The 236,408-nt window shown below is 36.4% G+C and overlaps 11 protein-coding genes across 14 annotated transcripts; 6 read left to right on the top strand and 5 right to left on the bottom strand.

Moving 5' to 3' along the window:
• The first annotated feature begins 7,626 nt into the window (after nt 1-7,626).
• Nucleotides 7,627-13,125, top strand: LOC102805487 (basal cell adhesion molecule-like). The gene is made up of 4 exons (XM_006823575.3): nt 7,627-7,663; nt 10,067-10,429; nt 11,055-11,378; nt 13,049-13,125. Exons 1-4 carry the CDS (start codon nt 7,627-7,629, stop codon nt 13,123-13,125), a joined length of 801 nt encoding a protein of 266 aa, XP_006823638.2.
• Nucleotides 13,126-15,919: 2,794 nt separating this feature from the next.
• On the top strand, nt 15,920-47,620 carry LOC102805364 (heat shock factor 2-binding protein-like). The gene is made up of 11 exons (XM_078014033.2): nt 15,920-15,991; nt 17,273-17,386; nt 18,132-18,285; nt 19,392-19,495; nt 22,029-22,178; nt 22,356-22,488; nt 24,982-25,105; nt 26,468-26,571; nt 30,370-30,470; nt 30,570-30,682; nt 46,280-47,620. The coding sequence occupies exons 1-10, from the start codon at nt 15,920-15,922 to the stop codon at nt 30,666-30,668; spliced, it is 1,155 nt and encodes a 384-aa protein (XP_077870159.1). The 3' UTR covers nt 30,669-30,682; nt 46,280-47,620.
• Nucleotides 35,744-54,739, bottom strand: LOC100368996 (uncharacterized). Its single transcript, XM_085499376.1, has 7 exons — nt 54,377-54,739; nt 43,987-44,227; nt 41,911-42,136; nt 40,898-41,023; nt 40,438-40,666; nt 38,559-38,697; nt 35,744-38,256 (listed from the first exon to the last, which is right to left on the bottom strand). The coding sequence occupies exons 1-7, from the start codon at nt 54,520-54,522 to the stop codon at nt 37,804-37,806; spliced, it is 1,560 nt and encodes a 519-aa protein (XP_085355502.1). The 5' UTR covers nt 54,523-54,739; the 3' UTR covers nt 35,744-37,803.
• A 6,178-nt stretch (nt 54,740-60,917) lies between these two features.
• Nucleotides 60,918-73,028, top strand: PPP2R1A (protein phosphatase 2, regulatory subunit A, alpha). 2 transcript variants are annotated; one of them, XM_085498699.1, is made up of 14 exons: nt 60,918-61,032; nt 62,409-62,499; nt 62,921-63,021; nt 63,111-63,343; nt 64,835-64,991; nt 65,202-65,357; nt 65,554-65,739; nt 66,213-66,298; nt 66,645-66,867; nt 69,202-69,262; nt 70,490-70,563; nt 70,921-71,144; nt 71,248-71,339; nt 72,022-72,704. In XM_085498699.1, exons 1-14 carry the CDS (start codon nt 60,928-60,930, stop codon nt 72,036-72,038), a joined length of 1,806 nt encoding a protein of 601 aa, XP_085354825.1. In that variant the 5' UTR covers nt 60,918-60,927; the 3' UTR covers nt 72,039-72,704. The 2 variants fall into 2 exon arrangements, with proteins under 2 accessions (XP_085354825.1, NP_001171792.1); NM_001184863.1 differs by having other exon boundaries at nt 60,952-61,032; nt 64,835-64,982; nt 72,022-73,028.
• A 2,355-nt stretch (nt 73,029-75,383) lies between these two features.
• On the top strand, nt 75,384-85,678 carry LOC102808578 (vacuolar protein sorting-associated protein 26C-like). Its single transcript, XM_085499692.1, has 7 exons — nt 75,384-75,516; nt 78,411-78,554; nt 80,778-80,927; nt 81,231-81,386; nt 82,465-82,642; nt 84,531-84,656; nt 85,352-85,678. The coding sequence occupies exons 1-7, from the start codon at nt 75,460-75,462 to the stop codon at nt 85,432-85,434; spliced, it is 894 nt and encodes a 297-aa protein (XP_085355818.1). The 5' UTR covers nt 75,384-75,459; the 3' UTR covers nt 85,435-85,678.
• A 3,769-nt stretch (nt 85,679-89,447) lies between these two features.
• LOC102806319 (small ribosomal subunit protein eS25-like) lies at nt 89,448-95,924 on the bottom strand. The gene is made up of 4 exons (XM_006814918.2): nt 95,836-95,924; nt 90,696-90,779; nt 90,017-90,200; nt 89,448-89,569 (listed from the first exon to the last, which is right to left on the bottom strand). The coding sequence occupies exons 1-4, from the start codon at nt 95,836-95,838 to the stop codon at nt 89,493-89,495; spliced, it is 348 nt and encodes a 115-aa protein (XP_006814981.1). The 5' UTR covers nt 95,839-95,924; the 3' UTR covers nt 89,448-89,492.
• Nucleotides 95,925-96,097: 173 nt separating this feature from the next.
• On the top strand, nt 96,098-99,994 carry LOC144349673 (transcription termination factor 4, mitochondrial-like). Its single transcript, XM_085499691.1, has 2 exons — nt 96,098-96,184; nt 98,287-99,994. The coding sequence occupies exon 2, from the start codon at nt 98,299-98,301 to the stop codon at nt 99,424-99,426; it is 1,128 nt and encodes a 375-aa protein (XP_085355817.1). The 5' UTR covers nt 96,098-96,184; nt 98,287-98,298; the 3' UTR covers nt 99,427-99,994.
• A 3,704-nt stretch (nt 99,995-103,698) lies between these two features.
• On the top strand, nt 103,699-124,434 carry LOC100366803 (vang-like protein 2). Its single transcript, XM_006814919.3, has 4 exons — nt 103,699-104,178; nt 104,587-104,711; nt 117,010-117,334; nt 121,215-124,434. Exons 3-4 carry the CDS (start codon nt 117,029-117,031, stop codon nt 122,631-122,633), a joined length of 1,725 nt encoding a protein of 574 aa, XP_006814982.1. The 5' UTR covers nt 103,699-104,178; nt 104,587-104,711; nt 117,010-117,028; the 3' UTR covers nt 122,634-124,434.
• A 9,721-nt stretch (nt 124,435-134,155) lies between these two features.
• On the bottom strand, nt 134,156-137,131 carry LOC100366959 (uncharacterized). Its single transcript, XM_006814921.3, has 2 exons — nt 136,659-137,131; nt 134,156-136,072 (listed from the first exon to the last, which is right to left on the bottom strand). The coding sequence occupies exons 1-2, from the start codon at nt 136,855-136,857 to the stop codon at nt 135,750-135,752; spliced, it is 522 nt and encodes a 173-aa protein (XP_006814984.1). The 5' UTR covers nt 136,858-137,131; the 3' UTR covers nt 134,156-135,749.
• Nucleotides 137,132-140,377: 3,246 nt separating this feature from the next.
• LOC102806740 (uncharacterized protein CXorf65 homolog) lies at nt 140,378-155,815 on the bottom strand. The gene is made up of 5 exons (XM_085499690.1): nt 155,670-155,815; nt 143,078-143,164; nt 142,588-142,710; nt 142,153-142,224; nt 140,378-140,967 (listed from the first exon to the last, which is right to left on the bottom strand). The coding sequence occupies exons 1-5, from the start codon at nt 155,692-155,694 to the stop codon at nt 140,792-140,794; spliced, it is 483 nt and encodes a 160-aa protein (XP_085355816.1). The 5' UTR covers nt 155,695-155,815; the 3' UTR covers nt 140,378-140,791.
• A 9,731-nt stretch (nt 155,816-165,546) lies between these two features.
• On the bottom strand, nt 165,547-226,995 carry LOC100367114 (uncharacterized). Of its 3 annotated transcripts, none has more exons than XM_085499373.1 (4): nt 226,914-226,995; nt 184,827-185,050; nt 169,497-169,731; nt 165,547-169,330 (listed from the first exon to the last, which is right to left on the bottom strand). In XM_085499373.1, exons 2-4 carry the CDS (start codon nt 184,942-184,944, stop codon nt 167,575-167,577), a joined length of 2,109 nt encoding a protein of 702 aa, XP_085355499.1. In that variant the 5' UTR covers nt 184,945-185,050; nt 226,914-226,995; the 3' UTR covers nt 165,547-167,574. The 3 variants fall into 3 exon arrangements, with proteins under 3 accessions (XP_085355499.1, XP_085355498.1, XP_085355500.1); XM_085499372.1 differs by lacking the exon at nt 226,914-226,995 and adding an exon at nt 215,310-215,614; XM_085499374.1 differs by lacking the exon at nt 226,914-226,995 and adding an exon at nt 194,088-194,118.
• Nucleotides 226,996-236,408: the final 9,413 nt, after the last annotated feature.

Raw genomic sequence — 236,408 nt, 5'->3', positions numbered from 1 at the left:
TGAATGACAGATGTCCTGTATGAAAATATCATGCAAAAATTGAGAAAATCTGATATTTTGACTGTTTCTACTCGACTGATCACTGGTGATACACATTCAAAGGTCACTGATCTCAGTGGAAATATGCATTGTTGTCTGTGTTATGAAATAGAAATAATGGCTGTTTTTTTAAACAACATTTTCAATTTTTGATATGGCAAACACAAGATGAAATGTTGGTTATTACCTTGCCTGTAATGATATTATAGTGGTGAGTTATAAGGTTTAGTTTGTCTGTTATTCTTCATTGTTGTGATCAAGAAAAATCAAGTAATTTTTGTCCAATCTTTTTTCAAACTTGGTTATGTTATAAATCCCTTTATATTCTTGGTGCATATTAATCACCTAATTTGCATAATGATTAGTCAATTTTTTTGATTCTCCACTGATATCACAAGCAAGTACTAATCATCACATTTCATTGAAAATTGGTATATAAATGCTCTAGGCCAATATGCAGACCTGATTAGTTTTGATTTAAAATCTGTTCATATTAATTACCGAGTATGCATATTTAGCCACTTTTTGGTTTTCACACATCTCAAGTACTAATTATCCAATTTCAATAAAACTTGATACATAGATGCTCTAGAACAATGTACATACCTGATTAGTTTTGTTTTAAAAACTGTGCATATTAATTACAAGTATGCATATTTAGCCAATTTTCAGTTTTGACACATATCTCTAGTACTAATTATCACCATTTCAATAAAACTTGGTACATAGATGCTCTAGAACAATGTGCATACCTGATTAGTTTTGGTTTAAAAACTGTGCATATTAATTACAAGTATGCATATTTAGCCAATTTTCAGTTTTGACACATATCTCAAGTACTAATTATCCCAATTTCAATAAAACTTGATACATAGATGCTCTAGAACAATGTACATACCTGATTAGTTTTGGTTTAAAAACTGTGCATATTAATTACAAGTATGCATATTTAGCCAATTTTCAGTTTTGACACATATCTCTAGTACTAATTATCCCCATTTCAATAATACTTGGTACATAGATGCTCTAGAACAATGTGCATACCTGATTAGTTTTGGTTTAAAAACTGTGCATATTAATTACAAGTATGCATATTTAGCCAATTTTCAGTTTTGACACATATCTCTAGTACTAATTATTCCCATTTCACTAAAACTGCACTGCTTTGGGTTAAAATCTGTTCATATTAATTCCCTCATTAGCATAATGATTCAAAATTTTTCAGTTCTAATCACATTTCAATGAAGTATGGTACATTGATGGTCTGTGACATTGCACAAACTTTAATAGTTTTACATTATTATGTGCATAATAAATTACTTTTCAGCTTTCCAAATTTTTTTTCAGAATTAATCATCACTTTATAATTAAATTTGGTACATGTGTATTATAAACTTCAATTAAGTGGATCACATTTTAACGACGTGCATCTAAAATAGCAGACAAAGATGAAATATCTGTTGTCATTGTTGTCGTTGTTCATCCCGTGTTTCTTGTGGTTACATTAACTCAATTTTGGCGTGACTAAGAATGTATAATTTTCAAGAAACATGTATATGTGGAAGTTTGGCTAAAAAAAAGTAGACAGAAATAAAGACATTTGTACCACTGATCTGGAGAACCTGATCTCAAATACCTGATACTTAGATATAATATAAGTAATTTTTGCCTCTACAAATTGTTATATTTCCTCCAAAATCCTGGCTTTTATTTTTATTTCAAATATTCCATAAGAATAATACAGTGTAACATTATTTTACATTAACATGAAGATTAATTCATTTTCAAAATAATTACTAATGACTTCATTGTATAATACCATTGTTAATGCATATTGCAGTTTATAAAGTTAGCAGCACTATGTGTTTTACCAAATAACTAGGTTAACTAAAAACTCAAAGTGCATGCCATTCCTTGATGATGATGAGTGCCAAGGAGTGTGGATAACGGAAGCATTCAAATTTCTTTCTTGTCTTCTCTCTCTACCTATTTCTACAGTACATCCTGTGTTTTTGCTACTAATGACACTTTACAGGTATTTTGATTGTGTATTGCTTTTTTTTCCTGATTGTCAGTTATTTGTTTAGTGTTCTTTGACCGAGTCAGTTACTTCAGTTGAATGTAATGCCCTGGTATCACACATCACCTTGTGTGTCAACCCATTCAGTGACTTCAGTTGAATGCAATGCCCTGGTATCACACATCACCTTGTGTGTCAACCCATTCAGTGATTGTAGTTGAATGTAATGGCCTGGTATCACACATCACCTTGTGTGTCAACCCATTCAGTGATTGTAGTTGAATGTAATGCCCTGGTATCACACATCACCTTGTGTGCCAACTCATTCAGTGACTTCAGTTTAATGTAATGCCCTGGTATCACACATCACCTTGTGTGTCAACCCATTCAGTGATTGTAGTTGAATGTAATGGCCTGGTATCACACATCACCTTGTGTGTCAACCCATTCAGTGATTGTAGTTGAATGTAATGCCCTGGTATCACACATCACCTTGTGTGCCAACTCATTCAGTGACTTCAGTTTAATGTAATGCCCTGGTATCACACATCCCTTGTGTGTCAACCCATTCAGTGATTGCAGTTCGATGTAATGCCCTGGTATCACACATCACCTGGTGTGTCAACCCATTTAGTGACTTCAGTTGAATGTAATGCCCTGGTATCACACATCACCTTGTGTGTCAACCCATTTAGTGACTGCAGTTGAATGCAATGCCTGGTATCACACATCACCTTGTGTGTCAATCCATTCAGTGACTTCAGTTGAATGCAATGCCCTGGTATCACACATCACCTTGTGTGTCAACCCATTCAGTGATTGTAGTTGAATGTAATGCCCTGGTATCACACATCACCTTGTGTGTCAACCCATTTAGTGACTGCAGTTGAATGTAATGCCCTGGTATCACATATCACCTTGTGTGTCAATCCATTCAGTGACTTCAGTTGAATGTAATGCCCTGGTATCACACATCACCTTGTGTGTCAACCCATTTAGTGACTGCAGTTGAATGCAATGCCTGGTATCACACATCACCTTGTGTGTCAACCCATTTAGTGATTTCAGTTGAATGTAATGCCCTGGTATCACACATCACCTTGTGTGTCAACTCATTCAGTGACTTCAGTTGAATGCAATGCCTGGTATCACACATCACCTTGTGTGTCAACCCATTTAGTGATTGCAGTTGAATGTAATGCCCTGGTATCACACATCACCTTGTGTGTCAACCCATTTAGTGATTGCAGTTGAATGTAATGCCCTGGTATCACACATCACCTTGTGTGTCAACCCATTTAGTGATTGCAGTTGAATGTAATGCCCTGGTATCACACATCTCCTTGTGTGTCAACCCATTCAGTGATTGTAGTTGAATGTAATGCCCTGGTATCACACATCACCTTGTGTGTCAACTCATTCAGTGACTTCAGTTGAATGTAATGCCCTGGTATCACACATCACCTTGTTTGTCAACCCATTTCGTGTTTGCAGTTGAATGCAATGCCTGGTATCACACATCTCCTTGTGTGTCAACCCATTTAGTGATTGCAGTTGAATGTAATGCCCTGGTATCACACATCACCTTGTGTGTCAACTCATTCAGTGACTTCAGTTGAATGTAATGCCCTGGTATCACACATCACCTTGTTTGTCAACCCATTTCGTGTTTGCAGTTGAATGCAATGCCTGGTATCACACATCACCTTGTGTGTCAACCCATTTAGTGACTGCAGTTGAATGCAATGCCTGGTATCACACATCACCTTGTGTGTCAACCCATTCAGTGATTGCAGTTGAATGTAATGCCCTGGTATCACACATCTCCTTGTGTGCCAACTCATTCAGTGACTTCAGTTGAATGTAATGCCCTGGTATCACACATCACCTTGTGTGTCAACCCATTTAGTGATTGCAGTTGAATGTAATGCCTGGTATCACACATCACCTTGTGTTTCAACCCATTCAGTGATTGCAGTTGGATTTATTGCCTTGGTATCACACATCTCCTTGTGTGTCAACCCATTCAGTGACTGCAGTTGAATGTAATGCCCTGGTATGACACATCACCTTGTGAGTCAACTCATTCAGTGACCTCAGTTGAATGTAATGCCCTGTGATCACACATCACCTTGTTTGTGAGCCCATTTAGTGATTGCAGTTGGATTTAATGCCTTGGTATCACACATCTCCTTGTGTGTCAACCCATTCAGTGATTGTAGTTGAATGTAATGCCCTGGTATCACACATCTCCTTGTGTGTCAACCCATTCAGTGACTTCAGTTGAATGCAATGCCCTGGTATCACAAATCACCTTGTGTGTCAACCCATTCAGTGATTGTAGTTGAATGTAATGCCCTGGTATCACACATCTCCTTGTGTGTCAACCCATTCAGTGATTGTAGTTGAATGTAATGCCCTGGTATGACACATCACCTTGTGTGTCAACCCATTCAGTGACTTCAGTTTAATGTAATGCCCTATAATCACATATCACCTTGTGTGTCAACCTATTCAGTGACCTCAGTTGAATGTAATGCCCTGTGATCACACATCACCTTGTTTGTGAGCCTATTTAGTGATTGCAGTTGAATGTAATGCCCTGGTATCACACACCGCCTTGTGTGTCAACCTATTCAGTGATTGCAGTTGAATGTAATGCCCTGTGATCACACATCACCTTGTTTGTGAGCCCATTTAGTGATTGTAGTTGAATGTAATGCCCTGGTATCACACATCACCTTGTGTGTCAACTCATTCAGTGACTTCAGTTGAATGCAATGCCTGGTATCACACATCACCTTGTGTGTCAACCCATTTAGTGATTGCAGTTGAATGTAATGCCCTGGTATCACACATCACCTTGTGTGTCAACCCATTTAGTGATTGCAGTTGAATGTAATGCCCTGGTATCACACATCACCTTGTGTGTCAACCCATTCAGTGATTGTAGTTGAATGTAATGCCCTGGTATCACACATCACCTTGTGTGTCAACCCATTTCGTGTTTGCAGTTGAATGCAATGCCTGGTATCACACATCACCTTGTGTGTCAACCCATTCAGTGACTTCAGTTGAATGTAATGCCCTGGTATCACACATCACCTTGTGTGTCAACCCATTTAATGATTGCAGTTGAATGTAATGCCTGGTATCACACATCACCTTGTGTTTCAACCCATTCAGTGATTGCAGTTGGATTTATTGCCTTGGTATCACACATCTCCTTGTGTGTCAATCCATTCAGTGATTGTAGTTGAATATAGTTCCCTGCAATCACACACCACCTTGTGTGTCAACCCATTTAGTGACTGCAGTTGAATGCAATGCCTGGTACCACACATCCCCTTGTGTGTCAACCCATTTAGTGATTGCAGTTGAATGTAATGCCTGGTATCACACATCACCTTGTGTGTCAACTCATTCAGTGACCTCAGTTGAATGTAATGCCCTGTGATCACACATCACCTTGTTTGTGAGCCCATTTAGTGATTGCAGTTGAATGCAATGCCTTGGTATCACACATCTCCTTGTGTGTCAACCCATTCAGTGATTGTAGTTGAATGTAATGCCCTGGTATCACACATCTCCTTGTGTGTCAACCCATTCAGTGACTTCAGTTGAATGCAATGCCCTGGTATCACAAATCACCTTGTGTGTCAACCCATTCAGTGATTGTAGTTGAATGTAATGCCCTGGTATCACACATCTCCTTGTGTGTCAACCCATTCAGTGACTTCAGTTGAATGCAATGCCCTGGTATCACAAATCACCTTGTGTGTTAACCTATTCAGTGATTGTAGTTGAATGTAATGCCCTGGTATCACACATCACCTTGTGTGTCAACCCATTCAGTGACTTCAGTTTAATGTAATGCCCTATAATCACATATCACCTTGTGTGTCAACCTATTCAGTGACCTCAGTTGAATATAATGCCCTGTGATCACAGATCACCTTGTTTGTGAGCCTATTTAGTGATTGCAGTTGAATGTAATGCCCTGGTATCACACTCCGCCTTGTGTGTCAACCTATTCAGTGATTGCAGTTGAATGTAATGCCCTGTGATCACACATCACCTTGTTTGTGAGCCCATTTAGTGATTGTAGTTGAATGTAATGCCCTGGTATCACACATCACCTTGTGTGTCAACCTATTCAGTGGTGTTGGATGTTCTACTTTATTTGACGCTGTTATGTCATGGTATTGTCGTGACTATCTGAACGGTGTCCCCTGTAGATCCATAATGTCTGGAAAGTCGTCTACAATTTCAGTATCCATTGAGGTAGATAAAGCCTTTCCGTTTTCGACATTATAATTGTCACACGCAACGTAATATTACCGTATTTGGTATAGTACAGGTGTGATGGTTCAAATACCAAAATGGCAACAGTAACAGAAAGACTTCCCTGGCGGCGATGATAACATACGAACACGGAGATGAGGTTCCAACTGGTACTGGTATTATTATACTCTGCAAACATCAAGTACAATAACGCGGTAAAACTCTACTACTCCAATAACTAGATACTTAAACTCCAATACAATTCAACGAGATCTCCGATCAGACTCAGTGCTGAACAACTCCCCTATATATACCCCCACTGTCTATAAATAGACCATTACATCAGCATACATAATGAGTCTGGAACTTACTACAAATTTCTAGAATGTTTCATTACCTTCTATTGCCTCCTACAGTGTTCTATTACCTATTCAACTAGTTTCTAAAAAAAATCTAGAATATTCCACCCAGACACAGTACGGTTCTAGAACATTCTCAGTGACACGGAAGTGGTAAATAAGTCGTTTGCGACAATAAAATTCTTTTTTTTTGAGGGGGGAATGTAAACAACTGATTTTGAAAAATGAGTTCAGAAATATATTAATATTGCTGCACGAAATGTATTTCATATGTACACCAACATTAATTTTCATAATTACAACTCACTGTGTAAAGAAAAAAAGCAATAAAATGTTTAATGTTCAATTCACGCGAATATTTATTATACTTTCTGGACTTTGTACCCTTATGTCGGTCATTCAGTGAGATGAAACCGACCATTAAGACTTCAGCTTAATACAACATGTAGTCTTTGTCCGATCTACACCAATTTTACATCTTATTAAACAATATCAATTAATATACCAACTTAAAAGATAATTAAATTGTCGATGTGTATTTTTTGTGTGGTATATAACATGTGAATATAGGAATGTTGAGATGAATGCGCCCACGGATTAGGTTTTATGGACAGCCCTTTCGATTACTGTTGTGTTGTATTCGTCCGCAATTTAAAACAAAACGTATTTAGTATAATAGTTTTGATATAGATTATTTTAAACACGATAATTGCCATGGTAATATAAAATGGTGTTTCACTTGTTTATTTTTATTAAACAATTTATCAATTCGTGCATTGAAGGGGGATTACTTTTTTCACGTGGATGTATACTAGAAAGGAATAAGTAATCAACGTGGCCTTATTTGTACACGAGAAGTAAAGGTGGTTTACTGAAGGCGTCGTGACTGAAAACTGTTCATATTTCGTGGATACTAAACGGAAAATGCATGTTACATTTGTATTGGTGTTGTGTTTGACAGGTGAGTTTTCTTAATAACTACCATCAACTAGTAGAAGTAAACTGTGATTGCTGAGTAATATAACTGTGGCAAAATCGACGTCTAATATTTGTTGAATTTGAAACAAGGGTAAATTAGGTTTGAAAAATCACGGGGAACATTTGCAGTCATTGACTGCAAGTATGATATAGACATATCAGCTACTTCTGACGCGTTTGTAATAAATAACGAAATGGACATTGATTATCGTTAATAAGTTGATGTCCATTCTCGTATTATAATAATGGTTTTAAAATTCTCCCGCTATATCCCAATACAATCATATATCACGTGACATCATTTCCTGCCAATTTTCAGGTCAAATATCTCAAAAACTTGTTCAGCTCAACAATGAATACATTTAATGTGTTTATGGATATGTGCCATTTACACAGTTACTATTGAGGATACCTCAGAGATCTTCTTCGGGTGACGTTTCCCAAGATTTCGGAACAATAAACGATGATAATATTCATTTATTGCTACGACATTGACTTTATAATATAAAGCATACGCAAATACAATGATGAGGTAAACTGTTGTAAGGTTATTCATTTTAAACCGCATTAAACTTTGAAATGTTGTATAATTCAGTTGGTAATCAAAGACAAAATCAAAGACAAAAGTTTTTAGTTTAGTATTCAGGTATGTGTTCATTCAAATGTTCATCAGTAGATAAAACCTGTTATTTTCGAAATACCGTTACCGAGGCGACTACCGAGGCGACTACCGAGGCGACCGACTGTTCATGCTGTCATGGTACATATAATGAGTTCACATAACAGGTTCAGTCTTGGAAAGTTTAATCACGAACTAGTTTACTTCGGTATATTCTGTATGGACAACAACAGGTATGACCTGTGTGTTAGTTTATGTGCACGAATATGACAATTTTATGACTGTAGTATGGTATTGTGAAATCAGCAATTAATATTTAGAAGTGTGCTACATTTCATTGTTGCTAAGGTACGTTGGTATTTAGCCTTGAATGTCGCGGTGAGTGTCGACTGAATGAAGTACAGACTGTAGGTGCGTATTGCTAAGTGTAGCGACCCTGTCATAGACGGGAGCGGGGTAATTGCTAAATATAACGGCCCTCTCGTGGACGGCGGCGATGATGCGGAGTTTATTGCTAAGAGTGACGGTCCTGTCGTGTACGGCGGTGTGTGTGTGTGGGGGAGGTGAATTGCTAAGAGTCGCGCAACTGTCATGGACGGAGGTGGGGGTGATTTCTAAGTTTCGTGGCGGCCCTTTTATGGGAGGAAGTGTGTGGTAATTAGTAAGCGTCAAGGCGGCCCTGTCATGGGTGCCGGAGAACGTAATTCCTAAGTTTGGCGGCACTGTCGTATTCGTCAAAGTTTAACGCCGCAACGATTAGCCTAGCACCGACTCAAACTGAACACGAAACACATTCCTCCAAGTTAAGCAAGTTAAGTTACGGCGCCCTGAAAACATGAACTGTATCCAGACCACTCTTGTTTAAAGAGTAAAAATGAAATGATTCACACATTTATAGATTTGAAATACTGGTCCTCGTTTTCACTCCGAGATCTTTTTCAAATTATTATACACTCTGTAGTGGTAAGGGTGAGTGTCTAATGTATTTCTTCTGTGAATGTCGTCATACCGTACGTTCATAGAATTTATAAAGACAAATGAAAATTAAAATTGAACTATCATATCAGGAAATTGGGACAAATTCAACTTTTGTTCTATAACAAAATTATTGATAAACTTGGATTAAACATTTTTTCAATTGAGATATTGTAATGACAATAATAATACAATTGATTTAACACGTATCTCAATGTAGAATCTTGGTGGAAATAACTCGTAGGGAAACAATTAGAGATTAAAAACACCGAAAACCTAAAAACATAAAATTAATTTATTTATCATATCTACCCCTTTTAATTTAAAAGATATGTGACATTCAGGGTTTTGTCATAGCAACCAAATAGTTGGTATTTTTCATATACAAATTTGCCCTGTACATAAAATGTATCGATGCTAGTGAGTTTACACCAACATGCCAATGCTATCTAATACACAACTTATGTGTATGATCTGTACCTTTAATGTGCTATGCATTTCAAAGAATTTTACTAGTTTGTGTGTTACTGTTTCAAAAAACGTTGTTGTCGTCATGCGATTTTTAGTTTGTCAATACATCTATATATATTTTTATAATTTTAAATGTTGCCCATTAATTTTCACCCTTTTTGTCAAAATATAATCTTAGTTTTATGCCCTATAGACTAACGAATTTGAAAAACAGAATACCTAGATATTTCATGATAACATTAACCCATTGATCCAACAACCATTATCAACTTTTTATTTGGTAATACAACCTTCTCACCGCTAATGATTTTTTTGTTACAGCTGTTAATTTATGTACAGGAATACTGGATGTTATCGTGGAAAAGAGCAAAGAAGCGTTAGTCCAAACATCAGTGACACTAACATGCGATTACACGCCGCCTTCTGCATTTCAGGATAGATATTTTATTCTCTGGCACTTCCAACCTGAAATCGGAGGTTTTGAAGAAATAATCTATGACGTCACAGATGGTGGAACTGGTACTGGACATAATCAGTTCGCTGGTCGTACATCCTTGTCAGGTTCACGTGCTAGTTTGACTATTAGCAGACTTGAACTTGATGACGCTGGTTCTTATACCTGTGAAGTAGACTTTTATATTGCTAAACAAGAAGGAACTGGAACAACTGAACTTAAAATACACAGTAAGAAATATAATTCACTGGTATTTATTGCATGTCGTTTCTATTTATATCGGAACACCGATAATCTTGTGTAATTTAGGATATTTCGAACACTATGACATTTCTGATTTCAATTTCACTGAAAAAATAAATTGTAATAGACCATTTTCCGATTACTACGAGATCCCGCGTTATGCGTGAAATCGAACGTAAAAACAAGACAAACAAAGGTCTTAGCGTCGTAGTGGCGACGAACATCGAGTGGGATTCGGCAAACGTGAAAGTATTTAGGAGGATATTTCCATGCTTAATAATGTGCTGTACACATTTGAGTAAGAATATTCAAACGCAATATTTTCCTGTTAAAGATGGGCCTTTCGATGTGAGCTACGAAATAAAGAAATTCGAGTTCAAAATAAAATCGTTCGATTTTTGTGGCAGATGTTCGTCGCGCGTCTTTCACGCAATTCGCGAGATCTCGCAGTTGTACGGAAAATCACCTATTCAGAGTGGCCACACACAATAAGCCTTACATCGTGGTAGAGCGAACCAATATCTTTATGTAAAATATCGGTTGTGGAATGTTTCACTTTCTAACCCCTGTTTGCATTTATTTATAAACTTTGTTTTCATTTTCTACGTATAGAGACGCCTGACACTGTCGACATACTGGACTTCAGTCATTCAGAAATCGTATCAGTAAATGTCGGTGTTGACACTGAATTTAGTTGCCATGCAACGAATGCAAAGCCTGCTCCGATGATAACTTGGTATAAGAACGACGAAGAGTTGGAAAATGCGAAGGGATCTCACGTGACTGAACTAGAAGACGGTGCCTATGATGTCGTTAGCACCCTGACGCTTACCCCGGAAAAGAGTGACGACAATGCGGTGGTGAAATGCGAATCTAGCCAGGAACCAGATATAATGAGGGGTGTAGTGGACTCGGATACAATATTCCTTAATATAAGTAAGCCAATATGTTAGGGGGTACAATAATTAATGAGGGGTATACCGAACTCGGAAACGGTAATCCAATGGGGTAAGTCGTACCAGGTATAATGGAGACCGGTATAACGAACTCAGTAACAGTTCTTCTCAATAGGGGATACCAGACATCATTAGGGGTAAAGGTACTCAGAAACAAGTACACGAATGGAGTGTTGATTCAAAATTCATTCCAGGATTTGGTCAACGTAACATATTAACTCGCAATACTTGGAAAATGAGATTTATTCATTTTTTGGATTGATATTCAGTTTTTAAAATGTAACTTGTTGATCACAGTATGTCAAATGTATGCCTATAGAAATAGATTGGTAATGTGTAATACACGTACATGTATATAATACGTGTACGTAAAAGGGATACGTAGATCATGGATGCTAGTGACATTAGTTCCATGCTTACAGCAAAATTATTCGGGGGAAAACGAGAACCGAGATGAATGGTTGGCGTATTTTTTTTAATTTGTGGGATTGGGTACATTTAATTAAAATACAATCAATTCGGAGTTGCAGCAGTTCATGATTTTTGTGACATTTTTTGTTTATTTTCAATATTCTATGCTGTATCTTGGCTTATAAACGTACTCATAAAAATGTAAATACCGATCATCAGCTCTATATAATATTTATTAGTGATTGGCCCAAGAGATAAATATTATCTAAGCCCATAATGCGCGTCCATGCCATCACATGGTATATTCTCGTGAAAACAAATGCCGAAAACTCTCAGAAAACGGTACTTTGGGATGGTTGTTGAGACTCCCTTGAATAGTGTAACAAGGTTACCTCTGCGTGTGTAACATATATAAATTTAGTTGTTCAGAATTAAGTTGAATTTGTGTTGTTTTCTCGAATTTAGCTATTGTCACCGGCTCTTCGCCCGTCGTTCCACACATGCTCGCGCCGCCCGTCGTTCCACACATGCTCGCGCCGCCCGTCGTTCCACACATGCTCGCGCAGGGCCCATATAAATACATGGTACAGTGAAATCTCCCAGGCAGAGTTCTATTTCTGTGTTCTGGCCGCAAAGGTCTCTGGGAAAGAGAATGGGTACAGTGGTGTGCGTTTTAGCAACGTAGAACGTCTTGTGACGTAGCTCCGCCCCCGATGATAGCAGCTGCCACTGTCCATCCCATAATTCAAAGCGAAGTGCTTGCTGATTGATTGTTTTGAACTAAATTTCGATCACTGGTAGCATAGTGGTTGTTGCACCAGACTCATGATCGGTAGACCCAAGTTCAAATCCTACCTAATAGGCTGAACTTCAAAGGGTCGACCCCTGAGTGAGTGTGCCACAGACTCAGCCACTGGCCGAGATTCATTCACTAACGAATGCGACTTTGGGGGAACCTTGGTTAAGGTCCGCAGGTGCTTGTGTTCGACCGGGCCTGGTTGACGCCAGGATAGCGCATTAACAAATTGCAATTTGACAGAGAGATGGCCACACACTCCTGTCATGTAGTCCCAAACATGAATATGACTTCAGTGGCAAAATGCACTATGTGTCGTCACTAGCACTTGCAATTTGCACATACAGAAAAAAAAATGGCGCTCAATGTCCGGAACTGTCGCCTGGCACAAAATAAAAAAAACTAACTAACACAGAAGTAAAAATATATACATTTGTTTGCAGATGGCGCTATTACTAAGTCTTCATGCTTCTACTTGTTGTTAGTTACCATCGTTACTGGGCAGTTTTTGATATTATAGGTAATGTCATAATATACAAATATAGAACACTTTTATTATCACGGCAGACAGTCATACTAGATTAAGTGCGCCCTCAACGGCACTAATAGACATTTAACAAGAAAATAAACACAATAACTTTCGATCATAAGATCTCTTTTTTTTTGTTATTTACAAACTGACATGTCGATAATTTTTTTTATCTATTTCAGTTATTGCTATGGCGGTTTTGCTGTAATAACGTCCGTATGGTAATAATGGATTGCCAACAACTGTTAAACGTTATCATTATAGTATATCAGTATTTTACGTCAGTATGTTCATTTATATGCATATTTTACTTTTTCTTGTTTGTTTCAAGTTGTCTTAGTAATTATTTGTATTTGGGTTTTATCTTCAGTGACATGATATATTGGTAAATTATTGTTTTTATTAATGATTTTGTTAATTCAATTAGGAATTCTAAAATTAAACATACAATTTCTCGCATACGCAGTCGCTCCATAAGAGAACTTTGAGAGCGTGAAGATCATATTGTTTAGCGATTTCGTATGTACTATATAGAGTACATGGTATACATGGAGTGTAAGTCCTCGATTGGATAATGTGTTTTAAAAACATTAATTGATATATAGTTAACTTTTTGTCTGTTTTTCAATAAAAAAACTGTTTTGTACTCAAATTGTTATGTTGTTGATTGTTTGATTTGAGTTATTTGTAGTACAAGTCCTCCGGCCAATATACGAAAGAAAAATAATACAATTTAAATATGCAAATTACAAGTGGATGTATACAAATAAACTGCAACAGTTAAAATTACATAATAATCTCTGCGTACACATTTTAGCACACTAGCATCTGTAGTGCGCATCATGGATATTTACCGGTGTTTAGGTTGCAAAGATATTGATGTAGTAAGCATTTTACTCGCCCTGATAGAGGAGCATATTGGAAAAAATTGGTAACCGTCTTTAAGATATGTACCATTGCATACTTCACACATCCTAGCAACATTGACAATGCATTCATGTCGTCCAACTCCAACATTTAGCGGCAAACATGAACATCGGAGGCATGCCATAGCTTGAATAAATTTAAAGCAGGTGAGTTGTCGCCTGCGCATGCGTCAGATTGCCATAGCGTTTCATGGTTTACAAACATTGAGCCTTTGAGTTTTAGCGTGTGTTGTTATCATCATGATCGCTTGTGACTCAATTCTCGCGCGATTTAGTCATAGGTATTTTGCGGCTACAACGCGCTTTTATAACATTTGTACACACGCTATTTAGGTTTGTTGCTAATATTACTTTCGCCACTGCTGTCCGTGTATATCGCGCAACTGTGACATGATTTGATACAAAAATCTCTGCTTTTTGTGCAAGCCATCACGTACCAACACCAGACGAATACAACATATTCTTAACAAAGGATGTCCAATTTTGTCTGTCCAGATCATCGACGTTAATTGGCATACACTATGCTTTAATGAGATGATAAGTCTATGCTGCGTTTTAGCCAGAAATTGATTCAAAGTTGATTAAACGTTGATGCACAAAATGGTATTCTATCCCCGGGGGATCACTCTATATGCCGTTACTGTCTGCAATAGGCCCCCAGGAATAAACTCACAGGGTTGCTGCGCCAGTCGTAGGGCCCTCTTGCATCAACCACTCACATACACCACTGCACTCTAGACCATAGCTTGTTTGAGTTGATCACACCCTACTTCAGTGAAAAAAAACGGCAGAGAATGCTCGCAATAGGAGTAGGATGTTCTCAATATATGTCTGCAATAGGGGGTGTTTTTTTTCTTCAATATGTCTGCTCTAGGGGGTACTACATTTACAGTGCGCCCGCAATAGGGGGATGGTTTGGCAATGTGCTGCCAGTCCTAGGGGCCTATTATTTGTTAGCAAGAACTCACATGGTGTAAGGTTTTAATATAGAGTGACCCCCCCGGGAGTTTACCGTCTTTCCACAGCTTCACTAGTTAAATTTGGTAGTAGTCCTATGGTAGTCATATTAATAGTCTACATCATTTACGGTTGACTCTCTCAATAGCGTCAAAATACCTAAATCCCCAAATTTTAGAACTGTAAACCAGTGATGGTAAAATTATTTTTGCCAAATAAGAGGATCGGCAAGGGGTATTTTCGTAAGTTGTAATAAATTGTTTTTATTTTCGTAATGTAAATAAATAAAAAACGTAAATTCGTAACCACGGACAAGGTGTAAAATGTAAGCTATTTTATTCGTCCGTAATTTGTACAAAAATATTTTTTTGTAAGCGTATAAAGCATTTTCAAAGTTAAATGTCGTAATTCGTACGCAATTTCCAATTTTGATTCTCAAAAATATTATAAAAATGTAATCAGGAATTTGCTTTATCTGTAAAGTGTAAAAACCTATTTTAAATAGAACTTCCATTTTATTTTCTTTACAATTAACGGCATTTTACGTTTAAAAAAAAAAAAGTATAATGCCGTTATTATTTCCTGTAATCTGTACCAGCTATCCCCTTGCTCGCCTCTAGTCATATGATGTTTCATTCGACTCGTCCAGTACCGACCATAAACGCAATCCAGCCAATAGAGGGCGAAGTATACTCTGATTGTGACCGACGCAAAGGCATTAGAAGTCCTATCTTATAATTCAAGTTTGAATTCGGAGAATACAGACGGGTTAATGTAATTTGCTTAGTTCTCTGGCCTGGTAGACACCGTCCAGTTATGTTACATTACATGTCGTTTTGTTATCAATTTGTGTTCGATCATAAGTTTAATTTTCCCATAATGCACCGCATTGTACATAAAAGATGGCGGCAAATCTGGAAAGTAGTTTGACGAAGCAGACTTCAAAACGGGCCACTGATGTAACGAAGAATGCTGTAAGTAAATGTTTATTGGGTGTGATTTGTAATTACAAGTATATTCGTCGTTTATATTATAGCGATTGCATTGTAGATTTTGCAGTTCTATGGTTTCGCTATAGTACATTTTTTTTATTGTCGGTGGGTTATTTTGTCCGTCGTGGGTAGCTGCGGTTCCGTAGCTCTTTGGTGCGACCTACAATCGAATTTCGCCCTAACAATTTCATTTGGACGTCTTTTTTTTAATTTTGTAGTTGTACGTCGAACATAGAGCTACGGGATCTATCACAGTTTAAAAACAAAAATCTGGCATACGTAAATTAAATCGCTTTTGCTTTCGATTACTATGGTGTGACGTACCTTTATTGTGAATTGATTGCTGGATGAATAACATACAAACTTTTGTTTGCAATTTGTGTTTATAAATAAGCAATAATTTGTGATATTTTACAATTACCGCGGAAACCAAGCAAATTACGAGAGAACGGCAGCCATTGACATCCCACACTCCCTAGCACAGAATAAATGTAATCTCGTTTGGCGGTCATGTGATACAGTGGTGGAAGAATAAAATTCACTCTTCCCGTTATTCTAATTGTTCCAAGAAAGCAATCACATACAGTATTTATAATTGTATGATTTTTGTTTAATAATAGAAACTAGTTGCATAAACGCAATTTATCTACTGATTTCGGTCACGTGGTACAAAATTATAGGTCTCGCGTAATTTGCTATAAACTCTGGAATACAAAATGGCGTCTTTCGTCTTGTTATTTTTCTGCGACTCGGTGTACGGTAAATAAAGTCAATTTTTTATGACCACCGTCATCATTTCACAGCGCAAATAGGTTCTGGTCATTGTTTGGAAGTAAATAAACATAGTGAGTACTTTCGAAGGTCTTAAAATGTGATTTTCGCGACGACCAAATTTGGCATGTGGATTTTAACCGGTATTCAGTCGCACAAGGCCCCATAGCCCTATGGGCCGGCCAGAGTCAGTCACGTAAATAATGCGGTCGGCAACATAGGGCTATGATTCCACAGCTACCGTCGTGGGGTGATCGCGAAACAAACTAGAAATATAAATTTTGATCATAGTAAACATGAGAATGTGTCATGATTTAGTTTTAACATGTATTTAGACATTCAGATTATTGACTGCTGCAATAGTCATAATAAACTACACAGGGGAAAGGGAAGTAAATTACTTATGTTGTGAATTAAAAACGCCATGCCCCAAAACATACGAGTGTGGAGAGTACTAATGCTGGACGTTATATATATATTTTTTAATTTCAGTTTGATTTAGCTGCAGAAGTTAAGAGCAATTTCAATTCACTGATGCAAGAATGGACACAACTCAGAGACACTCTGAAAGAAGATTCATTATTATGTCATCGTTGCGAATGTCAAGTATGTTTTAATGACATTAAAGCGCAGTGGTCGTCGTGCAGCGCGTGTTCGAATTTTATGTAAATAAACAATGTATTTTACACGCGTTGTACACGTCGCTATGAGTCCCATATCGAACAGCTAGTTAAAAACCACGTCCTTTAATTTATAGTTATGTTATACAGCTTTTCAGGGATAGTACAAGAAACACAATTCTCATATAATACCTGAATAAATACTGGGTTTAGTAGTAGTAGTGATGGTGGTGGCTGGGTGATTCAAATGACTGGCGCATAACAACATTTCATTTGCCGAGGCAAAGTCCCACTACAAGGGAGACTGTTACTGAGGCTATGTTCAGATTGCACAATGTTTTGTCCGTCTTTAGCTCTAAAACAAACTGTTATTTTTTTTGCTAAAATCAGTCAGAATTGAGAGTTGGTCCAATAAAATAGATGGGGTTACTAAACATTGCATCACGAGATTATTTATTTATGCTGTTGTTTAATTTGGAAAAACTAAATAAACAAAAACTATAATAGCATCTGATAAAATAAAGTAGCAAGGGATTTGTTCAGACATTAAACTTATTTTGAATTAACAACAAATCACCAAAAGCCAAAGCAGAGTTATACAGGCAGGTTGTCTTCTCTCGTTGTCCACAATTCACACACTGTACAATGTTCCATGCTTATGCCAGTTCTATATTTAGTAAAGTATCATAAAACTATATTTTCTTTTTCACCTCAACACTTATGTATAACAGGCGAGTAGCCATCTTGCTAAAAACAGAATTACTGTATCAAAACAAGATTTAGAAAGACTAACAACAGAGACAATGCAGCTGAAAGAATTCCTTCCTAAAGTACTTAGTACAGAATATATTGGTGCATTTGCTAAACTCAATGCTGCAGAATCTGGTGAGTATGTTGTAGAGGCATTGTAGTAAATGACCTACACTTTGAACTCAATGTTATCAGTTTTCTTTTGTATTTTGGGGCAAGACATTTTACTCCTCTCTACCATCTATCCTGGAGTTTATTATTTATTTGTTTATTAATTAATTTATTTATTTATTCTTAATCTCATTGAGCTAATAATTCACAATGAGTTTAGATTTGCTAAATGTTCTCACAAGTTTATATTTATCATTTTATGTCATATTGTTACTTTTATGATCGGGACAAAAAAATTATATGAGGTTATTACAAGGATACCTGAAAATATGCTCTAAGACAGTACAGCTGGAGTATCAACTGACGCACAGCAGCATACTGTCTGAGTGCATATTTTGAGATATCCTCATAATAACCTTATTATTATACATCTTTTCCTTCTAAGGATACACCATGGGAATGCTGAAATCCAAAATGTTTAGAACACAATCAGCGGACTTCTTTGTGTGGAGTCCAGTCAAACTCTGGTGGCAATCATGTTTGTTTTTATTATTAGAGGATGCTTACGTGCGTAATCATTCCATATTTGGAATTCGCATTTTCTAATATGGTAGAATGAAAATACCCCGTAAAACTACGGCAAGCTGTATTGTATGGCGTTACAGTGACAAATGACATTATTTGAACTGTCAAGCAAGAATTGATGAGAAACAGAACTATATTTTACAATTACTTGTTCAGCAAAGTTAACTTTTCTGAACATGGAAGACTGTAACACATATAAATCTTGACAAATGCAAACATGTTTAGTTGATCTATAGTTTCTCACAATTAATTCTTATCTTGATCACAAAAACTACACAATCAAGTGATTAACCTAAATTGACAAGAATGGAACAATTTTGTCTATTTCAAACTATTGTGCAGACACTCAGGAAGAGAAATCTGTTGTATCCAGGTTTTATAATAATTGTATTACAATACCTACTCAAACAATTATTAAAAATATTAACACTTATGCTCTGTTTTACATTTAAAGGCTGTGGTGTCTTATTACAAACTGGTTATAATTTATGTATCAATAAATTTTCATGCCATATTCACTCATTGTATTGTTATAATTACTCCAGAGATTGTTAATTTGGAAAAGAACATTGACAAGATTTCCAATGATGTTGCACACTGGCAATCTAGATACCAAAATACATTGTCACAATATGAACAAGAGAAAGAGGTAAATATAGTACAGTTGATTGTTCCACGCGTCAGTAACCAAGACAGTTACAGTATTGTCCCATATGGCAGTAACCAAGACAGTTACAATATTGTTCCACGTGTCAGTAACCAAGACAGTTACAGTATTGTACCATATGTTAGTAACCAAGACAGTTACAGTATTGTTCCATGTGTCAGTAACCAAGACAGTTACAATATTGTTCCATGTGTCAGTAACCAAGACAATTACAGTATTGTCCCATGTGTCAGTAACCAAGACAGTTACAGAATTATTCCATGTGTCAGTAACCAAGACAATTACAGTATTGTCCCATGTGTCAGTAACCAAGACAGTTACAGAATTGTTCCATGTGTCAGTAACCAAGACAATTACAGTATTGTCCCATATGGCAGTAACCAAGACAGTTACAGTATTGTTCCATGTGTCAGTAACCAAGACAGTTACAATATTGTTCCATGTGTCAGTAACCAAGACAATTACAGTATTGTCCCATGTGTCAGTAACCAAAACAATTACAGTATTGTCCCATATGGCAGTAACCAAGACTGTAACAATATTGTTCCATGTGTCAGTAACCAAGACAGTTACAGTATTGTCCCATATGGCAGTAACCAAGGCAGTTACAGAATTGTTCCATGTGTCAGTAACCAAGACAGTTACAGTATTGTCCCATATGGCAGTAACCAAGACAGTTACAGTATTGTTCCATGTGTCAGTAACCAAGACAGTTACAATATTGTTCCATGTGTCAGTAACCAAGACAATTACAGTATTGTCCCATGTGTCAGTAACCAAGACAGTTACAGAATTATTCCATGTGTCAGTAACCAAGACAATTACAGTATTGTCCCATGTGTCAGTAACCAAGACAGTTACAGAATTGTTCCATGTGTCAGTAACCAAGACAATTACAGTATTGTCCCATATGGCAGTAACCAAGACAATTACAGTATTGTCCCATATGGCAGTAACCAAGACAGTTACAGTATTGTTCCATGTGTCAGTAACCAAGACAATTACAGTATTGTCCCATATGGCAGTAACCAAGACAGTTACAGTATTGTACCATATGTTAGTAACCAAGACAGTTACAGTATTGTACCATATGTTACTAACCAAGACAGTTACACAGGGTTCTCCCCAGAAAAAATGCATAGCGCCGGGGCTAATTTGCATAATAATTTGCATATCTTTCCTTCATTGATTAACAGAACTTATTTACAATTATGAATATTAGTGAGCTCAATCACAGGGCAAATATTTTTTTTAATGGAATCAACACATTATGTTTCACAATTTAGAAGAGTTTGAAACATTCTCGAAATACAAATGCTGCAGACTAAAAACAAACACAAATAAATTATTGTTGCGATTTAATTGTATTGTAAAACGTTGAAGGAAACGCATTCAAAACGTTAAGCCAGATTTTAATGATAATGGTAATGCCGGTAGAATCGGAAGTTTTCCGAGGGGTAGTGATCATAAAAATTACATTACGGAAATAAAGCGATGGCGTAGCACATGTGTTGGCATAGATTTCAATTGAAAACTGCATGATGGCTTTCGAAAGAGGTGATTTGCAATTTTTAAAAGGTAAAATAGGTCTTGAAAAAAGAGTTTTTACATGATTCGCAATGATAACAGTTCAAATGCATTTTACCAAATAATGCAATAAACACGTTGTTTTTTCTTGAGTAGCGTGAACTGATCGTGAACTCCGCTTTGACCATGTTATATCGAGGTGGAATTGATTTTGAATAAATTTTAGCCTTCAATCTAAAGACTGTGTCTATCGCAGAAAGTATTTACTTACAAACAAAGAGGTGCTAATTTCACAAATTTGACTAGCCGCTACGTATCGTGCGACTAGGTCTACTATTGTTTATAAATTATAATCCTCAACTGGCAGGATGCGTGTCGGTCGGTACATAATTATAATAACAATCAGACAATAGTCCTCGTCAGAAGCGCTTCCGTGGTGGTCACTAAATTTGAGTGACGGTCGGGCCGACCGGCGTGGCGAACAAAGCTTTTTCACATCTGATATTGGCATGTCAAATATAAAATCAAGCGCCGAGGTGGGAACAAATAGCGCCGAGGTCCCAAGTAAAGCACCGAGATTCACAAGTATAGCGCCGCGGATCTCGGCGCTAAAAAGCCGTGGGGAGAACCCTGGTTACAGTATTGTCCCATATGGCAGTAACCAAGACTATAACAGTATTGTACCATATGTTACTAACCAAGACAGTTACAGTATTGTTCCATGTGTCAGTAACCAAGACAATTACAGTATTGTTCCATGTGCAAGTAACAAAGACAGTAACAGTATTGTTCCATGTGTCAGTAACCAAGACAGTTACAGTATTGTACAGTATGGCATATGTTCATTTACCAGATAAATCTGATATTACATGTATAAGGTTACTTGTGAGATATTCTTTATATATAATATTTTTATGTAACAGGATAAATTTGATAATAAAAGGTCACTAATGTCATATTCTTGATATGTCATATTTTTATTTAACAGGATAAATTTGCTACACAATGTGAATTATCAGAATTAAATAAACAACTAAGTGAACAATCTGAATATTGTGCAAGTCTGGGATCTGCAATATGTACATTATTATGGAGGGTATCAAAGCATGAAGACAGCATTCAGTTGTTCCTTGTTGGGGTAATTTAGATAATGTTTTGTCATTATGTGTATTGGTAAAATATTCTGTTACCTAGTTGTATTCCAAGGAAGCTATACAACTGTGACTGCATGCTTTTTGTCATTGTTTGTTCCTATATATCTTTGTAGTCTAAAGTAAGGGCAAGACTTCATTTCACTATATTTAATTCTTTGTAGTCTAAAGTAGATGAATTTTTAGTAATGGTTCATCATACTTTAGAAAGTTATATAGCAACATATCATGATGAGTTACCCGAAGAAGACACAGATGAAGCGCAGTTTGTGTTGGCATTGTCTGGAATCATAACAAGTAAGGTTTAATATAGTTACACTCTTATTTGTTGCACACATTCGGAACAGCTAACTTAAATAAAATAATTGTTTGTCATCTTAAACAAATTTTGCTATATGCTTGAATTAAGTATTTGAAACTGTTTTCTCTGTGTGGCAGTGAATTATTCTTGTGCTGCCCTGCAAACCACTTCTCATCTTTGTCTCAAACGACAAAGATGATATATTTTCATCAACGAAGCCCACATCACAGTGTGAGCAGCCACAAAACTATTGAGACTGTTACCCTACCATTGGAGTTAGAAGAACTATGAACAACTATGCGATTAGCATCTTACTATCAGACCGATCCTTCTCCAATATTGGAGGAAAACTCCACAATATTTTTTAATCCATCTTCTTCTTTACTGTGGATTAGATTCTTTCAAATGGTGGAACCATATTAGCTGACATGCTAGCTGTTTTCTGGAAGCATAAGTTGATTACATTACACTTTTTGTCAATTGGCAATCACTTGATGTATCACACTCATCACAGCGAGTCATGTTTGAACCCAGCTGACCACAGGTGGCGGCACTTGTTAACTGAACCCAGCTGACCACAGGTGGCGGCACTTGTTTACTGAACCCAGCTGACCACAGGTGGCGGCACTTGTTTACTGAACCCAGCTGACCACAGGTGGCGGCACTTGTTAACTGAACCCAGCTGACCACAGGTGGCGGCACTTGTTAACTGAACCCAGCTGACCACAGGTCGGGGCACTTGTTAACTGAACCCAGCTGACCACAGATGCAAGCTGTCACAGTGCAAGGCCTGCTTATCGCTGATGAGAGGGCACTCACAGAACTCACAATGTACAGGGGGTTCTTTCACTGCTAGAATGAGGTAGACAAGACAATAGTACATGAAATGAAATACACTCACACTAAAATATCAAGTTAAAGCTCCTAGCTTAAATACCACTCAAAATAATTACAAGAAATAAAGCACAGAAAAGTACAATGAATAAATTCACTAAAATAGTGGATTGCCCAGGGAGGTGAGTTATCACCAATGCACACGCATTGGTGATAACTCACAGTTCCAGGATGTAGAAATGGCTGACAGTCAATGGCTTCTGCAACAACAAAGAAATACAGGAGTCTTGCTTGCAGAGGAACGCTGTTATTCTGGAGAGCATCGCTGTAAGCAGTAGATTGCAGAGCAGTTCATACAAGTCTCACAGAATGATGATTGAAGCCTGTGTCATTTGTCTCACAATATCGCAGCAGGAACACACATGATACTCAGTAGAAATGATGGACCACAACTGTCTTCACTCTAGCCTATTTATAGGCAAATTTCAGGTACACCACCTGGGTTTCCACATGATCCAATCATAATGTGGTCTTGCTAACAGCTGTCTCACATCTGCAAGTCAGAAGATCATAAACATCTTTTGTTATGTAAATCACAAGCACACCTGGTAGATTCCAATTGTCCTTCAAAAGTTGTAAACACCCTTTTTTATGTAAATCACAAGCACACCTGGTAGATTCCAACTGTCCTTCCAGAGTATGACCAACACGTATGACCTGTCAATCACCTTTATGAGAGTTATCACACGGCAATGCACACCGTTTTTTCCCATGATTCCATGCACACTTCTGTTTGCAGGGTTTGCGGTAACATGACAAAAACATAAAATCAAGGATGCTGACACCAGCTATCCACAGATGGTGGCACTTGTTAACTGAACCTTGCTCACTAACATTACAATTTGACTTACAAAATACCAGTGTGCACAATTTGAAGTGCCAGTGAAACTCTTGCTACCCTGATGTCCAAAATCATCTATTGATATGTGAATATTATCATAGTTCTTATATCTGAGCACAAACTAAATATTTTAATAAAAAAAATGAGTTTCAAAGTTGTTTTAGAAGCATTATTAGAACAGTAACAACTTATTTACTTATTTTTCATATAACAATTGTAAGGTCTGTCATCATGGCTTACAATGTATTAAGTTTGCACTCTGTTTGATACCAATATTTTATTCCGAACAACAAAATCATGATTTCATTAGCATAATAGTAATTCACATCCTGTAAACAGAATAGTTTTACAACTACAAGTTTTTACGGTATTCAGTGCATGGCACTTGTTAGGCTTCCCCACTTGTCTGACTTTTGTTGGCATAGTTTTACTTCTAGAAAAGTCAGAAAGCCGGAAACAGTCAACAGGAACACCAGAAGGGGGCATAGCTAAAACTTGGAATCCTTTCAATTTTACTTGAAGATGATTTATTATTTAGTTTTTACAAATGTCCAATTCAGGTCAACAGAAACCAAAAACAAACACTTTAATGTAAACTCTATGTTGTGTTATCCTATATTGGTGAGTCTGCCCTCACAGGCAGAATCTTCAATTTATTTTCAGACAATATAAATTTGTTGATGCTTATTATTGCACATCAAAACTGTTTAAAATATTTTCGATCCTAAATATAAATATTTAAAAACTTTTTCAGATATAGCAGCTTCAGCATATGGACGTGATTTCTTGGTAACTAATAGCAACGGGCAGATATTGATAAACACTATGACTAGTATATTGTCACAGACACCAATAACTCATAGTGCGAAACTTAGAAAGTAAGTACAAGGTTATTTCAGGACAGTACTAGTTTGCCAGACCTCTCTCACAAGTATTTATTGAATTCACATTGCCATTGTGAAGCATTATATCGTTGGGCAAGTCTGAGTGCTGAGAATTGTTTTCTTACCTTTGTATATGCATCAGCCGTCCGTTCATTGCACCTGTATCTTGAAAATGCATGGACCAATCACATTCAAGCTTTTGTGTGTCTAATTTTTGCACACTTATGTTTATATCTCAAATTCACATTGTCCAATGACAACCAAACTCATCACATCAATCAATGAAAGTTGATTTTGCCACAATCAAAATCAGTTATTTTCGTCCTTTTTCGCACATTTTTCAAATTCACGCAGTTCAATTAGGTTTATTGTTCACAGACAATTGTGTTCTAGCATATTGACAACAGTTGATTTGTGTCACAATACAATACAATGCAGCCTTAGACCATATATTGCAATTCCAAATCATAGTGAATTGTCTGGCAGTCCAAGGTGTATAACTGGTACATGCACTCAATTATAAAGTAGCATATAAACTGTAACACTTCATTTGTCATATATTAAAGTATAAGATTAAAGATTAAGGGGGCTGTGACCATAGAAGTTTGTTAATGATATTTGAGTAAGTTTAGATTGTCACTGGAGTGGTTGAGATGTGCAATACAATCATCCAATGAAAGCAAAGATGAAAAGTAATGTGTGACCTGCATACAATGAAATTGACATACATAAGAGATAAAAGGGCAACCCTAATGTGTTAGGTACACATTTTGATAGCAAAAAAAGGACAGGTTGTGATAAAGCTTAACTGTATACACTGTTTAAAGTTAATGAAGGAACATTTACTACGTTCACTTTACAGGATCTCGGCACATGCTGAAATTGTTAATCCTTCATGTTTGGAGAGGGATTACAGCAGTTAGTCAGGACCCATTAACATTTCACCTATTTGCTGTTATAGTATTTATTACGACTCGTCATGCACATGACTGCCAAAGAAGATTAAAAAAATTATATATTTTTCACGCGATGTAGCATTGCAAGAGAACAATGGTTGCAGTAGCACATAAATATGCGTCGCTGACGACGGTTTGCATTAATTTTATTATTTTTATGTTCTCTTAATTGCACCACCAAGAGCATGATTTTGGTTACTGACAAGCATTCAGGCAGCAAATCTCTACACGTGCCGAGTTTCGGTCCTGAGCATCTAGCATTCTCTAACGTGACGCCACTATTATGTCTTGGGGTCAATATAATCCACTGCCATAATTGTTATAGACACAGGTGAATGACTGTCCAGAGAATTATATGCACAGTTGTGTGTCACCATGCATTCTTGTTACTTATTTACAGCCTTATACTGATGTGTTTGTACAATATAAGTATCAATCAAAAAGGATTGAAATACATACTGAGTATCCAGGGAATGATACCACTGTTAGCCTGGTTAGTAACAGGTAAGTAACGTAATATACCACTGTTAGCCTAGTTAGTAATGAAATAGTAACAATACTGTAATATATTACTGTTAGTATGATAACAAATTAGTAAGTAACATAACTGTAATATACCACTATTAGCATGATTAGTGTAAGTAATGTTACTTGTACTATACTACTATTCGCTGCATGGTTAGTAAATGGAACAGTAACGTTACTTGTAATATACCACTGTTGATCTATATGATTAGTAATGGGAGATTAGCGTTACTTGTAATGTACAACTGTTAGTCTGCATGGTTAGTAATGGGTTAGTAACATTACTTGTAATGTACCTCTGTTAGCATGATTAGTAATGGGAGATTAACATTACTTTTACTATACCACTGTTAGTCTGCATGGTAAGTAATGGAAGAGTAACATTACTTGTACTATACCACTGTTAGTCTGCATGGTTAGTAATGGAAGAGTAACATTACTTGTACTATACCACTGTTAGTCTACATAGTTAGTAATGAGTTAGTAACGTTACTTGTATGTACCTCTGTTAGCATGATTAGTAATGGGAGATTAACATTACTTGTACTATACCACTGTTAGTCTGCATGGTTAGTAATGAAAGAGTAACATTACTTGTACTATACCACTGTTAGTCTACATAGTTAGTAATGAGTTAGTAACGTTACATGTATGTACCTCTGTTAGTCTACATACATGTAGTTAGTAATGGGTGAGTAATGTTACTTGTACTATACCACTGTTAGTCTACATAGTTAGTAATGGGTGAGTAATGTTACTTGTACTATACCACTGTTAGTCTACATAGTTAGTAATGAGTTAGTAACGTTACTTGTATGTACCTCTGTTAGCATGATTAGTAATGAGAGATTAACATTACTTGTACTATACCACTGTTAGTCTGCATGGTTAGTAATGGAAGAGTAACATTACTTGTACTATACCACTGTTAGTCTACATAGTTAGTAATGAGTTAGTAACATTACTTGTACTATACCACTGTTACTCTACATACATGTAGTTAGTAATGGGTGAGTAATGTTACTTGTACTATACCACTGTTAGTCTACATAGTTAGTAATGGGTGAGTAATGTTACTTGTACTATACCACTGTTAGTCTACATAGTTAGTAATGGGTGAGTAATGTTACTTGTACTATACCACTGTTAATCTGCATGTTAGTAATGGAAGAGTAACATTACTTGTACTATACCACTGTTAGTCTACATAGTTAGTAATGAGTTAGTAACATTACTTGTAATGTACCTCTGTTAGCATGATTAGTAATGGGAGATTAACATTACTTATACTATACCACTGTTAGTCTGCATGGTTAGTAATGGAAGAGTAACATTACTTGTACTATACCACTGTTAGTCTACATAGTTAGTAATGAGTTAGTAACGTTACTTGTATGTACCTCTGTTAGCATGATTAGTAATGGGAGATTAACATTACTTGTACTATACCACTGTTAGTCTACATACATGTAGTTAGTAATGGGTGAGTAATGTTACTTGTACTATACCACTGTTAGTCTACATAGTTAGTAATGGGTGAGTAATGTTACTTGTAATATACCACTATTAGCATTATTAATAATGGGTGAGTAATGTTACTTGTAATATACCACTGTTAGTCTGCATAATTAGTAATGGAAGAGTAAACATTACTTGTACTATACCACTGTTAGTCTACATAGTTAGTAATGGGTAAGTAATGTTACTTGTAATGTACCACTATTAGCATTATTAGTCCCCGTTCAGACGAAGTTCGAAAACAGGGACTTATAATTCGGTCTCCGTGCGTCTGTGCGTCCAGAGTCATATCTCAACATCCCTTGGACCGATTCCGTTCATTCTTTGCATGTGCCTAGTACTTTATGTGGGACATATGCACATGCAGTGGTTTAGCGATTCGATTCAAAATGGCCGACTGGCAGCCATCTTGTTTTTTGAAAATGTTGTATTTTGGACATGCTTTGTCAGTTTTCATTCAAACTTGGTACATAGATTATACATGTTAGGATACATGTCCATGACGATTTATTTCACAATTGGATCAAAGATGGCCGACTGGCAGCCATCTTGTTTTTTGAAAATGTCATATTTTGGACATGCTTTGTCAGTTTTTATTCAAATTTAGTACATAAATCATACATGTTAGGATACATGTCCCCGACCATCTGTGAGTTACTGAGTCTGTCCGTCCGTCCGTCCGTGCGTGCGTCAGTCTGTCCAGAGTCATATTTCAGAATCCTGTGGACCGATTTTGTTCATTCTTTGCATGTGCCTAGTACCTTATTTGGGACATATGCACATGCAGTGGTTTAGCGATTCAATTCAAAATGGCCGACTGGCAGCCATTTGTTTTTTGAAAATATTGTATTTTGGACATGCTTTGTCAGTTGTCATTCAAATTTGGCACATACATGTATTGTATACATGTTAGGATGCATGTCCATGACAATTTGTTTCAAAATCTGGTCAACGATGGCCGATTGACAGCCATCTGACTTTTTGGCTTTACTACTATATTTCCACAATTTATGTATCATTTTCATTCGTATTTGGCACATACATCATACATATCAGTGTGTTTCATAATCAGATCAAAGATGGCCGAATAACGACTGTTTTTATATTTGGCCATATTACTACTACACGGAACACGTGTTTTGATGTAAATAAATCTGTTGTATACGCCACTTGGAACTAAAGTTTCAAGGACACGCTCGTGACAACCCCTACGCTTTAATATGACGAGCACAAAGAGAACTTTCAAAAATTTAACGGGGACTGTGTCATTTTCAATGACTTGTTAATAATGGGTGAGTAATGTTACTTGTAATATACCACTGTTAGCATAATTAGTAATGGGAGATTAACGTTACTTGTACTATACCACTGTTAGCATAATTAGTAATGGGAGATTAACGTTACTTGTACTATACCACTGTTAGCATAATTAGTAATGGGAGATTAACGTTACTTGTACTATACCACTGTTAGCATAATTAGTAATGGGAGATTAACGTTACTTGTACTATACCACTGTTAGCATAATTAGTAATGGGAGATTAACGTTACTTGTACTATACCACTGTTAGCATAATTAGTAATGGGAGATTAACGTTACTTGTACTATACCACTGTTAGCATAATTAGTAATGGGAGATTAACGTTACTTGTACTATACCACTGTTAGCATAATTAGTAATGGGAGATTAACGTTACTTGTACTATACCACTGTTAGCATAATTAGTAATGGGAGATTAACGTTACTTGTACTATACCACTGTTAGCATAATTAGTAATGGGAAATTAACGTTACTTGTACTATGCAACTGTTAGCATAATTAGTAATGGGAGATTAACGTTACTTGTACTATGCAACTGTTAGTCTACATGATTGGTAATGGGTAAGTAATGTTACTTGTAATATACCACTGTTAGCAAGATTTTAGTGTTGGGTAGATTAACAGTACTTGAAATATATTTCTGTTAGCCTGGTTAGTAATAAGTAAGTAACGTTATGAAAATCCACAAACCAAATGATATTTCTGTTAAAGTCTGTGCATATTAATTACCTAGTTTGCATAATAATTAGCGAACTTCTAGCAGTCACACTGATAAGCAATCAGATATATTACTTTTGTTAATGTAATATAATATCTACAGTTTTTCTGTTATTATTATTGACAGTGACACTGTTGATCAACTTGTTTTCCGGTGTTCATCACAAACCACAAAATCAGCCAATATATTTTGAATCTTGAATATATTTTTCTCTGTAGAAGAAAAAGAAAGTGACAACCAGTTGCATACATTAAAGGTCATACAGTCACTGATAATAGAACCTGATAATATAGAAGTCATACATCAAGTCAATGAAGTGGTATGTCCTCGGTGTTTTACTAGCTATGTTGATTATTTATTAAAATACTAGAATGCAATTATATCAGAAAATAACTATAACATGTTTTACTCTATATAGTTACCTGTAGAAAAGTTAGAGAAGTTTGCTAAATCTCGCCATCCTGATTTAAAGGAAATAGCTGTTGAATTGCTAATGGATCTCAAGTCAGTGATTTGATTTGAATTGAACAGGTAATGTATTAAGATATAAAGATAGACATGCAACGGGTACCTTTCAGATCTGCTGTGTATTATTCAAATTAATGGTAGTAGAGCTATGAAGCTATAGGCAATAGTTTTAGAGAAAATATGTATCTATCCTGAGGTGTAGATCATTGAGATGATGGTCTTAGAGAAGGAAGGGTTTACAGCTAGTGTTAATAGAACATAGAATGCAAGGAAAAGCTAGAGAATAGGACACTATATATTTGCAGGTGTGGGGCTCAGGTTGAAAGTTGGAATTTTATATGGTCTGGGATAGAAGGCAATGACCTTTGGGCAGCTGGTTGTGTGGGGCTCAGGTTGAAAGTTGGAGTTTTACATGGTCTGGGATAGAAGGCAATGGCATTTAGTTGAAGGCATGGTATAAGAAAGAAGTTAATAGTGTTTGGTCAGATGCAGGTGTGGGGCTCAGGTTGAAGCCATTTGATCTTGAAAAGCTAGAGGTGTACAACATGGTTTGGAATAGAAAGCAAAGTTGGTCTTACATTGAAGGCATTGATGTAGGTGTTGAACTAGGCTTAAAGGCAATGGTCACTGGGAAGCTGTAGGTGTGGAACTAGGCTTAAAGGCAATGGTCACTGGGAAGCTGTAGGTGTGGAACTAGGGTTAAAGTCACGGTCACTGGGAAGCTGTAGGTGTGGAACTCGGGTTAAAGTCACGATCACTGGGAAGCTGTAGGTGTGGAACTAGGGTTAAAGGCAGTGGTCAGTGGGAAGCTGTAGGTGTGGAACTAGGGTTAAAGGCAATGGTCAGTGGGAAGCTGTAGGTGTGGAACTAGGGTTAAAGTCACGGTCACTGGAGAGCTGTAGGTGTGGAACTAGGGTTAAAGGCAGTGGTCAGTGGGAAGCTGTAGGTGTGGAACTAGGGTTAAAGTCACGGTCACTGGGAAGCTGTAGGTGTGGAACTAGGGTTAAAGGCAGTGGTCACTGGGAAGCTGTAGGTGTGGAACTAGGGTTAAAGGCAGTGGTCACTGGGAAGCTGTAGGTGTGGAACTAGGGTTAAAGGCAGTGGTCACTGGGAAGCTGTAGGTGTGGAACTAGGGTTAAAGTCAATGGTCACTGGGAAGCTGTAGGTGTGGAACTAGGCTTAAAGGCAATGGTCACTGTAAGCTGTAGGTGTGGAACTAGGGTTAAAGGCAATGGTCACTGGGAAGCTGTAGATGTGGAACTAGGGTTAAAGTCAATGGTCACTGGGAAGCTGTAGGTGTGGAACTAGGCTTAAAGGCAATGGTCACTGGGAAGCTGTAGGTGTGGAACTAGGGTTAAAGTCACGGTCACTGGGAAGCTGTAGATGTGGAACTAGGGTTAAAGTCACGGTCACTGGGAAGCTGTAGGTGTGGAACTAGGGTTAAAGGCAGTGGTCAGTGGGAAGCTGTAGGTGTGGAACTAGGGTTAAAGTCACGGTCACTGGGAAGCTTTAGGTGTGGAACTAGGGTTAAAGGCAGTGGTCAGTGGGAAGCTGTAGGTGTGGAACTAGGGTTAAAGGCAGTGGTCACTGGGAAGCTGTAGGTGTGGAACTAGGGTTAAAGGCAGTGGTCACTGGGAAGCTGTAGGTGTGGAACTAGGGTTAAAGTCAATGGTCACTGGGAAGCTGTAGGTGTGGAACTAGGGTTAAAGGCAGTGAGTGGTCACTGGGAAGCTGTAGGTGTGGAACTAGGGTTAAAGTCACGGTCACTGGGAAGCTGTAGGTGTGGAACTCGGGTTAAAGTCACGGTCACTGGGAAGCTGTAGGTGTGGAACTAGGGTTAAAGGCAGTGGTCAGTGGGAAGCTGTAGGTGTGGAACTAGGGTTAAAGTCACGGTCAGTGGGAAGCTGTAGGTGTGGAACTAGGGTTAAAGGCAATGGTCACTGGGAAGCTGTAGATGTGAAACTAGGGTTAAATTCACGGTCACTGGGAAGCTGTAGGTGTGGAACTAGGGTTAAAGGCAATGGTCAGTGGGAAGCTGTAGGTGTGGAACTAGGGTTAAAGGCAATGGTCAGTGGGAAGCTGTAGGTGTGGAACTAGGGTTAAAGTCAATGGTCAGTGGGAAGCTGTTGGTGTGGAACTAGGGTTAACAGCAATGGTCAGTGGGAAGATGTCGATGTGGAACTAGGGTTAAAGGCAATGGTCAGTGGGAAGCTGTTGGTGTGGAACTAGGGATAAAGGCAATGGTCAGTGGGAAGCTGTAGGTGTGGAACTAGGGTTAAAGGCAGTGGTCAGTGGGAAGCTGTAGGTGTGGAACTAGGGTTAAAGTCACGGTCAGTGGGAAGCTGTAGGTGTGGAACTAGGGTTAAAGGCAATGGTCACTGGGAAGCTGTAGATGTGAAACTAGGGTTAAATTCACGGTCACTGGGAAGCTGTAGGTGTGGAACTAGGGTTAAAGGCAATGGTCAGTGGGAAGCTGTAGGTGTGGAACTAGGGTTAAAGGCAATGGTCATTGGGAAGCTGTAGGTGTGGAACTAGGGTTAAAGTCAATGGTCAGTGGGAAGCTGTTGGTGTGGAACTAGGGTTAACAGCAATGGTCAGTGGGAAGATGTCGATGTGGAACTAGGGTTAAAGGCAATGGTCAGTGGGAAGCTGTTGGTGTGGAACTAGGGATAAAGGCAATGGTCAGTGGGAAGCTGTAGGTGTGGAACTAGGGTTAAAGGCAATGGTCAGTGGGAAGCTGTTGGTGTGGAACTAGGGATAAAGGCAATGGTCAGTGGGAAGCTATAGGTGTGGAACTAGGGATAAAAGCAATGGTCAGTGGGAAGCTGTTGGTGTGGAACTAGGGATAAAGGCAATGGTCAGTGGGAAGCTATAGGTGTGGAACTAGGGATAAAGGCAATGGTCAGTGGGAAGCTGTTGGTGTGGAACTAGGGTTAAAGGCAATGGGAAGCTGTCAGTGTGGAACTAGGGTTAAAGGCAGTGGTCAGTGGGAAGCTGTCGATGTGGAACAAGGGTTAAAAACAGTGGTCAGTAGAAGACTGTAGGTGTGGAACTAGGGTTAAAGGCAGTGGTCAGTGGGAAGCTGTCGGTGTGGAACAAGGGTTAAAAGCAGTGGTCAGTAGAAGACTGTAGGTGTGGAACTAGGGTTAAAGGCAATGGTGACCATCTGACCCTTTATTTTATTTCACTATATGCTGCTGCAACTCTGATTGGGCGTATATTTTACAGGAGTGTTCAATCAGATTGATCTATGTGTGATCTCTTGGTAGAAATAATGCACAAGGTTGGTGGGGGAGTAATTTTACATTGAGTTACATATTATGTGGATCTGTGAATGAAAAAAATGCTTATTTGGATGTGGGTCCTGGGCTTATCAACTGTTTATTTTTTATATTGTTTATAAAAGTTGGTGATTGTTAACATTGAGTTCCCTGACTGTCAATTAACAACTCTTCAGATGTGTGTTATATTTATTTATTTATTTGTAAAATAAGAAGTTTTTAGTTGTATTCATACATCTACGTGAGTATCAAACCCTATATTGTTGTCAATAAATACCGTAAAATCTGCATTAGAAGCCGCATCCCTAATTGAAGTCGCACCCATTCTTTTTGACTCCCATGTGCGAAGCACAAAATGGGAGTCTTTGCAGTTAGTTTGTGTGTGTGTGTGAGCTAGTGTGTATGTGTGTATGTGTGTCCGTCTGTTCCACCAATATCTCAAGAACCATACATCAGTTTTTGATGAAACTTGGTGCATAGATGCTCAGGGCCAATGCGCAGATTTGATTAGGTTTTGGTGAAATTCCATGCATATTAATTACCTAATTTGCATGATAATAAGCTAATTTTTAGCTGTTCCATTACTGTTCCATTGATATCTGAAGAACCACTCATTGGATTTTGATGAAACTTGCTATATAGATGCTCTGAACTTGTGCACAGATTTGATTAGATTTTGGTAAAAATCCATGCATATTAATTACTTAATTACTTATTTCCCTGACTGTTCCACTGATATCTAAATAACCACTTATTGAAACTTGGTACATAGATGCTCTGAACTAATGCTAGGTTTTGATTAGTTTTTGGTAAAAATTACCTAATTACTAATTACCTAATTTGCATAATGATTAATGAATTTTCGGTTTTTCCACTGATCAAGTTCTAATCATCACATTTCAATGAAACTTTGTACATAGATGTCATAGAACACTGCACAGACCTGATAGTTTTTAGGGTAATATCAGTGCATATTAATTACCTAATTTGCATAATTAATTAATTTCCAGCTTTTGATGTTTCAAGTAGTAAGCGTTACATTTCAATGAAACTTGGTACATAGATACTCAAGGACTATGCAGAGATTAGTTTTTTTGGGATAAATATTTGTACATATTAATCACCTAATTTGCATAATTAGTTAATTTTCAGCTTTTTCACAGATATCTCAAGTACTAATCATCACGTTTCAATGAAACTTGGTACATAGATCTTTTAGGACTATCCTGCAAAGACCTGATTAGTTTTAGGGTAAATAATTGGGCATATTAATTACCTAATTTGCATAATTAATTAATTTTCAGCTTTCACACTGATTTCTCAAGTACTAATCATCACATTTCAACGAAACTTTGTACATGGATGCTGTAGGACAATAGACTGAATAATCGTGGGTTCAAATCTGTACATATTAATTACTAATTTGCATAATTAACCACTTTTAAGCTATCACACTGATATCTAAAGTACTAATTATTTCATTTCAATGAAACTTGGTGCAAAGATGCTCTAGGACAATGTACAAATGGGATTAGTTTGGGGTTAAAATCCGTTTATTTTAATTCCCTAATTAGCATAATAATTCATAATTTTTTTTGGTTCCAATCACATTTCAATAAAACTTGGTACATAGATGGTCTGTTACATTGCACAGACCTCATTAGTTTTACACTCAATCCTGTTCATATTAATTTTCTGATTTGCATTATTAGTTTTCAGCTTTTCCATCACTATCTCAATCAAGTACAAGTAATTTTGAATTATATTTAATGTGTCTTCAATACTCTCAGCACATGGGAGTTCTTTCTAAGCTTTCTTTGATTGAATAATTGAGAACAAAAAATTCATCATTTCTCATATGCTTTAATAGAAGCCACAACCCCTCTGTTGCGTTGTACCATTTTAATATAAGTTGCGGTTTCTAATACAGATTTTACAGTACTGAGTATTATTAAAATAGATACCACTGATATTAGCACATTGACGGCAAGAATACCGCAATACATAATGTATCTTATCCAGTGTTCTGCTCACTCAAAGCATTGCAAAAAAGCTTGAATTTCATGTCACTGATTTCACAGTGGTATCAACACATTGCTGTCCTCAGCCAAAAGTCATACTAAAATATGTACATTTGTAAAAATGTATTTGCATTTCCATGCTTTGAACACCTTATCCTGGAGGATTGTTCTGTTACCTGTCAATGTCTACACTAGAACAGAAGCCATTTGAGTCGAAGCATATATACAAGGCAGATGCATTAAAAAAGAATTCAACAAACAAGCTGTATCTGATTGGTCTGATTGTTATAGTTGGGTAGCCAATCAGACACAATCTTGTAAGTAACTTTGCATTGTCTCTCAGAAGCTGGCATATGGCCTTTGACCTGGGTGCACTTGTGGTAATGTGTCAGATCGAAGGGTACAACATAACACATGATGATGAATCAGAATTTGAAAGCTTCTGAACTAGTTTAGCCTCTGAAACGTACGTAATCTATACTTTGTTATCAGGTGACTTATTCTCCCAATCCCATTGCACATGAAATCTTTCTGTGGATAGATTTATCATCTGTAAACATGGACGGAAAGGACACTGAATTCATAACACAACTCTCCTATAAAACATACTGCTGCACAAAACAAACTCAAATTTTATTTGTTAAACATTTACTACAAAAGTTATAACACCTTGTTATTGCTAAGTTCTTGACTGTCTCACAGAAATACAATTTGTAAAACTAAAATCCTATCAAGATTATATTGCTATAAGTAAACACAGACACCTGACACATTATAGGTTTGTTAGGCCAAGTATGAAACACAAAGTAAGAAAATATTGGTCTATGTTACATGGCTTAATTTGCATGAATACTGTTATTAATTTGAGGTAATATGAGGATACCTCAAAGTATGCACAAAGACAGTACAGTGGCAGTATCGACCGACGCGCAGCATAGGTCGATGCGCGGCGTACTGTCTCAGCACATACTTTGAGGTATTCTTATAATAACTTTATTATTATACATCTTTTCCTCCAAGGATACATCTTGGGAATGCCAAAATCCAAAATGTTTATAACAGAATCAGCGAACTTCTTTGTGATGGCAGCCATGTGTTTTTATCATTAGAGGACGCTTACATGCGTAATCATTCCATAATTGAAATTCGCATTTCCTCATATGGTAGGGTGAAAATACCATGTAAAATACCGTATAATTAAGGCACAATGTAACTAATGGCGTTATGGTGACAGATGTATAATAATCATTATTTGGCACTGGTTATAAGGAAACATGATATTTTACTGTGAATAAAATACAAATAGTCAACTACATCTCAAACTTTGATTTAGCAGAAAAGGCTGGCAATACTGTAATAATATTCAACATTCTTCAAATTGAGTAAGATTCACTGAGATCAAGTTTCACTATTTTGATATGTAACACATGTTATGCTTAGTTTGCATGTAAAGCCCAGTGAATAATGAAATATATTGTAGATAAAGTCCTTGATGTTTCTGGTCAAACTTTTTAAAAAGACGATGTTGCAAATTTGATCAATTTGTCAACAGTTGGCGCTGTGCACTAGTGCACACACTGACCAGAAACAATATTTATTTACATACTGATATACTGTAAAACATGTCTTTTTAGCTAGCATGTTATTTTAGCTAATCTGTAATTTCACAAATTCAAAATGTAGCAAATTTAACAGAAAGAATGAGATTGTTGACACTTGAGGTAAATTAAGATTGTGTAAATTCAAACATTGACTCAAATTTGCTAAGTTGTATGCAGCTATTTCAAGATCCTATACAGCATACCAGTATATACAGGGTTTTTTTAAAATCAAAATTCCCTTATGAAAGATTTGTAGTCACCTGATGAAAGAACTGATGTATCTAATGAGCTCCAATGGGTTTTTCAAGTCGATGTCTGTTCCTTTTCTCTTCTCGTCGTCTTCTAATCTCCTGCTGTAGTAAGAATGTTTGTGATGGACACATTGGGAGTTTCAGACTTTTATACGTCTCGTTATGTACAGTAGTAAAGTCCTGTTTTCCATCTCTTGCAATTGCTTTATCTTCTGGTTTGAAACTTTTAACGGCTTCTCCTTTCTTGGGTGTGAATGTTTCTTTAGTTGTTGTTGTTTTTCTCATTTCTCCTTTAGGTGGTATATAGATATTAGCCTCGTTAAAGTCCCCGTAGCGTATTCGTGGTTGTACGCCCCAGTCTTGAAAGTGTTTCATATTCATTGTGCGGCCATCAAATTTACCTTGTTCTCTGGTTGCTGTGTGTTCTGGGTTCATTTTCGGAGGATGGTAATTTGCACTCACATCAATGGGCTTGTAATCAACCTATCAAAACAAACAGTGATTGCATGTCAGGCTATCTAGGTATGGTAGTTGAATTTACAGTGGATTTATTGGTGGTATACTGTAAAATACTTTATTTTCGCTTGGAATTAATTTTCGCTGTTTTTGCTGAAGGAATGATTCATTCATTAAAATCCAGCTTATTTTTATGAACAGTTTGGTTTCAACATTTTGCACATTTTTTCTGTACCACTTTTGAATAAATGGATTTAATGGCTACATGTCTTAATTAAAATTGTGTTTGTGTGCGATGAAGAACACTGATTTTGGCATTTTTTACTCACCTTATTTGATGTCATAGTTTCAAATTTAACAGTAGGTGGTTCATACGTGTCAACTTCTTTCTTCATAGATTCGACTCTTGGATGTTTACGCGTATCAATACCTTGAAATTCATGACGTTGTTCGGTTGAAAAATCAGTTCTATTCAGGAAAAACAAATAAATGTAGATATTGATTAGGCTTTCATATACTCTGTGATTGATTGATTGATTTATTGATTGATTGATATATATGTACAACTTTGTATCCATACTGAGTGAGATAGTAGCTGATGGTATACAACTTACTTTGTATCCATACTGAGTGAGATAGTAGCTGATGGTATACAACTTACTTTGTGTCCATACTGAGTGAGGTAGTTGCTGATGGTATACAACTTACTTTGTGTCCATACTGAGTGAGATAGTAGCTGATGGTATACAACTTTGTATCCATACTGAGTGAGATAGTAGCCTATGGTATACAACTTACTTTGTATCCATACTGAGTGAGGTAGTAGCCTATGGTATACAACTTACTTTGTATCCATACTGTGTGAGATAGTACCAGATGGTATACAACTTACTTTGTGTCCATACTGAGTGAGATAGTAGCTGATGGTATACAACTTACTTTGTATCCATACTTAGTGAGGTAGTAGACTATGGTATACAACTTACTTTGTATCCATACTGTGTGAGATAGTACCTGATGGTATACAACTTACTTTGTGTCCATACTGAGTGAGATAGTAGCTGATGGTATACAACTTACTTTGTATCCATACTTAGTGAGGTAGTAGCCTATGGTATACAACTTACTTTGTATCCATACTGTGTGAGATAGTACCTGATGGTATACAACTTACTTTGTGTCCATACTGAGTGAGATAGTAGCTGATGGTATACAACTTACTTTGTGTCCATACTGAGTGAGATAGTAGCTGATGGTATACAACTTACTTTGTGTCCATACTGAGTGAGGTAGTAGCTGTTGGTATACAACTTACTTAGTATCCATACTTAGTGAGATAGTAACTGATGGTATACAACTTACTTTGTATCCATACTGAATGAGATAGTAGCTGATGGTATACAACTTACTTTGTATCCATACTGAGTGAGATAGTAGCTGATGGCATACAACTTACTTTGTATCCATACTGAGTGAGATAGTAGCTGATGGTATACAACTTACTTTGTATCCATACTGAGTGAGATAGTAGCTGATGGTATACAACTTACTTTGTATCCATACTGAGTGAGATAGTAACTGATGGTATACAACTTACTTTGTATCCATACTGAGTGAGATAGTAGCTGATGGTATACAACTTACTTTGTATCCATACTGAGTGAGATAGTAGCTGATGGTATACAACTTACTTTGTATCCATACTGAGTGAGATAGAAGCTGATGGTCTACAACTTACTTTGTATCCATACTGAGTGAGATAGTAGCTGATGGTATACAACTTACTTTGTATCCATACTGAGTGAGATAGTAGCTGATGGTATACAACTTACTTTGTATCCATACTGAGTGAGATAGAAGCTGATGGTCTACAACTTACTTTGTATCCATACTGAGTGAGATAGTAGCTGATGGTATACAACTTACTTTGTATCCATACTGAGTGCGATAGTAGCTGATGGTATACAACTTACTTTGTATCCATACTGAGTGAGATAGTAGCTGATGGTATACAACTTACTTTGTATCCATACTGAGTGCGATAGTAGCTGATGGTATACAACTTACTTTGTATCCATACTGAGTGAGATAGAAGCTGATGGTCTACAACTTACTTTGTATCCATACTGAGTGAGATAGAAGCTGATGGTCTACAACTTACTTTGTATCCATACTGAGTGAGATAGTAGCCTATGGTATACAACTTACTTTGTATCCATACTGAGTGAGATGGTAGCTGGCGCTGGTACAGCAGCTCTTGGTGGTAATGGTTGACTTTTATAACCAGGGAAATCTCTCATATATTTGGTTATTGCATCCAGTTTGTCTCGTCTATCTGGTTGTTTCATTTGTTCAATGTGTTTGATTTTCTCGGCTTTGTGTCCGGGTCCCATATCCTTGTATGTGTTGTTGTGTGTTGTCGCATGGTCAAAAGATCCTACAAAGATGGAACAGAGTTTTGCTTTAATTTCAACGGAATCAAATTGTTATCATATTGAACATTTGGTTGTTGTTCTTCAAATCATCATTTTGCGGAAATTACTAGAAGTGTAATTTATTATAACCTATGCCGTGTTCATGTTGATGGTTCTGTGATGTTTTCTGTAGAAAACATTCTTATTTAAGCAAGTGACATCATTCAATTGAAAATATCAATAATATTTCATACCTTCTATTTTAATATTCCCGTCTATTTGAATTATTGGTTCTCTTTTCTCTCCTTTATATCCAGGATAATCTTTCTGTGTAACTGATCTAAGTTCACCAAGTTTAGCTCCAGGATATAAAATAGAACCTACAAATAAACAGCGATTAATTCATTAAGGTGTTGGGCCTTTAATAAACAGTGAATAATTTATTGAGGGGTAGGGCCTTGGTTGTTGACTTCCCAAAATTTAGTATGTATGTTTGGGATTCATAATAATATGAGGTTATTACGAAGTATGCACGAAGACAGTACAGTGGAAGTATCAACCAGCATACAGGGAAGGTCGATGCAATGACGTCCTGTCTGAGTGCATACTTCGCGGTATCCTCGTAATAACATTATCATTATACATCTTTTCCTCCCAGGAATACATCATGGGAATGCCGAAATCCAAAATGTTTAGAACAGAATCTTCAAACTTCTTTGTGTGAAGTCCAATTAAACTCTTGTGGCAGCCATATTTGTTTTTATTATTAGAGGACGCTTATGCACGTAATCATTCCATATTTGGAATTCACATTTCCTAATATGTTAGGATGAAAATACCCAGTGCAATAACACAAAATTACGGCATGCTGTAACTTATGGCGTTACAGTGACAGATGTATTAATAATAAAACAGACAATTCTGAAAGTAAGTATGATCATGACAGAATATGCGTTCTTTAGTATCCTTGTAATAACCTTATTGTTACTATACATCTTTCACATCCACATATTGGTGTAGGAAGTCCAGGACTTAGAGGCATTTTCCCACAATGAACATTTTTTTCAAACACATCTGCCATAATGGAAATATTGCGTTATGGTTCCATATTTTGAGTTTACATTTCCTAATATTGTGTAAGATGCAGATGTTACATGTAGTATTATGATATGCTGTAACCTATGGCAACATATGTTATTAATATTATGATTATTATGTATTATAAAAATGTTTGGTTTGGTAAAAAGTCAATCTTCAGAATAATCACCTGTAAATGTTGGTAATTCACCAAATGTGATTGGAGGTTGTGGTACCCATGCTTTGTAGTGTTCTTTATGTGCAGTTCTTGGGTCAAACTTGGCTGATGTCTGTCTTCTACTCTGTGTTTGTGGTCTTGTGTATTTGACTTCAGGGAATGACATGTGACCAGGATATGTCTCTTTATACACAGTGGATGGATCAAATGGCATAACACTTGGCTCATATCCATTCTCCTGTCAAAACAAAAGGATATAGTGATGCAATCCCCTGAACATGATTTTTCCATATGGTTTGTTTAATTTCTATCTTTATGTACCGTACTGGACCACGTTAGTGCCCATCCCCCACTTTTTTTTACCGTATATTCGTTCAAATTCAGCAAAGATAATAACTATTTGTTAACTACGTTTATATACTGGTATTTTTTTAAACAAAAACTAGACATTTATAAAAATCTGTTTTAATTTCTATCATGATAGAGTAATTGTATACCTTGAATAAAGTAAATTTTCAAGACACATTTAAATTCCCTTGCAACTTGCGTGAAACAGAATTTTAAAAATCCAAAATGCACACAATTCAGACAATATGGATAAGTTCCTGTCCACAATTTTTTCAGACCTATAAATATCCATCATCTTATACTTTACATGCTAACTTCCAAGCACAATGAAAATGTTCTTCTCTTAGTACTGTACCTAGTAGTAGTGTGTCTTTTATGTGATTTAGTTACTTCTTTTTGTTATACTTTTATTACAATTAGCTAAAATTGAGATGTAGTTTCACAATACGGCGTAATAAAGTTATTATTATTATTATTATTATTATTATTATTACTATAATGTCAGTTGATAACCTATGCAGTTTTTTATTTATTTTTTCCAGTGTTTAAAATAACACATGCAACAACAGTGGACAATTCATTCAGATTTTGTACAATAAAGTCTGATTTACTTTTAAACTTACTTGTCTGTAATTGCATGTTGCCTTTATATTTACTATATATAATCAGAGGTACATTACTTGGGGTTTGCAACGCACATAGTACTGTATGGTGACATCATGTCAAGATCCCATTCAAGTCTCATCTCGTAGATAGCGAGACTGGTGCTACGACCTTCTGACATGACATAGGCGGTTTGTAATAAAACAATAAAACATGTATTACCACATTCATAGTGAAAAAATGTAATACATCGAAAATGTACAGAAAATATAGTTATCGTAATCCGTCATAACGTGAGCAGCTATTTTGATCCACCCGGACATCCCAGTATCCTAGTTACCTCGGGCATGCGCATTCGAATTTTTCTGAGTTGGAACACTTATGTGAGAGCGAGATTGAAACGGGATCTTGGTATCATGTCACCGTAGTTGCAAACCCCAAGTAATGTACCTCTGATATAATCTATTAAGGTAGAAGCCTACTCATAAATTAAAAAAACCCAGAATTTATTCATTTTGCAATAAATTGTACTCCAAGGCAATATAAGGATATTGACCTAAAAAAGTTTAGGGTCACAAGCTATTTTTTCAAGAAAATGATGGTTGTATTTTAGTGGAAAGTCACCAATTTGACACTATTATAACACTTTTACTACAGATTCCTATGGCAGAGGTATTATGCAATATCTCAAAATCTAGCCTGATGACATAGGCTGAAAAAATAATATATTGTTAATGATGGAGTACTTTTGGTTGTTCTGAATTATTTAAAAAATCCGGGTTTAAAAAGTGTCAAAAAATGCAATTTTTGTGTTCTACAGAATTGTTTTAAAAATAGCAATTTTCAAAAACTATTAGGATACGTTTCTCAAAAAGCATAACTGTAACACACAAAATAATGCTATTTCATTGTACCATGAGATATTAGCTTCATGATTGTACATAATAAACTAATGAACATTGTCATGCGATTTATGACCAATTTTGTCAAAAATTATGACTAGGCTTCTACCTTATGGCAAGTACCAGTAAAATTAAGTTACTATTCAGTTGTCTGAATGGCAATTTTACAGGACTATAGGACTACCTGTCAAGCTCTGGATTCTAAATATTTACAAATGTTACCATGACTACTTACTTGTTTGATAAGTATTCCTCTACCACTCATACTTCTTGGTATATAATCTGTTCTATTGCTTGTAGTAAAATCCATTTTTGGTGGAGCTGGATCTCTGGCTGTGGGTGGTGGTCTGATTGCATCAGGACGATGTGTACCAGGATGGGGTCCAAAAGTCACTGTATAGTGTGTTAAACTACAGTCTTGGTCTACTTTGGGTTTAGGACGTTTTCTTCTGCAGTCTTTATGATGCTTGTGTCTCCTATTAAAACCAAAAGTTGTATAAATGTCAACATTATTCAGTAATCTGAAAATATTATATTTTAAAATATTCTCCTAATGTCAAATAGGTTGATGTTAAACCATTCCTTTATATTACACACATCTCTCCATCTTTCATTGAATGTATAAGCTACATAACTGTACTGTGACTCAGTTATCACTGAAACTAACAACCAGAGCTGTTCATATTACTGTCTAATGTACATTCAACAAACAAGTGGATGACTTCTTGAAAACCACCAACCCTTTGATACTTGGGGAGACTCGGTCATAAAAATAGTAGGATGGTCTTAGATAGGGATTTTATGATATACAAAGTTTATTCAACTAACTAGACTGTTAAACCAAGCAGAATTTGAATTATTAGATTTACTGAGGTGGTTGGTTATTTTTGTTCAGAGATATTTTATATAATATTATTTATTTTCTATTGGGGAGAGATTTTTCAAGGTACTGTTTGATCTCAGACCCACACATTTTAGTGGTTTGGTTGGAGTTTAGTTCAGACAGTTTTTTTTCAGTTGTAAAGAAGGTATTAAGAACTTGAATGGTTGCTTATAGTTGTTGGTCTAACTCTGTGTAATTCATACTAGTAACTATAACTAGTAACAAATGGGTTGCTTATAGTTGTTGGTCTAACTCTGTGTAATTCATACTAGTAACAATAACTAGTAACAAATGGGTTGCTTATAGTTGCTGGTCTAACTCTGTGTAATTCATACTAGTAACTATAACTAGTAACAAATGGGTTGCTTATAGTTGCTGGTCTAACTCTGTGTAATTCATACTAGTAACTATAACTAGTAACAAATGGGTTGCTTATAGTTGCTGGTCTAACTCTGTGTAATTCATACTAGTAACTATAACTAGTAACAAATGGGTTGCTTATAGTTGCTGGTCTAACTCTGTGTAATTCATACTAGTAACTATAACTAGTAACAAATGGGTTGCTTGTAGTTGCTGGTCTAACTCTGTGTAATTCGTACTAGTAACTATAACAGTGAAACATAATACAACTAGCTAGGCTGGCTTGTCATTACCCTACAAGTCATATTGATTGATATATTTTCACAATAGATGCATTGTCCTATCACACAATACCTATTGTAAGAGTAAACCCCACATAACAATACATTTCTGTACATTGTCCACAGATAACACATACCAGTGATGTTTCATAGCAACAAACCATTAAATAATTATTTGTGTCTGGTCAAACCTGAATAGTCGTTATGGTGTGCTAAACTGGCTGTAAACATTTATGATGCATGTAATATACAAATAAATAAAAAAAACATGTGTACATGTACAGTTGAATTTACAGGAAAGTTAAACCAACAATCCATAAAAGCCATATCTAATTCCTACATATGAGATGGATCAGAGGGAACATGTGTTAGTTAAAAAGTGTCTGACAAATTTACTACAAAATAACATACACTAGGATTGTCTATGTATTTAATACACAAGTTATTCAGTTTAAAGTATAATTTACAGGAAAGTGAAACCAACAATCCATAAAGGCCATGTCTAATTCCTACATATGAAATGGATCAGAAGGAACATGTGTTAGTTAAAAAGTTTCTGACAAATTTACTACAAAATAACAAACACGAGGATTGTCTATGTATTTAATACACAAGTTATTCAGTTTAAAGTATAATTTACAGGAAAGTTAAACCAACAATCCATAAAAGCCATGTCTAATTCCTACATGAACATGTGTTAGTTAAAAAGTGTCTGACAAATTTACTACAAAATAACATACACTAGGATTGTCTATGTATTTAATACACAAGTTATTCAGTTCAAAGTATAATTTACAGGAAAGTTAAACCAACAATCCATAAAGGCCATGTCTAATTCCTACATATGAAATGGATCAGAAGGAACATGTGTTAGTTAAAAAGTGTCTGACAAATTTACTACAAAATAACATACACTAGGATTGTCTATGTATTTAATACACAAGTTATTCAGTATAAAATTGTAATCTTAGTAAACATCAACTGGAATGTTTTCTTTGTTCTAGATTCAGTCAAGTTTTATGCTGAGCACCTTGAGACTGATGGTTTACTGCAAGTTCATACTTCAGATGGGCCATGTTCAATTTTTTTAGAGAGTTTATCAGATGAATTCCAAATACCATGAAACTTGTCTTTTTATCTAACATGTAATTTTAGAGTTTGGCTGATGTAGCAATAAGTCTATTACAATGAGATTGATAAATAACAGTTCTACTGAGTTGATATTGAGATCAATATTTTTAGAAATATGTAATCACGTATTTGAAATTATTAACATTTAAGTATTCATGGTAATTTTCATGTGAATTTTTAATGTTTCATAAATTCATTCAGAATTTGTTTTTTTGCTATTTTTAACATTAGATTTGCATAAACACAATTACTGTGAAAATAGAGAAAAATATAGCTTTACTGGATCTTTCTAAAAACCAAATATTGAGAAGTTTACCTAGAATGTGTTCATGATGTAATTTTTGAATTTTCAAAATGCCATATTTTCAATTGAATTATTTTGATAATAATAATAATTATCTTCATTATAACTGTAAACAAATTACAATTCTTCTTTGGTTTGTTAATAATGAAGTCTTTCGCTTTTCTTTTTTAAATCTAGTATGAGAAACCGAGTTGTTAAATTACTACTTGTTTTTTACTAAAAGCATTGTTAGTGTATCTGATAACTTGTTTGAGTATTAATTGTCATCAACATTCATTGTTGATTTAATTCTTTGTAACTATATTCACACTAGTGTTTTTCTGTCACTAAAATTCTAATAAATTGACAGAGAAATAAAGCATACAGTGAGTGAGTTTTGGCAACTTTGCTTTACTAGTGCAGAACTCCATGTATGCGATGGTCTACAATTCCAGGATATTTTACTCAAGAATGAGTTATATTCATTGCTTATGTGATGTTATAAGTAGATGGTAAGTCTGTTATTTCTATTAATTTTCGTTTCCGTACAGAATTTAATGTCACTGTTGTGTCTCCTGACTTTTGCGAATATGAGTCCAATGTTTGAGACAACGTGACAGGCCTGTGTGACCATCTATCATATATTAATGTGCTTTCCTGGTGTGACCAGGCCCGTTCAAACACAAGCTCCTGCGAACCTTGACCAAGATTCTCCCAAAGTCTCATCTCGACAAGTGGATTTAGCCTTCCTCTTGAGGCTGTGGCAAACTCACCCACAGTACAGTGTATTTACTGCAGATATCTGTTATATAGCAATTATTTCAATCTTTGTCCTGTATGTTTTCACATTAGCGCTTTTAAATTATTAAATCAAAACTTTTACCCTTAGCGATTTAGACATAAAATCGTCCAGGAAACCAGAAACATACAATATTGGACTTTATATTTGTTGACCTGTATTGAGTCTGCATGACACATGAGTTCTTTCGGGTCAGTATTTTAATATATGAGCACACTATTGCTGTAAGAGAGTATGAAACGACTTTTGAAAATTGTCATGAATCCTAGACACAAATTTGTAAATGTATAACTAACTGACTGACAATAGCATTTGTCAAAATGATGAAGTATGGTCCAGTGCTGGTGAGATTATCTGAAATAATGAGAACTCCTATTAGGTTCACTCAAGTTTATGAATTCTGTTGAACCAAGTCATTATAAGACTGCTAGACATAGACCTAACTATGTACTGATTTATTGGGATTTAATTATATATGTGATCCTGGTTGCCATGACAACATTAGAGACTCTAGGACTATTAAAGAGTTTAAGTGGGCATTAGCATCTATTGTTCAATTCAGTTTAGGTAGTTCACCTGCATATCCACTTTGTGGTGCTCATTGGACCATTTCATTACCATATTTATTGCCTCCCAATGTTCTTTTGCAGTTTTGCTCACATTCTGAGATGTTGCATGCTGCCGTATCAAAATATCATTTTGTATTTTGACATATTTAATGCGTATAACAATTCTGGTTGTCAGTGTGCATAGAAAGAACACAGATTATGCTCTCAGTACTTAGGATGTATGAGAAAAAAGGGGTAATGGTGTGATTGAGAGGGTGGGTGAGAACTAAGGGAAAATGGTGTGACTGAGAGGGTAGGTGATAATTAAGGGAAAATAGTATGACTGAGAGGGTGGGTGAAATAGTAGGTGAGAACTAAGGGAAAATGGTGTGACTGAGAGGGTAGGTGAGAACTAAGGGAAAATGGTATGACTGAGAGGGTGGGTGAGATAGTAAGTGAGAACTAAGGGAAAATGGTGTGACTGAGAGGGTAGGTGAGAACTAAGGGAAAATGGTATGACTGAGAGGGTGGGTGAGAAAAAAAGTAAAATGATATGGCTAAAATAAAAGTTGATAGCCTGTTCTTGTGTTACTGAATACATTGAATATCCCTACCACAGACAATAATGTTCTGATGATGTTTCAGTAAAGCATTTTTTTAGCTGTAATTTTTTTTGTATCTACCTTCCCTGCAAATTTCTTATGATCAATCCCATAGCTTAGTAGTTATTTAAGTTACTTCATTTCTGCAAACCACAATATTGGAAATATTTTGCCTAAGAATGCATGCAGCTTTCCTCCACTGTTATATATACCTGATAATAACCCTGTGTGTACATGTGCTGAGGGTCCTGAACTGAACATTAACATCCAGGACAAAAGTTTGTGTAATAAATAAAAAATAAAATAATAATTGATTTGCACTTGATAGGATAATCGGTCAACACATACAGTATCAAACTCACAATGGCCTCAATCTAGAAACAGAGTATCCAGTGTGTTGACCTACATGCAGTTAATGTTGTTACTATGCCAACCAAGTATATGTGTTTGGTCAGTGATCCATGGCACTAATACTGGTATAGAAAAACCCACCATGAATATTAACTTACACTAGAGTGGGTTTCCACTTTCACAGGGCAAATTTAGTGATTGTATTGATAGGGTATGGGAAGTAGAAGCCACTTGATTGGTTTGTTCTGTGCATGAAAGGAATGGAAACATGACCTATACACAATAGAAAATATATTCTGTACACGTGCAGACAATCTTTTCAATCTAAAAACTGCTCTATTTCATTTCTGTCAAATAAAATAATCTATATTACATATTGTATTATGGTATTACTTTGCTGATAGCTAAATTAATAAAAATAAATATACCAATAAAATGCATTGTTTCCACCACAAACCAAATTTACTGTGGCATGTTGTTTTCATTTTTTAACATCTGATTGTTCCTGGTTCTGTGTGAAATTTTATTGCTAGAATTAAATTTTGTATATATTCTCTCAAATTCTACACCCCCCTCCATCATGTCGAATGGATTATTCCTTATGGTTTCTGTGTGAGGATCTACTGCCCACTGTATTACTAGAGATTAGATATTTTTGTACTACCCCAGGTACTTACACTGGACACAAAAAAATAACTGACCAGTGTGTTTGATTTTATTCATAGTACTAATACAATACTATAGTTTCAACTCCTATCGCCTGGGGTCAAAACTCATTGCACAAATAATAAAAACATGCACTCAATAAAAAGGATTCATTTAAACGGAAATTTATTTTCCACTATGTTGAATTTTGTGAATGATGCTCATTTCCTTATAAGTAAAAGGAAATTGAAGTAAGTTGAGTGATGTGAATAATGGATGACAAGTATTCATAAGATGGGCTATTATACAGTGATGTGAATAATGGATGACAAGTGTTCATAAGATGGGCTACTATACAGTGATGTGAATAATGGATGACGAGTGTTCATAAGATGGGCTACTATACAGTGATGTGAATAATGGATGACAAGTGTTCATAAGATGGGCTACTATACAGTGATGTGAATAATGGACAAGTGTTCATAAGATGGGCTACTATACAGTGATGTGAATAATGGATGACAAGTGTTCATAAGATGAGCTACTATACAGTGATGTGAATAATGGATGACAAGTGTTCATAAGATGGGCTACTATACAGTGATGTGAATAATGGATGACAAGTGTTCATAAGATGGGCTACTATACAGTGATGTGAATAATGGACAAGTGTTCATAAGATGGGCTACTATACAGTGATGTGAATAATGGATGACAAGTGTTCATAAGATGAGCTACTATACAGTGATGTGAATAATGGATGACAAGTGTTCATAAGATGGGCTACTATACAGTGATGTGAATAATGGATGACAAGTGTTCATAAGATGGGCTACTATACAGTGATGTGAATAATTGATGACAAGTGTTCATAAGATGGGCTACTATACAGTGATGTGAATAATGGATGACAAGTGTTCATAAGATGGGCTACTATACAGTGATGTGAATAATGGATGACAAGTGTTCATAAGATGGGCTACTATACAGTGATGTGAATAATGGATGACAAGTGTTCATAAGATGGGCTACTATACAGTGATGTGAATAATGGGCAAGTGTTCATATGATGGGCTACTATACAGTGATGTGAATAATGGATGACAAGTGTTCATAAGATGGGCTACTATACAGTGATGTGAATAATGGATGACAAGTGTTCATAAGATGGGCTACTATACAGTGATGTGAATAATGGATGACAAGTGTTCACAAGATGGGCTACTATACAGTGATGTGAATAATGGACAAGTGTTCACAAGATGGGCTACTATACAGTGATGTGAATAATAGACAAGTGTTCATAAGATGGGCTACTATACAGTGATGTGAATAATGGACAGGTGTTCATAAGATGGGCTACTATACAGTTATGTGAATAATGGATGACAAGTGTTCATAAGATGGGCTACTATACAGTGATGTGAATAATGGACAAGTGTTCATAAGATGGGCTACTATACAGTGATGTGAATAATAGACAAGTGTTTATAAGATGGGCTACTATACAGTGATGTGAATAATGGACAAGTGTTCATAAGATGGGCTACTATACAGTGATGTGAATAATGGATGACAAGTGTTCATAAGATGAGCTACTATACAGTGATGTGAATAATGGATGACAAGTGTTCATAAGATGGGCTACTATACAGTGATGTGAATAATGGATGACAAGTGTTCATAAGATGGGCTACTATACAGTGATGTGAATAATTGATGACAAGTGTTCATAAGATGGGCTACTATACAGTGATGTGAATAATGGATGACAAGTGTTCATAAGATGGGCTACTATACAGTGATGTGAATAATGGATGACAAGTGTTCATAAGATGGGCTACTATACAGTGATGTGAATAATGGATGACAAGTGTTCATAAGATGGGCTACTATACAGTGATGTGAATAATGGGCAAGTGTTCATATGATGGGCTACTATACAGTGATGTGAATAATGGATGACAAGTGTTCATAAGATGGGCTACTATACAGTGATGTGAATAATGGATGACAAGTGTTCATAAGATGGGCTACAATACAGTGATGTGAATAATGGATGACAAGTGTTCACAAGATGGGCTACTATACAGTGATGTGAATAATGGACAAGTGTTCACAAGATGGGCTACTATACACTGATGTGAATAATAGACAAGTGTTCATAAGATGGGCTACTATACAGTGATGTGAATAATGGACAGGTGTTCATAAGATGGGCTACTATACAGTTATGTGAATAATGGATGACAAGTGTTCATAAGATGGGCTACTATACAGTGATGTGAATAATGGACAAGTGTTCATAAGATGGGCTACTATACAGTGATGTGAATAATAGACAAGTGTTTATAAGATGGGCTACTATACAGTGATGTGAATAATAGACAAGTGTTCATAAGATGGGCTACTATACAGTGATGTGAATAATAGACAAGTGTTCATAAGATGGGCTACTATACAGTGATGTGAACGATGGACAAGTGTTCACAAGATGGGCTACTATACAGTGATGTGAATAATGAATGACAAGTGTTCATAAGATGGGCTACTATACAGTGATGTGAATAATGGACAAGTGTTCACAAGATGGGCTACTATACAGTGATGTGAATAATAGACAAGTGTTCATAAGATGGGCTACTATACAGTGATGTGAATAATGGACAAGTGTTCATAAGATGGGCCACTATACAGTGATGTGAATAATGGGTGACAAGTGTTCATAAGATGGGCTACTATACAGTGATGTGAATAATGGACAAGTGTTCACAAGATGGGCTACTATACAGTGATGTGAATAATAGACAAGTGTTCATAAGATGGGCTACTATACAGTGATGTGAATAATGGACAAGTGTTCATAAGATGGGCTACTATACAGTGATGTGAATAATGGACAAGTGTTCATAAGATGGGCTACTATACAGTGATGTGAATAATAGACAAGTGTTCATAAGATGGGCTAATATACAGTGATGTGAATAATGGATGACAAGTGTTCATAAGATGGGCTACTATACAGTGATGTGAATAATGGATGACAAGTGTTCATAAGATGGGCTACTATACAGTGATGTGAATAATGGATGACAAGTGTTCATAAGATGGGCTACTATACAGTGATGTGAATAATGGACTAGTGTTCATAAGATGGGCCACTATACGGTGATGTGAATAATGGACTAGTGTTCACAAGATGGGCTACTATACAGTGATGTGAACGATGGACAAGTGTTTATAAGATGGGCTAATATACAGTGATGTGAATAATAGACAAGTGTTCATAAGATGGGCTAATATACAGTGATGTGAATAATAGACAAGTGTTCATAAGATGGGCTACTATACAGTGATGTGAATAATGGATGACAAGTGTTCATAAGATGGGCTACTATACAGTGATGTGAATAATAGTCAAGTGTTCATAAGATGGGCTACTATACAGTGATGTGAATAATGGATGACGAGTGTTCATAAGATGGGCTACTTTACAGTGATGTGAATAATGGATGACAAGTGTTCATAAGATGGGCTACTATACAGTGATGTGAATAATGGACTAGTGTTCATAAGATGGGCCACTATACGGTGATGTGAATAATGGACTAGTGTTCACAAGATGGGCTACTATACAGTGATGTGAACGATGGACAAGTGTTTATAAGATGGGCTAATATACAGTGATGTGAATAATAGACAAGTGTTCATAAGATGGGCTAATATACAGTGATGTGAATAATAGACAAGTGTTCATAAGATGGGCTACTATACAGTGATGTGAATAATGGATGACAAGTGTTCATAAGATGGGCTACTATACAGTGATGTGAATAATGGACAAGTGTTCATAAGATGGGCTACTATACAGTGATGTGAATAATAGACATGTGTTCATAAGATGGGCTAATATACAGTGATGTGAATAATAGACAAGTGTTCATAAGATGGGCTACTATACAGTGGTGTGAAAAATGGACTAGTGTTCATAAGATGAGCAACTATACAGTGATGTGATTAATAGACTAGTGTTCATAAGATGGGCTACTATACAGTGATGTGAATAATAGAAAAGTGTTCATAAGATGGGCTACTATACAGTGGTGTGAATAATGGACTAGTGTTCATAAGATGAGCAACTATACAGTGATGTGAATAATAGACTAGTGTTCAAAGGATGCATTGAGTGACCTCCTACTCGCTACAATGTGGTAACCCTTGTTTGCATTGAGTGGAGGTAGTTTAGGATAGTAATTTATTTACAGTAGTGCAAACATTGTTACCCCCCTACTCCCTACAATGTGATGACCCTTATTTGCATTGAGTGGAGGTAGTTTAGGGTAGTAATTCATTTACAGTAGTACAAACACTGTCCATGGGTCATATTTGTAGTAGCAATCATTTGGGGCGCGATGAAAATTTATTTCAAGTTTACAATTGACTAATTACTGCAGTAAACAATTGGACGCGATGAGTGGTCGTTTTAAGTCTTTCAGTTTGTTAATTGATGTAAAAAGGGATCAGAGACGGCAAATGAGACGACGTGATTAGAAATATATGGGTGGGTGGACATGCGTCCATTTTAATCATGAAAAGGATATTGTATCATGACGATAGGAGTGCCAGCTATACGCAGCAAATTTAATTAGCCTGTATACAAACCATTTCACACCTGTTGTTGTAGCTTTGAAAACACGCACACGATTGTTGCCTAAGTTCACGAATATATATAATGTACTCACCCACAATCGCATATCTCACAGAAACATATAAAGTCTGGAAATTCTTGTTGCATTACGGCTTTTACTTCGTCTTCAGACAGACCCAGTCCAAGACTACTAGCTCGGCTGTACCCACGAGTACTCACTCGACTTGCGCCACGACTCATCTTGGCGAATCGCACTCTAACTAAATTAAGGAAAGAAACAACGACAAACTTGAGACTAAGCCTTGCTATATCGTGGCGTTCGGTATCACGACGGTTTAACCTTACAATAAAACGCGTAATGGCCAGCCACTGCTCATGAATGACAATCAGTCATCGTGAATTTTCCAGTCTGAGGAAGGTTTCACCTGTTAAACTATTAAACAAGCCGACGACAAGAACCAGCTTTGTTGTCGTCTGTGGTTACTAACATGACAACAAGTGTCGCTGCTATTGTTTACACCTAGCAACGCATCTCATTATTTCCGCCTACTGTGTAATCTTTGCACGTTGATTATGGCTGTTGCATCATCCTCCCACCGGGGATTGTTAAATGGCACGCCCCCATAATCCTTCGCAGTATGACATTATTAGCGTGCTAGCGCTCTGCTGGATCGACCGTGTCTTCTATACAAACCTAAATGATGTGCAGCAATAAAGGCGATAATAGAAAACTTAGAAAAGCCTATCACGCCCTATGTGACGACAAACACGGTCTTAAAATTGTCAGAAATTCCACCCGACAATCTACTGGCATCATCAACATCGGGGGCGCTATGTTTAAAATTATGTACCAGTCACGCTTTTGCTTCTGTTCGTGGAGCGATTTTTCACATATTTGCGAAGTGGGAATGCAACTTCACTCGTTTAAAACGTCAACATGTCAATGAAAATAAAACAATAAATCCTAATTGCAGTTTAGATACAAATACGCCAAGAATTTGGGCATTGGATGGAGGGTTTGAATTTTATGTGATTATCTAAACATTATATGGCTTCAATACAGTGCTGATCTAATGTCCGAAATACAGTGCTGATCTAATGTCCGAAATACAGTGCTGATTTATTGACCAAAATACAGTGCTGATCTAATGTCCGAAATACAGTGCTGATCTAATGTCCGAAATACAGTGTTGATCTAATGACCGAAATACAGTGCTGATCTAATGTCCGAAATACAGTGCTGATCTAATGTCCGAAATACAGTGTTGATCTAATGACCGAAATACAGTGCTGATCTAATGTCCGAAATACAGTGCTGATCTAATGTCCGAAATACAGTGCTGATCTAATGTCCGAAATACAGTGTTGATCTAATGACCGAAATACAGTGTTGATCTAATGACCGAAATACAGTGCTGATCTAATGTCCGAAATACAGTGCTGATCTAATGTCCGAAATACAGTGCTGATCTAATGTCCGAAATACAGTGCTGATCTAATGTCCGAAATACAGTGTTGATCTAATGACCGAAATACAGTGCTGATCTATTGTCCGAAATACAGTGCTGATCTAATGTCCGAAATACAATGCTGATCTAATGTCCGAAATACAGTGCTGATCTATTGACCAAAATACAGTGCTGATCTAATGTCCGAAACACAGTGCTGATCTAATGTCCGAAATACAGTGTTGATCTAATGACCGAAATACAGTGCTGATCTAATGTCCGAAATACAGTGCTGATCTAATGTCCGAAATACAGTGCTGATCTAATGTCCGAAATACAGTGCTGATCTAATGTCCGAAATACAGTACTGATCTAATGACCGAAATACAGTGCTGATCTAATGTCCGAAATACTGTGCTGATCTAATGTCCAAAATACAATGCTGATCTAATGTCCGAAATACATTGCTAATCTAATGTCCAAAATACAATGCTGATCTAATGTCCGAAATACAATGATAATCTAATGTCTGAAATACAATGCTAATCTAATGTCCGAAATACAGTGCGTCACATTTCAAGCTGAAAAGTACCATTGTTTCAATACCATTTCTAATGTCCGAAATACAGTACTGATCTAATGTCCGAAATACAGTGCTAATCTAATGACCGAAATACAGTGCTGATCTAATGTCCGAAATGCAGTGCTGATATGATGTCCGAAATACAGTGCTGATCTAATGTCCAAAATACATTGCTGATCTAATGTCCGAAATACAGTGCTGATCTAATGTTCGAAATACAGTGCTAATCTCATGACCAAAATACATTGCTGATCTAATGTCCGAAATACAGTGCTGATCTAATGTCCGAAATACAGTGCTGATCTAATGTCCGAAATACAGTGCTGATCTAATGTTCGAAATACAGCGTTGATCTAATGTCTGAAATACAGTGCTGATATAATGTCCGAAATACAGTGCTGATCTAATGTCCGAAATACAGTGTTGATCTAATGACCGAAATACAGTGCTGATCTAATGTCCGAAATACAGTGCTGATCTAATGTCCGAAATACAGTGCTGATCTATTGACCAAAATACAGTGCTGATCTAATGTCCGAAATACAGTGCTGATCTAATGTCCGAAATACAGTTATGATCTAATGACCGAAATACAGTGCTGATCTAATGTCCGAAATACAGTGCTGATCTAATGTCCGAAATACAGTGCTGATCTAATGTCCGAAATACAGTGCTTATCTAATGTCCGAAATACAGTGCTGATCTAATGTCCGAAATACAGTGTTGATCTAATGACCGAAATACAGTGTTGATCTAATGACCGAAATACAGTGCTGATCTAATGTCCGAAATACAGTGCTGATCTAATGTCCGAAATACAGTGCTGATCTAATGTCCGAAATACAGTGCTGATCTAATGTCCGAAATACAGTGTTGATCTAATGACCGAAATACATTGCTGATCTATTGTCCGAAATACAGTGCTGATCTAATGTCCGAAATACAATGCTGATCTAATGTCCGAAATACAGTGCTGATCTATTGACCAAAATACAGTGCTGATCTAATGTCCGAAACACAGTGCTGATCTAATGTCCGAAATACAGTGTTGATCTAATGACCGAAATACAGTGCTGATCTAATGTCCGAAATACAGTGCTGATCTAATGTCCGAAATACAGTGCTGATCTAATGTCCGAAATACAGTGCTGATCTAATGTCCGAAATACAGTACTGATCTAATGACCGAAATATAGTGCTGATCTAATGTCCGAAATACAGTGCTGATCTAATGTCCAAAATACAATGCTGATCTAATGTCCGAAATACATTGCTAATCTAATGTCCAAAATACAATGCTGATCTAATGTCCGAAATACAATGATAATCTAATGTCTGAAATACAATGCTAATCTAATGTCCGAAATACAGTGCGTCACATTTCAAGCTGAAAAGTACCATTGTTTCAATACCATTTCTAATGTCCGAAATACAGTACTGATCTAATGTCCGAAATACAGTGCTAATCTAATGACCGAAATACAGTGCTGATCTAATGTCCGAAATGCAGTGCTGATATGATGTCCGAAATACAGTGCTGATCTAATGTCCAAAATACAGTGCTGATATGATGTCCAAAATACATTGCTGATCTAATGTCCGAAATACAGTGCTGATCTAATGTTCGAAATACAGTGCTAATCTCATGACCAAAATACATTGCTGATCTAATGTCCGAAATACAGTGCTGATCTAATGTCCGAAATACAGTGCTGATCTAATGTCCGAAATACAGTGCTGATCTAATGTTCGAAATACAGCGTTGATCTAATGTCTGAAATACAGTGCTGATATAATGTCCGAAATACAGCGTTGATCTAATGTCTGAAATACAGTGCTGATCTAATGTTCAAAATACAGTACTGATCTAATGTCCGAAATACAGTGTTGATCTAATGTCGGAAATACAGTGCTGATCTAATGTTCGAAATACAGTGCTGATCTAATGTCCGGAATACAGTACTGATCTAATGTCCGAAATACAGTACTGATCTAATGTCCGAAATACAGTGTTGATCTAATGTCCGAAATACAGTACTGATCTAATGTTCGAAATACAGTACTGATCTACTGTTCGAAATACAGTACTGATCTAATGTCCGAAATACAGTGTTGATCTAATGTCGGAAATACGGTGCTGATCTAATGTCCGAAATACAGTACTGATCCAATGTCCAAAATACAGTACTGATCTCATATCCAAAATACAATGCTGATTTAATGTCCGAAATACAGTACTGATCTAATGTCCGAAATACAGTACTGATCTAATGTCCGAAATACAGTGTTGATCTAATGTCCGAAATACAGTGCTGATCTAATGTCCGAAATACAGTACTGATCTAATGTTCAAAATACAGCACTGATCTAATGTCCGAAATGATTTGTTGATCTAATGTCCGAAATACAATGCTGATCTAATGTCCGAAATACAGTACTGATCTAATGTCCGAAATACAGTACTGATCTAATGTTCGAAATACAGTACTGATCTAATGTCCGAAATACAGTGTCAATATAATGTCTGAAATACAGTGCTGATCTAATGTCCGAAATACAGTGCTGATATGATGTCCAAAATACATTGCTGATCTAATGTCCGAAATACAGTGTTGATCTAATGTCCGAAATACAGTACTGATCTAATGTTCGAAATACAGTACTGATCTAATGTCCGAAATACAGTTTTAATCTAATGTCGGAAATACAGTGCTGATCTAATGTCCGAAATACAGTACTGATCCAATGTCCAAAATACAGTACTGATCTCATATCCAAAATACAATGCTGATTTAATGTCCGAAATACAGTACTGATCTAATGTCCGAAATACAGTACTGATCTAATGTCCGAAATACAGTGTTGATCTAATGTCCGAAATACAGTGCTGATCTAATGTCCGAAATACAGTACTGATCTAATGTTCAAAATACAGCACTGATCTAATGTCCGAAATGATTTGTTGATCTAATGTCCGAAATACAATGCTGATCTAATGTCCGAAATACAGTACTGATCTAATGTCCGAAATACAGTACTGATCTAATGTTCGAAATACAGTACTGATCTAATGTCCGAAATACAGTGTCGATCTAATGTCTGAAATACAGTGCTGATCTAATGTCCGAAATACAGTAAGTCACATTTCAAGATAAAATGTTCCATTGTTTTAATACCATTTCCACATTAGGAACACGTACAATCCTCTACACCTGTCCATTGTCTTATTCTGTATGCCAGACCTAGGGTATCCTCGGGGGCGGAGCTACGTCACAGACGTTCTATACCACGTATTTCTATGGGCTTTGTGCGCGCTGCTGTGGAACCGCGGTGGAGCCGGTGAAAACTCGAAAAAACAACACAAACTCAACTTTGAAGTAATCCTGAACAACCAAATGCATATATGTTACACACGTAGGGCTAATCTTGTTACACTGTTCAGGGGACTCTCAACAACCATTGCAAAGTACCGTTTTCTGCGAGTTTTTGGTCTTTGTTTTCACCGCGAGGGTTGCCAGGCGGTAGAAAATGCCCGGATGTCCGCCCCGAGGATATATCTTGTTTTGTGTACCTTTAAAGTTGTTCAAGGAGTTTAGATAATTTTCAGGATTGTTATTCTTGGTTTTGAATATCTTTTTGACTTTTAGACTTGATTTGTTTAACATGTTTATTCATTCAAGTTTAACTCGTCAATATTTTATAGCGTAATGTGTTAAGTTTTTAATCTGTGAATTGTCTATTTTACATATGTTTTATCCATTCTCACACCTTGCTGTCACTTATTGTGGAATCTTTTAAATTAATTAGATTATTAAATACAATTTTCAACCATCTGCAAGCTTTTATGTGGCATAAATGTTTGTAATTCTTTAGTTTCATATTTTTTTAAATGGTTTTAAGTCCAATCACCAATGTCGAATGATCTACGCCCGAAATACAGTACATATCTAATTTGTCCTGATATTTTTCAAAAATCAACATTTTTAGAACACAATGTTTAATTAAGAAAAAATGCTATTGGGCACTTTTTAAAATCAGGTTACAATTTGATATAAGGCATAATATCTCTGTCATAGAAACTTGTAGTAAAAGCGTTAAAATACTGATAAAATTCCTACTATCCACTAAAATACAACCATTAATTTTCTCAAAAATTAGGCTGATTACCCCCCAACTTTTTTAAACTCAATATCTTTATACTGCCCGAGCGTACCATTTATTGTGAAATGAATAAATTCTAGGTATTTGCATTTATGGGTAGGTTTCTCTCTTAATGTCTGAAATACATTACTGATATAATATCCGAAAGACAGTGTGGACCTAAACAACACTATTTATTCTTATATCATCCTGATTCGATCATTTTCCATTTTCCTTGGTTATAGCTGTATTGCTTTTGTATTGCGACTTTCATTGATCTCCAGTTGAGAATATTATTCCTACAACTATCCCTCCAGGGGTAGATAAAGGGGATGTGTTTCCACCCAACACCTGTTCGAGAATCGTGCATCGTACGAGATCGAGAACTCGCATTATTTGAAGGGCGCCCGCTTTCGACCAATCTATTTTTACTGTCAGTTTACCCCTGCCGTTTCCGTGTTGAAACCCGGTTCAATGTCAGGGAAAAAGAAATTCAAGATGGCGACCAGTGAGACAGGAGACGACTCGTTGTACCCAATTGCAGTCCTAATTGATGAACTCAGAAACGAAGATGTTCAGGTAATATGATTAGTAATTAATGTACATACTTTTCTCCACCGATCTGCATAATATAATGGACATACGTAGTTTATATGCAGCGTTTTAGCTCAAATAGTGTATGTAGGTCATGTTGTGACATTTGCATGGATAAATGTACGTAAACGATATTTCGAGACAAGTTTGTTATTTGCCTAATGCTGAACACGTAAAAGGACTTTTATCGTTGTTGTTTAGACATTTATTAAGTAAGTTTCGGTAAGGAATGATCGGTCACAACTGTGAGGCATTTAAAAGAAAAACAAAATTGCCTTCTGACAATCTAATTGGCCAGGACACGATTCGTGTTTACGTTGATGACAAGCTTACTCAGGTTTAATGAATATGTGTTAAGAGTTTCTTAACGTTATGGGTTAATCTCCGCTTCATATACGTATCAGTAGAAATCAATGTGATCATACATATACGTTATGTGTCGAACAAGTCATATTTCTGAAATCTGATATCTTAATCAGCTTAATCTAGTTTTGATTTATGTCATACGAAATAACTATGGTTTTGACAAGCAAAATGCAGTTTTGACAACCCAAGATGTTTTTCACCATCCCCTTAGTCTTAGAATGGGTTGTTTACATCAATAGTTTAAGAAATTCTGATTATTTATCTTTGTTATTAATGTTTGCAAGACTGTACTTGCTATAATTTCCCTATATATTTCCTGCTGACATTATAACTATTGTTAAAGCGACAATAGCTGTGATTTTGAAATTTTTTAAAAGTATAACCACATGAAGATGACCAAATCTTACTGAAATATTGAAATACTGGAGACCTTGGTGCAGTCTCACGGCCATCTTTTTTCACTTGTGAGTGATTTAACATTGATATGGTGTGCGTGTGCTATGTTTTTAGTTCCACATTTCGGCAATGGCCATTACAAATTGACACTGATGACACGTAATGAAAATAAAAATCGAAGATAACAGATCGATAGTTACAGCTATTATCACTTTAAAATATATATGACTGAACAAAACTAATCTCAGATACTGGCTCTACGAAAAATGATCGATACTGAACTGATAGATACAAGTTAAAAAAGATGAACTTTGTGCTGTTACAAAAAAAAATAAAGATTTTTGAATGTATAAACAAATTGATAAAGTTACATTGGTTAGTGGTCTAAAGGACTGGCATTTAGTCTTCAGTATGTGTTTTTTTTTGTGGAAACGAGTTTCATTTGAAAATGCATGTGTACAAGACATAATTTTATTGTTATGTTAAATCATTGTTTACATCTAAAGTAACCAACTGGGAGGACTCAATGCTATAAATCTGTCTTGTTGTGGTGGAGTTCAATTGTTTGTAAAATTATTATTTGTATTTTCTCTTTATAGCTGAGACTCAACAGTATAAAAAAGTTATCTACCATTGCTCTAGCTTTGGGGGTTGAGAGAACACGCAGTGAACTTATACCATTTTTGACAGGTAATGAATATACTACTTTCAAATACTGGTATTTTTTTCACCAAAATTTATAAGAATCTGTTTTAATCTGTATCATGGTAGAATGATTGTATACCTTGAATAAAGTAAATTTTCAAGACGCATTTAAATTCCCTTGGAACTTGCGTCAAACAGAATTTTAAAAATCCAAAATGCACACAGTTCGAACAATATAGATAAGTTACTGCTCTCGATTTTGTCAGACCTATAAAGAGCTATATTTATAATTATTACGAGCATGAACAGTACTTATTGACATATCCATCTCTGTTCTGATACAACTTTGTTCTCATCTGACACTGATGTATTGATCTTTATCATACATGCAGTAACATGCTCAGTCGAGCAAAACTTGTATTTGGTATTCAGTTTAAGTTTCAAATTGCAATATGTTGTTTCCTAGATACCATATATGATGAAGATGAAGTGTTGTTAGCTTTAGCTGAGCAGCTGGGTAGTTTTACTCCATTGGTTGGTGGTCCTGCACATGTTCATTGCTTACTGGTAAGTTTAACTCGCTACTAATTACTATAAAAAGCCAACATTTCAACATTTATTATATTCAATAAACACACCCTGTATTTTGTTTCTAGCCACCTCTGGAGAGTTTAGCAACTGTTGAAGAGACTGTGGTACGTGATAAAGCAGTTGATTCTTTACGTAATATATCAGAAGAGCACTCGGCCTCTGATTTAGAATCTCATTTTGTTCCGCTTGTTAAACGCCTGTCTGGTGGTGATTGGTTTACATCAAGGACTTCAGCATGTGGGTTATTCAGTGTCTGTTATCCCAGGGTGTCTAATAATATGAAAGCAGAACTCAGAAAGTAAGTCATTTATAAATATCCTGTTAGCTAAGGCAATTACCCCTAATTGTACCAACTCGGTGAAAACTCAATGGGACTGGTACAATTAAGGGTTAAAGCCATCATGCTGCATAGTGTATACTATAAAATGGCTAATTTTCACTGGGTTTAAATTTCACTGATTTAGCATTTTAGGCATATTCAGCAGGTTTTAAATTCACAATTTTAGATAATGTTTTCTATGCTTAATTTTACATATTCACTGGGTTTTAATTTAGCGCATTTTCCAGTCAGCGAAATAAGCAAAATTAAAACCCAGTGAATAGTTAACCCTTTTACATTACTATAGTTAGGTAATCATATGTATGTATTCGTATACAATGTATGTAAAATTAAAAAAAAAAAAAAAACGTTTTCAATAATAGTACATTTTAATCATTAAAAATGCACTTATTTTGGCCATAATAAACACTATACTGTAAAATACTTTATTTTCGCCTACAACTTATTTTCGTTGAAGGAAGTTAAAATAAAATCCAATATACCTTTTTCCCATATTTTACATTCAACTCGTCAAAAATCAGTGAAAATAAATTCCATTCAAAACACCCAAAAAGTCTTTTCAGCAAATATTAATTCCAGCTAAAATAAAGTATTTTAGAGTAATTTCCTAAGTGAAAGCTCTACTAATCGATATGGTACACTGTTGACAACAAATTTGAATGTATGAGATGGCAACTGTATCACTTTGAACTACCCACATGACAAAACAATATGCTTGTTTTGCTTTATTAGAAATGCATCTGCAATGATAATGTATACAAATAAAAAATAGCTTGTGTTGTATACTAATTATTTGCCCATAGAAACACCTTTGTAATGTACATCCGTTACTAGTATAGCAAATATGGCATTCCATATTCTTGGGATAACAAATTTCAGTATGAGGCATAAATAAAAACTGACAGAATTAAATATATCATTTTAAATTAATTACATGTATAAACTAAATCTTTGCACATTAATTTCTGTTGGCTGTAATACGGTGTGCACAACGATAGTACTACCGTAGTATGGACCTACATGTAGTTGTGGTTGATCTATTATGTAGTGCCATCAATGCTTATTTTGTGCTAACTTCGTTTAAATTTAATCGCCAGCATGGAGGTCTTTTGTAATCATTACATTCTGTAAAGGGGTTAGTTATTCACTAGGTTTTAATTTTGCTTATTTCGCTGACTGGAAAATGCGCCTAAATTAAAACCCAGTGAATATGTAAAATTTAGCATCTAACTGATAAAACCGTGAATTTAAAACCCACTGAATATGCCTGAAATGGTAAATCAGCGAAATTTAAACCCAGTGAAAATTAGTCATTTAACAGTAATTAGATGTATAATTGTGATATAGAATACATATACAAAGATCATTTACAAATTACTGCTGAGATTGTTTGTATTTGCTGCTTGTGATATGTCATTCATGATCAGTTATTTTACATCATACCGACAGTAATTTCCGTAACTTGTGTGGTGATGATACGCCGATGGTAAGGAGAGCAGCTGCTAGCAAACTAGGGGAATTCGCCAAGTCTGTGGAGTTGGAATATGTCAAGTCTGATCTGATCCCGTTATTTGTGAATCTAGCCGGGGATGAACAGGTCAGTCAGGTATTCAAGTGTGCTTGGTTACATAAATAATCGCTATTATCGTGATAACATAAATGATCGCTGTTATTATTTGAGACTGAACCATGTCTGAAAGCTGTTCGACTTGTGGTTACACAAGTAAAGGTGTATGTCTAATTTATCATGCAATGACTTTTTAAAAATGAAAACCAATGAAGGGTATGTAATGTAATTGTTTTTATTGCTTTCTAGGATTCTGTTCGTTTACTTGCTGTTGAAGCGTGCGTCAGTATTGCATCTTTGTTAAAGCCTGAAGATGTTGAGAGTTTAGTGATGCCTACTTTACGTCAATGTGCAGAAGACAAATCATGGAGAGTTCGTTACATGGTGGCTGACAAATTTACTGAAGTAAGCAGCTATATCATCTCTGGCTTCATCACCAAAGCACTAAACTACAAATTAAGACATATTTTTGAACTTCTCTAAATCTGCTACTCAGAATAGTTTAAAATAGCTAACTAGTTGATATTATATTTTGGTCAAACACAATATTGGTAGTTGTGCAATTATGCCTATTGATCCAGGTATTACATTTTGCTTTCAGATTCAAAAAGCCGTTGGCCCAGAGATAGCAAAGACAGATCTAGTGCCAGCTTTTCAGAGTCTTTTGAAAGATTGTGAGGCTGAAGTCAGAGCTGCTGCAGCACATAAAGTTAAAAAATTTTGTGAAGATTTAGATCCATCAGTTCGTGAAACTGTTATTATGAATAATATATTACCATGTGTGAAGGTCAGTATTCAATGTATTCATCTTGCATTCCTATCTGTTGCATTAATTTATTTTTTCACACACCCAGGGATTTTTTTGAACAAGAAAACTGGTGAAGCACCCTCATGCCATGGCCATGCGTTTCCTTACCCTGGGGAGCAGATCCTCTGGCAACCATAAAATTCTGATTGACCAGGGATCACATGGCCACAGTCTTCAACTGTGACCTGTCTGATAGTAATTTTGGTCCCAAGGAAGCCATAGAATGCACCATTTTAACTTAGAATTATCAAAAACTCCACACCCTGGAAGGGGGAACCCTATCTTCCTCTGAATTTTCTAGAAAAAAACCTGCACACTTCAACTGTTAACAAAATATGCCATCAGCTCATTGTCTGTATAATAAAGTAATTAAATAACATAGCCCATTCTTCACTGCATTCATATGGAAAAGATTGTGTTGCTGTAACAATTTTAGTTTTTTTTTTTTTTAGGAATTGGTATCTGATGCAAATCAACATGTGAAAAGTGCATTGGCATCTGTAATAATGGGATTATCCCCAATATTGGGCAAAGACAAGTAAGTACCATTGTTAAAGTTTGTTCTGCCTTCCAGAGCGATGAATTTTGTAATGGCATTGTTGTAGGTAGTTTAGTATTGCATCTTTCTCTCACCCAAAGGGAAAGGTTCAGTGAAGTTTAAATTTATTTTTTGTTAAAGAACAAATATATTGCCCAGCTAAAAATTAAGCTATGTAAAGTACTTCATCCATATTGTGTGGTAGTTGCATCAAATCTGTTTACTTGTCTTGTATTTAATTCTCATTTTTTTCTAGTATCGACAGAATGAAGAATATTCTCTCAAAGTATGATGATAATAAGCTACATTGAATAACATATAAATATACATTATATTTCCTCACTAGTACAATTGAACATTTGCTGCCCTTGTTTCTGGCACAATTGAAAGATGAATGTCCTGAAGTTCGACTCAACATCATTTCTAACCTAGACTGTGTGAATGAGGTTATAGGCATCAGACAACTGTCCCAATCGCTCCTTCCAGCTATTGTTGAACTTGCTGAAGATACTAAATGGCGTGTGCGGCTGGCTATTATTGAGTACATGCCCTTATTAGCAGGTCAACTGGTTAGTAGTCAAGTCACCCCACACAATGTTAAGGGTGTACTCAGTAATACTGGGCTGTACACACACATGCTACTGTGCGTCTACAACCTAGCTTATATACCTCTTCCTACTCAGCAGCAATACTCTATCAGCACTATACACTCACCAATTGATAATGCCCTTATACTACTAATACTCAATGGACTTGTAACAAGTATGGCTAGACACACATGCCTGTGTGTTCTGTTTCACACGGTCTCTCTTGCTACAAGTCCATTATAGTATCAGTTTGAAAGTAGTCGGCTAATACAATTGATTAGTGTATCGAATATATAATGCTTTGCTTTCTGGCTCTGATTTTGCACATATTTACTGAAATGGCTTTGAAGACCAATAGAAGATTCAACGTTCATAGTACACAGTACACAGTATTAGAGTATTGCTGTATTTAGCTTAGTGTAACTGTACCACTTGCTACCCATCCTACATCTTGTATCTTCTCTTTTACTCCTGTAGTTCATTACCAGTGTGAACAAAGATTCTTCTATGGCTACCCAGATATTCATTTGATTTCACATGACTACCTAGATATTCATTAGATTTCACATGACTACCTAGATATTCATTTGATTTCACATGACCACCTATATATTCATTTGGCTTCACATGACTACATAGATATTCATTTGACTCCACATGACTACCTAGATATTCATTTGACTCCACATGACTACCTGTATATTCATTTGATTTCACATGACTACCTAGATATTCATTTGATTTCACATGACTACCTGTATATTCATTTGACTCCACATGACTACCTAGATATTCATTTGGCTTCACATGACTACCCAGATATTCATTTGACTTCACATGACTACCTAGATATTCATTTGACTCCACATGACTACCTAGATATTCATTTGGCTTCACATGACTACCTAGAGATTCATTTGATTTCACATGACTACTTATATATTCATTTGATTTCACATGACTACCTATATATTCATTTGATTTCACATGTCTACCTATATATTCATTTGATTTCACATGACTAGCTATATATTCATTTGACTTCACATGACTACCTGTATATTCATTTGACTTCACATGACAACCTGTATATTCATTTGATTTCACATGACTACCTGTATATTCATTTGACTTCACATGACTACCTAGATATTCATTTGGCTTCACACGACTACCTATATATTCATTTTACTTCACATGACTACCTGTATATTCATTGCCCTCACATGGTTACCATGGCATTTATCAAATTCATCCTTGTGAGATGGGAACCTCCAGGTTGCACCAATATTGTTTGCCATAGTAAGATAGACATTGGAATCATTAATTATATTGGTATCTAAGATACATCTTTATTCCAATACTATTACCATAGTAACCCAGCACTAGACCAATTGAAATTAAGTGTGTTTAGTTCATTATACTTGTCTGCTTGCTTGCTTACTTTGTGTTTGTGAATATCAGAACACAAATAGTGTTGACTCTGTATTGCTCAAACCTCACAAATGTCTTTTGATGATCTCAGAGCATTGGATGTAAAACAAATTCAGTATTGTGAGTTTAATAACTGTCAGTATTACCAGTTGACACAGTGATTAGTACATTATTGGTAATCCATGTGTTAGATGTGATAGACCTTGAATTATTATCTTGTTGGATGGACATGGCCACTTTATGCCATTTATTTGATTTGAAATCACGTCTCAATTACACTGACATTTATTTTATGCTTTTTGAATGGAGTCAAACCTTTGGGAAATGTTGAATGAAATATCACTTATTAGCTAAAGACAGAAGACGCAAGATTGTGATACGATTTGTAGAAATCTCATTGTATGGTATATTGAAAGCTGGTGTACCCTTGCCTGATTGGCATTGATATATTGTGAATGACTTACTCCATACTGTTAAAACTTGGCTTGATAGAGCCAACTCTTAAGTGAGCAGCCATTGTACGGTCATTTCTTGCCTTCAAAATTTAAACATCCCTTTGCAACTCTTTCACATAGGTATCCAAAACTTATTACCATAAAATCTGTATTAGAAGTCGCATCTCTAATATAAGTCGCATCAATTCTTTTTGAACAATTTAGAATCAAACATTTACCATTCCTCATATGTGTAGATGCTCTATTAGAAGCCGCATCCCCTCTGTTGCATTGTATCATTTTAATTGAAGCCGCAGGTTCTAATACAGATTTTACAGTAGTAAAGGTCTTTTTTTCCTCAACATCCCACTTTGTAAGATTACTACTAATTGATTGGTGCCCATCTAGTATAAATAATAACATATTGAGAGATATTGAATCATTACAGGGAGTGGAATTCTTTGATGAAAAACTTAATACTTTATGTATGGCATGGCTTGTAGACAATGGTAAGTAGAAAATTGTCATCTAAACAGAAGATAAAGAAAATGGATGTTCTCATATAATTCTGGTAAATAGGAATTTAATGCAGACTTGTCAGGATAATGGAGTACAAACATGATGTGACTGTTATGAATTATGAATAGTGACTGTGGTCTTCAACATCTTGTATTTCTAGCAGTCCATATTTGGACATTGCATTATATTCCTGAAAGTGAAAGTTTAGCTATGATGCAGCTTTTACATAATTTTTCATATTTGGACATTGCATTATATTATTGGCAGTGAAAGTTTAGCTATGATGCAGCTTTTACATAATTTTTCATATTTGGACATTGCATTATATTATTGGCAGTGAAAGTTTAGCTATGATGCAGCTTTTACATAATTTTTCATATTTGGACATTGCATTATATTATTGGCAGTGAAAGTTTAGCTATGATGCAGCTTTTACATAATTTTTCATATTTGGACATTGCATTATATTCCTGAAAGTGAAAGTTTAGCTATGATGCAGCTTTTACATAATTTTTCATATTTGAACATTGCATTATATTCCTGAAAGTGAAAGTTTAGCTATGATGCAGCTTTTACATAATTTTTCATATTTGGACATTGCATTATATTCCTGAAAGTGAAAGTTTAGCTATGATGCAGCTTTTACATAATTTTTCATATTTGGACATTGCATTATATACCTGGCAAGTTGCAAACATCAGAGTTGTGTGGTTTGCTATGCATAATGTGAATATTACTACCGGTAAGACTGTTTCTTGATTCACAGTCTGTCACATGTAGCTATTGTCAGATGGGAGTATATATATGAAATACCGTAAAATCTGTATTAGAAGCCGCATCCCTAATAGAAGTCGCACCCATTTTTTTTGAATAATTGAGAACCAAAAATTCATCATTTCTCATATGTGTAGATGCTCTATTAGAAGCTGCATCCCCTCTGTTGCATTGTACCCATTTTAATAGAAGCCGCGGTTTCTAATACAGATTTTACAGTAAGTGTTATGCCCAGAGTATTTCAATTGTCCAGGCCATTCTTGGAGTTTTTTGAAACAGACAGTGAATTAACAAGACAATAAATAAATGAATCGATTGACACTTCTTTTATATACAAATTACCCAATATGCTAGGATATTTTGGTGAGAGAACAATACAAGTAACTAATCCTTGTATAACCATATCATTACTTTATGTATGTGTCGCTTTGTTTACTTTCCAGTTTATGCTATCCGAGAGGCAGCAACCAATAATTTGAAGAAATTAGTTGAAAAATTTGGAACAGAATGGGCTCAGGTGAATAAAGTGTTTTCTTGTCTGTTTCTGCTTAAAACAACTGATACTTAGACTGATGATTTATTGTCCTCAGTTTGCAATGAATCAATGTCCTACAATTGTCAAAACCAAGTACTTTTTTAATTATCACATTTTAATTTTCTATTTCTACTGATCCTAAATTTGTATATCGAAAAATGTAATTAATATTTATGCATGTGTGTGATGTAGAATTTGAATTTGAATGTTTTAATGTCCAATCAAAATGACATACCATAAGAGACATTAAATGAAAATACATTTGCCCATCTATGTATTATGTAGTTATCTTTAGTTGAACTGTGTCATTAAAGAAATACTACTTTTCTTCTGTTTTAGAATGCTGTTATACCAAAAGTTCTGCTAATGGCACGTGATCAGAACTACCTGCACCGTATGACTTGTTTGTTTTGTGTCAACGTACTGGCAGATGCATGCGGAGCTGAAGTAACTGTCAAACTTATGTTGCCTGTTGTACTCAATCTTGGAGGTGATGCTGTTGCTAACGTCAGGTTTAATGTAGCAAAAACATTACAAAGAGTTGGCCCAATACTGGATTCAAAGTAAGTATGAATGGTTCATAGTTTGCCTCAACAGGATGCCTGATAATGAAAGATATTGATGGGCATTGTAACTAACACTGATGTCATTGATTTTTATACACAGTACTGTACAATCACAAGTAAAATCATGTCTGGATAAATTAGGTACCGATTCTGATGTCGATGTGAAGTTCTTCGCTCAAGAAGCTTTGGCAGGTAATGTTGACCACATCTCATCCAAACTGATAATGGAACAGATCTTACACAAAATTGATGAAGACTGTGACATTAGACGTAACAACATTATCTATACACTGAAAAAAAATTAAGATAATTTCAGTTCTCACTGTTGATTAAGAGTTGGCATGGTTGTATTGCAAATACGTGCATGTATAAACTAACATGTTACAAAAATGACTCTTCGTTATCCATGTAGGTTTTGTTATGCAACATTTTGTGTGCTGAATCAGTGTATCATAACTGGTTTTAAAATTAATAAAGGTTGTGGAAACTCTTGCCTTTGATGCTCAGGATGATTGCTTTTAGTGCCTGTCCCAATTGGAATTAGTCTAACACTCGGTTGTGTACAGTACAATATCAATAATTAGCTTATCATTAACTTACTATAAAATACTTTATTTTCACTTTGAAATAATTTTCGCTGAAAGAATGATTCAGTGTAAATAAAATCCAGCCAAATATACCTTTTTTTTCGTATTTTACATTCAAATGTCAAATAAATTCCATACAAAACACCAACAAATTTTTTTCAGCAAAAATTAATTCCAGCTAAAATGAAGTATTTTACAGTACATTGCTTTCTTTGGAATTCAATCATGGAAGTACAAGGCTTAAACTTTGACAAACCACTAACTCTGTTTCATTCCTTTTCTTGCAGCTTTGTCATTGGGCTAAATATCAGCAGTGGAGTGTGTAAAGAGTAAACAAACAAGCCAGTCATTGAGTAGTGGAATCATATATCAGTATCTCATACATAGTCATGTTATGTTCTCTTCATGTTTTTGTACAAAGCAGCGTGTTCTTCTTCTCAGCACACCAGTTATCCATGGCAACACTATGGTGTAAAGTGATTGTTATTGAATTCCCTGTAGTGAAGTGAATCCTTGTAAATGAACAACGTATACGTTTGATTTCCTGTCGTTGTGTGCCATTTTGCTATCTTATTGAACTGTGACTCCCAAATCAATCCAAGTACAATGTAAGCTTTTCTTGGGTATATAAAACAGCTTCCCTAACTTGCTGTCAAATATACTCCCATTTTACTAAATCCACTATTTTCTAAACTTAAACTTTTGGTTGTTTTTTTTTTAAATATTTAGTTTTCAATGCTTACACAATAGCAGTTCAGAAGAGTATTACCGATGTAATTCCCGGTGGTTTATCGTATATTCTTGAATCGAATAAACAGCTTGTTCGTCTTTATTGAAATCTACTTGCTGTAGTACATGGCTTATGTGATAGTAAATGGCAACACATCTTTCTTAATAGGGTAGATCAAAGTAACTGTATTTTGAAACAATTACTAACTATGGGAGTGTTTTATTGAAATTTGGAAAACAAGTTGATTTGAAAAATGTATCTTGACACCAGACTCTACCAGTCTTGTCCCATTTCATTTGTGTACAGTTTACTGGGCAGTATGTCTTTCTATTGTGCTTAATTTTTGAATCAATATCTAGATAGTACAGAAAATATAATTCATTTGTAATTTTTCGATAATGGTAGACTGCCCCCAACCCCCCTCCAAGTAGCAGTGTAATAGGAGGTGGTCGTCTTTCCTCCTTCGAGACAGTTTTATGTTTGAAGCTAATTTTCTTTATGTACAGTGTGTTTGTATTTGGACACAATAAATATATGTACCTTGCAATGGTTCTGTCTTTATATATATAATGCTTTCCTTGTATAATTGTCTCTTATAAGTTGTTGATTGGTCAATCAAATTCAACTTTTACATATTGTTGCATCTTTCATATTATTTTTAGTAGTTTCCAGCGATTTCTTGTGACGTTGTAAAACCCAGACAGCTTCAATGCAGAGGGTTGTAAATGCCAGACATCTGAGAGTTTGCAACAACTGATTCTTGCAGCAACGTGACCTGGTAATACAACAGTCGGCTGATCACTTTAAGTTGAAGGTGGTGATTCAAAATATGCATGGCCATTAAAAAAAAGTTTTCTTGGTGCTCATTCATCTGTTCTTCAAAATTTTTTGGCAATTTTACCAGTGAAATTTGCCTCGTGCGGTGAATGGGGAAATGTTTATTGCAGGTTTTGAGGACTTGTGTCTGTTTAAGGGGATATCATCCATACAAGTCAATTGAGATGGATAATACTACTCTGTATGTATAAAATACATATTGGATCTCTTCCCCCTCCCAAGGAAAAATTCCATACACTGGGTCCATGTAATCATGAAGTATTTAACCCCGAAAGATTTTTGCACTTCATATAAATCCAAAGATGCTGCTTTCATTGGCTGCAGAACCATTTATTGACTTCCATTACCCAAGAGTCTTTGCAAGGATTCTTCAATGATTGGCAATATGGTTTAAATAGTACCCAGAAGTACTTTATAACTATTGAAAATAACCATACATGCCACTTTCAACAACGTATTAGTCAAATAAATGTTGCCACTAGATGGCGCTATAAATGATCAAATTGAAGACGAGTACATTTCCTGATCCATTGCAAAAAATATGTGTGCACGAGCAACTATATTTTGGGATGGGCTTGTCTTCCAGTTCTGTTCTGCACTTCCCCTAACCTCATTCCTCTTCCATATTGCTTTGATCACCGCACTTTATCCAATTTGTTAAATGCCACTCTTATTTATTCGACTGTCCATATCTCTCCATCCACCACCTGCATTGCTTACAATTGCACTCAAATTTGTAAATTCATCCACATCTTCTTTGTCAATCTCTTCTAGCTAAACAGCATCATCTTTCTTTGTCTTCATTCTCATGATATTTGTCTTCTTATTGTTCATTTTGAGTCCTGTTTGCTTTGCATGCCCGGCTAACAAGTTTGTTTTTCTGAGTAGGGTTTCAATTTATTTTTTTGTGGAGTAAGATTCTTCGGGTGATGCAGGATACAGAAACGACTTATTGACAGTTGAATAGATTTATTGAAACACTAATAAAGTCATGGCAATGCTAGACTTGTATTCACTCAGAATTCTGGCGGAAAGAGTGTCAATGACATCGTAATCATTGGTCAATTAAGATGCGCTATGACTGACTACTTTTCACATCCAGTAATATGGGATTGGTTACATAATTTAGATGTATGATTGGGCCAGAGGCAGAAGATCGGCGTCTGTAATGAGGGTCGGTAGGGGGTATTTTCGTAAACTGTAAACAATTGTTTTTATTTTCGTAATAATTAATAACTTTATTACACGACTAAATCATCAGAGGATTTACTAAGGTAAAGGGAATAATAAGATATAAATAAACAAATGTAATAAAAACAAAAAAAAACTTAAAAAATAAAGACTGCAGAAATATCAAAATAATAACCAATATTCTCGTAACTTTTAATCAGGAGATTTATAGATAGTATTTTTAAGGTATAGTGAAAGGGCTTTTGCATTTTTCATTACCTCAAGAAAAATATCTGGTAAATTCGACTTAAGATCACAACCTTCAAAAAAAAATTCTCCGTTCACTTTTAAAGGAAGGACGTTTAAGGATAAAATTCTTCTCATCATCAAGAGAATTTATGTCACATGTTCTGTCATCTAACAAAATTTTTGGTTTGTTCAATCTCTAAATTGCGATCACTGAGTCTAAATTTATTTTGCTTTTGTTAATGGAGTTACGAACACTAAGTTACGAAAACATTGAGTTACAAAAATGACCACACCCATATTTTGCGAACCACGCCCTCGTTTTAGAAACCACGCCCAAATTGTCACTCGATATTCAATTAACAGTTAAATGAACTGTGAGTTATTAATGTATGATGCCCGTAACTCTAAGTTATGTTACATGTAGCATGAAAGTGATTTCTAAAATATGGATGTGGCCATTTTTGTAACTCGATCTCCGTATCTCGAACAATTGAGCATCTCTGTGGAGCATACGTCCACTGTGCTTACGTCTTCCCCGTGTAAGAGATTTCCCAAGCACACGGACGTACATGATAATATACTGTTTAATAACTTGCAATATCTGCCGCAGAAGATAAAAATGTTCAAACAAACAAACTAAAACAGCAAAGAAAATAACAAACACAAATTAAAAACACAACAAAAACACGTGATGCGTGAGAATAACTAGCCACCTAGGGAGTATGCAGATGTAGTCAAAATGGCGACGGTGCTTGATATTCGGTTGAAGAAAGTAAATAAAATATACCATGAAGGGGTAAGTTGATATTTTATCCTTTGTGTGTACCATATTAGTTACCGTCGTTAATGCAATATTTGGAGAGTCTGTTGTTTTAGAACCCTGTTTTCGCTCTGTCGATATCCAGCCCGACTCTTATACTTAGCTATTTTAGATTAGTGTACGATTTACATGTCGACTTATTACTTATCATTTATATATATTGTAATGTTGTAATTTGTCAAAGAAATCTTTCGTGGGGACACCTTTCTCCAGTACCTGTGATTGGAAAGAATGCTAACAAATCGATAGTCACTTCCGGGTGTCATTAAAGTGGGCGTAGTATAGTATAGTATAGTATATTTTATTTGACACTAAATAATATATTTTGTTACATTATCTGTGGTCAAAAGACATTAAATATATTAAAACACAAGTACACACACGAGACAAAAGAAAATACATAAATAACTAAAGTCTAAGTAAAATTACTTATAGTAAAATAAAATGCTGTCAATAAATTTGCTAGCACTATTGGCAATGAACCCATCTCTCGAACTTAAAATTTCTGTAAACATGTGTTCATAAAACCCGTGGGGGGGGGGCAGACGTCTCAGGAAGTGGTCTACAATTTTATCATTCATTACTGATATTATAAATAGAAAGCTCAAACTACTATTAAAAGATTCCTTTTACTGACACCATCATATTGTTTCAAACACCAAAACAGCAGTATTGACATCTAAGTTACTGACTGGTTCGTCCACAGGGAACCCAGGAACTATGATCAACTGTACGCACTCCCTATGAGCGGGGGGGGGGGGGGGGTGTCGGCTGGTATCTAGTGTAAGAAATAGACAAGGGATGAAGGCTCCAGCCAGCTCACATTTTTTAAACTCGAAAAAACAAACGAAAAGAATGAAAAATAAAATCTAAAACAAATATCAGGTTGAAGAATATTAATTGCTCCTTCAAATTTCGCCAAAGCCTTACCTACATTTTACCGATATCTGCAGAATAAATCAAGAAAACTACACAAATTGACCCCCTTTAGGAATTCCTAACGGTTTGCCTGAACGCACGGCACAGTAGGAGGCGCGGCCTATTCAGCATTTTGTCAACAACCGATCACAAGACTATAAGTCTATAACATGATAATTGATTGTACTTCCATTTTATGCTCCAACAATTGTCGAATAATTCAAACATACCAGTAGTTGGGATTTCAAGTATGCATTTGACCTTCAGTAAAAATCAGTTAAAAAATTTAACTGTGGTTTTCTGTCACCCATGAATCATCATCTTGAATACTCCCAGTCTAATTGTTTTGATGTGTTATATACCTTAGGTGGACCTCTATCATATTTGTTCATTTTGTGACAATATCATTAATTCTCTATTTTTAGTGAATATTTTTGGTAAAAAATTATATTTTTTATTCCTTCTTGAAAACCTCTGCTCTGATTGCTTTTAATACTTGGTATATTTATACCTTGGATGTATCTCTATTAGATTGGAACATGTCATGACAATATTTTGAATTCTCTAGGTATTTTTGTCATTTTTGGTGAAGATCTCATTTTTGAATTCTTCTTGAAAATTGCTATTCCATTATTTTCTTTTGTGACATTGGGGGAACACTCACAGACATGCCCTTCAACTGGAGTTGATGAATCTTGTAGTACTTGGGTACTATAAAATTTATTCTTACCAGTGATAAGATGAATGTACTTTTAGCTAGAAGTAATTTTCGCTGAAAAGACTTTTTGGGTGTTTTGTATGGAATTTATTTTCACTGAATCATTTCTTCAGCGAAAATAGTGAAAATTAATTCCAAGCAAAAATAAAGTATTTTACAGTATGTAATGAGACATTTATAATAAAAATTATAATAGAATGTAAACTAAGCCAAGGATATTTGTTTACCCACTATATTATTTATGTAACTATGCATGTCCTTATTATTGCAAGGCTCTACTGACCCTCAGGTCGCTTGTTTAACACTCACGCCAATGATCTGTGAATTAAACAAGACGTCATAATGATGTCAGCTGAGAGACTGTTTCTCATTTTCTCAGTTTTGACATACCATAATTAAAAAACGAATTAGATAACAAAATCAAGATGCAGGTTTCTTGAACGATTCTTGACAATTCATTGGACAGTTTTGACATACTGTAATTAGAAAACTAAAGCAGAGATAACAAAATCAAGATGTAGGTTTCTTGTACCTTTTTGAGGAAAACTGGTAAACAAAATGAAAAAAACTCCAGAGTGAATGTGGAGCCAGAAACCTTGGAAAAAATATAACCAAGTTTAGATTTCCTGTGATATTCCTTGTACAAACATTGGTACAGGACTACCAATATTCATCAATATCTTAGCTTTCAGTGATGTATAGGCCTTTATAGGGGAATGCTTAGTATTTTTTAGAGAATGTCTGAATGACAGATGAATTTTCATCTTGTTTTTTCCCCTCTTTCAACTTAAACAGATTTCATGACGTAATTTACATGTTTAAATATCCAAATGAATATGAATAAATAAACGCTGCTCGGACTGATAAATATGATATATAGAAAATAATATTTGGTAATCTTAGTCCTAAATAACTATTAAAAATAGCTAAAATAAATATGGATGTTTATTGAGATTTTTATCCAAGATTGGCCTCTTATTCTTAAAGGGGAACTTCCAGTTAAGCCTAATCTCACAACAATTTTACTTTCTGGATTAAAATTACAATGGATAACAAAAGATAGATTAACTTTGTAAATAACATAAACAATAGTGTCCCATGATTCTTTGGTGCAATCCCTGGGCTTGGAAGGTTCCCCTTTAAGTGGTAAATATTACTGGTCCATCATTTATTGTGTTGTACCCTGGAGATACACATGTTACAACACTACTGATTGTTTCACATTTATCAACAGGAGCTGATACAGGGAGTGATATTAATTCACAGTAAAACTGATTTCCAGCATCAGGGAATAACTCTGATAATGGAAGGTTCAGTAAATCTTCAACTGAGTGCTAAAAGTGTTGGTTTGTTTGAAGCTTTTTACAACTCTATCAAGGTATGCAGTTTATTCTCAGGTTTGGAGGTTACTTATTATTGTGAAAAATTTGAAAATAGAAAATTAATACATATGTGAAGCAGTTTTTACCTTGCCCGTACCATCAAAGATGGAAGGGAAAGGTATATTAAGGGAAAAATTTTGTCCGGCGTTGTCGTCGGCGTCGTCGTCGTTAATAATTGTTATTGTGTGCATAATAACTTTACTAATTCTATTCCAAACTTTATCAAACTTGGTCACCTTATTCATCAGTATAAAGTCTTCCCTGAGTTTGAACAACAGATGTCCTGTATGAAAATATCATGCAAAAATTGAGAAAATCTGATAAAATATTTTGACTGTTTCTACTTGACTGATCACTGGCGATACACATCAAAGGTCACTGATCTCAGTGGAAATATGCATTGTTGTATGTGTTCAATGAAGCAAATGATTTATCTTGTAATAATATCCTTGGTAATGTATCTCAGAATCCCATACTGGGTTTCAAAACCAACTCATGGAGAGATTGCACAGTCTGATACACATTTGCAAACCTACCAATAAAATCTTTACAGAAAACAAGATGTCAGAAAATCAATATAAGCACTCCTATGAACTGGGTGCCTAACTTTGATCAAGATCTGAAGCTAATAGAAAATCTGTTTAGTTCAAAGTTATCAAATCAAAAACAATACATAAAAAATACATTAAAAGCAAAACATTTCATCCACATTTTAAAAAGAAAATTATTCTAAAATATATGTATTCTGTTTTTGACAAACAGTTCATTCGACAAATGAAAACTCACAAGAATATGTTTCAGCTATTAGAACAGAATGATAGAATTTTTATAATACTAGTTTAAAAACGCACTTTAAAGATAGCAGTGTTTGAAGATGTAGATTCTCAGGAGGCAACAGTACTGTTGACTTCTCCCTCCACTGGACACCAACTATTTAAGTTGATTCGCATACAAAGCAGAGCTTGCAACATGATAGCTATTCATAAAGGGTGTTTTTTTTTACTTTTCATATAATACAGTAGTCACACAATGAGGCAGTTCATATTTGTCTCAGTGACTCATTAATTTTTGGCAGACACCTGTACAAAATACTTGGACTAAAACCAGCTAAATTTTTCTGTTATCTTGCACGTTTTATAAATCTATTCACATCTAAATGCAGCACTTTTTTTTTGCAATAAGACATTTGTTTTTATTCTAAAATATCTGAATTACTTTGAATAAAGCTGGAAATTATGTTCCTTAAAATAATTAAACAAATAAGGCACCAATGTTTTTGTAAGATATTTACATCTTTTAAGGACATTCGGTAGACTGATTCCCCACTGTTGGTTCAACCCCAAAACTTGTTTGTATTCAAAATTAATTATGACAATGCATATTTATATTGAAACAAACTATGATAAAGGGAATTATATTATATAACAAAGGGCAAGGTCACCAGAGTTTAACTATGTTTTAATATAAGTGTGTTGCTTATCATATGCTGGAAAAATTAATTTCATTGGTAGTATCAATAATGATCATGTTTATTGTAGTAGTATTGTTGTTTATAAGTAGTCAATGGCAAGCTTGCAAAAAAAAAGTTTGGATTTTGGGATGTCTCCAGGTCAAAAATAAAAATGAAGTCATAAAATATCCTTTCAGTTTGAATTGAATAATGAACATTATTATACATGTACATCTGTCACTGCAACGCCATGAGTTACAGCGTGCCGTAATTTTGCGGTATTTTACGGGGTATTTTCATCCTACCATATTAGTAAATGTGAATTTCAAATATGGAATGATTACGCACGTAGTCGTCCTCTAATAATAAAAACAAACATGACTGCCAACAAGGTTTGACCAGACTCCACACAAAGAAGTTTGCTGATTCTGTTCTAAACATTTTGGGTTTCGACAATCCCATGATGTATCCTAGGAAGGAAAAGATATAAAATAATAAGGTTATTACGACGATACCTCAAAGTATGCACTCAGACAGTACACCATCGCATCGACCTCCGCTGTGCATTGGTCAATACACCCGCTGTACTTTCTTTGTGCATACTTTGAGGTATCCTTGTAATAACCTCATAATATTACTGCAAATAATAAAAAATAAATAGAAGACAAAAATACAGTGGCTGATGTGATAATACAGTTGCTCATATGATAATATCATTGTGTACCACCCATCCTATGTTTGTAGTGAATTATGTTTTGATATTTTACAGCCTATCCAGTTACTGCATTATGCTGTAGAAGTATCAAAACCAGGTAGACTATCGGCCGGTAAAACCGAGATTCCATTTGAATTACCTTTGAAACCAAAAGGAAACAAAGTACTATACGAGACATATCATGGTGTCTTTGTCAATGTTCAGGTAAAAATATTCAACTTTAAATAATCGGTACCGTAAAATCTGTATTAAAAGCCGCATCTCTAACAGAAGTCACATCCATTCTTGTTGAACAATTGAGAACCAAAAATTCATCATTTCTCATATGTGTAGATGTTCTAATAGAAGCCACATTCCCTCTGTTGCATTGTACCATTTTAATAGAAGCCGCGGTTTCTAGTACAGATTTTACAGTAATTTATATCAGTTACTTTTACACTTGCCAATAGTCAGTCAGTACAGCCATTCTGTACAAGTCAGTCAGTAATTCAAGCATTTTTTTTACAGTATACCGTCAAAGTTGAAATGAAAAGATCAGTATTGAGTAAAGATTTGAATAAAAATTGTGAGTTTATTGTAGAATATAAAAATCAACAAGAGAAAGCAGTAATTAAACAAGTTCCTTTCACCATCACTCCAGACTCCTTACAGAATGTCAAAGAGGTAAGTTCACATCTTGTATGCATCAATACATTTTAATATACAGTGATATCCAAATTATAATTAAATATTTATTAGCTCCGCTGTCGACTTTGTCGAGCGGAGCTTATCATATGAGTGATTGTCCGCCGTCGTCGTCGTCGTCCGTGTCAATGTTTTACTTTTTCGACTTCTTCTTGAAAACTACAAGCCTGAATGCTTTGATACTTGGTGTATATGTACCTTGGGTAGACCTCTCTTAGGTTTGTTCATTTCATGTTGATATCTTCAATTCTCTAATTTTGGTGAATATTTTTGTAATTTTTTGTAAAAAGTGATATTTTCGACTTCTTGTTAAAAACCGCAAGTCCAATTGATTTGATACTACATATATAGGTACTACATGTGGACCTCTCTCAGATTTGTTCATTTCGTGATGATATCTTCAATTCTCTAATTTTGGTGAATATTTTTGTCATTTTTGGTAAAAAGTGATATTTTCGACTTCTTGTTAAAAACCGCAAGTCCAATTGCTTTGATATTACATATATAGGTACTACATGTGGACCTCTCTCAGATTTGTTCATTTTGTGATGATATTTTCAATTCTCTAATTTTGGTAAATATTTTTGTAATTTTTGGTAAAAAGTGATATTTTCGACTTCTTGTTAAAAACCAATAGTTCAATTGCTTTGATATTACATATATAGATACTACATGTAGACCTTTCTCAGATTTGTTCATTTTGTGATGATATCTTCAGTTCTCTAATTTTGGTGAATATTTTTGTCATTTTTGGTAAAAAGTGATATTTTCGACTTCTTGTTGAAAACTGTAAGTCCGATTGCTTTGATACTATTCATATTGTTCATTTTCTAATGATGTCTTCAGTTCTTTAATTGAAATGTGCATTGCTAACAGCGGAGCTATCTCAGCCGATAGGCTGCTTGTTTGGCTCCTTTTGAAAGAATCCATAACATAAATTTTGAAGGACAAGGCTGGTGTCAAAAGAATGAGTTTTGTTTATGCATGTATCACTCAATTTCATGTAAACTTGACAAGAAGAGACTAAGAATGATATGGTATTTTTGTTTCTACCTAGAGAGGTGGATTACCTAAGTTTTTAGTTCATGGGAAAATGGACACAGTACATTGCTGTATAACAAAGCCATTGACTGGTGAAATTGTGGTAGAAAGCTGTGCAGCACCAATCAAATCAATTGAACTACAGATGGTGAGAGTGGAAACATGTGGATGTGCTGAAGGCTATGCAAAAGATGGTATGTTATAGCGTACTCAGTTGTTTCCATCACATGTCAATCATGTTTCCTTCACATGGCTATTATGTTTCCTTCACATGGCTACTATGTTTCACCACATGGCTATTATGTTTCACCACATGGCTATTATGTTTCACCACATGGCTATCATGTGTTCGTCGCATGGCTATCATGTTTTCATTGCATGGCTATCATGTTTCACCACATGGCTATTATGTTTAACCACATGGCTATCATGTTTCCATCACATGGCTATCATGTTTCCATCACATGGCTATCATGTTTTCATCACATGGCTATCATGTTTCCATCACATGGCTATCATGTGTTCATCAGATGGTTCATCACAAGTCAATTATATGCAGATGGATATATACATATTTTAATAATTGCTATATATTGAATATATATATTGTTTTCTGTAGCTACTGAGATTCAAAATATTCAGGTTGCTGATGGGGATGTATGCAGGGGAATGACTATTCATCACATGTCTATTATGTTTCACCACATGACTATTATGTTTCACCACATGGCTATTATGTTTCACCACATGGCTATCATGTTTCCTTCACATAGCTATCATGTTTCCTTCACATGGCTATCATGTTTCCTTCACATGGCTATCATGTTTCCTTCACATGGCTATCATGTTTAACCACATGGCTATCATGTTTCACCACATGGCTATCATGTTTACATCACATGGCTATCACGTTTCCTTCACATGGCTATCATGTTTCACCACATGGCTATCATGTTTCCATCACATGGCTATCATGTTTCCTTCACATTGCTATCATGTTTCACCTTATGGCTATCATGTTTACATCACATGGCTATCATGTTTCCATCACATGGCTATCATGTTTCCATCACATGGCTATCATGTTTTCATCACATGGCTATCATGTTTCCCTCACATGGCTATCATGTTTACATCACATGGCTATCACGTTTCCTTCACATGGCTATCACGTTTCACCACATGGCTATCATGTTTCACCACATGGCTATCATGTTTCCATCACATGGCTATCATGTTTCCTTTACATTGCTATCATGTTTACATCACATGGCTATCATGTTTACATCACATGGCTATCATGTTTCCATCACATGGCTATTATGTTTCCATCACATGGCTATCATGTTTTCATCGCATGGCTATCATGTTTCCATCACTTGGCTATCATGTTTCCTTCACATGGCTATTATGTTTCACCACATGTCTATCATGTTTTCATCACATGGCTATCATGTTTTCATCACATATCTATCATGTTTCCTTCACATGGCTATTATGTTTCCTTCACATGGCTATCATGTTTCACCTTATGGCTATCATGTTTACATCACATGGCTATCATGTTTCCATCACATGGCTATCATGTTTCCATCACATGGCTATCATGTTTTCATCACATGGCTATCATGTTTACATCACATGGATATCATGATTCCTTCACATGGCTATCATGTTTTCATCACATGGCTATCATGTTTACATCACATGGCTATCATGTTTCCTTCACATGGCTATCATGTTTTCATCACATGGCTATCATGTTTCCATCACATGGCTATCATGTTTCCATCACATGGCTATCATGTTTCCATCACATGGCTATCATGTTTCCACTACATGGCTATCATGTTTCCCTCACATGGCTATTATGTTTCCCTCACATGGCTATTATGTTTCCATCACATGGCTATCATGTTTCCTTCACATGGATATCATGTTTTCATCACATGGCTATCATGTTTCCATCACATGGCTATCATGTGTTCATCAGATGGTTCATCACAAGACAATTATATGCAGATGGATATATACATATTTTAATTATTGCTATATATTGAATATATATATTGTTTTCTGTAGCTACTGAGATTCAAAATATTCAGATTGCTGATGGGGATGTATGCAGGGGAATGACTATTCCTATATTTATGATATTTCCAAGGTTGTTCACATGTCCTACCTTAGCCACCAGTAACTTTAAAGTTGGTAAGTTCACATATGTAACCAATCACTGTTAAGCTGGACCCCCTAAAAAACTTGGTTCACATATTTTTCAGGAAAAAATCCAGGGGTGACCATAATTTGTTTTTACAGATTCTCAATTTCGTAACAGTTTCATATTTTGATTTAAGATGGCCGAAACACTTTATTTCACCCTCTGGTCTAGTATATCATGGCAGTTGAGACTTTTAGCTGATTATCACTTGCAATAAATTTGCTCAGGTTTGGTCATTTTAGAACAATAGTAACAACTTATTATTATTTTTTCTTTTGAACCTTCAATTTACCCAAGCAAGTCAGTCAATAATTGACCTCAATTTGTTTTAAATAAACTGTCATCATTTATTATTGTTTTCAGTTTCCCTTCAACATTGTGGCAAATGTTGCTACATTCTGGCCTTGTTTTTAATGTAGTTAGTGATTTTAAAACAGTTACTCAAAACATGTCACTGACGCTGACTGGGGTAACATCAAAATGTTATACCTACTGATTCTTTGTAATTAACAAATTTCTAGTTTTGTTATTTCTATTGTGCATCAGACACTGCATCATGTCAAATGTTATTTTTCCTTTAAATTACACTTTTTAATTGTGTTTTTCAATTTTTTGAGGACTTGTTTTCTGTTGATAGTAAATGCTGTTAAATGATAGTAACAATTGTTTTTTTTTAAATTCCTAGAGTTTGAAGTAAATATTGTGATTGTTCTCCAAGATGATCATCTCATCACAGAAAATTTTCCTATCAAGTTATTTAGAACATAGTGGTCCAGCAGATGACTATATTACTTATTGTTTCTATGGCAACTGTATGTGTGACTTACCATCAATTTAAACAGGACAGATTAATAACACTTACTGCCAGACTGCCAAAAATGTTGTCACACATCATTCTCGTCGTTTTTCACACTTTAAAGACATGTATTTTCCTTCTTCATAACCCCAAGATATTCTCATTTTAAGTGATAATAAAGATGAACATTGTAGTCATTCCACTATGCACAATAAATTGTATGGACTGATATGGTGTCAATATAATCACACTTTTTCCAACCAAAACATTTGGTTTTTGATCTGGTCTGTTATTACCGCACATCTGATAGCATGAATTGGTGTAAAACATTTTTAAAAAAGATACTCGTATTTTAGAATACAATGAATGCATGAAATTAAACCAATTTACAATCCATGACAAACAAGTCATTGTCAATGACACGTCCCCGTTCCGTTCATATTTGAGTGACATATACATTCAAAGCAGATCATGACCGAAATGCACCTGCATATGTACAACACATTGTACTAAATCTGAACAAAATCCATCCATGCATGACTGAGATCTGGTTCCGGAATTGTGAAAATACGTGATTTTAATGCATTTTCGGTCTTAAAATGGCCATCATTCAGCTATTGTTAAGCGGATCATGAAACAAATGCACATATCTATTTGTGACATGATGCACCATGTGTGTGTGAAGTTTGAACTTGATCAATCCAGACATGTCTTGGATACGGATCCAGAACTGAATTCTTTAAGAAAATGGCCGCCAGTCGGCCATTTCGAACTTGATCCGGGGAAAAAAAATGACGTGCATCAAGGTCCTATTATGTTTAATGTAAGTACCAAATTTGAATGAAATCCGTCCATGCATGACTGAGATCCGGGTTCGGAATGGTGAAAATGTGCGATTTCAATGCATTTTCGGCCTTAAAGCGGCCGCCATTTGGCTATCGTTAATGGGATCATGAAACAAATGCACATACATATTTGTGACATGATGTACCTTGTGTGTGTGAAGTTTGAACTTGATCAATCCAGACATGTCTCTGATACGGATCCAGAACTGAATTCTTTAAAACAAAATGGCCGCCAGTCGGCCATTTCGAACTTGATCTGAAAAAAAAAATGACGTGCATCAAGGTCCTATTATGTTTAATGTATGTACCAAATTTGAATGAAATCCGTCCATGCATAACTGAGATCTGGGTCCGGAATGGTGAAAATGTGCGATTTCAATGCATTTTCGGCCTTAAAGCGACCGCCATTTGGCTATCGTTAATGGGATCATGAAACAAATGCACATACATATTTGTGACATGATGTACCTTGTGTGTGTGAAGTTTGAACTTGATCAATCCAGACATGTCTCGGATACGGATCCAGAACTGAATTCTTTAAAACAAAATGGCCGCCAGTCAGCCATTTCGAACTTGATCCGAAAAAAAAAATGACGTGCATCAAGATACTATTATGTTTAATGTATGTACCAAATTTGAACGAAATCCGTCCATGCATAACTGAGATCCGGGTCCGGAATGGTGAAAATGTGCGATTTTGATGCATTTTCGGCCTTAAAATGGCCGCTATTCGGCTATCGTTAATCGGATCATGAAAAAAATGCATGTGCATATGTCCCATATAATGTGTGATGTATGAGTGAAGTTTGAACATAATCGGTCCATGCATGTTCGAGATACAGGTGATCACGGACGGACGGACGAATGCACACAGGGCAAAACACAAGTCCCTGTTTTCGGACTCCGTCCGAACGGGGACTAAAAAACCAACTTGTTATTGTATCCTTAGTATGTTGACCTAAAACTACAATAAAAGAAACAGTATTTTGCTATTTTTTTTAGTTAAATGTATGAATTACCCTGTTAACCCTCGAGAAAGAATCTGTAAGGACAGACATACTATTAATATTAACCCAGAGACAGTAACTGGCATTTATTCCCACACGTAAATCTTTTGAGCAACAAGCAATTGGAGTTAATGCAAAGCTACTAACAAGATTGTGTTTGATTGGCAGCTTGGTTGTTAAGATTGTTTTGATGTATTAAATTTAGCCCTGTGTATATGCTTTGATTTAACTGGGCAATTGACAATTTTCGTCAATAAAATAAAACAACCTATAGATTTGCACACCTGGGCAGCAAAGAAACAGATTATGAATCCAAGGAATCAATGGTTGTAACTTCAATTTGAAATGTAGTGTTGCCAATGAAATTCACTCTAAACTGTGATTGCAGAACAGTACAGTCAACAAATTATTTAAGCAAAATGTATAGTCATTATTACTGAATAAATACTTGATTTTATTTGTAGAATCTATAAATCAATCTCTGGTCACATTAGAATCTCCCTGACTTACGAGATTACTAACCACTGTGAAGTCAACTTTCTGTATGGTGTGAATAAAATGTCTCTCAGTGGTAGTACACAACTGCAACTTTTACACAGAGCAACTTTTTCTATACTCGCTTGAGTTCACATTGATAGCAACATTGTCTAATTTATACAAATTCAGTCATTTTCTTTGGCTGACCAAATTACATTTTAAATCATTTTGTACTTAAACAAGTCAATGACACGGCCCCAATTGTATTCGGCTGAAATTAATATTTAAGAACACACAATTACGTTTTGTAGTTCTTAAAACAAACTTTTTTGGTACAAATAGTGTCAAAAAGGCACATCTCATTGAAATTCGCTTGTGTGTGCCTAAATTTACTATTTTGTTTTCGAGTTGATGCAAGTGCTTTTACTGGATTGATACACGCATGTTGTGCATTAAAACAGCGGTGTTAAATAAACCTCCAGAGTCTGTCTGTTCAAACTTAATAGACTTTCCTATTAAAATATTCTGTTCTCCCATTAACCATTGGCAACTTCTTGAAAAGTGCCAGCTTAATTTGATACAAAGTATCAAAGCAATTTCTTTAAACAGCATCGGGGTCGACTACACGATCATTTCACAAACACTTTCATGTGAAACAGAGTTTCTATTTTTCCCCTTAATATAGCTATATATGCCAAATGGTGTCAATTTGGTGCTAAAAAAATGCATCAAAATGAAGCTTTTTTTTGCCATTCTGCAACAGGATCATATGAAAAGTTTTTACACACAAGTTACTGTAAGATACTTTATTTTAGCTAGAATTTATTTTCGGTGAAATATATTTTAGTTGTTTTGTATAAAGTTTATTCTCACTGAATGTAAAATACAAGAAAAATATTTTCACTGGTTCACCGAGTCAGCACAAATAAAGTACTTTACAGCACAAGTTAGATTCAAAATGGTTGACTGGTTAAAGTTTTCTTACCATTACACGACAGACTTGCCTACAAGTCTGAAAATTGGTAGAATACAAAGGGGTGGGAGATGGCCCAAGTTGCTACCAGTCATTTCAAACAAGCCATGCATGGCAGTTCAAAAATAAGATAACACATGTACAAGATCTGCTTCAAACATTTCAAAATACATTGTAATGCATTATAAAAACTACAAGTTTGAAGAAAATCTTGTGCCACATACCCAAGATCTGGTTCAGAACTGGTTAGCGTTTTATGAAAATAGTCTGTTATAATTGATCTGAAGACACATTAATTGCACATGTAAACATTTTGAAGTGAATTGTTCAAATTGTGCCAAAGCCCTCTGGAATAGAATGTCAAAAACTACTAATAGTCTATCCCGCAACAAAGCTTGAAATACAACTTCCAACACATACCCAAGATCTGGTTTCCAGACATAAAAATAACCCACAAGTTCCAGTATGGTACTTTTAACAGGGACTATTAAAATCATATCAGTCCCCCAACACAATTGATGTCTCCATGTCAGTTTCAACAAAGACATTTCTCCCACTTCATTTTGCTTCGTAATGGTAACTACATTCCTCAGTGCTCTAGGTTTTTTTTCTCCGTTTAAACGCAGTACCACCTCTCTCAATCTTTTTCACCACACCACAAAACACTAGATAAAACACCAATATTAAATACACAAAGATTTATTCATTGTAGTGCATCATACATAAATCTATGTTTCAGCTTCTTTTGTTGGGTTTCTTGTGTAGATGACTTGGGAATGGTGCTTTACGACTTCAATGATCAATCCTGGAATACAACAGATGTTGTTAATGTAGTATTTATAGCAAAAGGACATTTTGGAACAAATAGACCATGGCTACAGGGTCTTGATAAATTTTTTTTAAACAAGCAGAATTGAAGATATTACAAAATGAACAATGTGTAATATCAAAGCAAACAGACTTGCGGTTTTTAACAAGAAGTCGAAAATATCAGTTTTTACCAAAAATGGCAAAAATATTCATCAAAATTAGAGAATTAAAGATATAACGAAATGAACAAATCTGAGAGAGGTCTGTCCAAGGTACATATACACGAAGTATCAAAGCAATAACAATTGTAGTTTTCAAGAAGTCGAATAAGTACAAAGTTGTCATGGACGATGACCGACAATCACTCTTATGATAAGCTCTGTTCGAACACAAAATTATGCAGATTTAATGTTATGAAAAAAAAGTTGACCACAATATTCACCTTTTGATAGCAGTTCTTTAAGGGCAGCTCTTGCAAGAGATCCTCTGATTTTCAATCTTTCAGACACAACCGATGGTGTTATAAGTTTATAACTAGGAACTTCTTTATAAAATTTATCATATGTAGCTTTATCAAACAATACTAAGTTGTTCAACTTGTCACGAACTTTTCCCTTTGACCACTTCTGCAAATTGAAAACATCTATTCTCAATTATGTCATACAAATACAGTTTAGACATGAAAGGTCTGAACATCAGAACCAAGTATTATTTTTCTAAATGCTACATAATGAAAGTGTTGCATAGTAATTGTCTTGTTATCCTTTATACCAAATGCATGCATTTAAATGCAGATACTGAGGAATACTTAGATAGCTACATGCCATTTTAGCAAATTTGGCTCCAAGCATGAAATAAGAGAAGCTAATTAGACAACTTAAATTAGCTGATAAAATATGCTAGCTAAAAAGACATTTCAAAACATTATGGTGGATTCTATTTGTCATTAATCATTCAACAAATTTTTTCTGTGTTTCATAGCAAATTCAATTCTATTTCATGAACAAGTCTGATAACAAAAATCCAATATACAACACTATAAACCACATTCAAATTCAAAGATGTTAATCAATAAAAATTGGCAAAGTCGATGTTTGGTGTCTTTGGAGAAATATACTTGCCTTCTTTTTAGCCTTGCCACCCTGTGACTTTGGCTTGTCGGTCTTTTTGGGAGGAACTTTCCCTTTTTGTTGTTGCTTAGGCGGCTGTAGAAAAAATAAAGACAAGTATGTACATTTAGTATGTATTGTTCAACAAAATAATTTGTAGTGCAGCTTGTTACTCTCTACAAGAATGTAATCTATGAATCTATTTTCGGTATATCGATTGCATTGGCGTTCAACGTACAGTGTTCTGGTTTGTGACGTCATATGGTTATTTACCAATCAGAATATTTGTCTCAAGGTTGATCAATTGTTTCAAACATTGGTGGGTTCAAAGTGGATGCGTAGGACTTCTCACTCAATACACCAAGTGATGTAGTTTCGTAAACAGTCGTCAAACTGGCTCATCATTCAGCCGAATGTACTTTTAACTTTGGTGTAAGATTTCAATGCACCAGGTCATACCATTATTATTGGGGCCATCGACTACTCAGAGGATTTACCGTAAAAACTAGATTAATTCATTTTTTCAAGTGCGCGAATTAATAGCGTAAAAATGGAAATTATTGGTTTTTGGTGCGCGAATTAAAAGAGTACTTTTAGATCGATTCAAAATGGAGCTGTTTTCATAAATGTATAAGTGATTTGTTTAGTTTTCCAATGAACACGATTACAGGACGTTGTTTTAGTGCCTCCGAGACTCGTGGCTAGCGACATTCATGGCGTATAATCGGACAGAGAACACGCACTGCATTAAGGACCACGCACCATGTTACACTTGAAATGGAACAGTAAAATGGCAAAGGTCACTCTGTACACAAACAAACAATGAACACGTGGCTACAAAGTATTATTAGTTGTTCGACAGGTAGCGGCAGTGAAGTCTGATGTACCGGATTCTGTCTTAAATTCGACAGTTTTTTAAGGTGTTATTTTAATCTTTTTTGATGCCTATAAGTTTCGCCGCAATCATTGACGCCTATTCAAAAGCATTGATGAAAGTATTGATGTTTATTGCGACTAGCGTGAATGGGTAAGCTTCGTTTCGACAATGAGCTGCTACCGCTGTAAACAATGTTAAATTATTCTTCAAATGCTCAGTTTATCTTTTGAAAACAAGTAATTTTCCGATCTAAATCCAAAGATCGTACTACAATCCCGGCAAATCTCTTCCGTGTTGCTTTCAATAACATTAACATATTTAAATGAGCTATGGTAATTTGAACACGTTTGCATCATCCATCGTTTTCACTGGTTAATTATCGATTTGACCTGTCAAGTAAAGAAACATTGTCTCAGGTCAAAACATGGTAGATATTCATTTCTACAGCACCGGGTGTTGAAAATGCAATCGGAACCATTCGCTTACGATGAAACTAAGTTGAAATTTATTTGCATTTCATAAGAATTCAACAAATTTATTTTTTGCACGTTATTATAATAATAACTAGGTAATAATCAACAATTGTGAAACTCAGCATGACCGGATTGCGCCACGACGACCATTTGCTACTAACCGACTTGAATCCAAGTTGGGTTACTTTTTATTTGAAACTTCTTTTAGAATATACTTTCGTCACTAATAAAATGAAACCAAAATATTGTATTTGGCGCACAAGGTTCGTTAATGTGATTTTTTTTTGGAGAAAGATGCGCAGTCTTCTTTTTAATCAAGCAAGAAAATAATGTATAAAACTTTAGATTATCTTCTGCAATAGTTTCTTTTGTTTTGGGTGGTCCAACTGCCGGTGTTGAAAACAGGCGTAGGTGAATTTTTCAATGAAAATATAAGCCCCCATTTTTTTAAAAATTTGAACCCCAAATACACCAGCCGTGAAACCGTCCAGGGCGATTTTTCGGATGGGCGAATTTACGGCAGAATTCGGTGCTGCCCAAGAAATAAAAACTGCGCAAGTTAACGGCTACTTTGTAGCCATGTGTTCATTGTTTACATTTCTCCCCCGTCAAGCACTTTCTAAAATAGCGGACACATGGTCGATGCAACGCTGTGGACCAGCCACCAAAAGCCGTGTACTAAGCTTTCCATCACGGAAAATTCGTAATCGATGTGCTAACCGATGGATATTCATTGACTAAGTAATAAATTGCCCAACATCTGTAGTGTCATGGGGGGGGGGGGGGGGGGAGAAATGATTGTTTTCAGATCAAATCTTGATTGAACATAAACTGCTTGCTAACTGAAATCGTCTGCGATTGCGGCTACACCAAGTACTGATAACTTAAAAACTCAAACAAAATGTATATTTTTAATGTCTTCATGCAATATATTCTGAGTTATCCACTTTAATTCTGGCCCGCGAATTAATAGGATACAATTTTAAACATGTTTTGGAATTCCGCGAATAAAAGTATACATTTAAAATTAGCGTTCGAAAATAAAATGGGTGCGCAAATTAAGAGAGACCGCGAATTAATCGAGTTATTACGGTAGCAGTCGTTTTTATAAGCAAAAAAGTGTAAAATAATGTTTTTTTGTTATACAGTGTTAATTATAATGCTGCAGTACGTAGTGAACGAAATAAATGCATCTGCCGACAGACTTTCCCCAAGTAAACAAGTCATTGTCAATGACACGTCCCCGTTCCGTTCATATTTGAGTGACATATACATTCAAAGCAGATCATGACCGAAATGCACCTGCATATGTACAACACATTGTGCTAAATCTGAACAAAATCCATCCATGCACGACTGAGATCCGGTTCTGGAATTGTGAAAATACGTGATTTTGATGCATTTTCGGCCTTAAAATGGCCATCATTCCGCTATTGTTAAGCAGATCATGAAACAAATGCACATACATATTTGTGACATGATGTACCTTGTGTGTGTGAAGTTTGAACTTGATCAATCCAGACATGTCTCGGATACGGATCCAGAACTGAATTCTTTAAAACAAAATGGCCGCCAGTCGGCTATTTCGAACTTGATCCGAAAAAAAAAATGACGTGCATCAAGGTCCTATTAGGTTTAATGTATGTACCAAATTTGAATGAAATCCGTCCATGCATAACTGAGATCTGGGTCTGGAATGGTGAAAATGTGCGATTTCAATGCATTTTCGGCCTTAAAGCGGCCCCCATTTGGCTATCGTTAATGAGATCATGAAACAAATGCACATACATATTTGTGACATGATGTACCTTGTGTGTGTGAAGTTTGAACTTGATCAATCCAGACATGTCTCAGATACGGATCCTGAACTGAATTCTTTAAAACAAAATGGCCGCCAGTCGGCCATTTCGAACCCAATCCAAAAAAAAAAATGACGTGCATCAAGGTCCTATTATGTTTAATGTATGTACCAAATTTGAACAAAATCCGTCCATGCATAACTGAGATCCGGGTCCGGAATGGTGAAAATGTGCGATTTTGATGCATTTTTGGCCTTAAAATGGCCGCTATTCGGCTATCGTTAATCGGATCATGAAAAAAATGCATGTGCATATGTCCCATATAATGTGTGATGTACGAGTGAAGTTTGAACTTAATCGGTCCATGCATGTTCGAGATACAGGTGATCACAGACGCACGGACGGACGGACGCACACAGGGCAAAACATAAGTCCCCGTTTTCGGACTGCGTCCGAACAGGGACTAAAAAGGTATGTTCCACTTTGCATAGTACACTCCCAGACATTTAAAATGTTCTTAGTTCGTCAGGGAGGCACCTTTCAGTATCTGAATCTGTATTCTCCTGTATTCCACTCCAGGAAGTTCTAAGCAACAGAGATACAAGTCACTCATGTCAAATTCAGAAATTGATATTTCTTAGTGACCACACGATAGATTACTGGAGACTGGTACATCTTAGTGGTACATGTACTAGTATTTGTGGATTGTATAAACTATTTCTGATTTGGAAGTTGGGTGGGGAAGCGGCAAACCATTTATCAACGCATTGCGTTAACAGAGCAAGAAAAATGCGTGTTAAATTGATTTGTAAATCACGTTTTCTCGTTTGTATTCGAACATCTGCCCTTAGGATCCTTTGATATAATAATAATCGCCACATTGAAATCTTACACTAAAGTTAAAAGTACATTGAGCTGAATGGTTAGCCAGTTTGACGATAGCCCTGCGTACAGTGCTGTGTGTACGAGGACGCGTTCGGTTGATAGATGTCCCCACCACAGCCCTGCGAACTTCCATAGACAAAGTACGGGACTTTGAAAAATATAACCTTTTTAATGAAATAACATGACCAGGTACCCAAAATGATGATCGATTACCAGATATATCCAGAACTCCCAGTTCGGAGTCCAATTGTGGATGAAATCAGCTACTTTGCCCTAAAAACAAACACATTCTCTCGCGTGAATGAAATAAAAAAATGGCGGCGTTTGGTGGATAATTCCTCCGGTAGCTACGCGTTTACAAATTGATCGTCTTTACTAGTTGTTATTTAAAAACATTTCAGTTTCAGATAATTTTTTAATGGTTGTTACTGATAACTATCGTCATTTCAAAAGATTTCGGCTGGGAAACTATTTTTAATTTGCGCACCAATTACGATGCGCTCCCGGACATTGTCTATGGAGGTACGCAGGGCTGTGGTGGGGACATCTGTCAACCAAACGCGTCCCCGTACACACAGCACTGTATGCAGGGCTAGTTTGACGACTGTTTTGCACTGTAGGTTTACAATACATTATGGCGCAGGGCACGTTCTATCACCCATGCATTTCCTGACTGTAGAACAAACTATTGTGCTAACCTATGTAAACAGAAGAGTTCCTATAACCCTAAATCTTTCATAGGTTCCCAACTGGTAGCAATGTAGGGTTAGGGACCATTGGCTGGTGTATTGTACATGTAAATAGATACACAAATCAAAACTAGTCGTTTTAAAGACTTCTAAATTAATTAATGATAGAAGACAATACAAGTTTAGTCAAGTCAATTAAAATGTACACAGAATATAGCTATAATGTAGACTAGCATGCAACTACAAAATCATTGATGGTAAATCGTCATGAAACGGCGAACAGGATAATTCCAGCTCGAATTATGTAACTATTACAACCAAATTAACACGCCTAACTTATCAACAAATCATGTTCTATTAAAAAAATTCTCAATTTATAGTGAATAACGTGAAAATACGGAAACATATATTGATGCCCAGAATACCAACCATGTTGACTCTCGTTCAGCAAGAAAAGAAGGAACCATGCACTGCAACCAATGAAACCCGTTTAATTCAGGCTCGTTCGCAAGTAGTATATCTAATTGTTATTTATTTAGATATTTTTAAATGTTACATGTACTTTCAAAATTTTTACTGGATAAATAATGTTATAAAACTTATTTATTTTATATAATGAATGAAACATTTTTAACTCAACAACAAAACCAACTAACTGTAAGTTTACTTTCTTGAAAGAGCAGTTGGTTGTGGTGATCTCTTCCGGGTTAAAGTTTATATTGTGGTGTGACATGTGGGTGATGTTACACTTGTCAACTGCTGTTTCCCCACCCATCGAGTAAGTATTAACGTTAGACATTCGTTCGTTCACTGAAAAATATCGCAGATATGTAGATACTATTATATACTGAATTGAACCTACCAACGACTGGATCAGTGATTAAATCGACCCTGTGCTTGCATGACAACTGACTATTTAAATAAAGTACATGTACAACGTAATTAGAATTTTTCTTTTTGAAAACTGTTTAAATTAACAAAATCATTTGTTAAGTATACCATGGAACTATAGTTTATAGTTCCATGAGTATACTATCGACACCACAAACCTATTCACTTGATTTTTATAAATATTTATTAATTTCAATATCAATTGAATCTAACCAGCCAATCAACGAGCGAGATGTGCTATGATACAGTGGATATATTGCATTGTGTGATAAAATAAAATGCAAGGTTGATTTGTTTAATCATTTTCCAATTTACTGAACACATGATAAATTCTTCTCATATTCGACATGTTTGACTTGCAAGCTGCAATGTTTTCACATTACACACTGTTCAGGTAGACATACAGTCAAATTCTTGGCTAATATGGCTTCCAAGTGAAGACAAATTCTACAGACAGTTCATGGTGGACATTCCCGCTTACCGGTATTCATCAATAATTAATAATTCTTGTGACTTCTTGTCACACTGTCTCCCCATGGAATTGGCATTCATTGTGAAACTAAAATCACTAGTTGCCTATTAAGGTAGCGAGACTATTATTTGTGTTCAAAATTACGATTTCCACATTTATTTATTAATTGATGAAATGCACTATAAACTTTCATCTGACAAAGTCAACGTAACCTAGAATGCCATGTAAGTTGGTTAAAATGTAGATTTTCTGAAGGGAAGCAAGGCAGCTTCAGTAGTGTTTTCTAAAATCAACAACACAGGTTTAATTTGTGTGCCTATAAGTTTCAAAGATTAACTCAAGACAAAACAATGTTAGGATGTGTTATTAGTAGCTATCTGACAAACAATGAGTGTTTCCAAACATTTGAGTGGTTTGTCTCCGCCCCTGTTTATTTCACAGATTGGTCATTTGCATATGAATGTGTCAGACACAAGGTCACACAGCCACTGAAAAAAATCATTGATTTTAGTGTTTTCATTTGCCGATTTTATCGAACTATAGCTATCCCATTCCTTTATTTTTTTGGTTTCCAATAGCCTTACACATTTGGATGCCCCTACACATGTTAAAACAGACCTTGATCGGAAAACAAATCGCTTGTGCAGATAAACAAGCTTGAAAATCTTTGCTGTGACTTCATCAACGTTTTCTAGGAGTTTATGTTTTTCAAAATACAAGGTCTTTAACAAAAAATAACGAATATTTATTGTCGTCGGATTAACACCAAATTTTCACAGCTTTAAGGTAACAATGAGAGGAACTTGAATGTGTCCAGACAAACTATTTCATGGATTATTTACCAATGTGTTGTGGTTTGAGTTGGGGGCAATGCGACTAAAACAGAAATTAAAATTCAGGACACTACTTTTCAAAACGCGTTGCTTGAATAAAACTGCCCAGACACATTCAATTTACCAGACTATTGAACAACTAGGAAAAGTGAAAACAAAACTTTTTATCACCAGCATAAATGCGTAATTATTTTTTTTACAAAAAAAGTAATTTTTCACTTTTCATTAAGTAATGCACCGTAGAATGCAGATACGGGCATGACAAACACACCTTTGAAAAGCTTGAAGTCTGGCGATTCTAAAAATATATACTTCCTTGGGTCTATTTGTAGTCGTTTGGTCCCAATTAGAAGATGAAAACAAGTATGCAAATAATAGTCCCGCTACCTTAAGGTATAATAATTTAAATATGTATAATTCTAAAACTCTAATAAAGGCAAACACTTTTAGAATCATGTATTCCCATCACTGTATTGACTATATGATGCTATGGCAAAAAGGTAACTGTAAAAAAATTGTAAAATATTTAAATTGTTCTAACTTTGCAGGCACCATCCAGCTGTTAAGTGTGTTTTGATGCACATTCTTTAATGATTTTATAATGGGAACATACCAGTCTGTATAATATAATAGGTCATCTATTCACGGAGTATGTTACTTTAATTTAATATTTTTTTATTTCAGAATTTCAAAATAATGTCACGATTGTTGTCACATCTCCAACGCTACGCTAGACATGCCAATAGCGTGCAATACCAAAGAACTTTTAATATAAGAGTAAAGAAGTGGAAACCAACAATCCAAGCTGCTCAGGCTTACATAACAGTGACATCATCACAGTATTTTAAGAGAAATCCATCAGTAATAATTACTGCATACAACTGGAAATTATGCAGAGAAAGAATGTCAGTAGGAGGTTATTTTTCAACATCATCATCACTCTTGTACTCCTCAAAATCTGTGGAAGATGTAATGAAATGCATTGAAACTGAAATTTCAGAAATAAAAGGGAAAATGATTGAGACATTAAGACTATGGATTGTAAGGCTGCTGGATATGGGGCTTGATAAACACCAGATATCAGCAGTTATATGCAAATCACCAGACATGTTAAAAACTTCACATCAGAAGATAAATGATTGTACTATGTTTTTGTTTAACCTGGTTTTCAAACCTCATGAAGTTTATAGAATTCTCACCCTGGCACCTGATATTGTTAATACAGAAATCAGCCAACTGGATAATAATATTAAACTTCTTAGAAAATTGGGAATTCAAGATGGTACATTACAGAAAACGATTGCTTCATGTCCTACAATATTGATAGTAAAAACTAAACAATTTAAATTAATTTTAAAAACTTTAAAAGAAAGATGTCAATTTTCTAAAGAACAGGTTTGTAAAATTATACAGACATGTCCAACAGTAGTGCACGAAGATGCATACAAAATGGAGGTTAAATTTCAATATGTGTATTTCACGATGGGAATACAAGACCCTAAAAGTCAAGTGATTGCCAGAGTTTTCAAGCATAATTTGTTTCATATAAGGAAGCGACATGAATTTCTTGAAAGGATGGGACTTTATGAAAGACCCGACAAGAAGGGAATGACACAGATTGAAAATCCATCTTTGAAACAAATTATCGACACAACAAATGAAAGGTTTGCTGTCAAGATAGCAAAGTCTAGTGTAGAGGACTTTCAAGCCTTCTCCAATGTTTTTGTTAATGAGGTTTATCATGCAGATAGAAATAGTGATTATGATAGTGATGATTATGATAGTGATATATATAATAATGTATATGATAATACAAATATCTAATTAATATTCTGTTGAAATCATAGTAATTTTTCATCAATTTTGTAGTTGATAAAAAAATGTGATTAACTTTTCACTCTGCATCACAGTCTCATAGTGAGAGTTTGCTACATAGAGGGGGGGCAAGGGTTATTTTCGTTCAACGTAATTGCAATATTTTTTTGTTCGTACTACGTAAATTGAAAAAATAAATTCCGTAATTCTGTAATCACAGGCTAGACATACAATGTAATCGATCAAATATTTTTTTCGTACACTGTAAAAATGTGTCATTTTTCTCGGTACGTACAAGAATTTACATCCAAATAAAAAAATCGTAAAGAATAATCCAGGGAAATTACATAAAAAAAAGCCCTTTTTATTTCCCGTAAAACCGTACCAGCTACCCCCCTTGCCTCCCCTCTACATACTAATGGTTACTACTGTGATTAATAAAACATGTTTTAAAAAACACTTTTACAGCAAGTATAAAACAATTAAACAATGTAGATGTAATACAGCGATACTTTTTGTGTATTTGTGTTCATAATTAACTAAAGAAATAAATAATTGATGATATGAAATTTGAAAAGATGTGAAACTAATGATTTGAATCTGGAATGATGTGAATCTGAAGGGATGTGTCTTTGCGGTTACCGGTAGTACATTTGTGTGTGTATCTGTTCCACTGATATCTCAAAAAACAATTATCAGATATTAATGAAACTTGGTACATAGATGCTCTGGGATAAAGCTCAGAGCTTATTAGTTCTTGCTTGAAATCTGTGCATATTAATTACCTAATTTACATACTAATAAACTAGGGTTAGGCATTTTCACTTATTCTGAAGAAACATTAAAAAGATTACAATAAAACTTGATACATAGATGCTCTGGGATAATGCGCATTTCTTATTAGTTTTTAGATGAAGTTCATGCATATTAATGACCTAGTTTGCACAATAATTAGCTACTTTTAATTGTTTTCATATGTTTCTCAAGTACCATTCAACAGATTTGAATGAAACATGGTACATAGATGCTCTGGATAATGCACAAACCCAATTAGTTTTTGTTTAAAATCTGTGTATATTATTAACCTAATTTGCATATAAATTGGCCAATATCTCAACCACTCATCAGATTCAATGAAACTTGGTACATACACATGTAGAAGCTTAGGGATAAGCCATATACATGTTTTAGAGTTAAATTTGGTCCTTACCAATTACCTAATTTGCATAAATTTATTTATGGGTGTTCCATAGATATCTCGAGTACCGCTGATCAAATCTTTTTGCCACTAGGTACATACTCGAAGGTGCTTATAGAAAATCCACAGTTGTGATTCAGGGTTGAAATACGTGCATATTAATTACTTGTTATGTAACTTCTTTCATGTGTGTTTATTACTATGCATAACTTTAATGTACAAAGTAATATTGCAGATAGGGACATGCAACCAGTGCTTTAATTTTGTTGTCACATGACCAAAATGATAATTATTATTTCATTAAATATTTATAATTGTTAAAACCATAGCTACTTGGAACCATCCTAATCATTTAAAGGACAGAGACAAGTATATGGTCAAAATAAGACATATTTCAATGATTTTTCATGCATGATCATTTGACCCATTGTTATGCCTGCATGTTTATTTCTGTAACTTTACATTTTTTGACTCTATGTAGATTTGTATTCAGCCACATTTTTTGAGATTATGCAGATAAGTAATTGTGTTTTTAGTGTATACAAAACAAACTGTGGCAGTTTTAGAGTTTTGGTTTGCGCACATTTTGACACTTGTTATTGTCAGGCATTTCTGAACTTAGAGCTTGGCCAGGTGTCAACAGTTTGGAATTTTTGCAGGTGAAAAGTTGTGTAAGCTGGTCAGTACCTACAACTCCTATTCTATGAGGGAGTTGGTTGAGATTGATATGCAGATGTAAATGTTAAAAACATTGTAAATGTTATACTAAATAAGTTTTTTGTGTTTATGCTAATGTACCTCCACTGACAATGAGGTGTTTTCATCATATTACCATAGTAAAGGTATGACTCATACGGCATGTATTTCATTTTATGTATTTATTTTACTTTTACTATTTTTTTTTTAATTATTATGTTTTTTTTAATGTTTTTTGTTATGTACTTGTGATTCGGTATATTTTTAACTATCACCACATACATTTCCTTGTTGGCTACAAAAAAAAAGCCAAAACTAGGATCTTATCTTAATCAGATTTGGTATGACTGTGCTGTTTCAAGTCACACTTATGGTCAGCATCCTCGGCATTCAGCCTTTTGTCATTTACATGTGTGATGGTTACACTAAAAAAAGTAAAGCTAAAAAAAAACAAGACTACATGGATTCTTCTGGGAAATAAAGTCCAATCAAAGATAAAATGTGGAGATATGACTTTACATCCTAGAAGGAGCACTTAATCTGACTTAAAATCCACTTTAGTTATACTGTGGAATACTTTATTTTCGCTGAAATTAATTTTCGCTGAAAAGGCTTTTTGGGCGTTTTTATGGAAATTATTTTCACAGATTTTTGATGAGTTCAATGTGAAATATAGAAAAAAAGTATTTAGCTGGATTTTATTTTCATGGAATTATTCCTTCAGCGAAAATATTTCTAAGGATGAAATAAATTCATTATTATTATTATTATATCATATATAGAATATTCTACATGTGTTTTAACTAAATTGAACAAATAGTTACCAAAGTGAAGGTCAGTATTCCATTTTGTTCCAAAGAGAAATTAAGCCAAGATTCATAATTGACTGAATATTGAAAATGAGAAATTTATTTACTTTAAAATATTGAATAAACATAGAAAGTGATTCACAGACAGGAAATTTACTCACACATTTGTAACATCCAGATTGAATTACTGTAATTTACTCTTATAAAGCAATGCACTGGATCAATTGGAGAGAGTTCAATTCATACAAAATGCTGCGACTCATTTTGTTACTCAATATAAAGCGATTTACTGCATTATGAAATTATATCAAATTCAAATTATGTGTTTTTTTTTGTTAAGATTAATCATGCTGAATGAGTTTTTAAAACCGCTTGCTACTCTGTATGTGCCTGAGAATGCAAAGTGAACGCACTGTGTCCAATCAGCATAAGAATGTTTCACCAATGCACTTTGGTATGCAAATACAAGTGTCTGCATCTATTTACATACTATATGTTCAATTTCTATTGATATTCCGATCAGGCAAACAGCAAATAATTTTATTAAAAACATGAACATTTTGTTTGTATTTCAAAATACTATACAATCAGAAAATTTTAACATGACTAAAATTTTCCTACATTGTATTGTGTGATGAAATGATTCTATGCAAATAACAATAGTCGAAAGTGATATGGCCCTGTGGGGAAATCATTTTAAATTTGCCTTCAAAAATGTGAAATGACACAAGTCATCTCTGAAACATGTACAGATATCTAGCCAAGACATTCTGATATTATTCAGATTTCTGACCTGAACATTTCATTTTAACTTTTTATGCATGTTCAGGGCCAATATATATACCAGTAGTAACTGATAAAGCCAATATCACTTAGCAAGTACTAGTATAGTGTGATACATCATGATTTGTGTGTTTTGCTTAGGATTTTTATGAATGTCTAAATTTATAAAACAAGTTACATGTATTGATAAAAGTGAAAAAATTCTGTTGATTACAAATTTGGAAAGAAATTAATTCTATATGAAAGCAATGTTTCAATGATACAAATTAAAAATAGAATATTATCTTTAATATTAACCAAATGTTTTTTAGTATATGCAAATTAGATAGTAATAAATTGATTAAGATAGTAAAGGAAACAAAAATTGTTCTCTGAATCATCTCCCAAGTGGAAAGTGCGCCCGCATCGACTATCGAGAAAAAATATATTGCCAGCTTGACCTTTCAGGAAAATTTGCATATTTAATGTCCTTCAGTTAGACTGGTCCTAGGTCCCGATCCCAGGTCAATTAAATATGTCTTTTCAAAGTAAATAGTCAAGAAATGTGTCATAAAATGAATGTAAGTAATATTTTGGAACTGATAGCAAGAGAAACAGGTTTTCTCCCCCTAAGAAATTCGACTTCCGGCGACCAATCAGCGTTGTCAATTGAAGAGCGTTGTGGCTCGTTAATTTGGCGGGATCACCCAACAACTTATCATTATAATCTGATATATTTTAAACGTAAACAATTTTATTTTCATTAACGTGCTAGCAGTACTTGCAACAAAAATATAATCTTTTCAAAAAATGTATCGAAAGGTATTTAAAAAAAATCTGTATTGACAAATATTTGGTGAGTCTTTCAACACCGAGGGAGGATGGCTGATTAAAGTAACGGCATTGTAAGGTTTGTAAGAGCTGTCGAGTGTAATGGCGCTTTGTGCGCCTAATATTTAGGGAGTGAGTGAAAAAAATACCCCAATCTGTTGTGCTTGTCGCCAGTTATCGGCGTTTTCTCATTCTTGGACACATTTTTGGAATACTGCACACTTCAAATATGATCTATTGGACTACGTTTGTAAGATATTTGAATACATAGACGTGTTTCGTCTGCCGTGCGTGAATTCGTAATTTTTGAAGTCACAGCCATCTTTGCTGTTCGCTGACTTCATTTTCATTCGTGAATGCTAGTGGATTTTACACCATCGAGCATTGATTGACCTTCTACGCTTTCATCGCTGCCGTTTCCTCTGCATTACATTGGCTATAAGTGTCGAAATCCTGGAGAGAGAGGTTTGTATAATCTTATCTCAGCAATGCGGACAAAAGCCAGAGTCTTGTGTTTAGCAAACCGTCTTTCTATTCTGTGCATATCATTTTGTGTTCTTGTTGTTTTGTGAATAACATGCAAGGTTATTTTCGGTGAACTGTAACAGCCCTTTATTACCCACACATCCAGATAAACTAAGACTTCTTTTCCTATTTCGGTCATATCTCTAAATCTGTTTTTGAATTCATCGTGTTATATTATTGGAATCCTTGCTCAGAAGGTGTTTATATTGAAGGTCAATTCCAAAAAAGTGGACACTACTTAGTATTATTTTTATTTTTCCGGGCTGCGTTTTCCGAGTTATAATAACATAATCAACAATATTCTTACGTTCTTATATTTTAACACAATATAAACATTATATATTCCAGCTTAACTCGGCCATAGAAGCAAAGCCGGGCTGTTTGCGGTGTGAGTACACAAGAGGTCAAGTATTGCCAACTGACCGTACAGTGGACAAACTATTATTACTGTAACTCAAAGCTGTAATTGTCAGGTAAGTAAAATGTGATGTTAATGTGAATCAGTTTCTTGTATATAAACAGCATTGTATACAGTTGTCACTAGTTCACTACAAAGTCCATGTCTGTGACCTTTAGACATAATAATTCATGCATTTACTATTAGTTGAAATGTAAGATTTATTTCATTTATAATATTGAAAAAAAAAATTAATCAATACACAGAATTGAGTAACTGTAAAATAATAATCTCCACGTCAAGGTGTTATATGTAATTTTGTAATCAAACAATTTTTTTGAATCGTAAAAAATTTAAAACTATATTTGTTTCACCCAAATGTTTGATTCTTTTGAAGAATCAGTACTGATATTACTGATATTCTCACATGTTATATAATAGTTAATCTGTCAAACTGTTTTCACACTTAGTGCTAATCTACATAATCCACATGACAATGAATGGCAACATAATTGGCTGCTAACTGGAAAGGAATTCTTATTGTACCCCCTAGCTTTCCTGTGGTTATATTTACATCTTGGGGCCTTGTGCATGTCAATTAATATTATTAAGTCGCGTTTCTAGAGAAACTGACAAACCAAACAAGACGTGGTCTTAATATTTGGCATCTAAGAGAGTGACCTTTCTGAAATTTTGTTTTGCGTAATTATTTAATATTATCAAACCACCAAAACTGTCTGGGAAACAACTTTCTCTGATTCTGTTTTCTTTTTGTAATCATTTCTTCACTTTACATGTTAAGATTTAAGTGTCTTGTCTTTGAGCAAAGAAATTTATTGACTGCTCCTAATGGAAATTATCTTGCTGTTGTAATTGTGAATGTATGCTAGTGAAGATATTGTGTGTATCTATTAACCAGACTCAAGACATATGGCGTTCGCTCATTCTCGCATGCTTCTCCGTCATTATGGAATCACAGTTACCAACATACATTCGTTCTGCAGCCAGTTTGAACATTTTCAAATCTAAATTAAAAACGTGTAAGTTTCAGAGAGCATTTCTGTGAACTGACAGCGTCATTGGGCATAATCGCGATGAATATTATAATAATAAAATATTATTAGGCGCTATACAAACTCTTGATAAATAAAAAATATTAAAATGCTTGAATAATCACAGATATACTACACTGGCTTCCAATGTCAAACGTTTGATAGTCAGGAAGAGTGTTTCTCAGTGCTGTGACCTCGAGACAGGCCTCAAACCTTGGGATGTTTGTCTCATTAAACACAATATTGATACACTTCATCCAAACAGTATGGCAGCCCCCAAGCTACAATCATGTACTAATGAGTTATAATAAACATACCTTGTCTTTGGAAATGGTCAGCGATCTTGAAATGGCTTTCGTGCATAGATTGCATTAATCCCATATTTTGCTTCCCAGACTCCAATTATTGAAGAGGGACCCAGTTTTTCAGGCAGGCTTGGGACGAATCTCTAATAGTTATCCAAGTTCAAATTTCAATTTCTTCAAATTTTGTAAGTGGGACTCATCTTGCCGAGACACTATCGCAAATCCTGTCCTGAACACTGTAAGAAAAGTGTTTGGGGGGGGGGGGGGCTATGTAATCACTACAAGATGGTGTGAGAGTAATAATTAGCCCTCATGGGTCAAGATGCATGGGAATGAGAAACAAATTTAGTGTTCACTGTCCTTAAATGGTACACCCTAATATAATACCACTGCACACTGACAAGAACTAAATAACAAAAAATAAAAGAAACTTCAGACAAGTAGGCAAATCACCAAATTGAGTCTAAACTTTTGTATTTTTAATTGAGGTCAAAATCCTAAGATTGTGGTGTGTGAATTCATTAATAATTAACATAGTCAACCCTGGGCATAGGTGACAAGTCACAAATAATGTTTTAAGTGGTCAGTTACCATGGTTTATAAATTTGTTTTTAGACTGAAGTGTGAAATAACAAATAAATTATCTTGTGATAAATGCAAAGTTTGTTACTAGTAAAGTATATTTCCCAGTTTACGTGTGTAGATTTCAGAGACATCGTAATTTCAGAATACCATGCATTGTATATAAATTTTAAATTCTTTACAGTTATATTTTCAAAAATGTTGGTGAGTCGCGCTATTTATTTTCTTTACATTTGTTAAAATATTATAACTAATTTTGTTTCAATGTATACTGCAAAATACTTTATTTTCGCTTGGAATTGATTTTAGCTGAAGGAATGGTTCAGTGAAAATAAAATTCAGCCAATATACCCTTTTTCCTATATTTTACATTCAACTCGTCCAAAATCAGTGAAAATAAATTCTATAACAAAACACCCAAAGATTCTTTTCAGCGAAAATTAATTCCAGCTAAAATAAAGTATTTTACAGTATTGCAAATATAGTAGATAGTGTTATCTCAGATGAAAATAGCAAAAAAATACTGTAAACAACTTTATATAATACTGTGGGATACTATATTTTCGCGGGAATTAATTTTTGCTGAAAAGGCTTTTCGGGCGTTTTGTGTGGAATTTATTTTCACTGATTTTTGATGAGTTTAATGTGAAATATAGGAACAAAAGTATATTCGCTGGATTTTATTTTCACGGCATCACCCCTTCAGCGAAAATACATTCCAATCGAAAATAAAGTATTCTACAGTATATCATGGAACTATAAACCCCAGGAAGAACAACCACTTTGTTTCCTTTGAACTATGATAGTTGCCGCGATGTCGAATGTTTATTTTGACTGTGCCGATTTACGCAAATGAACGTTTATCTCCGACTATCGGTCATTTTCAAAGTCAATTGGGAGACTTCGGGAGATCACGTGATCGAGTTGTTTCGGTTATAGCATAAAAAAACAATGGCGCCAAGACGAAAACACTGATAAATGAGTGACATTCAACGGAGAAAAAAAACACATTGCCACTTCTGGCGATCGAAGGGAAACACGGAGTAAGTCAAGATATCTCGACAACTAACAGCATACCAAACCCCATGTTTCGCAAACTTTCGCAACCTTATTTTTTCGAGGTTTGAAAAAAACAAGAAGTAATCTAAAAATGACATTGAAAATTATGAAAACTCGCTAAAACTCCAACCCGTTGCATGATTTCCGGTACACTGAAGGTCACCCTGCAGACCGACTTGTTTGCGCATGAGTAGTGAACGTAATATTTTACTGCGCAGATATGAAATTTTTTTTTCAAGTTTTCCGTTTCCAGCAAAGCGGTTGATACGGGCGTATCGGCGGCAACTAACATGGAGTATGACTAATGTTGTGGAAACAAAAGCGAAAGCACTGTAAGATAAACTAAGACAAAGGTTTTTTGAATTCTCTTAGTTTCGTTGTTCTTCCTGGGGTTTATAGTTCCATGAGTATATAAGCTAGCAAACAGTGTTCATTGAAAATGTATTTCCATAACAAATGCAGTTAACAGTATTTATTCATTTGCACATCAGTAATCATGTGCCGAGTGTTGATTGCATTAGTGTTTTGAAAGTGTGAAATCACTGAATTAGACCACCATTATTTGCATAATTAAAAAACAAAGAACATATTGTATTACTTGATTATTCTTAGTATGCATACCACAAGCATTATTATGTTAATTATCAAATGATGTCATCAGTGACGCTTTTATCTTGATTCATTGTTACATTATGAAGCACAGCTTGCTCATTATTGATCAAGAACTTCACCAATCTGGCTCTGTCCATGGTTATAGCTCCATGCTCTGTCTAACTGATGGTGATGGTTTGTCTGTGGTTACAAATGTCATTACTGAATTTGGTTTCAGTGTTTAATACTGTAGAATACTTTATTTTCGCTTGGAATTTATTTTCGCTGAAGGGATGATTCCGTGAAAATAAAATCCAGCGAATATACTTTTTTTCCTATATTTCACATTAAACTCATCAAAAATCAGTGAAAATAAATTCCAAGCAAAACGCCCAAAAAGCCTTTTCAGCGAAAATAAAGTATTCCACAGTATACAAGTGAAATCAAGGCATTAAAAATGAATGAAATTAACCTGTCCTTCTGTCCTGAGCAAATTGCTGTTGAATTTAGAAAGAATGACAAGAAGAAGAAAATTGAATTTAATGATTTTTTCCAAGTGTGTTCATCTTATAAGACGTATCATTTGGTTCTAAATGTATCCATGGTTTGGGTCATTGTAATAAGCTGTATGGTCAGTCCTCTTTAGAAAACTCTGACCTTGGATTGTTAGCTCTCACAGGATACAGGCTAGCAATGAATGGCTGTATTCATGCCTATTGTACTTATGCTTACTTGTAGAATTTAATTGTAGGTCTATACAGGTAATGTAAATTGATTTATAAGACTGATGCTGGTCATGTGAGGGCTAGTTCCCGCCAATCAAGTGCTTATCATTTATTCAACTTTAAAATTATTGCAATTGTTATTCTGCATATTTTTGAGTCTTAGTTTAAGTAATGTCCTTAAAAAGAAACAGATTTTATAAATTCCTAAAAAAAAAATGCCTGAAGGAAACTCAACTCAGTTGTCTTTTCTGTTCTCCGGAATGTGGCTCGGTTCCCATGACAACTCGCCTTGCTGCCTCTTCACTCAACTTTGTGTGAGATGTTCAAGGCTAATTGTATAGAGCCATTGAGAAGCGATTCACAGTGACTGTTGGTTAGATCTGCATGTTAGGCTTCAAGATACCAATGTAATATAGACTACAGCTCCATGTTTTGACCAGAATGTTGATTTGACCTTTGAATACTGACTTCTAACATATGCAGTAGTGAGCACCGGTGGACAAAGCACTATAGGGTTTCCTACTCACAGTGGGTTTTTAATGAAAACCAGTTTCCTGTTTCTGTATGACAGATATCCGTTGAGTGGACTCAGTCATACTATTATTTATGTTTTACCAATTCAATACCTCTCGCATATTAATGAGCACTATACAAAATATGGGAGATTCTGATTTTACATTAAGTTAATCTAAGTGTGTTGACCTCTTTGAGTTAATTTATTTGAAAAAAATTCACTGCAAATTTGTATCAAATTGACTATCTTCTACTGGAGTTAATTTTTATGAAAATTCGGAAGTAAATCGGAGGATTGGAATAATCTACCAACGCTTTAAGAAAAGGTTTTTCTTATTGTCTGAAACAAACACTTTTTTATTAGTACTGTACATTTTGATTATTACAGGAAACTTGGAGCGTAATAGCTATAACCAATTTAAAACTAGAATCCCTAGTTGTCATGGTTTCAACCTATTTGCTATTCATAAGGAGATGAGGAAATGCTATAGGGAAATAAAAAATGTTGGTTGTCATGGAATCTTGCCTTGTATCTCATCAAAATTTGTTGCATACAGTCATTTAGATGACGCAAGTATTTCACCTTTAATTTCAATCCATGCTTGATATTAAGCTGTAATAGTTTATGGTAATATTACAGTCCACACTAAAATAATTATTTTCAGATAACAAAAACTCGTCAAAAATATTTTGATGACATGCAAGATGTGTATATTAAATTCTAGTGTTTTTTTAAGGTCAAAACAAATCTGGAGTATCTTTATTGTTTATTTTCCTCTGGTGAGTGTTTGAGCACACATGGAGTGGTGAAGGTGGAGGACAGAGTGTGATGGGTGGGGTTATAAGGCCATCTTGTATACTTCTCTCAAATAAATAGTGAGGTCTGTCTAGGTATGATTAGGTTTTACATTAATATTACCAGTACTATTTCTCAAATTTTGTTACTTTTAGTACCATAATCTGTATTAGAAGCTGCATCCCTAATAGAAGCCACACCCATTCTTTTTGAATAATTGAGACCTAAACATTATGTGTAGATGCTTTAATAGAAGTGTTGCAGTACCATTTTAATAGAAGCCATGGCTTTTAATACAGATTTGACAGTACTAATGGTAAAATGGTCTGTATTTTTCATATTTAGTGTGGTTAGAATCTCTTCTAGAAATTCCCTATCCAATTCTTTTCAAATTACATATATAATGCATCATAAATGATGATATGATTTTATAATGATGTGATATGCTAGATCTCTTAAGCTGTATAAATATATCTATTAAATATTAATAATTTGAGACTGGTTTTTAGTTAGGATTGTCATAAAAATTATATTACTTTCATTTGTTGACAAGTGATTTCCAGGCAATGAGTTATAATGAAATACTTTCATGTTTCCATTAATTGCAATTGTACGCAGCTGAATAACTACATATTAAACTGTTCATGCATTGAAAATACATCATATTGTCCTCTATTATATTGTCGTCCATTCTTACACCATTATCGCAATGAATCATCGAATGAATACATTAAATATGACTTGTAAATGAGATTAGTTATTTCTCTCACTACAGTATCGTGTGCCGCACAGTAACAACTATTTTCTTCATCCTTATTTACTCACAATTTCTTTCAAATCAACCAATTTTATTTCACCACAACCAGAAATATGGCAGATGTCAATAATATTAAAAATTATAAAAACACAGATAATACTTTGTTGACTTAATAAAACAAGTATTGTGTTGATGCAGTGAAGTGTATATGATATATATATATATATTGTTGTAATTATTAATATCAATGTTTTTAATTATTAATGGAAAGTAGTAATAATAGTATATGGTGATAAAAAGCCTGGAAACAAATTTTATTTGCTAAAGGCAAAATAAGGCTTCAACTAAGAGTTAATTTTAATCCACTGTTAAAAATCACTTGTGAACAAGTTAACCTGGTGTGGACCAAGGTTATTCTAGCTTGGAGTCAGAAAGCTTGTCGATGTTTACCCTGAGTTGAGTTAAGTGTGAATGAGGTCTCAGAGTTAAAACAACACATTAAACAGGATTCATTGGTAGGTGGATAGGTGTGAATTTTGAGCTAAATATAAATCACTGTGACATATGAACTGAACACAGGTTTATTCCATTGATAAGGAATATTTACAGAGCAGTCTAGGTCTGTCAGCTTATGTGAATAAGACTTGTGTTGCTCATATTTGCTCGTCCTATGAATATTAGGTTTCTGTTGATAAACTGCATGTATTCTGGGATGTAGGAAATCTGAACTAGTCTTGTTGAATTTCTCGGCTGGACTGTGATATGGTCTAGTCATTTCGGGTCAAAGACTCCAACATAACTGTTTGATTCGAAGTCTGCCCTCTTAATTACTGTTGGATATTTCAGAATGTGGTCTTCGTCAGCTTTCCAGGTTCAGTAAAACAACTCGCTGTCATTATTATTGTTATATATTTATTTAATTTATAGAAGACTTAAATCATGATTCTCTGTATAGACCCAACAATTCCAGACATGTTGACACAATTTTATCATGATGGATGTTCCGAGCGCTGACAGTGTCAGCCTATTACAGTTAGGAATTCCACCTTGCTCTACTCAAATACTGTGTTGCATTCAAGAACTAATTGCATTATGAATGGTCACCTTAACCAAATAGTGAATTCTATGTTATATACATGTAGTTGTTTGTATGCTATATTGAATTTACTTAACTAAGTTATTTTATAGTTTATTTGGTGTAATTTCTCACTGACAATATCTTGTTGAAGATTGAATAGAAATTGTGTGTTTGATACCTTTCATAAGTGAATCTTAGTTTTTTCTATATTTTTAAAAAGATTTGATCTAAATCTATAGTGTAAGAGCAAAATATGGGGTTAACACATTCCCTGGTGTATTAATTTTATGTCAATTTGGTTTAAAATTAATGAAGAAATTATAGAAAACTACATACATACTACATATATGGAATACGTGTAGTGATTATATTGCTGAAAGCACTTGCTATTCAGTGAGGGGTTTACTCATGGTGATAGCATAATGATCTCAATTCAAATCTAGAGAAATATGCAGAGTTAATCATAAAATATATTGTATACTTTATAAAGCTCTGAATTTAAAATCTAGTGAATATTCTTGCAACCACAATGAAATGTCTACAAAATGATCATCTAGATTTTTGTGACCTTTTTACTCCGCTACAATATTTTAGTCACGGAGGGAGTGAATCATTAGGATGTTGGAAAGTGTTGAAAACTGCACTAATCAAGTCATAGGTTATTGCCATGGTTACAGACTGATGACTCATGTAGGAGAGAGAAGATAGACAACATTCTTTTTTTTTTTCCCTTAAATATTTATTTACAGCAGTCCTTGCATTGAATGGACTGTTTTATTTTCTACTCCATTTTTCGCTGTAAAAAAAGTGTTGTTTTTGGTATCGCACCATTCAACAATTTGATGGGAGATATTCAGTTACTAGCAAATATTCACATTTTCTGCTCATTGAATAGCAATTAAAAAACTGTTCTGTGTTTCAAGACAAATTATCATTTTTAATCTTCAAAAAATTGGTTCATATTTCAGATCAGCTGTATAGCTGACATGCCACTGCTGATCTGTTAGGACTGTGTCTGACATGATTGCAATGTTGCAGTCACTGCTAGTTGGGACTGCGTCTGACATGATTGCTAGTTGTGACTGTGCCTGACATGATTGCAATGTTGCAGTCACAGCTGGTTTGTTAGGACTGCGTCTGACATGATAGCAATGTTGCAGTCACTGCTAGTTGGAACTGCGTCTGACATGATTGCAATGTTGCAGTCACTGCTAGTTGGGACTGCGTCTGACATGATTGCAATGTCGCAGTCACTGCTAGTTGGGACTGCGTCTGACATGATTGCAATGTTGCAGTCACTGCTAGTTGGGACTGCGTCTGACATGATTGCAATGTCGCAGTCACTGCTAGTTGGGACTGCGTCTGACATGACTGCAATGTCGCAGTCACTGCTAGTTGGGACTGCGTCTGACATGATTGCAATGTCGCAGTCACTGCTAGTTGGAACTGCGTCTGACATGATTGCAATGTTGCAGTCACTGCTAGTTGGGACTGCGTCTGACATGATTGCAATGTTGCAGTCACTGCTAGTTGGAACTGCGTCTGACATGATTGCAATGTTGCAGTCACTGCTAGTTGGAACTGCGCCTGACATGATTGCAATGTCGCAGTCACTGCTAGTTGGGACTGCGTCTGACATGATTGCAATGTTGCAGTCACTGCTAGTTGGAACTGCGTCTGACATGATTGCAATGTTGCACTCACTGCTAGTTGGAACTGCGTCTGACATGATTGCAATGTCGCACTCACTGCTAGTTGGAACTGCGTCTGACATGATTGCAATGTCGCAGTCACTGCTAGTTGGAACTGCGTCTGACATGATTGCAATGTTGCAGTCACTGCTAGTTAGGACTGCGCCTGACATGATAGCAATGTTGCAGTCACTGCTAGTTGGAACTGCGTCTGACATGATTGCAATGTCGCAGTCACTGCTAGTTGGAACTGCGCCTGACATGATTGCAATGTCGCAGTCACTGCTAGTTGGGACTGCATCTGACATGATTGCAATGTCGCGGTCACTGCTAGTTGGAACTGCGTCTGACATGATTGCAATGTTGCAGTCACTGCTGGTTGGAACTGCATCTGACATGATTGCAATGTCGCAGTCACTGCTAGTTGGAACTGCGTCTGACATGATTGCAATGTTGCAGTCACTGCTAGTTGGGACTGCGTCTGACATGATTGCAATGTTGCAGTCACTGCTAGTTGGAACTGCGTCTGACATGATTGCAATGTTGCAGTCACTGCTAGTTGGAACTGCGCCTGACATGATTGCAATGTCGCAGTCACTGCTAGTTGGGACTGCGTCTGACATGATTGCAATGTTGCAGTCACTGCTAGTTGGAACTGCGTCTGACATGATTGCAATGTTGCAGTCACTGCTAGTTGGAACTGCGTCTGACATGATTGCAATGTCGCACTCACTGCTAGTTGGAACTGCGTCTGACATGATTGCAATGTCGCAGTCACTGCTAGTTGGAACTGCGTCTGACATGATTGCAATGTTGCAGTCACTGCTAGTTAGGACTGCGCCTGACATGATAGCAATGTTGCAGTCACTGCTAGTTGGAACTGCGTCTGACATGATTGCAATGTCGCAGTCACTGCTAGTTGAAACTGCGCCTGACATGATTGCAATGTCGCAGTCACTGCTAGTTGGGACTGCATCTGACATGATTGCAATGTCGCGGTCACTGCTAGTTGGAACTGCGTCTGACATGATTGCAATGTTGCAGTCACTGCTGGTTGGAACTGCATCTGACATGATTGCAATGTTGCAGTCACTGCTAGTTGGGACTGCGTCTGACATGATTGCAATATTGCAGTCACTGCTAGTTGGGACTGCGTCTGACATGATTGCAATGTCGCGGTCACTGCTAGTTGGGACTACGTCTGACATGATAGCAATGTTGCAGTCACTGCTAGTTGGAACTGCGTCTGACATGATAGCAATGTTACAGTCACTGCTGGTTTGTTGGGACTGCAACTGACATGGTTGAAGTCACTGCTGGTCTGGGAGAAATAATGAATAATGGCTCTTGAATTTGAAAATACTCCGATAGTGTTTAAGTTCCCATGGTAACGAATTTACTGCAATTATTCAAACACTCATAATTTGGTAAAGTAATATTTTTTTTTAGCTCTGCTCTCGACTTTGTCAAGCAGAGCTTATCATACGAGTGGTTGACTGATGTACTTCGTGTCAACGTTTTACTTTTTTGACTTCTTGAAAACATACAAAACTGATTGCTTTGATACTTAGTGTATATGTACCTCATGTAGACCTAAATTTTTGGTAAAAAGTGATATTTTCGAATTTTTGTTAAAAAACGCAAATCTGATTGCTTTGTTATTATATATATTGGTACTACATGTGGACCTCTCAGATTTGTTCATTTCGTGATGATATCTCTCTAATTGAAATATGCATTGCCAACAGCGGTGCTATCTCAGTTGAGAGGCGGCTTGTTTGTATCACCAGAATATTTGATAATTGTGTTACATTGATGCCTAGCTAGGTCTTAACTATGAAGACAAATAGAAACAATAACTAAATAGTAGCTTGGAGTAGAAAAAATGAAATAACTGAAAAATACATTATTGTATTCTATATCACTCTGTCTGTGTCAAATAGCAAAATTTATTAAGCAATGTGATTCCCATTTAATTGATCTGACATTTCATTCTGGAGTTTTGTGGCTGCCTAGTTTTCGTGTGATGAGAACATCTGATTGTCGGAAGACATTATTTTACATTTTCTTCTTCTGCCAAGGCCATGGTTCTCACTTGGGTACTGTCAGTCACTTTAGAATGTAATTATCAGACATTCAATTTCTCCTCCTTTTTCTCTTTCTCTTTCTTTCAAAATGGCGAAAAAGTGTTTTGTGATTTCTTGCACACCTTTTCTTAACAGAAAACTAATAATTCACAAAATATTGTAAGTTAATATGGTTGAGATCAAGCATGCAAGTTGTTATAATATATGTAGCTTGTTTAATTGAATAGAATGAGTCATCTAATGTAATGCTATATCCCAGATTAGTAACATTCACATTCAAGGGCCAACACTTCATAATTCTCATTCAGGGCCACTACAAGATTCTGCTTTACAATTCAGTCAGGTTGATGAGTTGAGCTTTGAAAGATGTTAGTGAATATGATCTCAACAATACATTTTATTTTGAGTCAGAAAAAATAAAACACCTGCAGATTGCAATCAACCCTGAGGTTTTCATCCTAATTTATAAATGGATAAATAATTTCAAAATATTATTTGTAATAATATGAGGTTATTTTGAAGTATGCATGAAGATAGTACAGCGATAGTATCGACCGACACGCAACAGAGGTCGGTGCGGCCGCGTACTGTCTGAGTGCAGACGGTACTTTGCAGTATCCTCATAATAACCTTATTATTATACATTTTTTACTCCCAGGAATACATCATTGGAATGCCAAAATCCTAAACGTTTAGTACAGATTCAACAAACTTCTTTGTGTGGGGTTTGATCAAACCCTGGTGGCAGCCATGTTTGTTTTTTATTATTAAAGGACGCTTATGCGCGAAATCATTCCACATTTGGAATTCGCAATTTCTAATATGGTAGGATGAAAAATAACAATGCAATACCGCAAAATTACGACACGTTGTAATGTATGGCGTTACGGTAACAGATGTATAATAATATTTATTATTAATTGCTTATCAACTCCTTGTACTTTTGCTACCCATCCCTGCCTATAGACGACACATACTCTCAACTAAATGACATTTATATCTATGGTCAAACAAAGTTGTATTTTAATGATCCAGTGAACGTATTCAGTTTATACGTGCATCCATCAAATTATTAGAATTGTACAGGAAATAATTATACACAATTATTTATTGTTTATTTATATAATGTTTATTCTAGATGCTCTGCTTATAACATTATGGACAGTGATTCAGGACATTCACGCAGTAGTCACCATTCTACGCATTCTCATCGGAGTAGACGCAAGGACAAACATCGTGACAAGGACAGAGATCGTGACCGTGAACGAGAAACTGATAGAGAATCTGATAGGGAACATGGTAGACGACGTTCCAGATCACGTGATCGGCATCGGGACAGAGATCATGATAGAGATCGTGGACATGAAAGTGATGCAAGCCATCGAAGTCACAGAGTACGTGATAGGTCAGTTACGATACGCACACCGCCGATGATGACAGATGAAGAACGTCCTGAGGACGAGGTAAGTCTTTAGCACAAAATGGGAGTCTTTGCAGTTAGTGTGTGTGTATGTGTGTATGTGTGTCCGACTGTTCCACTGCTATCTCAAGAACCATACATTGGTTTTTGATGAAACTTGGTGCATAGATGCTCTGGGCCAATGCGCAGATTTGATTAGGTTTTGGTAAAAATCCATGCTCGTTAATTACCTAATTTGCATGATAATTAGCTAATTTTTAGCTGTTCTATGACTGTTCCACTGATATCTAAAGAACCACTCATTGGATTTTGATGAAACTTGGTACATAGATGCTCTGAACATATGCGCAGATTTGATTAATTTTTGGTAAAAATCCGTGCATATTAATTACCTAATTTGCATGATAATTAGCTATTTTTTAGTGGTTCCATGACTGTTCCACTGATATCTAAACAACCACTCATTGGATTTTGATGAAACTTGGTACATAGATGCTCTGAACTAATGCTAGGTTTTGATTAGTTTTTGGTAATAATCCGTGGATACTAATTACCTAATTTGCATAATGATTAGTCAATTTTCGGTTTTTCCACTGATATCTCAAGTACTAATCATCACATTTCAATGAAACTTGGTACATAGATGTCATACGACACTGCACAGACCTGATAGTTTTTATGGTAATATCAGTACATATTAATTACCTAATTTGCATAATTAATTAATTTTCAGCATTTGATATAAGTAGTTAGCATTACATTTCAATGAAACTTGGTACTTACATACTCAAGGACTATGCAGAGATTGATTGTTTTCGATAAATATTTGTGCATATTAATCACCTAATTTGCATAATTAGTTAATTTTCAGCTTTTCCACGGGTATCTCAAGTACTAATCATCGCATTTCAATGAAACTTGGTACATAGATCCTTTAGGACTATGCAGAGACCTGATTAGTTTTAGGGTAAATAATTGTGCATATTAATTACCTAATTTGCATAATTAATTTTCAGCTTTTCTACTGATATCTAAAGTACTAATCATCATATTTCAATGAATCTAGAATTATGCAGACCCAATTAGTTTCCGGTAAATATTTGTGCATATTAATCACCTAATTTGCATAATTAACCAACTTTCACACTGATATCTCAGGTACTATACATCACATATCAATGAATGTACATGGATGCTGTAGGACAATAGACAGACCTGAATAATTGTGGGTTAAAATCTGTACATATTAATTACCTAATTTGCATAATTAACCAATTTTAATCTTTCACACTGATATCTAAAGTACCGTAAAAACTCCAAAATTTCGACTGGTTTTAAATAATTTGTGTTAGAAATGTGACGTGTTTTTAGAGTCAAAATTAAGGTGCATTTTCGGACGGTCGAATTTTTCAGAATAGAAATCAGCAAAAAAAAATGGGGATGATAGACAGTGTGCTTCATTAGTTTTTAAAAAATGCAATGTCCGTCAATTGACGTAAACTTCCTCATGTTTCACGGTAAAAGCAAAGGTCGTGGCCGAGTTGTAACTCAAAATCTAAACAAAGTCATCAATCAGTGAGTATTATGACAAGCAAAACAAAACATCAAGACGCGGAGAAGAGGTCAGCACAAAACTAATAGGTCAAAAGACAAAGCTGTCTCGCACTACCTAGGAAAACTTGTGAATGTTCGAAGTACAGGTACCCATTGGACAAAAGATACATGGAAGTTTAGCAAACAATCTCCCCGACCCAGTGCAATGTATCCGGTTAGAATCAAAGCTCACGTGTCCCTTATTTGAGCACCGTACCGGTGATTTGAGGGACCAAATTCTGCCGTAAATTCGCCCTTGGATTAAAAAATATAATGGGATTTAAGACAATAAAATGGGACTTTTAAGGTGTATTTTGGCGTCATTTTTCGGACATTTCAATCAATCCTGCCGGCTAAAATAGAGTCTAAGTTTTACCGTAGTCATTGACGTCTGTCTATTCAAGAGTACACGTGTATGATTTTTATCGTGACTAGCGTGAGCGGGTAAGCTTCCTTTCGAGAATGAGCTGTTATCACTGTGAACAATGTTAAATTATTCTTCAGATGACCAGTTTATTTTTTAAAAACAACTAATTTTTTTATTTAAAAAAAATCATGCCGTTTTCGCATCATCCAGCTTTTTGATTGGTTAATTAGCGATTTGACCTATTTGACCTAAGAGAACATGGCGGATATCCTACAGCATCAAACGTTTATACGAGACCGGAATCATTCGCTTACGATGAAACTAAGTTGACTTTTATTTGTATTTCATAACCATTCAACAAATTTATTTTGTGTACATTATTATAATCACTACTGAGTACAGTAATAATCAACAATTCAGAAACGCAGCATGCCGAGATTTTTGTGTTCGTTTTTATTTGAAACTTCGTTTATTTAGAATATATTTTCGTTACCAATAAAATAAAAATCTCTCAGTCAATCAGAAACCCGGATTCATGCCTTTGAGGAAGGTCCCGTTTGAACGCTCACATCGTTTTTTTTTTCGTTTGGGGGAAAACTAAAACTGGTCGCAATTTTCGAATAAGAATGAGTCGGCAATTTTTAGTGGAGTCGAAAATTTGGAGGTAAATAAAACACCGAAACCCGGCAAATAAATAGGCGGTCAAATTTTTAGAGGGGTCGAAATTTTGGAGTTTTCGCGGTGTTAATTATTCCATTTCAATGAAACTTAGTACAAAGATGCTCTAGGACAATGTACAAACCTAATTAGTTTGAGGTAAAAATCTGTTCATATTAATTCCCTAATAAGCATAATAATTCATAATTTTTTGGTTCTGTTACATTGCGCAGACCTCATTAGTTTTACACTCAAATCTGGTCATATTAATTTTCTGATTTGCATAATTAGTTTTCAGCTAAGTAATTTCGAATTATATTTAATGTGTCTCCAATACTCTCAGCACATGGGAGTTCTTTCTAAGCTTTCTTTGATTATGTTCCTGGTCCTCCTATACTGACTAATATTTATTTTCCTGGTCCACCATACTGGCTACAATTCGTGTTTCTGGTCCACCATACTGACTAAATTCATGTTTCTGGTCCACCATACTGACTAAATTCATGTTTCTGGTCCACCATACTGGCTACAATTCACGTTTCTGGTCCACCATACTGGCTACAATTCACGTTTCTGGTTCAGCATACTGACTAAATTCATGTTTCTGGTCCACCATACTGACTAAATTCATGTTTCTGGTCCACCATACTGACTAAATTCATGTTTCTGGTCCACCATACTGGCTACAATTCACGTTTCTGGTTCAGCATACTGGCTACAATTCACGTTTCTGGTCCACCATACTGGCTACTATTCATGTTTCTGGTCCACCATACTGGCTACAATTCACATTTCTGGTCCACCATACTGGCTACAATTCACGTTTCTGGTCCACCATACTGGCTACAATTCACGTTTCTGGTTCAGCATACTAACTAAATTCATGTTTCTGGTCCACCATACTGACTAAATTCATGTTTCTGGTCCACCATACTGACTAAATTCATGTTTCTGGTCCACCATACTGGCTACAATTCACGTTTCTGGTTCAGCATACTGACTAAATTCATGTTTCTGGTCCACCATACTGGCTACAATTCATGTTTCTGGCCCACCATACTGGCTACAATTCACGTTTCTGGTTCAGCATACTGACTAAATTCATGTTTCTGGCCCACCATACTGGCTACAATTCACGTTTCTGGTCCACCATACTGGCTACAATTCACGTTTCTGGTCCACCATACTGGCTACAATTCACGTTTCTGGTCCACCATACTGGCTACAATTCACGTTTCTGGTCCACCATACTGGCTACAATTCATGTTTTTGGTCCACCATACTGACTTTACTGTTTTTATTACAGGTCATAGAAGTTCAGATCTTACCACAGGATGATAATTGGGGTGAAAACACAACTGTCATTACAGGTGCTACCTCTGAATACAGCGTATCTAATGAAGACTTGTCCCAATTCACCAAAGATATGGAAGCAAGTGTTGGATTTGATTGTAGTCGATATATTGGTGGAATAGTTGGATTGTTGTTAGGACTTGTTGCAGTTTTAACGCCGATCGCATTTCTCGTAATTCCGTTATTCCTCTGGGAGTTTGATGAATCTGTGTCTGATAAATGTAACGTCGTGTGTCAGGGTCTTCTCATTAGTTTTTCTTTTAAATTGGTTATTTTGCTGATTGGTAGCATCGCACTGTTCTTCAGAAAACCCAAAGCTACATTACCTCGTGTATTCTGGCTACGGGCCCTTGTCATGTTACTCATTGTCGTCTTCATCATCTCTTACTGGCTGTTCTATGGTTTTCGTATAATTGACGCACCAGCCGAGCTCAAATTTGACAATGACTATGAGAGTGTAGTTGCGTATTCATTATCGTTGGTGGATGCATTGCTCTTTATCCACTACTTGGCGATTGTTTTGTTAGAGATTCGACAAATGACAACTCAGTTCACCCTCAAAGTTATACGAACAAATGACGGAGAAAGTCGCTTTTATAACATTGGGGAGTTAAGTATTCAGCGTGCTGCAGCATGGGTTTTGGAACAGTACTATCGTGATTTCCATGTATATAACCCATATCTTCAACATTTGCCGTCATCACGCGCAAAGCAGCTGTCAAGCTTCAAATTCTATGATGTTGATGGTGGAATGAATACCACTGTAACCGGGAGATCACGTGCCATCCTTGCTGCTAATGCTAGGAGACGTGATGCTGGCCATAATGATAGATTTTATGAAGAGCAAGAGTATGAGCGACGTGTAAAGAAACGCAAGGCACGTTTGGTGGTGGCAGCGGAGGAATCCTTCACTCACATCAAACGTATGAATGAAGAGCATGGTCCGTCAAATCCTATGGATCCTTATGAGGCAGCGCAAGCAATCTTCCCATCCATGGCAAGAGCGTTACAAAAATATCTACGTATAACTCGTCAGCAACCACGCTGGACGATGGAATCTGTTCTAAATCACCTTGCAACATGCATTGGTCACAATTTTACTCCAAAGGCATTTCTTGAACAATTCTTTAATCCCGGTCCTCCAATCCTGGAACACATAAGGGAGGGACGTAATTCGCAACCATGGGAACTAATATGCGATCAGATGGCGAATTGGCCGTTGAAAGCCGATACAACCTTCTTACTGCGTCAAGGCGATGTCTCATTGCTTGTTTATGTCATGCATATTCCACATTTTCAGATGAGTGAAGAAGCATTTGATCACAAAAACAACAAATTTGTTCTTCGTCTCCAATCTGAGACCTCTGTGTAGATTTCTGGAGGATTCAGTGGATTCAAGTTAAAAAAGAAAGATGTATTTGTCTAGTTTGTAAAGTACGGCATGTAATCAGCAGTTACCGTAGTAATCAGTACTTCAATGGTTACTATTTATGTAAAAATGTAAGTTTTATTTTATATTTTGTGAACTTTATCGTCAATTGTGCTAACCTTCATTTTAGTGCATTGACCAAGAACAGTGTAATATTATAGTTGGTGTTATCTAGTGTAGCTCTTGTTAGTTTCCTGTTCAGATTGATGTCAATGGTATTGCTGATTGAATTGTTCAGTCTTTCTAGATTAATATGGTTAATGTTTTATTAACATTAATCAGTTATTATCTGTATATCACTGTTAGAGTTACTGCATCGTATCTGTATTTAATACTTGGACCAATGTAGCATGTAGTGTGTGTTCCACTGAAATAGACGAGTTGGCATCTGTGATGTAATGCAGTTATTATGTGGCATATTGAGTACTAAACTGGCATATTGCCAAATACTTGATGAGTGATGAAGGACTAATAGGGACAATTCCATAAAATATAAACCAATTATACTCCTTATATTATCAATATACTTTAAATATTGTTTTATTTTGTAAGAAAATACTTTTTTATTGTACATTTAGTACACATTGCAAGGACTTCCATGCATTTTGTATTGAGTTGAGCTCAAATTTTTAGAGCCTTTTGAGAAGATTTTTTATCCTACCCAAACCTCATATTTAATGCAAAGTAAATTTCATTTCATTTTGGGGAACCTTTGAGAAAAGAAAGAACCAACAAACATAAGTACATTAATGGTTTGTAACTTGTATGTACCGTAATCAATTCGCATTTCAATATTGTATACAATTTGCTGTTCTTTGTCTCCTATATTCATCTCTGCACATTCGAACTGTACAGGCCGAAATATTGACCCATGCACTGTCAAGGCACAAAAAAATTTTGTAAAATATGTGGTAAACAAGTGGATAAATGTTTGTCGTATTAGATTATTTAATATCTTAATTTTGAGAATTTGTTTAATACAGGCTAGATAAATATTGAAATATTGCCCACAGATAGGTTAAAATAATGTTTCAGTAGATAGGTAAATATTCACAAGGTGTTGAATATTGAAATAGTTTGACATTGGGATAATAACTTGTGAGTTGAATATTAATGAGGTTAATAATTCAATATTCACCTGGTTATGTATGTTAACTCCTAACATTACAGTAGAACATTTTCAGGGTCAATAATAGAATAGAATTACCTGTACTCATTATAAATCTTTAAAACTTATTTTTAATGTCACTTTTCTGCTTAATGTGTATCTTCTGTAAATTTAAAAATTGGTGTGAAACTGGAATCAATTGATGCCTAATGTTACCCTTAATTTGATTTTTTAATTTATCACAGATAGTTGGTTAAATAGGCATACTGAAAGACTTCAATCTTTGGTCGAATCTTCATCTTGTAAGTTGCAATGTTGGTGCAGAGAAAGCCACAAAATGGGCTCTTTAGACAAAAGAACTTTTGCCTTGTTAGAAGTTTTGCTACTCTTTTGCCATTCTCTCTGGTGAAGTGACATCCACAGTTTTGTTGGAGTATGCAAGAAAGCAACCCTCCCCCTCCCCATTGTCAATTAAAATCACCCAATTTAAATTTCTGCCTTCAATTGTAATTTTAATAACGTTTTTGTGAAGTTCATCAAGCCTTTCAAGCAATTTATTTTTCTGTCTTTTTATTATTGCAACTTTGTACAGTATTAGATTCTTACAGATTAATAAATGTTACCGACATACATGTATTCCGTTTTTGTTTATTGATTTTTGATTGACTGTATTAGGTTCTTTTATTCAAAGCTGTCAACATAGGTTGGTAGAGCAATATGGAAGATCCGGTACTCTCACCTGCAGTGTATCCTGTGGCCTTAGGGACGACGTCAAAAGATCGATGTCGGATAAAAAAATTATTTCCTTTAGTTTGGGGGTGGGGGGTTTAACCTCAAAAAGTTTCCATCCTACAAAAACGATTTTATTTTTTATTGAAGTCAAAAAAATCTTGGAGTATTTGTAGTTCGTTTTTATTCTATCCAATCATGGACAGAAATAACCGAAAAGGGGAAAAAAACAGAAAAATGGTTTGGTTCAAGTGTAAATATGTGCGTCAAATGAGGTGCATTTGTAAAATCTTTTTACACCCACCCGACAACCAACGTCTATGCAATACTACTGTCCGATTATCAATATGTATTTAATGGTAAATGTAGTCTGACGCCATGACCAATATTTATCAATTAAGTTTCAGTGGGGGGTAGGGGGGTTTGGAAAAAAACTAAAGGAATTGTGTTTATTATCCGAAATCGATCTTTTGACGTCGTCCCTTATTAACCTACATACAACATTCAGTTATTATTACATATGTTTTCAGACTTTACAAAAATCGGCAGGAAGGTCGTAACTCTTTCATCCAAGTTCATTCGGGATTTCTGGTTCCGGGTAACATTTGACTAAGTACCCACTTAATTTGAAGTGTCCTAAATTAAATCTTAAAGTCATAAAACCATGTCATGGATCATTGTTTTGCTTTTCCTGAATACCGTAAAAACTCCAAAATTTCTACTTGTTTAAATGATAAATAATTATTTTTGAAACAGTCTGTTTTTAAAATACATAACACCGATAAATTGTCGCAGTAAAAATTCAATATAAAAGTTGGGTTGTATACTGTCCCAATTTACATTCATTTTAATGTTAATAAAGTAAGACATTCTGATGAGTGTTGTGCATTTTTTTAATTGATCAACTCATTAAAGATTAAATCTTGCTAAAAATCGGGAGAGAATGTGTTTAAAACTAGAAAAATACTTGTATATAGTTCCGCAGAAGAAACACTGAGTAAAATAGTGGCGGATGGATATTTAGCCTTCAGACGCAGGTCTGTGCTGAATAGCGCCACCTGTGTTGACACAATGCCAAGCGAAAAAATACATGCTAAGAATGTAAAGGCTCATGGGTAGACACTTGTAAACAATGCTATGGCCACCTGACTCGTGTGCAGGCAACGACTCGCCTGCTTTAAACATTGGTAATTCACTTGCGCATTGCAATGTCAATATCCAGAGATTCAAAATCAATACGATATATCCCATGCACTGGACTTCTTTATAAGTAGTTTTTTTTTGACATCAATATAAAAAAAATTAAATTAATGTAATTTGGTCAGTGCTTTTCAAAGATGCACAATTATTGAATGTGTTGATCTATATAGAACAATGCTCGTATTTGTAGTTGTGAAAAAAAAATACCAAAACTTAGTACATGGGCACAAGACTAATTTGCATAGTTATTTAACGGCTCTTGATATTGTTGTTTCTGCAAGAATGTAACTTGGTTGGTCGTATTATGCACATTTACGTTGCTAGAACAATCAACAGTTATTTAAAAAATGCCAAACAAGAAAACAACTTAACAGACGGTCTCGTATTTGAATATCAATTTCGGTCAAAACCGACGTTATTGCATTCCAATTGAGTAATCAACAGTACATGTGTAATAATAAACTTGTTTTAATTTATAATTGTGAGAAATCTCGTATCCCTTATTGATTATTTTTAGTCACTGTTCTGATGCAATCCATGGTGCGTATGTTACCCAGCAGTATCTCCCACATGCTTGGACTGATCAAGTTCAAACTACACACATACATCATATCACATCAGACGCACAAGCCAAAGGCAGAATGGCAGCCACTTTAAGCCCCCCCCTCCCAAATTGCACATTTTTACCCTTCAGGAACAGAATCCCAGTCATGCTTGGCTAGATTTTATTCCACCTTGCTACATACAGTGAACATCTCAGATTAGGTTCAATATGACTGCTGGCCATTTTGTTTTAAAGAATGCAATTCCAGATCCACATCTCCAACATACCTGAAAGAATAACAAATCTGGTTGGTTATATCATGAGAATCACAACTGGAAGTCAGTTATATTTCAAAAATCATTTGTGTATGAATATTGGCACACTTGTAGAAAAAAAAGTGTGTACACTATCTCCTACTTTTGTATTCTTGCTTTGACTATCTTGAGTACACCTGCTTGTTCCATGACGTTGAAATGACCAAATATGCCTAACCTAGGTGGTACACTTCCTATTTTGTGTGTTTGTTGAAGCATTTTGAACCACTGTCTTAGAGAAACATTAAAACAGTCTCTGTTGGTATCATTTCCCAAGGATGTTGTTCATTACATATTTGTAGCATTTCTGTTCAATGTACATAAATTTAGTGGGCAAATAAACCTTGCATGTTTGGTCATTAGACATTTAAATGTCTGATTTTTCATTTATTCTCGATTTGTTTTATAACACCTGTGCCACTGTTGCCATGGTATTTGGAATAGTGAAATAGAATGGAACACTATTAGAGAAGAAAATCTCTCGGCGTCCATTTGCATCTGTATTCTTTTTAGAATGATATTAATTCATTTGATGATACTCATCCTTATCACAACAAACTTATCACAACAAACTTATCACAACAAACTTATCACAACAAACTTATCACATCAAACTTATCACAACAAACTTATCACAACAAACTTATCACATCAAACTTATCACAACAAACTTATCACAACAAACTTATCACAACAAACTTATCACAACAAACTTATCACAACAAACTTATCACAACAAACTTATCACAACAAACTTATCACAACAAACTTATCACATCAAACTTATCACATCAAACTTATCACATCAAACTTATCACAACAAACTTATCACAACAAACTTATCACAACAAACTTATCACAACAAACGTATCACAACAAACTTATCACAACAAACTTATCACAACAAACTTATCACAACAAACTTATCACAACAAACTTATCACAACAAACTTATCACAACAAACTTATCACAACAAACTTATCACAACAAACTTATCACAACAAGGTGATGGAATGATAGCGTTTATCCTTGGAAATACTTGACTGTTACATTAAGCAAGGACACAGATAAACTGTGATGACACTGTACTCTCATATGTATTTAATTTGTATTAAAACTTGCAGTCGAACCGATGACTGCAACTGCTAATATAAAGTAACTGTATAGTAATTTTGTTGTTCCTTATAAAAAACGATTCTCCTTGACTGCGCCCTCAACCGTCAACTACATGTATATGAACTGATGAGGGCGTTATACTATGAATGCAGCATTGTAGATCGGCTTGCATACTTTCACTTTTGCTTCATGTGCAAAATACAGCCGACCGTTTTAGATCGAAATTCACTACTGCATACGTATGCTGCATTAACATATACACTGTAAGCTGCATATTTATCACAGAATTTCCACAATCTTGACAATATTTAGATACATTGACAAATCACTTCTTTCTCGTTGTTTATAAATGTATTTTATATTAATATGACCAAGATATCGCACATTATTTATGTGACCATCCAATGATATGATTAACATTTAAATTATTACAACTGACCTTGTGCAAAAGTTCGAGTGATGCATTGTGGGTTATTTATCCATGTTTATCGTATGCTAATTATTTTAGGGCACTCGCAAGTACATATCATATATATTACAGGGACACCTTCTTATATCATCTGAGTACATAGTCTGTTCATGTATTCGACAATTAAATTGCTCCGTGCGTTCAAAGAACGAGTCACTACGTTGGACAGGTGACCGGTAGGTAATAACAATAGCTAGGACAATACAGGCAATGTACGCAACGCTAATATGGTCAAGGGAGAGTCCACATGTGGTATGTGACATCACAAGTCACATGATGTCACATGTATGTTAGGTTTTACTACTTAGACTCTTTTGAATAATAAGTGCTTATATACTGTAAAATACTTTATTTCAGGTGGAATTAATTTTCGCTGAAAAGGTGTTTTGTATGGAAATTATTTTCACTGATTGACAAGTTGAATGTAGAAGATAGGAAAAAGGGTATATTCGCTTGATTTTATTTTCATTGAATCATTCCTTCAGCGAAAATTAATTCCAAACGAAAATGAAGTTTATTACATTTGGTCCGAGCTAGTCTTACTCAAGTTATTCCCAATCACAGTGACTTATTGTGTCAGTTCATCTCTCACTACAACCTGTTTCGGTATGTGTATATTAGAATAAATGAAATTATTCAAAAGTGGAAAGTACGAAAACAATCGGATTTGAAAGGGGAAATGCAGTGCGTTAAGGTTAGTGAAAAAAACAAATATTGTAAGCTAGTCATGCAAATAATATTTATTTAAAAACAAATTAATAAAAAAATAGGAAAATGAAAGCTTATATCTACGAATAGTATGGTTTGGTCTGAAGAATTCTAATAATGACCTTCGTCATAATGGAAGCAAAGCTCTCATTTTATTCGACCAATTTTGTAAAAAAAAATTCCATATTTTTATACACTGATGTAACGCAATATTTATATTGGAAATTATTTGAACATATTAAAAAAAAAAAACGTTTACATCATAACCATCACGTGATATGTGTTATTGTTGACGGTTGTACATGAAGTCACGTGACCGTGGCACTGTGTTTGCTTCGCGTTTACATAAGAATTTGGTATATACTAGTATGCAGGTTCGTGAGCGACGGGAGCCCTAAAATATTTTGTTGTGGTGGTTGTTGTTGTTGTTTTTATACAGTATTGGCTACACACTGGTCAAATTATGTCCAATTGGAACATAGAAAAAATAGCAAAACACTAAGCTATACATGATTGTTATGTTTTTATATGGACATCATCTTCGTTTTATTCTTCTGTTGGTGAGTGGGGTTTAATAGTATTTTATCTGAAATGATTTCACTATGTAGGTGGTATGTTTTGTTCTCATCTAACGATGCCACAAGTGTTAAATACTTGAGTAGGTTTATACACTCTGTTTGACGCATTAATTCAAGGAAACAAAACCTACTACCAACAATCCCAGGTGAACTTTCGTAGATAAACAGAACGTTGACATAGTCTGGGGGTTTTACAGGAAACAAAGTAGTACTCAGGGAGCTATTTAGGTTTGAAATTCACTGACCAACTGTAAAACTCAAGTTAAGGGAATGACTAATTCCCATAATCACTCATCCAGTGCAAACCCTTGTAATAAAGTGATGAGAGCGATTACTGTTTTGTAAATTAGTAAATAGTAAATTATATGGAGATTCCGTCATCGCCATTTAAAACCAAACTACCCCATATTGCATAATGTCTACAGCTTGGCAAAGTATGCACAGCGATCGAACAAAACGTTTTTGTTTGTTAGTCTGTTCGCTAGACTGTCGACAGATAAAAAATGTGAAATTATTTTGTTTAGGTTTGCAAGTGCCGACGAACCTGTTGCTTGTTTCAGTGAGTTGAGACTCACAAAATCTTTTTTCTAGGACTGGTTGACTGCTTTTCAGTATTTAGATTCCACCTATTCTCGCGTATGCAATGAACATAGTATATTTGAAACACCAAAACAATATTCACTATAGAATATAACACGGAATTATTTACATTGTGTATAATAAAGATAGTATTATTTGTTTTCCGCGGAATTGTCGACCAGTCAGCCATTTTGGATTGTAAACTATTCAACTCACGATATACTGTTTTACAAACGCGTACCTATATCACAATGTAAGTTGCACGTAAGTAAACACATACACACTAATATTTGGTATAGGCACAGTCCCTCTTAAGGGACTGTGGTATAGGCCATGATTGTTCCACATTTACAGAGAAAAAACTTTCAGTGGAAATGGCACTAAGTACCCAGTAAAACGACAAATAGATGCATACACTATTACATGCAATATTTCTCTTCAGTGTTGATCATTATAGTGATAAAGGTCATATATTTGAACCGCAAATACCCACTCAAATGCTAGCTTGATTGGAGCAAAGCCAAGCAACTTAATCGTTTACTACACGGATTCGACAATAGTATCACCCTGACGCCACTGATACCATACACCCCGGTCATGTAAATGGAATGTTCTGACCCCTGGACCTGTATTGTTAGCGACCGGATGTATTTGCATGTGAAGATCAAACACTCAATTGATAAGTCTCCGCCTTGCTATACAGTTTGCAATGACAACAAATGTCACGTGACTTGGAGTGCAAATTGAATGTATACAGTAAATAAATACTGACCACCATAATCACGTACCACCTCGAAGCACCTTCTCAGTTTGGCCACAGTCACTCTACTAGTAGAGTGACTGTGGTTTGGCGGAGATACAATTTCACATTTATATTGAAAATGTATTATTAATAAATAATAATACTAATAATTATAAGGAAGTAACCAAGATGGGGCACAAAACGAACACTTTCCGACGTGATTGAGTACATATCGACTACAATTTGCAGTGGCTGTCTGTCGATGTAATAAGACTCCCGTAGTCACGTGACAACTTTAAGCACATTTATTAATGTTGTATGCCACGTGATAAGCTAAGTACATTATTGTATGGCTACTTTGTTATAGTTTCAATGTTTACACTAAACATGGATATTTGCCCTGTTGTCATGGTAATACAACCAAGTAGGTGTTCATGAATGTGTACATTATTTTAGTAAGGCACTGGTTTGTACTGGTCTTCTTATATTCTACGTTTTCACGGTGGATAATGCAGAAAATCGATTTCCACATTGCTACCAGCCAATTTGAATGTTTTTGAAAAAAAATAATCTGTTTCAAAAAACGTGTTATTTATAATTTCTTTATTTTCACTGCATTTCCCGGCATAAAATCTGACATTCACATTGGGTCACTGGATATACATTGCATGTCGGGACTGTTCACAGCCTCTCAGTGGGTGCCTAGTACCCACATTTGATAAAACCATAAATCATAGATAACGAAACTTCAATGTAGCACTATTTCTAGCATCACACAGAGTAACCGTGCTACGTAAACAAACACAAATTTTTTTTCCAGTTTTAAATTTCAAACATCCGAAAATGGATATTTAGTTTTTTTTTCAGTCTGCAGGATATGGATATTTTTCAAACCATATTACATTTCTACTCATATCACGTGATCACCTAAAGTTGAAAAAGGATTCCCGAGAAAATTGAATCCAAATGTTTCCGACCGTAAATTTTTATTTTATAACGAGTGGTGATCTGCTAAGCGTCTTGGAAATGAGGCAACATATACTGCCGTCAAACGGATGGATTTTCTTGCACTTATTATTCACAATACAGTGGTCACATGACCCAATTCAATGGTGGATAATTCACTTCTATTCATACATTGTTTTGACTTCCTGTCCAGCGACAATACAGTCAGTCAGGCATGAGAATCCACACCACAACTTCCCTAAGGATTCACCATCCCCTGTACACACAATACCGGATAACTCCTATCCACAGTCCCTCTATCTGATAATCCACAGTCCCTCTATCTGATAGAGGGACTGTCTCCTATCCCATACTGTGGTGTTGTCCTGGTGTGGTATGTCTTTCTACAATATATATATATTGAGTATGCAGATGCAGTTAAGGAGACTGGAGTTATAGCATACACTGTAAAATACTTTATTTTCGCTTGGAATTAATTTTTGCTGAAGGAATGATTCAGTGAAATCCGGCGAATATACATTTTTTCCTATATTTTACATCCAACTTGTCAAAAATCAGTGAAAATTAATTCCATACAAAACACCCAAAGTCTTTTCAGTGAAAATTAATTCCAGCTAAAATAAAGTATTTTACAGTACCTTACAAAGGTCTATAGTTATAGCTACAGTTGGGCAGACTTAACATTACATACACATGTCTACACACACAATGACATGCATACTATACACAACTTACAATGTGAACCACAAACAAGCTAGCTTATGTCCTTGGAACCATCAATGTGATTGGGCGAGCCAAGATCTGAACTTGCAAATACATGTAACCCTAAAACAATAATGCTCTATAAACTATTATGTAATACAGAAAGTGTAGTTTCTATCACAAGCTAGTGAATATAAAACCTAGTTAAAATCCCTGCAATTTTAAATCCACTAAAATTAAACTCAGTTGTCATCTATTGAATTTTAAAATCAATAATCACTCTAGTACAGTGCCCCATGGGAGTGTCAATGCAGACAATGATCAAATCCTTTGGCTACACTAGAGATCATCTCATGGTAAGTGGTGGGAAGAAAATAGCAATAGATCTAGTTTGGGTTCATCTTTTTTTTGATAATGCAGTCAGTTTTACTGGTAGTCAATCTCCATTCATCATCTGCCAATTTTCAATGCAGTATGACAAAGTATATATACTGTCAAAAATCAAAATGTGATTATAATCAGACAATAGCATGGATACCATAAACAAACACCCTGTCGGCTGAGATATCTCCGCTGTTAGCAATGCACATGGCAATTAAAGAACAGAAGATATCATTAGAAAATGAACAAATCTGAGAGAGGTCCACATGTAGTACCTATATATGTTACATCAAAGCAATTGGACTTGAGGTTTTTAACAAGAAGTCAAATATATCACTTTTTACCAAAAATATTCACCAAAATTAGAAAATTAAAGATATTACAAAATGAAGAAATCTGAGAGAGGTCCACATATAGTACCTATGTATGTAATATCAAAGCAATTGGACTTGCGGTTTTTAACAAGTTGAAAATATCACTTTTTACCAAAAATGACAAAAATATTCACCAAAATTAGAGAATTGAAGATATCATGAAATGAACAAATCTGAGAGAGGTCTACCCAAGGTACATATACACCAAGTATCAAAGCATTCTGGCTTGTAGTTTTCAAGAAGTCGAAAAAGTACAACATTGACACGGACAATCACTCATAAGCTCCGCTCGACAAAGTCGACAGCGGAGCTAAAAAACATCACCAGTCACATATTTTTGTCAGAATCTAAAAAAAAAAAAAAAAAGATATTTACCTGTATTACCCAGTATACATACGAGCAAGTTGAATGAAATAAAGATGAAACAATTCTGGGCATGTTTAATATCAGAATTTATCAAATTTGAGGACAAAAATAGCCACCACTCTGCAATATGTGATCAAATTGTAGAGAAAATAGACCTGCAGTAATTAAGCAGCATTTTAACCAGCAAATACAAAAAATAGATTTGAGTAATAATATTTATTGTACACCAAGCTTTACATTTATAATACAGAATATATAAACAATTCGAACAATGTCAGAGAAATACTTTTTTTAAAAGGAAAATGGCATAAATCAAGGCAACAGGATATGTGCTCTAATCTACTGTAAAATACTTTATTTTCGCTAGGAATTAATTTTTTGCCATTTACGCTGAAGGAATGATTCAGTGAAAATAAAATCAAGCGAATATACCTTTTTTCCTATATTTTACATTCAACTTTTCAAAAATCGGTGAAAATTAAGTCCATACAAAACAGCCAAAATGTCTTTTCAGTGAAAATTAATTCCAGCTAAAATAAAGTATTTTACAGTATTCTGGAGTTTAAATAAAATTTATAGAAATCATGATTTGGACAGCAGAAACTTTATTCAGCCGACGTGCCAACAATTTGCATGTATAATATAAATCTGCAATAATAAAAACAATGTAGCTAAAATAGTGTATTTTTCATAACTAGTTTAAATCCCAACAACTTCAGGAGGGTTGTTTTCCTTCAGAGAAGGAAACTAAACAATTCTTCCTTCTGCAGCTGTTTGACAATCCATGTGGTCTTGATCGGCCTTCTGAGCCTTACAATCTCAGACTATCTTGTAGGCTCCACTTGACTTTCCAGTTTTGAAATTTCTTGATATCAACAGACTACTGAAATTAGTTTTGTAAAATTAAAACTTTACACAATACCATATATGTTGTAAAATACATAACAGAGGTATGGGTAAAGTCAGTCATGATTTAAAATACAGCAAATGCTCATTTTTATATGCGCTTCTAATAAAACAAATGTAACAAAATCTTCCAGACAATGTTCCTGGATTGTAAATCTGGATCTAGACTGACAAATAATGATGCATTATTTGTACTTGGCAGTGTTTAAACCATTCCACAACTGGACATTCCAAAAACGTATCTACATATATACACTTTTAATATACAACATGGCAGTATACAGTACAAATAATTTGGCAGTTTATTCAATGGCAGCTTGTTTTAACTTGGACCTACCTAAGTATAAATTTACACAATTTAGAATATAGTCTGTTGAAAGAATAAATTCACTTTTTATCTTTTACTTTTAAAAGTGGTTTTTAGCATGAGAAAACTAGTATCAACGTACAGTCCCAGTCAGTTGGATAAGCAACCCCCATCCCACCCAACACAATTGGCCAGCCCCTAAAATGAGGCACACACCCATATAACCATCATGGTTAGTCCCTATCAAGTGTGGATCAATTAATCACTGTCATGACCTTACAAGAACAGCTGAAAATTGAGGTGACCTCCAAATACAGGTCAAAGGTCAACAAAGATATATGAGGGTTTCTACCATTGGAATGTGGTCTTAATACACATGGTTTAGGGGGGCATATAGTAATATAACAGTGCTTGCAAACACTAAATTGTCAACATATCCAAGCTAGTTCTTCCAAAATCATTAAATTTCTTTTCAACAATAGCCCTCCGTAATCATGTTGAATTTTTCAATTTTAAAGTCTTACTTATACAGACACTGTTCGAAATAAAAACAAATTTCATGTGAAAGTGAAAAAGTGAATAAAACAAATAGTAACACTGATTTTAAAATAATTTGGTCGACATTATTTTACATGGCGATTAATCAAATTTGTATATACCCCTTCCACACTGAAAAACACTGATAGGTCTTTGCCCATCACAAAAATATAACTAACTTCATACTATTTCACTCAATGTTTATATCGAATAAACGTTTTTATACAATTAAATGTTTTTTGTAGAGAATATTGGCAGGAAACTTCAAATCTTGGCAGTAATCATAGCAAATATTTCAGAAGATATTTTGAAAATCAAGTAATGTTGAACAAAACATCAAGTTTTCACTTCCCTTTTTCAAATGTAAATAACTCCAAATTTGCAAATAACGTCTAAGCGGTTAAGAAAGCTTAGCAAAAAAAAAAATACGTGCTAATATTCCATAGAACAATGCCTTTTCCTCTTCTTGTTGGGAGAGCTGAACTTCTTCAAATGTTTTTCTTGCTTTATTTTAGGACTGCTCGGACTTTCGGTATTTTCTGTTTCATGTCGCGACTTTTTATCGTGCGGTGACGTCACCAACAACACTGGCAAAACGCTCTCCTCAAAGTCAGTGAAAGAATTCTGGTAAAGAATCAGGGCAGCCTGGATTGAAAGTACTCTGTCGTGATTTTTAGCTCCATCGAATAAGTCCCAATACACACTATGTTCCCACAAGTGTTTGGTGAAGCACACTTTACTTTTGTATAATTTTCCTGTTGAACAAAAACAGACAGCAACATCGAATGAATAGACGTTCGTGTATTGGTATGCAAACAAACCACAAGGATTTCCCGCCAAAATAAAACTCTCCTAAAACACTAATCGATGTACAAATAAATACATCCTGCTAAAACACAAATGCCTTATATACAAGGAAACCCAGGAAAATGAGGCTTGTAATTTTCGCAAAAAGTGCTCAATCTATTTTCTTGTTTGATTCGCAACGATTTTGCGACCATGAGGTGTTATTAAATACCACACATGAATAATTCATGAGTTGAACACCATGTTGTGGTTTTTTAAAAAAAATAGGAAAGAAAAAAATTTCAAAAATAGGAATCAAATTACTTTTCATAACAAACAAGGTTATTTGATTGCTAATAACCCAGTAATCTAGAAATACCGATAAATATCGAAATGATTTCAACAGGAAGAGAGTAATATTGGGATAAAAAATTGGGTCTTCGCATGGAGGTAATTTATACCTCTGGGTCAGAGTTTTAGAATGTTTTGCAATACTGTAAACGGAAACCGTCATGGCAATACAAAGTGTTAAAGTTACATTATAAATGTACTTACCACATATACAACAGTTTATTCCCCCTGCACAAGAATCGTATTCTTTCAATACTTCGAGTATACCATGCAACTCCAATCTCTTCTGTGGGATAATCCCATTCCCAATATCAGTGTACTTCTGAGGTTCAATCCTTGCTCTTTTCGGTCGCACGACGCAGTCCAAACTCTCGCGGAAACATGTGTGAATCTCCGTCATCATCACTATAAAATGCGTCAATACGCGGCAGTGTTATTGCGATGCAGTCAAACTTTTTTCCGAACCGCTGGCATCAACTTATAGCACTGTGAATTAAGCCCACTTCGTTGTGTCAATGGTTGAAGCACGAGGTCGCTAGTTTCAACGTAGCTTATCACGCTCTGCTCTGATTGGACAATCGTGTTTATTGATTGGCAGCTTGATGTGGTATTGTTATCTCAACCAATTAGATTGCAATATAGAGGATCACGTTACCTTAGTGGGATACCGCCATCAGCTATGAATGAAAACCAGAAAAAAAAAATCACGAAAAAGCAAAACAACGACTCTTTCAGACTAGTCTAAGTAAGTGATTTGAATTAGAGTTTAAAATTATTCCTACTCCAAGTTACATTTGCTTACACCCATGATTATTTGATACGAGACAGAGTTGTTACCGATATACGTTAAAAGTTTGGGGGTGTCAAACCATGGTTAAACCGAGGCCCATCCTTTTCTACTACAGAATTGTTAATGAAGCGTTAATGAAAGCCGAATACCTCAATACACACTGCTGCTTTGATATTTAAATAGCGGAACTATGAATTCTTAAGCAAAAGAATTCAGGTTTTGTCCTCTGTTGCCAACCTAGAAAACCGTGTCACACTCGGTGATTGCCGAGGAAACACCTTTGCACGGCCCCAATTTTTCCCGCCAAAATGTGATGACATTTTCAACTCTGTAATCATACACTGTTAGAAGTAATTTGTTTGCACGTGCCCTCTCAGCTCCTTATCGTATCACAGACTTTGTACTTTATTTTCCTGCCTCGATTAGCGAGGTGGGATTTTCTACAAATGTTTTGTTTGTTGCAAAAGATTAAAATGCACCTACATGAACTTGAAAATGATCGCCCGGCGGACGATTACTTAAACGAAAAAAAAATTTTTTTTTTACGTAGTCACTTATTCTGCAGTCCTGGGGGGGGGGGGGTTAATTCAAGTTTGACAACGTTGATTTTGTTAGTATCTCACTATAGCCCCCTCCCCCATACACCCGAAGACAAATATTTCTATCAGTCAGGGAACTGTCAAATACAGTTTATTTGCTCTCGTTCTTTATTTTGACAGCCGCAGCGGAAATTCATCCCAATGTCGCCATTAGCGCATAATTTATCATAAGAACTAAACTGTAAACAGCGTCCGCGGTATAAAGCTAAATTCTTGGAGAGTAACCACACATTACGTAATAAATCCAGACATTATAAATATCTGACCACACTGACTTTGTATAATAGATTATTTGCCCAAGAATCTTTTCTCTCTGTGATTGGCTAGTTTACCTGCAATAACAGGTGTACGATCATTGCCATAGTATGTCGCCCAGAATATGGACCATGTTCCCCTGAAAAATCATCAAATGTTAACTTAAAACGCGTTTTTTTAAATATGAAAAATTATGGACTGAACAGTAGTTATTCTTTCACTGAACTGAACTGCGAGTATCCTGGGTTTACGAGGCTAAAGTACTGTTGAACGAGAACGAGGCGACACCAAAATGGATATCCATGGGAAGATAGAATACACTCGATCGTGGAGCATTCCGGACACAGTCGCTGCTGGACAAATCTACTATGATAAACTCATAAAGTCAAATTAAATTGAATAGTATGTGAAGCCGATCTCGCAGATTTATGAAATATTAGGGGTTTAAAAACCTATCCACGGAGGTTGTTTGTATATATAAAAACACAACAAACATGTGAACCAATCATAATGGTGCTCGGTTTAGAGAGTTTTCATTCAATACACCCATGTGGACCAGTCAATACGTCAGAATCCTATGGTGTTCGGTTTAGACAGATTTCGTCCAAAACACCTACAATAACCAGCCAATATGTTAGGATTTGTTTGGTTTAGACAAGTTTGACCCCAAATACCCAGGTGAATCAACCACTCAAAAGGTGTTCGGTTTGAACAGGTTTTCCCCAAACACCCATCTGAATCGAATGCTAACCAATATGCCAGAACCATCTGGTGTTCGGTTTAGACAGGTTTCCCCCAAAGACCCATGTGAATCAACCACACAAAAGGCTCGATTCAGACTGATTACTGCCGTTGATTCGACAGGTCCAGTCGATGCTTGGAAAATGCTGACCAATATGCCAGAGCAATTTGGTGTTCGGTTTAGACAGGTTTCCCCCAAAGACCCATGTAAATCAACCACACAAAAGGCTCGATTCAGACTGATTACTGCCGTTGATTCGACAGGTCCAGTCGATGCTTGGAAAATGCTGACCAATATGCCAGAGCAATTTGATGTTCGGTTTAGACAGGTTTCCCCCAAAGACCCATGTAAATCAACCACACAAAAGGCTCGATTCAGACTGATTACTACCGTTGATTCGACAGGCTCAGTCGATGCTTGGAAAATGCTGACCAATATGCCAGAGCAATTTGATGTTCGGTTTAGACAGGTTTCCCCCAAAGACCCATGTAAATCAACCACACAAAAGGCTCGATTCAGACTGATTACTACCGTTGATTCGACAGGCTCAGTCGATGCTTGGAAAATGCTGACCAATATGCCAGAGCAATTTGATGTTCGGTTTAGACAGGTTTCCCCCAAAGACCCATGTAAATCAACCACACAAAAGGCTCGATTCAGACTGATTACTACCGTTGATTCGACAGGCTCAGTCGATGCTTGGAAAATGCTGACCAATATGCCAGAGCAATTTGATGTTCGGTTTAGACAGGTTTCCCCCAAAGACCCATGTAAATCAACCACACAAAAGGCTCGATTCAGACTGATTACTGCCGTTGAACCGACAGGTCCAGTCGATGCTTGGAAAATGCTGACCAATATGCCAGAGCCATTTGGTGTTCGGTTTAGACAGGCTTCACCGATCACATTTTACCAGATGAGCCCAGATTTCGTCGTTGCTCATACACCATAATGCAGTACGACAATGACGTCATTGTAAAGATGTTTCTCTATTTCAAAATCCGACACCCGCCCCTGCACTACCTGTCTCCCTGTGTATTTAGTTGTTAAAAGTTAGGAACACACGTTTTATTTGTGGTTATATGATGTAATAAATTCAACATTTATTCAATCATTTCTTTCATTGGATGTCAGTGTATGCCGAATATATATACATGTATATTTTAAAATTAGCCAGAGAGGGCGCCCAATTCGGTTTTACGTAGTTACATGTTTCTACGGTGGAGTTCTAGCTATAGTAACATTAGCAGATATACGATACAATATTCAATACGACTATTTGTTTAGAATATAATTCGACAAATTGTATTCCAGTCCGAAGACCCTGGTTACGTCGCCTGTTCAAAGTACATGTTGAATTTGAGATTCAGTAGACTAGTTTATACACATACAGCTGATATTTTGGTTGCCATGCCATCCAACATGTATCATTCACTAATTCTAAACTGCTGCGTGTTCATTTTAATACAGTTCCTATCACTACCCAATCTAACATTCAGCATAAACAGATTTATACATTCTTAAGAACCGCGAAGTGTTGGTTATATAATCTATCTTTATTTAGAAATCTACTATTGCCGTCCAATAACTGTAATGTAACTGAAAATCACTCAATGCTGTACAAGTGATGCCGAATCTATCGAGTCATCACGCCCACACGCACAGGAAAATAAAACATTGTAAGAGGACGCCCTCATACATCCATATATTGGAATCACTTCGATAGCGACACACAAATTAAATTGCCATGACGTCATTGATTGTATACGCACATGACGTCATTATGCAAACGACATTCCAGTGTGGTGGCCTACATGCACATACAGTTGTTGTCTCGAAGTACGTGTACTAAGGTCACATGATACATTTCGACAAGAACTACTAAGAATAAATACACGTATATGTGTATAAATATTGCAGATTTATACGATTTGTTTTTCGTTGGTTTGATCTATTTCTTTCTTTTTCCTGTTGGTGTGGTCGATTTAGCTGGGCCAGGTGGAGGTGCAACTTTGAATCCTGATCGCCCTCTAGTGTTGGCTTGGCTGGTTTTAAGACCATCTTTGTCACCACGTTTCTTTCGTTTACCACTTTGTGACCCGGCATTATCTTTACTTGATAGTTTGGCTGCAGGTAAGAAAATATAAGGTTATATGTCACGTGACATTATGTAACACATTTTGTAAATCCACTGAATAATTGCCACATGCATATTTTGTGTTTAAAACCTTCTCTGTTACCATGGCAATGTGTGTTGAGTGTCGTAGGTGAATAGAACGTACAAATTGTTATCACCCGACTAATTAAAATGACATTCCACCGTTCTGCCAATTAACAATAAGTATGGCAGTTGTTAACAACGCCATGATTGGATCAAACAGAATGAACACGTCTAGACCACAATATGACCACGACGATGATTGCTAACTCTAAAACACACACATATTTCGTTGCGATAGAAATTACATTGCACAATAACAAATACACAATGGGAACAGTGTTTCACTGTGACGTCACGCTGGGTGGAGGTCCGAATGCCGGCTATATCTCGTGTTATACGAGATTGCACACAGAACTATCATTCACCAAGAGAGTTGAATATGGGTTTCGTGACTGTGTCAGTCCTAATCTACAAAAGTCAGCTTACCACGAAGACAACATTCGTCCATTATATTCAACTTATTACATATGGTTTAATTAGATGTGGAAATACATGTATATTGAAAAATGAACGTGAACAAAAGTTTCTGATGTGTATGTGAACACCTCTCATTTAAAATTACTAACACATATTTGTTCCGTCTAATCTGTGCTCACCAGTTTTTACAGGTGTCACGTGCATCATTGTGTTACAAAGAGGGTGCATTTCATCTGTGGTGGCACATGTTAGATATCCCATACATCACTTGGTTACACTTAGAGGCACCATGGAATTCACAACAACGCACAGTACAGCAATATAACGTTACTATGGAAACTATCACATTTCTAAAATTACAGCATTACGTATTACTTAAAGGGCGATAGTCGTCGCGCCACGCATGCACGAGATATATGGGTCTCATATAAACAAAAATGGCGACTTTGACTGTTGGGCAGACCAACGAGTACAAACCGAGACGTTACCAAGCTTTAGTTAGGTATTTTTAGGTGATTAGTGCAAGTCGCGCCCAGGTCAAACCTCATACTTGTGATTCCATTCGATTAGAGTGCAGAGCATTCGCTAATATCAATGTTGTTAATTAGAATATATATGATAATTGTGCTATTAATTGGGTTTATCGACCTATTCAAAACTTATTGTATTCTTACCCAAGAAAGAAGCGTCGATCGTATCGTCATTGAGTAGAGGGTAGTATTGGGGTTTACTGTTTTCATCAAGACCTGTGAATTAAAGTGTATACAGAATATTTAAACAGAATAAGTATGTCATCTATGGCACACATCGACAGTGTAAAACGGAATTGCAGGCGGGGCTTTTCAGGAAAATACTAACACCGTCGTGACATACCAGTAGCACGTACCAGTAATCGGCGTGAGATAGTGCGCCCTCACCGACGGACTTGTTATTGTCAACCCAATTTCCAGTATGTAATGATTCTGTAAGGTTTATCTGACGCTCTTATTTTTCAAACAAGATGTAGGCTACATTATACCACTCTTTGATCAAACTAAAACACAAGAGGCAAACTTATAAGACCCTTTAGACGACTGACAGAGTGCGTGGTATGAAAGTAAGTTACTTACGTTCGACTCTGACTAAAACGAATGTTTCTCTTTCTTTCAGTATCTCATTTGCATATTTCTGTAATGATTCTGCTACATTTAGATACTTAACATTGCCTTCGTTATCGGAAAGATCCACTTCAACTAAAGCAAAACGTAACATTATTTTTAGTCCATACGTCGACTTTGTCATATATGTTATGACATATCACTCACACTTATTAAACGAATGTGTTACACAATTTAAATTATATCTTTTTCTTGTAATAACGTAGTCAATTTGTAGTAAACGGATGATAATTCTGATAATGGCCGCATGCCAGACGAATTGTGCATCCGACAGATAATGATGATATACATATAATAAACATTAGAATATATCATATATTTATCAGATATTGCCATGAGATTTCCGTCGTGACGTCATAATTTGAACTGTATCCGAATGTTGAAAATTACACTTTCACGTATAAATAAATAAATAAATAAATAAATAAATAAAATAACTCACCATCTTCTGCACAGTGACATCTTTGTTTAATGTTTTCTAATAATAACATTGTTCTACAATTTGGGTTAAATAAAGCTTCTTCAGAATCTGAAATCATAAAATGTAAACATCAGAATGGTTTCGGGGGTTATGCAGGGTCAAGATAAAGCGGGAGGGTTGTCACCTGCGCACGCGCGGGAATTGAGTCCCAAGCGACGATAACAACCCACGCTAAACACGCAAAGGCTCATGGGTAAACGCTTGTTTGTAAACAATGACACGCTATGGCCATATGACGCATGCGTAGGTGACAACTCTCCAGCTTTAAATCATCCAACAGAAATCACACTTTCCGGTTTATTTTCCATAGGTAAATAATTGATGCGTGGGCGAATTATCAGTCACGTGACTATGGTATACAGAACATTTGGATGTCACCTGACTATGGATACAGTATACTTGGCCGTAATGTTGTATGCAACCCCCTACAAATAGTAAAGTAGTCGAATTTAGGGATGAATATCACATTTTTGTTGTTAAAAACAGCAAATAAATAAATCCCTAAAACGACAATATTCTTGTCACAGCAATCCTAAATGATGAGCTATTTGTTATCGGCATTTTGAACAAAATTAAAGTGCATTTTTTATTTTCACAAATTTCAAAAGGGTGTGGTTAATCACAAAATGAGATATATATATTCTGAAAACTTGTGAGAAGGAATACAAAATATTAGAATCGAATAAGCGAAGGAATTTACATCTGTTGTTTGTCACTTTACATTTAGAGAACTCTCACCAGCCTGAAATCAGTAAGAATAAATCTCAGCTTACTAGTATATTGAATTCATACTTTGTATCACGCCACAGCCTAATTTATGCAACAATTACGACGACCTGTTGACGTTATTGTGACGTAACACTGATTGAATTCAAGATATGCCGAGGTTCATTTTTGATTGATTTCAGGCCGGCGACAGAACCACCAATGACATGGCGCTTTAATCTATTTATCTATTTTCACATGAAATCAAACTTGTTAAATCTGCTCAGCATTTTAATTAAAAAAACAAAACAAATTAGAAATATAATTCAACAGAACGAAAATCAGACTTTACTCGAATTTGTAAACTACTTTCACATGGTTTTTTGTACTATGAATGGAAACATGTAGATTGTCGTAAATGTCACAATCACCATGGAAAAATATAGTTTTTTTAATTAAAAAATGACATTCTGATTCAGAAGAACATTTTCATGATTGCAGTTTAGTCATGCCCTACCCACACATATATCATCGACAAACACAGCAATTGTGACAGTGAATCTAAACTAAGAAAAATCACCTGAAGTGAAATTAATTTTGCATTTCTCCGAAGAATTTCGGTATAACGAAGTGTCATGAAATATGCCATTCCTATATAACGGAATGATTAAAGACTTTGTTTTTAAAGAGGAAGTTAATATTGATTAATATTGTATTTATTGTAAAAAATATTTTTTCAAATGTCTATCTAGGCTTAAGAAATAAATGTCAGAGACCACTTGTTGAGAAACAACAAAATGATGTAGCCGACATGTAAGTCATGTGACTAACCTCTGATATTAAACAAGATTACATTCACCATTTGATAAGCTCATGTACTGGGCTTTATTCTGTGACAAGACGCGCACCACCTTTACTTGAGTATGCCGGGTACACATTATCAAAGATATTATAAAAATGTAATTAGGAATTTGCTTAATCTGTAAAGTGTAAAAACCTATTTTTTACTGTAAATGGAACTTTTATTTTATTTCATGTAAAAACGTAATGCCTTTTTTTATTTTCTGTAACCTGTACCAGCTATCCCCTTGCCCCATTCTCTTATGGTGAACGGTCCTGCCGAGAAACATTAACCACTGATCTATTGGTACTGAGAAAAGTACTTCGGTGTGGTCTCTCAAGCTATGTATACTTATATAAAGAAAGAAAGAAACAAAATAATACCAATTGCTACGTTGAAGTAAAATAATTCAAATACGAATTGGATATATTACGACACCAGTGTGTTTGCTAGTTTGAAAGCACATTGTCGACTAATCCGAGACTCATTGGGACAAAATACTATGAGGACGGGGAAGACGTTCTCTCCGACTAGACACCATTATCGAACAGCCACGAATACTGTGAGTACAGGGAAGACGATCCTCCGACTAGACACAATTGTCGAACAACCAGAAATACTGTGAGGACAGGGAAGACGTTCCCTCCGACTAGACACCATTATCGAACAACCAGAAATACTGTGAGGACAGGGAAGACGTTCCCTCCGACTAGACACCATTATCTAACAGCCACGAATACTGTGAGCACAGGGAAGACGATCCTCCGACTAGACACAATTGTCGAACAAGCAAAAATTCGACGAGTATCACAACCGAGCACAATTTTTTTTCTCACTGCTGAGTGAGTAAACTGCTGAGTAAACCATGGGAATAGAAGCCACAATCTAATCACAGTGAATTGAATATCTAAATAGACTTGTCCAAACATAGGATCTCGTTTAAAATCAATAAGGCTATATAATGAAATATGTCGTGTTTAAATTACGCGATAAAGTAATTTAATTACATGTACATTTTAAAATATTCATAGCCAATCTCTAGAATTGTCAATACGTATTTGCCATGACAAATAAACACTGTAAAAAATCAATGTGATGAATATACTAAGAATTAAGTAAAATAAAGACAGATTTCGACAGCATATACGAGGATAATTCGCCCAGCTGCAAATGATATTATGGTTGCTACACTCTGGAGTATGAGTTATCGTAAACTGTGTCTGCTACACACTGGAGTATGAGATATCGTAAAATGTGCGTTTGCTACACACTGGAGTATGAGTTATCGTAAACTGTGTGTTTGCTACACCCTGGAGTATGAGATATCGTAAAATGTGTGTTTGCTACACACTGGAGTATGAGTTATCGTAAAATGTGCGTTTGCTACACACTGGAGTATGGAGTTATCGTAAAATGTGCGTTTGCTATACACTGGAGTATGAGTTATCGTAAAATGTGCGTTTGCTACACACTGGAGTATGAGTTATCGTAAAATGTGCGTTTGCTACACACTGGAGTATGAGTTATCGTAAACTGTGTGTTTGCTACACACTGGAGTATGAGATATCGTAAAATGTGTGTTTGCTACACACTGGAGTATGAGTTATCGTAAACTGTGTCTGCTACACACTGGAGTATGAGATATCGTAAAATGTGTGTTTGCTACACACTGGAGTATGAGTTATCGTAAAATGTGCGTTTGCTACACACTGGAGTATGAGTTATCGTAAAATGTGCGTTTGCTACACACTGGAGTATGAGTTATCGTAAAATGTGCGTTTGCTACACACTGGAGTATGAGTTATCGTAAAATGTGCGTTTGCTACACACTGGAGTATGAGTTATCGTAAAATGTGTGTTTGCTACACACTGGAGTATGAGTTATCGTAAAATGTGTGTTTGCTACACACTGGAGTATGAGTTATCGTAAAATGTGTGTCTGCTACACACTGGAGTATGAGTTATCGTAAAATGTGTGTCTGCTACACACTGGAGTATGCGTTATCGTAAACTGTGTGTTTGCTACACACTGGAGTATGAGTTATCGTAAAATGTGTGTTTGCTACACACTGGAGTATGAGTTATCGTAAAATGTGTGTTTGCTACACAATGGAGTGTGAGTTATCATTAGCTGTGTGTTTGCTACACAATGGAGTGTGAGTTATCGTAAAATGTGTTTGCTATGACGTCAATTATTGGGCGTCCTCCCGGGCGTCCTCGACAACTGACCTCATTAGCAGGTCCTCTCAATTGGACAATGTTTTTACAATTGTCTCTTATTCCTAGCGTATCCAGCACTGTGTTTACATGGCTTATTATGTTGGAAACACGGTTTTGTTTGTTTGTTGTTTATGCGATTACTTTCATCGAATATGAATAGAGTATTTGTGGTTTATCAATAGATAAGGTAAACAATGTACTGGGTTCAGTATTATACTGTCACTGCCAATGCAAACATGTGCTCTTTAGACCAAAAATTCAATTATAAATGAATGGTGTTTACAGGTCGAATAGCCAGCTATTCAAAAAGAATTTATGTAGTGTTTGAACCGAAAAACAACAAAGATCCAAAATACGGCATCGACTCGATTTGCAAGGAGTATATATCTACTACTTAAATTTTCAAATCCAATTTATTTCTTATTTTAAAATCACCTCGGACGTTGCTGCCAATTGAGGTCATTTTGGATGTTGCTGCCAATTGCAGTCATCTCGAATGTTGCTGACATTTGCAGTAATTTTGGATGTTGCTGCCAATTGCAGTCATTTCAAGTGTTGCTTCCAATTGCAGTAATTTCAAGTGTTGCTTCCAATTGAAGTCATTTAAAGTGTTGCTTCCAATTGAAGTCATTTCAAGTGTTGCTTCCAATTGCAGTCATTTTGGATGTTGCTGCCAATTGAAGTCATTTCAAGTGTTGCTTCCAATTGCAGTCATTTCAAGTGTTGCTGCCAATTGAAGTCATTTCAAGTGTTGCTTCCAATTGCAGTCATTTCAAGTGTTGCTTCCAATTGCAGTAATTTCAAGTGTTGCTGCCAATTGAAGTCATTTAAAGTGTTGCTTCCAATTGCAGTAATTTCAAGTGTTGCTGCCAATTGAAGTCATTTAAAGTGTTGCTTCCAATTGAAGTCATTTCAAGTGTTGCTTCCAATTGCAGTCATTTTGGATGTTGCTGCCAATTGAAGTCATTTCAAGTGTTGCTTCCAATTGCAGTCATTTCAAGTGTTGCTGCCAATTGAAGTCATTTCAAGTGTTGCTTCCAATTGCAGTCATTTCAAGTGTTGCTTCCAATTGCAGTAATTTCAAGTGTTGCTGCCAATTGAAGTCATTTAAAGTGTTGCTTCCAATTGCAGTAATTTCAAGTGTTGCTGCCAATTGAAGTCATTTAAAGTGTTGCTTCCAATTGCAGTCATTTCAAGTGTTGCTTTCAATTGCAGTAATTTCAAGTGTTGCTGCCAATTGAAGTCATTTAAAGTGTTGCTTCCAATTGCAGTCATTTCAAGTGTTGCTTCCAATTGCAGTCATTTTGGATGTTGCTTCCAATTGAAGTCATTTCAAGTGTTGCTTCCAATTGAAGTCATTTCAAGTGTTGCTGCCAATTGAAGTCATTTCAAGTGTTGCTTCCAATTGCAGTCATTTCAAGTGTTGCTGCCAATTGAAGTCATTTCAAGTGTTGCTTCCAATTGCAGTCATTTCAAGTGTTGCTTCCAATTGCAGTAATTTCAAGTGTTGCTGCCAATTGAAGTCATTTAAAGTGTTGCTTCCAATTGCAGTAATTTCAAGTGTTGCTGCCAATTGAAGTCATTTAAAGTGTTGCTTCCAATTGCAGTCATTTCAAGTGTTGCTTCCAATTGCAGTAATTTCAAGTGTTGCTGCCAATTGAAGTCATTTAAAGTGTTGCTTCCAATTGCAGTCATTTCAAGTGTTGCTTCCAATTGCAGTCATTTTGGATGTTGCTTCCAATTGAAGTCATTTCAAGTGTTGCTTCCAATTGAAGTCATTTCAAGTGTTGCTTCCAATTGAAGTCATTTCAAGTGTTGCTTCCAATTGCAGTCATTTCAAGTGTTGCTTCCAATTGAAGTCATTTCAAGTGTTGCTTCCAATTGAAGTCATTTCAAGTGTTGCTTCCAATTGAAGTCATTTCAAGTGTTGCTTCCAATTGCAGTCATTTCAAGTGTTGCTTCCAATTGCAGTCATTTCAAGTGTTGCTTCCAATTGAAGTCATTTCAAGTGTTGCTTCCAATTGAAGTCATTTCAAGTGTTGCTTCCAATTGCAGTCATTTCAAGTGTTGCTGCCAATTGAAGTCATTTCAAGTGTTGCTTCCAATTGCAGTAATTTCAAGTGTTGCTTCCAATTGCAGTAATTTTGGATGTTGCTTCCAATTGAAGTCATTTCAAGTGTTGCTTCCAATTGAAGTCATTTCAAGTGTTGCTTCCAATTGCAGTCATTTCAAGTGTTGCTTCCAATTGCAGTCATTTTGGATGTTGCTTCCAATTGAAGTCATTTCAAGTGTTGCTTCCAATTGAAGTCATTTCAAGTGTTGCTTCCAATTGAAGTCATTTCAAGTGTTGCTTCCAATTGAAGTCATTTCAAGTGTTGCTTCCAATTGCAGTCATTTCAAGTGTTGCTGCCAATTGCAGTCATTTCAAGTGTTGCTGCCAATTGAAGTCATTTCAAGTGTTGCTTCCAATTGAAGTCATTTCAAGTGTTGCTTCCAATTGAAGTCATTTCAAGTGTTGCTTCCAATTGAAGTCATTTCAAGTGTTGCTTCCAATTGCAGTCATTTCAAGTGTTGCTGCCAATTGAAGTCATTTCAAGTGTTGCTTCCAATTGAAGTCATTTCAAGTGTTGCTTCCAATTGCAGTCATTTCAAGTGTTGCTTCCAATTGAAGTCATTTCAAGTGTTGCTTCCAATTGAAGTCATTTCAAGTGTTGCTTCCAATTGAAGTCATTTCAAGTGTTGCTGCCAATTGAAGTCATTTCAAGTGTTGCTTCCAATTGAAGTCATTTCAAGTGTTGCTTCCAATTGAAGTCATTTCAAGTGTTGCTTCCAATTGAAGTCATTTCAAGTGTTGCTTCCAATTGCAGTAATTTTGAATGTTGCTGCCAATTGCAGTCATTTTGGATGTTGCTGCCAATTGCAGTCATCTCGAATGTTGCTATCAATTGCAGTCATTTCAAGTGTTGCTTCCAATTGCAGTAATTTCAAGTGTTGCTTCCAATTGCAGTCATTTCAAGTGTTGCTTCCAATTGCAGTAATTTCAAGTGTTGCTGCCAATTGAAGTCATTTAAAGTGTTGCTTCCAATTGCAGTCATTTCAAGTGTTGCTGCCAATTGCAGTCATTTCAAGTGTTGCTGCCAATTGCAGTCATTTCAAGTGTTGCTGCCAATTGCAGTAATTTCAAGTGTTGCTGCCAATTGCAGTAATTTCAAGTGTTGCTGCCAATTGAAGTCATTTAAAGTGTTGCTTCCAATTGCAGTCATTTCAAGTGTTGCTGCCAATTGCAGTCATTTCAAGTGTTGCTGCCAATTGCAGTCATTTTTATGTTGCTGCCAATTGCAGTCATTTTCGTGTTGCTGCCAATTGCAGTCATTTTCGTGTTGCTGTCAATTGCAGTCATTTTGGATGTTGTTGGCAATTGCAGTCAGTTTGGATATTGCTGCTATTTGCAGTCATCTGTATCTAGTTAAAATACTTTCAATGAAATTGAACTTAAAGGACGGTAGTCGTCGCGCCACGCATGTGCGAGATATATGGATCACATATAAACAAAGAGGGCGACTTTGACAGTTGCGCAGATCAACGAGTACGAACTGACACGTTACGAAGTTTTAATTAGTTGATTGAAAGGTATCGAAAGGGTCACCAGCGGTAATTAGTGCAAGTCGCGACCAGGTAAAACCTCATACTCATAATTTCCATTATACGAGCGCATTGCATTGTGGGAAAATCAATGTTTATCAACACAAATGTCGCACATGCGCAGCGCGACGACTGCCGCGCTTTAAACTATTTTATTCAACATACCTTGACGTTATGATAGGTATAATGTGTATGAACTTAAACCTCCGGCCACCAAATGACGTGTGTTTTTTAACTTTACTTATCCAGTTATGCAATTTCGGCTCTGGGTCTGCGTTTTTTTTATAGAAAATCACAATAAAATATATTGTCTCTCGGGGTCTCATTTCTCATGGCGTTAACAATAGGAAATCACCTAAGAATGTGACCCGTTTGGTCCCAGGTTTGCGTGCATAATAACGGAATGTTTCCCGATGTCAGGGGAGACCCAGTCACGTGACACGCTACATACTGTAAAGGGGGTAATTATTCACTGGGTTTTAATTTAGCTTATTTCGCTGACTGGAAAAATGCGCTAAATTAAAACCCAGTGAATATGTAAAATTTAGCATAGAACATATTATCTAAATGACGAAACCGTGAATTTAAAACCCACTGAATATGCCCGAAATGGTAAATCAGTGAAATTTAAACCCAGTGAAAATTAGTCATTTTACAGTACTCTGTAACAGTTCATGCCTGACTTAATGCCATTATATAACGATGGATAGGTCGAGGTCAAATGTCATTAAATCACGAGTACAATTTTAAGCAATCTTTCGCTCCAGTGACTTGTGAAAACACGCCGAGATAAAGTTGGCAACAGCCACGTGCTAACGAAACGTACACGCAACACGTAGACATCTATAATTCGGTGTGGCGGTCAAATCACGTGACACATCATAACGAGCTTTTTAAACTTGAATGTACTACGACCATATATGTTACAAAGCAAAGTTCTGATCAATTAGATGAGTGACTTTGAACGAAAATACTGTTTTGCTTGTTATAATAATGATAATAATAATAATAACAATACTACTAATAATAATAACTATAAATATAAATATAAATATAGATATGAATAAATAAACTAGCTACTTCAAATTCCTCGATTGTCTGATTGACTCGCTACAGCAATTTGACAAATGAGACGAAAGCGATATTTAATTTGGTGATATATGAAACCATTACGAGATAGTAGCAATATCTTTCAACAATGGATGATAATAAATATTCACAATGCAAGCGCGTCTTATCTATCTGCGTATGCATTGATCGAAATATGATAAATCTAAGGTTAATGGAAAATTGAATGAAACAAAAAACATTAATTGTATTAATTACCGCTTCATGTTATGCGATGTTACCATGACAATGCTCGTATGAATACACAATCCGCGTTGTCATGGATACTTTTGGGATGGATGTAATTGAAATTCACAATTGATGCATGATATGTGTTATTATTAAATACTATTGAGTCTTCCACTTCCATCTCACCGATGTTTTTTTTATAGCAATGCCACCTTAGACTAGCATCATATAACGTCTTCTTTTGGTCTACGTTTTGATTAAAAAAGGGGTTCTAATTTCGAAACTGTTTTGACAATTTGACGTTGTACAAAATGTGCCCCAAATCGACGGCAGTTTAACCTAAATCGGGGAGGAAATTTTCATCTAGGCATTATCAGAGTAGCAAATATGACCGTGGCTGCAGATAATATTTAAACAGACCATGACCAGTAGATTTCAAGAGCTTGCAAGTCCATATCAAACGTCAGACCACGATGTTGTTATCTACACAGACCACGATGTTGTCAACGACGCAGTCAAACCACGATGTTGTCAAACCACGATGTTGTCAACGACGCAGTCAAACCACGATGTTGTCAACGACGCAGTCAAACCACAATGTTGTCAAACCACGATGTTGTCATTGACGCAGTCGAACCACGATGTTGTCAGACCACGATGTTGTCAGACCACGATGTTGTCAAACCATGATGCAGTCAGACAACAATATTGTCAAACCACGATGTTGTCAAAACACGATGCAGCCAGACACGATACTGTCAAACCACGATATTGTCAAACCACGATGTTGTCAGACCAAGGTGTTGTCAGACCACGATGTTGTCAGACCACGATGTTGGCATATGATATATTTAAACGTGTAATAGAATATACCACTGCTGTGTTTAGGCATGTATGAATATAATCACGTCAAACTTCATTTCAAAGAGTGATATATTTCATTGTCAGCAAATACCTGATTGATTCATTAATAGTCTATTATCATACCGCATTGCGAGTGTAGTAGTACCTACCAGTGGTATTGTTCTGACTAGCACAGCCTCGACCCCAAGGGTAGTGTTGATATTGATGTCACAATAAGGTTACACCTCTCAGGAGAAACAAAGTACAGCTCGGCAATTAACCGATTTTATTAGTTTTCTGATTCTAGATCAAAATATTTTCTGGTATATTGGTCGACATAGAATAGAATAGAATAGAATAGAATAGAATAGAATAGAATAGAATAGAATAGAATAGAATAGAATACTCACAGGTGTGTAGCCATTACTATCACAGTCAGTGCGGCATTGTCTACTTCACGTCTATTTTGAGAGGGTGCGGTTAGTGGTAAACAATGTATACTACATCCCATGGTGTGACACTATGCAAATATTGGTTCACTGACGTCATTACTACAGTATATGTTCGTTCATTCTTAGTGCACTGTTAATGACGGTGTTACGTTAAATATTGTAGTGTACTGTGAATGGTGTTACGTTAAATCTTGTAGTGTACTGTGAATGGTGTTGTAACGTTAAATCTTGTTGTGCACTGTAAATGGTGTTGTTACGTTAAATCTTGTAGTGTACTGTAAATGGTGTTGTTACGTTAACACGTGTAGGGTACTGTGAATGATGTTGTTACGTTAAATCTTGTAGTGTACTGTGAATGGTGTTGTTACGTTAAATCTTGTAGTGTACTGTAAATAGTGTTGTTACGTTAACACGTGTAGGGTACTGTGAATGATGTTGTTACGTTAAATCTTGTAGTGTACTGTGAATGGTGTTGTTACGTTAAATCTGGTAGTGTACTGTGAATGGTGTTGTTACGTTAAATCTTGTAGTGCACTGTGAATGGTGTTGTTACGTTAAATCTTGTAGTGTACTGTGAATAGTGTTACGTTAAATCTTGTGTACTGTGAATGGTGTTGTTACGTTAAATCTTGTAGTATACTGTGAATGATGTTGTTACGTTAAATCTTGTAGTGTACTGTGAATGGTGTTGTAACGTTAAATCTTGTAGTGTACTGTGAATGGTGTTGTAACGTTAAATCTTGTAGTGCACTGTAAATGGTGTTCTTACGTTAAATCTTGTAGTGCACTGTGAATGGCGTTACGATAAATCTTGTAGTGTACTGTGAATGGTGTTGTTACGTTAAATCCTGTAGTGTACTGTGAATGGTGTTACGTTAAATCTTGTAGTGCACTGTGAATGGCGTTGTTACGTTAAATCCTGTAGTGCACTGTAAATGGCGTTACGATAAATCTTGTAGTGCACTGTGAATGGCGTTACGCTAAATCTTGTAGTGCACTGTAAATGGCTTTGTTACTATAAATCTTGTAGTGCACTGTGAATGGCGTTACGCTAAATCTTGTAGTGCACTGTAAATGGCGTTACGATAAATCTTGTAGTGCACTGTAAATGGCGTTACGATAAATCTTGTAGTGCACTGTAAATGGCGTTACGATAAACCTTGTAGTGCACTGTAAATGGCTTTGTTATGTTATATCTTGTAGTATACTGTGAATGGTATTGTTACGTTAAATCTCGTAGTGTACTGTGAATGGTATTGTTACGTTAATACGTGTAGGGTACTGTAAATGATGTTGTTACGTCAAATATTGTAGTGCACTGTAAATGATGTTGTTACGTTAAATCTTGTAGTGCACTGTAAATAGTGTTGTTACGTTAAATCTTGTAGTACACTGTAAATGGTGTTGTTACGTTAAATCTTGAAGTATACTGTAAATGGTGTTGTTACGTTAAATCTTGAAGTGTAGTGTGAATGACATTACGTTAAATCTTGTAGTGCACTGTAAATGGCGTTACGATAAATCTTGTAGTGCACTGTAAATAGCGTTATTACGTTAAATCTTGTAGTGCACTGTAAATGGCGTTACGATAAATCTTGTAGTGCACTGTAAATAGCGTTGTTACGTTAAATCTTGTAGTGCACTGTAAATGGCGTTACGATAAATCTTGTAGTGCACTGTAAATAGCGTTACGATAAATCTTGTAGTGCACTGTAAATGGCGTTACGATAAATCTTGTAGTGCACTGTAAATGGCGTTACGATAAATCTTGTAGTGCACTGTAAATGGTGTTGTTACGATAAATCTTGCAGTGCACTGTAAATAGCGTTGTTACGTTAACAGTTCAATCCAAGAAAAAGTATTATTTTACCTTGACAACTAGGATACATTTGTAGTCATTGTAATCAATAGTAAGAGTGTGTAGTTACTGGTGTATTGTCAATAATATTATTACTAGTATCGCTGTCACGGCTACGCAGTTTAATTTATTTGGACATAAATAAAAATAAACCCTAACCACGTGCTCGTTCAATTCATTGACATGCTTATATAGCAGGATTTATTGAAAGAACTATACGATTGTCAAAGTAGTAATTAAATTCCTTGACTATTAAATTTTATTTGCGGTATCTATTATGTCCCATCTGCATAAAACTACCAGTAATTGTGTTTCGACATGGTTTCCGTCACCATGGCATTGCTGAAAATTTCACGCTGTACTTCTTAACAATAACTCTGCTATTAGCAATGGGTTCCTGGTAGCAATGTGATATTGTGCTTCAGTGTATACAATACATGTACGTGTATACATACAGCGTGTGAATACTTCAACCATGACAATTACACCTAAGGTTGTTTACAGCGACATGGTTGGTACCCGATTCCACTTTCCACCAATGCCTTGCTGGCCACATATGTCAGCGCTATGAATTCTACACACCGAACACAGATGACTACAGAGCGCCGAATTCGCTCTCTGTATTCTTTGTTATACAAGATTTAACTTGTATTAATCCTTATATTGGATCTAACTTGTATTAAAATATAAACTCACCTCCATATCGCACAGTGATAAACATTACGGTGAAAGAAACCAACTTGTCAAGCAGCGATCAGCGAGTGGACCGTCCTTTCCCTTTCTTACAGTTACACTGTTGATCCGCGTCTATGTGTGCTTATGTAGCCTGCTTTGTCTGCCTATTGTAGTTCCTGTCAAAGGCAGTGAATACTAATTAGAGGGAATCACGTGACTTTTGTCACTAATGGCTGAAAGGCATGGAAATCAACAAATGTGCTAGGCGGAGAATTTAATTAAATACCAACCGATAGGTAGTATTATGGGATGTATTCGAATAACATACGTGTAACGCAATAATGAGACGTCAAATAAGACAGGAAACAATAAAGATAAGAAGGTAATTCACGCATGTCCACAAAACACACCTGCTTGGAGGGTAACACGTAGTTGTACAACCTATCGAGATAATGGGTTGGCTCGTATGTTGCCGAGACAACGTATTCATATCAACGTAATTATTCTTATCTTCATCACGGGTTATCCCTTACCAAAATAAAAAGATGCACTATTGAAAATTATTATTATTATTATTATTATTAAAACAAGCAGAACAGTATTTTCGTTCAAAGTCACTCACCCAATTGATCTGAATTTTGCATTCAAGTTTGAAAAGCTCGTTGTGATTTGTCACGTGATTTGACCGCCACGCCGAATTAACGAAACACACATTTGAAAATCTCATTCATGTTCAAGTGATACGCCTTATATCTTCCCTAAGTACAAATTGCAAGTGACAGATGGTTACGTAGACCACTGTGTCACGGATGGTCATCACGGATGATTGTGTAGTCCGCTATTTTGCAGAAGTACGGACATCACCAATAAGAACAACGTGTACTACATGGACTACATACGACAAAGTGACAGCATAAGGAATACGAGATGTCGTTACATTACGTGATACTGATACTGGACAAAGTGACAGCATAAGGAATACGAGATGTCGTTACATTACGTGATACTGATACTGGACAAAGTGACAGCATAAGGAATACGAGATGTCGTTACATTACGTGATACTGATACTGGACAAAGTGACAGCATAAGGAATACGAGATGTCGTTACATTACGTGATACTGATACTGGACTAAGTGACAGCATAAGGAATACGAGATGTCGTTACATTACGTAATGCTGATACTGGACAAAGTGACAGCATAAGGAATACGAGATGTCGTTACATTACGTGATACTGATACTGGACAAAGTGACAGCATAAGGAATACGAGATGTCGTTACATTACGTGATACTGATACTGGACAAAGTGACAGCATAAGGAATACGAGATGTCGTTACATTACGTAATGCTGATACTGGACAAAGTGACAGCATAAGGAATACGAGATGTCGTTACATTACGTAATGCTGATACTGGACAAAGTGACAGCATAAGGAATACGAGATGTCGTTACATTACGTAATGCTGATACTGGACAAAGTGACAGCATAAGGAATACGAGATGTCATTACATTACGTGATACTGATACTGGACAAAGTGACAGCATAAGGAATACGAGATGTCGTTACATTACGTGATACTGATACTGGACTAAGTGACAGCATAAGGAATACGAGATGTCGTTACATTACGTGATACTGATACTGGACAAAGTGACAGCATAAGGAATACGAGATGTCGTTACATTACGTGATACTGATACTGGACAAAGTGACAGCATAAGGAATACGAGATGTCGTTACATTACGTGATACTGATACTGGACAAAGTGACAGCATAAGGAATACGAGATGTCGTTACATTACGTGATACTGATACTGGACTAAGTGACAGCATAAGGAATACGAGATGTCGTTACATTACGTGATACTGATACTGGACAAAGTGACAGCATAAGGAATACGAGATGTCGTTACATTACGTGATACTGATACTGGACAAAGTGACAGCTTAAGGAATACGAGATGTCGTTACATTACGTAATGCTGATACTGGACAAAGTGACAACATATGGAATACGAGATGTCGTTACATTACGTAATGCTGATACTGGACAAAGTGACAGCATAAGGAATACGAGATGTCGTTACATTACGTAATGCTGATACTGGACAAAGTGACAGCATAAGGAATACGAGATGTCGTTACATTACGTAATGCTGATACTGGACAAAGTGACAGCATAAGGAATACGAGATGTCGTTACATTACGTGATACTGATACTGGACTAAGTGACAGCATAAGGAATACGAGATGTCGTTACATTACGTGATACTAATACTGGACTAAGTGACAGCATAAGGAATACGAGATGTCGTTACATTACGTGATACTGATACTGGACTAAGTGACAGCATAAGGAATACGAGATGTCGTTACATTACGTGATACTGATACTGGACAAAGTGACAGCATAAGGAATACGAGATGTCATTACATTACGTGATACTGATACTGGACAAAGTAACAGCATAAGGAATACGAGATGTCGTTACATTACTGATACTGATACTGGAAAAAGTGACAGCTTAAGGAATACGAGATGCCGTTATATAACGTGATACTGTCACTGGACAAAGTGACAGCATTAGGAATACGAGATGTCGTTACATTACGTGATACTGATACTGGACAAAGTGACAGCATTAGGAATACGAGATGCCGTTACATTACTGATACTGATACTGGACAAAGTGACAGCATAAGGAATACGAGATGTCGTTACATTACGTGATACTGATACTGGACAAAGTGACAGCTTAAGGAATACGAGATGCCGTTACATTACGTGATACTGTCACTGGACAAAGTGACAGCATTAGGAATACGAGATGTCGTTACATTACGTGATACTGATACTGGACAAAGTGACAGCATTAGGAATACGAGATGCCGTTACATTACGTGATACTGATACTGGACTAAGTGACAGCATAAGGAATACGAGATGTCGTTACATTACGTGATACTGATACTGGACATAGTGACAGCATAAGGAATACGAGATGTCATTACATTACGTGATACTGATACTGGACAAAGTGACAGCATAAGGAATACGAGATGTCATTACATTACGTGATACTGATACTGGACAAAGTAACAGCATAAGGAATACGAGATGTCGTTACATTACTGATACTGATACTGGAAAAAGTGACAGCTTAAGGAATACGAGATGCAGTTATATAACGTGATACTGTCACTGGACAAAGTGACAGCATTAGGAATACGAGATGTCGTTACATTACGTGATACTGATACTGGACAAAGTGACAGCATTAGGAATACGAGATGCCGTTACATTACTGATACTGATACTGGACAAAGTGACAGCATAAGGAATACGAGATGTCGTTACATTACATGATACTGATACTGGACAAAGTGACAGCTTAAGGAATACGAGATGCCGTTACATTACGTGATACTGTCACTGGACAAAGTGACAGCATTAGGAATACGAGATGTCGTTACATTACGTGATACTGATACTGGACAAAGTGACAGCATTAGGAATACGAGATGTCGTTACATTACGTGATACTGATACTGGACAAAGTGACAGCATTAGGAATACGAGATGTCGTTACATTACGTGATACTGATACTGGACAAAGTGACAGCTTAAGGAATACGAGATGCCGTTACTTTACGTGATACTGTCACTGGACAAAGTGACAGCATTAGGAATACGAGATGTCGTTACATTACGTGATACTGATACTGGACTAAGTGACAGCATAAGGAATACGAGATGTCGTTACATTACGTGATATAGATACTGGACAAAGTGACAGCATAAGGAATACGAAATGTCATTACATTACTGATACTGATACTGGACAAAGTGACAGCATAAGGAATACGAGATGCCGTTACATTACGTGATACTGTCACTGGACAAAGTGACAGCATTAGGAATACGAGATGTCGTTACGATACGTGATACTGATACTGGACAAAGTGACAGCATTAGGAATACGAGATGCCGTTACATTACGTGATACTGATACTGGACAAAGTAACAGCATTAGGAATACGAGATGTCGTTACATTACGTGATACTGATACTGGACAAAGTGACCGCATTAGGAATACGAGATGCCGTTACATTACGTGATACTGTCACTGGACAAAGTGACAGCTTAAGGTTTACAAGATGCCGTTACATTACGTGATACCAGACAAAGTGACAGCATTAGGAATATGAGATGCCGTTACATTACGTGATACTGATACTGGACAAAGTGACAGCATTAGGAATATGAGATGCCGTTACATTACGTGATACTGATACTGGACAAAGTAACAACATTAGGAATACGAGATGTCGTTACATTACGTGATACTGATACTGGACAAAGTGACAGCATTAGGAATACGAGATGCCGTTACATTACGTGATACTGTCACTGGACAAAGTAACAGCTTAAGGTTTACAAGATGCCGTTACATTACGTGATACCAGACAAAGTGACAGCATAAGGAATACGAGATGTCATTACATTACGTGATACTGTCACTGGACAAACTGACGGCATAAGGAATACGACATGTCATTACATTACTGATACTGATACTGGACAAACTGGCAGCATAAGGAATACGACATGTCATTACATTACTGATACTGATACTGGACAAAGTGACAGCATATGGAATACGAGATGTCGTTACATTACGTGATAATGATACTGGACAAAGTGACAGCATAAGGAATACGAGATGTCGTTACATTACTGATACTGATACTGGACAAAGTGACATCATAAGGAATACGAGATATCGTTACATTACGTGTTACTGATACTGGACAAAGTGACAGCATAAGGAATACGAGATGTCGTTACATTACGTGATACTGATACTGAACAAAGTGACAGCTTAAGGAATACGAGATGCCGTTACATTACGTGATACTGTCACTGGACAAAGTGACAGCATTAGGAATACGAGATGTCGTTACATTACGTGATACTGATACTGGACAAAGTGACAGCATTAGGAATACGAGATGTCGTTACATTACGTGATACTGATACTGGACAAAGTGACAGCTTAAGGAATACGAGATGCCGTTACATTACGTGATACTGTCACTGGACAAAGTGACAGCATTAGGAATACGAGATGTCGTTACATTACGTGATACTGATACTGGACTAAGTGACAGCATAAGGAATACGAGATGTCGTTACATCACGTGATATAGATACTAGACAAAGTGACAGCATAAGGAATACGAAATGTCATTACATTACTGATACTGATACTGGACAAAGTGACAGCTTAAGGAATACGAGATGCCGTTACATTACGTGATACTGTCACTGGACAAAGTGACAGCATTAGGAATACGAGATGTCGTTACATTACGTGATACTGATACTGGACAAAGTGACAGCATTAGGAATATGAGATGCCGTTACATTTCGTGATACTGATACTGGACAAAGTAACAACATTAGGAATACGAGATGCTGTTACATTACGTGATACTGTCACTGGACAAAGTAACAGCTTAAGGTTTACAAGATGCCGTTACATTACGTGATACTAGACAAAGTGACAGCATAAGGAATACGAAATGTCATTACATTACGTGATACTGATACTGGACAAACTGACGGCATAATGAATACGAAATGTCATTACATTACTGATACTGGACAAACTGGCAGCATAAGGAATACGAAATGTCATTACTTTACTGATACTGATACTGGACAAAGTGACAGCATAAGGAATACGAAATGTCATTACATTACGTGATACTGATACTGGACAAAGTGACAGCATAAGGAATACGAGATGTCGTTACATTACGTGATACTGATACTGGACAATGTGACAGCATAAGGAATACGAGATGTCATTACATTACTGATACTGCTACTGGACAAAGTGACGGCATAAGGAATACGAGATGCCGTTACATTACGTGATACTGATACTGGACAAAGTGACAGAATTAGGAATACGAGATACCGTTACATTACGTGATACTGTTACTGGACAAAGTAACAGCTTAAGGTTTACAAGATGCCGTTACATTACGTGATACTAGACAAAGTGACAGCATAAGGAATACGAAATGTCATTACATTACGTGATACAGATACTGGACAAAGTGACAGCATATGGAATACGAAATGTCATTACATTACGTGATACTGACACTAGACAAAGTGATAGCTTAAGGAATACGAGATGTCGTTATATTACGTGATACTGATACTGGACAAACTGACGGCATAAGGAATACGAAATGTCATTACATTACTGATACTGATACTGGACAAACTGACGGCATAAGGAATACGAAATGTCATTACATTACTGATACTGATACTGGACAAACTGACAGCATAAGGAATACGAAATGTCATTACATTACTGATACTGGACAAAGTGACAGCATAAGGAATACGAAATGTCATTACATTACGTGATACTGATACTGGACAAAGTGACAGCATAAGGAATACGAAATGTCGTTACATTACGTGATACTGATACTGGACAAAGTGACAGCATATGGAATACGAAATGTCATTACATTACTGATACTGATACTGGACAAAGTGACAGCATAAGGAATACGAGATGCCGTTACATTACGTGATACTGATACTGGACAAAGTGACAGCATAAGGAATACGAAATGTCGTTACATTACGTGATACTGATACTGGACAAAGTGACAGCATAAGGAATACGAAATGTGATTACATTACTGATACTGATACTGGACAAAGTGACAGCATAAGGAATACGAGATGCTGTTACATTACGTGATACTGATACTGGACAAAGTGACAGCATAAGGAATACGAAATGTCATTACATTACTGATACTGATACTGGACAAAGTGACAGCATAAGAAATACGAGATGTCGTTACATTACGTGATACAGATACTGGACAAAGTGACAGCATATGGAATACGAAATGTCATTACATTACGTGATACTGACACTAGACAAAGTGATAGCCTAAGGAATACGAGATGTCGTTACATTACGTGATACTGATACTGGACAAAGTGACAGCATATGGAATACGAGATGTCGTTACATTACGTGATACTGATACTGGACAAAGTGACTGCATAAGGAATACGAGATGTCGTTACATTACTGATTCTGATACAGGACAAAGTGACTGCATAAGGAATACGAGATGTCGTTACATTACATGATAATGACACTGGACAAAGTGACTGCTTAAGATTTACAAGATGTCGTTACATTACGTGATACAGATACTGGACAAAGTGACAGCTTAATGTTTACGAGATGTCGCAATATGGTGACCCATAACTTAAAAACGTAGTATCAATCATCTTTATTCCCACATTCTTTGTATGGTATGGAGACCTCGTGCAGTATCTATCATACCCACATCTTTCATATGGTATAAAGACATTGGGCAGCATCTAATTGTAATTGATTATTATTATTAGCGCTAATAACGTTGTAACTAATTATTATTAGCGCTAATATTGTAACTAATTATTATTAGCGCTAATAGTGTTGTAACTAATTATCATTAGCGCTAATAACGTTGTAACTAACTATCGTTAGCGCTAATAAAGTTGTAATTAATTATTATTAGCGCTAATAACGTTGTAATTAATTATTATTAGCGCTAATTATGTTGTAATTAATTATTATTAGCGCTAATAACGTTGTAATTATTTTTTATTAGCGCTAATAGTGTTGTAACTAATTATCATTAGCGCTAATAACGTTGTAACTAACTATCGTTAGCGCTAATAAAGTTGTAATTAATTATTATTAGCGCTAATAACGTTGTAATTAATTATTATTAGCGCTAATAACGTTGTAATTATTTTTTATTAGCGCCAATAACGTCGAAATTAATTATTATTAGCGCTAATAACGTTGTAATTGATTACTATTAGCGCTAATAACGTTGTAATTAATTATTATTAGCGCTAATAACGTTGTAATTAATTACTATTAGCGCTAATAACGTTGCAATTGATTATTTTTAGCGCTAATAACGTTGTAACTAATTATTATTAGCGCTAATAACGTTGTAATTAATTATTAGCGCTAATAACGTTGTAATTAATTACTATTAGCGCTAATAACGTTGTAATTAATTACTATTAGCGCTAATAACGTTGTAATTGATTATTATTAGCGCTAATAACGTTGTAATTGATTATTATTAGCGCTAATAACGTTGTAATTGATTATTATTAGCGCTAATAACGTTGTAATTGATTATTATTAGCGCTAATAACGTTGTAACTAATTATTATTAGCGCTAATAACGTTGCAATTGATTATTTTTAGCGCTAATAACGTTGTAATTGATTATTATTAGCGCTAATAACGTTGTAATTGATTATTATTAGCGCTAATAACGTTGTAATTGATTTTTATTAGCGCTAATAACGTTGTAATTGATTATTATTAGCGCTAATAACGTTGTAACTAATTATTATTAGCGCTAATAACGTTGCAATTGATTATTTTTAGCGCTAATAACGTTGTAATTAATTATTAGCGCTAATAACTTTGTAATTAATTACTATTAGCGCTAATAACGTTGTAACTAATTATTATTAGCGCTAATAACGTTGCAATTGATTATTTTTAGCGCTAATAACGTTGTAATTGATTATTATTAGCGCTAATAACGTTGTAATTGATTATTATTAGCGCTAATAACGTTGTAATTGATTTTTATTAGCGCTAATAACGTTGTAATTGATTATTATTAGCGCTAATAACGTTGTAACTAATTATTATTAGCGCTAATAACGTTGCAATTGATTATTTTTAGCGCTAATAACGTTGTAATTAATTATTAGCGCTAATAACTTTGTAATTAATTACTATTAGCGCTAATAACGTTGTAATTGATTATTATTAGCGCTAATAACGTTGTAACTAATTATTATTAGCGCTAATAACGTTGCAATTGATTATTTTTAGCGCTAATAACGTTGTAATTAATTATTAGCGCTAATAACTTTGTAATTAATTACTATTAGCGCTAATAACGTTGTAACTAATTATTATTAGCGCTAATAACGGTGTAATTATTTTTTGCTCACAGCATACATTTTCTGTTGCTTCATTACTTTGTACTTCCTATCCGTATTTGCATATTTAATTATTTTAACTAGTAATCGTTCTTCTCATCACAGGTGATGTAATTAACAATTCTATATAAATGGTATTTCTTGCGGTACGAAGTAGAGCCAGAAATCGATGTTTTTGTGGCACCTGTTAGAGGGCGCATATGGCATACCGCATTGGTTCTTGTGGGAGTCTTTTGTGTGACTTGGTCAGTCTCGGCGTTGCCACGTTCATTACGTGGGTTTTTAGCTTTGGTTTTTTCTACACGGCTTTTGTATCACTGTATTGTAAATAATGACCAATAATAAATGGCGATTCACTCTGAATATTCGGGTGTGCCTACTTTTTTGTTAACAACTATTGTAAAAACAAAACAAAACTTGGCTAATTTCTTGATAGGAAGTAGAACTGGTCACGTGATTGTGTTGGAAAAATCTAACGAATGTTCCCTTTATTTGGCTAATGACACGACAGCGTGCCCGGATGTAACGGTTGTATTCATAAGCGTATACTTAGGTAGAGATCATTGCCTATTTGGGGGGGGGGGGAAATTAAATGTCTCACTACTTTTTCTATATTAACTCCAATCATTATAGCGCCATCAACGGCTTAGTACGTATGTGCATGACACCTATTCCACTACTGACATAACAACCACACTTCACTGACTTAAAATGATTACGTGGAACACAAAATGTGATTCCAATAAACTATACACTCTTTCCATTATCACCACAGACACAAAATAAAAACACAGACACACTAAATATGTAAACATAACTTGTATATTATCTTTTTTGTCAAAAATTGTCAAATGATGTTGAAACTGAAGTAACATTTAAAAAATCGCTTTGGCATTTGCTAGTAATTGACTTCGTACATGATGGCAGTGAAGACAGCATACATGTACGTACAGACAGTGGACTAGTATTTCAGCAATCGTATTCTATGTTTCCCACCATTGGATACTACGTCTCTGTGAATAAACTTTCTAATACAGAAATAACTCCTGAATTAACAAATTTGATAACGCGACAATGATCGAAACTTACAAATAATGAAGTTGTATCCATGGTAGAGTAGGGTTCAAATAGTATGAGGTAAAATGTGCGTCCCAGGTTCAGACGCACACGTGATTGGAAATTCACAGTTTTACCGGCCACACGAGAGTAAAAAGACTCACACATGAACAGGGGGACGAATGGTAAAATCCGGATTTGTACGACGTTTTAAAACAAGTTAAGAAAAACGAACATTGGAATACGACATGTACGACCTAAAATGCAAACAAATTATATTAAAGCGGAAGGGTCGTCACCTGTGCACGCGCGGGCGGGCGGGAATTAAGTCCCAAGCGACGATAACACGCGCTAAAACGCAAAGGCTCATGGGTAGACGCTTGTTTGTAAACAATGACACGCTATGGCCATCTAACGCATGCGCAGGTGACGACTCCCCCGCTTTAAGCATGGGAGTGATTGCATCCTATATTACAAATATCTGCTTATGCTGAAATGAGGAAGCCGGCTAATGACACAACTAAACTACTGTATAATAAAATATATGGAAACGCCAACAAATAAAAAAAAAACATTTCTGCAGCATTTTATAATATTGGTATCAATATGTCAATACCGTTACCATGTAAACAGCTCTTTGAATCCAATTTAGAGGACAGCGCCCTCAGTGTCATAACAAATAAATACATTCTTAACATTGATTGTAAAATAAACAAATATTTTTAAATAAGCACCACATGGCGCATTTTAATAGTAAACATAAAAAATTGCGCATTGAGGCAGTTTAATCTTAATACAATTTCCAAAAATAACGATATATTTAAAGAGCGGATCACTACTTCGCCTTGCATTTCACAGTGCGTGGTACGTCTTTTTAACACTACATAATTGTGAGCGTACATAAGGAGCAAACAGAAAGGCAGGATTTAGCGGAATATCCAAAGTACAACAAGTTACAAGTACCGACACGATGCTATAGCTTTTCAGGTATGTTAGATGAAAGGCAAAAATTGGGTCATAATAGAAATAAAAAAATATCCAGTTGCATAAAAATTAACATAACAATAAAAATACTATGTCAATGTACAAAGCGTACGTATCACGTGACCATACAATAGCTACAGTTCACCTTTAAATTGTTATGTTTGGCAAGCCTATATAAATGTAATAAAACGGCATATCTTGTAGATTTTAAGACTGCTATGGCCAAGGCGAATAGCGAATCAGCTATTTGACTGACGGAGACGAATGCTACGCGGAGCAATTTATCCTCTCAGACTCATCTTGCTTCAACGTTTCAGTTGACCCCCTACGATAATATTTACAAATGATTTTCATAAAGTTTCAAGCTAGGCGACCACGTCATATTTCTGCTTGCCACAATTACTGTAATATTATATTTCACGTTGTCTATCCCACTCCTATCCCATAATACACAGAAACGACGTTTTTCTCAAAATATAAATTAAATATTGGCACGTTATAAACTGATTGTCGTCGACAAAGGGTTTTAATTTTCTGACGATTGTCATTTACACTTTTTTTTTCGTAACCACCAAAAAAATATAACCATATTATATAAAAAATGTTCAGATGTTTTACAAACATTTTGCTTCGTTTTTGATTTCTGCTAGAAAGTTAGCTAAATGTGCAACCCTCTGACCATATTAATAATGACGTTTTTTAAGATGCAATGACAAAAAAGTTTATCATATTATTTTTTTACCATCGTGCCATTTGGAGTGCACGATTCGTAATTAGTATGACATTTACATACTACGATTCATAGCTATCGTCTTTTGGTTCTTCTTTAACGCTGACTAAATCAGCTGTACTGTCCTCATTTTTCTTAGATATCGACAAATCTAAAACGCCGTTGTCACTAGCAGCGCTTTTCTCTGTAGAACATTGCTTCTTATCTTCGCTTTTTTCTGGGGTTCTCTCCTTAAACAGTGATGGTGACGTAACAGGTGACGTAGTTGCTGACGACGATTCACGGATTCTCCCTTTGATTTGTCTTGACATTGAATGACTTGGCATGGTATCTGTCTCGAAGTATGTTTCGCGGAAACGCTGTAGTTCATCTCTCGGCGATCCCAGAGTGGGCGGAAATTGGAAAAATGTCATTGATTCAGCCAATTTTGACGTCGGGGTTGCTGGTAATGATCTGGAGGAAGCCATTACCAACGACGGTGTAATCTTGGGAGACTTGGGACTATTTTCACCAGTCCATGCAGGTCGTGGATTGTCCTGACTCCATTTTCTTTTAAATCTCAGTTTTATTGGGATTAGTTTCTCTGTATCGCCACTTATTTCGTCAGCCTGTTCGTCATCATCGTCCTTGGGCGTGGGTAACGGATCGTCATCGGACCTCCCAGAATCTAAGGATGTATCCTTTTCTGAACCAAATACAGGACTTGTCACCTCTATTTTGGGGTAGGCCGTGGGACTATTATCGGCGCTACGCACAGCGCTGATACCACGCGGGACTTGCAATAAACCCGGCATCTTTTTGTCATCCAATCCACGTTCACTTAATCTACGGAGTAACAATGCTGATATGGCGCGGCTTTCATCGGCTTTGCTGATTGGTGTATTACGTGGCGGTGATTGTTGTGCATTCGACAATCCTAATTCTCGCATTTTCATTTCACTTTCAGCAATATTCTGAGACAACATGGCTGATGGGGGCGCTTGTCCACCGTAAATGTACCGTCGTCTGAACTCTTCCATGTTGATACGATTCCTCTCTTCTTCCATCTTCCTTCTTTCAAACTCAACTTTCATTCGGAGTTCATTTTCATACACAGCAGCAGCTATCTGGGCCGATTCAGGCGCCATCTTGTTGTTATGTGGAGGTGGTGGTGGGAATGCAAATCGAAGTGGTGGCACTGAACACAGCGGACTCATCGGACTCATCGGGCTAATCGGGCTCATGGGTGGCGTGCCAATACTAGGCGGTATTGGACACTGGGTTGCATTTGGGTGCATAGGGGAAGGCATAAATTGGAACTTTGGTCGAAATACTGGATTCGGTACCACATGGTCTACAAATGATGAATAAGGTAATCTATTGTCATTTGGTCTGATCATCGTTGGGGGTCTGGGTAAAAACATTGATGGGTGTTGTTGTATGATACGATGCGTGGGTTCCAACGGCTGAGGTTGTCGAATGTCTGAATGCAGGGAAGGTCTCACTACAGTCGCTGATGATCTATGCATGTTCGGAATTTGCGAAGACTCATTTTCGTCATTCTCCGATGATGTTCGGGAATCGTCGCTAGATGTCGATGATGTCCGTTGGGTCCTTTGAGTTGAGTGCGTCAAATTAGCCTCGTTGTCAACACCAATGACGTCATCATCCGTGGGGTCTACAAGATTCATGCCACCATCGGGAGGAGGGCCAACGAACTTCGGACTGAATTTAACATCGAAGAGCGGATAATTTACCATGATTAATTTGTCAAAGTTGAACTTGTAGGTGAATCTCTTCCCCTTTGTCTTATTCAGTATGCGTTTGTTGTAATAATATCTAGAAAAAAAAGACCGTGGGATCAGCATAAGCGTTTTCTATTGGTTGAGTTGTTGCTATGTCGCATTACATCTATTTCGAAATAACAAGTTATGTTGTATAAAACACGAATACAAATATTAGTACGCAGACGATACTTTCGTCACAAATATTGTATACAATTTACCTAAGAGCACGGCTCAGCTTGTCATAATTCATATGTGGTTTACATTTGCGCATGCCCCATAGCCGAGCTAGTTCATCCGGGTCCTTAATGATGAATTCGCCATATTCTCCTTGCCAAGAAATCACTTCGCGGAACTCTTCTTTCTGTAAAAGTTCCAGGATGAAGTGCCAAAGTTGAATCTGTCTACTGCCAGGGCTGCTTTCAGACTTGTAGGCCCACTCGGGGAAGGCGAATCCTGCAAAAAATTAAAATAGTGTCTTATTAGGACTTTGTAATATAGATGTTGCGCGAGATTTGACGATAAAATGTCATAAAACGCACGCGACGTTACGTACTCCCGGACGTTACGCGTCACCATTGTATGCTCAAGAATATCTACAAGGCCGTAATCGCATGCAAAAAAACAAACAAAAAAACAAAAAGACAAAAAAAAAAGCAGGACTGCAAATCAAATTTGAAAATGATTTATTCGTTAGAATAACTTTGGCAATTGGGTCGGCCATTGATTCAAAATAATGTCAAATAAAAACCACGTCTCTATCCAAGTACGATTTGAAATGAATCTGTAACTTGAATCACACTATCTACGAGCGCCCTCCTTCGCCATTGTACACATTTGTCTCGTTTATAGAAGACAGACGCGTGGGCGCGGCAGTAAAACACTGTATTTAAAAGTCCAATGATACGGAAGTATTTAGGGCAAAATAGGTAGTTATTTAGCGTTGTTGTGATTTATAGAATGTGCATCCAAAACGAAGTCACCGTGAAATTGCTACATCAATGTCGGGAGCACACAGAGTGGGGTAGATAGTCTGGGTAATTGACATATAGCTGGTTAAAGGGATCATCGCCACTCTCATAATGGTTGTCTAGTTTCATATACTCCCAGCTGTTGTTTTATAAGGCATTATATTTGTGGAATTACTACAACAGAATGTAACCACGTAAATCAAACTGAAAATTTGTTGTGAGAATGCGTTTGTACGAGGAAAAGGAGATTATATTTACTGTGAATGGACGGGGTTTCTTTTCGACTTGTATAAGCATTTATTTCACAAGTGTTGCAGAGGTTTTATTGCATATTTCGATAGCCCTTTAAAAATAGGAGACACCATGGTGGGCGAATATCCCATCCATCTGATCTCACTACATCCACGGTTGCTAGGCAACTGATTCAGTCACTTGAGAGAAGGGGGAAGTTGTTCGCCATGAGAATAAATCTCTTCCGATAACCTGATACCTGCTTTTAAGAATACCGAGAACAAATAATAAAAAACATTTCCTTTTGTCAGATAATTTTGATGTCACATGACTTTTCTAAAATTCTTGATATCGCATCGTATTTCTCGTGATGAAATTCACTTGTGTATTATGGGATAGGAGCAGGGAGGCTTGATCGGAAGTGGAGTGTCGTCATCAATATCTTATAAGTTGTGTTCAAGAAAGGTTAATGAGCTCCGATGGGATGCTACAAATTAGCTGGACTTGATTTAACAGGGTTTTCAAGATGTGGCGTACTTAACAATCAGTCTAACATGTAGTCAGGCATAAGGACGACGGTGTGATTACAGGCAACGTCGATAAGAGGATCAAAGGTGGCAGTATACGCACCTAATATACAAGCTACTCAAAACACTCTGCAATGTACCCACTCTATGTGTGGGTATGATGGGCCAAGCACGTGTAACAACACGCGGCAACTAACCGCCCCTCTTCATAATGTTAATTGCACGACCAAACTAAATATAAAACAGTTCACTGTTATTATATACATTTAGCGTTCTAATGTACATCTTTAGTGTTCTAGTACACACTATCAGTGTTCTAATATACATCTTTAGTGTTCTAGTACACACTATTAGTGTTCTAATATACATCTGTAGTGTTCTAGTACACACTATTAGTGTTCTAATATACATCTGTAGTGTTCTAGTACACACTATTAATGTTCTAATATACGTCTTTAGTGTTCTAGTACACACTATTAGTGTTCTAATATACATCTGTAGTGTTCTAGTACACACTATTAGTGTTCTAATATACATCTGTAATGTTCTAGTACACACTGTTGGCGGTTTACTATACACCGTTTATGTTCTAATATACATCTTTAGTGTTCTAGTACACACTATTAGTGTTCTAATATACATCTGTAGTGTTCTAGTACACACTGTTGGTGGTTTACTATACACCGTTAGTGTTCTAATATACAACTTTAGTGTTCTAGTACACACTATTAGTGTTCTAATATACATCTGTAGTGTTCTAGTACACACTATTAGTGTTCTAATATACATCTTTAGTGTTCTAGTACACACTATTAGTGTTCTAATATACATCTTTAGTGTTCTAGTACACACTGTCAGAGTTTTATTATACGCCGTTAGTGTTCTAGTTCAGACTATTAGTGTTCTAAGACACACTATTAGTGTTCTAATACACACTATTAGTGTTCTAGTACACACTGTCAGCGTTTTATTATACACCGTTAGTGTTCTAATATACACCTTTATTACACCGATATGTACATCATTTCGATTTTTCTACAAGCACAGCTTACTTAAATGTTGCCCCCCAAAACCGCTATGAATCGTGAAAATGCATGATCCTGGATTCACAGACTAATTCAGTTCGGGTACGGTGATGACGTCACATCAACAACACCGTATAATGGAAAGGTAACCAAGCGTATTAAGTTCATATTAACCTTTGATTACATTTTAATTCATTTTTGATATTTAATAAAATAATTCCGTTTTCTGGTCGATTCTTTGACAAATGTAATTTGTTTTTCCTTAATATGACATATTTCATGGATTGGACCAATCGTATAGACATGAACAAAACACAATATGATTTGACAGTCTTAACAACTCATCTGCAACATTTCTACTCCAATAAACAAGTACAGAATCAATTAGTGGTTCCTATTTTCTCCTTCTTATCAAATTTACCTTCGTTTTTTTTACTGTAACTGGTATAAATAGAGATGAAGAATCACGTGATAGGCTCTATTGGAGCATATGTCCACACTGGAAATATCACATCGAATGGATAAACCTATAACACTTTTATAAATAAATCGCATAGAAAGGAAAATCTATATCACATCGGAGACAAACCAATATCACATTGAAGGGCGAACCAATGTCATATTAAAGGGAAAAAACAACATCACACTGAAGGTACCTTTAAGGGATAAAACAATAAAAAATTTTGAGAAATATCACAACGAAAGGAAAACCACCACCACACTGAAGGGGAAACCAAAGTCATATTAAAGAGTGAATACAATATAAAATTGACAGATCAATGCGCATTGAATAAAACAATGAAAATCCGGAGAAACAACCCAATGTGGAATTGAAGGAACAAACTAATGTCACATTGGAGAAACGACCCAATGTGACATTGAAGGGACAAACCAATGTGACATTGAAGGGACAAACCAATGTCACATTGGAGAAACAAACCAATTGGCGTTGAAGAGACAAACCAATGTGACAATGTCACATTAGTGGGAAAAACAATATCGCTTTTTATTTCCAAATTATATAACAGATGGAACGAACACAGAAACATATAAATGGCGTTGTATGTACACGCATTGATGTGCCATATTATATTTGAAAGCAATAACCATTACACTATGCAACTATTCGATATTTTTGTAATCAAACACAACCGCAGGGAAGGCTCATAATATATTGATTAAACTTATCGCTCTGGCTTTAGATTGTTTTTAAGACCAGGAAAGGATTGGTGCAATTCATTGAGTCGCATCCCTGGTCCAAGATAATCCTCCCCTAAGACATATACAAGGTTTTCTTCTAAAATTCATTTTTGTTCGATATATGAAATTATACACGACTTGTAAAATGAATGATGACATAATGGTATTCGTCAGACAAAAAAATGCACAGGGAATAACTGACAAATGTGAGAGGAATTGTCGAATAAAGATTGTGAATGTATGGATGGATGTGCGTGAGGTTTGAGATGATAACGGATACAAAGCAAAAAAGTTCAAATATCAGAAATTGGAAGGAAGCATTGGATGGCAGCTGCGTAGGCTCCCTTGGGAAGATATTAACATGTATACAGTTCGTTGTAAACACAGATACAAGCGTAGACCGTGTGGGAATCCACCACTTGACCCACGCGCCATTACTATTGGCCTAATCTGCTTAAAAACTCATTTTCTACTAAACCCGCGTTATCTCCATGGCCCTTCCAAATTTTATTAAACTTTAAATGTCGACATTTTCCGTGAGGAAAATCATTGTTATTTGCCTTGTCGGGTTGGATAAGACGCACTATTCATTGCTAACTCCGCTCCCGGCGACCAATCTTTCTTCTCTTGATATCTCTATTCCTGATTTATTTAATATCGTCGGAGCTTGCGTTCTTTCTCAGATGAAATTATGGCTGCATACACAGTGTGTATCGGGTGCTCACACAAGCGGAAAATCCATCTTTCCTCCTATAGGCTGTGAGCAATAGATATGTGTGCATCCGTGGTGTGTGGTGAGGGCATGAAGGAAATTAACTTCTTAATATAGTTTATAGTCTCGGAGATATATCTTTTTACACCTTAAGGTGTAATTGTGATTTTCAAACAAAGTAACTTCTAATCACAAATAAACTGACGCCAACAAAGGTTGATTCAACAGAAATAATCAATCCAAAAACGGCGGTGGTATTCCGTGGAAATAGTTGTGCACACAATTCACAGTGTTGTCAACTAACACTCGTGTTCTGTAGGTAATTCAAAAACGGGATGGCGTCACCCAAATACTGTGATGGGATTCTTGAGCCTGAATAGAATGTGATGAGTTATTTTCTGTCTATCTGTAAAGCTTAGTTGTGATAACTGATCGTATTGACACTGTCTTTCCTCATCACCGTCCGTTCTTAATAGCTACATCTTAATGATGGGTTTAGTCACAGGCTATTATTACACGCTACTTTACAAATACACATTTAGCACGAATAAAGGCACGTGATGCCACTCGGCAAATTAGCTGTTTTCACCAATTGTAGCGGAAAGATAAATGAATGACTGGTTGACATGATATAAAAGCGATTCGTGTGACATCTTTAATATGGAATATGCAGCTATATGAATGAGATGAACGACGGGAAGACGTCCATGTAATGAAGGGTCAAATAACATCCATGCACTGAACACTATCTCGTTTATTCATAATGTTGTACCCTGCCACGATTCTAAGGCTTTTTATCACCGAATAATGCCTCAATTTGGAGTCCTATCTCCCGATCAATGCTCATTTGCATTTTGACGATTTTTATTGAAATCGGGTCGAAAGTGAGTTTATTGAGGAGCAGTGTGAGCACTGTAATATAAGACAACCAATAGACTTGAATTTAATGGTGTCAAACGCCATCAACATCACACACAAAGTTTTTTGACAAGGCTCTCAATCCCACTTAATGTAGGGTTGTCTTCATAATTAGTAATATTTATTTAGAATCCGAAGTTATTATTAAAAACGGCACAGGTATTTTATACGAGTATTGGCATGAGTTTGGGTCACAGTGGCATATTTCCACCGACTAGAATCTTAGAGCAAGATGTGGGCCAAATTGTTTTTGAGTGAAGTTCGTATTTTTCATTTTTAATATTGCCGTATTCTACATTAAAGCATAATTAACTCGTGCTTTCTCAAGCAGAAATCAGTCAAATTTATGTGATCAATGGTTTCGTCCGCGGATGGAAAATAAAGTCACAACGAGGAGGGGCGGGGGTGATGGGGTACCTTAATAAACACTATTTGGCGGACTCTTCGGGGTTTTAATATCGCATGCTGAACAGTGACAGTTCTGACCTGCACCGTTACCGGGTGCAGCTAGAGGTAAAAACAGCGAACTGAACAACAGCTTCTGTGGATGAAAGACTGACGACTCACACATTTTGCTGCTATGCTAATTGACATTTGAACGGGGTCATACTTGCTGTTTTTACCCTACCCTGAATAGTCTACGTGTCTTCCACAATAACCACACACAATATAACGCAGCGTTTATGAATCCGGAATGGATTGCCAAAAAATCCCTTCGATAAAATTAGCTTTATTACTTTTATAAATAGACAGTAACCTGGAATAGAATCAAGATGTGATCGGGTCTTCAAATTAATTGCGATTCCCTCTCTGACATACAATATAATATTGGGATTGATCAGTTGCATTTACCCACAATGCAACTCGACCCACCGTTTAACACCAAACTATGTAGTTTTCAAGAAGGAAGCTTAGATATAAAAAATATAACATTTCTCGCTATGCGATATTACATTTCTCGCAATGCGATATTACATTTCTCGCTACGTAATGTTACATTTCTCGCTGTGCGATATAACATTTCTCGCTATGCGATATTACATTTCTCGCTATGCGACATTACATTCCTCGCTGCGTAATGTTACATTTCTCGCTGTGCGATACTACATTTCTCACTACGTGATATTACATTTCTCACTATGCGTTATTACATTTCTCACTACGTGTTATCAAATTTCTTACTACGTGTTATTATATTTCTCACTGCGTGATATTACATTTCTCGCTATGTGATATTACATTTTTTCTCTCGCTGTGTGCTTACAACCAGGACGTCACTGAATACAACACTGGGAGAATGAATCTTGTAATACAAGGTGTAGATGAAGTTGTTGCGATTACGGCATATGTATAACACACGTATTACATTGCATTCATTTACGCGGCTGCGTCCATTGTTATTTATGCCCAGACAATGGGTTCCAGTGATAACGTAATAATCAATATACGCCACGCGATAAAACCACCGCGATATCAACGACATATGATATTTACATTGACTGTGTATGTTAGTTAATGATATTTGTTATATGAATTATCTGAATTTAGGAAATAGAAATTTAATCAACGAGTTATAAGAGAACGCAATAATTCACCCCGGAAGCAGAGTTACAACACATAAATTCCACTTGATCATTAGTTTTGTTTACATAAGCCCCTCATTTATAGCTAAATACCATTCGCCTCCTCATTTTCTTTATTTTTGTCAAAAAAGGAATAAAACAAAACGACAAAATTATGTGAGATTGTGATTGGCTGTTATCAGAGATCACAGCGTGTTATTTTAGCGGTAGATTGACAAACTAATTCTCATGCATGAACTCTGTAAATTGAGTTTCCGAGAAGATCTCTCGCCTGAGGGTTGAAAGGCAACGATGTAAAGGAAGAAAGATATGTGTAAAGGAATTAGAGAGAGCTAACGGTTAAAACTTTAATTGAAACAGATAATAATGCAGGCTGTGCCAGGGACGTAAAAGTAACCAAAGGGGTTAAAAAGAATGTTTGAACCAAATCTCCTTGCGCAGTGCCCACTGCGCAATACGCTATACTAGTATTCAATTTGCTATAGTGACACTATCATGTTTGGGTGGACCAATTTGAAGTGTTCATTTTATGTGACAATGAGAAAATAACTAGAGTTGACAGAAAAGTAATTTGAATTGTCGCCTCATTATTTTACAAATACTAGACATCACATGTGACGTCATGACATGCTTCGGGCATTTTTCATATCTATAATTACTTTATTATTGAAACTAACATGTACGTTGTCATAGCAACGCGTACACGTGGCATTTGCTCCTCTTCGCAATTGCCACAGTATAATCGGAACGCAGAACTCACCATAGTGCAATGTTTTTTTTTCTTTTGTAGTCGTGTCTCTGTATGGGGGCGGGGGGGGGGTGATAAATTACAATCAAGGTGCATCTATCAACAATACTACTTTAGGAAGCGATATCACCACCACCACCCCCTACAAATCGCTGCAAGCTATGAGTAGAATGTCCGTGTATCAGTCATCGCTTATTGGAGGCTGTTTGCCAAGAGAGATAATGATCATGATGACCAATTCAATTGACTAACATCGCATATTGCATCTCTGCTGTCTTTACTGCAATACTGATACATGTTAACCGCAAAATTGATAAGCGGATGTGCAAAATAAATAACGAACAAACAAACAAACTAACCATTAAACAAACTTGCTATCTTTGAGAAGTATTGTCATTGTCTCTAGTGCCCATGTAACAACAAATTATCTAAAAGTATTATATTGTATATTACGCGGATGGGGTAGTTGTGATCACAGAACTGCCGCGTCTCTTGACCTCGTTTCTTAATATCTAACATTTTTGTGGCCGTGTTGTTTGGTGGTAGTTGTGCACGTACGATGAGCAGACGACACCGTATTACGAGCAAGCTCACGGCATAGTGGCCCTTTATACAATTTACAGATTACTTCCAGGCAGGAAAACCAACTAACTACAATTTCCTATTCCCGTCATGAGAACGGAAACGTCACTTTAGATGGTGTATTTCCATGACAACTGATTCCGACAGTGAATTTCAATTATATCTTCACGACCTATGGTGTAATTGAATGAGTCAGCAAGAACACGGTGTGTTTGTTGGGTAATTCCTACCTACACAATTGTGAAAGTTCAACCTTTTTTTTCCCGAATATTAAACGAAAATGGATGTCTAGTTTTATCACAGGAACAACTGCCAAAGCAACTTTTTTCGATGTACAAGTTTTTATTGAGTCACTAACGAGTCAGGGAGTATTAAAGTAGTTGTGTCACGAAAAATCTCTGTGCACCAATAGACGCGTCATATTGGCTTTGAGGGTACGCTGGACAAGTGACGTTAAAGGCGTGGCTCCTAAATACGTCACGCGCGCGACCTCTGTCATTACAGGCCACGAAATGAGTCCGAATTCAGTCATTTCATTGGCCGTCGCGGACGCGAGTTCACATGACGTCACAGATGCGAATTCTGCTTTTACTACAGATACAGTCATCTGCGCCACTATGGGTATTATATTATAAATGACGCCACGAGGGCGACTTGCATTATGACAGACCACGAGGCGTATCGGAGTATAGGTACAAAAAAATCAACAAAGAAATTGTGAATCGGAAAGGATATGGATTTGGCAAGACTTGTAAAATATTATTTCATCTGAAACTACATAGGAATTTTGAGACTAAAACGGGCCATTATTTCATCTGAGATTACATGATGTTGATTGGATATGGTCGGGATTTTGAGAATACAACAGGTCATTGTTTCATCTGAGAATACACGATATGGATGAGATTTGGCAAAACTTGTAAAATATTATTTCATCTGAGACTACATGTTATGGACGGGATTTCGAGACTAAAACAGGTAAAAAAACCCACATAATTACTAGCCGTGATAAAAATCATCCTCGAAATATAACACACTATGTAAAGACGTATGTATGTTTTGTTTCATTATCGTGCACATAACGTGAAATGCATGGATAGTTGAACATATCCCAGAAATAATTGACAAACATGGGTGTCACGAGAATAATAATGTTCTTACATTCGACAAACGAATTTGTAAGAGACACGGCGGATATATTTTACTAACCGCCCGGGGCATGCTGGGATTTGGATATTATAAGAATAGTCTGCGTAAGAACTTGCTCTGAATGACGCACAAAGCATGTTGCACAGTAATTTACTTGCGAGAAATTATATATGATGATTCCCTCTATTGAGTGACATATTCTATGGGGGCCAGAGAAAATTATGCTTATATGTGCCATGGTGGTACTTTGTTGTCAAAAAGTGATACAATATTTTAAATTTCATACAAAAAGGTTTGATCGTACAACGTTTGGGTAGGCCACAGTGTTGACGGTGTGTAATTAGTGGTACCGGCACGGTTACCATTCCCTCATATTGTGATCATACTTTGACCGGGGGTGGGGGTTAACAACAGTATTGGCGGTGTGTACAGGTGGTACCGTCACAGTTTCCATCGACTCATGGTGCGATCGTATTATTGAGTATTGACATGTGTGGTGGCAGCTTGATCGAGGTCTTGTCTCTTAAATTACTTTACACTCGTATCATTACTTATTAACCTGTACCGCCTTCTACGTATATCAATGCACTAGAGTTTTCAGATTAAGCTTTATTTAGTATTAATGTCAGGTCAAATCAAATCAACCCAAATAATCCATTACTGTAAGGTGAACACTTGTAGACACTATCAATATTTTAAATCTGCATTCCAAATGGAGGATGAATTATGCTCTTTACTGTGTTGTTTTTACTGTGTTGAGGTATTTCAGCGGAAGGTTGTTGTGTAAATGTGTAGTTGGTTTCTGAAACGTTACATTATGTGAGCGATTCGTCTATAATTCAGTGAGAATCAACTATTTTATTTATTATCCACGACAAAAATGCCAGTTTTGTGGTCTAATGAAATTCTATTGCCAATTTGTCTGAATTACTTTGACCAAGCTCTCTGCATTGAAGGCACCGATGTGGACTATTGTGCCTCTACGACCAGGTTGTCTGCAGTGAAGAAACCAGTATGGTCTAGTAAGGTTCTACGACCAAACTGTTTGCAATGAAGGCAGCGGTGTAATGTGGTCTAGTAAGGTTCTACAACCAAGCTGTCTACAATGAAGGCAGAGATTTGGTGTAGTGAGGCTGTATGATAAAGCTATCTGCTACGAAGGAAGCGATTTGGTCTGTTGTGTGCAGTGAAGGAAGCGATGTGGTTTAGTGAGCCTCTACGACCATGTCGTATGAAGTGAATGTATCAGTGTGGTCTAGCGAGGCTCAATTTGTAATATAATTGAGCAGCAGCGAAGGTTTGCTGTCTTTATCATCCTAGTTTGTTGTAAATAAGTCATCCATGTAATAACCAAGCCGGTCTAGAATGCTAACATTGCTCAGTATATAGGATATCCGATATTTACATGCCCACTCAGCCGTTATTACCCACAATCCTCGGTAATTCTCCCCACACTCTTCGTACCTGAATGCTTAATTGTATTATTTTAACAGATTGGGAACTCGCGTTTGGTATTTCAATATTTCAATATTTTAAAATTCTGATTTTGTTTTTTGCCTAAAACAAAAACATTTGGCACATTGACACTAAGAAGACATTATACGAATACTTATGTTCGTTATCATAAAACTGAGGTCTACACTGACTGTCATTGTCATACAACAATTCAAACTTCTAATTAAACTCACGGTGAACATTTTACTATTTTTTCATTATTAACGCGTGCTGGTGCATATTAATATACTGTAGATAAATAATAACAGGCAAACGTACATTAAAATAACAACACGTAATAGATTTTCCGTTCAACTGCGAGATCTCGCGAGTTGCGTGAAAAACGCGCACCGAACGTCTGCCGCAAAAATCGAACGATTTGATTTAGAACTCGAATTTCTTTATTTCGTAGCTCACATCGAAAGCCGATCTTTGACAGAGGAATATTGCGTTTGAATACCCTAACTTCGTGGAAATTGCCTATCATCAAATGTGTACAGCACATTATTAAGCATGGAAATATCCCCCAAAATACAAAATACGCGTTTCCCGAATCTCTCGCAATGTTTGTCACCACTACGACGCTATGACCTTTGTTTGTCCTGTTTTTACGTCTGATTTCACGCATAACGCGGGATCTCGCAGTGAATGAAAAATTGTCTATTAGTTGAAAGCGTAAAACGGACAAGTTGGGCAAAACAAAAGTTTAGCGTACCAATACTGCGAACACCCTGCGCACCGATGGATATATATGTGAGTTGACAGACTATACAAAATTAGACAATTTTAATCATAGAGTATTTCACTGAGGAAAGAAAATTCAAACTTTGAAAAATTAACATATAGCCTATGCATAAACCCATTAAATCATATTATTTTTTCGATAAAAACGTCTAAGCCTAAATTTTAATTTATTTGGCGAGGGGGTGTTATTATCATGAGCTTGCGGAGAAATGCATGAACAAAATAGTCACAGAATGCTCAAATGACGTCACAAAGATGCAAAATGACCGATGGCTTAAATAACATCACACAAATGGTCACAGAAGTCTTAAATGACGTCACAGCGATGCCTAAATGACAGGCGTTCCATCATTAACTCAGATTGATGTATGTCGAGTGCCACACGTGGAGCAGCATGTGTTCACTGTTTTCTAAACACCTGACTCACATCACGTCTTGGGTGTATTGTATACCTTGCAATCCATATACACTGTCGGACATATCTTTTTAGCTAGCGTGTTATTTTAGCTAATTTAGCTAATCTGTAATTTCGCTAATTCAAGATGTCACTAATTGAAAATAAAGCATATTCTCACAATGAGATTGTTGACACTTTAGCTAAATTGAGATTCAGTTAATTCATGCATGGAGTGAAATTCTCTAAAATGGCATGTAGCTATTTAAACATGTTTTACAGTATATTTCTTTCGTTTATTTGACCACGTATTTTGACATGCTTTGGAACTGGACTTGTAATACTCGCCATGGACGTACAGTCTTCTCAAAATGACCCATTTTATATATTTCTATGACTTTGGTTTTGTATTGAATATGGAGGAAGAGTTGCAAATCTGAGTTTGGCTTCGCATAACTGTTAGACCGTGAATCCTGCTTACTCATGCAAACGTATCTACTGCAAACAATGTGTAAATACGCGAATTCAGAGGTGTCGCTGGGGATGAAATGGATATGGATTTGTTGTTGTAAATGTGTGGTGCTTTGTAAATAGACATGATGAATACTAGCTATCCCGATATAGTCCATTACAAACGATACAGCCTGCAAACCCTTTGTTCTCTTTATAATGCTTTCAAATATGAAAAGATAACAATAACCAGACCGAATGGTTTCCAAATTGGAAGTTTAGTAACAGACTGTACATATGGGGTGATTTGATTGAACAACTGGCATACTATTCAGAGCTAATGAAGCTTAAAAACGATCCACTTAATATTCACAAATATCAACAACATGATTTAAGGCACAGTTTGAGATTCCTATGGTCTTGTCAATACGGTATATTACAATGAATAAGAATCACCCACATACAAGGGGCAAGAGGGATTAATGAGTGTATTGACGTATGGTGAAGAATTTCCTATTACCAGTATTCGTTTTTTTGGGTTCGATTTGATTGCGTTTTGAGGAGGACACATTCCATTATATTGTTTATAAAACGGCTGTTTTTTTTACTTGGGAATTGGAGTTTGGCAGTCATTAATATAACTAGATTGACTGGTTAGATTTTTTTCTTTCTTAAAGTGCTTAAAGCAGTAGTTGGTACACATGTAGATATGTACTAAATTCCTTAACAAACCTGTACTTAATACCTGTTTAGTCGTGTTTTGCACACCTATATTTTACATTGAAACCACCCAGTGCTGGGAAAAGTGTAACAGAGTCTGAGGGACGACATTTGTATCAACATGGTACGACCATATTCATATCACAAACGTGTTAAATCCGCAATACAAAATCAGAAAACATGACTGGAACGAATTAAGCTTGTTTAGGTCTAAATCCTTCAATTTTCATAAAAACGAATCACTAAAAACAAGTAGGTGGATGTCTTGAAATGACAATACAGCCTATCATTTGAATGTTGATATCACTGACAGTCTATAAATAAAAATAAAAATATTCGAACAAATCATGTGTCAGTTACGTCCATAAACATTTCAGTATGGACGGTAGGTGAGTCCAGTAGTGCAGTATGGGCGGTAGGTGAGTACAGTAGTGCAGTATGGGCGGTAGATAAGTCGAGTAGTGCAGTATGGGCGGTAGGTAAGTCGAGTAGTTCAGTATGGGCGGTAGGTAAGTCAAGTAGCTCAGTATGGGCGGTAGGTAAGTCCAGTAGTGCAGTATGGGCGGTAGGTAAGTCGAGTAGTCCAGTATGGGCGGTAGGTAAGTCAAGTAGTTCAGTATGGACGGTAGGTAAGTCGAGTAGTGCAGTATGGGTGGTAGGTAAGTCGAGTAGTGCAGTATGAGCGGTAGGTAAGTCGAGTAGTGCAGTATGGGCGGTAGGTAAGTCCAGTAGTTCAGTATGGGCGGTAGGTAAGTCCAGTAGTGCAGTATGGGCGGTATGTAAGACCAGTAGTTCAGTATGGGCGGTAGGTAAGTCCAGTAATGCAGTATGGGCGGTAGGTAAGTCGAGTAGTTCAGTATGGGCGGTAGGTAAGTCCAGTAGTGCAGTATGGGCGGTAGGTAAGTCCAGTAGTTCAGTATGGGCGGTAGGTAAGTCCAGTAGTTCAGTATGGGCGGTAGGTAAGTCGAGTAGTGCAGTATGGGCGGTAGGTAAGTCCAGTAGTGCAGTATGGGCGGTAGGGTAAGTCGAATAGTGCAGTATGGGCGGTAGGTAAGTCGAGTAGTGCAGTATGGGCAGTAGGTAAGTCCAGTAGTGCAGTATGGGCGGTAGGTAAGTCCAGTAGTGCAGTATGGGCGGTAGGTAAGTCCAGTAGTGCAGTATGGGCGGTAGGTAAGTCCAGTAGTTCAGTATGGGCAGTAGGTAAGTCCAGTAGTTCAGTATAGGCGGCAGGTAAGTCGAGTAGTGCAGTATGGGCGGTAGGTAAGTCGAATAGTGCAGTATGGGCGGTCGGTAAGTCGAGTAGTGTAGTATGGGCGGTAGGTAAGTAGAGTAGTGCAGTGTGGGCGGTAGGTAAGTCCAGTAGTTCAGTATGGGTGGTAGGTAAGTCCAGTAGTTCAGTATGGGTGGTAGGTAAGTCCAGTAGTTCAGTATAGGCGGCAGGTAAGTCGAGTAGTGCAGTATGGGCGGTAGGTAAGTCGAATAGTGCAGTATGGGCGGTAGGTAAGTAGAGTAGTGCAGTATGGGCGGTAGGTAAGTCTAGTAGTTCAGTATGGGCGGTAGGTAAGTCCAGTAGTTCAGTATAGGCAGCAGGTAAGTCGAGTAGTGCAGTATGGGCGGTAGGTAAGTCGAGTAGTGCAGTATGGGCGGTCGGTAAGTCGAGTAGTGCAGTATGGGCGGTAGGTAAGTCGAGTAGTACAGTATGGGCGGTAGGTAAGTCGAGTAGTGCAGTATGGGCGGTAGGTAAGTCGAGTAGTGCAGTATGGGCGGTAGGTAAGTCGAGTAGTGCAGTATGGGCGGTAGGTAAGTCGAATAGTGCAGTATGGGCGGTAGGTAAGTCGAATAGTGCAGTATGGGCGGTAGGTAAGTCGAATAGTGCAGTATGGGCGGCAGGTAAGTACATTAGTTCAGTATTGGTGGTAAAAACATTTGTTACTTAGTTATCAGGAGTCAAAGCATATGAAGTGAAATCAACATTATTCCATTCATTAACTATGCAAAAGAATACGTGTAAACATAACAAATATTGTTGACATTTGTTCACGCAAAATATTAAATTGAAATATCATATTGAATTTGACGTCTTGTTGAACGTCTTGTCCTTACCTGTTCTCCATAGCGGGGCAGGTGGTGGTGGTGGCGGCGGTGGTGGCGGCGGTGGTGGTGGCGGGGGTACTGAGGGTTGCTGTGGTGGTTTAGATTCAACACAAGAACACTGCATCATGTTATGAATACTTGGAATATGATGACGTAATGCAACCGATGACGTAACTGGAGGCGCTATACTAGTTGCTGCTAATGTATGTTGCCCACTGTTGTCAGGAGATGACCTACAAATAATAATAATAATAAGTAGATAAGTCTTAATATCGCAGTATAACTAGTTTTATAATATATGATGTATTAAATCAGGGCACGGCGATTTTTACCTACTAACCATATAGTGAGCACTTATTTGGCTTTATTGCCCGGGCAATAGTAGGGTGATTGTGCCCGTGCCAATATGGCTGTCAAAACTAGCAAATTGTCACAGCAATTACACTATCTTAATATTAAACTATGTTATTTGGGGAGGGCAAACGATAATAACTAAACAAGTTGTCGATGCACAAGTATAGCCGAGACAATGGGGCCACTATCGTAATAATCGTTCATTGTCTCTATGAATTAATTGCTCTATAGTCTATAAACACATAATATTTTAAGTAAGTGTCTGAGGCAAAAACACGATATTAAAAAGGTCAATCAAAGTAACCGTGTTTGCACAGAATTGTAAATATGGAAGACAGACCGAAGAGACTAAGAATGACATCATGATACGATGAGATGTTTCTACACCCCGCCCTCACATCACGATATAAGATTAAATGTAATCAAGGCGAACTAAATTAAGATTGTGTCTAAGACTTTTGTGTAAGATACATTGACTAGAATACTGTATTGAATATTACGTGAGATACATTTTACGTAAGATACATTGACTAGAACACTGTATTGAATATTACGTGAGATATATTTTACGTAAGATACATTGACTAAAACACTGTATTGAATGTTACGAACGATACATTTTACGTAAGAGACATTGGAAATACGCGAAAGAACTTGAAATTTGACATAAATGAAATTGATCTAGTAAAGTAAAGCCTATATAAACAAACGCAGATATTTGAACTAGTTTCATCCCGAATATCAAAAAGACGATGAGCGCCACGACATGTAATTACACGATGATGACCAACACGCTTGGATACAGGGTGAAATTATAGTAACCTACGCAACATGCGATTCGTCTAATCAAGTTCAAATGACATGGCAACCATACTGAAATAACCACACATTATGACTATCTACTCTTCCAACATCAAAAAATAAAATAAAAACAGAATCATTCCTCCACTGCGACAATAGATTAGAAATACTGCAAGAACGCATTGTGCGGCGTATTCATTCGTTGGAAACATCATTTCGATATTGAAGACACTGTCAGTAATAACGAATGACATAACTGACCTAATTACTTACCAGACAAAACCGAGACCAAGTTTTGAAAATATTTCATAGGTACTGAGCTGATGTGAAGGCAACCAAAACATTGTCTGGGATGGATCAAACACACATGTATTGACTGAAACTTGTACGATAAAGACCAAGCCAGACAGCAGTAAGTCTTATAATATCTATAGCGCCCTCTATAGTAAATCTCCACACACGAAATGCTTTAAATCGCATATCAACAAGGGCCACGTGACGTGTGATTATTTTATCCTTGCGTATTTCACGCAAAGTATAGATTCCATGATATGTCAATATATCACATCAAATCAGTATAGACGATGTCAAAATATCACAAGTCAGTATAGACGATGTCAAGATATCACAAGTCAGTACGAGGTCAACATATCAGTATAGACACGGGGTGCAATGTCAGCAACATTAACGGTAATCAAAGGCCAATGTTAACTCACTTTCTTGTGAGTTGGCTGTCCATCCACTTCCATTCGCTATTATTGTTGTTCTATTTTATCCTACCCTCGATCGGAAACAGTTGCACGTCATTGCACGTAATTAAACAATAATGTCGTCACCGGCAGAAAATATAGCTCGTTCCGTTGACTAGAATATAGTTTTGTTGAATAACTTTTTGAAACGATAAATATAATGAAGGTACTCAAATTAATTGAATTATTTTATCATATGGGACAAGAAGGGACTGCGCATGTACAATCGGAGGTAAAGTTTAGGAAGCTTCATATCTGTAGTTAGGCCTAGAGAAAGCTAAGAAACGAATACAACGTGAAGACGAGAAACACAATATAATAATTACTACACTAATGAAAAGCGGAAATCACACAGCCACTCACTGAAAATACTACGCGAGGAACTCGTTTACGACATAGAATTTACAACGCGGTGGCATACTGAAAATACAACGCGAATAACTGGTTTACGACATAGTATTCACTACCCGGGGAATCACTACCAGTATGCATAGGAACATTCAATGTGTGTGGAATGTACTAGTATTTCTAATAACAACATTTTAGGAATAAAAACTGACGAACATAATGTTATTTGCGATCGACTTCCATATGGGACACTCATACAAAATATATACATGTATATATATATTTTTGTACATTCTTTTTCATCGTGTTTCAACTTTCATTGAAAACATCATTTGACGTGTGCATGTCTTATAATAAGCAGTAAATATATATATAATTGTTGTTCGTTAAAAGCGGTGGTCCAAAATATACCAATATATTGATATTACGAAGATTACGGAGAAGTGTAAACATATATGATAACAAGTAAACGAGATAATATCTGAATATGGAATATGTACATTGAAGTAGGTGAGTACTTACATGGCACATTGGCGGGGAATACTCACGCACACATGCGCTCAAGCCACTGCCAGTATACTTGTACGTAGTGATACAGTAACATCGACTACAGTAACTACGTGTTTCTGTTTTCCTGTTTTATACCAAATTGTAGTGTTTTGTTCGGAAAACACCATAAATATCTGAAATATTGTTTATTTTATTTGTGGTTTTCCTATTTTCGGAAATCGGTAGACGACAAGACAGGTCTCACAACTCACTCGATATCTTGTTTCCGCTTTCAGGGTTGTTTTCAAGATTCAACATATTACTCCCTAATTAAAGCATAATAGACTTGATTCGTTTTACGGATAAAAACATTTCTGATTGAGTGCCACACAGCATTTATACGGAACTCTTTATTTTACATCAGCTTAGGTGGTTATAAATCGAAGATGTACTATTTTGAACCCGGATGTACGCAGTGATAAAAACACGCGAATCAATGAGAGCGTCTATTTTTCTAGAAGTCCGGTCGATATGTGAAAACGGATGTATTCTGACTGGCTGTTAGCAATGCGCCACAACTATTTAAACTATACATGGCCTATAAAGTAACAGTAAATACATAATAAATACGAATAGAATAAAGTAACAACTCAATACGCGAATAAAGAATATATAAATAATAAATAAACTATTGAAGAAATATACAACTAAATAAATAATAATAAACATCAAACACGAACAAAGAAAAAAATGGTTAAATAAATAAAAGAAGTTACAGTAATAAAAACTATTTAAGTGCATTTCCAGTTTTTACTGGAATTCGGTCAAACAAACACAGTGTCTTAAATATATATTTTGTTGTCGACCGACCACATTTAGATTACGTCATTTCCGGATATACAAATAAAGTGACCTACATTATAGTATTGAGTGGGTTGTCTGAATATAGTATGCACGCTCTTCTAAAGTCAATAAGACAAAGTGGTCAATAATCATAATATATAAATTTAGTAATTATGCAAATTAATTTAGCGCATGCGTTATGGTGAAGCAAAACAAAACTGTAACATGTTTATCCTATCAGATATCACCAAATTATTTTCATTTATTATTTGCAAAAAACGCGGATAGAAACATGGTGAGATACGACTGGACGTTATCACATACGGACGCATTGAGGTACGTGTGGACGTTGTCATGGGGACAAACCATTGTGCGAGTGAGTTAAACAAATCATCATTGTACGAGCAGCAACCTTTCAAAAGGATTTGTAGACAACTTCGTCGTTTGAAACAGTTTTGTTGTTGCCTATAGAAGACTTTAGGTTATATATAGACACGTGAATGCTGGTATTGCCTCGGGATGTATAAGGGGTCGTCTCACACGCTGACAACATTGTGTTTTTTTTAGTTACAGAAAATCTGGTGACTAATTTACAATACACGGCAATGTATTGGATATTAAGGTTTGACCATTTGAAATTACGGGACAGGAGGGGCGCGGGGTGTGCCTCTTTCCAATGCCTTCTTTGAATCCGGTCATAAAGGTATTCATTTGTTTTGTTTTTCTCCGCGAGTGTAATATCTTGTTCTCATCATGTGAACGCGTAAAAGCGGCCTAGCTGCGACGTAATTTAAGCCGTTTTAGAAGGATGTGAACGCATAAACGCCCTCAAGCGGTGACGTTTTTTTGTTGGTCCAAGGATCACCGAGGCAGCAATAAAGTTTCGTGGGAATCAATTCGACCTCAGACCAAATTATGTATTTGACTATAAAAATATTGAAAAAAAAACATGCTATTGAGCAGTCACCTGACCAGTGCACTAGGCGAATTGTTAAAACATTATTGCGATCCAACTTCAAGAAAACCATAGAACACAACGGCAGTTGTCGCAACAGAGAAGGTTGTGAATTATACAAAGCTCTTTTAAAAAATTATGAGTGATCACATCGGTCTGTCAGTTAGTCCACCTTTATATTTAGAGCGGCTAGCAATGCACTGTTGGAACACAGATCGTGTTGTTGTTCTTACTAGTCCGTCGTTTAATAGTTAGAGCAGTCTATTTATTTGTAGTGTATACGTACATCACGTATGCTTGTAAAGTATAGTCGAATGGAATAATCGGCCAGTAGGTATATCATACATTGTTCCACGATATATGTAAGATGAACCCTCGCATGAAATAAAACTCGAGTTTGAGAACATTTTTAAATACGACGATAATATTTCAAGATCGCCAGTTATTTCCCGATGGATTATTAACACAGAGAGAGTACCGAATTGTATAGATAAGCACTAAATACGATGTAATGTGAGAAATGCGGAAAGAAGCATAGAAATGTGGATATATCCCATAATCACTAAAGAATTATATCAAAATGAAAAACACACTATACCACAAAGCAAGCAAAGCATCGCATAAATTATAACTAAAAGGAATGTGTTTTCCTCAATAAACACGTGACACATCAAAAGAAAATACTACCTAGCATGTTACTTAAATTTATCATTTTTAAAAACTCGAATTGAAGAGTATGAATTATTAAAGTCGTTTTATATAAATCCAATACGGCTACGCGACTCAAGGAGCCGTGTTCCTTTCATTTTAACTGTACACCAATAATGTAGTGTGTATCCGAAGACATATATTTTTAAATGCTAACTCAAATATTTGGTCGATGTGAATATTTTTTTTGTTTCGATATCTCGGCTCAATGACTTCATTATCACAGGGGGATCACTTGTTATAATATCTCTGCTCAATGACTACATTAATACAAATGGTCTCATTGGTCATTATAACGAACAACGTACACTAAAACATATATGTTACGCGACTGTTGTTTTATGACAAAGCTGCAACCTTTTCGCGTGGGAATTAATCTCAATGTTAATTCTATTAACGGTGTCGACCCATAGACTCTTGGTACACCTCTAGTCAAAAGATAATACAACAAAAGTGTCCTGTAACGGTGTGTATTGTGTCCCGACTAATCGAGACTAATCCACTCGTAAACTTGGAAGGAAGGATAAACGGGGACGCGGATAGAACACCTCGCGAGGGCGGCTGAATTATAGATGCTAAGACGCGCGTCACTCTTGGGACCGTACTACATTATATAGAGAACATACGGCACCGGGAATCTTACGAGTAAGCAACCGTTTAACATAAGATTAATATTTCAATGCCTGTATAAATCATTGACGAGATGGTTCAGGTGTGGTGGTTGTAGTTTTCACATGTTTGCCGACAGGTCATGAAAATTTGACGAATTTGTGCGTCTGATAACTATAGAGATGGGGTCATGCCATTTAAATCGGAAACAAAATACGAAACCATTTCCTTCCCATTACACAGATTGCAAATGTAGCCCACGGCGTCAAGGTTTAGTGCAATAGAACCTAGCAAACAGCAATAGACAAGACTATAAAAGAAAGCTACAAACGCATTCAAAATGAATGCAGAAATAATCCACATACAAACTAACTTCGCGATAAAAAATGAACTACAATTCCTTTACCATATTATGGTCATCTTTTGATTCAACATAGAAGAATATTTTTTGTAGATTTTATAAATAATAGAATATAAACACGATTTATTTATGAACAACGTCATCATATTAAACATCTTTCATTTCAAAATTCGTTTTGCAACTGGAAAAAGTGGTATGAATCCTGTAATTCTTCTTCCCATTAATGCTAGTTAATCGTAATACGTATTACCATAACAGCCATAGAAAAAAGTAATTTTCCCATAAAACGTAGTATTTAAATAATATTATAGAAAAAGAAGTGTTCTGACAAAATATGTGCATCCGCCTCCATAGCAGCGATAGGTCTACGAACCATGGTCTGTGAAGTCTATGCGACCCCGAATACAACGAGTAAGAGTGTGAAGAGCGCCCTCGGCACTACAACAATGGAACAAAACGGGTGTTTAGATTGTGCTTGAAACTAAATAGGCATGAAAAAATTCATTCTGTTTTTTAGATGGGAAGATATGATTGGTATGATGATGTCACGTTATGACACTTATGATGTACAAAATATTAATTAAATACAATAAAAGAAAAGAACGACACAAGGGTCGTTCATTATTTGAATTCTACGTAGCATCGTTGTGAATTGCTTTAGATATACGTTTCCATGGTGATGGAATGAATGTGATTAGTAATAATTCTCAGAATTTCTACTGTGAGTGTCACCATGGTTACTTGGACAATAACTGGGCAATAACGTCAATAAACAGTCGAGCAGTTAATTGATTATCTTCAGTGATCACGTGTTGTGCAGAAATTAACAATATCACGTGACTATTTCATTGTGTTACTTTTTTTATCATATCTGTCACATTCGTTGCACCCACACTAGCAATATGATCACACAAATATCTCGCCTCGAAAACGATCTTCGAAAAAACTGTGGACTAAAACAAGGATTGTAGTCAAACTTCTTTAATCGCCGATAGGTGTTGGTTAGTTCTAAATAGTTGATGATTGGATTTTTGACCTTCCCTCTTATACGCTGAATAGAAGATCCATTTTACCACAATATATCGACCGAATTATTTTGTAAAATTAGAATATTCTGAAATACTAAGCCGCGAATACACCGCTAACTAACGACACACCGTGAACACCCTGACATACGAAGCAGACTAAGACGTCAAAGCTCTGTTAACTGACTATACACCGTGAACACCCTGACATACGAAGCAGACTGAGACGTCAAAGCTCTGTTAACTGACGATACACCGTGAACACCCTGACATACGAAGCAGACTAAGACGTCAAAGCTCTGTTAAATGACTATACACCGTGAACACCCTGACATACGAAGCAGACTGAGACGTCAAAGCTCCGTTAACTAACGATACGCCGTGAACACCCTGACATACGAAGCAGCCTAAGACGTCAAAGCTCTGTTAACTGACGATACATCGCGAACACCCTGACATACGAAGCAGACTAAGACGTCACAGCTCCGTTAACTAACGATACACCGTGAACACCTTGACATACGAAGCACACTAAGACGTCGAGGTTCTGTTAACTAACGATACATCGCGAACACCCTGACATACGAAGCAGACTAAGACGTCAAAACTCTGTTAACTGACGATACATCGTGAACACACTGACATACGAAGCAGCCTAAGACGTCAAAGCTCTGTTAACTGACGATACATCGCGAACACCCTGACATACGAAGCAGACTAAGACGTCAAAGCTCTGTTAACTAACGATACACCGTGGACACCCTGACATACGAAGCAGACTAAGACGTCAAAGCTCTGTTAACTCACGATACACCGTGAACACCCTGACACACGAAGCAGACTAAGACGTCAAAACTCTGTTAACTGACGATACACCGTGAACACCCTGACACACGAAGCAGACTAAGACGTCAAAGCTCTGTTAACTCACGATACACCGTGAACACCCTGACACACGAAGCAGACTAAGACGTCAAAGCTCTGTTAAGTGACGATACACCGTGACACACTAAGACGTTCACCCACGATATAGATTGATGGTAATAATGACCAGTGGTACAGGAATTATCCCAAGAAATAAAAAAACACCCACAGATAATTTGAAACATGTGCAAAAAATAGTATTCCCGCCCACACATCGCTGAGAAATATAACAACGTGTTGTCGCTAACACCCACTGGGCACTGCGCCTAAAATAAACTACTTGCGTCATATCACAACACTGTCCATGGACGGACATGTCATTTAATACACTCAATTTTATAAATAACCAGAAATTAACCAAAAATAGAATTCCAATTGTACTATGACTGAAAAATAAATGTCGCAATAATTATTGGCTATTTTAAACAAATTTATTTGTCATTTTGTGCCGATTTTCTCTCTAAATGTGTAAAAACAAAAGTAATATGTCGATAATATTTAGCATACAGACAAACGTCTTGCATGATGATAAACGCCAAGTTCATGTTATCGATAGAGAAGTTGGTATCAGGGAGGAACACTTTGATAGACATAATTTCCTACCAACAAAATGCGAGGTAAAAACAAACACGTGACACGTCTACTTGAGATATGAAACAAAGCCACAGTGTGAGTGTGTGTGTGTATATGTGAATTTAATGTTATCTTGAATCGCAGAAATAATATCAATTATACGGTTTTGCTGAAATATTTCTACAGAATTCCACATAAGGTGATTTCGTGCACAGTGACGAAGTTGTCAGTAGCGGTGACGGGGTAAGGGAAACTTGTTGCTACGTATTTTGGGATAAAAAAAAAATAACTGAAAATAGATTGCCAACAATAAATACTTATTATTTACAATAATTTGTTTTGATGATGCATATTTCCCTCAGTTTATATACAAAGATTGACAACTTAGTTACATTAGACAAATCATTTACATTGGCCATGTACATTACACATTAGTATGAGTGCAAAGGTATAGCATTGCATGTGGACGAAGGCGATAAGCCCGGTTTACTGAGTGACAGCGTCCAAAGTATAGCAAAAAAGACAACTCACCGTTATATGCCGACAATATTCACGGAAATGACTAACAATGACGGTTTATCTATCCATATATCAACAATAAACAATTGTGTGCTCAATTACACCTAGTTAGGGGGCCCTCACGAGTACAGCAACGCCCACTTCCATCTATATACGTCGCACACTGAGCAATGTAGTACAATGTTTTTACTAATTTAGTTGACTGTGTGTGTGTGTGTTGGGTGGAGTAAGAATACTGTCCTCAATGTCAATACAATAACGTCAACAGGGGTGAGTAACAGTACGTCCAAATAGAAATGATAGGATGCAGTCAAACACTTCATTTCCGGGTTACATATGACGTCACATGATGTCGGACTGTGCTATGCTGGGGTTTCATTACAGAACAGTATTACCACGTGTGACAGTGTTACCATGTATACTAAACAGTGTTACCATGTGTGCCATACAGTGTTACCATGTGTGCCATACAGTGTTACCATATGTGCCAAACAGTGTTACCATGTGTGCCAAACAGTGTTACCATGTGTGCCAAACAGTGTTACCATGTGTGCCAAACAGTGTTACCATGTGTGCCAAACAGTGTTACCATGTGTGTCAAACAGTGTTACCATGTGTGCCAAACAGTATTACCATGTGTGCCAAACAGTGTTACCATGTGTGCCAAACAGTGTTACCATGTGTGCCAAACAGTGTTACCATGTGTGCCAAACAGTGTTACCATGTGTGTCAAACAGTGTTACCATGTGTGCCAAACAGTGTTACCATGTGTGCCAAACAGTGTTACCATGTGTGCCAAACAGTGTTACCATGTGTGCCAAACAGTGTTACCATGTGTGTCAAACAGTGTTGCCATGTGTGCCAAACAGTGTTACCATGTGTGCCAAACAGTGTTACCATATGTGCCAAACAGTGTTACCATGTGTGCCAAACAGTGTTACCATGTGTGCCAAACAGTGTTACCATGTGTGCCAAACAGTGTTACCATGTGTGCCAAACAGTGTTACCATATGTGCCAAACAGTGTTACCATATGTGCCAAACAGTATTACCATGTGTGTCAAACAGTGTTACCATGTGTGCCAAACAGTGTTACCATGTGTGCCAAACAGTGTTACCATATGTGCCAAACAGTGTTACCATATGTGCCAAACAGTGTTACCATGTGGGCCAAACAGTGTTACCATATGTGCCAAACAGTGTTACCATGTGGGCCAAACAGTGTTACCATGTGTGCCAAACAGTGTTACCATATGTGCCAAACAGTATTACCATGTGTGTCAAACAGTATTACCATATGTGCCAAACAGTGTTACCATGTGTGCCAAACAGTGTTACCATATGTGCCAAACAGTGTTACCATGTGGGCCAAACAGTGTTACCATGTGGGCCAAACAGTGTTACCATGTGTGCCAAACAGTGTTACCATATGTGCCAAACAGTGTTACCATGTGTGCCAAACAGTGTTACCATGTGGGCCAAACAGTGTTACCATGTGGGCCAAACAGTGTTACCATGTGTGCCAAACAGTGTTACCATATGTGCCAAACAGTGTTACCATGTGGGCCAAACAGTGTTACCATGTGGGCCAAACAGTGTTACCATGTGTGCCAAACAGTGTTACCATATGTGCCAAACAGTGTTACCATGTGGGCCAGTGTTACCATATGTGCCAAACAGTATTACCATGTGTGTCAAACAGTGTTACCATGTGGGCCAAACAGTGTTACCATGCGTGTCAAACAGTATTACCATGTGTGCAAAACGGTAATACCATGTGTGCCAAACAGTGTTACCATGTGTGCCAAACAGTGTTATCATATGTGGCAAACAGTGTTACCATATGTGCCAAACAGTGTTACCATGTGTGCCAAACAGTGTTACCATGTGTGCAAAACGGTAATACCATGTGTGCCAAACAGTGTTACCATGTGTGCCAAACAGTGTTACCATGTGTGTCAAACAGTGTTACCATATGTGCCAAACAGTGTTACCATATGTGCCAAACAGTATTACCATGTGTGCCAAACAGTATTACCATGTGTGCCAAACAGTGTTACCATGTATGTCAAACAGTATTACCATGTGTGTCAAACAGTATTACCATGTGTGCCAAACAGTATTACCATGTGTGCCAAACAGTATTACCATGTGTGCCAAACAGTGTTACCATATGTGCCAAACAGTGTTACCATGTGGGCCAAACAGTGTTACCATGTGTGCCAAACAGTGTTACCATATGTGCCAAACAGTGTTACCATGTGTGCCAAACAGTGTTACCATATGTGCCAAACAGTGTTACCATGTGGGCCAAACAGTGTTACCATGTGGGCCAAACAGTGTTACAATGTGGGCCAAACAGTGTTACCATATGTGCCAAACAGTGTTACCATGTGTGCAAAACAGTGTTACCATGTGGGCCAAACAGTGTTATCATGTGTGCCAAACAGTGTTACCATGTGTGCCAAACAGTGTTATCATATGTGCCAAACAGTGTTACCATATGTGTCAAACAGTGTTACCATGTGGGCCAGTGTTACCATGTGTGCCAAACAGTGTTACCATATGTGCTAAGCAGTATTACCATGTGTGCAAAACAGTGTTACCATATGTGCCAAACAGTATTACCATGTGTGCCAAACAGTATTACCATGTGTGTCAAACAGTGTTACCATGTATGTTAAACAGTATTACCATGTGTGTCAAACAGTGTTACCATGTATGTTAAACAGTATTACCATGTGTGCCAAACAGTATTACCATGTGTGTCAAACAGTGTTACCATGTGTGCCAAACAGTGTTACCATATGTGCCAAACAGTGTTACCATGTGTGCCAAACAGTGTTACCAAGTGTGCCAGTCTTAGCATATGTGCCAAACAGTGTTACCATGTGTGCCAAACAGTGTTACCATGTGTGCCAAACAGTGTTACCATGTGTGCCAAACAGTGTTACCATGTGTGCCAAACAGTGTCACATGTGTGCCAAACAGTGTCACATGTGTGTCAAACATTATTACCATGTGTGCAAAACAGTGTTACCATGTGTGTCAGTGTTACCATGTTTGACAAACAGTATTACCATGTGTGCCAAACATTGTTACCATGTGTGCCAAACAGTGTTGCCATGTGTGTCAAACAGTGTTACCATGTGTGCCAAACAGTGTTACCATGTGTGCCAAACAGTGTTACCATGTGTGTCAAACAGTGTTACCATGTGTGCCAAACAGTATTACCATGTTTGACAAACACTGACTGACTGACTGACTGACTGACATGAAGAAAGACAATTTTTATAGTTTGTAATTGCAAAAAGGAAATGACGCCAGCAAGATCGTATTTAACGACTACTGTATGAGAATGTTGCCACGTTTAAAGTAACGACATTAGCTACAATATACTGCTTAACTGCATCCATGCCATCAATGTACGCTGTAAATTGGCGAATTTATGAGAAGTCAGACGAGGTCATGATCACTCCTCACACCTAAATAATACAAATACCACCGAATCTAACACCTGACCCCCGTTAGCGAGCAGGATCTTAAACTTCCAAATTGTTATTATTTGCCATAATTCTGTGTTATTCGCTAAGTACATATTTTACGGTGTCACCGATGTTATCAACCATACAATTATTATGTGACAGATATGAGCTGCATTTAATATCATATTTATATCAAGCTACAGCAACAAGAAATACTTATACAAATCGAACGGACAAAATAGTATTTTAATAATACACACACTCACAGGTTTCATTGATAATCGTACCTGTCATTAACTCTACATACGAGTAATGTAAAACCATATAATTTCACTGATATTTAATTTCACTCTTTTGGTGTTTTGAGCATATTTACGAATTTGTCAGGGAAACAATGGTGTGTTTTTTTATTTTACATGTCCACATATATTTCATTTAGCGGATTTTACTCATCAATGAAAATATCGAATTTAAAGCAGAGTGAATAATTAATATATTTACAGTGTATCTATTTCAAAATTTTCTTTTCTCTAATAATGGGGAAATAGGTGTTGCATTTTATCTACACCTATTACTGTATTCTGAAAAAAAAGTCTGACTTTTTATGAATTGAAAAGTGTATTTGGTTGTATTTTAGCGGCTTGTTTGTATACTACTCGGCTGTATTTGGCGCTCATTTTAATGGTCAAAGTGTGACTGTTAGTTTTGTTCATGTAGACGTTTAATTCTACACAAATGGCACGAAATTGCCGCGGGGTTGGAGTAATGAAACGACAGGTAAACGAGCAAAGAAACACGATCACACGCGTGTAGTTTAGACTTCGTCGCAGCTTTTAACCACTCTTGCTAAGTATCAATCTTTACTAGTATTAGAATGAGATAGGTAGGAAAATCGTTTTCTGAAATTTCACTGCCGCGGGCGACGCTTCTATGGCGTGGATAACGTTCCGAACGCCATGGTAAATTTGGTTAATCATCACAACTAAGCAGTCGAGATACCATGAATCGAGACACCATGAATATGAAAGCTGGCAAAGACGTTATTGTCTTCGCCAGTACCGGTATGATTAACATTTAACAATATCTCAAACGATTATTGCTCTGGAAATATCTTCACTGAAATCATGACTACGGAATGAACATTACGGAGAGGAATTAAATATTTGACAATCGCCATTATTTACAAGTTTCGAAGTATTAAGCCTCTTTTTAATACGTCTGGTAGCATACGTCATAATGTGTTAAATCCTACGTCACAACAACATCATCCGAATGATGAGCTGTAACAATTGGATCAATGAAAAATGCAGAGTAAAATAAAAACAAATGCAATGTTTCAAACAATTAATAAAATAAATAGGACATTTATATTCGTATTATTGTCATTCTCTATTTTCGCATTCACGCTACATTTATTAAGTATTCACTGAATTTGTAAAGTCTCTAATTCCACGTCATGGCATAAAATTACCAAACAACTCATTGTTTTTCTCACTGGAAAATCCGTGAATTTAAAATTTGTTGAATATTATCAAATACTGAAAATAATACAAACATGGTTTCCAGTGTGTGATACAGGGCACTCTTAAACACACCAACAAGTTTCCTGTCCATTATTGTTAATTTTCTCTTCAAGTATATTCAGGTGTTCAGGACCTATGCACGGATGCCCACCTAATTGGGTGGGTTACAACACGGGAATATCCGCCTTGAAATGGGACATTAGTTCTCATTTTATTGCTCTTATTGAAAATAAAGAATTATGGGAAGGAGATGAAACAGGCGAGAAATAATAATCGGTATTTTCTACAGGGAAAATAATTCATTTCTACAAAAATGAGCCAGGATAATTTACTATTTGGTCATTGTGAATTTTATGGTTTGTCATAAGGGATTGGACATTTCTTTTTTTTATTGAATCTAACCTCCTTGCAACTACAGATCATAATTATTTATTGATTAAAAAAGATCACCGTAGTTTTCCAGAATCCCATCAAATATGAATACCTTTTCCTTTATTTTGTATTTGTGTGTTTTATTACGCGTTGAATAAAAAGAAATATTTTTGGTTAGATGGAATTTATAATGACGTACGATTACCAACCCGATATCGAAATCCAGCGCCCTCTGTAGAAAGATGCGCAACTAAAATCTTTAGCCAGATTCCTGTCCGTGAACAAGATCTCACTTTATTTCATGCATTTTGAAGAAAGGACCACCCACCGAATGAAATTGAACTAGATTCATCGGACAATCCATTGGTTTTTAATTCCACCAGAAAACGTGGTTTCGATCAGAGGGTAGACGTGATTGGCTAAACCGCAACCATCTCATGAAACTATCTTGGTAAAAGCTTTACTTTTCAAAAGATAGTTTTCAGACCCCACATTGTGTTACAATCAAACTAAGAAAATTCACCCACATCGTTGACAAACCCGTGCAACAACATATTAACAATCTCAACGAAAGAACTCCTAAAACAAAGCTGGTACATGTGGTCCATCTAGTGTGTTACACACGGGCTATTCCACGAACTCGTATAAGAGGTCAAACGATTTTGTTCGAGGTCAGAGCATAACAACTCATACTTCGTATTAACACTGTAATAAAGCCATAAATCTTAGATCGCGTCTAGAGAGGACAATAAAGGAAGAATAAATGTTACACCTTGTTGAAAAAATCACTTGTAGGGTTGGTTAGCGACGACGTGTTAATGTTACTAATCCGTATTCATCGTCTCAAAGGACATGTTAAAAGAAACCACCACACTCTGGTCAATACCCATATTTAAAAACTGAGTCGAATAAGCCGCGCTTTCGTTTCTTTCGTTTCCACTGTCCCCGGTTATTATCGATAGTTAAAAAAAATAAACATCCGACTACGAGATAAAACAAATAAAACATATTGTTTAAACAAAGAGGGAATTATATTCATCATCGTGCATCCATATGGCAATACTGAGTTAGGTACTGTTTTAAAGTTGATATTGAAATTGCGCCCTCTGGGGACCGCATCGACGTAGATTTACGAGAAAGTTCATTTCAAAAAAAAAAAAAACGAAATAGCCTGGCATAGTGGAAATTGAGGTGTAATCTAGAATATATAAATAAAAATAGTGCCATTCGGTTATAGTTATATTTCTTTCAAAATTATGAGCCTACAAATATTACTAAGCAGTTTCCTGACTGAAGGCGAGGAAACCGTGGGTCCCTAAGGAGGCAGTAAAACACTGTGCCTGCCCATAGGGAGCTATTTACAAGAGGAACATGTAATTTCTAATTATTACTTTTCAACGATAAAATACGTCAGTACGATACTCTAAACAGTCATAAAATATAATATGAAGAATGGCAGCGATGTTTAACTACATTGCTCGATATGACCGTTTAAGTTTACACAAGCTTCTTGAATCAGGGCGAGGTTTGGCGTGAAATGACCGGGAATAAACACAGCAATGCAACTCAGTATTGAAATGTTTAGATTAATCTGATCCAATACCCATCATGGGTCGATATCAAAGAAACCATCGACAATTACTGAGCGCCATGAGATGACAATGCAATGACCACTATATCTACACACAGTCTTAACAAAATACCCCCGTAATGTAGAAAAGTATATTGTTGAGTTACGATTACGACCGAGTATAAAGTCGAGTTACGATTGCGGGCGAGTATGAAGTCAAGTCACGATTGCGGGCGAGCATGAAGTCAAGTTACGATTGCGGGCGAGTATGGTATTGAGTTGCGATTACGCCCGAGTATGGTACTGAGTTACGATTACGACCGAGTATGAAGTCGAGTTACGATTACGACCGAGTATGGCTCTGGATGCTGCCGAGTTACGATTACGATTGACAATTGAGTCGAGTTATGTTTGTGGCAAATTATGGCTATATATGCCCTGAGTTACGATAACGACCGAGTATAGATTCGCGTCACGATTGCTGGCGACTGTGGCTCCATGTGCCGTCAAATTATGATTACGATCGAGAATGGAGTCGACTAACGATTGTGGGACAGTATGGATCCGTATACTCTCGAGTTAAGATTACGACCAAGTGGATTCGAGTTATGATTGCGGGCCAGTATGGCTCCGTATGGTGTCGAATGGCGATTGCAGCCGACTATGGCGTCAATGTACTATTACGGTCAAAGGTGGCTCTTAGTTACGATAACTCCGAGGTATAATTGCAGTAGAATAGTGTAGATAATGTTTACAACAGTGCAAATGTTACATACCACACGACAAATGGGCGATGATTACGCCCACATAAAGTCGACCCCAGTCTAGTAGACAAACTAGAGATTCCAGGTGGACTGGTACGACGCATGAAGTGGAGCCTGGCAGCTCTGAAGATGAGCCACCACCGTACAAACAGTATAGCAGATAACTAACACGACGCGCGACAATGTTGTTTGCAGTGGCTTGCACACTGGTTGTAGCAGGCGACGACAGGGCGTAACGCTTAGAGGCATTATATTCTAGAATTTCTACTCACGTGAATAAACAAATCAAATTTAAAAATACACAAGTAGTCCGAATAGTCCGAATTGATGTGCCGGGTCAAATGTCGATTTTCTTTTCTTGTTGTTTTTTTGTTTTGTTTTTTGAGAGAAGAATGTAAAGACATTATGGACGTAACGTCGGTTATCGTACTTTTTATGCAAAACAATTATTCATATGATTGACCGGCGAATGTACGTACAATGTTATTTATGGAAAAAAATATATCGGTATTTGTTGGAGATAAACATCCCACGTCAATTATATTCATGGTTTCCATGGAAACAACATTTTTTGCTGGTCATAGTTTCCGTTTGCAAGGAAATTGACAATGTTGTGGAAAAACAGAAAATGTACCAGTATGTGAGGAAATAACGAGGTAGTACTGGCCCATAACTACTTCGTACCTCGTGACAGTCTGTAAATACGTTGTACAGGTGTAGTGTTTAGCAAGTACCGGCCCATAACTACCTCGTACCTTGCGGCAATCTGTAAATACGTTGTACAGGTGTAGTGTTTAGCAAGTACCGGCCCATAACTACCTCGTACCTCGTGGCAACCTGTAAATACGTTGTAGTGTTTGGCAAGTACCGGCCCATAACTACCTCGTACCTCATGACAATCCGTAAATACGTTGTAGTGTTTGGCAAGTACCGGCCTATAACTACCTCGTGACAATCCGTAAATATGTTGTAGTGTTTGGCAAGTACCGGACCATAACTACCTCGTACCTCGTGGCAATCTGTAAATACGTTGTAGTGTTTGACAAGTACCGGACCATAACTACCTTGTACCTTGTGGCAACCTGTAAATACGTTGTAGCGTTTGGCAAGTACCAGACCATAACTACCTCATACCTCGTGGCAATCTGTAAATACGTTGTAGCGTTTGGCAAGTACCGGCCCATAACTACCTCGTACCTCGTGGCAATCTGTAAATACGTTGTAGTGTTTGGCAAGTACCGGACCATAACTACCTCGTACCTCGTGGCAATCCGTAAATACGTTGTAGTGTTTGGCAAGTACCGGACCATAACTACCTCGTACCTCGTGGCAATCTGTAAATACGTTGTAGTGTTTGACAAGTACCGGACCATAACTACCTCGTACCTCGTGGCAATCTGTAAATACGTTGTAGCGTTTGGCAAGTACCGGCCCATAACTACCTCGTACGTCGTGGCAATCTGTAAATACGTTGTAGCGTTTGGCAAGTACCGGCCCATAACTACCTCGTACCTCGTGGCAATCTGTAAATACGTTGTAGTGTTTGGCAAGTACCGGCCCATAACTACCTCGTACATCGTGACAGTCTGTGAATACGTTGTAGTGTTTAGCAAGTACGGGCCCATAACTACCTCGCACCTCATGGCATTCCGTACATACGTTGTAGTGTTTGGCAAGGACCGGCCCATAACTACCTCGTACCTCGTGACAGTATGTGAATACGTTGTAGTGTTTAGCAAGTACGGGCAAAAAACTACCTCGCACCTCGTGGCATTCCGTACATACGTTGTAGTGTTTGGCAAGTACCGGCCCATAACTACCTCGTACCTCGTGGCAATCTGTAAATACGTTGTACAGGTGTAGTGTTTGGCAAGTACCGGCCCATAACTACCTCGTTACTGTCGTACCTCGTGGCAATCTGTAAATACGTTGTAGTGTATAGCAAGTACCGACCCATAACTACCGTATACCTCGTAGCAATCGGTAAATACGTTGCAGTGTATGGCCAATAACTTGGAGGCTCTTTACCACGTTGTATTTGTATGGCAAGTGACGGGTGACCCCTAAACAAGTAGTGCGTAACGAGTACAATCATATCTAAAGAAATATGTTTTGAATTGTATTTAAAACATTTCTGAGATCGAGGTACTTTTTTGATGAGGTCATTGGGCAACCCATTTCTGAGCGGTAGAAGAAACGTTTGGGTAAAAACTTATTCGGTCACGTGATATCTACAAAAAAAACTACTTTAAGAGTGTGATAAATACCAAATCGTGTGACAGTGGATGTAAAATCCAATTGACTACTAGTAGAATAAAGAATCGGTTAAAATGTGTTAAATATTAGCGGAATTATAAACGAATAAATGACTCAGCGGAAGATGAGTGTAATATTGGCCAAATCAATGGCGTGTTAAACGTCGATTTGTTCAATGGATCGCTTTGTAACACGTACATAATAAAACACGATATAACGGAATGTACGGAAAACCACGTACCAAACGCCGACTATTTTCATTGAAAGATTATTGTTAGCGTGTTTTTTCGGTAATTTGACTAGTAAGTGTTATCAGATCGGATTGTTTTTCTCACACAGGTACCGATAATTATTTAGCGCCCATTAAATTAATTATACCACATTGTACTCCATGTGGTGCCTTCCTTCACCGTCTCTACCGTGGCCTTGGCTAGGATTCACACAGAATCACGCCATGCTGTGGATGTATTGCCACATTTGAAGACATGGACGGTACAATTTAAAAAAACAAAACCAAATCTCTGAAAAAACGCATCAGAATAACTTCAAATATTGTCTCATTAAGAATATACCGCCCACCACGTAGACAGTCCAAGAAATGCTTGACAAAAAACAACTTTAAATATTTCCAGCTAACCAAACTGACAGGAAAAAGGGGAATTTTTATTCTGAGAAGGATGACAACACATTAATCGAGTTAGCCATTCATAGGAAAGTATTACAAGCAATGAATTAGAGTCCTAACCCCAAAAGAAAATGTCCATAAAATGGCGGTATCTAGCATGTATCAAAGACGACCACAGAATAGCAAGATACTAATCATTTTATCAAGACGTGAAATTGTCTACTATTGTAATAACATGTGTTCACCTGTAGTCCACGCCAAAACAATCAAATCCTGAATTTGTTATCTATAGTAGATATACGATTTAGCAAAATGATTGACTGTGGCATTGAGACTACACAGTTGGGTCTCATAGATAAATTACAGTCCATAGCAACTAAATTACGGTCCATAGCAACTCTCAGTTATCGTGTTTATATTACATGTTCCCAGTTATGTTCTCTGTTTGGACATAACAATTGACATAAGTAGCAAGTTTAGAGTTTATGAATAAATAACAAGAAATTGGTGAGGGTACTGAACTAGCACTGCTTATTTGTGAATTATCAGCAATACGTTGTTGAAGTACAATTATTTGTTCTGAAATACTATAAAACTGTATTACAAATTATGGACTATTTAATAAAAGCTATAGTCGAATTTCTGAACATTTCAATTGTGCCCATCTTTTCAATTTAGCACGCCCGCGTTAGCACTCAAATGGAGTTACACGCCAGCCTTAAATATCAAAACTACTGCCGCTTTTATAACAATAATCATGTCTCAAAATTATTTGGGTTTACACCTATATCTACTGGTACATCACAATTCCGAATTGATTCAAGATATATAGTGAGATTGTAGAGTCATATTCTTTAACAGCAATTAACACATTTTTAAACTTTGCGAATAATTTCCCTGTTGTCATGACGATTATATAATCATTTTAAGTTCAATAGTTTTTAATTCTGAGCGAGAAATGAGGAGGCAATTTCTTTCTAAATACAGAACGGGTCACGTAGTTTAACACGGCATTGGTATCGCACTGAGTTTTTAACCCAATACTCAAAACACTGGCTGTGATATGGGAGTAAAAATAAAATAGTAGAAGACCCGATGTGTTTTTGATATCACAGTATTAATATTTTAATATCTTATTTCAATTACCGTGAGACTTTTTGACAAGAAAAAAAAATGGTTTAAGCAAAAGTGGTCGTGCAGTAGTGTCATTGAAACGTTACAGTGTAATACAATGAACGGCTGAAGTAAAGTGTCCTCGGGCCACATGGGCCAAACTCACACACCCAAAGTGTCCTTACGAAATACGCAACATGGGCCATACTCAGCACACCCAAAGTATCCTGACGAAACACACAACATACTCCACAAATGCAAGTTCGATTCACACATTGCAAGGAATACGTGAAATATGGGCGCGTTAATCCATGTAATTTATAAGTAAAGTAATCCACGTAAAGCGAAAAAAAATAATATTCATGAGAATATTCATGTTTTTTGTAGATAACGAAACACTTGTACATTTCCGTAGTAGACTCGCCACCAAGAACAAAAATACGAGGTTAAAAACTCACAAAGAATTAAAGTTACATTTTTACCTTATTGGGTAGCAGAACGGTCGAATCCACGGATGAGGAAGAGGTGGAGGAGGAGGGGGGAATAACGGGAAGGAGTGGGAGGGCATAGTTGGATTCTGAATTGGCAGATACTGCGGAAACATGGTGTCTGACTGCTGGAGTGAAGTCAAGACTATATGAATAACTTAGAGACGGGCATAAATATAGCCTGTATCACTGATTTACATAAAATGTACATTGAGACATATCATACACCGAGGTGGCGATGTTCAACGAACCAATGAACGCATGTAAAAAACAAACGCCTATCACGTTAGAGTTAACATAACCTCAAAAGCTTGTTTTTTGTCTCTCATACATGAGCTTACGAGTTGATGTCAGAATTGTAGCTGCACGGTACGAGCGCATATATAAATATACAAAAAAAAAGAACATTGATGTAGTAAGATGCAATTTTACGCTGAATCGTTACTTTTTGAACATAATCTCGTTACCGATACTAACTTTAGTTTAAAATGACCAAAATCCACACAGTCGAACATTTCAAAACATTTTAATACTAATGAAATTGGTACAAGGGATCAGGATGACAACGCGGACGTCAGAAATCTGGATTCATGGACTGCTGGGAAAATTCCTGGAGTTCGTGTGTTCCTGGAGATGAGAATCGTACATGGTCGCAAACGTTATTGTCACTGTAGTAGTCATAGTTACTCCAAGAATGACACTAGCACTACGATAATATCAGTCGTAACATGTCTATGTGAAGTTGAATTCGCAGAGGACGGGTTGTAACGCATGCGTGGTAGTCAGTGGTGCAAGGTGGTGAAATGAAAGACAGTGGTTCCGTCATACATTTGTAATTAGTCATAGTAAAAGGCTTCAATCCATGCAGGCGGAAATCCAGAAATGTATTGGACAACAACACGTACACAAGACAACGATACATCCAGAAATGTATTGGACAACAAATTAATGGCAAGACATAACACCTAATACAATGGCAATATTGGTGATATGCAAATTAGTGGCCAGACATACCCACTAATACAATGGCAATATTGGTGATATGCAAATTAATGGCCGGACATACCACCTCATACGATGGCAATATTGGTGATATGCAAATTAATGACAGGACATACCACCTAATACAATGGCAATATTGGCGATATGCAAACTAATGGCAAGACATACCCACTAATACAATGGCAATATAGCTGATAGGCAAATTAATGACAGGACATACCACCTAATACAATGACGATATTGGTCATATGCAAATTAATGGCAGGACATACCACCTAATACAATGGCAATATAGGTGATATGCAAATTAATGGCAGGACATACCACCGAATACAATGGCAATATTGGTGATATGCAAATTAATGGCAGGACATGCCCGCTTATGCAATGGCAATATTGGTGATATGCAAATTGATGGCAGGACATGCCCATTAATACAATGGCAATATTGCCATGATGATATGCAAATTGATGGCAGGACGTGCCCACTAATACAATGACAATATTGGTCATATGCAAATTAATGGCAGGACATACCACCTAATACAATGGCAATATAGGTGATATGCAAATTAATGGCAGGACATACCCACTAATACAATGGCAATATTAGCGATATGCAAATTAATGGCAGGACATACCACCTAATACAATGGCAATATTGGTGATATGCAAATTAATGGCAGGACATGCCCACTAATACAATGGAAATATTAGTGATATGCAAATTAATGGCTAGATATACAACCTAGTACAATGGCAATATTGGTGGTATGCAAATTAATGGCAATATATACTCACTAATACAATGGCAATATTGGTGATATGCAAATTAATGGCAGGACATACCACCGAATACAATGGCAATATTGGTGATATGCAAATTTATGGCAGGACATGCCCACTTATACAATGGCAATATTGGTGATATGCAAATTGATGGCAGGACATGCCCATTAATACAATGGCAATATTGCCATGATGATATGCAAATTAATGGCAGGACGTGCCCACTAATACAATGGCAATATTAGCGATATGCAAATTAATGGCAGGACATACCACCTAATACAATGGCAATATTGGTGATATGTAAATTAATGGCAGGACATGCCCACTAATACAATGGAAATATTAGTGATATGCAAATTAATGGCAGGATATACCACCTAGTACAATGGCAATATTGGTGATGTGCAAATTAATGGCATGACATACAACCTAATACAATGGCAATATTGGTGGTATGCAAATTAATGGCAAGATATACTCACCAATACAATGGCAATATTGGTGATATGCAAATTAATAGTGATATGCAAATCAATGGCAGGACATACCCACTGATACAATGGCAATATTGGTGATATGCAAATTAATGGCAGGATATACCACCTAATACAATGGCAATATTGGTGGTATGCAAATTAATGGAAGGATATACCACCTAATACAATAGCAATATTGGTGATATGCAAATTAATGGCAGGACATACCATCTAACACAATGGCAATATTGGTGGTATGCAAATTAATGGCAAGATATACTCACTAATACAATGGCAATATTGGTGATATGCAAATTAATGGTGATATGCAAATCAATGGCAGGACATACCCACTGATACAATGGCAATATTGGTGATATGCAAATTAATGGCAGGATATACCACCTAATACAATGGTAATATTGGTGATATGCAAATTAATGGCATGACATACGACCTAATACAATGGCAATATTGGTGATATGCAAATTAATGGCCGGACATACCACCTAATACAATGGCAATATTGGTGATATGCAAATTAATGGCAGGATATACCACCTAATACAATGGCAATATTGGTGATATGCAAATTAATGGCAGGACATACCATCTAACACAATGGCAATATTGGCGATATGCAAATTAATGGCAAGACATGCCACTAATACAATGGCAATATAGGTGACATGCAAATTAATGGCAGGATATACCACCTAATACAATGGCAATATTGGTGATATGCAAATTAATGGTAGGACATACCACCTAATACAATGGCAATGTTGGTGATATGCAAATTAATGGCAGGACATGCCCACTTATACAATGGCAATATTGGTGATATGCAAATTAATGGCAGCACATACCACCTAATACAATGGCAATATTGGTGATATGCAAATTAATGGAAGCACATACCACCTAATACAATGGCAATATTGGTGATATGCAAATTAATGGCAGCACATACCACCTAATACAATGGCAATATTGGTGATATGCAAATTAATGGCAGGACATGCCCATTAATACAATGGCAATATTGCCATGGTGATATGCAAATTAATGGCAGGATATACCACCTAATACAATGGCAATATTGCCATAGTGATATGCAAATTAATGGCAGGATATACCACCTAATACAATGGCAATATTGGTGGTATGCAAATTAATTGCAAAATATACTCACTAATACAATGGCAATATTGGTGATATGCAAATTAATGGCATGACATCCCCACTAATACAATGGAAATATTGGAGATATGCAAATTAATGGTAGGACATACCCACTAATACAATGGCAATATTGGTGATATGCAAATTAATGGCAGGACATACTCACTAATACAATGGCAATATTGGTGATATGCAAATTAATGGCAAGATATGCCATAATAATGTTACTACAAATACTTGCTAATTCAAGTGTTCTGTGGTTTGAGACGTGGCTAACTTAGCGTCAGTTGCTAGGTTTATGACATCCTAATTTGTGTGGCAACTTTACATTGTCCTCTATGGGGAGTACAGTTGAAGAGTAACACCCACATATTGTCCTCTATGGGGAGTGTAATTGTAGTGTAACACCTACATATTGTCCTCTATGGGGAGTGTAATTGTAGTGTAACACCTACATATTGTCCTCTATGGGGAGTGTAATTGCATTGCAGTGTGTAACTTTACATTGTCCTCTATGGGGAGTTCAGTTGAAGTGTGACACCTACATATTGTCCTCTATGGGGAGTGTAATTGTAGTGTAATGCCCACATATTGTCCTCTATGAACCGGAGTGTAATTGTAGTGTAACACACATATTGTCCTCTATGGGGAGTGTAATTGTAGTGTGACACCCACAAATTGTCCTCTATGGGGAGTGTAATTGTAGTGTGTAACTTCACATTGTCCTCTATGGGGAGTGTAATTGTAGTGTGACACCCACATATTGTCCTCTATGGGGAGTGTAATTGTAGTGTGACACACACATATTGTCCTCTATGGGGAGTGTAATTGTAGTGTAACACCCACATATTGTCCTCTATGGGGAGTATAATTGTAGTGTGACACTCACATATTGTCCTCTATGGGGAGTGTAATTGTAGTGTAACACCCACATATTGTCATCTATGGGGAGTGTAATTGTAGTGTAACACCCACATATTGTCCTCTATGGGGAGTGTAATTGCATTGTAACACCCACATATTGTCCTCTATGGGAGTGTGATTGTAGTGTAACACCCACATATTGTCCTCTATGGGGAGTGTAATTGTAGAGTGACACCCACATATTGTCCTTTATGGGGAGTGTAATTGCAGTGTGTAACTTCACATTGTCCTCTATGGGGAGTGTAATTGTAGTGTGACACCCACATATTGTCCTCTATGGGGAGTGTAATTGTAGTGTGTGACTTCACATTATCATCTATGGGGAGTGTAATTGTAGTGTAATGCCCACATATTGTCCTCTATGGGGAGTGTAATTGCAGTATGTTACTTCACATTGTCATCTATGAGGAGTGTAATTGTAGTGTGACACCCACATATTGTCATCTATGGGGAGTGTAATTGTAGTGTGACACCCACATATTGTCCTCTATGGGGAGTGTAATTGTAGTGTAATACCCACATATTGTCCTCTATAGGGAGTGTAATTGTAGTGTAATACCCACATATTGTTCTCTATGGGGAGTGTAATTGTAGTATGTTACTTCATATTGTCATCTATGGGAAGTGTAATTGTAGTGTGACACCCACATATTGTCCTCTATGGGGAGTGTAATTGTAGTGTAACACCCACATATTGTCCTCTATGGGGAGTGTAATTGTAGTGTAATATCCACATATTGTCCTCTATGGGGAGTGTAAGCGTAGTGTAATGCCCACATATTGTCCTCTATGGGGAGTGTAATTGCAGTATGTTACTTCACATTGTCATCTATGGGGAGTGTAATTGTAGTGTGACACCCACATATTGTCGTCTATGGGGAGTGTAATTGCATTGTAACACCCACATATTGTCCTCTATGGGAGTGTGATTGTAGTGTAACACCCACATATTGTCCTCTATGGGGAGTGTAATTGTAGTGTAACACCCACATATTGTCATCTATGGGGAGTGTAATTGTAGTGTAACACCCACATATTGTCCTCTATGGGGAGTGTAATTGCATTGTAACACCCACATATTGTCCTCTATGGGAGTGTGATTGTAGTGTAACACCCACATATTGTCCTCTATGGGGAGTGTAATTGTAGAGTGACACCCACATATTGTCCTTTATGGGGAGTGTAATTGCAGTGTGTAACTTCACATTGTCCTCTATGGGGAGTGTAATTGTAGTGTGACACCCACATATTGTCCTCTATGGGGAGTGTAATTGTAGTGTGTGACTTCACATTATCATCTATGGGGAGTGTAATTGTAGTGTAATGCCCACATATTGTCCTCTATGGGGAGTGTAATTGCAGTATGTTACTTCACATTGTCATCTATGAGGAGTGTAATTGTAGTGTGACACCCACATATTGTCATCTATGGGGAGTGTAATTGTAGTGTGACACCCACATATTGTCCTCTATGGGGAGTGTAATTGTAGTGTAATACCCACATATTGTCCTCTATAGGGAGTGTAATTGTAGTGTAATACCCACATATTGTTCTCTATGGGGAGTGTAATTGTAGTATGTTACTTCATATTGTCATCTATGGGAAGTGTAATTGTAGTGTGACACCCACATATTGTCCTCTATGGGGAGTGTAATTGTAGTGTAACACCCACATATTGTCCTCTATGGGGAGTGTAATTGTAGTGTAATATCCACATATTGTCCTCTATGGGGAGTGTAAGCGTAGTGTAATGCCCACATATTGTCCTCTATGGGGAGTGTAATTGCAGTATGTTACTTCACATTGTCATCTATGGGGAGTGTAATTGTAGTGTGACACCCACATATTGTCGTCTATGGGGAGTGTAATTGTAGTGTGACACCCACATATTGTCCTCTATGGGGAGTGTAGTTGTAGTGTAACACCCACATATTGTCCTCTATGGGGAGTGTAATTGTAGTGTAATATCCACATATTGTCCTCTATGGGGAGTGTAAGCGTAGTGTAATGCCCACATATTGTCCTCTATGGGGAGTGTAATTGCAGTATGTTACTTCACATTGTCATCTATGGGGAGTGTAATTGTAGTGTGACACCCACATATTGTCGTCTATGGGGAGTGTAATTGTAGTGTGACACCTACATATTGTCCTCTATGGGGAGTGTAGTTGCAGTGTGACACCCACATATTGTCATCCACGGGGACTGAAAGTGTAGTCTGACGTGTTGGGCTTATTTACATGTGAAAAAACTTTTTGGGTATTTTGTATGGAATTTATTTTCACTGATTTTTGACGAGTTGAATGTAAAATACAGGGGAAAAGGTACATTCGCTGGATTTTATTTCCACTAAATCATTCATTCAGCGAAAATTAATTCCAAGCCAAAATAAATTATTCTAGTGTGTATATTAAATTGTAGATGACAGTGCTATATGTTTGGAAGTAATATAGACGGAAGCGTCACGTGTTGGGTTCAGGTAATTGCGCATGACGTGGGTGCACTACATTGCATATGACGGCGCTATATCGTCACTGCATGTATAGGTTAGATCACCTACGACCCTCGTTCAAATTCTCAAAGTCACCTCGGACCGTGTTCTAGCCGACTTAGCACTGTCCAATCAGCCCGAGCAAAGGTTCGTATTAGCCAATCAAATGATGACAATTAAACTTGTGAAATAACATTATAGTACATTTTGTTAAAATGTTGCAACGATGGCGTACGTGCTGCCAATAAAGTAAGTTGAATCGAGCGTAACCAAATGGATAATTTGTATCTGATCTTGGTGTTATAAATAAATTGTTGCAATGAAAATCTATTGTTTGCTAGTGTTTTTTCAGCCGTGTATCTAAGTGAATTCGTGGTGAAATAGAACCACACTTTATCGCGAATCTGATTGGACGTAATAGGAAGTACGTTTATGTCGGTATCAACAGCGTGTTTCTACTCTCGGTAACTAAAAGTGAAACAAATATACGGAGATTTGCAAAATACATACAAACCAGTGTAAATTACGGGTAAAACACTGAGTATACGCGAGACACTGTGGACAGTTTTATTTTTCTGAAAATGTGTGCTCACAGCGAACGATTGGTTTCATAATGACATTACTCTAGCAAACTTGGTTCAACCAGTTCGTATGCCACTTGCACGTTATTGACAAAGTGCCAAATCAGCGGTCACAAACAATAACAGTATCATCACGTGATAACAAGGTATGTATGTGTCCGTCAACAATGTCTGAAAATCTACTGGTACAGTGGTAGAAATCATTGGTCCCTTCATTTTTATCGAATCACGTGGTGATGGTGAATCGCTTCGAGGCACCAGAAACGGTTATTACTAGTAAATTCCAGTAAAACGCACAAAAATCGCAATTCTAATCTAGAGGTTTTACAAAAAAATAACTCGAATTGGTGAAATGATTAAACTATTAAATTATTGCATATGTTCAATAATTTCCCTTGTGGCTCATCGATAATTTTCAATTAATAATTGAAATGTTCCGTGCTCGCAGCAACAGCTACGGCGAGCAGTGAGTGCATTGTATACAGGCCCACCCATGTCCTGTGTTAGAACTCGTTTACACTTCATTGTAATAAACACAACAAAAGTAGTGTAACTTAACCTGCACGTTGCCCATGTTGACCCGGACCTGCACATTTCCTATTAAACTAATCAGGGCCTCGCTCGTCTTGTGCAGACAGTGACTTCCTGCGTTAGGCATTGTAACTTACAACAAGTGCACAGACATTATTGGATCTGTCCCTAGTGACAACAAAGCATTATTGGTGCAGCCAACGGATACAGGGTTTCCTGCCTGGATGCTTTGACCTGAACTCTCCGATAGTCTTCATAGAATCAAAACTATGGCAATAGCACAAAAGTTTGTTTTGATGTGAAATTAGAAGTATAAAAAAGGACGCTTTACAACATGCCCGTATTGTCTGGGTGTCTGATCAAGACAATACAATTATACGTTACGCGGGGACAACAAAATAATTGAAAAATCTGTTGGCCTTATTATTAAAAGTGTCACGTCACAGCGCGTAAACAGCTGTTGCCGAACACTTAACCGAAATAGCTGGCGGTTCGGTGTGATGTTTAGCCGTGGTGCTAACCCGTAACCAACCATGCAGTCAACACAGTGCACCATGTTTATTTCCATATAATTTATAATATATAAATATCTTCTTATTTTGTTTGCGGGAACAATATACAATGCATATTCATACAGAACTGCAAACTATCTCTGGATGTAATGAAAACAAACACGCTATATTTAGATCATGACGACTTAGTATATAAAATGTTGCAATATCGAACACGCCCGGTCTGCCTGTCCCGTGAACCCAGCAAAACTATGCAAAAACATCCCGGTATCCGCCTTGCCTTCTCGCCACATATACACATGCAGACAGTATGCAAGCCCCAAATAGTTTAAGTTGCAAGCTTTATAGCATGCAGATAGTTTGACCTTCATATATCCTTTGCTTGGATTAACCGGACTATGGTTTCTGTGTGCAAGGCCACACCACGCATATCGCACAAGCTGACGGACACTTACCTTGACACAGGCAGTCGGCCAATAAAGCACTGACGCCACATAGTTGACTACAATCATTCACACCAAAAGAAAAACAGTATGCTACTTACCACCAACGTGATCCCGTGATCGAACTGCAATGTTATGTTGCATGCACACCTCTGTACAGCGTCCCGGTACTAAAGGCTAGGGGAACTACTACTAGCTCCAAATTCTGTTGTTGCGTATCGCTTTATTTATGCACACCGATGGTCGGTCAACGTACACGCTACATGCATGACTCCTCCTATAGACCCTGGATTCAAACGGCGCGAATCTGCGTCATCAAAATACTTCCGCCCTGCCAATACACATCGTTGTCGTGGCCGCAAATAACGACGCTATGCAGCCCCGAGTACAATGGCAGACTCCTTAGCCTATTGTTTAACACCACCACGCTACCAATGTTATGAAGCCATTGTGCTAAGCAGGGGTCTCATAAATATTAATGAGGTCAAATGTTACAACTACTTACTATGCGAATTGGGTTGTCCCTGGTAACGATCAAGCTAGAAATCTAGGGACTTGGAAGGAAAGTCGGCGGCCCAGGGGTTAAGACATTAACAACGGGTAGGAATTAAAACCTGTCATTCGAGAAGGGGTTAAAATGGGTCTCCGCCTATACAGGGCACATGTTAGTTAGTTTAGTCGTATCGCTAACATGCCGTATATAACATAGTTGGCATAGTTGTGATCGTCATAATATTCAGCCACGATCACGCTCATGGCCTCTGATGCTATTTATAACACCAATACACCGAGGAAAGGTCGTCATAACACTGTTAGCAGACTAAAACACAACATACACCAAAGTATGTAGACAACGACACAAAGACTTCCGTTTCAAAACGTCTTGAACATGTCGGTACACGTTACGGCTGCCTGGTACGATCGGATATGACAACAAAAGAATAGGAAACCGATCAAATGTCGGCTTGGAATGAAGCCAATAAACATGGTGACATGGTTTGGACTATATCAGTCAAGTGCAATAACCCTGGTAATGAACTTCAAAGATACAAGGAGTGACAATGTTACAACTAAAGTTATGAGAAAACATTTATTGATATTAATCACAAGATTGGGTGAAAACACGGTGCCGGTCCTACTGTCCATATCATTTACATTAAATTTCGATTTAGTACGTGTTTTTGCGAGGACGTTCTTTCAGTGAAAAATCACTTCGGTTACCTTGAACCACAGTCCCTTTATATACAGAGGTAATGTACAGACAGTGCTTGAATCGAACGCACTAGTAGCGTGGGAAAACATGCCACGTAACAATAGGAAACTTGTCGGCACTCTCGGCATGACAACACATGTAAGCAAGATTCTATGCAAGGTATTCGGATCTTGCACTGGCAGGTAGCACGTGATGTGACGTCATCACTCGAATACACCATGAGGAAACTGAATGTGAGTCAAGTGAGTTTTATATGTACAGCCAGTTTGTGACTCGTCCTTTTTCTAGCATGCTAAAGAATTCCGTACAAGAGTTGTTCATCCGATATCGTTTGAAAATGTCAATGCCCGTCACGTGATAGACGCCGCCTGCTGCTTGACATGCCCTACGACTATTTTCACCAAACAGTTCAAGTAATTTAGATGTCTCCCATATTCGACATCACGTGACTTACTTGCGTTTGTATGCCGAGAAATACTAAAGTAAGGCTAACTACACTAAACTAGTGCACGAATTCGTTCTCAAGCACGGCGAAAGTGCACGAATCGTATATATGCCCGGCGTAATTGCACGAATCGTATATATTCCCAGTGTAAAGCTCGAATCATATACTGGGTATATGTCGTGCAGGTGCACGAAACGTTTATATACTGTATGCCCGGTTTAAGTGCAGGAATCGTATATATGCCCGGTATAAGTACAGGAATCGTATATATGCCCGGTTTAAGTGCAGGAATCGTATATATGCCCGGTATAAGTGCAGGAATCGTATATATGCCCGGTGTAAGTGCAATAATCTTATATATGCCCGGTGTAAGTGCAACAATCTTATATATGCCCGGTGTAAGTGCAGCAATCTTATATAATATGCCTCATGTAAGTGCACGAATCGTATATATATGCTCGGTGTAATTGCACGAATCGTATATATTCCCAGTGTAAAGCTCGAATCATATACTGGGTATATGTCGTGCAGGTGCACGAAACGTGTATATACTGTATGCCCGGTTTAAGTGCAGGAATCGTATATATGCCCGGTATAAGTACAGGAATCGTATATATGCCCGGTATAAGTGCAGGAATCGTATATATGCCCGGTTTAAGTGCAGGAATCGTATATATGCCCGGTATAAGTACAGGAATCGTATATATGCCCGGTATAAGTGCAGGAATAGTATATATGCCCAGTATAAGTACATGAATCGTATATATGCCCGGTGTAAGTGCAGGAATCGTATATATGCCCGGTGTAAGTGCAACAATCTTATATATGCCCGGTGTAAGTGCAACAATCTTATATAATATGCCTCATGTAAATGCACGAATCGTATATATATGCTCGGTGTAATTGCACGAATCGTATATATTCCCAGTGTAAAGCTCGAATCATATACTGGGTATATGTCGTGCAGGTGCACGAAACGTGTATATACTGTATGCCCGGTTTAAGTGCAGGAATCGTATATATATGCTCGGTGTAATTGCACGAATCGAATATATTCCCAGTGTAAAGCTCGAATCATATACTGGGTATATGTCATGCAGGTGCACGAAACGTGTATATACTGTATGCCCGGTTTAAGTGCAGGAATCGTATATATGCCCGGTATAAGTGCAGGAATCGTATATATGCCCGGTATAAGTGCAGGAATCGTAAATATGCCCGGCATAAGTGCAGGAATCGTATATATGCCCGGTTTAAGTGCAGGAATAGTATATATGCCCGGTATAAGTACAGGAATCGTATATATGCCCGGTATAAGTACAGGAATCGTATATATGCCCGGTGTAAGTGCAGGAATCGTATATATGCCCGGTGTAAGTGCAACAATCTTATATAATATGCCTCATGTAAATGCACGAATCGTATATATATGCTCGGTGTAATTGCACGAATCGTATATATTCCCAGTGTAAAGCTCGAATCATATACTGGGTATATGCCGTGCAGGTGCACGAAACGTGTATATACTGTATGCCCGGTTTAAGTGCAGGAATCATATATATATGCTCGGTGTAATTGCACGAATCGAATATATTCCCAGTGTAAAGCTCGAATCATATACTGGGTATATGTCGTGCAGGTGCACGAAACGTGCATGTATATACTGTATGCCCGGTTTAAGTGCAGGAATCGTATATATGCCCGGTATAAGTGCAGGAATCGTATATATGCCCGGTATAAGTGCAGGAATCGTAAATATGCCCGGCATAAGTGCAGGAATCGTATATATGCCCGGTTTAAGTGCAGGAATAGTATATATGCCCGGTATAAGTACAGGAATCGTATATATGCCCGGTGTAAGTGCACGAATCGTGTATATATGCCAGGTGTAAGTACAAAAATCGTATATATGCCCGTGTACGAATTGTATAATATAAATTGCTTTATTTATACCTGAAATTTCGCTATTTGTGCCGAAGAGTTAAATCTGTGAAAATACGTTCCAGTGAAATACCTTATTTTATATATATTACATTCAACTCATCAAAAATCAGTGAAAATAACCTTCATACAAAACAACTGAAATATCTTTTCAGAGTAAATTAATTCCATCTAAAACAAAAGTATATACCCATTGTAAGTGTCCGAATAGTAGATATGCCGTGCATGTACACCAATCGTATGTATATCCCATGTAATAAATTGCCAGAATATTGTAATGTAATAAAGTGTAATAATATTATAATTTTATTATACGCCCGGAGTAAATATCCGAATCGTAGATATGCCCAGTGTAAATGCCCGAATAGTAGATATGCCCGGTGCAAGTGTCCAAATCGTAGATATGCCCGGAGTAAATGCCCGAATAGTAGTAGTAGATATGCCCGGTGTAAGTGTCCGAATAGTAGATATGCCCGGTGTAAGTGTCCGAATCGTAGATATGCCCGGAGTAAATGCCCGAATAGTAGTAGTAGATATGCCCGGTGTAAGTGTCCGAAAAGTAGATATGCCCGGTGTAAGTGTCCGAATCGTAGATATGCCCGGAGTAAATGCCCGAATAGTAGTATAATAATTTTATTAACACTTACACATTCCCCGGAGGGATTGGCAATGGTTACAAAAGTTTAAAAAGAAATAAAAGGTTACAAAACAGAAAATAGATAAGAGAAAAAACAAAAAACAAAAAACAAAACAAAAAAAAAAAAAACAAAAAAAAAACAATCTAAGCTAACATTACAGATAATAGCTAGTATAAAATTATGATACTACGATAGATAGAAAACAAAATGCAAAACTCAAATAGTGAGAGAAGGTTGTCACTGGGGTTGCTGTCTTATTTCAAAACACTTCTTTAGGTACCTTGCTACGGGGAGTGTTAGGCCACTGTTGTTTAGCAAGGCTATGAATTGAGTCTTTAGCGGCAAATTTTTAAAGTTTTGGATTTTGGTTTTTGCTATTTCGAATAGGACATTTCTTTCGGGGGTATATCTTTTACATGACATCATGAGGTGATACTCATCTTCTACTTCATTTTTATCACAAAGGTTGCATAATCTATTAGCAAGGGGTATTCCTTTGTGTCTGCCAGTCTCAATTTTCAAGTTATGGTCACTGAGGCGGAATTTAGTTAAATTTTCGCGCATCTCAATGTTTTTAAGGGTAACAAGGTATGTTTCAAAAGCAAAATTGTTTTTTAATTCTCTGCATGTTCTTAATTTATTTTTATTCATTTTGTTTTGATTGATTGTCATTATGTAATTCACTTTTCCAAGTTGATATGAATGATGTTTGTATATTTTTGTTGATTTGTTCTAATTCCCTTGCAGTTAGAGTGTCATCGCTGTCGATCAGGTAAGAATGGTTGATGTTATTTAAAAGGGAATCTATATTGGTGTACCATTTACTGTTAATTTCTTTATTTTTTTGGAAAGCTAGTTTTAGTAATGGATTTGACGAGTTCTTTATACGATTAAAATATTTTATCATTTGTTTTTCGATAAAAGTCTCCAATGGGTAACGTAGTAGTAGTAGATATGCCAGGTGTAAGTATTCGAATCGTAGATATGCCCAGTGTACGTGTCCGAACGTAGATATGCCCGATTTAAATGCAAGAATTTTATATATTCCCGGTGTCAGCGTCTTATTATCTTGACAATCGGCGATTGTTGCGTTACAGAGGTGCCTGGTAGTTCGCAGAATTCCTACATCTAAATATTTATTTGAGCCGCGAAGGAACATTCCAGGTCCCTGGCAACCTTTGACCTCGCCATCCTCTACTAAGCAGAGTTCATTAACCATTATTGTTCAACCTGTTACGCCCTCTCATTGTAACATTCCCGCCACAAAGTAGTAACAAATAAAAGTTTACTCTCAATATTATTGTCAGACACGTGGCTATGACGTCACTGCATATAATTCAATGATTATTATGATAGTATAAGTCGGTAATTAATGCAAGTTGTACAAACTCCCAAAGCCGTTGTACGCACGTGACTAACGTCAGGGTTAAATGCCACCCATGACCATGATCTCGTTCATGACCAGACCGTGAACTGCGACTAAACATTTGACATCCATGTTATTTCAATTGACCATGGTGTAATATTTTCAGTTTTTTTCGCAACGGACCGCATGTACAGACTCATGGCAAGCCAATAGATACATTTCGGCATGGTATTTTACCTCAACGTGGATGATCTTGTGAATTAGTGGTGTCATTATTAATATCAATGAACTGAGAAATTGGGGGTGTTAACGTGACTGCATTGATAATGAGGGAACTAACACATGTCTTGGGGTCAATGACCTTCATTTTATCATTTAAAATGTTAGGTGGAAATATCTCAACACCTCTCCAGTCTAAGCTAAATTATGTCCGCGGTTCTAGGCCCAAAGAGAGTGTTTAGAATTATGAGTGTCACTGTCAAGACATTTCCCTGAACACCACACGTATCTCAAAGACAACTTTTTTCCAGAGTTCACGTGCACACTTAATTTGGAACGGATTGACCACCCACAGTAACAGTGTACTGGTAACACACACCATGGAGAAAAATGCACACACCCACACACAGTCACGCTGCGTACTTGTAACACACACCAACACACCCTACATTCCATGACATACCAAACATTCCCAGGCATTTGGCGCACACTATTCGTATGCAAATAAGTGTGAACGTACCTGGCAACCGAACAATAACTGCCCAACCAATTGCGCTAGTCAGTCGGATTTCCTGCGCGGCGTTGACACCAATTGTGCCAGGTTGAAGGCTGTTAATCGGATTTCCTACGCAGCGCTCATGTGAGAACTCTTATACCCAAGTAAAATAGTTGCTTCGTTAGTTCGGGCATTTAGGCACATGGGGAGGTTGGGGTGATAACAGAACTATGCAGGTATGAAGATAACCTGTTGTATCATGTCGACCACATGAGTCTGACATGAAACATTGGCGAATGTACTAGTACTAGTTACTGTGTGGCTGACAAGTAAACCACGAAGGTAAAGAATCACAATGAGTAAAGTGGACCACAAATGCTCGATATGGTGTCTTTTCAAAGAATACTATTTACATGTGAAATTAAATTAATATTATAAATAAATAGTGCGTAAACAAATAGTCAGTTGTTAAATTCCGACCACGTAGCTAAAAGGTAGCCACTTTTTTAGGAATTGTAAACAAATGTGTCACGAAATTATGTATGGGGGCAAGATATTCTCACCATGCCTCGCGCCGAAGGTGCGATCTCACTAGGGGGGGGGGGGGTCAGGTGGCATGCGTCCCCTAATTTTGATAACTAGACCCCCTGCATTTTGAAGGGCAAATTTTGCTGACACAAAAAGTTGCAGCTTTATTTTAGGGGGCGACGCCCCTCTGCCCCCTACCCCACCGCCAATATACAAGCACAATAGTTAATAATTAAAATCCATTACAAATATGATTGTTAATGAGCAGTTATGACATGACAATAACTCACACAAGCAGCACGGATCGTAGACAGCAGCACAGATCGTAGACAACGACATACCATAGACGGAATTAAACAGCAACACGGATCTTAGATAAAAACACGGACCTTAGACAGCAACACTATTTGAGGGGATCAAGTCGAGAGATTCAACGGGTATTATCGGGGTATTTACTATACCCTAAAATAGTATTTTGAAAACAGGAATTGCACAGTCAGTTTGTCTTTTTCATGTTCCGAGATCTTCATCTGAAATAACACACATCATTTCATGTTTACCAATCTCCATCTGATACGACACACATCATTTCATGTTTACCAATCTCCATCTGATAAGACACACATCATTTCATGTTTACCAATCTCCATCTGATAAGACACACACCATTTTATGTTTACCAATCTCCATCTGATAAGACACACATCATTTCATGTTTACCAATCTCCATCTGATAAGACACACACCATTTTATGTTTACCAATCTCCATCTGATCAGACACACATCATTTCATGTTTACCAATCTCCATCTGATAAGACACACATCATTTCATGTTTACCAATGCCCATCTGATAAGACACACATCATTTCATGTTTACCAATCTCCATCTAAGATACACATCATTTCATGTTTACCAATCTCCATCTGATAAGACACACACCATTTTATGTTTACCAATCTCCATCTGATACGACACACATCATTTCATGTTTACCAATCTCCATCTGATAAGACACACATCATTTCATGTTTACCAATCTCCATCTGATAAGACACACATCATTTCATGTTTACCAATCTCCATCTGTTATGACACACATCATTTCATGTTTACCAATCTCCATCTGATAAGACACACATCATTTCATGTTTACCAATCTCCATTTGATATGACACACGTCATTTCATGTTTACCAATCTCCATCTGATAAGACACACATCATTTCATGTTTACCAATCTCCATCTGATAAGACACACATCATTTCATGTTTACTAATCTCCATCTGATAAGACACACATCATTTCATGTTTACTAATCTCTATCTGATAAGACACACATCATTTCATGTTTACCAATCTCCATCTGATAAGACACACATCATTTCATGTTTACCAATCTCCATCTGATAAGACACACATCATTTCATGTTTACTAATCTCTATCTGATAAGACACACATCATTTCATGTTTACCAATCTCCATCTGATAAGACACACATCATTTCATGTTTATCAATCTCCATCTGATAAGACACACATCATTTCATGTTTACCAATCTCCATCTGATAAGACACACATCATTTCATGTTTACTAATCTCCATCTGATAAGACACACATCATTTCATGTTTACTAATCTTCATCTGATACGACACACATCATTTCATGTTTACTGATCTCTATCTGATAAGACACACACCATTTTATGTTTACCAATCTCCATCTGATAAGACACACATCATTTCATGTTTACCAATCTCCATCTGATAAGACACACATCATTTCATGTTTACCAATCTCCATCTGATAAGACACACATCATTTCATGTTTACTAATCTTCATCTGATACGACACACATCATTTCATGTTTACTGATCTCTATCTGATAAGACACACACCATTTTATGTTTACCAATCTCCATCTGATAAGACACACATCATTTCATGTTTACCAATCTCCATCTGATAAGACACACATCATTTCATGTTTAGCAATCTCCATCTGATAAGACACACATCATTTCATGTTTACTAATCTCCATTTGATACAACACACATCATTTCATGTTTACCAATGCCCATCTGATAAGACACACACCATTTCATGTTTACCAATCTCCATTTGATACAACACACATCATTTCATGTTTACCAATCTCCATCTGATAAGACACACATCATTTCATGTTTACCAATCTCCATCTGATGATAAGACACACATCATTTCATGTTTACCAATCTCCATCTGATAAGACACACATCATTTCATGTTTACCAATCTCTATCTGATAAGACACACATCATTTCATGTTTACCAATCTCCATCTGATAGGACACACATCATTTCATGTTTACCAATCTCCATTTGATACAACACACATCATTTCATGTTTACCAATGCCCATCTGATAAGACACACATCATTTCATGTTTACCAATCATCATCTGATAAGACACACATCATTTCATGTTTACCAATCTCCATCTGATAAGACACACATCATTTCATGTTTACCAATCTCCATCTGATAAGACACACATCATTTCATGTTTACCAATCTCCATCTGATAAGACACACATCATTTCATGTTTACCAATCTCCATCTGATAAGACACACATCATTTCATGTTTACCAATCTCCATCTGATACGACACACATCATTTCATGTTTACCAATCTCCATCTGATAAGACACACATCATTTCATGTTTACCAATCTCCATCTGATAAGACACGCCTCATTTCATGTTTACCAATCTCCATCTGATAAGACACACATCATTTCATGTTTACCAATCTCCATCTGATAAGACACACATCATTTCATGTTTACCAATCTCCATCTGATAAGACACACATCATTTCATGTTTACCAATCTCCATCTGATAAGACACACATCATTTCATGTTTACCAATCTCCATCTGATAAGACACACATCATTTCATGTTTACCAATCTCCATCTGATAAGACACACATCATTTCATGTTTACCAATCTCCATCTGATAAGACACACATCATTTCATATTTACCAATCTCCATCTGATAAGACACACATCATTTCATGTTTACCAATCTCCATCTGATATGACACACATCATTTCATGTTTACCAATCTCCATCTGATAAGACACACATCATTTCATGTTTACCAATCTCCATCTGATAAGATACACACCATTTCATGTTTACTAATCTCCATCTGATAAGACACACATCATTTCATGTTTACCAATCTCCATCTGATAAGACACACATCATTTCATGTTTACCAATCTCCATATCTTTTCCAACCTCACTATGCTTTGTTGAATTGTAATTGTTTACTGAATTTACTGTTTTTAGAAATTAAAATTACACGAGAAAAATACTAATAAATAGAGCGTGACTTATTAGCCATACATCATTAAGAATATTATATTAATGACATCACAATATATCATCACGTGATCTATTAGCCACAACGCTTGAACAATGCCTTCAATATTGCACTGGTAGTATTGTACAATCTGCAAGTACTCATTGCTGTCATTATAGCGCTGGTTGCATGTGTATCTGCAACGGTACTTGAGATACATGACCACCACCACCCCATCCCTGCATCGCGATTATTGTCGATGACTGAACACTAATCCCGATGGAGCTTTCCTAAAATAATGTATTGCCCAATGAATACACACTATATACTGGGGCCCCGTTGCTGTGATGCATTGCATAATATGAAAAACATTATACGAAAACACTTTCAAAAATCTTCTCCTCCATGAAGGGTCATAGCCTGGGGCTGAAAGTTTGAATATATGCTCAATGTGACTTGTTCTTTTAAAATTTCAGAAATAATGGATTAGATCGAAATTATGCAAATTTGAATCATTTGAAAATGTCAAATCAACGTAGTGGTCTTGTCATGTGACTTGTGTGACTGAACTTAAGATACCACCAGATCTCAACAACCTGTATCCCCGCCTTTCAAGCTGATTGGTCTAACAGTCTTAAAAATGCGCGATGAAAAAATGTCGGAAGAATAATAATAAACTGAACAATTAAAAGAGCGTTTCGACTCAATTGGGCTAATAATAATCAGAACAGAGGCCATAGGCTTGTCGGCCAGCACCCGCGCGATGGCCGCAAGACTCAAAATTGCCGATTTTTCATGGTTTGATATGACACACATCGATGAGAGATATTCAGACTCATTAGTTTTAGCAGATGTTCCGAGCGAATATCCACGCTAGTAATGCACGAAAACAGACAGATTAATGTAGATAACATTCGTAGACCCTTGGACAAACAAAATTGTTTTTCTATTCAGACGGTCCTGGTTTCACATAGGTACAATTATAATTTTTAATTCTTCGCGTATTCCAAGGTCGTATATAAATTCTGAATCCTGAAACCAACAATTTACTATTCTCTTAGCTAATGTGAGTACTGTTGCTATTAGGTTATTGACATCGGAAACGTCCTGAATCATCGAGCTGGCTGGCTTGGCGCCTAATTCGTGGATCAAGCTACTCCGCATACATACAGACGTATGCAAATATGACCTTCTGTCTTGGTTGGTTGTCCAAAAAGTCTTTTGAGTAATTCGGACATGAAGGTGGCGGGGCTAGTTATAAACAGTTTGTATGTTTTTAAAACAGTAAACAGTGGAGTATGTCCATGGGCGCAGAGGATATGGCGAGTGCATGTACAACAGCTTGTGACGGCGCGATACAGTTGGAGGGATGAGTAGTCATGATGGGATGCGTTGGATGAAACATTATTGTAAATACCACAACACCTATCGGTATAACGCCTTGAAACACTGTCTGAAAAACCTATCTACACAACAATGAAACATATACTCACGATATAAACAACTTCGAATCAGGCGAGCACGAATCGTTTGGAAACGGAATGAGCACACGTACTATGATTAATAATACACGACAAAACAAATCGATGTATATAAATAATTATGACGTTTATTATAAGTGGGCTGTTGATGTAAACAATAACTGGTGGAGGTCAGTGAACATGAGGGTATAGGATGATAATAATGTGATTACCAATAAACAACATCAGGATGACTAAGCAATATGACACAATGTAATACTTTAGCATTATCATAACAACAGCTTTATATTTATATTACCCAATACGCGCTATGCATTCTGGACCAATTGTAGTTTATTTAAGCCGGGATTTTAGACGAATGAATTTCAAACATGCATTGTCCACTTAGTTTGAAAACTGACATATATTGTATGTAACATTGTACCAATCAGATCAAACATGAACGAATGAATTCATGTCCACAAGAAATTATTGCCGAATGTAATGTCCATGTTTGCATGGGATAGAAACCTGATAGAGAAAGATTAAACATAGAGATCGAAAGTAATGTTACAGTATCTGTATATTTGGATATATTGGTAGGAGTAATTATGGAAGGATTATGGTTATAGAGAATTTATTACATCCTTGGTAATATCACATGAAGGCGTTGTTAGCACAAATCTAGCAGGAAACATAGCATGTCGTAACCAAACATGTAACAAGGAGTGTCGTAATCAAGCATGTAACAATTAGTGTAGTAACCAAACATGTAACAACGAGTGTTGTAACAAAGCATGTAACAAGAAGTCTCGTAACACACTCGATATTATATAATTATAAGTATGATAAACTTATGATAAATACGTAATAACAGTAATGTACATTTTTTTCAAAACAACAAACGTGTGACCTAAAACATCAATTCATAGAAAAAGACTCGTCAATAATTCGGTAATAATTAATTACATGGAGATGGACACGTGTTATTGGTCCAAATGTTAGAATCCTCGAAAACATTCGATATTATTCGAAGCTTTTATTTTTAGACTTGAATAATTCATTGTTATAAATTGATATACTATGTTCTATCAAGGCAGGGTAAAATGTGATACGTACAATGTTGATAGCGTGTTTATCGGTATTTTGTCACACAGACACGATAACCATAAAGTTGACTGAATAGAATACTTGTCATGTTTGATGAGTTGTCATACAATGTGATTTGTTTTCCTAAATCCAATTCAGCCAAACCATAACTACTTCCTTTTGATGGTTATTAACACGAAATTGTGACGTCAGTATTGATAGTTAACACGAAATATACCAACTCATTTAGCTCAGTTTTGTCGCATAACTGTTTATATTAAACACCCGTTTCTAACAAGTATGTGACAGTGTGTAGGTGAATAATGAAGAGTTTAAACGTAACTCGGCGACGTTACGCATAGTTACTCCCTGTATTACGGGATTTGCTACATTCTTTGCTATACGTGATTCAGTGCAGCCAGTCCGATTTGCCAACCTCTCAGTCTCGTGTATTCCGTGACTGGCGTACTCATTTAATGATGGTTCCGAGCGAGAATTAGAGTACTTTGCGCGATTGGGTCAGTGCTTGGTGTGTAACACAATTCAAGAAACTTCTTTTACATAACATTTGTTGAAGCCCTGCACACCAAGCACAGTGGGGAGTTGTTCAACCGCGTTTTACAAAGCGACGCCCATAAACGTTCTGAAATGAGAGCACCCACGTGAAAACAATTGACACGGTTAACAAAATCACGATATTTTGATTCCGTGACGTCGTTGTTAAATATTACAATTTAATTAGGGTCAAAGGTTAAATTGCATTAAAACATATAATAAGAATCCATTGTCACTCAGTGGCATATAACAGTTTATTCATACCAGCAAATTTTACCAATTCGTGCAGAAACAAAATATCCTTTGATATTTCCCCTCCAAACATTTTATATCAAACATTTAATATTTGAATACAAATTGATGCCCATGTTTTCAGCTGACTGAAATAAGTAGCTCTTGTCTGAAGTGACTGTGGTCTCGCCATCTAGGGTGTCTGTGTTATTTTATCGGGTTACGTGGTGGAACATATACGCTTAGTGTAGGCCTTGGTTTAGGTTGCAATAGTGTTGTACAGTTGTTGGGGATTTTAGTGTTTGTTACATTACAAATGATATACATTTTATTACTTTGTTACAAGACATGTATCCTATTAGGAGACCAGTATATTATTATTATTATTTTATTTCCATTTCTCTAAAGAAATATACCCCACTAACATGGGGGGGGGGGCAGGTTACAATGCGAAAGTTACAGGCGTAACATTAATCGCCTCAATAAAATAAAGTATTATACATATATACATACACACACATATACATATATATACATACACATATACAACTCATCTATTAGAGAACTCAAACTAACAAATTATATCTAATCTAAAAAGCTGTGTATACAAATCTTGCAAGAATTTGGATGATTTCATGATTATCCTGAGCAAAAATATATGTAAGTTTACTGATAGGCGAGAGGAACTCGAATTGTGGTTCAATGCAGTTAATTTGATCAAAAAGTGGTTTTCGAATATGGTTATATGCTGGACAAACTACCAGAAAAAGAGTGTCATCTTCAACAGCATTTAAACATATTTGGCACGTATATTACCTTGTTACGGGACATGCCCTGTAACGTATATTACCTTGTTACGGGACATGCCCTGTAACGTATATTACATTATTAGTAAACAGGCATTATGATATTGAACTATGGGCGATACATGTTACAGATAATACACACTACGATACGTGTTACAGACAATACATACTACGATACGTGTTACAGATAATACACACCACGGTACGTGTTACTCACATATATAACTCTAAAATGGCACCACTTTTAACATTTCACATATTAACATTGGATACGTGGTTTTACAATGGCCCCAAATCTAACATTCAATATGTGAAATACAAATTGTGCTACTTTGAGCCCTTCATATTTTATTAAAAATTTCTACTAAAATTTCATATATGAAATCAAAATGGTACAACGTTTTACTTTCCACATATGATTTCACATGTGCTGTAGTAATGAGTAATGTAATTGTACCGTTGTGCGCTTCTATCACACGTGCTGTAGTAAAGAGTAATGTAATTGTACCGTGGTGTACTTCTATCTCACGTGCTGTAGTAATGAGTAATGTGATTGTACCGTTGCGTACTTCTATCGCACGTGCTGTAGTAATGAGTAATGTGATTATACCGTTATGTACTTCTATCTCACGTGCTGTAGTAATGAGTAATGTAATTGTACCGTTGTGTACTTCTATCACACGTGCTGTAGTAATGAGTAATGTGATTATACCGTTATGTACTTCTATCTCACGTGCTGTAGTAATGAGTAATGTAATTGTACCGTTGTGTACTTCTATCACACGTGCTGTAGTAATGAGTAATGTAATTGTACCGTTGTGTACTTCTATCACACGTGCTGTAGTAATGAGTAATGTAATTATACCGTTGTGTACTTCTATCACACGTGATGTAGTAATGAGTAATGTAATTATACCGTTGTGTACTATCTCACGTGCTGTAGTAATTAGTAATGTAATTATACCGTTGTGTACTTCTATCACACGTGATGTAGTAATGAGTAATGTAATTATACCGTTGTGTACTTCTATCTCACGTGCTGTAGTAATGAGTAATGTAATTATACCGTTGTGTACTTCTATTACACGTGATGTGGTAATAAGTAATGTAATTATACCGTTGTGTACTTCTATCTCACGTGCTGTAGTAATGAGTAATGTAATTATACCGTTGTGTACTTCTATCACACGTGATGTAGTAATGAGTAATGTAATTTTACCGTTGTGTACTTCTATCTCACGTGCTGTAGTAATGAGTAATGTAATTGTACCGTGGTGTGCTTCTATCACACGTGTTGTAGTAATGAGTAATGTGATTATACCGTTGTGTACTTCTATCACACGTGATGTAGTAATGAGTAATGTAATTATACCGTTGTGTACTTCTATCTCACGTGCTGTAGTAATGAGTAATGTAATTGTACCGTGGTGTGCTTCTATCACACGTGTTGTAGTAATGAGTAATGTGATTGTACCGTTGTGTGCTTCTATCACACGTGCTGTAGTAATGAGTAATGTAATTATACCGTTGTGTACTTCTATCACACGTGATGTAGTAATGAGTAATGTAATTATACCGTTGTGTACTTCTATCTCACGTGCTGTAGTAATGAGTAATGTAATTGTACCGTGGTGTGCTTCTATCACACGTGTTGTAGTAATGAGTAATGTGATTGTACCGTTGTGTGCTTCTATCACACGTGCTGTAGTAATGAGTAATGTAATTGTACCGTGGTGTACTTCTATCACACGTGCTATAGTAATAAGTAATGTGATTGTACCGTTGTGTGCTTCTATCACACGTGATGTAGTAATGAGTAATGTGATTATACCGTTGTGCGCTTCTATCACACGTGCTGCAGTAGTGAGTAATGTAATTGTACCGTTGTGTGCTTCTATCACACGTGCTGTAGTAGTGAGTAATGTAATTATACCGTTGTGTACTTCTATCACACGTGCTGTAGTAATGAGTAATGTCATTGTACCGTGGTGTGCTTCTATCACACGTGTTGTAGTAATGAGTAATGTGATTGTACCGTTGTGCGCTTCTATCACACGTGCTGTAGTAATGAGTAATGTAATTATACCGTTGTGTGCTTCTATCACACGTGCTGTAGTAAAGAGTAATGTAATTGTACCGTGGTGTACTTCTATCACACGTGCTGTAGTAGTGAGTAATGTGATTGTACCGTGGTGTACTTCTATCACACGTGCTGTAGTAATGAGTAATGAGTAATGTAATTGTACAGTTGTGTGCTTCCATCACACGTGCTGTAGTAATGAGTAATGTAATTATACCGTTGTGTGCTTCTATCACACGTGCTGTAGTAATAAGTAATGTAATATTACCGTTGTGTGCTTCTGTCACACGTGTTGCAGTACTGGGTAATGAGAAACGCGATTGTGTTGAATTTTGCTTCTTGTATTTAAATGCTATCATTTATAACATTTGACAAAAATATAAACATCATATTTATGTATACCAATACACAAAATGGTGGCTATTGCGTCGCTTGATGTGTGTCGCAATTCATTTAAAAGTTGAAACCTCGTTATCGTGATCATAATAATTGTTACTGTGATCATAATCATTGTTACTGTGATCATAATCATTGTTACTGTGATCATAATCATTGTTACTGGTGATAAACTACCATCAAGTTACGAATTTATGTGTGTAAATTTGGCTTTACATTATGTTTATGTTACTTGTCCATTGCTGACAATGCTGGCAATAATAATAATAATGATATTAAAATTCTGATATTACCTAGGGATATCGCAACTTTAATTATACTAAACATCGTGACACGACAAAAGGAAATAGTTTTTAATTACTCTACTACATTCTGTAACATTATACATGTGTTCTTTATAACAGGATATGAATTAACTCTCTGTTATTGCATTTCAGTTGTGCCGACTAATTTGAATTCCAGTTTGACTTACAACGGTTTCACTTTGAAGTCACGTGTCAATCACGTGTCATTGTGTAATTAACAATCTGCCGACTTTTAACGATGTATGTATTTTTGTAGATTCACATTGTGGTATTGAGAATTCAATTATACTGAGTCTGAAAACACTTCAAGAATTCCAAAGAAGACAGTTTTAAATCGTTCACATTGTGCATGTGTTTAACCGCCACGCCCACGAAACTTTTAAACTTCGAAAATAGAGTACAAGGATATCAATATTGTACCGTTGAGGGCGTCGTTGAGATGATGAATTCTGAATTACACCGTTTTCTGGACACTGCAGTGCAATACGAAACCGAACGTATACAAATTCAAAATGGGTTTTCCGACCCCTAGTTACAAGGTTTAGTATTCTCCAACTTGAGCAACCTTCACATATGGGCATGTAGTTACGACAATGAACAGACAATTTACAAAAGTGCGTCATATATTCAAGCGAAGTTAATACTATTTAGTTTGGCGTATTGTGTAACCAATCTATTTGACCATTAGAAGTATCATATGTTGCTTATTGTGAGCATATCATGCCTCCAGCGAGGTATCTAGTCACCACGATTTGTATTGTCACAACAAGGCAATTAAACCACATCGATTAAAGAAAGAATGTTTTCCAATTAAGTGAACACAGAAGAGAATTCACACGATATGGCTAACAAGGAGTGCACACCATATATATCCTAAATACATATAGTGCGAAGAATAAACAGTTTTAATGAGAGCGATTGTCGTCATTGTCTCAACGTCTTGACAGTTAATTGGTTTATATTATTTATGGAATCACGATGGATGTTATTTTTTGTAATTGTAAAGGGGAAAAGATGGATATCCCAGTGAGTATGACGTCACAATTAGTAACTGTATATGGTTTATATTGTTTTATTTGAAACTCCGCATAGCCAATTACACTCGGTATTTCGTTTATTGTCTGCATAGACTAACGATAACAAATCCGTCATCCGTTATATCTCAAATTTGTCGGTTAACTGAATTTGTGAAACTTATAGTAACAAATAACTTAATAAGATGGTATAGAAGTGGGGTTGATGTGTCCATGGATTAGCACATAAATGAGGTGGACGATGTAATTTATGTAATTAATATTAATATAATTACCATTAACCGGTGAAAGGTATTTAATAACAGGCAAACATGAGTGTTCTGTTTAGTGAGTTCACATGATTGGTCCGTTTAGTGGGCTAACATGATTGGTCCGTTTAGTGAATTAACATGATTAGTCTGTTTAGTAGGCTAGCAGGATTGGACCGTTCAGTGAGTTAACATGATTGGTACGTTTTGTGGGCTAAAATGATTGGTCTGTCCAGTGGGCTAAATGATTGGTCTGTTTAGTGGGCTAACATGATTGGTTTGTTTAGTTGGCTAAAATGATTGGTCCGTTTAGTGGGCTAAAATGATTGGTCCGTTTAGTGGGCTAAAATGATTTGACCGTTATGTGAGCTAAAAATAATTTGCCCGTTTAGTCAGTGTTTAGTGAGCTAACATAATTGTTTCGTTTAGTGGGCTAAGATATTTGGTTAGTTTAGTGGGCCGTCCATTTAGTCAGGTTATATGCTGACGATTTTTTTCCACACAGATCAAAACAAATTTAACCAAATCAACATAAACGCTCTGAATTGTGAATTTCAAAAGGTGGTATTGTGGTGTGATGCAAACAAACTTACTATTAATTATGATAAAAAGAAATTACAGGTCTATTGTCAATACACATACAAAATCAAAACTGAGGATGACTTCAATCTTAAAGGTGACCAATTATGTGAAACCTGTAGTATTAATTACATTGGAATTACTATGGATAAACATCTGACATGGAAAAATCATATATCGCTAGTAAAGAAAAAACTCGGTAAATTAGCAGGTATATTTTATAAGCTCAGATTTTTAGTTCCACGGTCAGTATTAATAATGTTATACAACACATTTATTCTTCCCCACATTTCTTATAGATTAGAGGTTTGGGGAAATACATATCAATGTCACCTGCAAAACATTTTACGCATACAAAAACGCATTGTTCGCATTATCGCCTTTAAAAATTGCAATACACCCTCAGCACCTTTGTTTAAACAATTAGGCATTTTAAATATTTATAAACAACATTCTCTACAAATTGGAACCTTAGTGCATGATGCAATTTATGATAGTTTATCACCAATTTTCCATAACTACTTCCCGCAGATTGAACATAAGTATAACACAAGACAAAACTACAAATGTAATCTTTCCCTCCCCAAAGTTAAGAAAAGATGTGGTCAATTTTCTATAAAATATATTGGCCTGAAACTATGAAATAAAATTTCGACTCATATTAAATCTATACAGTCAAGGAACATATTTCAAAAAGAATATAAAAAACATCTTTTGCATACATAGTTAACTCAGTGTGTTCTTGTACTTTCTTGTAATGTATATAGATATATTATTTTGGCTACTTCATTGACAAGCCCTATTAATTATTATGCCTATTTATTTAAGAATATGGGAACGGACTAGATTAGCAGTTACCTGACTGTTATTTTCTGATCCTATACTCACTTATGTTCTTGCATTGTATTTAGTTTTTGATTCTATTATTGTATTGGTTATGATAAGGAAAATAAACTTATTATTATTATTATTTAACATAACTACAATAAGACCCAGGAGTTTTAAGACAAAGTTATTTTTACAAATTTGGAGGTGGACTCATTGCAAATGAATACTGTTTGCTACGAATGACATATAACTGAGTCATATTCCAGACAGTAGAACACAAGTGACATATAATTGTGTTAATACCAGGTTAAAGTTTGAATTGTTCCCTTTACTCGAGTTGGGGGCAACTGTGAATGACTGTTCAATCGAAACATGAACTAACAATGACCGATACATGATGAAAGTTAGTAGTAGAGATCTCATCGATGTTGAGTGGTTATTGCCACGGTCTGACGTGTAAGACGAAGAGTTCATCTAGAGTATGAGCCGAGTTCGGCACTAAGAGATTACGGACACATGATATATTTCAAGGCGAAGAGATCACGAAGGAACTACCCCTATGTCCACTAATGACACTCACTACGATCTTAATTCACCTTGTAAATCTAAGCGTTGTATACTGGGCTATCATATTTCTTCATTTTACTCATACCCGAACGTATCCCAGCCATAGTCCTCTATCAGAGGGATTGTGCTCCAGCCTACCAATTGTGAAGCTAAATACACGAATGAATGTACACGTATTCAAAAGAAAGTAATTGAGCTAAATCTTTTTTTATTATTATTGATGTGTTTATGGTTTCTCTGTAATTCTGTTATGTATGTTTTTTTGAGTGCCTCAAAGTAGATGATCAGTTTTTATAAAAAGAAAAAAATGTATAGTAATGATTTGAGATCATCCGATAAGATAATACTCAAACCAGAAGTGGAGTTTTAATCGGTCCAACATAGTATGATGATCTCAGTGTGTAATTTCGTGGAAATTCTGATGTCAGTACATCATTTTCGCCACGACAGAAGAAATCACGGAATTGACTATTTCAGTGATGTAATGCACGATTACTAGTAAACGTGTGTAATGTGTTTTTATACGTAGACTTGCGTCAGTGATGACTTCGATTTACGGTCTTTCGGTGACTTTTGAAAAGAACAGTATACACGCAACGGTTTGTACGGTTCAATGGAAAACTATGTGTGGATGTCTGTGGCTACGCTGTACAGTACCTAAGCTTCAAAAGTTCTGTCTGGCTAACATGACTTATCCGTCAAATTACGCGTGAAAACGATTGTAGCAATTACATTAGTGAGAATATAGTTCGTAGTGTGGTCTTAGTATTTATCTCATAAAATATACGTTTGATGGTTTCCGAAAGTTGT

Source organism: Saccoglossus kowalevskii, chromosome 5 (genome assembly GCF_978046115.1).
Source record: "Saccoglossus kowalevskii chromosome 5, keSacKowa6.1, whole genome shotgun sequence".
Lineage (NCBI taxonomy): Eukaryota > Metazoa > Hemichordata > Enteropneusta > Harrimaniidae > Saccoglossus > Saccoglossus kowalevskii.
The sequence above is the reverse complement of the archived record's forward strand: the minus strand, read 5'-3'. Positions and strand labels throughout refer to the sequence as shown.

What these genes read in the sequence shown, in the direction of transcription:
- LOC102805487 (XM_006823575.3), top strand. Translation starts at nt 7,627, where the DNA reads ATGCATGTTACATTTGTATTGGTGTTGTGTTTGACAG. An exon ending in AACTGAACTTAAAATACACA is followed by an intron (nt 10,430 to 11,054) that starts GTAAGAAATATA and finishes TTCTACGTATAG; the next exon opens with AGACGCCTGACACTGTCGAC. An exon ending in TACAATATTCCTTAATATAA is followed by an intron (nt 11,379 to 13,048) that starts GTAAGCCAATAT and finishes ATTTGTTTGCAG; the next exon opens with ATGGCGCTATTACTAAGTCT.
- LOC102805364 (XM_078014033.2), top strand. Translation starts at nt 15,920, where the DNA reads ATGGCGGCAAATCTGGAAAGTAGTTTGACGAAGCAGACTTCAAAACGG. An exon ending in AATATGAACAAGAGAAAGAG is followed by an intron (nt 19,496 to 22,028) that starts GTAAATATAGTA and finishes TTTATTTAACAG; the next exon opens with GATAAATTTGCTACACAATG. An exon ending in GTTAGCCTGGTTAGTAACAG is followed by an intron (nt 26,572 to 30,369) that starts GTAAGTAACGTA and finishes TTTTCTCTGTAG; the next exon opens with AAGAAAAAGAAAGTGACAAC.
- LOC100368996 (XM_085499376.1), bottom strand. Translation starts at nt 54,522, where the DNA reads ATGAGTCGTGGCGCAAGTCGAGTGAGTACTCGTGGGTACAGCCGAGCT. An exon ending in CGGGAATATTAAAATAGAAG is followed by an intron (nt 40,667 to 40,897) that starts GTATGAAATATT and finishes CCATCTTTGTAG; the next exon opens with GATCTTTTGACCATGCGACA. An exon ending in AAACTATGACATCAAATAAG is followed by an intron (nt 38,257 to 38,558) that starts GTGAGTAAAAAA and finishes TTGTTTTGATAG; the next exon opens with GTTGATTACAAGCCCATTGA.
- PPP2R1A (XM_085498699.1), top strand. Translation starts at nt 60,928, where the DNA reads ATGTCAGGGAAAAAGAAATTCAAGATGGCGACCAGTGAGACAGGAGAC. An exon ending in CCTTATTAGCAGGTCAACTG is followed by an intron (nt 66,868 to 69,201) that starts GTTAGTAGTCAA and finishes GAATCATTACAG; the next exon opens with GGAGTGGAATTCTTTGATGA. An exon ending in GGCATGGCTTGTAGACAATG is followed by an intron (nt 69,263 to 70,489) that starts GTAAGTAGAAAA and finishes TTTACTTTCCAG; the next exon opens with TTTATGCTATCCGAGAGGCA.
- LOC102808578 (XM_085499692.1), top strand. Translation starts at nt 75,460, where the DNA reads ATGGCGACGGTGCTTGATATTCGGTTGAAGAAAGTAAATAAAATATAC. An exon ending in CTTTTTACAACTCTATCAAG is followed by an intron (nt 78,555 to 80,777) that starts GTATGCAGTTTA and finishes GATATTTTACAG; the next exon opens with CCTATCCAGTTACTGCATTA. An exon ending in CACCAGTAACTTTAAAGTTG is followed by an intron (nt 84,657 to 85,351) that starts GTAAGTTCACAT and finishes TTAAATTCCTAG; the next exon opens with AGTTTGAAGTAAATATTGTG.
- LOC102806319 (XM_006814918.2), bottom strand. An exon ending in GTGGCAAGGCTAAAAAGAAG is followed by an intron (nt 90,201 to 90,695) that starts GCAAGTATATTT and finishes TTCAATTTGCAG; the next exon opens with AAGTGGTCAAAGGGAAAAGT. An exon ending in TAAAGAACTGCTATCAAAAG is followed by an intron (nt 89,570 to 90,016) that starts GTGAATATTGTG and finishes GTTGTATTCCAG; the next exon opens with GATTGATCATTGAAGTCGTA.
- LOC144349673 (XM_085499691.1), top strand. Translation starts at nt 98,299, where the DNA reads ATGTCACGATTGTTGTCACATCTCCAACGCTACGCTAGACATGCCAAT.
- LOC100366803 (XM_006814919.3), top strand. Translation starts at nt 117,029, where the DNA reads ATGGACAGTGATTCAGGACATTCACGCAGTAGTCACCATTCTACGCAT. An exon ending in AAGAACGTCCTGAGGACGAG is followed by an intron (nt 117,335 to 121,214) that starts GTAAGTCTTTAG and finishes TTTTTATTACAG; the next exon opens with GTCATAGAAGTTCAGATCTT.
- LOC100366959 (XM_006814921.3), bottom strand. Translation starts at nt 136,857, where the DNA reads ATGATGACGGAGATTCACACATGTTTCCGCGAGAGTTTGGACTGCGTC. An exon ending in AATAAACTGTTGTATATGTG is followed by an intron (nt 136,073 to 136,658) that starts GTAAGTACATTT and finishes TTTGTTCAACAG; the next exon opens with GAAAATTATACAAAAGTAAA.
- LOC102806740 (XM_085499690.1), bottom strand. Translation starts at nt 155,694, where the DNA reads ATGTTTATCACTGTGCGATATGGAG. An exon ending in ATGTCACTGTGCAGAAGATG is followed by an intron (nt 142,711 to 143,077) that starts GTGAGTTATTTT and finishes GTTTTGCTTTAG; the next exon opens with TTGAAGTGGATCTTTCCGAT. An exon ending in GATCGACGCTTCTTTCTTGG is followed by an intron (nt 140,968 to 142,152) that starts GTAAGAATACAA and finishes TCTTACCTGCAG; the next exon opens with CCAAACTATCAAGTAAAGAT.
- LOC100367114 (XM_085499373.1), bottom strand. Translation starts at nt 184,944, where the DNA reads ATGATGCAGTGTTCTTGTGTTGAATCTAAACCACCACAGCAACCCTCA. An exon ending in TGCCCCGCTATGGAGAACAG is followed by an intron (nt 169,732 to 184,826) that starts GTAAGGACAAGA and finishes AATTTTTTGCAG; the next exon opens with GATTCGCCTTCCCCGAGTGG. An exon ending in AAGCTGAGCCGTGCTCTTAG is followed by an intron (nt 169,331 to 169,496) that starts GTAAATTGTATA and finishes TTTTTTTTCTAG; the next exon opens with ATATTATTACAACAAACGCA.